This window comes from Gorilla gorilla, chromosome 6, assembly GCF_029281585.2.
Source record: "Gorilla gorilla gorilla isolate KB3781 chromosome 6, NHGRI_mGorGor1-v2.1_pri, whole genome shotgun sequence".
In the NCBI taxonomy this organism is placed as follows: Eukaryota; Metazoa; Chordata; class Mammalia; order Primates; family Hominidae; genus Gorilla; species Gorilla gorilla.
Genome location: NC_073230.2, coordinates 8445167 through 8677500, shown reverse-complemented (window position 1 = coordinate 8677500; position 232334 = coordinate 8445167). Strand labels below are relative to the sequence as shown.

Here is a 232334-nt window from a genome sequence, read left to right as displayed (position 1 = left end):
TGGCCTTCGTGCTAGCTCCTCTGAAGTCTGTGGCCATGGACACCGGCCTGGGTCTCAGCGGGAGCCCATGAAGGTGGTTCAGGGGGATGTTCTGAGCCTCAGCTAGCCCTTCCCAGGCCCTGCCTGACTTTGTTGGGGAGGTTGGCCTGTAAGCTCCTAGGCCCTGGGCCTCCAGTCCTCTTGCACTAGGGAAGCAACCTAGACCAGCAGACAGCTGAGGACCCCACTGACGGTCCCCACAGCTGCAGGGTCTCCTCCTCACACCTCTCGGAGGGTACCAGAGTCCAGGGAGCAGCTACACGGTGGTGCCAGCCCACAGTGTGAGAAGGTGTGAAGGTCCGTTGGGCCCAGGCCAGCCATTCGCCCCCAGGCTGGGCCCCAGCACCAGGGCTAGGGCTGGAGGCCGGAGGGCGCAGGAAAAGTCGCTCAGGCTGTGATGAGCAGAGGGCTGGCGGGACAGGCAGTGGCCAGGCACTGAGAGCCCCATCTGTGGAAGTCTGGGGCGGCCACCTCATTGTGCCAGCCCACTGGGCAGCAGTCAGCGTCCCTCCTCCCAACACCCCTCTTCGCCAGAGGACAGCCCGTGGACACTTTCCCCGACACCTCAGGCCCCTCTCCCGCTGCCTCAGAGGTCCAGGGGATCCGCAGTCCTGGTCACCGGTGCCCTATTGGTGCCCCCAGGCCAGGGGCAGCTCTGCCCTCGGAGTCTGGGGAGCCGGAAGACTGCGAAGGGTTAACACTCTTTGTTATGGCTCCTTTTAATCCTCAGATGGGCCGGCGGCTCACGTTGTTCGGATCTGGTAGAGAGAAAGCGTTAACTATTATCTGCTTCTAGCTGACCATCTGCTGTTGCAGAAAATTCAAAACCCTGGAGATCTACTTATATCCACATCGTAAACGAGAAAAGATGTTTTAATTAAGGGAAATCAGGTTAACTTAGCTCTAATTTACAAGCCGCCTGCCTAATGAATTGTCTGGGCTGCTCTCTCTTTGTAGAGAGTAAATCTAGGATCCTTTCCCTCCGCAGTTCAGACGCTAATTAACTAACCAAGAATTTTAGTAGCACACACGCCTGTCGCCTAATAGTTTTACCTAAAGCCAGCCCGGTCATTGCTCGTACAAATTGCCAATTAAATGTGATTGATATAATGAAATTGGATTGTATTTTTCACTCACCTTCTCCCTTCCCCTTCCTGCTGTATGTTCTGACCCTCTCTGCCCAGGCCTGGGGGCCCCGGCGCCAGACCACGCGCACCACCAACAAAGCCAAACAGAACCGGCCAGGCCCGGGCCACGCGGGCTGCAGCGGTGCCGGCGCCGCAGCCGTGCAAGTTCCTGTTAAACCAACATTTCTATTAGTTGAAGTTAACAGGCGTAATCTTGTTTCCAGATATTTATCCACGTTCGGAGGGCTGTAGTTACATGTTTGAAGTTAGGGGGGAAAAGTGAAGGATCTGAGCTGCCATTCTAAAAATACATTAACAGTTTCCAAAATCTATATCGCTGCTTAATTAAATACGTTATCCTGTTTATAGGATCTGTGGCTAATTATTTAGAGTCATTTAATCTACTCAATTTGCACGTTAATTAAACAGCATCGGTTTGCAGAGCGCGGCCGGGCGGGCTCGGAGGGGCGCAGCGCCGCCTGGTGGGGATCGAGCCTGGACAGCGCGCTCGGGGCCGGAGCCGCGCGGACCCGGCCTGGATCCCGGGGTCCCGGGGCCAGAGTCCCCAGAGGGTGAGCGGCCCCGATGGTGGAGGCCGGGAGAGGGGCTGTGCGGCGTCCAGGAAACGCTCTCAGGTCATCCTGCAGGGAGACACGGGGTGGCTACGGTCAGCCACCAGGACGCAGCTCTTGTTATTTACGGGCAGGGGGATTCATTCATTCATTCATCCATTCATTCACTCATTCACTCACTCACTCATCCACCCCTCCCTCCCTCCCTCTCTCCTGCCCCTCCTTCTGCCGCCACTCCAGGCACCGGGACGCAGCTCTTCTGTTATTTACTGTCAAGGGGATTCATTCATTCATCCATCCATTCATTCATTCATTCACTCATTCACTCATCCATCCCTCCCTCTCCCCTGCCCCTCCTTCTGCCCCCACCCCGGGCACCGGGACGCAGCTCTTCTGTTATTTACGGGCAGGGGGATTCATTCATTCATCCATTCATTCATTCACTCACTCACTCATCCATCCATCCATCCCTCCCTCTCCCCTGCCCCTCCTTCCGCTCTAACCCCGGGCACCGGGACGCAGCTCTTCTGTTATTTACAGGCAGGGGGATTCATCCATCCATTCATTCATTCATTCACTCATTCATTCATTCATTCACTCACTCACTCATCCATCCATCCATCCCTCCCTCCCTCTCCCCTGCCCCCCTTCTGCCCCCACCCCCTGCACGGAGTGGAGGGGTCAGGGCGGGGTGCAGGCCGGGGTGCAGGACTCGCGCACGCAGCAGAAGCCGGTCTGCTCTGCGCTTCGGCACCGCTCCAGCCTGGGGCGTGGGGCCCGCGCCGGCCAGGCCTGGTTAACTGGAAAACGATGGAGCCGCGCCCCGCCCCCGCACTTGCGGCCTAATTGTTTTCCCTCGCCCGTCCCCATCTGTCCCTCTCCGCCCGTGTGTGTTTTGGCCTTTGTCTCGCTGCCCCGCGCTGACACCCTCTTTCAAAGGCCGCTTCTGTCGCCCTTCACCGATCTCTTCTGCCCCATTAACCCATCGGCACGAGGCTCCGGCAACAAAGGCCTGAAATCAGATCGACGCGCGCGCGCTCTCCCCACCGTCCGCCGCGGTCTCCGCGCCCCGCTCAGCTCGGCCCGGCCCGGCCCGATGGGGCGGGAACGGAGCTGGCCAGGAAAGTGCCCGCGGTGGTGGCCCGAGCCCGAGTCCCGCCTGCAGAAGCCGGAGCCTTGGCAGGGGCCCCGAAGCAGCTGCACCCCGGGAACCCACCGCGCGCTGCGAAAGCTAATCCGGCCGCGTCCCCCTTTGTCCCTCCCTGGATGTGAAACTGTCGAGTGGAGGGCCCAGGGCTGCGGGAGGAGAGAGGCAGGTCCTCCTCGGAGCCTGGTAAACAAAGACCAGGAAGCCGGGGACCGAACCTGGGGTGGGACCTCTTCGGATTCCCCCCACCTCCCCGAGAAGGCCACGCAGCGGCCGAACCTCAGGGCGCGCAGATGCCAGCGCTCATGCCCAAGCCGCGAAACCCTTGGGGCAGGAAACCCACGATCCCGGGAGGGAGCAGGGTCCTGAAGCCCCAGGCGCCCTCCCCAACCCACCGCCCTCACGGAGGCCGGGACCTCCGTGCAGCCTCTTCGACTCCGGCTCATGGGAGAGGAAGGGGTCGAGGCTTTCCCTGGGACCTGTGCAGTAGCTTGACGCCTGGCAGCTCCTTGGAGAAGGCTGGGGGCAGAGGGGAGCCTCCAGGCCGCCTGTCTCTGCAGTGCGGCCTGCATCTTCCCTCTCCTGGGCGGGGGGTCCTCCCAGGGCTGCCTTCTTCTGACCGCTGTGGCAGGAGGAAGGTGGAGGTCACCTGAGTGTCATCCTACAGGCCACCCGAAGGTCACCTTTCTCTGAAGCGGGGCTTGGGACCTCGGCAGGAGGCCTCACATTGGTCCAGCTGGTGCTGAGATGACCATGGGTGCTTAGCCAGTGTAGTCTAGGAGTCCAGCTCAGACAAAACTTTTTTCACCCAGCACTGACCTGTTTTTATTTTCTGTCCTATGACTCTGCAATGCTCTCTGCAGAGCCATCCTAGAAGACGCCGAGCTGGTCCCCAGGAGGATGGGGACACCTTGTGTCCAGGCTGGGTGAAGGGGTTCCAGTGTCAAACTCAGCCTGGGTTATCTTCTTGTTTTTCAGATTCATTAAATGTTTGAAATTAGGAAGTTGCAAGAACAAGAAAGGGCATAGCAAGGCCGATGCAGACCTCCCAGTCCCCTCTGCCAGGACCTCCCATGCCTGATGGGCCTCTCCGTGCTCCACCCTTGCGCTCCTTGGACCAAAGGCCCAATTCTGGGAGTTCTGCCATTTCCTGCGGCTGATCTGGTGAAAGGAGGGTCTTTGTATTATTCCTTTTGGAGGGTCTGGTGGGCTCTAAGGATCCAGAAAGAGCAGGGTCTTCACTGTCTCCCTATCTCCCTTTGACTGGGGCTCAAGTCACATTTCAGTTTTTCTGCTACAGGAGTTTTTTTTTTTTTTTTTTTTTTTTTGAGACGGAGTCTCACCCCGTCACCCAGGCTGGAATGCAGTGGTGCGATCTCGATCTCGGCTCACTGTAAGCTCCACCTCCCGGGTTCACACCATTCTCCTGCCTCAGCCTCCTGAGTAGCTGGGACTACAGGCGCCCACCACACCTGGCTAATTTTTTGTATTTTTAGTAGAGACAGGGTTTCACCGTGTTAGCCAGGATGGTCTCAATCTCCTGACCTTGTGATCTGCCTGCCTCGGCCTCCCAAAGTGCTGGGATTACAGGTGTGAGCCACCGCACCTGGCCCTTCTACAGGATTTTTATAAACCCATTTTACAATTTAGAAATCCAAGCCCTGGCCAGGCGCAGTAGCTCATGCCTGTAATCCCAGCACTTTGGGAGGCCAAGGCGGGCAGATCACCTGAGGTCAGGAGTTCAAGACCAGCCTGGCCAACGTGGTGAAACCCTGTCTCTACTAAAACTACAAAAATTAGCCAGGCATAGTAGTGGGTACCTGTAATCCCAGCTATTCGGGAGGCTGAGGCAGGAGAATCGCTGGAACCCAGAAGTTGGAGGTTGCAGTAAGCTCACATCACGCCACTGCACTCCAGCCTGGGCAACAGAGTGAGACTGTCTAAAAAAAAGAAAAGAAATCCAAGTCCTGTGTCTGCTCCAGATGCAGCTTTTAGCACATGGACTCTGAATGGGACACCAGGGGACACCAGGGGGTCTTCCATACTGGCCAACTTGTACGAGTGTTCAGGCAAAAGCTAGGGGTGAATTCAAGCTTTGAGGGCAACTCACAGAACCACTGGAGTAACTTCACGTGAGTTCCCACCCAGAGGCTGAAGACACGCAGTCTCAGCAATTGTAATAGGACTGTAACAACAGGCAAGGCTGTTTTTTGTTTTGTTTTGTTTTGTTTTTTTTTTTTGTGAGACGGAGTCTCTCTCTGTCGTTAGACTGGAGTGCAGTGGCGCGATCTCAGCTCACTGCAAACTCCGCCTCCCAGGTTCAAGCGATTCTCCTGCCTCAGCCTCCTGAGTAGCTGGGATTACAGGCATGCGTCACCACACCTGGCTAATTTTTTGTATTTTTAGTAGAGATGGGGTTTCACCATGTTGGTCAGGCTGGTCTTGATCTCCTGACCTCGTGATCCACCCATCTTGGCCTCTCAAAGCACTGGGATTACAGGTGTGAGCCACTGCGCCCGGCCAAGGCCTACTTTTAAAATAACAGCTTTATTGAGATATCATTGACACCATCACATCCATCCTTTTAAAGCATACAATTCGGCATCTGTATATACATCCCCAGAGCTGCGTCACCACCACCCCTATCCAGTTCTGGAACATTTTCATCACCCCGAAAAGAGACCTGGCACCCATTAGCAGTCATTCTCCATCCCTAGCCCCCTCCCCCAGCCCCTGGCAACCACTAATCCACTTTCTGTCTCCATGGATTAGGCGAGGATAATTTTGCAAGAAGAGATCCTACCGTCTGGAAAGGAGTATAAAATGAGGAAAGTGGGGGCGGTGAGGACTGAAAATACTTTCTCCTGTGATCAACACGGGAGAAAGAAACAAGGGAAGAAATGCTACCTGGGAACTGGAGGCGGGGAAGGACCAGGAGCTGAGCTCTGCGTCCCTGTGTCCTCAGCCCCCGCCATATGGTTTAAACATCAGCACTCTTGTTTTTTTCAGAGTTTACAGACATGCTCTCATATCTCCCCAGCCCCTTCTGCTGGCAGTGTCTGCATTCTGTGGGCGCAGGGTGGCTGCCAGCATGCTGAAGGTCACAACTGTCCTCTCAGTCCGGCCCCTCCCGTGTGGCCAGCTCGGCCCCCGAGGGGTCCCTGGGGAGGATCCTCTTGGCCTACTCGTCCCTGCCACTCCCTGGTCTTGAGGACTCAATTCCGTATCTGCTGGGTTGGTGTCCTCCTACTACCTTACCAGGTTCGATTTGGAGTTTAACACACTTAGGAGAAGGGCGCGGTAGCTCACGCCTGTAATCCCAGCAGTTTGGAAGGCTGAGGCGGGCAGAACACAAGGTCAAGAGATTGATAACCAGCGTGGCCAACACAGTGAAACTCCGTCTCTACTAAAAATACAAAAATTAGCTGGACATGGTGGCGCGTGCCCATAATCCCAGCTACTCGGGAGGCTGAGGTAGGAGAATCACTTGAACCCGGGAGGCGGAGGTTGCAGTGAGCCGAGATCGCGCCGCTGCACTGCAGCCTGGGTGACAAGAGCAAAACTCCGTCTGAAAAAAAAAACAAAAAACTGAAGAGGTTGCTCAGTTCAGAAAATGCCATTTCGTTTTCCCTGAATAAAAATACTTTTGAACTTAGCCTATTTTCACACTAAATTTTGCCCTCCCCCGCCGTTCTTCACAAGCCCCGGCTCCTGACAGTCTCAACGTTGGGCTTCTAAGGAGTATTTTCTTGATTTACAGCAGAAATGAGCAGTTATCTGCTAATAACCCCTGAGTCTGAAATTAAAAGGGATAGAGAAAATAAACCAAATTGCAAAGATCAGCTCTCGTTAAATAAAGTCGTTGTGAAAAGACACGTAACAACACTTTCACTCACCAGATCAGCGACACGATGTCTTGTCATTTGAGGGTTGCAATTATTTAACACTACTCAGTAGCCAAGGGACACTTACCCCAGAAACATTAAATGGACATTTGTTAATTAATTCTCAGCAGAGCCCGTCCAGCTACTTACACACAGAGAAACTGAGGCAGGGGTGAGGGGCAGGGTGGAAGGGAGCTCTTCCCACCTCCCCCCTGCTCCATTATGACTTAGGCCCCTCCCATCTTATCAACTCATTCCTGCCCAGGGATGTGTGACAGTCAGAGGGTGGCTAAATTGCTCTGAAGATTTCATAAACAAAGGCATAGCTAAAGGAATAATGTTCCTGTTGCCTTTGACCTTCCTACAGAGTCAGAGGTCAGTCAAATTCCACCCACCAGGAGAAAAACAAGAAACTTGAGATGGTTCACGGTAACCTCAAGTTAAGGAGTCCATGCGTAATGAGTTCCGGGGGTGACGGGGGTAGGACATCTGTCTACAGAGATATGCAGCAAGTCTGCAAGAAGAAATTACATCCCAGTTAGGGTCATGTGTGAGAACTGGTCATGAGTGCGAACTGGAGCTCACCGGTGTCGTTGTGAGTGAGGGCCAAGTGGCAGAGAAGTTTAAACCTTCAGTCTCCCAAGTTCCCAGTTCTCCTGCCTGCCCCAGCCACCAGGGGTGTCTCCAGGCCCCACACAGGAACCTGAGAGCTGTTTGCTCTCTGTGGCTTGCTGCAAAGAGCTTTCATTCCTAGACACAATTTTTTTTTTTTTTGAGATGGAGTCTCACTCTGTTGCCAGGCTGGAGTGCAGTGGTGCAATCTCAGCTCGCTGCAATCTCTACTTCCCCGGTTCAAGCAATTCTCCTGCCTCAGCCTTCCGAGTAGCTGGGACTACGGGCGTGTGCCACCACACCCAGCTAATTTTTGTATTTTTAGGAGAGACGGGGTTTGACCATGTCAGCCAGGCTCCTCTCCAACTCCTGACCTCAGGTGATCTGCCCACCTCAGCCTCCCAAAGTGCTGGAATTAAAGGCATGGGCCACCATGCCTGGCCCCTAGACACAACTATTAATAGCAGTGGGTCAGGGGAGTGAGCCCAGGAGACCGGGGTAATGCAGCTTCTTGGTGCTCTGTCTGAGAGACTTGCTGCCCAGCTTGCAGGGGAACGTCTGCATGGCAGATGCAGGGGCTGCCACTCCAGGGCCCCTCTTGACCCCTACTCCCCCACACCCGGCTCATTTTCAGAACCCCTTCGTGACCTCCCGCTGGGCCATTGCAGCTCTGGGCCGGTCAGTCTGACACTGCAACGCACCCGGGGTGCACCCCACGTTCAGAATAGGCAGGAGGAGCGCTGGGGGTCACAATGGCCTGAGTAGAGGCTGTGTGGCCCATCGGATTCTTGGGACCACTGCAAAGCAGAGGCAGTGCAGCCTGTGGGAAGCGTGAGTGGGGGCCGCCTGCTGCTCCTCCTCTGCCCGGTTACACGGGCTAGGGCAGGCTGCTGGAAGAGGCCCACCGAGTTCCCCCATGGCAGCGTCTCTGGGGTCTTGGGGCCCAGACCACTCCCATGGAGCGGCCAAACCATGCCCTACTCACGGGGCTGCCAGCATTGCTGAAAAGGCCTCTTTTGCTTTCATCAGCATTGTTAAAGTGCGCTGGAGACAATGGGCACCTGGCTTGTTCACCTTCAGGTTTGGCTCAGGGTCACTGGCAAGGGCGGGCCAACCTCTCTCTGCCTTCTCTAGGAAACTTCTGCAACATTTGGTTATGGCTTCGTTTCCCCCTAAATAAAATACCCTCAAACTTACTAAGACGAGAGTGACTCATTTTTTCTCACTAAAAAAAATTTGTTATTATTATCAGGCCGGGCTACTAAATACTAAATATTTAATATTTTTGTATTTTGTATTTTGTATTTAGTAGAGGTTTTCACTATGTTGGCCAGGCGGGTCTCAAACTCCTGACCTCAAGCAATCCACCCACCATTTTTTGAAAGTCAAAAAATGACTTTCAAACAGAGTTCTATATAATGGTGGAGAACCACAGACTTCAAGATGGAGGAAACGGTCATGAGTCAATGCCTCAGCCCTCAGACAAAACACAGGAGAACAGAGACAGGGAAGAGGACCTGTGTCACCAGGAGGCTCCTGCGGCCACTGTCCTGAGAAGTCCTGAGAAACTGGGGGCGATGCTTTGCTGAGCTCAGGTGTGTGAACGAGAAGGTGACTGGTGTGGTGTGTGGGGGTGGCTGGGAGCTGTCCTAGAAAGGAGACTTTCGTTGTCTCCCCCGAAGGACAGGCTGTTCCAAAGTCCAGGAGAAGCTCCCACCTCCCTGAGTGCCCAGGGGTCAGAGGGGTGCAGCAAACTCGTTGCCCTGTACATGGCACACATAAAGGCCCCAGCTTGAGGCAGCATCTGGGGTCTTCCACCAAGACTACCTGGCCCCACCTGCACAGGTCGGGTCATTGCTATGGCCGTGAGGGAGGCCACCTATCTGGGGGTTTGGGGGGCATCTCAATAAAGAAGAGTGAAAATGGCTGGGTGCGGTGGCTCACGCCTGTAATCCCAGCACTCTGGGAGTCAGAGGTGGGCCGATCGCTTGAGGTCAGGAGTTCGAGACCAGCCTGACCAACATGATGAAGCCCCGTCTCTACTAAAAATACAAAATTAGCCGGGCGTGGTGGCGCATGCCTGTCGTCCCAGCTACTAGGAGGCTGAGGCGGGAGAATCACTTGAACCCGGGAGGCGGAGGTTGCAGTGAGTCAAGATTGCACCATTGCACTCCAGCCTGGGCAACAAGAGTGAGACTTCATCTCAAAAAAAAAAAAAAAAATGCTGAGCTTGTAGAAGTAGAGAGGAGAATTGTGTTAGGAGAACCTGGGAGGGGGAGGGGAGGGAGGGCAAAGAGAGGTTCGTTAATGGAGCAGAATCACAGTGGGTCAGGAGGAGTAAGTTCAACTGCTCCATGGCACTGTCGGGTGACTCAAGTTAACTGTAATTTATTGTATATTTTCAAAATGCTACAAAAGCAGATTTGGGTTTCTTTGGGGGGGGGGGTTATTTGTTTTTGTTTTTGTTTTTGTTTTTTTGAGACGGAGTTTCACTCTTTTTGCCCAGGCTGGAGTGCAGTGGCACAATCTCAGCTCACTGCAACCTCCATCTCCCAGGTTCAAGCGATTCTCCTGCCTCAGCCTCCCGAGTAGCTGGGATTACAGGTGTGTGCCACCACACGCAGCTAATTTTTTGTATTTTTAGTAGAGATGGGGTTTTCGCCATGTTGGCCAGGATGGTCTTGATCACTTGACCTTGTGATCCACACGCCTCAGCCTCCCAAAGTGCTGGGATTACAGGCATGAGGCACTCCACCTGGCCTTGTTTTTGTTTTTTGAGACAGAGTCTCGCTCTGTCACCCAGGCTGGAGTGCAACTTCCACCTCCAGAGCTCATGATCCTCCCACCTCAGCCTCCCGAGGAGCTGGGATTATAGGTGTGCACTACCATGCCCCCATAATTTTTTTATTTGTAGAGACAGGGCCTCACTATGTCGCCCAGGCTCGTCTCAAACTCCTGGGTTCAAGCAGTCCTCCTGCCTTGGCCTCCCAAAGTGCTAGGATTACTGGCATGAGCCATCACAGCCACCAAGAGTGGAACTGGAATGTTCCCTACACAGATGATGATAGATTAGTTAGAGTGGTGGTTCTGAGAATTACCCTGATTTGATCATTATGCACTGTATACATATATCCGAATATGGGGTACAGGGTGATATTTGGGTACATGTATACAATGCATAATGATCAAAATAAATATGCCTAATGATCAAAATAAAGTAAACATGATATAAATTATTACGTAGCAACTAAAAAAAAGAAGAAAATATTTCTCAAACCGGCCCCCAGCAGAAGTGGGGCTTCCCCCAGGAAAAGGGTCTTGGGTGCAGGTTGAGCTCGGCTGGGCAGGTCTGAACGCCACACCTGAACACAATTCGGGTTTCAGCAAAGCCATGAAGTCCATGGAGGCGGGGAAGTAGAACAGGTCCCAACAGAAATCTGAGGGCTCGATCTCATTCCTTCCATCCTGATGGGCTTCATCCCAAGCCAGCCTTTCTTGCTCTGGGTGGCTCTTGCCCCTCTTTCTAAGGAGTCCTCAACAAGACCCAGGACACCCACCGAACGCAGGCAGCCTCTCCCTGTGCCTCTCTCTGCGGCAACTCAAGACGCAGGGCTTCCTTGGTGCCCCCTGGCTCCTGGGGATGCGCCCCAAGGGGGAGGCGTCGGGAGGCTTCGGGCCGCTGCTGGCTCCCTCAGGGTCCCTCTGCAGACCTCAGTCCCACTGCATTCCCCGGCTTAGAGGCCTGGCGGTTCACACCTCACGCTCTGTCTCCCCCAGACACGCGGGTGTCTGCCCACAGGGCAGGGCACCGATGTCTGGCCAAGTTTAAATTATTTCCAATTCTAGTTCTGGCATTGAGGGAAGAAAGCTGGTTGCATGAGGACCACACTAACCAAGGTTTTCTCTTCCCTACTGCTTTCATTTTTAGACTCTCCTCACCTTTAAAAAAAACTCTGCCAGGCCGGGCGCGGTGGCTCACGCCTGTAATCCCAGCACTTTAGGAGGCCAAGGCAGGCAGATCACGAGGTCAGGAGTTCGAGACCAGCCTGGCCAATATGGCGAAACCCCGTCTCTACTAAAAATACAAAAATTAGTTCGGCGTGGTGGCAGGTGCCTGTAATCCCAGCTACTCGGGAGGCAGAGGCAGGAGAATCGCTTGAACTTGGAGGCACAGGTTGTAGTGAACCGAGATCAAGCCACTGCTCTCCAGCCTGGGTGACAGAGTGAGACTCCATCTCGAAAAGAAAAAAAAAAAACAAAAAAAAAACTCTATCTTACCAGAAACACTCCCATTTGATCGGGGAGAGAATCTCTCAACAGAGTAGACTCCGACTAGAAGCCCTGGGCTCCGACACGGGTGCTTTTCCAAACCATAGCAGTCATGCTTCCCGCAGACGCCGCGTCTGGTGGAAAACCCCCTTTTTCTGTGATCACACATCACACCTGGAATTTGTTTCCTTTCTTCCTTCCTTTCTTTCTTTTCCTCTTTCTTTTTCTTTTTTTTCCCTCCTTTCTTTCTCTTTCTGTTTTTCCTTTCTTTTTCTTCTTTTGAGACAGAATCTCGCTCTGTCGCCCAGGCTGGAGTGCAGTGGCGCTATCTCGGCTCACTGCAGCCTCTTCTTCCCGGGTTCAAGCGATTCTCCTGTCTCAGCCTCCCAAATAGCTGGGATTACAGGTATGTGCCACCACGCCCAGCTAATTTGTTTTGTAATTTTAATAGAGATTGGGTTTCGCCATGTTGCCTAGGCTGGTCCTGAACTCCTGACCTCAAATGATCCGCCCACCTCGGCCTCCCAAAGTGCTGGGATTACAGGTGTGAGCCACTGCACCTGACCTTCTCAGCACTTTGGGAGGCCGAGGCGGGTGGATAACCTGAGGCCAGGAGTTCGACACCAGCCTGGCCAACATGGTGAAACCCCGTCTCTACTAAAAATACAAAAATTAGCCGGGCGTGGTGATGCATGCCTGTAATCCCAGCTACTTGGGAGGCTGAGGCAGGAGAATTGCTTGAACCCAGGAAGAAGAGGCTGCAGTGAGCCAAGATTGCACCACCGCACTCCAGCCTGGGTGACAGAGAGAGACTCCATCTCAAAAAAAATTAAAAATAAATAAATAAATAAAAATAAGCCACCAAAAGAAGAGGGTTAGTTAAAGGCCCAGGGAGATGTTCAACGCACAGAGTGAGGGAAAGGCACTTGGAGGGCATCTGTCTGGCCCCTGTGCCACCGGGCAGTCGAAACACACACTGTGTCCCCGTATTTGAGCCTCACGGTCCCTAGCCTCAGCTGTTTTATTAATTTTTTTAATCTACAATTTTTAAACTACTGTTGCATTTATGAGAACAATGGGGGAGCTTATTGAGGTTGTGTTTTTATTAAAATTTATATTAACTTTTGCTATCAGTGCAGTTGTAGATTAATTAATTTCTACTACTCTTCTAAAGCAAAAAAGTATTAGAGCCAATCCCAAATTACCTCAAATGTGAAACAAGCCAGAGAAAGAGCAAGCGTGATCTCCAAACGCACATTTACACTTGGAAGAAGTTTGTGACTGAGGCACTGAGGTCAGACAGGCGGCGTCTTGGGAGAAGAAAGCTTCCCTTTGTCTAGGAGGGATTCAGGTGAAGTTCTGCTCGAAGAAAGATGCTCTTAATTCTGATCAATAAACACATACCGATTTACTCTTTTAGTTTAGTTTCGGGGAATGTCGTTCTAAGAGTTTAAATTGAGGTTAGATTCACATGATATAAAATTCACTATTTTAAAGTGAGCAGCAGCCGGGCGTGGTGGCTCATGCCTGTAATCCCAGCACTTTGGGAGGCCGAGGTGGGTGGATCATTTGAGATCAGGAGTTCGAGACCAGCCTGGTCAACACAGTGAAACCCTGTCTCTACTAAAAATACAAAAATTAGCCGGGTGTAGTGGTGCATGCCTGTAGGCCCAGCTATTTGGGTGGCTGAGGCAGGAGAATCGCTTGAACCTGGGAGGTGGAGGTTGCAGTGAGCTGAGATTGCACCACTGCACTCCAGCCTGAGAGACACAGTGAGACTCTATCTCAAAAAATAAAAAATAAAAATAAAATAACAAACAGGCCAGGCATGGGGGCTTCCACTGTCATCCCAGCAAGAGGAATGGGAGGCTGAGGCGGGTGGATCACTTGAGGCTAGGAGTTTGAGACAAGGCTGGGCAATACAGCAAGACCCTATCTCTAGAAAAAAATAAAACAGTTAGCCACGTACTGTGGTGTGTGCCTGTAATCTCACCTACTTGGGAGGCTGAGGCAGGAGAATCACTCGAGTCCGGGAGGCAGAGGTTGCAGTGAGCTGAGATTGCACCACTGCGACCCCGCCTGGGTGACATGGTGGTGCACACCTGTAGTCCCAGCTACTTAGGAGGCTGAGGCAGAAGATCCCTTGAGCCCGGGAGGTCAAGGTTGAAGCATGTTGTGCTTACCTCACTGCATTCTAGCCTGGGTGACAGAGTGACACCCTGTCTCAAAAAAAGAATAACAAACGGACCTGAGGCAACCCTGGCTGCCTTCATCCCCCGGGTCTGGACAGTCCTGGCTGAGAGGGCATCACCGCCATTCCAGAGCCTCCTGCATGGGGCTGCCGGGCTGGGCCGTGTTGGCTGCCCATGTGGCTGGCTTGGCTTTCGTGCCTGGCCCCCACCGGTCCTCATCTGTGCCCAGCAGCCGGCTCTTCTTCTAATGACGACACTGGTGGGTTTGCCAGTCGAAACTCCTGCTGTGGGCCCTGGGGGAGCTCTCCAGTGTCTGTGTCCAGGGACCCTGTGGATCGAGCATGACGTGGACGGCCAGTGACACGGCCCAACCCCACCTGCTCATGAGAACGGAGTTCTCTTCCCGCGGCTTCTCCCAGATGAATCCCAGCAGAGATACCGAGGCATGAAGAACCCACACGGGCACCAGGGTCTGCTGCTGCAATCACCAAGCGGAGGTCGGGCAGCCGCTCCTTTGCACTGCCAGGCAGGAAGGGGTGCCACGCACGGGTCTGGGCGGTGCAGACAGGAGAAAGGCGGGCAGCAGAAAGGAAGCCGGCCCGGCCTGTCTCAGCTCGGCCTCCAGCCCTGGTCCCTCTGAGCAAAGCAGCGACGGTGTGGGTGTGGAACGTGCGGCCGTCAGGTCAACAGCGGTCCCCGAGCAGAGGGCACATCTGGTGCCCAGGTGCTCCAGCTCCGCCTGGCAGCCGGCCAGCAGGCGGGACCCCACTCCCCTTCCTCTGACCTCGCGGTGCTCCGTGTTATCCGAGGCACAACTGGGAGTCGTTGCCTGAGTTGGATGAGGCCAAACGGCAAAGCAGCTTCTGTCTGAGAGCCTGGCTTGGCTTTTCACCCCATACCCTGGCTCGATCCTGCCTTCCTGTGCTCTTGCTGGAGAAGGAGGGGCAGGAGGTGCTGGGCTGACGTCTCCTGTCTAATTAGAGCAGCTGGGATGAGAGGCGCCCACGGATGGGGGAAGAGTTTCCTGGGAATGTTGTGAAGAGAGGCTTCCTCTGGGCTTTGGGAATACCCTCCCAGACTAGGAAACTCCCCTCTGGGGACCCTCAGCCGAGGACGTGGCTGGAGGGGTCCTGCGCCAGCAACGCAGCCCAAGACAGTCCCTCCACCGTGGCTAACGTGCCTCTTTAACCCTCACAGACAGTGAGCACCGCTTCCTACCATTTACACAGAAGATGAGAGTTTAGAAAGGGCTTTACATCCTGCGTTTGTCTTTTTTCTCTTTTCAGGGACAACTGTCCAGGAGGGGCTCAACTGCAAGATAACTAATTGCAGAGAACAGACCTGGGGCTGCTGGAGGGTCCGCGGCTCCTCAGAGCGGGAGGTGAGCCGGAGCTCGTGGCCGCCAGGAAGCCCAGGGCAATGATTTGTCTGTCAAAGCTTGAAAGCATAAATGCAGCTATCAAAATAAGCACCGGCTCCTATGCATGGGACCAAAAATAAATTAGGGTGGGCTTAAAAGAAACAGGCCGGCTGCCAACTGAAACACGGGCGTCTCAGAGAGGAGTCTATAAAGCTGATCCTGTTTATTTGGATGGCGTTCTCAAGGAAAACCTTTTTTGAGTGGAAATCTGGGTGTTTCTTCCTGAAATTTCTTTTTTTGTTGTTTGATTTTTTTTTTTTTTTTTTTTTTGTAGAGACAGAGTCTGCTGCCCCAGCTGGAGTGCAGTGGCACAATCTCGGCTCACTGCAACCTCCGTCTCCCAGGCTCAAGTGATCCTCCCACCTCAGTCTCCCAAGTAGCTGGGATTACAGGTGCCCACCACCACACCAGGTTAATTTGTTTGATATTTTTGTTTATTTTACTTTTATTTATTCATTTATTTAACTAATTTATTTTTTTGAGATGGAATCTCCCTCTATCACCCAGGCTGGAGTGCAGTGGTGCAATCTCAGCTTACTGCAACCTCCGCCTCCCAGGTCCAAGCGATTCTCCTGCCTCAGCCTCCCAAGTATCTGGGATTACAGGCGTGCACAACCACACCAGGCTAATTTTTTGTATTTTGAGTAGAGACGGGGTTTCACCATGCTGGTCAGGCTGGTCTCGAACTCCTGACCTCAAGTGGTCTGCCTGCCTCGGCCTCCCAAAATGCTGGGATGACAGGCGTGAGCCACCGCACTCAGCCTGAAATTTCTTAAGATGAAATTAAATCAACAAATGGTTATTGTGGTTGTATGATGACTAAGGTATTGTTTTGGATGCTGTAATTTGGGAGCAGGAAAGGAAGAGAGAGAACAAGGATGAAAAGGAGGGTCAGAGGATTCCTGTGTCTAAACCCAGGTGGGGACAGGCAGAAGAGAGAGGAGGGCGAGGTGAACTCAGGGCCAGCAACAGGGCAGCCCAGGAAAGCTAAGAGCCTGCAGGCCAGTGAGGCCACCTGCGTCCCTCTCACAGGTGCTCGGGGAGGACATGGAAATGGGGTAGAGGCCAGAGGCAGAGGGAAGGGCTGAGAATTTTATGGAACGGATGAAAGATAGATATTCCTGGACTCAGAAAACATAAGTCCCAAGCAGGATGCACGAGAAAAAATCCAAACCGAAACAGGCCTCAGTGAAAAAAACACAGGCCATCAAAGACGGGGAGACGGCTCACAGACCTCCAGGGAGAAGACACCGGTCACCCACAGGCGGGTGACGAGAGGGGCGGCAGACTCCCTAGCGGCAGCAACAAGCAGAAACGCGACAGAACGAGGCCTCTGAAAGCTGAGAGAAAGCAGAGGCCAGTGTAGGAGTCTGCACACCCAGCTGAGCCATTTCAAAAACATTTTGTAATAGAGTCTTGGCCTCTCTCTGTCTCCCAGGCTGGAGTGTGCTGGCGCCATCATGCCTCACTGCAGTCTCCAACTCCAGCCTGCCTCAGCCTCCTGAGGAGCTGGGACTACAGGCACGGACCACCGCACCGGGCTCCAGCTAAGCTGTCTTAAGGTGAAATAAGGACTTTTTTTTTTTTTTTTGAGACGGAGTTGCACTCTTGTCATCCAGGCTGGAGTACAGTGGTGCGATCTCAGCTCACTGCAACCTCCACCTCCTGAGTTCAAGCAATTCTCCCGCCTCAGCCTCCCCAATAGCTGGGATTACATGCACGCACCACCATGCCCGGCTAATTTTGTATTTTTAATAGAGTTGGGGTTTTGCCATATTGGCCAGGCTGGTCTTGAACTCCTGACATGGTGATCTGCCCGCCTCGGCCTCCCAAAGTGCTGGGATTACAGGCTTCAGCCATCCCACCCAGCCCAGGACATACATTTTCAAACAAGAACATTTACCTCAACAGGCCTTTGCTGAAAGAACTATCGGGCCAGGTGCAGCGGCTCATGCCTGTAATCCCAGCACTGTGGGAGGCTGAGCTGGGTGAATGGCTTGAGTCCAGGAGTTCAAGACCAGCCCGGGCAACATGACGAAACCCCATCTCTACAAAAAATACAAAAAAAAAAAAATAGCTGGGTATGGTCCACCTGTGGTCCCAGCTACTCAGAAGGCTGAGGTGGGAGGATCCCTTGAGCCCAGGAGGTAGACGTTGCAGTGAGCCAATATTGTACTTCTGCACTCAAGCCTCGGCGACAGGGTGACATTGTATCTCAAATAAAATAATTTAAAAACACAAAGAACTACTAAGGAAATAAGGAAATTCCAGAAGAGGGAAGTGAGATGCATGAAGCATTGGTGACATAAAAAAAAAAAAAAAAAAAAGTGGCCAGGTGCAGTGGCTCACACCTGTAATCCCAGAACTTTAGAGGGCCAAGATGGGAGGATCGCTTGAGCTCAGGAGTTTGAGACCAGCCTGGGCAACATGGCAAGCCCCATCGTGGAAAAAGAAAAATTGGCCAAGCACGGTGGCTCACGCCTGTAATCCCAGCACTTTGGGATGACTAGGCAGGCAGATCACGAGGTCAGGAGATCGAGACCATCCTGGTCAACATGGTGAAACCCTGTCTCTACTAAAAATACAAAAATTAGCCGGGCATGGTGGCGGGTGCCTGTAGTCCCAGCTACTCAGGAGGCTGAGGCAGGAGAATCACTTGAACCCGGGACGGGAGGCAGAGATTGCAGTGAGCTGAGATCGTGCCACTGCACTCCAGCCTGGCCACCGAGCGAGACTCCGTCTCAAAAATAAAATAATAAAATAAAATAAAATTAAATTAAATTAAATGAAAAGAGAAAAAATTACCTGGGCATGGTGGTGCACGCCTGTGGTCCCAGCTACTCAGGAGGCTGAGATGGGAGGATCGCTTGAGCCCAGTGCAGTGAGCTGCTTGCACCACTGTATTCCAGCCTGGGCAACAGAGCAAGTCCTGTCTAAAAAAAAAAAAAAAAAAAAAATTGAAAACAAGATGGAAACAAAATGCCAGTTAACAATAACATGTAACACAGAGGATGGTTGTTACAACTGAAGAAACCTAAGGTCCTTGTGTCTGGTTCAGGAGGAGGGTAAGATTCTAGTTCATCGTAGATTTTGTTAATTCAACTATGCCCGTTAAAAATTAAGAGTAGATGAAACCCCGTCTCTACTAAAAATACAAAAAAAAAAAATAGCTGAACGTGGTGGCATGTGCCTGTGATCCCAGCCACTTGGGAGGCTGAGGCAGGAGAATCACTCGAACGCGGAAGGCAGAGGTTGCACTGAGCCAAGATCGCGCCATTGCACTCCAGGCTGGGCGATAAGACTGAAACTCCGTCTCGGAAAAAAATATATATATATATTAAGAGTAGGCTGGGCGCAGTGGCTTGCACCTGTAATCCCAGCACTTTAGGAGGCCGAAGTGGGTGGATCATTTGAGGTCAGGAGTTCGCAACCAGCCTGCCCAACATGGTGAAACCCCATCTCTACTAAAAAATATAAAAATTAGCCAGGCGTGGTGGCGGGCACCTGTAATCCCAGCTACTCGGGAGGCTGAGGCAGGAGAATCACTTGAACCCAGGAGGCAGAGGTTGCAATGAGCCGAGATCGCATCACTGCACTCCAGCCTGGGCAACACAGCGAGACTCCATCTCAAAAAAAAAAAAAATCAGGAGTACAGGAGTTCCCCCTTATCCAGAGGGGATACGTTCTAAGACCCCAGTGGAGGCCTGAAACCACAGACAGTCCCAAACCTACTTATACTAGATATTTTCCTATGCACACATACACACCTATGATAAAGTTTAATTTATAAATTAGGCACAGGAAGAGATTAACAACAACTATTAATAAAATAGAGCAATTATAGCAATAGGGTGTAATACAAGTTATGTGAATGTAGTCTTTTTTTTTTTTTTTTTGCATTGCCATGAAAGTTTATTTTGGCTTCTTACAAAGTTATCTTTTTGGGATTTTATCAAACGGATTCCTTAAACCTGATTAGTATCAATCTTCAGAAACCAATTACATAGTTTCTTTTTTTTTTCTTGTTTATCAACATTCTTTTGGGTTTTTTGTTTGTTTGTTTTGTTTTTTTTAATTTGATTAATATTATACTTTAAGTTTTAGGGTACATGTGCACAACGTGCAGGTTTGTTTCGTATGTATACATGTGCCATGTTGGTGTGCTGCACCCATTAACTCGTCATTTAGCATTAGGTATATCTCCTAATGCTATCCCTCCCCCCTCCCCGCGAATGTAGTCTTTCTCTCTCTCCCAAGATACTGTAACATTTTCAGACTGAAACAATAGAAAGCAAAACCTCAAATCAGGGGGCACTGCCGTTCTCCCAAAAGTGTAATTCTACAGCAGTGAGGTAGAGCTTCATCTCAAGTGAATTTATTTAAGCTAAAAGAGCAAATTTGTTTAAAAAACACATATCATAGTTGATCATACAGGTGGTCTGGGGATGTGGCCATGGCTGAGCACGGGGCATGTGAATGACTGAAGCTTGGAAACATGGTTGCAACAGATGTCACAGAACTTGGTTTCAGTTGAAGGATATCAAATTTGTTTGAGTGTTTGGGATTTTTTTTTTTCCTATGCAATCCTCGAAAGCTATCTTGAGGCTGGGCGTGGTGGCTTACGCCTGTCATCCCAGCACTGTGGGAGGCCAATGTGGGCGGATCTCCTGAGGTCAGGAATTTGAGGCCAGCCTGGCCAACAGAGTGTAACCCCATAAGTACTAAAAATGCAAAAATTATCCAGGCCTAGGCCGGGCGTGGTGGCTCACGCCTGTAATGCCAGCACTTTGGGAGGCCGAGGTGGGTGGATCACCTGAGGTCAGGTGTTTGAGATCAGCCTGGCCAACATGGCAAAACCCCACCTCTGCTAAAAATGCAAAAATTAGCTGGGCATGGTGATGGGTGCCTGTAATCCCAGCTACTCCGGAGGCTGAGGCAGGAGAATTACTTGAACCTAGGAGACAGAGGTTGCAGTGAGCCGAGATGGCACCACTGCACTCCAGCCTGGGCAACAGAGCGAGATTCCGTCTCAAAAAAAAATTAGCCAGGTCTGGTGGCAGGCACCTGTCATCCCAGCTACTCGGGAAGCTGAGGCAGGAGAAATCACTTGAGCCTGGGAGGTGGAACTTGCAGTGAGCAGAGATTGCGCCACTGCACTCCAGCTTGGGTGACATAGTAAGACTCTCTCTAAAAAAGAAAATACAAAAAAAAAAAAATACAAAAATTAGCCAGGTGTGATGGTGGGCACCTGTAATCCCAGCTACTTGGGAGGCTGAGACAGGAAAATTGCTTGAACCCAGGAGGCAGAGGTTGCAGTGAGCTGAGACTATGCCATTGCACTCCAGCCTGGGAGACAAGAGCAAAACTGTCTCAAAAAAGAAAGAAAGAAAAAGAAAAAGAAAGAAAGCTATCTTCAGTATTTTCAGACCCTTGTCAACTAATGCTATGAACACTCATAATTATATCTTTTAGATTTTCAAGTAACACCAGAATCTGTGGGTGGTTCTATTTAAAATGAAGTCGCCGCTTGGTGTCCCTGGAGGTCATCTACTTTCTTAAACGAAAATGCGCAGCTAAGGACTTGTGCTCTGGTGCTGTTCTCTTCCTGGTGTCACCAATCATGGTTTTAAATGAACACCGGCAAGAAGGCCTGGAACCCAAGAAGGCCCCACCCAGCGCAGCTGAGCCCAGACGCTACCAGAAATTCGCGGCAACACCACTTGTGAGGCTTGCCAGAATAAATACAGAGCTCCTCACACAGCCCAGGAGGGGGAGAAAGAAACCCTGCTCCCTGACTGCAAGCAGCATATTTTTTATAGAATCAGAGTTAGAGGGGAACTGTCTTGCTCTCCGAAATCCTTAGCCGTGCACACACACACACATACACACACACACGCACGCACGCACACACACACACACGCGCGCACACGCACAGCTCCAGCAAAGCCCGGTTGGCTGCCAATGGGGGAGTGCACACGTGCTGTTTTGGGGGCATTTGTCCAGCCAGCCCTGGCCTCAAAGGCTCAGATCTAAAACAAAAACAGAGTGGGGTGCCTGGGCGGAGTGGCCGGCATGCGTCCCTCCCCTGGGTCTCTGGCCAGCCTTACTTAAATATTTTTTTTTTTTTTTTTGAGACAGAGCCTCACTCTGTCACCCAGGCTGGAGTACAATGGCATGATCTGGGCTCACTGCAACCTCCGCCTCCCTGGTTCCAGCGATTCTCCTGCCTCAGCCTCCTGAGTAGGTAAGATTACAGGCGCCCACCAACACGCCTGGCTAATTTTTTGTATTTTTAGTAGAGACAGGTTTTCACCATGTTGGCCAGGCTGGTCTCGAACTCCTGACCTTAAGCGATCTGTGTGCCTCAGCCTCCCAAAGTTCTGAGATTACAGGTGTGAACCACCTCGCCCAACCTGGCCAGTCTTATTTATTTCACATTTTCTTTATTATTTGGGAGTTCAGAGTAAATTACTTGACAAATTTGAATACTAAAGAGAAAATTTGCACATTCGGCCAGCCTAAATCACTATTGAAACTTACCCACGGCTCTCTTCCCTCTGTCACCTGTTGTCAGAGTTTATAAGTATTGCTAAAATCTGAATGTGTCATGTCTTCCCATGTATCTGTGCCTTGTGACGGTAACTTACATACATTTCCAGATCTCCCTCAGCGCCCGTGGTTCTGAGGAATACTCCTTCCAACCTTAGAGTGAATAAATTGCTGCCCCCTTTAGGTTAAATGTGATTTGGCTTCTTTCTGTTGCACAATCTCTTTTTTTTTTTTTTTTTTTTGAGACGGAGTCTTGCTCTTGTCCCCCAGGCTGGAGTGCAATGGCACAATCTTGGCTCACTGCAACCTCCGCCTCCCAGGTTCAAGCGATTCTCCTGCCTCAGCCTCCCGAGCAGCTGGGTTACAGGCAGGCACCACCACACCCGGCTAATTTTTGTATTTTCAGCAGAGACGGGGGTTTCACCATGTTGGCCGGGCTGGTCAGGCTGATCTCCTGACCTCAGGTGATCCACCCACCTCGGCCTCCTAAAGTGCTGGGATTACAGGCGTGAGCCACCGCGCCCGGCCTCTGCTGCACAACCTCTTTTGCACAAATATGTCAAATTTGAATTTTCACATATTAATTAGCCCCATTCAATGGCTTCTCAAGTCAGCTTTCAGTCAGTGCAGGCAATTGTACTTTGGTAATTGCATAGTGTAAACCTTCTTCTTCTACTGGTCCACAGATTCTCACTAGTGAAGTGCTATTCTCTTTTCATCGGGACTAAAAATAAGAAACTAGGGACCCTCTGTTTTAAGTATATTCTGCATGACACTATTGTGGCAGTTTGGGGAAGAAAGAAGGGAAAGAATTTGCAGGCTGGGCACAGTGGCTCAGGCCTGTAATCCCAGCACTTAGGGAGGCGGAGGCAGGAGGATCCCTTAAGCCCAGGAGTTTGAGACCAGCCTGGATAACATAGCAAGACCCCATCTCTACAAAGGAAAAATTTTAAAATTATCTGGGCAAGGTGACACACACCTGTGGTCACAGATACTTGGGAGGCTGAGGTGGGAGGACTGCTTGAGCCTGGGAGTTCAAGACCAGCCGGGGCAACACAGTGAGACTCCATCTCTAAAAAATTAAAAATAGGCTGGGCGTGCCCGGTGCGATGGCTCACGCCTGTAATTCCAGCACTTTGGGAGACCAAGGCGGGCGGATCACGAGGTCAGGAGATTGAGACCATTCTGGCTAACATGGTAAAACCTCATCTCTACTAAAAATACAAAAAATAGCCAGGCGTGGTGGTGGGCACCTGTAGTCCCATCTACTTGGGAGGCTGAGGCAGGAGAATGGTGTGAACGCAGGAGGCGGAGCTTGCAGTCAGCCAAGATCACACCACTGCACTCCAGCCTGGGTGACAGAGGAAGACTCCATCTCAAAAAAAAAAAAAGAAAAGAAAAGAAAAATATAGGCCGGGTGCAATGGCTCACACCTGTAATCCCAGCACTTTGAGAGGCTGAGGCAGGCGGAGCACTTGAGCTCAGGACTTTGAGACCAACCTGGCCAACATGGCAAAACCCCGTCTCTTGTAAAAATACAAAAATTAGCCTGGCATGGTGGCGGGCACCTGTAGTCCCAGCTACTCGGGAGGCTGAGGTGGGAGAATCACTCAAACCCAGGAGGAGGAGGTTGCAGTGAGGTCACTGCACTTCACTCCAGCCTAGGCGACAGAGCAAGACTGCATCTCAAAAAAAATAAAAAATAAAAAATAAAAAATAAAAAAAGTAGTGCCTGAGCGTGCTTCTGTGCTGTGGACGGCAGGTGCCTTTGGATGATGACAACGGAGGTGGCCATGGCGGCAGCACAGCACAGTTGCTGAAAAAGCCTCTGCATAGAGGCCCCTGTCCATGCCACATGGCCACCTCCAGGGGACCAAACTGCCAGGAATACCAAGACAGGAATACCGAGAAGCCAGCAGAGAGGCCTCACAACCTCTGCTCCCCGGGACCTCCAGCTCTCACTGTCACAGCCACAGAGACACACCCGGGCGATGTGGCAGGGCCGTTTCTGAAACTGGAAAGGTTCCCTTGTCCCCCTCGCAGGGCGTGTGATGAGATGTGTCTCGCTTCCTCAGTACCCCGCTCTCAACCTCCAGGGGAGCATACAGACGGGCAGGCTGTGGGGCTCCCACCCCACGGCAGTGTCTAAGGCTGGATGTTTCCAGCTCCTGAGGCCCCAGTGGGCATGTGTTCCAGGGTGCCCTATAGGCAGCTTGTGTTAACCAGCTCAATTTGACCCTCTACCTTGCCCCAAGGACAGAGGGCTTTCTGCATCCCAGGTTCTTGCCTTGGTGTACCAGAAGGATCACACTTGGGCTGGGAGAATGAGTGCAAAGTTTTATTGGTGGAGGTGGTTTTATTAAGCCAGAAGGGAGATGGTCTTTCCCTGGAGATGGGCCTCTCCGGGGGACCAGCTCTCCTCTGACTGCCCTGGTTGATGGATCGATGGTCGGCCAGCGTGCCAGAGTCTGTCGGTGAGCTCTCCTGGCTGGCGTGCTCCTCTCGACGACCAGCCACATGCATCTTCTTCCTCCGACGTGCTCCTCTCCACCTCTGGCCACCTGCGTGTCTGCCCGCTAGGGTCTCAGGTTTTCAGAGGCCCAGGATGGGGCATGGCAGGCCAGGGTGGTCTTGGGAAATGCAACATTGGGGCAGGAAATCCCTGTCCTCACCTAGGTCCATGGGGGTGGAGCCCTAGCCAGGAACCCACCTTTCTCTACCCAGCACTTCCCTCCTGTATCATTGAAAGGGGACACACTCTTCCCTTCCCAGTACTCCGGTATCATTTCCACTGCAGAAGTGGCAAATGTGGCCGTGGCCTGCATGGCCAAGCTGCAGTGTTCACAGCTGCACATCTTCTGCACAACTTTGCAAGGAAGAGGAAGCACTCCTGGTTTGGGGGGTTTTTTGTGTTGTTGCTTCTTTTTTTTTTTTTTTTTTTTTTTTTTTTTGAGACGGAGTCTCGCTCTGTCACCCAGGCTGGAGTGCAGTGGTGCCATCTTGGCTCACTGCAAGCTCCACCTCCTGGGTTCACGCCATTCTCCTGCCTCAGTCTCCCAAGTAGCTGGGACTACAGGCACCTGCCACCACGCCTGGCTAATTTTTTTTTTGTATTTTTAGTAGAGATGGGGCTTCACTGTGTTAGCCAGGATGGTCTCGATCTCCCGACCTCGTGATCCGTACCCGCCTCAGCCTCCCAAAGTGCTGGGATTACAGGCATGAGCCACTGTGCCTGGCCTGTTGTTGCTTTTTTGAGATGGAGTCTTGCTCTGTCACCCAGGCTGGAGTACAGTGGCATGATCTTAGCTCACTGCAACTTCTACCTCCTGGGTTCAAGCAATTCTCCTGCCTCAGCCTCCCAAGTAACTGGGATTACAGGCACCCACCACCATGCCTGGCTCATTTTTGTATTTTTAATAGAGATGGAGTTTCACCATGCTGCCCAAGCTGGTCTCAAACTCCTGACCTCAGGTGATCGTGTGCCTTGGCCTCCCAAAGTGCTGGGATTACAGACGTGAGCCACCACACCCCACCCACTCCTGGTTTTTTGTTGGCTGAGGTTAAAAATCAATCTTAAGAAGCAACAACACCAAACCACTCTGAAGAGCGCCGTTCTCACGCACGCACGTTCTCGGGGCTCTTGGGTTTGAGCGGAGCCTCCCTGGGATGGGAGATTGGCAGCCTGGAGCCCTGGGGGACGGACCCATTCAGCATCTTTACCTTAATTGCTTCCACGCGCCATATGTATCCGAGGACCGCGTAAACAACAGCCCAAAACAACAGGAGGCAGAACTGTACTTCTTACCGGGGCTTCTGCGGAACTTGGGAAAACTGCCAGCAAGATTCAAGAGCCAAGTGCGGCGCCTTCCCCAGGCTCGAGGCCAAGTGGAGGCCGGGGAGCGCGTAGGCAAGAGCCCCCGAAGAACTGCACGCCCCTTGGGGGGCCCCGAGTCGGGGAGCCACCACCCAGCACTGTTGGGACAGGCACAGACCCATCTCTAGCAGAGAGACAACGTGCGTTCATTAGAATTCCGTGGGGCCCGGGGCGGCTTCTGAGAATTTAGAGGCAAAGAGTTTTGCTAGGTGAGGAGGTTAGAAGAAAATAAGCCCCTTGACCCAAACTTCACTTAAAAAAAATTATGTATTTTATTTCTATGGATTGATTGATTGATTGAGACAGAGTTTCACTCTGTCGCCCAGGCTGGAGTGCAGTGGCATGATCTCAGCTCACTGCAACCTCCACCTCCGGGTGCAAGCAATAGTCCTGCCTCAGCCTCTCAAGTAACTGGGATCACAGGCGCCCGCCACCACGCCCGGCTAATTTTTGTATTTTCAGTAGAGATGGAGTTTCACCATGTTGGCCAGGCTGGTCTGGAACTCCTGACCTCAGATGATCCGCCCCCCTCGGCCTCTCTAAGTGTTGGGATTACAGGTGTCAGCCATCCTTCTGGCCCAATTTTTGTGTATTTTAAAAGTAAAGTTACAGACAGGATTTCACCGTGTTGCCCCAGCCGGTCTTGAACTCCTGACCCCAAGCAGTCCTCTGGCTTCTGCCTCCCAAAGTGCTAGAATTACAGACATGAGCCACCACGCCCAGCCCCTAATTTCACTTTAAAAATACGACTTTTCGCTGGGCGCGGTGGCTCACGCCTGTAGTCCCAGCACTTTGGGAGGCTGAGGAGGGCAGATCACGAGGTCGAGAGATCGAGACCATCCTGGCTAACACGGTGAAACACAGTCTCTACTAAAAATACGAAAAAATTAGCTGGGCGTGGTGGCGGGCACCTGTAGTCCCAGCTACTCAGGAGGCTGAGGCAGGAGAATGGCGTGAACCTGGGAGGCAGAGCTTGCAGTGAGCTGAGATCGCACCACTGCACTCTAGCCTGGGCGACAGAGCGAGACTCCATCTCAAAAAAAAAATACGACTTTTCTGGCCAGGCACAGTGGCTCATGCCTGTAATCCCAGCACTTTGGGAGGCTGAAGCAGGTGAATCATGAGGTCAGGAGTTCCAGACCAGCCTGGCCAACACAGTGAAACCCTGTCTCTACTAAAAATACAATAATTAGCCAGGCATGCTGATTCATGCCTGTAATCCCAGCTACTGGGGAGGCTGAGGCAGGAGAATCACTTGAACCCAGGAAGCGGAGGTTGCAGTGAGCCGAGATCGTGCCATGGTACTCCACTCTGGGTGACAGAGTGAGACTCTGTCTCCAAAAAGTGATAGACAGATAGATAGATAGATAGATAGATAGATAGATAGATAGATAGATAGATAAAAATACAAAAATTTAGCTGGGCATAGTGGCGGGCACCTGTAATCCCAGCTACTTGGAAAGCTGAGGCAGGAGAATCGCTTGAACCCAGGAGCCGGAGGTTGCAGTGAGCCGAGATCGCACTATTGCACTCCAGCCTGGGTGACAGAGTGAGACTCTGTCTCAAAAAAAAATACGGCTTTTCTTCATAAACAATAAACATGTTACGTGAGTCTGTGTTGAACTATCTAGTCTGGGCTTCAGCCTCGGTGGCAGATGTCTTGTGTGTGACATCTGAGAAGCTGCTGTTACCCCATAAATATTTATGGGCAACCATAATCCTCTCACATTACAAGGATTTCTGTACTCATTTTACAACCCTGGTCGATGTTCTGTGCTGGGTTAGAAGTCATTTCACCAAAGTGTGTTTCTAACACTCCAGAAAACCCTCTCCTCACTCTCGTCTCTGAATGAAGAACAGAGTTACAACCAATGCGGGTCAGTAACAATGTTTAAACCCCTCCAACACCGGGCAGCCGGGCCAGATGGTGCCAGAGACGCCGCTGACATGGCCACGTTGGTCTGGTGCCCAGTTCAAAGGTATCTGGTGGGCCTTCCTTTGTTGGTGAGATTTTCACAAGAATGCCTGCGATTTCTAGCTCCAGCCAACTTGGCCCCAAATCTACGACTGTAGGAAAAACTCCGCTGTTAATACGGTCTCACTCTATCTTAAAAGAGTTTATGTACGCACTTAAAATGTAGCCATTTATTATTTTATTATTATTTATTATTATTATTTTTGAGATAGAGTCTTGCTCTGTTTCCTAGGCTGGAGTGCAGTGACACGATCTCGGCTCACTGCAACCTCCACCTCCTGGGTTCAAGCGATTCTCCTGCCTCAGTCTCCCAAGTAGCTGGGATTACAGGCATGTGCCACCACGCCTGGCTATTTTTTGTATTTTTAGTAGAGATGGGATTTCACCATGTTGGCCAGGCTGGTCTCTAACTCCTGACCCCAAGAGATCCGCCTGCCTCAGCCTCCCAAAGTGCTGGGATGACAGGCGTGAGCCACCGCGCCCGTCTTAGCCATTTCTTTAAAACAATCACTAAGCATTTTCTTCTCTGCAAGCTGTGAGGTCTCTCCTTTATTTTTCATCTATTGATAGGGGAACAGGACAAAGTTTCTGATCCCATGGAACTTATATTTTAGGGGAGAGAGACAGAAAATAAAAATAGTCATTTAAATAGAAAGGAAAATACCAAACAGCAAAAAGTACAAAGAAAATTAAAATAGGGTGTCCTGGTTCAAAAAAGAGAGTGGCTCTGAGAAGTCGGGTGGCAAGTACAGCCCTCGCTGGGGAGGTGACCTTTAACCTGACGTCCGCCCCACCAGGGGACAGGGAGGCCCAAAGAAGAGCTCAGGTCCCCAATCACTGATGTGAGGCAGGTGTGGTGGCTCACGCCTGTGATCCCAGCACTTTGGGAGGCCGAGGCGGGAGGATCGCTTGAGCCCAGGAGTCCCAGACCAGCCTGGGCAACACAGCAAGACCCACTCTCTACCCCAAAAAAAAAAGAATTAGCCAGGCATGGTGGCGAGCGCCTGTAGTCCCAGCTAATGGGGAGGCTGAGGCGGGAGAATCTTCTGGGCCCAAGAAGTTGAGGCTGCAGTGAGCTGTGATTGCACCTTTTCACTGTACTCCAGCCTGGGCAACAAAGTGAGACCCTGTCTCAGAAAAAAAAAAGCTAAAGACCAAAGTCACTGATGTGAACGCTGATTGTGAACTGTAAAGGATTCGACAGCCTCCTGTGTTCCCCCCACCCCCCCCCTTCATCACAGCCTCCTGTGTTCCCCCCACCCCCCCTCATCACAGCCTCCTGTGTCCCCCCACCCCCCCTTCATCACAGCCTCCTGTGTCCTCCCACCCGCCCCCCCTCATCACAGCCTCCTGTGCTCCCCCCACCTCCCCCCTTCATCACAGCCTCCTGTGTTCCCCCACCCGCCCCCCTTCATCACAGCCTCCTGCATTCCCCCCACCCGCCCCCCTTCATCACAGCCTCCTGTGTTCCCCCACCCACCCTCCCTTCATCACAGCCTCCTGTGTTCCCCCACCCACCCCCTTCATCACAGCCTCCTGTGTTCCCCCCACCCCCCCTCATCACAGGCTCCTGTGTTCCCCCCACCCCCCCTTCATCACAGCCTCCTGTGTTCCCCCACCCACCCCCTTCATCACAGCCTCCTGTGTCCCCCCACCCACCCCCTTCATCACAGCCTCCTGTGTCCCCCCACCCGCCCCCTTCATCACAGCCTCCTGTGTCCCCCCACCCCCCCTTCATCACAGCCTCCTGTGTTCCCCCCACCCCCCCTTCATCACAGCCTCCTGTGTCCCCCCACCCCCCCTCATCACAGGCTCCTGTGTTCCCCCCACCCCCCCTCATCACAGCCTCCTGTGTTCCCCCCACCCCCCCTCATCACAGCCTCCTGTGTTCCCCCCACCCCCCCTTCATCACAGCCTCCTGTGTTCCCCCCACCCCCCCTTCATCACAGCCTCCTGTGTCTCCCCCACCCGCCCCCCTTCATCACAGCCTCCTGTGTTCCCCCTACCCGCCCCCTTCATCACAGCCTCCTGTGTCCCCCCACCCGCCCCCCTTCATCACAGCCTCCTGTGTTCCCCCCACCCGCCCCCCTTCATCACAGCCTCCTGCATTCCCCTCACCTGCCCCTCTTCATCCATTCTCCAGCCCTGGGAGGTGAATCCTGGAAATGCTGACCACAGTCCTATCCCCCCAATGTGTGTGTGTGTGTGTGTGTGTGTGTGTGGTGTGACAGAGAGAGAGAGAGAGAGGGACAGGGTCTTGCTCTGTTGCAAGGCTGGAGTGTAATGGCACAATCACAGATCACTACAGCCTCAACCTCCTGGGCTCAAGTGATCCTCTCGCCTCAGCCTCCTGAGGAGCTGGGACCACAGGGGTTCACCACCATGCCCAGCTAATTTTTTAATTTTTTGTGGGGATGAGGTCTCACTACGTTGCCCAGGCTGGCCTCGAACTCCTAGGCTCAAGCAATCCTCCTGACTCAGCTTCCCAAAGTGCTAGGATTACAGGCGTGAGCCACTGTGCCTGGCCCCAAATCACTTTACAGCAGGTGGAAAATAGTAACCAGACACCAGGCTGGACCATGGATCTGGTAATAAAATCAAGGAAGGTGCCGTGGGCTGCAGGGAAGGTGACATTCCTCCAGTTGAGAGGATGATCTGGAGAGTCTGTGCACTGGAAACTGCGGTGTTTGGGGACAGACGGCCCGAGGTGGAATTCCAGCTCCGCTCCTCCTGGGTTGGACACCTTGGGCAAGGTCCCTCGCGGCTTTGAGCTTCATGTCTGTGACCATCACCCACACTGACCTGCAGGGTCACTGTGAAGACTGGACAAAGCACGGCGCGAAGGGCACAGGGGCAGGCTGCGAGCGGCGTTTCCTAAACGGTAGGAACTGTTTTTTTGTTTGTTTGTTTTTGTTTTGAGACAGAGTCTTAGTCTGTCACCCAGGCTGGAGTGCAACGGCACCATCTCGGCTCACTGCAACCTCCACCTCCTGGGTTCAAGCAATTCTCCTGCCGCAGTAGCTGGGATTACAGGCTTCAGCCACCATGCCCAGCTAATTTTTGTACTTTTTGTAGAGACAGGGTTTCACCATGTTGGTCAGGCTGGTCTCAAACTCCTGACCTCAGGTGATCTGCCCACTTTGGCCTCCCAAAGTGCTGGGATTACAAGTGTGAGCCACTGCACCTGGCTGGCAGGAACTACTGGGTTTTTTTGTTTTGTTTTATTTTGTTTTTGAGACAGAGTCTCGCTCTGTCGCCCAGGCTGGAGTGCAGTGGCACGATCTCGGCTCACTGCAAGCTCTGCCTCCTCGGTTCACGCCATTCTCCTGCCTCAGCCTCCCAAGTAGCTGGGACTACCAGCGCCCACCACCACGCCTGGCTAATTTTTTTGTATTTTTAGTAGAGACGGGGTTTCACCGTGTCAGCCAGGATGATCTCTATCTCCTGACCTCGTGATCCACCCGCCTTGGCCTCCCAAAGTGCTGGGATTACAGGCGTGAGCCACCGTGCCTGGCCGGAACTACTGTTTTTATCAGCTAAGAGCCAATACTGAAATCAACAGCTCCCCAGGCAGAAAGATTTCTTCCCCAACATTTATCCACCATCAAGACCGCTGATCTCGGCTGAATAACTGCCTCCAGGAATGAGTAAACTCCACAACCCCCTGTACCCTAGCACGGCCCCTTGGGGCACATGGGAGAACTCGGGAGCCCAGGCTGTCCGGGGCATCGCTGTCCTCTGCAGAAAGCTGCACCTGTTTGTCCCGGGGACACCTGCCGTGTTCGAGGACATGCTCCCAAGATTCCGCTAGGTTCAATCACCTTCTCTGCATTTCCAAAATACAGATGAAGGAAACTGACTAGATAAAAGATTTCTAAATGGCCCCTCCACAGCCAATCCAGTTCCTGAAAGAAATGTCTAAGTTACGTGGTCCAAACCAGAACAACGTGATTTTTAAACGCAAAGCTCTGAGCAGCACAGGTTTCCTGAGCCTCGTGGGAGCAGGAGAACTTGGAGCCGGAGGGATGCCTGTGAGGCAGAAAGCGCCTGGGAGGCCGAGGGCTTTCACGCTGCGCCGGGCACCACGCTGCCAGCAGAGGCCAACGGTGAGCAAACAGTGCCACCCCCTGGCACCCAGCTCAGAGACACTCACGCACGGGCTCTGCAAAGCCAGGGTGTCCTGAGAGAGGCAGGGTGAATGAACATCCCGGAGCAGCTGAGATTCCCATGCAGTGTCCCAGAGCGGGGCTCCTCTGGGGAGACAGCTGCCCTGGGGTGAAGCCCACTCTGTCTCCAGCTCGATGGCTCCAGCACAGCCCTGTCCCGAGGCTGCACGCAGGAACCGCCTGGACCCTTCACAATCACCCTCCGAGGCTGCCACCTGTATCTCGATCTCTCTTCTTCAGAGCAGGAAACTGGGGCAGACCGGCCCACACAGCTGGGGAGCGGCAGAGTCAGGAGACAACACCAGCGCGTCTGAGAGCTGCGCCCGCTCCCTGACATCAGGGCGACAGACCCCTAGGACGGAGACACAGGTGGGAAGAGCCACTGCCGGAGAAAAGCCAGGTGTGGCTGCGTGGGGCCCCTCGGGTGTACGGGGACGGCTGGACTGAGGCACCCGGTGCGGAGTGAACTAACTATTCATTCATTCACCCACCCTCCAACATCCACCACGGCCTCAACGCAGGCCCTGCTCCAGGCACTGGAGCTACGGTGGCCTCGGTTTTTTTGTTTTTTGTTTTCTGCTTCATCGCCCAGGCTGGAGTGCAGTGGCGCGATCTCAGGTCACTGCAACCTCCGCCTCCCAGGTTCAAATGATTCTCCTGCCTCAGCCTCCTGAGTAGCTGGGATTACAGGCACCTGCCACTACGCCTGGCTACTTTTTCAATTTTTTTTTTTTTTTTTAATTATACAGTGGTGCGATCTTGGCTCACTGCAACCTCCGCCTCCCGGGTTCAAGCAATTCTCCTACCTCAGCCTCCCATGTAGCTGGGATTACAGGCGCCCACCATCATGCCTAGCTAATTTTGTATTTTTTTTAGTTGAGATGGGGTTTCACCATGTTGGCCAGGCTGGTCTCAAGCTCCTGAGCTCAAGTGATCCTCCTGCCTTGGCCTCCCAAAGTGCTGGAATTACAGGCTTAAGCCACCACACTCAGCTCATTTTTGTTTTTTGCTTTTTGATTTTTTGTTGGTAGGGGGGTGGGTGACAGGGTCTTGCTCTGTGTTGCCCAGGCTGGAGGGCAGTTGTGCAATTGTATTAATAACTCACTGCAGCCTCAACCTCTGGAGTTCAGGTAATCCTTCCACCTCAGCCTCCTGGGTAGCTGGGACTACAGGCATGAGCCACCACGCCCAGCTAATTTTTAAATATTTTATAGACATGGGGTCTCTCTCTGTTGGCCAGGCTGGTCTCGAACTCCTGGCCTCAAACAATCCTCTCGCCTTGGCCTCCCACAGTGCTGGGGTTTCGGGTGCGGGCCTGCACACCTGTGGTCTCGGTTCCATTTGTTCTGGTGCCTCCCCACTCTGCAGGTGACTGAGGGTCCCTGCTGGTGCTCCCCATGTCCCCAGGTTGCGTGTAGATTGCCCCACACTAGTAAACGACTCCCCACCTTCAAGTCCCTTTTGGTTACACAACCTGAAGGCGGCTCCGTTTTCCTGTTTAGACTCTGACTAACGTGAAGCCACAGGAAGTTTTAAACGGCCAAATGACATCATCGTATTGCTGTTTTTGAAGGAAATCATTCTGGCCGTTGTGTTAAAGAGGGATGTTATAGGGTAAAGGCAGAAGCAGGAAGTCCAGCCGGGAAGCATTACAGCTGTCCTAGGGAGGAGGATGCGGCCTGGACCAGGACGGCTGTGGTGAGACGGACGGGGTGCAGCAGCAGGCAGGTTGGCTGGGGAGATGCCTGGGGGTCATCAATAGCAGGGAGCCCCAACCTTTTTGGCACTAGGGACCAGTTTTGTGGAAGACAATTTTTCCACGGACAGTGGGGGCAGGGGATGGTTTCGGGAGGATTCAAGCACATTCGATTTATGGTGCACTTTACTTCTACTATTATTACACTGTGATATAGAATGAAATAATTCTACGACTCGCCATTGTGTAGAATCAGTGGGAGCCCTGAGCTTGTTTTCCTGCAACTAGACGGTCCCATCTGTGGGTGATGGGAGACAATGACAGATCATCAGGCATTAGATTCTCACAAGGAGTGTGAAACCTAACCCCTCGCATGCACAGTTCACAATGGGGTTCACGCTCCTGTGAGAACTGAATGCTGATGCTGATCTGACAAGGTGGAGCTCAGGCATAACGTTGGCGATGGGAGCGGCTGTTAATACAGATGAAAGGGCTGGCTGTGGCGGCTCACGCCTGTAATCCTAGTACTTTGGGAGGCTGAGGTGGGTTGATCACCTGAGGTCGGGAGTTTGAGACCAGCCTGGACATCATGGAGAAACCCCATCTCTACTAAAACTACAAAAATTAGCCGGACATGGTGGTGCTCACCTTTAATCCCAGCTACCCAGGAGGCCGAGGCAGGAGAATCGCTTGAACCCTGGAGGTGGAGGTTGCAGTGAGCCAAGATTGTTCCACTGCACTCCAGCCTGGGCAACAACAGTGAGACTCTGTCTCAAAAAAAAAAAAAATACAGGTGAAGCTTTGCCCACCGCTCACCCGCTGCTCACCTGGTGTGCTGCCCCATTCCTAACAGGCCGTGGATGGGTACCGGTCTATGGCGCGGGGGTTGGGGACCCCTGGTCAACAGGACGCAGTGATGGATGGAATTGGGGGTTAGGAAGGAAACAAGACATTTGTGTCTCCTGGGTGTTGGCCGGGGCTGCTGCAGGGGGCGGCTGCAGGAGGCGGCTCTGGAGCTCTGTTCCGAACGCGCTTTGTCCAAGTTCCAGGGAGCAGCTGGGTGCTCACAGCAGCTGCTGCTCAAGGGGGAAGGAAGGCAGGAGGCTGTGTCCCAATTTTGTCTGGGACTAAAGTTGACCCTTCCTTGAAATACACTTCTGATTTTTTTTTTTTTGAGACGGAGTCTCGCTCTGTCGCCCAGGCTGGAGTGCAGTGGCGTGATCTCGGCTCACTGCAAGCTCTGCCTCCCGGGTTCACGCCATTCTCCTGCCTCAGCCTCCTGCATAGCTGGGACTACAGGCACCCCCCACCATGCCTGGCTAATTGTTTTGTATTTTTAGTAGAGATGGGGTTTCACCATGTTAGCCAGGATGGTCTTGATCTCCTGACCTCGTGATCCGCCTGCCTCGGCCTCCCAAAGTGCTGGGGTTATAGGCATGAGCCACCGCACCTGGCCTCACTTCTGAATTTTACCCCTAAGTTGGCACGGGAACGTTCCAGAAGGCAGAGATGGTTACTCCCTGTATGCCACTGAATCTCAAGTTAGCTCAGGTAGCAGAGCCTCCAGAGGTCATGGGAGTTTTCTTAAACATTTAGAACTACGCCTACATTTGACTCCCACCTACATTTGACTCCTGCCTACATTTGACTCCCGACTACATTTGACTGACTCTGCCTACATTTGACTCCCGCCTACATTTGACTGACTCCCGCCTACATTTGACTGACTCCCGCCTACATTTGACTGACTCCTGCCTACGTTTGACTGACTCCCACCTACATTTGGCTGACTCCTGCCTCCATTTGACTCCCACCTATATTTGACTGACTCCCGCCTACATTTGACTCCCACCTACATTTGACTCCCACCTACGTTTGACTCCCACCTACATATGACTCCCACCTAGATTTGACTGACTCCTGCCTACATTTGACCCCACCTACATTTGTCTCCCACCTAAATTTGACTGACTCCCGCCTACATTTGACTGACTCCTGCCTACATTTGACCCCCACCTACATTTGACTCCCACCTACATTTGACTGACTCCTGCCTACATTGGACTGACTCCCGCCTACATTTGATTCCCGCCTACATTTGACTGACTCTGCCTACATTTGACTCCCGCCTACATTTGACTCCCGCCTACATTTGACTGACTCCCGCCTACATTTGACTCCCGCCTACATTTGACTGACTCCTGCCTACATTTGACCCCCACCTACATTTGACTCCCATCTACATTTGACTGACTCCTGCCTACACTGGACTGACTCCTGCCTACATTGGACTGACTCCCGCCTACATTTGACTCCTGCTTACATTTGACTGACTCCCGCCTACATTTGACTGACTCCTGCCTACATTGGACTGACTCCCGCCTACATTTGACTCCTGCTTACATTTGACTGACTCCCGCCTACATTTGACTCCCGCCTACATTTGACTGACTCCTGCCTACATTTGACCCCCACCTACATTTGACTCCCACCTACATTTGACTGACTCCCACCTACATTTGACTGACTCCTGCCTACGTTGGACTGACTCCCGCCTACACTGGACTGACTCCCGCCTACATTTGACTCCTGCCTACATTTGACTGACTCCCGCCTACATTTGACTCCCACCTACATTTGACTGACTCCTGCCTACATTTGACCCCCACCTACATTTGACTCCCACCTACATTTGACTGACTCCCACCTACATTTGACTGACTCCCGCCTACACTGGACTGACTCCCACCTACATTTGACTCCCACCTACATTTGACTGACTCCTGCTTACATTTGACTCCCACCTACATTTGACTGACTCCTGCCTACATTTGACCCCCACCTACATTTAAGTCCCACCTATATTTGACTGACTTCTGCCTACATTTGACCCCCACCTACATTTAAGTCCCACCTACATTTGACTGACTTCTGCCTACATTTGACTGACTCCCACCTACATTTGACTGACTCCTGCCTCCATTTGACTCCCGCCTACATTTGACTGACTCCCGCCTACATTTGACTCCCGCCTACATTTGACTGACTCCTGCCTACATTTGACTGACTCCCACCTACATTTGACTCCTGCCTACATTTGACTGACTCCCGCCTACATTTGACTCCTGCCTACATTTGACTGACTCCTGCCTACATTTGTCTGACTCCCACCTACATTTGACTCCTGCCTACATTTGACTGACTCCTGCCTACATTTGACTCCCGCCTACATTTGACTGACTCCTGCCTACATTTGACTCCCACCTACATTTGACTCCTGCCTACATTTGACTCCCGCCTACATTTTCCTCCCACCTACATTTGACTCCCATCTGCATTTGACTGACTCCCACCTACATTTGACTGACTCCTGCCTACATTTGACTGACTCCTGCCTACATTTGACTCCCGCCTACATATGACTCCCACCTACGTTTGACTCCCACCTACATCTGACTCCCACCTATATTTGACTGACTCCCACCTACATTTGACTGACTCCCACCTACATTTGACTGACTCCCACCTACATTTGACTGACTCCCACCTACATTTGACTGCCATCTACATTTGACTCTCGCCTACATTTGACTGACTGCTGCCTACATTTGACTCCTGCCTACATTTGACTCCTGCCTACATTTGACTGACTCCCACCTACATTTGATTCCTGCCTACATTTGACTGACTCCCACCTACATTTGACTCCTGCCTACATTTGACTCCCACCTACATTTGACTGACTCCTGCCTACATTTGGCTCCCACCTACATCTGACTCCCACCTACATTTGACTGACTCCCGCCTACATTTGACTGACTCCCGCCTACATTTGACTCCCGCCTACATTTGACTCCCACCTACATCTGACTCCCACCTACATCTGACTCCCACCTACATTTGACTGACTCCCACCTACATTTGACTGACTCCCACCTACATTTGACTGCCATCTACATTTGACTCTCGCCTACATTTGACTGACTCCTGCCTACATTTGACTCCTGCCTACATTTGACTCCTGCCTACATTTGACTGACTCCCGCCTACATTTGACTCCTGCCTACATTTGACTGACTCCTGCCTACATTTGACTCCCGCCTACATTTGACTCCCACCTACATTTGACTCCCACCTACATCTGACTCCCACCTACATTTGACTGACTCCCACCTACATTTGACTGACTCCCGCCTACATTTGACTCCTGCCTACATTTGACTCCCACCTACATTTGACTGACTCCTGCCTACATTTGACTCCCACCTACATCTGACTCCCACCTACATTTGACTGACTCCCGCCTACATTTGACTGACTCCTGCCTACATTTGACTGACTCCCGCCTACATTTGACTCCTGCCTACATTTGACTCCCATCTACATTTGACTGGCTCCCACCTACATTTGACTGACTCCTGCCTACATTTGACTGACTCCTGCCTACATTTGACTCCCACCTACATTTGACTCCCACCTACATCTGACTCCCACCTACATTTGACTGACTCCCGCCTACATTTGACTGACTCCTGCCTACATTTGACTGACTCCCGCCTACATTTGACTCCCGCCTACATTTGACTCCCACCTACATCTGACTCCCACCTACATTTGACTGACTCCCACCTACATTTGACTGACTCCCACCTACATTTGACTGACTCCCACCTACATTTGACTCCCACCTACATTTGACTCCCGCCTACATTTGACTCCTGCCTACATTTGACTCCCATCTACATTTGACTGGCTCCCACCTACATTTGACTGACTCCTGCCTACATTTGACTGACTCCTGCCTACATTTGACTCCCGCCTACATTTGACTCCCACCTACATTTGACTCCCACCTACATCTGACTCCCACGTACATTTAACTGACTCCCACCTACATTTGACTGACTCCCACCTACATTTGACTGACTCCCACCTACATTTGACTGCCATCTACATTTGACTCTCGCCTACATTTGACTGACTCCCACCTACATTTGACTCCTGCCTACATTTGACTGACTGCTGCCTACATTTGACTCCTGCCTACATTTGACTCCTGCCTACATTTGACTGACTCCCGCCTACATTTGACTGACTCCCGCCTACATTTGACTCCTGCCTACATTTGACTCCCATCTACATTTGACTGGCTCCCACCTACATTTGACTGACTCCTGCCTACATTTGACTGACTCCTGCCTACATTTGACTCCCACCTACATTTGACTCCCACCTACATCTGACTCCCACCTACATTTGACTGACTCCCACCTACATTTGACTGACTCCCACCTACATTTGACTCCCACCTACATTTGACTCTTGCCTACATTTGACTGACTCCCACCTACATTTGACTCCCACCTACATTTGACTGACTCCCGCCTACATTTAGCTCCCACCTCCATTTGGCTCCCACCTCCATTTGACTCCCACCTGCATGTGACTCCCGCCTCCATTGGACTCTGTCCTGCATTGGACTGACTCCCACCTACATTTGACTCCCACCTACATTTGGCTCCCAGCTACATTTGGCTCCTGCCTACATTTGAGTGACTCCCACCTACATTTGACTCCCGCCTACATTTGACTCCCGCCTACACTTGACTCCTGCCTACATTTGACTGCTGCCTACATTTGACTCCCTCATCAATAAACTTCCCCAGGGGCAATTTGCATATCGTTCTCTGCACCTAAAAATTCACTCTAAAAAATATAATATTTTAAGAAACCCCATTTTCGCTAGATAGAAATACATTTCATAAGTCTATTTAGTAAATCCAATGTGCAGGGTCATGGCAAAGCTCAGCTGGTGCTGGACAGCTGAGCGACCGGGCGCCCTCCCTGGCAGCAGGTAGCAGTCCTGGGTACCCAGGGTCTGAGAAAGCTGTAGAGAGAAAATCCTTACATCAAGCACATCCCATTGTTAATTTAGTCTCCTTCTCCTGAGACTACTTTATTCTTATCATTATTCTGTTTCTGGAGACAGCATCTCACTTGTCGCCCAGGCTGCAGTGCAGTGGTGTCAGCTCAGCTCACTGCAGTCTCAACCTCCCCATGCTCAAGCAATCCTCCAGCCTCAGCTTCCTGGAGAAATGGAAACACAGGGATGTGCCATCATGCCCAACTAATATTTTTGTATTTTTTGTGTATTTGGCAGAGTCTCTCCATGTTGCCCAGGCTGATCTTGAACTCCTGGCCTCAAGCGATCATCTCACCTTGGCCTCCCAAAGTGCCGAGATTACAGACATGAGCCACTGCGCCTGGCTGAGACCATTTTCTTACTTTGTTACAGGATCCCCTGGGTCCCCAAACCTCAGCGTTAAAGAGCTGCCCATAGTGGACAGCCCATCTAGCCAGGTGCGCCACGGCCAGTGGAGGAGGTGGGGTCGCAGACTAAGGAGGCCTTGCCCGGCTTCTTCTTCTTCTTCCTCTTGCTCCTCCTCCTCTTCCTCCTCCTCTTCCTCCTCCTCCCCCTCTTCCTCTTGCTCCTCCTCCTCTTCCTCTCCTTCCTCTTCCTCCTCTTCCTCTCTTCCTCTTCTTCCTCCTCCTCTTCTTCTTCCTCTTCCTCTCCTTCCTCTTCCTCCTCTTCCTCTTCTTCATCTTCCTCTCCTTCCTCTTCCTCCTCTTCCTCTTACTCCTCCCTCTTCCTCTTCCTCCTCTTCCTCTTCCTCCTCCTCGTCTTCCTCCTCTTCCTCTCTTCCTCTTCCTCCTCCTCGTCTTCCTCCTCTTCCTCTCTTCCTCTTCTTCCTCTTCTTCCTCTTCCTCCTCTTCCTCTTCTTCCTCTTCTTCCTCTTCCTCCTCTTCCTCTTCTTCCTCCTCCTCTTCTTCTTCCTCTTCTTCCTCTTCCTCTTCTTCCTCTTCCTCCTCTTCCTCTTCTTCCTCTTCCTCCTCTTCCTCTTCTTCCTCTTCCTCTTCTTCCTCTTCCTCTTCTTCCTCTTCCTCCTCTTCCTCTTCTTCCTCCTCCTCTTCTTCTTCCTCTTCTTCCTCTTCCTCTTCTTCCTCTTCCTCCTCTTCCTCTTCTTCCTCTTCCTCTTCCTCCTCTTCCTCTTCCTCCTCTTCCTCTTCTTCCTCTTCCTCTTCTTCCTCTTCCTCTTCCTCCTCTTCCTCCTCTTCCTCTTCCTCCTCTTCCTCTTCTTCCTCTTCCTCTTCTTCCTCTTCCTCCTCTTCCTCTTCTTCCTCTTCCTCTTCTTCCTCTTCCTCTTCCTCTTCCCCTTCTCCTTTCCCCTTCTCCTTCTTCTTCTTCTTCTTCTTCTTCCTATTATTTGTAGAGATGGAGTCTTCCTATGTTGCCCAGGCCAGTCTTAAACTCCTGGGCTCAGGCAAGTCTCCCGCCTTGGCAGGAGGAGGGTTAGGTTTAGGGTTAGGGTTAGGTTTAGGTTTATGGGAAGCAACACCATCATTTTAGACTAAAAAGTCATGGTGGATTAATCGTCTTGATTTACAGAATGTGGTGAGATGCCTGCTTCTTTCTTTTTGGTCAAAGAGAAGTAAGCTAGAGGTTTTGCCAGAGAAAAAAGGTGCCTCTGGCACTCCCAGAAGCCTGGGCAGGCCAGGAGCAGTGCTCATGCCTGTAACCCCCGCACTTTGTGAGGCCAATACAGAAGGATCCCTTGAGCCAGGAGTTCAAGACCAGCCTGGGAAACAGAGAGACCCCCCCCCCCACCACCACCCCCGCTCTACAAAAAATTCAAAAATTCTCTGGGCATGGTGGCTCACGCCTGTGGTTCCAGCTACTCAGGAGGCTGAGGTGGGAGGATTGCCTGAACTCTGGAGGTCGAGGCTGCAGTGAGCTATTAATACGATTGCACTGCACTCTAGCCTGGGCAACAGAGCAAGACCCTGTCTAGAAAAACAAAAACAAAAACAGACTCAAAGACTCAATAATTCAAATTCAAAACTTCTCAAAAGAGAAGATAGAGGCCGGGCGCGGTGGCTCACACCTGTAATCCCAGCACTTTGGGAGGCTGAGGCAGGTGGATCATGAGATCAGGAGTTCAAGACCAGCCTGGCCAAGATGGTGAAACCTCATCTCTACTAAAAATACAAAAATTAGCCACGTGTGGTGGCGCACGCCTGTAATCCCAGCTACTCAGGAGGCTGAAGCAGAGAATTGCTTGAACCAAGGGGGTGGAGTTTGCAGTGAGCCGAGATTGTGCCACTGCACTCCAGCCTGGGCGACAGAGTGAAACTCTGTCTCAAAACAAAAAACAAACAAACAAACAAACAAACAAACAAAAAAAAAGAGAAGATAGAGACAGACTTCTTTTTTTGGTGGGAGGGGGATGGAATCTCACTCTGTCACCCAGGCTGGAGTCCAGTAGTGACAAGATCTTGGCTCACTGCGACCTCCGCCTCCCAGGTTCAAGTGATTCTCCTGCTTCAGCTTCCCAAGTAGCTAGGATTACAGGTGCCCACCACCACGCCTGGCTAATTTCTTTGTGTTTTTAGTAGAGACAGGATTTTACCATGTTGGCCAGGCTGGCCTCGAACTCCTGACCTCGTGATCCACCCGCCTCGGCCTCCCAAAGTGCTGGGATTACAGGCGTGAGCCCCCGCGCTGGCCGTGACCTATATTTCTACACAGCTGTCATTTCAGGAATATCGTAGGCATGAAACCACATGGGTCACAGCCTCTGGGACTGACTTCTTCTCATCCAGCACAATTCTCTGTAGATTAACCCGCGTTGTGTGTGTCAACATCCCTTCCTCTTTCTTACTAAACAGATTCCACCTGATGAGATTTCAAAAGAAGAGAACAGTTTTAAAGACCACGTGCACTTTTCAGATGAAGGGGGATTCGCCCTGCTGGGGTCTGCACCACTCAAACAAAAACACATTCTCGCATAGCTCCAGAGTCTTAAAAATGCCTCAAAATTCTACTTGCTTGTCTCTTTTTTAAGGAACTAACTTAATCTCCCCCCCGACTTTTTTTTTTTTTTTGAGACAGAGTCTCGCTCTGTCGCCCAGGCTGGAGGGCAGTGGTGCGATCCCGGATCACTGCAAGCTCCGCCTCCCGGGTTCCTGCCATTCTCCTGCCTCAGCCTCCTGAGTAGCTGGAACTATAGGCACCCGCCACCACAGCCGGCTAATTTTTGTATTTTTAGTAGAGACGGGTTTCACCATGTTGGCCAGGCTGGTTTCGAACTCCTGATCTCAGGTGATCCTCCCGCCTCAGCCTCCCAAAGTGCTGGGATGACAGGCGTCAGCCACTGTGCCTGGCCAGGAACTAACTTAATCCCAATCATGTAAAATTTCAGCTCAATTTATCACCTCTTCACTGCAATTAATCTCCAACACATATATTAAAAGTTATAGAAGTCATTTATTGTTCCTCTTTAAAGTTATTTATGCACAGAATATAACCTACATCTTATTTCTATTTTATTTTCCCTGTGGTTAACACGCTGTCCGTTCGTCTCTTCCATTGGCTTGCTTTTTAATTGTGCCACTGCTCTAATATATGGTCTTTATTGTATTAGTTTATGCCTTATATTAAATTATGTTCATATAAGATTTGCAAGAAAAATAGCTTTTCGGCTTACTCAGGAATTTGGGAGACTTAATTTTGGTCGGCTGATTCTCAAGAAAGAAATTACAGTGTGAAAGGCAAATGCCAGGGGAGGGCTGGAGGCTTCGGAGGACGGGAAGGCACCCTCAGCCTCATGCCCTCTCTCAAGGTGACAGGCACCTGAAGATGTTTTCACTCAACACTTTCTTTTCTGTTTTGTTTTGTTTTTCCAGACAGGTCTCACTCTGTCACCCAGGCTGGAGCTCAGGGTTTAATCATAGCTCACTGCAGCTTTGACCTCCTGAGTTCATGTGATCCTCCCACCTCAGTCTCCCAAGTAGCTGGGACTACAGGCGTGCACCACAATGCCCAGCTAATTTTTGCGTTTTTAGTAGAGATGGGGTTTTGCCATGTTACCCAGGCTGGTCTCGAGCCCCTGACCTCAGGTCATCCGCCTGCCTCGGCCTCCCAAGCTGCTGGGTTTATAGGCGTGAGCCACCATGCCTGGCCTTGTTCATTCAACACTTTCCATGGCAAGGCAGGGGGCTCGGGTAGGGCAATTGGCTGCAGGGCCCCTGTGGGGAGCAGGTGCTGGGTCGAGACTGGCACTCCTGGGGGCCTCTGACCTCCCCAGCAGCTCTTCACTCGGTTTCCCCGTTGCAATGATGAGATCAGCTTGTGCCTGCCCCCGTCTGCCTGAAGCTTCTCCTCAGATCCTGCTGCCTGGCTCAGGCCACTATGGACCCTGGGACTGACAATCTAACTGCCTCTGCTGCACCTGGCGGGGGCCCTGTAGACCCTGTCCACATGCAGCCTGTGGACACCCAGTGCTCAGCCAGTCTTCCCTGCTGGGGGCTGAGGGTGAACAGAAAAGGCGGCAAGGAAAGTCCTCCACGGAGGGGGAGGGTGGACAGAAAAGGCGTCAGGGAAAGTCCACGGAGGGGCCGTGGGTGTCGGGGCCACAGCATGACCATGGAGACCCCTCGGTCCGCGTCACCACGCTGAGAGGCGCCATCCTTTCCGGGCATGGCAGGTAGGGAGATCAGGCAGGGGAGAGGTGCACAGTGAGGCGGTGACTCCTGAGGCCACAGTCCTCACCAGCCATTTCAGTGGCAGCTGGAAAAGAAGTTCCCAGCTCTGTCCCTGGGACAGGGCCGGCCGCGTGTGTGGCACATTCTCAGTGCATGTTGCTGAACCAGGAGCACGTGAATGTCAGACTCCAGTTCCACACCTGGGCGTGTGCCCAACAGAAGGGCGTGCCCGTGGCCACCCAAAGACAGCGCTGGTCAGAGCATGATATTCATAACAGTCAAAAAATGGAAGCATCCACCAGACTGGGCAATATACTGAGACTCCATTACTACCAAAAAAAAATTTTTTTTTTTTTTTTTTGAGACGGAGTCTCGCTCTATCACCCAGGCTGGAGAGCAAAGTGGCATGATCTTGGCTCACTACAACCTCCGCCTCCTGGGTTCAGGCAGTTCTCCTGCCTCAGCCTCCTGAGAGTAGCTACAGGCACCTGCCACCACACCTGGCTAATTTTTGTAATTTTAGTAGAGATGGGGTTTGCCATGTTGGCCAGGCTGGTCTCAAACTCCTGACCTCAGGTGATCCACTGCCTTGGCCTCCCGAAGTTGTTAGCCAGGCATGGTGGTCGGCACCTGTGGTCCCAGCTACTCAGCAGGCTGAGGTGGGAGGATCGCTTGAGCCCAGGAGGTCGAGGCTGCAGTGAGCTATGATTGCACCACTGCACTCCAGCCTGGGCGACAGAGTGAGACCTTGTCTCTAGGGGAAAAAATAAAAGACAAACCAAAAAACCAAGGAAGCAGCTCAGATGCCCATCACAGAATGGGTGGGTGTGAAATGCACTCATCATGGAATACTACACGATAAGGAAGCAAGGAAAACTGCTGCACATGGCCACACAGATGAACCTCACAGAACCCGAGGCCGGGTGCGGCGGCTCATGCCTGTCTTCCCAGCACTTTGGGAGGGCGAGGCAGGTGGGTCACCTGAGGTCGGGAGTTCGAGACCAGCCTGGCCAACATGGCAAAAGCCCATGTCTACTAAAAATACAAAAAATTAGTCTGGGCACGGTGGCTTACGCCTGTAATCCCAGCACTTTGGGAGGCCGAGACGGGTGGATCACCAGGTCAGGAGATCGAGACCATCCTGGCTAACACGGTGAAACCCCATATCTACTAAAAATACAAAAAAAAAAAATTAGCTGGGCATGGTGGTGGGCACCTGTAGTCCCAGCTACTTGGGAGGCTGAGGCAGGAGAATGGTGTGAACCTGGGAGGCAGAGCTTGCAGTGAGCCGAGGTCGTGCCACTGCACTCCAGCCTGGGTGACAGAGCGAGACTCCGTCTGAAAAAAAAGGAATGAGGCCAGGTGTGGTGGCTCACGCCTGCAATTCCAACACTTAGGGAGGCCGAGGCAGGAGGATCAATTGAGCCCAGGAGTTCGAGACCAGCCTGGCCAACATGGCAAAACCCCGTCTCTACTAAAAATACCAAATTAGCCGGGTGTGGTGGCGGGCACCTGTAATCCCAGCTACTCGGGAGGCTGAGGCAGAAGAGTCATTTGAACCTGGGAGGCGGAGGTTGCAGTGAGCTGAGATCGTGCTACTGCACTCCAGCCCAGGCGACAGAGTGAGACTCTGTCTCAAAAAAAAAAAAAAAAAAAAAGCCTGACTCTGGGCTTTGCAATATCGCCAGGAAAGGCAGGCACTCCACACCCTGAACGGAGGTAAAGTCCTTGTGCCTCCCATGGGCCCAGCTGAGCTGGACTCAGGTTCTCATCCCTCCAGGGCGGTGTCCACCGCTGGAACAGGTGTCTTGCCTGCCTCTTGCCACTTGGTGGCAGCGTGTTGACCAAAGGAGAATTGGATCTTTTTCCCCAGTTTCCCAGGAGCAAATCACAATGGAAAACCTTCAGCGGGGAGCAGTGGCTCAAGCCTCTAATCCCAGCACTTTGGGCGGCTGAGGTAGGAGGATCGCTTGAGCCCAGGAGTTTGAGATCACCCTGAGCAACATAGAGAGACCCTGTCTCTACAAAAAAAATACAAAAGAAAAACTTTGCCAGGTGTGGTGGTGTGTGTCTGTGGTCCCAGCTATGGGGGAGGCTGAGTCAGGAGGATCAGTTGAGCCCAGGAGGTGGAGGCTGCAGTGAGCTGACAGTGTACCACTGCACTCCAGCCTGGGTGACAGAGTGAGACCCTGTCTCAAAACAGAAAAGAAAAGAAAGTAAAGCTTTGTAAAGGAGGTTCTCATCCCTCCAGGACCGGGTCGGCTGCTGGAACAGGTGTCTTTCCTGCCTCTTACCACTTGGTGGCAGCGTGTTGACGGAAGGAGAATTGGATCTCGTTCCCCAGTTTCCCAGGAGCAAATCATGGCTCCTGGAGAGCAAGTCATCCAGTGCATAGGATTTATCCAGAAGGCTGCGCATCGGCAGTAGCCACGGGTCTGTGTCTGCAAGAGCAGCGCATCCGGGTGCTGAGTGCTGTGGTTCCAGGGCTCCCTGAGTCTGGGGGAGTTCGCAGCAGAGGTGATGTCTATGCTGAGCGGGGTAAGGGACGGTGTGCAGAGCTAAATGGACGCCACCCTCCCTCCAAGCCCGGTCTTACCACTGTGTTCCCCATGCAAGTAGGAAAGGGGTTCATTTCCTGCCCTAAGCAAACTTGCCCAGGCTCAATAGGAGACAGGTCTCAAACTCTGAACCCTCCAAATATTCCGAGCATGGCTTGTTTTTAGCCAAATGCATTCACTCATTCAGAAAATACTTACTCATTTATTTAATTTATTTTTTAGAGAGTTTGTTTGTTTGTTTGTTTGTTTTTGAGATAGAGTTTTGCTTTTGTCTCCCAGGCCGAAGTGCAATGGCATGATCTCAGCTCACTGCAACCTCCGCCTCCTGGGTTCAAGCAATTCTCCTGCCTCAGCCTCCCAAGTAGCTGGGATTACAGGCGCCCGCCACCATGCCTGGCTAATTTTTGTATTTTTAGTAGAGATGGGGCTTCACCATGTTGCCCAGGCTGGTCTCGAACTCCTGGCCTCAGGTGATCCACCCGCCTCAGCCTCCCAAAGTGCTGGGATTACAGGCATGAGCCACCACACCTGGCCTTGCGGTTTCATTTTGAGTTTCTCTGATGATTAGTGATGCTGAGCATCATTCATATACCTTTTGGCCATTTGTTTGCCTTCTTTTGAAAAATGTCTCTTCATATCCCTTGCCCACTTTGCCCCTCCCGGTTTCAAGTGATTCTCCTGCCTCAGCCTCCCGAGTAGCTGAGACTGCAGGTACGCACTACCACACCTGGCTAATTTTTGTATTTTTAGTAGAGACGGGGTTTCACCATGTTGCCCAGCCCAGTCTTGAACTCCTGACCTCAGGTGATCCACCTGCCTCGGCTTCCCAAAGTGCTGGGATTACAGGCATGAGCCACTGCACCCGGCCTGTCTTTAATTTCAAATGCTGTATGTCACCGATGTATAGGAAAGCAACTGACTTTTGTTTCATAACCTTGTACCCTACATTTGCTCATGAGTTCCAAAAGTTGTGTTTTTCTTTTCTTTTCTTTTCCTTTTTGGATTCTTTAGGATTTTCTGCAATCACGTCATTTGTGAACAAAGAAGTTTTATTTCTTCCTTCCCAATCTGTATACTGGTGATTTCCTTTTCAGGTCTTTTTGCTCTAGCGGGGACTCCCAGTTTGAGGCCTGATGGGGTGGTGGGAGGGGACGTTCCTGCCTCTTCCTGATCATGGCTCCCTTCAGTTCCGCCTGCTGGGCCCTGAGTTGCTCCGGGAACCGCTGAGCAGTGGCTCTGTAAGCCTCGGGCCCCCATACCGCTTTCCTGCGGGCCCTGCCCTGCCTGCCTGCCTCCAGGCCCCACAGCCCCGTGGAGCCGCCCAGTTGAGCAGTCCTGCCCCCTCCCTGCCACGCCCCCTCGGGGGTCCTCACTGCTTGCTCCCAGATGAAAGCCCCTGTTGTCCCCAGAGGCTCTGTCTCCTTGGGGGACGTTCACCAGCTGCCTCTCAAAGGACCGCCTGAGACCAGACACTTCCGTGGCCTACGGCTTCCTCAAGGACTCTACAAGACGCAGAAATCCCTGCTGTTTCCACTGAAAAGAAAGGGTAAGGAGGGTCATTTCGACATCATGTCGGAGCCGGTCCTCACTGCCCCGGCTTCCTGTGTGACCAGGTGTTGGTGAAACGAGATTAATCCACCATCACACGCATAGCAATCCGTGACCAGGCCCCCCGCCGTGCTGGGCTGAGTGGACGGCGCGGGAGACGACCCACGGACTGTTCTCGCTTTGCCTCCAGTGTCGTTCAAAGGGCACCCGCATGAAGGAGACGTGGGGCTTTGGAGGTGCGGGATTTCTTCTTACCTCTGTTCCCACTACTTACCTTCAGAATAAATCTCTAAGTCCGGTATTAGCAAATTCTTCACAGATGTAGGCCACACAAAGCACCCTCATTGTCTGTCATAAATATAATATCTTTTAAAATCTCCAACGCGACGCAGGGGCCTGTTTCTTCTCATAAATCTAGGCTGCCTGTCTCTGATCAAATTCTGCTTTTCCAGCAGTTTTACAGCTAAGTCCTCCCACATAATTTGTAATCGTTTCTTTACAAAGGACATTAAGCTAACCGTGATCCTGTGCTGAATTATGAAGCATTTACCGCGCTCCTGTTTTTAGATTCCTTATCCCTTTCTAGTGGATTCTAAAAATATCAGTTAAGCCACCAACTAATTTCTAATCCTTGCTTCTATTAATATTGACCGTTCGTCTCTTAGCCTTTGTCCTTGCTTGATTAAGGAATTCAAATCTTTTCCTGAAAATGCGATTGTTGACAATATGACCGGCTCTGGCTAGAGCACCAGGCAGGAAGGGATTCTGGCTCGCGGGGGTCCGGAGACCAGCTTAGCCACAGAAAGCTCTTCAGGTAACTCGGAGTGTTCTCTCCCCGTCTCACTCTCTCGTTAGGCAAGAAACCAACAGTATCTTAACATATAGATTAAATTTTAAATTCTCCATTATCAGCACCCTGCACGGTGAGACAGGCCTCCAGATTTTGAGGTTGGCTTAAAAGGCCTCCCAACCGTGAGGCGGCCCGGGCGGACCACTTAACCTCGAGCCGCATCTGTCAACGCAGACAGCTTCTCTGATGAGTGAGATTCGGCTGAGATCTGAAGCGGGTGGTGGGTGCTGGAGTCCACCATCCAGAGCCCTGCAAAATGGAGGTGCTCATTCCCCTAGCTGCCTGTCTCTGCAAGGGAACTTCCCTCCACCAAAGGGGCCTCCGCACCCAGGGTCTCACGGAATCATTACGAGATGCAGGGACAATGCCCAGCCCCTTGGCCTCAATTTGGGACTATGGTGAAGGGACATCCCAGCTCCAGAGCCCCTGCGTGCCCTCGGATGCCACTGGATTGTGTTCCTTTTTTGAGACAGAGTCTCACTCTGTCGCCCAGGCTGGAGTGCAGTGGTGCGATCTCAACTCACTGCAACCTCTGCCTCCTGGGTTCAAGTGATTCTCCTGCCTCAGCCTCCCAAGTAGCTGGGATTATAGGTGCACACCACCACGACCAGCTAATTATTTTTTTGTATTTTTAGTACAGACGGGGTTTTGCCATGTTGGCCAGGCTGATCTCAAACTCCTGACCTCAGGTGATCCGCCCACCTTGGCCTCCCAAAGTGCTGGGATTAGAGGTGTAAGCCACCATGCCCGGCCCACTGGATTGCATTTCAGCTTCACCCTCTGCCCCCGCAGCTTCCCACAGGGCCTTCCAGGTGCTGTCCTCAAATGCACCCCTCAGTAGGCCCCTGCATGCGATGATCCATCTGAGTCTGTTTCCAGGGAACCCAACCTACAGCAGTCAGTGCTAGGAGCGGTCCCAGCAAGTACACTCTGCAGGGGAGGCTTAGAGCCAGGCCCCTGCCAGCCAGTATCAAGGCTGGCCACCAGCACCCGTCACCAGTGGTTGTAGATTACATTCTGATAACCCCTAGCAGGTGCAGTGAAACCATTTTTAAGGCTTTTAATAACATCTGACTTCAAGACTTAACATGAAGCTACAATAATCGAGACAGTGATATCGGTGAAAGAACACAAATAGATCAATGGAACAGAAGGGAGAGCACAGAAATTGGCCACACGAATACCGTCCGCCGAGCCTTGACAAAGGAGCAAAGGAAACGTAATGAAGGAAGAATAGTCTTTTCAACACATGGTGCTGGGACAAGTGAACATGCATATACAAAAAGAAAAAAAAAAAGAATCTAGGCTGGCTTTGGTGGCTGACGCCTGTGATCCCAGCACTGTGGGAGGCTGAGGCAGGAGGATCACTTGAGGTCAGGAGTTCGAGACCAGCCTGGGCAACACAGTGATACCCAATCTCTACAAAAAAATTTTTTTTTAATTAGCCGGGCATGGTGGTGTGTACCTGTAGTCCCAGCTACTTGGGAGGCTGAGGCAGGAGAATCGCTTGAACCCAGGAGGCAGGGGTTACAGTGAGTCGAGATCGCGCCACTGCACTCCAGCCTGGGTGACAGTGTGAGACTTCATCTCAAAATTAAATTAAATTAAATTAAAAAGTATATATATGTGTATATATATACATATACATATATAGACACAGGCTTTACACCTTTCACAAAAATTAACTCAAAAATGGATCATTACTTAAAATCACTTGATTATAAAATGCAAAGCTATAAAACTTCCGGAAGATTACATAGGAGAAAATCAAGGTGACCCTGGGTTTGGCAATGAGTTTTTATCATCTTTATTATTATTATTTGAGATGGAGTCTTGCTACATTACCCAGGCTGTTCTCCAACTCCTGGACTCAAGCAATCCTCCCTCCTCAGCCTCCCCAGTGGCTGGGACTGCAGGCAATGAATTTTTAGATACCACACCAAAAACATAATCTATAAAAGATTGATAAGTTGGACCTATAAAGGGCATCAGATGCCAAAGAAGATATACAGATGGCAAATAAGTATATGGAAAGATGCTCAACGTCTTATGTCTTTAGGGAACTGCCAATGAAAACGACTATGTAGAAACCACCACACCTCTGTTAGAATGACCAAAATCCAGACACTGACATCACCAAATGCTGGTGAGGACGTGGAGCAACAGGAACTCTCATCATGGCTGTGAGAATCCACAATGGTCCGGCCACTTTGGAAGACACTTGGGTGTTTTCTTACAGAACTAAACATATTCTTGCCATCAGATCCAGCAACTGTGCCTCTTAGAATTTACCCAAATGAGTTGAAAACATATATTCACACAAAAACCTGCATGTGAATGTTTGTAGCAGTTTTATTCACCATTGTTCAAATTTGGAAGCAACCAAGGTGACCTTCAAGAGGGAAATGTTGAATGGATAAGCAAAGTGTGGCCCATCCGTCTGGGGAAATATTATCTGACAATAAAAAGAAATGAGGCCGGGTGCAGTGGCTCACACCTGTAACCCCAGCACTTTGTTAGACCAAGGCAGGCAGATCACATGAGGTTGGGAGTTCGAGACCAGTCTGGCCAATATGGTGAAACCCCATCTCTACTAAAAATACAAAAAATTAGCGGCGTGGTAGTGGGCACCTGTAATCTCAGCTACTTGGGAGACTGAGGTAGGAGAGTTGTTTGAACCTGGGAGGCAGAGGTTGCAGTGAGCCCAGATTGCACCCCGGTCACACCACTGCACCACTCCAGCCTGGCCTCGACACAGTGAAACTCCATCTCAAAAAAAAAAAAAAAAAAAAAAAAAAAAGAAAAAGAAAAGAAATGATCTGGCTGGGTGCAGTGGTTCACACCTGTAATCCCAGCACTTTGGGAGGCTGAGGCAGGAGGATCATTTGAGCCCAGGAGTTCAAGACCAGCCTGGGCAACATAGCAAGACCCCATCTCTACAAAAACTAAAAGACAAAATTGGCTGGGCATGGTGGGGTGCACCTGTAATCCCAGCTACTCAGGAAGCAGAAGCAGGAGGGTCGTTTAAGGCCAGGAGTTCGAGGCTGCAGTGAGCTGTGATGATACCACTGCATTCCAGCCTGGGCAACAGAGCAAGATCCTGTCTCTAAAATATAAAATTTTAAAAAAGAAGGCCCCAGGAAGTGGGCAGCTAACAGGGAGATACCACATAAAGCTGGAAAGGGATGCTGGACACTTCAGGGACGGCTGGACGGGCGTCTAGGCTGCGGTTGATGCTCAGGGAGGAAAGCTTCCTCGTGCCCGGTAGGTCTTCTGGTCCCGACCAGCCGTCATTCCCGCAAACACCGCTGGAGGGCGCGCGTGGTAACTGGAAAACGCCCACATGGGTTCCTCGGTGTGACGAGCTGTAATGATGCCACCGCACTCCAGCCTGGGCAACAGAGCAAGAGCCTGTCTCTACCATAAAAAAAAAATTTAAAAAAAGAAGGCTCCGAGAAGTGGGCAGTTAACAGGGAGATACCACATACAGCGGGAAAACACAATAAAACCAAAACGCCAGCCAACCACGTTGCACAGGAGGGCCCAGGGGAACGCAACCTGGTATCAACAAGGAATGGGCTGGCCGGGGGCACCGGTGCTGTCAAGGGGCTCAGGAGTGTCTGTCCTCTGTAAGCCAGAGCAGACGATACAAGACGTGGTTCTAGAAAGGCTTCCCTAGTAGCAATGAAAATCATGGGACCCCAGAATAATTGGGGTCAGGTGGCAGTGCTGACTCATCAGAAGCCAGGTGGGTGGAATCCTTGCGAGGGCAGCAGACTGAGTGGTGACGGGGAAGCGGGAGCTGCAGACGGCTATGAAGATGGTTCATAAAACGTGGTATTCCTAGGGGACAGACAGACAGACAGCCAACAAGAATATTACTTAAAGATGGAACCAAGAGAAGCCAACAATGGATACCAGAGGCCGGGGGGAAGCCACTCCAAGGCAACGTCTCGGTGCTTTGCTTGGCTTCCTGACCTGAGCCAGCCTTTGACCTGTGACTCCGTGCCTGCAGGAAGACCTCCCCCAAACCACAGCGCGTGCAAGCTGTCACGATGCGCCCGGGCCTTGCACGAGAGGACCCTACAGCCTCCCTCGAAGGAGATGCCGGACACTTCAGGGACGGCTGGACGGGGGTCTACGCTGCCGTTAATGCTTAGGAAGGAAACGCTCATGGTGCCCAGTGGGTCTTCTGGTCCCGACCAGCCGTCATTCCCGCAACCACCACTGGAGGGCGCACGTGGTAACTGGAAAACTCCCACATCGTTTCTCGGTGTCCCGGAAGCTGTCCTGGCGGACGCGGCCACGCAGAAGCCTCTGAAACTGCAGCCCCTGCTGCCCCTGCTCCCCTTGCAAGATAAGAAATCAAAGCAATGATGTGTTCCTGGGAGACGGGCAGGGCTTTGAGCCAGCTGTAAAGATCCAGAGGTCCCCATCCCATGCCCGTTTAAATAATTATTCTGACCCCTGCAAAAAAACAAGACCAGTCATGAAATACGACCGAGGATGGTGCAGACCTCACCAAGTCAAAGCCCGAAACGGCTACAGGCATGGCGTCTTTCCTGGAGCAGGCACACGGCCTCAGGGTTGCGACGTTGGCCGCTGAGCTGGAAAGGGCCTTTTCCCATCCCTGTCAGTACGGAGATCAGAAGCAGTTCCTGTTCACACGGAAGGACAAGAGCATGCGTTTAAAATTTTGTCCTGGCCGGGCGTGGTGGCTCACACCTGGAATCCCAGTGCTTTGGGAGGCCAAGGCGGGTGGATCGCTTGAACACAGGAGTTCAAGACCAGCCTGACCAACATGGTGAAACCCCATCTCTACAAAAACAATGACAGAAATTAGCTGGGCATGGTGGCTCACACCTGCTGACCCTCATGGCACTAGGGGTATCTGGGGTGGGAAGAGACGTGTGTGGAATTCACGACAGCCCGACCAGAGAACACACTGTATTCCCAAGGCTCCACAGCAAGGCCAGGTGTCCCCTGCCCCATGTCCCCTGCAGCAGGGAACCGTCTGGCCCTGGCGGAGACGGAACAGGGCACTATCTGGCCAGGGGGCATGAAGCAACTGTGTGGCAAGAGCTTCCCTTCTGAGCTGGACCCCGTCAGATCCAACAAGTCACAGGCCAGGCAGCCCAGCCGCAGGGCTCCGAGTGGAAGGGTCCATGGGACAGGCCCAAGCAGGTCCGAGTGCAGGGGGGGACACCACCCTCCACTGCCACGCCAGTACCTTCTGCCCGTTCCCACCTGCGGTCATAGGAGGGGAACTTGGTGACCAGCAGACGGAGGAAGAACAGAGCCGCCCTTGGTTCGCAAGTGGGTTGGCTCAGTACTGAGCACCCACTAAAAGTGGATTGTTGCCACGTTACAGGCCCACTCAGAGGTGGCCCTGAAAGACACTGTGGACAGAAATCTCCAGGCCAGAGCCTCAGGCCACGCATCTGGCCGTCCACTCCTTTGTGTAGGAAGAACAGTGGCCCACGGTAAGAACACACACAGCCCACGGGCGGTGGCGGGTGGCGTGGCTGTTTTGTCAGGGGCCTGGAAGTGAGGTGGGAGCGGGGACTTGACTCCAGAGGCGGGGCTTGGACATTAGACGTAATTGAGGACTAGCTGAAACAGGGACGAGGCCCAGACGCGGCCGCTCACGCCTGTAATGTCAGCACTTTGGGAGGCCAAGGCAGGTGGGTCACCTGAGGTCAGGAGTTCGAGACCAGCCTGGCCAACATGGTGAGACTCTGTCTCTACTAAAAATACAAAAATTAGCCAGGTGTGGTGGCATGTGCCTGTAATCCCAGCTACTCAGGAGGCTGAGGCAGGAGAATCACTTGAACCCGGGAGGCGGAGGTTACAGTGAGCCGAGATTGTGCCACTGCCCTTCAGCCTGGGTGACAGAGCAAGACTGTCTCAAAAAAAAAAAAAAAAAATTAAATTTAAATTAAAAAAAAAATCAGTGTGTGGAGTGGGGGTGCTCTCACCTCACTCTATTCACTGCATCTCCTGGCTGACACGCGTCCTATCCAGCTAAAATCAGTACTTCCTAATGATAGCAGCCTGGCCTCCCCGTGCGCCCCTTACTTACGACACCCCAGAGAGCTGAGTAACTGCCAATTATTATTGCGGGGAAGGAGGTAAGAAACCTTAACTGTGTTTTATACCTTTACCCTGAAGGAGACTGTCAGGGAAAATGGGAAGGGGTGGGGTCCTGTGCCTGTAGGACTCAATTTTAATGCTCGTGTGGATGTGGCACGTCGGGCCCATCTCCCCCCCGGGTTCCTGGCCCTGGATGGATGGGGCTGGGGAAGCTTAGCGCTGCTTATCCAGCTCTGCTGCGGCCACATAATTACTCATTTGCCTTGTTTGTGCCTGTCTTCACGGCGCACTCTTCCCCTGGTTCTAGGGTCTGTTCACGTTTGCGAGTCTGTGTCGCTGGGTTCTTTATGTGCCCACTTAGCCACCCTGGCACCTGCCATCCTATTTCCTGCTTAGACCTAACAGGAATGGATTTCCATCACGGGCGTTTCTAATGTGCTCTGAGCAAGCTTCTGGGCGTTTCTAATATGCTCTGAGCAAGCTTCTGGGAGGCGCCGAGACGTGCAGAGTGGATGGCTACTGATGTGGCAGGCGGAGGGGAAGCAGGAGGCACACTGGGGCCTATGTGTCCTTAGAGAAGAGACGGGGTTTACCGGGTGTGGTGGCTCACGCCTGCAATCCCAGCACTTTGGGAGGCCAAAGTGGGTGGATCACCCGAGGTCAGGAGTTCAAGACCAGCCTGGCCAACATGGCAAAACCCCGTCTCTACTAAAAATACAAAAATTAGCTGGGTGTGGTGGCAGATGCCTGTAGTCCCAGCTACTCGGGAAGCTGTGGCAGGATAATCACTTGAACCCGGGAGGCGGAGGTTGCAGTGAGCTGAGATGACGCCACTGCACTCCAGCCTGGGCGACAAGAGTGAGACTCCGTCTCAAAAAAAAGAGAAGAGACAGGGTTGAGCCCCATGTGTGAGAGCCAAGGATAGAGGAGATGGCGGCTTCAAGGCTGCCATGCAGTGGGCAACAGAGCGCTGTGACTGTGCGATCCAGGGGACGGAATCTTCCACCCCCAGCTACCTGGACCGTGCCATCCGAAGCCAGGGAGAATTCGGCCCCGGCAACCTGGCAGAGGGCAGCTGTCTCCTGCTGATGACGGACAGCCACAGAGTACACCCCACCCACCCTTGGGCGCCGCATGGCCAGCGGCAGCAGCTCTGTCAGATTTCATGTCCGCAGTCCTCCATCGCGTTGCGCTCCTGACTCAACGTTCAAAAAGCTTTCGGCCAGCTCCATTTTGCCGTCTCTGGGATAATATAACAATCAGAGAAAAGGAGCTTGGCCTGCACGGGAGGCCCCAAGAGGAGCCGGGTTCAGGCCACGTGGCTTCCAGCGCCTGCGTCCGCTTGCCCATCAAAGAAAAGGTACAAAAGTGGGAGAGTCTGTGGCTTCCTCATCAGCTTGGACCAAAACCGTGACAGGGGAGAACCCCAAACTGCTAATTAAATCCATTCAGTTTTGGGGGTGGGGGAAGAGTAAACTTCTTCTCTGTGAGCACCAGGCAGTGGGTTCTGATTCCCACGCAGGCCAGCCTGGTGCTGTGGGTGAGGGCAGCTGCTGCTGGCTCCTGCCCCAGTCTCCTGCCAGCTGCTCAGACCCGGAATGTCAGGGACCTGGCACCGGCCACCCCGGGCCAGCACTGTCCTACACCCTAACACACGATCCAGCCACCGAGCTGCCTGAACTCCAGCCAAGAGGGACCAGAGAGGATGGAAAGGCCGTCGGTACCTGGGCTTTGTCTACCTCGCCCCTAGATGACCACCTGAGTGAGTGGGAGGGGCTGGATGAGGAGCAGGGCCCCTCCCCGGGGGCAACAACCACCTGAGAGAGTGGGGATGGCCTGGACAGAGCGGGGGTCCTCCTGGGGGTGATGAGCACCTGAGTGAGTGGAGGGAAGCTGGGCAGGGAGGGGGGCCCTCCTGGGGGTGATGAGCACCTGAGTGAGTGGGAAGGGGCTGGACAGGAGCGGCGGGGCCTCCTGGTAAGGTCCGTTGTGCTTTGCTTTCTGCCTGGCCTCAGCAGAAGAGTTTGGTAATTGATTGCTATAATGGTGGCTGTTTTTAGAGTTTCTGTTGCTGGCAAAAAAGGACACAGGGACCCTTTTCAAAGAATATTCCAGGGAGTAGCGGGAGCTTCGGAGACGCAGAGACGTAGTGTGTCCGGAGGCGGTTCCTGCTGGTGGGTTTGTTGTCTCCCTGACTTCGATAATGGAGCCAGGGACCTTCGCGGTGAGTGTTACAGCTCTTAAAGATGGCACGGACCCAAAAAGTGAGCAGTAGCAAGGTTTATTGTGAAGAGAGAAAGGATAAAGCTTCCACAGCATATAGGAAGAGCTGAACACGTTGCCACTGCTGGCTGGGGGGGGGGGGGGGGGGTGTTGGTGGCAGCCAGCGTTTATTCCCTTATTGGCCCCGCCCATGTTCCATTTCTGTCCTATCAGAGTGCCCTTTTTTCAATCCTCTCTGCGATTGACTACTTTTAGAATCCTGCTGATTGGTGCATTTTACAGAGCACTGATTGGTGCATTTTACAGAGTGCTGATTGGTGCATTTTACAGAGCACTGATTGGTGCATTTTACAGAGCACTGATTGGTGCATTTTACAGAGTGCTGATTGGTGCATTTTTACAGAGTGCTGATTGGTGCATTTTACAGAGCACTGATTGGTGCATTTTATAGAGTGCTGATTGGTGCATTTTACAGAGCACTGATTGGTGCATTTTACAGAGTCCTGATTGGTGCATTTTACAGAGCACTGATTGGTGCATTTTACAATCCTCTTGCTAGATAGAAAAGTTTTCCCAGTCCCCACTTGCCCCAGGAAGTCCAGGTGGCTTCACTTTTCAATAGGGCTTCCTGGGAGGCCGGCGCCTGCCACCTGCTGTCTCCCTCCTGAGGACGCAGCCCACCCTTCCCTCCAGGTGGAATTCCCTAGGACACAGCCTACCCTTCCCTCCAGGTGGAATTCCCTAGACCCAATCACAGCGTCCTGGAAGGGCCAACCCCCCACGGCTCAGATGGGCGTGGGGCGTGACTGGTCCAGAAGGAACAAAGCGTGAATACATCAAATCCCAGGAGACTAATGGAGTTCCCCTGGGGAAACTCGAGGGTCTGACGCTTGGCTCGGATTTCAGACTCACAAAGACCATCAAGCACTTTCAGGTTCCTCAAAGATCCCAGGGGTCAGCTGCTCGTCGGTGCTGACTTCGGGCCTGGGCTGAGCTCTCCCTCTGCTGGTAAAACCCTTCCTCACCCTGCACAGAGGTCAGAGCCCTGTGTTTCCCAGAGACCCCCTGGTCCCCTTTCCAGCCACGGGCAGGGTCCCCGCAGGTCCAGCCGGCCGCATACTTGCCCCCACAGCCTCTGTGTGCCTCCAGCACTGTCTTCGTCACTCGGCCTGTCCACGCTGGTGCTACTTTGGGTTGAGCTGTCTTGAAAAAAATATATACATTGGTCGGGCACAGTGGCTCACGCTTGTAATCCCAGCACTTTGGGAGGCTGAGGCGGATGGATCACATCGTCAGGAGTTCGAGACCAGCCTGGCCAATGTGGTGAAAGTCTGTCTCTACTAAAAATACAAAAATTAGCCGGGCATGGTGGCATGCACCTCTAGTCCCAGCTACTTGGGAGGCTGAGGCAGGAGAATCGCTTGAACCTGGGAGGAGGAGGTTGCAGTGAGCCGAGATCGTGCCACTGCACTCCAGCCTGGCAACAGAGGGACACTCTGTCTCAAAAAAAAAAAAAAGAAAAGAAAAGAAAAAAAAGTATATATATATATATGTATATACACACACACATACATTTGCATTCTCCATGCAGCTTACAAGCTAAAATCATGCTTTCCCCAGCTGCACCCCGCAAAGGATCTCGTGTGAACCAGGTCTTCAACAGCTCCCTACAGCTTGGGTGGGAAGGCTTCGATGTCTCCCAGGGTTAAATCCAGCAAGGAACAGCCTAAAGGCCGCAGTCCACGCCACCAGCAGGTGTGGCAGCCAGACGGGAAATTAACTTCCTGTCTGTTTCAAACTAAAATTTGCGGAAGAAAGAAACCATGTTGCAGTCCTAGCCAACGCGCATCCATTAAAATAAGGGACAAACCCAGCGGCCAAGCAGCGGAGGGGCTGGCTCCCCGAAGACCCGCTGCTGCCGCCAGGGGGAGCTGCCAGGGTGCAGGGTGGAGATTGGAGGGGTTGCAAGGGGGCGTGGCCGGGAGGGAACATGGCGGCACAGAGGAGGAATGGGGTGGCCCTTATTCAGAACCCCTCAGGAAGCAGAACAAAGTCGAAACAACCCGCTGACTCCGCATTGTTGGTACTGCGTGCGGGACTAGGCTTTCTGCCCCGCGTTCTCGGGAACAGACGCGTGGGGATCCCGAGGCCACAGGGGCTCAGATCAGAGTAGCATTGTAAAATCAGGGATGACTTAAAAACTGTTTCTTTTTGTAGAGACGGGGTCTTGCTATGTTGCCCGGGCCGTTCTTGAACTCCTGGCCTCAAGGGATCCACCCGGCTCGGCCTCTCAAAGCGCTGGGATTACAGGCATGAGGCATGGCGCCCGGCCCAAGGATGGCATTTCTGATGTGAAAATACCATGAGTGACGTAGCCTGAGTGTGGTCATTGCTAATGTGGGAGGAAAATAAGGAGAGGAGGTGTCTCTGCAGCTGAGGAAGAGCGTGTTGTCAAGAGGTAGGAGGGCAACCCGCCATGGCTGGTAAGAGCCAGGCTGAAGTGTCTGTTGGACTTAGCAGGTGGGAGGCCGGTTCGCCTTCAGGACGTCCCGGAGGTGGTGGCAGAAGTCGGGGGAAATGGGCTGAAGGAAGGCTGGATAGAGGCAGGACAAGCTCGCATGCCTAAAGATGATGAATGTGTTCACCCGTCCAGCCTGGCAGACAGGTGACTCCCCACTGCCCGCTCCCCATGACACCCTCTCTTCTGCTTGGACACAGTGGATTGGACACAGTGGATTCTACCTTTGCATTTATAATTCACAGCCTCAGCAAATATTTGTAAGAAGTGCACAGCAAAGATAAGAAAGATGAAGATGGGTCCTGTTTCTTCCGCAGAGCTTACTGTCTTCCTGTTCTCAGACAGAAAAAAGGGCCGGGTGCGGTGGCTCACACCTGTAATCCCAGCACTTTGGGAGGCCAAGGCGGGCGGATCACCTGAGGCCAGGAGTTCCAAACCAGGCTGGCCAACATGGTGAAACCCCACCTCTACTAAAAATACAAAGATTAGCCAGGTGTGGTGGCAGCGCCTGTAGTCCCAGCTACTCAGGAGGCTGAGGCAGGAGAATCGCTTGAACCTGGGAGGTGGAGGTTGTGGTGAGCCAAGATCGCGCCACTGCACTCGAGCCTGGGGGACAAAAGTGAAACTCTTGTCTCAAAAAAAAAAAAAAAAAAAAAAACAAAGCAAAGCAAATCCACGTCCTGAAACAACTGGACAATAAATGTAAACGTTGCATTTATGAGGGTGAGGCAGAGGCTGCCATCATTTTTGGAATTCAGGGAGTGAAAATTTCCCAGCGCACACCTGAAGCAGCTGGGCTGGCGTGTCTGGGAGTTTCACAGTGGAGGAAGGCCCCAAGCGCCTTTTAACACAGGGAACGGGATGGGGTGGGGACACCCAGGGAGACTGCTGAAGCCAAAGTTGTGTCGGCCGGGACTTCTGATTGCATGTGGCAAGAACCCAACTCAAAATAGGTTCTGTGAAAACGGGAGTTTATGGGCTCCTAAATTTTAGATGTGCCCGGATCCAGGAACTCACGTGTGGTCCTTGATGCCTTTCCCGGAGAGCCGGCCCCTCTCCCCTGACTGCAGAGCAGCCCCTCGGGGTAGCCAGGAAGCAGCTACCGTCAACGCAGCTACTCATGGGCAGCACCTGAGGGTCTCCCTGCAAGCCTGCATCAGAATCCACGCATGAACTAGGAGGAGTATTTTTGTTTGTTTGTTTTTGAGACAGAGTCTCACTCTTGCCCAGGCTGGAGTGCTGTGGCACAATCTGGTCTCACTGCAACCTCCGCTTCCCAGGTTCAAGTGATTCTCGTGCCTCAGCCTCCCGAGTAGCTGGGATTACAGGTGCCACCACCACACCCGACTGATTTTTGTATTTTTAGTACAGACGGGGTTTCACCATGTTGGGCAGGCTGGCCTCGAACTCCTGACCTCAAGTGATCCACCTGCCTCAGCCTCCCACAGTGCTGGGATTACAGGCATGAGCCACCACGCCCAGCCTGGATGGTTTTCTTGACCTCGTTTAGGGTGACTTCACATGACACTAATGGAGACATTTCTGAGACTGAAAATGGGGTGCTCTGAATAATTTTGCTAGAACAGTTAACATAACCTGGGACTCTTCTGGGAAAAGCAGGACATAACGTCACTGTCATCGTTAAGTGGACACTGAGGAATGACCCACCAGAGCCACATAAAATTGGGGAGAGGTATCACTCCGAAGGGGTGGTCCTGGCCGGGCACGGTGGCTCATGCCTGTAATCTCAGCACCTTGGGAGGCCAAGGTGGGAAAATCGCTTGAGGCCAGGAGTTCTAGACCAGCCTGGTCAACATAGCAAGACCCAATCTGTATTAAAAAAAAAAAAAAGGCTGGGCGCAGTGGGTCACACCTGTAACCCCAGCACTTTGGGAGGCCGAGGTGGTCGGATCTCTTGAGGCCAGGAGTTCGAGCCCAGCCTGGCCAAAATGGCAAAACCCCTTCTCTATCAAAAACACAAACATTAGCTGAATGTGGTGGTGGGTGCTTGTAATTCCAGCTACTTGGGAGGCTGAGGCAGCAGAATTGCTTGAACCTGGGAGATGGAAGTTGCAGTGAGCCAAGATCGCACCATTGCACTCCTGGGCGATAGAGGAAGACCCTGTCTCAAAAAAAAAAAAACCTCACCACAAAGGACTAGTGCTATTGACAAATGCAGGAGAGACAGGAATGCTGGAGTTACAAAACTAACAGGCGTGGCCGGGCACAGTGGCTTACCCCTGTAATCCCAAAAAACTAACAGGCGTTGTCCAGGTTTGAATTCTGACTTCTCTGTTTCTTAACCCCTCCACGCCTCAGTTTCCCCTTATTTAAAATAGGGATCGTAGCAGGGACCCATTGGCGAGGAACACTTGTGGCCCCTTGTTGTGCAGTTGATGTGTTACTGGAGACGCTGCGACCTCCTCTTTTTTTTTTTTTGAGACGAAGTCTCGCTCTGTCACCCAGGCTGGAGTGCAGTGGCGCAATTCTCGGCTCACTGCAAGCTCTGCCTCCCGGGTTCACGCCATTCTCCTGCCTCAGCCTCCCGAGTGGCTGGGACTCAGGCGCCCGCCACCACGCCTGGCTAAGTTTTTGTATTTTTAGTAGAGATGGGCTTTCACCGCATTAGCCAGGATGGTCTCGATCTCCTGATCTCGTGATCCGCCTGCCTCGGCGTCCCAAAATCCTGGGATTACAGGCGTGAGCCAGCGCACCCAGCCACGATCTCCTCCTTTCTAGTGGACATCTCGAGGTCTGCAAACTAAGGCCATGAGAGCTGCCCGCCTCCCTGCAGAGTCGTGCTATTACAAGGCCCTTCTTCCCTGCTGACCACAAGGCAGCTATCAGAGGCTGTCTTAGGAGGACTTCACGTAAAAAGAAGCCCCTAAGCTTGATAGGCTGAGAAAGCTAGGTACGCCATGGCCACCTTACTTATGCGTGGTGGTACTTCTCTGTTTATTTGAATGCAGGTGTTCAATTAATTACAAAAAAGATGAAACTTAAAATTCTGACTTGGCCGAGTGTGGTGGCTCACGCCTGTAATCCCAGCATTTTGGGAGGCCAAGGCAGGCAGTTCACGAGGTCAGGAGTTCGAGACCAGCCTGACCAACATGGTGAAACCCCGTTTCTACTAAAAATACAAAAATTAGCCAGCCCTGGTGGCACATGCCTGTAATCCCAGCTACTTGGGATGCTGACGCAGGAGTATCGCTTGAACCCAGGAGGCAGAGGTTGCAGTGAGCTGAGATTATGCCACTGCACTCCAGCTTGGGTGACAGAGCAAGACTCTGTCTCAAAAACGAAACAAAACAAAAAACAAAAAAATTGAGCAAATAAGAAAATCCACTGAGGACAAAGGAGCCAGGTTTCTCACTGCTGGAGAAGGTATTCACAATCATGAAAGGTAGAAAGCTAGAAAGAGCCCGGAGGTGTTGGACTGAAACTGAAGGTATGGTTATGGATTTGGTTTTTGGAAACACACATGTATGCAACATAGACATAGCTACAGACGTGTGTATATACACAGGCACATACATCTTACGTTCCTAGCCTATGTCCACTGAGAGAGCCCAGAAGCAATGAGCGCACTGCTCACCCAAATTCTGCTGTTTTTTAAATTATTATCCTTTTTGAGACAGTGTCTCGCGCTGTCACCCAAGCTGTAGTGCAGTGGTGCAATCTTGGCTCACTGCAACCTCGGCCTCCCAGGTTCAAGAGATTCTGGTGCTTCAGCCTCCTGAGTAGCTGGGATTACAGGCACGTGCCAATGCACCCAGCTAATTTTTTATTTGTAGTAGAGACGGGGAAGGGTTTCACCATGTTAGCCAGGCTGGTCTCAGACTCTTGGCCTCCAGCGATCCCACCCACTTCGGCCTCCCAAAGTGCTGGGATTACAAGGGTGAGCCACAGTGCTCAGCCCAAATCCTGGCTTCTAAATGCCACCTTCCATAAAGGAACCAATGTCCTTAGGGAGATGGCTGACTGCAGGGTTGGAGCAGGGAGAGAAGAAATGACCCTGGAATATCTGAGGCCAGGAGGTAAGGAAAAGTGCAGAGAAGGACGGGGACACGTCAGCTCTCGGGAGCCAGTGTGAAGGGGCGCTCACTCACCAAATCTGGGATGTGAACATCAAAATAAATCATGACTGCAATAGAATACTCCCCAGTGAATGAGACAGAACTCTGCATCCATACGGTGGTGACTATAAACTAACAAATAAATGAGTAAGAAAATAAAATCTCTCCTTTACAGTAGAATGCCAACTAAAGGTGTAGAAGAAACTATGGAAATTATTTTAAAAAGCACCACTGGGCAACAATCAGAGGGCTTCAGGTAGAAGTCACTGATGGAGGTTAAGGTGGGTCTGCAGAGGTTTCATGAATAAGACAATGGTTGTGATGGTGAACTGAAGGGTGGCTAGATGGCTGGTATTGTTTCTGGTGTGAGGGTGCTCCCAGAGAGACTGAAATTTGAGTCAGTGGACTAGGAGAGGAAGATCCACCCTCAGTGGGGGTGGGCACCCTCCAACCGGCTGCCAGCGCGGCTAGAACAAGGCAGGCAGAAGAAGGTAGGTAAGCTAGCTTGCTGAGTCTTCTGGCTTTCGTCTTTACCCCATGCTGGATGTTTCTGTCCATTCCTCCTGCCCTTGGACATCACACTCCAGGTTCTTTGGCCTTTGGACTCTGGGACTTACACCAGTAGCTTTCCGGGGTCTCTGGGCATTTGGCCACAGACTGAAGCCTGAACTGTCGGATTCCGTTTGAGGCTGTTGGACTCCGGCTGAGCCACTGCTGGCTTCCTCGCTCCTCAGCTTGCAGATGGCCTGTCATGGGACTTTGCCTTGTGATGGTGTGAGCCAGTTCTTCATAAACTTTCTTTCATATGTGCATATATCCTATTAGTTCTGTCCCTCTGCAGCACCTTGACTAAGACAATGCTGTAATCTCAGAATGTCTTCCTGGAAAATATGAATCAACTGACAAATGAAAACACGGTGTCTTCACTCTGGCAAAACCCAGCAGACACCAATACCACCAGGGAATTGAGATAAACATAACCCAGGTAGAATTGGCTGGAAGCCTGTGCCCCGACATGAGGACCCAGGACACGGCACCTTCTCTGCAGTCCCGCCAAGAATATATGATCCATCCTAGGTGTATGGCAAGTCTTTGCCCTTTAATAAGGATGGGAGTCTGCAAAGACATATTCCAGTTTGGGGGAAGCTGAAACTGTGATAGTGGATGGGATCCTGGAGCGGAAAGGAAAAGAGACATTGTTGATACTGTTCGTAAAATCTGCAGGAGGCTGAGGCAGGAGCATCGCTTGAACCCAGGAGGCAGAAGTTGCAGTGAGCCAAGATCGCACCACTGTACTCCAGCCTGGGTGACTGAGCGAGACTCCGTCTCAACAACAACAACAAAAAACTGAATGGGGTCTCAGGATCAGAACTTAGTATTGCTTCTTTTCTTTTTTTGAGACAGAGCTTCACTCTGTCAACCAGGCTGGAGTGTAGTGGCACAATCTAGGCTCACTGCAACTTCCACCTCCCAGGTTCAAGCGATTCTTCTGCCTTAACATCCCGAGCAGCTGGAATTACAGGTGCGCCGCCCCCCCCACCACACCTGGCCAATTTTTTTGTTTTGTTTTGTTTTGAGACGGAGTCTCACTGTTGCCCAAGCTGGGGTGCAGTGGGGCGATCTCAGCTCACTGCAACCTCCACCCCCGAGATTCTCCTGCCGCAGCCTCCTGAGTAGCTGGGATTACATGTGTGCACCACCATGCCCGGCTAATGTCTGTATTTTTACTAGAGAAGGAGTTTCACCATATTGGTCAGGCTGGTCTCAAACTCCTGACCTCAGGTGATCCACCCGCCTTGGCCTCCCCAAGTGCTGGGATTACATGCGTGAGCCACTGCACCTGGCCACACGTAGTTTCTTGATTGCAAGAAGGCTGTCATGTGCCTAAGGGAGAAAAAGACGTGCTGATAAACTTCAGTCAGGCATGAGTGACAGAGGTACTGGCCGTGAATTCCATGTTAATGAATCAACTAGACATTATTAAATAAGGAACCTTGAGAGAGACACGTACAACAAGGTTAACGATGAACTGCTTAACAAAAATGCTGTGGCCAGCGGCTCGGAGGAACCTGACTCTGTATTTCCCCGGGAGCCAGTGCCTAGGGGTGTTACTCACCAACACTCACGATAATTAGATGATTCCAGGTTTCCTGCGACTTTGCAGAACTATCACTGAGCAACGCAAGGTGAAACATAAGCAGGGCCACTCACGTTTGCTTTTTTCACAAGGTCAGACTTTTATTGATACTTAATCAGAAAAGCCGTAACTACACAGGGTTCCCAAGGTGGCAATTCCCTTAGCACAGCCCGTTCACTCGGTGGCCACAGCCCCGGGCATTCAGGCTCAGACCACTCCACAGGTGAGTCAACACTGCAAACCAAAGATAGTAGTAAACTTAATACATAAATGTTACAGATTATGGATTAAAAGGTCCACTTACATCAAGAGAAAAGGGGGGCAGGCCGGGCACAGTGCCTCACGCCTGTAATCCCAGCACTTTGGGAGGCCAAGGCGGATGGATCACCTGACCAGCCTGGCTAACATGGTGAAACCCCATCTCTTCCTAAAATACAAAAAAATTAGCTGGGCGTGGTGGTGTGTACCTGTAATCCTACTTGGGAGGCTGAGGTGGGAGAATCACTTGAACCTGCAAGGCGGAGGTTGCAATGAGCTGAGACCGAGTCATTGCACTCCAGCCTGGGCAACAAGAATGAAACTCCGTTTCAAAAAAAAAAAAAAAAGAAAAAAAAAGAAAATGTGGGTAAAACAGGGTTAACGAACCAGTCCAAGGAGAGCAGTGTGGCCAAGAAGGAGGTCCTGCACTGATCCAGACATCTTGAAAGGTGGGAGTCCAGGCCTGGGCAGAGCCTTCAAGGGGAGATGTTGTGTGATTGGGAGGGACAGCAAGATGGAGCCAGTCACCACCGCCGTGCAGCTGGTGAGGTCCTGCTCTTTTCACAGCCCTTGAGTTCTCTGGTGAAAACCGAGAGTAAAGACTGTACAATAAGCCGGGCACAGTGGCTCATGTTCTGTAATCCCAGCGCTTTGGGAAGCCGAGACAGAGGCATCACCTGAGGTCAGGAGTTCAAGACCAGCCTGGGCTACATAGCAAAACCTCGTATCTACAAAAAACACAAAAATTAGCCAGGCATGATGGCGCATGCCTGTAGCTCCCGCTACTCAGGAGCCTGAGGAAGAAGGATGGCTTGAGCCTGGGAGGTGGAGGCTGCAGTGAGCTGTGATCATCCCAGTGCCCTTCAGCCTGAGCCACAGAGGAAGACACTGTCTAAAGAAAAACAACAAGCTGGGCGCAGTGGCTCACGCCTGTAATCCCAGTACTTTGGGAGGCGGAGGCAGGCGGATCACCTGAGGTTGGGAGTTCGAGACCAGCCTGACCAACATGGAGAAACCCCGTCTCTACTAAAAATACAAAATTAGCCGGGCGTGGTGGTGCATGCCTGTAATCCCAGCTACTCGGGAGGCTGAGGTAGGAGAATAGCTTGAACCCAGGAGGTGGTGGTTGCGGTGAGCCGAGATCACACCACTGCACTCCAGCGTCGGCAACAAGAGTGAAACTCCATCTCAAAACAACAAACAAAAAACAAAACAAGAAAGAGCATGCCTGGTTGTGTCTGTCCTTACCTGATTGGGCGTGGTCTCTGTTGATTAGGCGACCATCTGGTCCGGTTGGCACGACGCTTTTTGGGTTTGAGGAATGCTCTGCTCTGCTGCCCAGGCTCTAGTGCAGGGCGCATTCACAGCTGACTAATGCCTCCACCTCCCAAGAGGCTGGGACTGCAGGTGCATGCCACCATGCCGCGTTCATTTCTTATTTTTGTAGAGACAGGGTTTCATCATGTTCACCAGGCTGGTCTTGAACTCCTGTCAGGCCTCTGAGACCAAGCTAAGCCACCATATCCCCAGTGACCTGCATGTATACATCCAGATGGCCTGAAGCAACTGAAGATCCACAAAAGAAGTGAAAACAGCCTTAACTGATGACATTCCACCCTTGTAATTTGTTTCTGCCCCATCCTAACTGATCAATGTACTTTGTAATCTCCTCTACCCTTAAGAAGGTTCTTTGTAATTCTCCCCACCTTTGAGAATGTACTTTGTGAGATCCACCACCTGCCTGCCAAACATTGCTCCTAACTCCACCGTCTATCCCAAAACCTGTAAGAACTAATGATAATCCCATCACCCTTTGCTGACTCTCTTTTCCGACTCAGCTGGGCTGCACCCGGGTGAAATAAACAGCCTTGCTGCTCACACAAAGCCTGTTTGGTGGTCTCTTCACACGGACAAGTGAGACACTGACCTCAGGCCATCCTCCCACCTCGGCCTCCCAAAGTGCCGGGATTACAGGCCTGAGCCACCGTGCACGGTCCGGCTAATATTTTATTTCTGCAGAGATGGGGTCTCGCTGTGTTGCCCAGGCTGGTCTCCATGTCCTGGGCCCACGCCCTCCTCCTGCCCAGCCGGGACGGGGTCTTACCCAGGCGGAGCCCCTTACGTGCAGGGCGTTCTGTGCAGTGACCGCGGCCCTGGGCAGACTCAACCCCACGCGGCCACATAACCGTCCAGGGAGCGGGGGGCAGCGCGGTGAAATGGGAAAGGGTTTAACTGGGGGATCTAGGTGCTGGGGACACTGACATTTTCGGTATTATTCTTGAAGCTTTTCCCTAAGTTTGAAATTACCTAAAAACACGTTGTTTTGAGATGGAGGCCTCCTGGGGCCCGCAGGATGCGCGGCCGTGGGCGGGTGCCCGGGGCGGGAGGCGCCAGATGGGTCGCTAGGCCTCCTCCCTCAGGCCGGCCTCGCGCTCCTACCCGGCAGGACCCCGGCCGCAGCCCTGAGTCAGCTTCCCCGCTCCTCGCCCGCCCGGCTGCGCCTGCGCGGAGCCGCCTCACTGTGACTCAGCAAGCGCGCCGCCTGCGAGAAGCGACCGGACACTTCGAGAAGGGAAGTGGAGAGGCGAGGAGTGGGCGGGCCTGCGGGGCCCGGCGGGGCAGGATTGGCCGGATGGCTGGTGTCGTCTTCGGTGCGCGCCGGCGCCACTGGGCCGCGGCCTGGCGGGATTGGCCGGTCTAAGGGTGACGTTATCGGGGCGCGCCCGGAAACCCCAAGGCCCAGGCGGCTCTCAGATCCGGGGGCTGCGGATAAATGGCCGTAGGCCGCGGGCAGCGAGATGTTGCGTTCCGGTGTGGGTGTGCCTCCGACGGCGTCTCGGTGCCAGTGTCGAGGTTCTTTCTGCTTAGCTACCCGGAGCCGACTACGGAGGAGGACACCTGAGTTTACGTCTCTTCCATCTGCTACTCACCTCAGCTGCCTGCGTCCCCGACGAGAGCCAGGTACGGGGCCGGGATTGCGCTGTCCCCGGGGACAGGGTCTGCCGGGGGTCGGGCCTGCCTTGAGGTCAGGTTGCTCGGGGGTTCGGCCTGTCTGCTAGGAGTCCGGTTGCTTGCTGGGGGTCAGGCTGCTGGGGGTCCGGCTGTCTGCTGGGGACCGGGCCTGCCGGGGTCTGGCTGTGGGGGATCCGGCCTGTCTGCTGGGAGTCCGGTTGTCTGCTGGGGGCCGGGCCTGCCATCGGGGCCGTAGTACCGGGTCGGACGGGGTCGTTAACCCGCCAGCCGAGCGACAGCCACGTAGATGTGTGTTTTCTTGCTGCGGGCCCGGCCCGCCAGGGTAGGGTGTTGGCTTTCTAGGACGGGTGCTGTGCGTCCAGAACAAAATCATTTGGGGATTCACATCAAACTCTTGTGAATTCCTTGAACAAAACAATTTCGGAACGCCTGCTGTGTGTCGGGCACCGGGAGCTAATAGTAAAGCAGCGGATCCGTAGTTGGAAGCTGTGGGCGAAGAGGGCTGGGAAAGGACTAATGGGCACCTTAAGTAGCGGGCGTGTAACATAGAGGGAACTGGGGAGGGTGGGAATGGCTTTAAACTGAGGTGGGAGGGGATAACTAGACGTTTGCCACGGGCGAGAGTGTTCCAGTCTTAGGCGACAGTCTAGGAGGCCTCCAGGAGCGGGGAGAGAGCTGATGGGAAGGTCAGGAAAAGGCCCCGGGAGGGGCTAGTGAGTACTAGATGACGGGACCTCGTGAGCCCCAGGAAGAGGCCCCGGGAGGGCTGGTGGGTACTAGATCATGGAGGGGACCTCGTGAGCCCCTTGATTCTCTCTCGAGTGCGGTAGTTTCACCAGCTGTCTGCCTGTTTTCCATAGTGACTTAACAGCTTGCGCTTCTCCCTGATCAACTCCAGGTTGGTGTCATCGAGGAATAAGTTCACAGTAAGATTCAATGCCTAAGGGAGTTGAAGAGAGAGGCGAGGGACAGAGTTAAATCTTCTCTGGATAATGGAGTCAACTGATGTGATTTAGCACCTAGTAACAGAGTTTTGTTTATGTCAACAAGTATATTCCATGGATAAAATTGTGACTTAAAATTCACCAAAGTCGTAATCATCACTGGCAGCTGTGTGAATTAGCTCTCGCCCTCTCAGTGTGAGTTTAAATAGAAACCCGAGTTCAAGGAGTGCTTCATAGACTAGGAATTAAAAGGCCTATGAAGGAGTCCGTGTCTCTTAATGGGGTTGACTACGAATGGCGGACACCTGGTATTTGTACTAAAACTCCATGGAATGCTCCCCACACAGTGCGTTTGTTGACTTTCATTAGCTGTAATTACATTGTAAATCCTGGTGACTGAAGGGCAGTCCAGCTTTCCTCCTAACTATTCTGATTCTCTTGTAGGTGACACTTAACTCCGCCATCTGCGTTTTGAGCACTGATCTCATAATGGAGTTTCCTGATTTGGGGAAGCATTGTTCAGAAAAGACTTGCAAGCAGCTAGGTGAGTACTTTTAAGAGACTTAATAGAAAATGGTATTTTGTTGGGGGAAAGCTGGCTGTTCTGTTAATTAGCTGATAATTGTGTCTTGGCCTTCCTGGCTCTTCAGTATTGGAAACTGTGCTGGTGCAGGTTCTGTTTGACACTTAGCATCCACCAGAGGCGGGGTGCAGGCTGGCTGGCAGGGCCGGGTGGATCCAGGGTGCTGCTGGAATACTTGCGATGCCATAGGGTCTCTCTAGAAGACAGCCTGACCCTGGGATTGTTTTCACATGTGTGGCCCTCGAGGACCTGTCCATCTCATAGGCCTAAAGCACTTAGTTGTAGGTAAACACTTTGATAGTACTATCTGGAAGTATTTTGTTCCAGTCGTTAAAACACTTCCCTGGTTTTTCGTTTTTTAGATTTTCTTCCAGTAAAATGTGATGCGTGTAAACAAGATTTCTGTAAAGATCATTTTCCATACGCTGGACATAAGTGTCCGTTTGCATTCCAGAAGGTAATTGATCCTTTGTTCAAAAGATTCTTATCTTCACCGTCTGAAGCTGCACTGTCTTGGTGGTATGGTAGGGACTAGCCACGTGTGGCTAACTTAATGAAAATTAAATTTTAAAATCCAGTTTGTCAGTCCCACTAGCCTCGTTTCAGGTGCCTGCTGTTAGGCAGTACAGAGGAGCGTGTCTGCCCTCACAGGACATTCTGTTGGATGACTCTCAGACAACTGAGATCTTATTTTCAGGGACTCATGGAGTCACTTAGTTGTAACCTTACGTTCCAAGCTTACTTTAGATGTTCAAATACTTGGTTCCTTTGATCCATTACACCATAGCTGTTACACCATAGCTGTGTCTTCACCAGATGCAAGAAAGGTTTTAATATTTGACTTGGAAGCCAATCAGGAAGGCAGTAAATATGCTTATTGATTTGAATAACTGCAGCCCTGACATCGTATTTAGGTGACTCCCAGAGTACACAGCAGAAACTGAAAGAGGACCTAAGGAAATGAGCTTGCCCCGAGTCCAGAGGTTTGAGACTTCTGTTGTTGACTTTTCAGATGGTTTCCAGCCCGTGTTCACTTTGTCTCTGGATGGGTCACAGGTCATTTTAGTGAACTCTGCCACTTGACCCTGGTGGCGGTGGTAATGTGGGTGGCCCAGCATTCTGTGCTTTGACCAGTGTTGGCCAGGGTCTGACCCTCCAGCCATTTTTAGGTCATCACGGTGGGTGGGGAGGGTGACTCACATTCCCTGCGTTTACTAGGCACGGATGACTAAGCCAGACTGCCCAGCTTGTCTTCCCACTGCCCCTTCCTGCCCCAGCATGGGGCGGGGTCTGGCTGGAGACCGTTTACTGATACTTTATTTCATTTGACCAAATGAGGGAGCACCACCACCTGTGACTCTCCCAGCTCGGGCTGCAGACGGTGTGCTCATAATTCCATGAGCACCTGCCACCCGTTCGATGTCGGTTGCCACCTCAGTTTTCTCATTGATCTTTCCATCAACTCCTGCCCTGGCTCAGGTTTTTAGCCATGCTGGGCGTTAGCTGCTGGGCGGTCCACCCCTTCGGAGCCCCCAGCTCAGGTTTTTAGCCTTGCTGGGCCTTCAGCTGTTGGGCGGTCCTACCCTCCAGAGCCCCCACAACCTTGGCCTGCAGCCAGTGACGGTCGTTAGTACCTGGGAGCTCACCCTAGGTACACGTGGCCTCATCTGGGCGCAAGCAACTCTCTGTGTATGTAGAAGCCACTGGGGAAACCGCAAAGGGATCAGGCCGTTGGCGACTGAGGGGAGCTGGAGGGTCTTTGTGGTCTGTGTTTCCCTCCATCTCCTCCCTGTGGAGGTGTCTGGGCAGGCTCTGTTCTCACCTGGGCGGTGCCAGCCTGAGATGGCCCCAGCTGGTTTCTGCAGTCGGTCGAAGTCCATTTGTTGAAACTTCACTAGACTCCTCAGGGCAGCTGATGCCCACATTCTAGAGACAGCTGCCGCTAATCCATGACCCAATGATGCTTTGTTCTCGGAGGGTTCGGGAGACTGGTTTTTGTACTCTCTTTGTGTTTAAGTGTGCCACACAGGAGTACTCGTTTAAAACTTCTGTGAGTTTAGGTTGCATGAGTCTCAGATGCCATCTTACCTTTGTTATTTTTAGGATGTTCACGTCCCGGTATGCCCACTCTGTAATACCCCCATCCCAGTAAAAAAGGGCCAGATACCAGACGTGGTGGTTGGTGATCACATTGACAGAGACTGTGACTCTCACCCTGGGAAGAAGAAAGAGAAGGTAAGGACAGAGCCCGCCTCACTCAGTTCCTTCATCTGGGAAGCCTGGTTTTTCCTTGGGAAGAAGTCAGTTTGCTACCTGAAAATTACTCCCAATAGTTTATGTACAAAGTAGAAAAGAAGAGTCCTAACGCTGCGTTATCCCTGTCCTAAACTGCGAGGGGCCTGAGTTTTCAGTTTTATAAATGTTCTTTAATATGAGGGATCCCAGGTCAGGTTCGTCTTTCTTGACTGGAATTTACTAGTTTCCCTCCTGAGATGGAGAATTCACATGGCTTTCTAGATCCATTCTGTTCATGTGCGTTTCATTTGTTTGTTTGTTTGTTTGTTTTGAGACAGAGTCTTGCTCTGTCACCCAGGCTGGAGTGCAATGGTGAATGGTGCCGTCTCGGCTCATTGCAACCTCTGCCTCCCGGGTTAAAGCGATTCTCCTGTCTCAGCCTCCCGAGTAGCTGGGACTACAGGCGCATGCCACCACATCCAGCTAACTTTTGTATTTTTAGTAGAGACAGGGTTTCACTATGTTGGCCAGGCTGGTCTTGAACTCCTGACCTTATGATCTGCCCGCCTCAGCCTCCCAAAGTGCTGAGATTATAGGCGTGAGCCACCACGCCCAGCTCAAGGAGCTTCTCTAGTGAACTGGCTGCTGTCAGGCTTAATCCGTTCCTAGTCATGGGTCCTGGTTGGTGGTTACCAACTATCTTAGTATATGATGTTCAGTACTTTACAGTTATATTACCATAAACCAAGTAACTTTTGGTCTCAAACATAGAGAATAAAATCAGTGTTCCTTAGCCTGCCACACAAAATTCTCTGTGCGGAAGCTTGCTCTGGTCCCCACTTTCTGGCCCTGTCTAGTTCTCCCTGCTGTGGCTGTGCCCTGGGACCCTCAGCCTCTGGAGGTCTCTTAAGCCTCTGAGACATCGCAGCTCTCTGGCGCACCCGCTTCTTCCACACGACACAGCTTCCCTCGCTGGGGGCTCACCCAGCACTGCCCCAAGGCCCCCACACAGGTATGCCCTCCCGGCTGCTCCTGGCCCGCTGTGCTCCTGCCCTTGTGGTGGGCACGGCCTGTGTTCTGCCTGCATCCCTGCGCGGGTCCCTCCTGCATGGTCGCTCAGCATGGCCATGCCTGCCTGCCTTGGCCGGAGGGCCACCCCCGGCTGCTGGAACCCTCCCCACTCTCCTCACTGCCTTCCCCTCTTGGAGTTCTGACTCCTAGGAATTTATATCGCTGCCTACATCCTGGCACCAAAAAAAAAAAAAAAAAAAAAATGACCGGTGGGTACTGGTACATGATAGATATTCCCTTGATGGGGACAACCTCCACTGTCCCAGAGCTCCTGGAGCCAGTGCCTCTGTGGGGCTTGCCTGTCACCCGTGCTTGGCCTCCTTCCCTCCCGTTCCCTGCTTCCTGGCTGCCTCTCTCTCTCGTCCTCCCAGCAGCACCTCCGGGCCATCTTCACGGGAATCCCCAGCTTCAATGCTGACCGGCTTTTTTTTTTTTTTTTCTTTTTAAAGGGACGAACTCTTGCTCTGTCGCCCAGGCTGGAGTGCAGTGGCACAATCTCAGCTCACTGCCGCCTCTGCCTCCTCTAGCAGTTCTTCTGCGTCAGCCTCCCGAGTAGCTGGGATTACAGGCACCATGCCACCATGCCTGGCTAATCTTTTATATTTTAGTGGAGCTGGGGTTTCACCATGTTGCCCAAGCTCGTCTCGAACTCCTGAGCTCAGGCAATCCACTCGTCTTGGCTTCCTAAAGTGCTGGGATGACAGGCGTGAGCCACTGGGTCCAGCCCCATGTTCTTCTTCTTACCTGCACTGAGATGGTCAAATGAAACTTTGCATCTGTACTCTGTGCAGACAGGAACCGTGTCTGGTTTAAATGTGAATGTTCTTACTGGGGGCTGTTAAAGAATTTATTAAGGCCGGCACAGTGGCTCACACATGTAATCTTTTAGCACTTTGGGAGGCCAAGGCAGGAGGATCACTTGAGGCTGAGTTTGAGACCAGCCTGGGTAACGTGGCAAGACCTCATCTCTATGAAAATAGACAAAATTAGCTGGACGTGGCGGTGTGTGCCTGTAGTACCAGGTACTAGGCTGAAGCAGGAGAATCACTTGAGTCCAGGAGGCAGAGGTTGCAGTGAGCCAAGATCAAGCCACTGCACTTCAGCCTGGGCAACAGAGCAAGACCCTGTTTCCAAAAAAAAGAATTGCTTGTTGAAGTCACTTTGCTCTCTTAGATTTTTACATACCGTTGCTCAAAAGAGGGCTGCAAGAAGAAAGAGATGCTGCAGATGGTATGTGCCCAATGTCACGGCAACTTCTGTATCCAGCACAGACACCCTTTGGACCACAGCTGCAGACACGGGAGTCGCCCCACCATCAAAGCTGGGTGAGGAGACTCCGCTGCGATGGCTCGGAGCACGCAGTAGCATGTGTGGAAGCAGCTTACACTCTAGTGGGAAGTGGAGCCCCATTGAGCACCATCCCACACTGGCTGCTGATCTTGTTTGTTGAGGGAGATGGGACTATAATAAAATTGAATGCTGAAGTTGTTTCTAGTTGTTCTCATTTCCCACTGCTGCCGTCACCAAGTACTAAAAACTGGGTGGCTCAAACCATAGAAATCGGTTCTTTCACAGTTCTGGGGGCTGGAAGTCCAGGCGCAGGATGTCGGCAGGGCCAGCCCCTTCTGAGGCCTGCGGGGAGCATCGGCTGCGTCTCCCCAGCATCTCGGGGCTCGTCGGCGCACAACCCCCGTCTCCACCTTCATCTTCACACGGCATTCTGTGTGTGTCCCGACTTCCCCTTTTTGTAAGGATGCTGGTCATGTGATCCCACAGTTGTGACCTCTGGAAAGACCCTGTCTCCACAGAAGGTCACACTCTGAGGTACCGAGTCTAGGGCTCCAGCATGTCTTGTGGGGACATGATTCAACTCATGATGCTAATGTTTGTCAAATCGAGAAGCATCTGTATTTGCCTAAACTGTTGCACCTGGTGGTGTCTGGCGTCCATCCCTGGGCCAGGCCAGTGGTAGTTGCTTACCTGCAGGAAGCCGTGTGGGTTCTTGTGGTCAGCGCATGGAGGCTGAGCTGATCCATCCACCCTCTCTGTAGGTGCTCACCCATGACAGTCTCTGAATCCAGGCCGTGGGGAGATTTCCTCACCCTGGCTCCTGGCGGGTTGGCCCAGACTCGGGTACTGGTTCACCCGGCTCATGTGAACGCAGTTTCACCTGTGTGGGGTGCTGCAGCTCTTGGTTGGTGAATACGGAAAGGTTGCTGTGTGTAACTGCACAGTGTGACGCGATGCTCCAGTGGTGCATCTTCGTCAGGATGGATGAAGGACACAGGACTGGGACCCCAAGTTACAAAAGCAGCTCGCTCCAGCGCAACCTCTCGGCGGCAGCAGCAGCATACAGCTGGTTTCTGAAACACCTTTTCTGCCCTCCAAGATCCTCTGACATGATCAACACTTCTGCATCATCAAGACAAACCTGAAAAGAGCTGTTCTTTGTTCTTTTTGGTGGAAAGTGATGAGGTCCTTCCCGTTGGCACTGCCATGTGGGTTATTTCCACTCCAGGTAACTTCCGCCTTCGGGTACTCCCCATACTTCTAATGGCCCAGCAGCACCTCCGGGCCATCTTCACGGGAATTTCCCAGCTTCAATGCTGGCCGGCTTTGCTTTTTTTTTTTTTTTTTTAAAGGGACGAAGTCTTGCTCTATTGCCCAGGCTGGAGTGCAGTGGCACAATCTCAGCTCACTGCCACCTCTGCCTTCCAGGTTCTAGCAATTCTCTCTGCCTCAGCCTCCCGAGTAGCTGGGATTACAGGCACCAAACTGCCATGCCCGGCTAAATCTTTTATATTTTAGTGAAGATGGTTAGCCTGAAACCTTGAAACTTTCCCACTGAAATACACAAACTAGGCCGGGCGTGGTGGCTCACACCTGTAATCTCAGCACTTTGGGAGGGCAAGGTGGGTGGATCACCTAAGGTCAGGAGTTCAAAACCAGCAAACACCAGACAGCTCACTTGCGCTCTCTTCACCATGTCACCTCTGTAACGATGTGACTATCTGGCCAAGAAGGGGGGAGGACATCCACCTGCCTGGCTGAGGGTTCTTGTCCAGCGGCGGCCACAGGTGCTACTCGCATTCTCTGAGGGCACAGCTGCGTGCCCGTTCCTGACCTCCAAGGGGCTGGGACACTGTGAGAGAAGGTGTGTCTTCCTGGACCACTTGTCCCTGCCACGGCCAACTTCTTAAAACATGCACAGTTCAGCCAGGCGCAGTGGCTCACGCCTGTAATCTCAGCACTTTGGGAGGCGGAGGCAGGCGGATCACCTGAGGTCAGGAGTTTGAGACCAGCCTGGTCAACATGGTGAAACCCCATGTCTACTAAAACAAAAATTAGCCAGGTGTGGTGGTGGTACACGCTTGTAATCCTAGCTACTCAGGAGGCTGAGGCAGGAGAATCACTTGAACCTGGGAGGCGGAGGTTGCAGTGAGCCCAGATTGTGCCACTGCACTCCAGCCTGGGCAACAGAGCGAGACTGAATCTCAAAAAAAAAAAAAAAAAAAAAAAGGCACAGTTGTCAGCAGCCAGCAAGCCCGAGAGCTTCTTTGCACCTGGATCTATTTCATCACCAACAAGAAAGTTGCAAAATGCCACCTGTTGAAGATGGCTGTGTCCAGTGATGAAGCAGTGGAAACTTCCAGAAGTGACTTAAAACTACAATGGCAGGAAGTAGGGCTTCCACAAGTGCCAGAGCTTACAGGAGACTGGGTTTTATAGGTTTGAAGAACAGAAAGCCAAAACGGGGGGGAAGGAGGGTAGTGAGGTGCACAGTCCTTCGTGGCTCAGATGACAGATGCGGCCTTTGTGGCCTGACACTTTCCACCACCGTCTGATTTTGTGAAGTGATGAACATGGGTAACGTAAATACTGGTGTTAGATTTATACTGACAGCCGCTCTGCTCATCAAGAGTGCAGTGATTTCCTGGGAACTTAGGGGGTGTCAGGGAATAAGGTGAAACAAAATTCCCCCAAGTTCTGTCCTGTTCTGAACTGCCCTGGCCATCCAGCTGTGCCCACCAGACGTCCCGCTGAGACAGTTCACAAAAACACAAGCCACTGCATTTTTTTTTCTGGTTTCACCATCTAAAAATGTAACAGGAAGGGTTTGTATTCTGTTGGCGTTCTGCAAAAAGGTGGTCAGACCTGCAGTCAGGCGAACGATGTTTCTGTCGATGACGGACCGTGTATATGTTGGTGATCGCAGAACACACTGTATTTTCACTATATCTTTTTATTTTAATCTGACAAACTTTTTTGCTTTTATTTTAATTGACATAATTGTACATATTGATGGGGTACATTGTGGTATTTGGAGGAGTTTGAGACCAGGCTGGCCAACATGATGAAACCCTGTCCCTACTAAAAATACAAAAATTAGCCGGGCGTGGTGGTGAGTGCCTGTAATCCCAGCTACTTGGGAGGCTGAGGCAGGAGGATCGCTTGAACCCGGGAGGCAGAGGTTGCAGTGAGCGGAGATCGTGCCATTGCACTCCAGCCTGGGTGATAGAGCAAGACTCCATCTCAAAAAAAAAAACACTTAAGAACAAGCTAGTCACCCTGCAGTCCCATAGAACACTGGGATGTAATCCTCCCAGCAAGCTGGACCGCACCACGCCTAGGTTTAGGAGCACAAACACGCGGCGCCGTGCCGCAGTGGCCTACGGCATTCAGCGCAGTAGCACTCTGCACACATTTGTAGCCTGGGAGCCACAGGCTATGCCCTACAGCCTGGGTGTGGAGGAGGCCGCACCATCGAGCTCTGTAAGTCCCTGTAGGATGCTTGCACAACAATGCAATCATCTGGCCATGCACATCCCTGACGTTGGGTGACATGTGACTGTTGCTGTGCTTATTTCATGGTGTCTGTCCTAGGCCGGCGGTTCCCAAGCCCTAGCCTGTGTCAAAACACAGGGCTCCTTACGGGAGGGTGCTGGACCCCACCCCGAGGCCCTGGTTCTGTGGTGTGAGGTGGACTCAGGTTTACACCTGGAGCTGCCCGGGTGACACGTCTGGTCTGGGACTGCGCTTGGCCAAGCTGCTTCCCTGCGTCTGCAGCACCTCTGGCCGCCTGTGCTGTGGAGCAAGGAAAGCGCAGCCAGCACAGTGTTCAGTGTGGTTAAGTTTAAAAACCACTAACTTGGTTCAGTCAGTGGAAAACAGGTACGTTAGGAACCTGGGTGTGTGAACTGTGAATCTGCAGATCAGGTGTTCTAATGAAAAAATGTTTTTAATTTTTAAAGTCTTGAGAAACAAAGTTCTGATAATTTAATGTCCAAATTGAGATGTATCCAGCCGGGCCCAGTGGCTTCTGTCCGTAATCTCAGTACCTTGGGAGGCTGATGTGGGCGGATTGCTTGAGCCCAGACGTTTGAGATAGGACTGGGCAATGTAGTAAGACGTCGTCTCAAAAAAATAAATAGCCAGACATGATGGTGCATGCATGTGGTCCCAGTTACTCAGGAGACGTCAAGGCTGCAGTGAGCTGTGATCACACCACTGCACTCTAGCCTGGGTGACAGAGAGCAAGACTGTCTCATTAAAAAAATAAATAAATAAAAAAATAAAACAAGGCCAGGCGCAACGGTTCATGCCTGTAATCCCAGCACTTTGGGAGGCTGAGGCGGGTGGATCACAAGGTCAGGGTTCGAGACCAGCGTGGCCAACATGGTGAACCCTGTCTCTACTAAAAATACAAAAATTAGCCAGGCATGGTGGCAGGTGCCTGTAATCCCAGCTACTCAGGAGTCAGGAGAATCACTTGAACCCGGGAGCGAGAGGTTGCAGTGAGTCCAGATTGTGCGAGTCCAGATTGTGCTATTGCACTCCAGCCTGGCCCACGGAGTGAGACTCTGTCTCAAAAAAAAAAAAAAAGTATCCAAAACACACTGGGCTTTGAACATAATACCAAATTATCTGTCTATGTATATCTCACTGTTAAAGGTATTGTTTACATGTTGCCTTTATTGTAGAGTGGGGTCCAGGCACCCACTGGGAGGCTTGGAACAGATCCCCAGAGGATAAACGGGGACTGCTGTATAATTTTTGTAGCACAGAGTTAGAAGTGTGTGTATATTTCTAGAAATGCAAATAAAACCAAGGCCTGAAGAGTAAAAAAAATTTACATGTTGAAATGATATTTTGAATATGCTAGGTTAATAAAACATTAAAACGAATTTCACTTGGGTTTTACTGTGACTGCTCAAAAGTTTGAGACTGGGTGGTCAGCTCGGTGCCGTCCCTGTGAGATGGCGCTGTCTAGCTCTCCCACCAAAGGCCAAACAGCCCTGGCACATTTTCTCAGCGGGGAGAGGCGGCGCCTGGTTCACGCATTGCGTTTTCTGTCTTCGATTTCACAGAGTATTGAAGTATAAAACTTAAGAGTGAGGCCAGGCGTGGTGGCTCAGACCTGTAAGACCAAAACTTTGGGGGGGCCAAGGCGGGTGGATCACTTGAACCCAGAAGTTCAAGACCAGCGTGGGCCACATAGCAAAACCCTGTCTCTACAAAAAATAGAAAAATTAGCCAGGTGTGGTGGTGCGTGCCTGGAGTCCCACCAACTCGGGAGACAGAGGTGGGAGGATCGCTTGAGCCCAGGACCTCAAGGCTGCAGTGAACCATGACTGTGCCACTGCACTCCAGTCTGGATGACAGAGCGAGACCCTTCTCAAAAAAAAAAAAAAGTTGATGGAACCCAAAGCCTCCCTGATGGAAATGAAGGTGTCCCCAGAGTGCCACTGAGAGCAGGTGAGTCGGCCGTGGCCCTGCCGGCTGGAGTGCCACTGAGAGCGGGCGAGTCGGCCGTGGCCCTGCCGGCTGGAGTGTCACTGAGAGCGGGCGAGTCGGCCGTGGCCCTGCCGGCTGGAGTGTCACTGAGAGCGGGCGAGTCGGCCGTGGCCCTGCCGGCTGGAGTGTCACTGAGAGCGGGCGAGTCGGCCGTGGCCCTGCCGGCTGGAGTGTCACTGAGAGTGGGTGAGTCGGCCGTGGCCCTGCCGGCTGGAATGTCAGAGTCAACCGTGGAGGTCACTGGCCCTGCCTTTTTTTTTTTTTTTCTGAGATGGAGTCTCACTCTGTTGCCCAGGCTGGAGTGCAGTGGCACGATCTCAGCTCACTGCAACCTCCGCCTCCTGAGTTCAAGCTATTCTCATGTCTCAGCCTCCCAAGTAGCTGGGATCACAGGCGCCCGCAATCGCGCCTGGCTAATTTTTGTATTTTTTAGTAGAGACGGGGTTTTGCCATGTTGGTCAGGTTGGTCTCCAACTCCTGACCTCAAGTGGTCCACCCGCCTCAGCCTCCCAAAGTGTTGGGATTACAGGTGTGAGCGACCGCGCCCGGCCGAGGCCCTGCCTTTTCAAAAGCAGATTTGGACCTGGGCTGGTGCGGCCGCGGGAGCAGATGTTTGCAGATGCTGAACGTTTTCTCTCGCTGGGTTGGACAGGCTCACAGTCCCGCGCCTGGCATCTCGCGTCACCCCACCTGCCTACAGCAGGGGAAGCGTGTCTCGGGAAGTGTCCTCGCCCCCTGCCTCGGGGGCTCTCCTTTGCCTGAGTTAGGCTTTGGCTGGCATCACTGTTTTATCTGGGCAGGGCCCAGGGCCGTGCCGTCACCCCTGGTGCCTGGCATCTTGGACAGGAGCCTGGGAACCTGGCTGCTACTTCCCTTTCTGGTGTACGGGCTGCAGTATCAAAACATTTTCACAAGATGTCCCCAAAAGGCCTTTTAAGTCAGAGTGAGGGTTGACAGCGTCCGGTATTCCTGGTGAGAAATTAGGTCCAGTGTCACAGGAAGGACGGATATAACCAGCCCGTCAATCCTAACTCAGTTTCTCCAGGTTAACAAAGTTAAAAGGGATCGGGGATATTTTTAAATGTACTCTTCATTAACCTTCCAGATGTATTCTTTGCAGTAAGCCTAAGACTGCACTTGAATGATCAGCTCAGAGACGAGTTCCTAAAATAGGTCAGCGGCTGAAATTGCCGTAGTTTTCCAAATGCTAAGCTTAAGAATGAGGATCTTTGACGTCCGCTCAGTATTGTAAATGTCTGTATTTCTTTGGAGACAGGGTCTTGCTCTGTCACCCAGGCTGGAGTGCAGTGGTGCATTCATGGTTCACTGTAGCCTTGAACTCCCAGGCGTGAGTGAAGCTCCTACCTCAGCCTCCCGAGTAGCTAGGACTACAGGTGTGCACCACCATGCCCAGCTAATTTAAAAATATATATGTTTTTTATAGAGATAGGGTCTCACTACGTTGCCCAGGCTGGTCTCGAACTCCTGGCCTCAAGTGACCTTTCTACCTTGGCCTCCCGAAGTACTGGGCTTATAGGCGTGAGCCATGGTGCCTGGCCTTCAATATTGCAGATGTGTTGAGAGGATCATTGTGTTCTGGGGAACCCGGTGACAGAGAAACTAGTCCGACTTTTCTGCGTGGATGCATATGAAGTTTTTGCAGATAAATGTTGATTTACTTCATTTTGCTGAAATGATATTAAAAACTTATAATCACAGTTTATTATACAAGGTGAATAAAGCAAAGAGGAGAGTATTTAGGCCAAGATACTAGTTGAATGCTGTTAGAGAGATTTTTTGCTGTTTTTCAATTTGTTTGTCTTATTTAGAGACAGTCTTGCTCTGTTGCCCAGGCTGGAGTGCAGTGGCGTCATCACAGCTCACTGCAGCCCTGACCTCCTGGGCTCAAGGGATCCTCTCACCTCAGCCTCCCAAGTAGCTGGGACTACAGGTGCATGCCACGATGCCCTGCCAATTTTTAATTTTTTTTGTAGAGGTGGGATCTTGCTATGTTGCCCAGGCTGGTCTCTAACTCCTGGGTTCAAGTGATCCTCCCACCTCAGCCTCCCAAAGTGCTGGGATTACAGGTGTGAGTGCCCGGCCCTGTTTTTCATTTCTTTTGTTCTGGGCGCCAGGAGTGCTCAGTGCCACTGGGATGTCATTGCATCCAAGTCCTTTCAGCATTTCTGTATTAGTCAGTATTCACACTGCTATTCAGACATACCTGAGACTGGGTAATTTATAAATAAAAAGAAGTTGAATGGACTCACAGTTCCACGTGGCTGGGGAGGCCTCTCAGTCTTGGTGGAAGGCAAAAGGCACATCTTACATGGCAACAGATGAGAGAAAATGAGAACCAAGCAAAAGGGGTTTCCCCTTATCAAACCATCAGATCTCATGAGACTTACTCACTACCATGAGAACAGTATGGGGGAAACTGCCCCCATGATTCAATTATGTCCCACCAGGTCCCTCCCACAATGCCTGGGAATTATGGGAGCTACAATTCAAGATGAGATTTGGGTGGGGACACAGCCAAACCATATCAATTTCCAAAAATAAAAATGAAAAAAATTTCTTTTCCTTTTTTCCTTTTTTTTTTTTTTCACCCAGGCTGGAGTGCAGTGGTGTGATCATAGCTCACTGCAGCCTCCATCTTCCAGGCTCAAGCAATCCTTCCACCTCAGCCTCCTAAGTAGCTGGGACTATATGCGTGCACCACCACACCCAGCTAATTTTCTATTTTTATTTTTGTAGACATGAGGTCTTACTATTTGCCCAGGCTGGTCTTGAACTCCTGGTGTCCAACCATCCTCCTGACTCAGCCTCCCAAAGAGCTGGGATTACAGGCCTGAGCCACTGCACCTGGCCATGATTCACTTTTTTTTTTCTTTTTTTTTTGAGCTGGAGTCTTGCTCTGTCGCCCAGGCTGGAGTGCAGTGGCGCGGTCTCAGCTCATTGCAACCTCCGCCTCCCGGGTTCAGTAGGTTCTGATGCCTCAGCCTCCTGAGTAGCTGGGATTACAGGTGCATGCCACCATGCCTGGCTAATTTTTGTATTTTTAGTAGAGATGGAGTTTTGCCACGTTGGCCAGGCTGGTGTTGAACTCCTGACTTCAAGTGATCCATCCACCTCAGCCTCCCGAAGTGCTGGGATTACAGGTGTGAGTCACCACACCCGGCCGACTTCTAATGAACAGAATATGGCAAAAGCCTAGGGAAGTCACTTCTGAGATTAGGGTGCAAGGAGACTGTGATGTGCGTCTTGTGTGTGCCTCCTCTTGTGTGTGCTTGCACCGTCTAAGGCAAGCCAGCTGCAGTGTTGTGAGCTTCCTTGTGGTAAGGCCCATGTACCAAGGAACTGAGGGTGGCCTTTGGGCAGCAGCCAGCAAGGCTGAGGCAGTTCTCTAATGACCTTGGAGGACTGAGTCCTTACAATATCCGTGTGTGTGAGCTTGGGAGTGGATCATTCCAGACAAGCTTTCCGATGAAACCACAACCCTGGGGGACACCTTGACCACAACTTGGTGAACCCTTGAGGCAAAGGCACAGAGCTTAGCCACGCCCACTTTCCTGACGGCGTATACCATGAGAAAATAAATGTTCTTTTAGGCTGCTAAATGTTGGGTTAATTTGTTATGCAGAAAAAGGAACCAAATACAATCTTCTACCAGTAAGGAAGAGTGCACCTTCTTTGCTTGTCACCTTTGGATTCCTGAGGCAACGTACATCATACTTGATACGGCTGCCAAGCACTTAGCTTACTGGGTGACTTGAAAGCGTGCTTTTTTTCCTTTTTTTTTAGACGGGGTCTGGCTCTGTTGCCCAGGCTGGAGTGCAGTGGCTTGATCATAGCTCACTGCAGCCTCCATCTCCCAGGCTCCAGCGATCCTCCCACCTCAGCGTCCAGAGTATCAGGAACTACAGGCACGTGCCACCACACCCGGCTAATTATTATTTTTTTAATTTATTTTTTATTTTTTAAAACAGAGTCTCATTCTGTCGCCCAGGCTGGAGTGCAGTAGCACGATCTCGGCTCACTGCAACCTCCACCTCCCGGGCTTAAACGATTTTCCTGCCTCAGCCTCCCGAGTAGCTGGGATTACAGGCACCTGCCACCACGCTAATTTTTGTATTTTTAGTAGAGACGGGGTGTCGTCATGTTGGCCAGGCGGGTCTCGAACTCCTGAGCTCAAGCGATCCGCCCGCCTGAGCCTCCCAAAATGCTGGGATCACAGGCGTGAGCCACCGCTCCCGGACACAAGCATTATGATAACACTACCCACCCTGTGTATTTTTTAGCACCTATCCTGATTTTTAAAATTCAGCACGAAGTTTAAGTCCTAGCCCTGTTGATCCCAATAGCCGTAGCTCATCCATTTCGACTCCGAGCCGAGCTCCATGCCCTAGACCTTCGGCGGAGGCCCCACCCCGGGACGCCAGCCCGGCCGGGGCAGCTTGCACCCCAGACCCCCAAGCCCTGCGGGGCCGAAACCTAGTCATCTGCGCTTGTTCTGGGCAGGGCGGGTTGCCTTGGCAACCAGCTGCTCTCCAAGCAACTCTAGGCCTCTAGAGATGGCGTCACTAGCCCGCGCCCGGTCCTGGAACCGCCCCCCTTGCTGCCGCCGCTTGCCATTAGCCGGCGGAGAGACGGACGCAGACCTCGTCCAATGGGAGGCTCCGCGCTCCTGAAGGCGGGACTAACGCTTACCTGGGGCGCGGGTCCCTGCCGGAAGGCGGTGTCCGCGACGCAGCTGTTCACGCTTAGGTGGGCGACGTGGGCGCAGGTGGGCGCAGGTAGGCGCGTGGGGTGGCGGCGGGGTGGCCGGCGGGTCTGGGCGCCGGGAGACCCAGAGCCCCGGGGCGGGCTCCCGCGGGGCTCCGCCCCCTCCACGTGGGTGCGCGGAGGCCCGGCGCCGCGCGACCGGGCGGCGGCCCTGGGGTTCGCGGTGCTGGGGAGGCTGGTGCGGCCGGTGCGTCCCGGCGCGGGCTTCGACACCCGCAACCCCTCTGGGTTAACTCAGCGCGGGCGAGCGGAAGGGACTCAGCTGGCTCCTAGGTTTCAGGCCGTCAGGGCTTGCAGTGGCTCTGGTTTCATTGTCTTTCTCTGAAGACGCCCTGATATGCCCTCCGGGGCTTTCAGCTCCCACTTTCTCTTTTTTAATTTTTGAGGCAGTGTCTCGCTGTGCCACCCAGGCTGGAGTGCAGTGGCGTGATCATAGCTCACTGCAGCCTCCACCTCCTGGGCTCAAGCAGTCCTCCCGCCTCATCCTCCCAAGTAGCTGGGACCACATGCGCGCGCCACCACACCCGGATAATTTTTAAAAATGTTTTTTGTAGAAATGGGGTCTCACCATGTTACCCAGGATGGTCTCGAATTCTTGGGCTCAAGCGATGGATTCTCCTGCCTCGGCCTCCCAAAGTGCTGGGATTACAGGAGTGAGCCAACGCGCCCGGCCTCACTTTCCATCATAAGCATGCTTTCCATTTCCTTCCTTCCATCATTCATTCATTCATTCATTCATTTTTAAAAAACGTTCATTGGGTTCCTCCTGCACTGTTCGGGGCATTGGGCTACAGCTGTCAGCAAGTGGAGACAAGTCTGTGATCTAGTGAACTTCCATTCTGGAGGGGAGAGACAGATGAACAAGGTGCACAGAGCAGGTGATGGTAAGTGCCATGGAGAAGATGAGAACAGGGGTTATGAGAATGGAAAGGAAGCAGGAGGAGGAGTGAGGCACCAGAACATTCCAGGTCGAGGAAACAGCAGGTGCAGGGGAAACAGCAGGGAGCCCAGTGTGGCTGCAGCCAATTTGGGAACAGAGAGAGAAAGAGGAGGTGAGTTCCCAGAGATGCGAGGAGGGGCCAGGGCAGTCGTGTGGACCTTACCAAGTGGCAAGGACCTTGACTTTCCCTCCAAGTGGAAGGGGACAGCTTGGGAAGTTTTTTGAGTGGAGGTGACACACCATCTGATTTAGGAGTTTAAAAGCCATCGTGAGAGGTGGTGGCTTGGACTGGGTACCTATGGGATCTTAAGGGAGTCACATTCTGGGTGTATTTCAGTGGTAAACCAACAGGAGTTTGTGGTGGGTTGGACGAGTATGTGAGAAAGAGAGGATTTGTGGATGGACCAAGGTTTTAAGCTTGAGCTACTATGTGAACCTCATCAGATGGATGTTTATGGAGAGGATGAACACTGGGAAGCTCAGGTTTGTGGAGGGTGATCAGGGGTATTGATTACGAATTCTTAAGCTTGAGGTGATATATGTGTAGATGATATATATAAGTACATATATATGGTTATATATATAGTTGTATATATATACACAGTTTATACACACACACCCGCATATATATATTTATGTATATATTTACGTATTTATATATATTTATGTATATATTTATATATTTATGTATATATTTATATATTTATGTATATTTTATATATATTTATGTATATATTTATATATGTATATATTTATATATTTATCTATATATTTATATATATTTATGTATATATTTATATATTTATGTATATTTATATATGTATTTATATATATTTTTATATGTATTTATATTTATATATGTATTTATATATATTTTTATATATATATATTTATATATATTTATATATATTTGTATATATTTATCTTTATATATTTTTTAAAAATATTTAGGTTTATATATTTATATATATTTATATATTTATATATAATATATATTTATATATTTATATATAATATATATTATATATTTATATATAATATATATTTATATATATTTATATATTTATATATAATATATATTATATATTTATATATAATATATATTTATATATATTTATATATTTATATATAATATATATTTATATATATTATATATATTTTATATAATATATATTTATATATATTATATATATTTTATATAATATATATTTATATATATTATATATATTTTATATAATATATATTTATATATATTATATATATTTTATATAATATATATTTATATATATTATATATATTTTATATAATATATATTTATATATATTATATATATTTTATATAATATATATTTATATATATTATATATATTTTATATAATATATATTTATATATATTATATATATTTTATATAATATATATTTATATATATTATATATATTTTATATAATATATATTTATATATACATATTTATATATATTTATATATACATATTTATATATTTATATATACATATTTATATATATTTATATATTTATATATAATTTATATTTATATATATGTATATTTATATATACTTATATATTTATATATACTTATATATATTTATATATACTTATATATTTATATATACTTACATATATTTATATATAAATATACATATTTATATATTTATATATGCTTATATATATTTATATATAAATATACATATTTATATATTTATATATATTTAAATATATATTTATATAAATATATTTATATATATTTATATATATATTTATATAAATATATTTATATATATTTATATATATATTTATATAAATATATTTATATATATTTATATAAATACATTTATATATATTTATATAAATACATTTATATATATTTATATAAATACATTTTTATATATTTATATAAATACATTTATATATATTTATATAAATACATTTTTATATATTTATATAAATACATTTTTATATATTTATATAAATACATTTTTATATACTTATATATATTTATATAAATACATTTATATATATTTATATAAATACATTTATATATATTTATATAAATACATTTATATATATTTATATAAATACATTTATATATATTTATATAAATACATTTATATATATTTATATAAATACATTTATATATATTTATATAAATACATTTATATATATTTATATAAATACATTTATATATATTTATATAAATACATTTATATATATTTATATAAATACATTTATATATATTTATATAAATACATTTATATATATTTATATAAATACATTTATATATATTTATATAAATACATTTATATATATTTATATAAATACATTTATATATATTTATATAAATACATTTATATATATTTATATAAATACATTTATATATATTTATATAAATACATTTATATATATTTATATAAATACATTTATATATATTTATATAAATACATTTATATATATTTATATAAATACATTTATATATATTTATATAAATACATTTATATATATTTATATAAATACATTTATATATATTTATATAAATACATTTATATATATTTATATAAATACATTTATATATATTTATATAAATACATTTATATATATTTATATAAATACATTTATATATATTTATATAAATACATTTATATATATTTATATAAATACATTTATATATATTTATATAAATACATTTATATGTATTTATATAAATACATTTATATATTTATATAAATACATTTATATGTATTTATATAAATACATTTATATGTATTTATATAAATACATTTATATGTATTTATATAAATACATTTATATGTATTTATATAAATACATTTATATGTATTTATATAAATACATTTATATGTATTTATATAAATACATTTATATGTATTTATATAAATACATTTATATGTATTTATATAAATACATTTATATGTATTTATATAAATACATTTATGTATTTATATAAATACATTTAAATGTATTTATATAAATTTATATGTATTTATATAAATACGTTTATATGTATTTATATAAATACATTTATATAAATACATTTATATAAATATATAAATACATTTATATATATTTATATAAATACATTTATATATATTTCTTTTTGAGGTGGAGTCTCACTCTGTTGTCCAGGCTGGGGTGCAGTGGCGCGATCTCAGCTCACTGCAACGTCCACCTCTCGGATTCAAACGATTCTCCTGCCTCAGCCTCCCGAGTAGCTGGGTTTACAGGCAGGTGCCAGCACACCCAGCTAATTTTTGTGTTTTCAGTAAAGATGGGGTTTCACCATGTTAACCAGGCTGGTCTCAAACTCCTGACCTCAAGTGATCCCCCCGCCTCGGCCTCCCAAAGTGCTGGGATTACAGGCGTGAGCCACCGTGCCCGGCCATACACATACATATATATACACACATGTATATGTATGTGTATAAACAGTGTAAACAGAGGTCAGGAGTTCAAGTATATATATGTGTATATATGTCTAGGTAAGCATATATGACCATATATATATATATATATAACTATATGTATATACATATCACTATAGCTATATACATGTACACAGTTGAGTTGGCATGTAGTTGAAGGAGAGGGTTAATAAGACACTGTAAAGAGAGGAAACAAAGTCATCAGCGTCTAGTTGGTATTTGAAGCCACATGACTGAATGGGATCACGAGGGAGCGAGGAAGCTGAGCACTAAGCCTGGGTCCTTCAGTGTTCAAGGACAGGGCGATTGAGAGGTGGGAGCAAAAGCAGGAGTTGTGCTGTCTGTGCTGGATGCCAAGTGGAAAATGCCTGTCAAGAGAGAAGGAAGGATCAACAGTCCAACACTGTTAGGTCAAATAAGTTGCATACTGAGAGTTGGCAATGGGATTTAGCCACATGGGTGTCATTGTGGTAGGGTGTTTGGGGCAAAAGCCTGATGGGATGGGGGAGGGAAAGGAGTCAGAGACAGGGCAGGTAGATGACTCTTTATTTATTTATTTATTTATTTATTTTTGAGAAGGAGTCTCGCTCTGTAGCCCAGGCTGGAGTGCAGTGGTGCGATCTCGGCTCACTGCAAGCTCCGCCTCCTAGGATCACATCATTCTCCTGTCTCAGCCTCCCGAGTAGCTGAGTAGCTGGGACTACAGGCGCCCGCCAGTATGCCCAGCTAATTTTTTGTATTTTTTAGTAGAGATGGGGTTTCACCGTGTTAGCCAGGATGGTCTCGATCTCCTGACCTTGTGATCTGCCCGTCTCGGCCTCCCAAAGTGCTGGGATTATAGGCGTGAGCCACCGCACCCGGCCTATTTATTTATTTATTTAGAGACACAATGTCACTCTGTCACCCATGCTGGAATGCAGTGGCGCGATCTCGGCTCACTGTAATCTCCATAGTTTCAAGTGATTCTCCTGCCTCAGCCTCCTGAGTAGCTGGGACTACAGGCACACGCCACCACACCTGGCTAATTTTTGTATTTTTAGTAGAGGTGGGGTTTCACCATATTGGCCAGCCTGGTCTCAAACTCCTGACTTCAGGTGATCTGCCCACCTCGGCCTCCCAAAGTGCTGGGATTACAGGTGTGAGCCACCGCGCCCAGCCTTGCCCCCCCCTTTTTTTTTTTAAGATACAGTCTCTTGCTCTGTCGCCGAGGCTGGAGTATCGTGGCGTGATCGTGATTCGCTGCACCCTTGAACTCCTGGGCTCAAGGGATTCTCCTGCCTCAACCTCCCAAGTAGCTGGGACTACAGGCACGCACCACCATGCCCAGCTAATTAAAAAAATATATATATATATTTTGGGGCCAGGTGTGGTGGCTCACGCCTGCAATCCCAGCAGTTTGGGAGGCCAAGGTGGGAGGATCACTTGAGCTCAGGAGTTTGAGACCAGTCTGGGAAACATGGCGAAACCCCATTCCCACAAAAAATACAAAAGTTAGCTACGTGGTGGTGTACACCTGTAGTCCCAGCTACTCCGGAGGCTGAGTTGGGAGGATTGCTTGAGCCTGGGCGGTCGAGGCTGCAGTGAGCTGTGATTATGCCACTGTGTTCCAGCCTAAATTTTGTCTCACAACAAACATTATAGCAAATGATCTTTCTCCCATTTATTTATGTATCGTAAAGTAGCACTTGGGTGTTTTTTTTTTTTGTTTGTTTGTTTTTTTTTTGAGATGGAGTCTCACTCTCGCCCAGGCTGGAGTGCAGTGGCTCAATCTTGGCTCACTGCAATCTCCGCCTCCCGGGTTCGCGCCATTCTCCTGCCTCAGCCTCCCGAGTAGCTGGGACTACAGGCGCCTGCCACCACGCCCAGCTAATTTTTTTTTTTGTATTTTTAGTAGAGACAGGGTTTCACTGTGTTAGCCAGGGTGGTCTTGATCTCTTGACCTCGTGATCCGCCCACCTCAGCCTCCCAAAGTGCTGGGATTACAGGCTGAGGCTCCGTGCCCGGCCGCACTTGGGTGTTACATTTTTAAATTTATGGTAAATAATTTGAGAGGGATTATAATTTGTTTTTTTTGTTTTTTTTTTTTTTGCAGTATATCAAGGGATTGTGAAACCATCACCACAATCTAATTTTAAGACTTTTTCCTTCTGCCACAAGAAACCCTGTACCCCTTAGTGGTCACCCACTCTTCCCTCCACTTGCCCTATCCCTAAATAATCTCTCATCTCCTTTCTGTCAGTATAATTTACGTATCCTGAGCTTTTCACAGAAGTGGAATTTTGCAGTGTGGAGTCTCGGGCGTCTGGCTTCTCCTGCCCGGCACAGTGTCTTTCTGGGTTTATTGTCTTGTGGCAGATGTCAGTATCCCATTTCCTCTGGTGGCTGAATAGTATCCCCTGTGCGAATACGCCACGTCTTGTTTCCCCCTTCGTCCATGGATGCACAGACACGGAGGTTGTTTCCACTGCTTGAATATTAGGCACATACTGCCGTGAACATCATTGGACACATTTTTATGGAGATGTGTTCGTTTCTGTTTGATTGGCATTTCCTAAATGACCCGTGATGCTGAGCTGTGTTTCACGTGCCTGTTGGTCAGTCGTGTATCTTCTTTGGAGAGACGTCTCTTCAGATCCCTTCCCCATTTAAAAACCGGGTTATTTGTCTCCTATTGTTGAGTTGTTAGAGGTCTTTATATATTCTGGTTACTAGTGTCTTGTCAGATATGTGATTTGCAGGTATTTTCTCCAATACTATGGGTGGTCTTTTTTTTTTTTTTTTTTAAACAAGTTCTCACTCTGTTGTCCAGGCTGGGTTGCAGTGGCCTAATCATGGCTTATTACAACCTCAACTTCCAGAGCTCAGGTCATCCTCCCACTTCAGCCTCCCAAGTAGCTGGGACTACAGGTGTGCATCACCATGCCCAGCTAATTTTTTGTATTTTTTGTAGAGATGGAGCCTCACCATGTTGCCCAAGCTGGTCTTGAACTCCTGGGCTCGAGCAGTCCTCCCATCTCATCCTCCCAAAGTGCTGGGATTAGAGCCGTGAGCCACTGCGCCTAGCCTGGGTTTTCTTTTTGCTTTGTTTTTTGTAGAGATGTGGTCTTGCTGTGTGGCCGGGACTGGTCTGGAACTTCTGGCCTCAAGTGATCCTCCTGCCTTGGCCTCCCAAAGTGCTGGGATTACAGGCATTAGCCACTGCACTCAGCCTCTTTACTTTCTTGCTGGCATCCTTTGCAGCACAAAAGTTTTAAATTTTGTTGTAGTCCAATTTATTATCTCTTTTTCTTTTGCCACGTGTTTTTGGTGCCATATGTAAGACGCCATTGCCTAATCCAAGGTCATGAAGATTTAATCCTGTGTTTTCTTCTAATAATTTTATAGTTTTAGCTCTTCCATTTAGGACTTTGATCTATTTTGAGTTAGTTTTGTGTATGGTGTGAGGTAGGGTTCCAAATCCATTCTTTTATATGTTGGTAGCCAGTTGTCCTGGCACCATTTGTCTTTCCCACTGAATTGTCATGGCACTCTTGTTGAAAATCAGTTGACAGTAAATGAAAGTAAACGTCATTTTCCATAACAAACATTCATTATCTGAAAGCTTGAGTCACTTTCCTTTAGAACTATTAAAAGGAACCTTTCCATAATATGGAAAAGTCTTTTATCCCTTTTTAGCAAATAGACATAGTGATTAAGTTTTTAAATGATAACTTACAGAATGAATATAGATTTTACTTAACTTTTATAGTAATGGGTGTGTAAATATTTGCTGAACTTTTCTTATTTCTCTCACAAGGTAATTGGCTGGCATGGTCTTTTGTCTTTCCAGAGCCCCTGTGTCAACAGTATCTCATTCTTCCAAGATTTCTTATTACACAGCTAATTGAAATCTGTAGCCTCTGGCTTCTGATGCTTTTTAAAGATAAGGCTCAATTAAAGAATAAGGAGCTTGGGGTTTTCTGATTCCACAATAGGAATATTCTTCCAATGTGCTGTTACCAGTGACAGCCCCGAGTGGGATGGGGGGACCCCTTGTGCAGGCTCTGCCCTTTGAACAGACAAGGCCTTTGCTCTTTGACTGTCTCCTTGGCTTCTGGCCTCACTTGGCATCCCAGGCCTGTCTTGACCTCCCCTGACTCTTTTTCACAGCGAGTGGTATTTAGACCACACCTGGGCTCTAGGTGGGCTCAATGCTGCCAGGCCCTTTCCATGATGATCATCCTTTTTAAACTGCTGCTCTTCTGTAACCTTTCCTGCTTTACTCTTTTTTTTTTCTTTTTTTTAAAAAACACAAGGTCTCATTCTTTTGCCCAGGCTGGAGTGCAGTGGTACAGTCATGGCTCACTGCAGCCTCGACCTCCCGGGCTCAAGCAATCCTCCCACCTCTACCTCCTGAGTAGCTGGGACCACAGGTGTGCACCACCAAGCATAGCCAATTTTTAAAAAATGTTTTGTAGACGTGGAGCCTCGCTATGTTGCCCAGGCTGGTCTCAAACTCCTGGGCTCAAGCAGTCTGCCCACCTCAGCCTCCCAGAATGCTGGGATGACAGGCTTGAGCCACTGTGCCTGGACTGTTTTAATTTTGGGGTGGGATCTGGCTTTCTGGGTGTTCCCTGGGTTACTGACGTGGTCCTTTCTTGGGTGTGTGTCTGAGCCGTCCGGGCTGGAGGCCGTGGTGAAGCAGCGTGCATGCTGCGTGTGCTGGTTGTTGAGCTCCTGTCTCTTGGCTCCCCAGCACCTCTGTGGCAACCCCCCGCCCCCACCCACCCAGGGCCCACATAGCCTGGGGCTCTGCAGGACACTTTTCTGTTCTCAGCTCCTTTTAGGCTGCACCCAGTGGGGGCGGCAGAGGAGACTGGGAGCTGGAGGGTGGGGAGGAGTGTAGGGAGGAGTGAGTGTGGGTGAGGGGGTGGCCCTGGGGAGGGTGGGGATAGGAAGGGAGGGGTGGGGACAGGGGCATGGGATCAGGTGAGGGCTTCTGCTCCTGCTGTCCTGCATGAGTGAGCCCATGCAGGAGGCTTCGCTGCAGCAGCAGGCATGGGCCGGGCCCCTACTTCTCCCTCCTAGAAGCAGCCTTGTCCCTGCCCGCCGCCACCCCAGGTTGTTCCTTAGGTCCTGGCCACAGCCGCCAGCACCCCTCCATCAGGGGCCCAGGGCCTGCTACCCCAGCCCCTCCAGCAGGCTCCCAAGTCTGGTGGCCTCAGCTGCCTCTTTCGGCTCCCTCATCACACAGTCCACAAAGGACACGGGTTCTGCCGTCCCTGGACTTCTCCGTCCTGGCGTGGTGTTCTGGAGACAGCTGTGCTGGAGAAAGGAGGCCTAACCACGTGCCTCTTGAATGCCGCGTCCATACGTGGCCTGCTCCATGCTCCTTGCCTGCTCAGAGGAGACCCCAGACTCACGGTGGTCCTTGAGCCCCTCCACCTGAGGGGGCCAGGTGTCCTGTGATGGGCAGGACCGGTGCCCGCAGCCCGTGTGGTGCCACAGCTTCCCTAGTTGATGGGGAGCATGAGTGAGCCTGATAGGAGAAAGTGAAAACAATTCAAAATATTCAGTAATTAGAGAGCAGGCAGATTTTCACCTTTGGGAAATTATGATAATGTCACTAAAAATGGTATTTCTCTTAATCTTAAACGCTTTGTGTTCATGTTCAGTTAGAAATATAGTGTATGTAATCCATGTATGATTGCAGCTATGTTAAATAAAAACACTCAGAAAAAAGACCGAGTGGGGCTGGGCACGGTGGCTCATGGCAGTGGCCCCAGCACTTGGGGAGGCCGAGGCAGAGGATGGCTTGAACCAAGGGGTTTAAGACCATCCTGGGCAGCATAGCAAGACCCTGCCTCTACAAAAAATTTAAGTTAGCCAGGCATGGTGGCATACGCCTGTGGTTACAGCTGCTCAGGACACTGAGGTGGGAGGATGGCTTGAGCCTGGAATTTTGAGGATGCAGTGAGCCAAGATTGTGCCACTGCACTCCAGCCCGAGTGACAGGGTGGGATGAGCCAAGATGGCGCCACTGCACTCCAGTCTGGGTGACAGGGTGGAATGAGTCGAGATGGCGCCACTGCACTCCAGCCTGGGTGACACGGTGGGATGAGCCGAGATGGCGCCACTGCACTCCAGCCTGGGTGACAGGGTGGGATGAGCCGAGATTGTGCCACTGCACTCCAGCCTGGGTGACAGTGAGATGAGCCGAGATCGCGCCACTGCACTCCAGCCTGGGTGACAGTGAGATGAGCCGAGATGGCGCCACTGCACTCCAGTCTGGGTGACAGGGTGGGATGAGCCGAGATTGTGCCACTGCACTCCAGCCTGGGTGACAGGGTGGGATGAGCCGAGATGGCGCCACTGCACTCCAGCCTGGGTGACAGGGTGGGATGAGTCGAGATGGCGCCACTGCACTCCAGCCTGGGTGACAGGGTGGGATGAGCCGAGATCACGCCACTGCACTCCAGCCTGGGTGACAGTGAGCTGAGCCGAGATCGCGCCAGTGCACTCCAGCCTGGGTGACAGTGAGATGAGCTGAGATCGCGCCACTGCACTCCAGCCTGGGTGACAGAGTGAGGCCCTGACTCAAAAAAAAAAAAAAAAAAAGACAGAAAGGAAATATACCAAAATGTGTCAAGTTGGTTGTCCATAGGTTATGAAATGTGGGAGTTTGAGTTTATTTTAACTCTTATATGTTTTCCATAATACTCTTTTTTTTTTAATGGGAGAGTGCCCTACCTCTTTTTATTTAAAAATCTTATATGAGTTAAGTCTTTTATTTCCTTGTCTTCAGCAATTTACTTTCTCTGTTGCAGGATGGCAAAACAGAAGAGAAAAGTTCCTGAAGTGACAGAGAAAAAGAACAAAAAGCTGAAGAAGGCGTCAGCAGAGGGGCCACTGCTGGGCCCTGAGGCTGCACCAAGTGGCGAAGGAGCCGGCTCCAAGGTAAGGCCGCCTGTGCTTCACTAGCCCTGCCCTCTGGGATCCACCTGTTATCTGATCCGGAGGGAGAGGGGGCGGCTCAGCCTGCTGGTCTCTGTGGAGCAGAGGCTGGAACAGGTGCGGAGGCGTGGTTGGGCTTGGTGCCTTCCAGAAGCGATTGTAGGACAAAGAAGGATTTTAGTAAATTTTGAGTTGGAACCCTCTGACTGCCTTTCTTAGCTGCCAGGAAACTGCTGTTTTAGGTGCCATGTCGTGTAGGGGACTTGGTGGCGGCATGCAGGATGGTGAGGGGCCTGCAGCAGGCCTTCGGTTGGGCCCTGGGAAGGTGCGAGGGGCGGCTCCTCACCTGGGCATGTGCAGAGGCGTGTCCTGAAAGCCTGTGTTTAAAAATGCACATCTAGAAATGTTCGTGTCGAATAACACGATTATTGTCCATTTGAAAATCACCTACTGGTGTCACTTTCTAAACTGTGTGCAGCGGATTATGAATAACGTTGAGATTTGAGTATCCACCACCATTCACTTGAAAAGACACGTGAGCCATCTTCTCCTAAAGTTATGCATTTTTATTCTTCGTTTTCTTGAGACACGGTCTCTGTCGCCCAGGCTGGAGTGCAGTGGTGGGATCTCAGCTCAGTGCAACCTCCATCTCCTGGGTTCCAGCGATTTTCCTGCCTCAGCCCCACAGGTAGCGAAGACTGCAGGTGCACACCACCACGCCCGACTAGTTTTTTGTATATTTGATAGAGACCGGGTTTCACCATGTTGGCCAGGCTGGTCTTGAAACTCCCGACCTCAAGTGATCCACCCACCTCGGCCTCCCAGTATGCTGGAATTACAGGCGTGAGCCACCGCACCTGGCCTGCTTTTTTATTCTTTTTTTTTTTTTTTTGAGACAGAGTCTCGCTCTGTCACCCAGGCTGGAGTGCAGTGGCGCCATCTTGGCTCACTGCCAGCTCCGCCTCCCAGGTTCACGCACTCTCTTGTCTCAGCCTTCTGAGTAGCTGGGACTACAGGCGCCTACCACCACGCCCAGCTAATTTTTTGTATTTTTTAGTAGAGACGGGGTTTCACCATGTTAGCAGGGATGGTCTCGACCTCCTGACCTCGTGATCCACCCGCCTCGGCCTCCCAAAGTGCTGGGATTACAGGTGTGAGCCACTGCGCCAGGCCCTGCATTTTTATTCTTGAAAGTGTTTTATTATGTACTGTATCGTTTATCTTCCACAAAAAGATGCATGTACATTTCAATTTGAAAATATACAACATTTTTTGACCCACCAAGGTCTGAGTGTTAAAATTTTTCTTCTACATTGAGCTGTGTTTACCATTAGTAGCATGCAGTTGATCGAAACAGCATAATAGATTAGGAATTTTCACAAATGAGTCTACATAAAGTGAAATCTGACGACGCATGCGTCACATCGTGGTAAGAGCATTGTCACCCCATGTTACCACCCCGTGGAAGGGCAGGGCTTTCCGTGTCTGCGCTTGGCGCACTCACCTGTGGATCCGCGCTGTCACTGCTCGAGAGAAAGCGGGTTTCCACGGGCTTTGTTCCTGTTCTCATGTCAGATTTCAGTGCTGAGCGCCCTTGTTGACATAGATGAGTAAATGGGAGCAAGAGTAGTGTTGTAGCTTTGTTGCTTAAGTCCTTGAACTTTGAGACCATTCTGTGGTTTGGGCACATATTTTCAGGATTTATTTTAAAGCTCTATCAGTAAGTGACAGGTGGACTGGGTCCCTGAGTTGTGCAGGGGCCCGGTGCTGGCTTGTTACATTTGTTCACTTCCCCAGGGTGACACCAGGGTTCAAGCTTTGCCATTGATTAGTGCTGGAGGTCTCGTGCCCGGGGCAGTGTGCCACTGTGAGATGTGGGGTGGCAGGTGGCCCTGTTTTTCATGAAATGAGAAAATGGCCGCTGTGCAAAGGGAGGTGGAAAGGGGGAGCCCACGCGGGCCCTTCAAAGCGGCTTCCAGCAGGAGGTGGGCACAGCCAGTGCTTGGAGGGGTCCATGGGCTACCCAGCCGCGGATGCCCGGGACGGTGGAGCGTGCCTGGTTGCTGGGTGTGGCCCAGCTCACTCTGGGATCCTGTCCAGTGAGGCAGTGCTGAGCTCTCGGAAGGTGGTGTGAAATCACATCCACCACGTCTGTGGCTGCAGGCGGCTCAGCAGGCGTGGGTGGAGGGGAGAAGCTGGGGTGTGTGCCTAGAGGACGTCCTGGCTGTCTCGGAGGGTCGTCTCTCACTGCCACCCCCCAGGCGAGGGAAGCCAGACAGCACCCCAAGCACAGCCAGACAGCTTGTCCTGGGCTCTCTAGCAGAACACCCCAAGGTCACCCGGAGGCTGAGGCCTGGCAGGTGCAGAGGTCCTGCGGCTCCCGCGCAGCGGGTCAGCAGGCAGCCCCGCATTCCATCTGAGCCTCACCTTGAATTTCGGCTCCTCCTCCGCAGGCTGTTGAATTCCTGTGTCCCCCAGGCCGACTGCCTCTTACTCACTCCTTCTTCACAGCCTGAGGTCCAGTTGTGCTTTTTAGTTTGGGTTCCAGATGGACGCTGGTTTCCCGAGAGCTGTTGGAGCTCTTGTTCTGTGGTTCAGCCCAGTCTCAATTCCGCAGAGCCTCAGGCACACACGACTTTGATGGGCGCGGCGTCACCCTGGACTTTTTGAGTTGAGTCAAGAGGCTTCTGGCTCTCCCTTCTTGGTGAACCCTCCTCCAGCCAGATCCCCACACAGGCCGCTGGTCACTGGCAGGACCCCCAAGACAGCTCGGCCTACAGTGACTGTGGGCAGAGGTTAAAACTCCTGCCCAAGTGAGGGAGTGGTGTCTGTCCTTTTGTTCTGGTTCAAGTAATTATTTTAAAGTATGTGATTATTTTTCATTATTAAAATATGTGTTGATTAAAAGAAAGCTGGAAAGCAAGAGGGGAAAGAAAAAGCCTTTGTTTCCTCCAGCTCCGCTTTGAGGGCTGGACTCTGCTGGTCTGTAACACGCGGCTGCCGGCAGAGTCACCAACTCTCACTTGGCTTTCCGGCCACTGGCGTGGAGTTGGTCTCAGGCCCGCCCAGCTGAGCGTTGGGAAGCGACCTGGAGCTGGTTCCTTAGCCTTTGGAGGAGCTGGCAGCGGGAAGAGGGCCTGGGAAGCCAGGGAATGCGGTCTCGGTGGAGCCCGGTTCACCAGCAGGGGTCGGCAGCACGTTCCTTCCGAGGGAGCTGCCTTCGGCTGGATTCTCTGCAAACTGCATGCCCCCGTGGCCAGTTTCCAGGCTACTGGGAGGGTTTTCAGATGGAGTGTGGGGGCTCAGGGGCTCATGTTCTTGTGTGTCTGGGAGCTAGTCTCCCAGCGAAATGGGGTGTCTCTGCTAATATGGCTATTTCCTTGCTGACTCTCCCTGGTTCTCGTGGGAAATTGTTAAAAAAAAAAAGTGTCAAGCGTTTTTGTGAAGCTGAATCCAAGTGCTTAGGAGGGTGGGCGGCTGGGCCTGGGGAGCAGCATTCCTGGGCTCCGGGGCAGCGTGTGGAAAAGTACTGCGCTGCTTCCCTCCCCTCCCCCAGTGGGTCCTGGATGAACCTCCGGAATCCACCATCGAGGATGGAGAAGCCTGTGTCCCCCCGTGGACCACTGTGTTGTCCTCCCAGCAACGTCCGTCTGGGGAGCCTGTGGGTCAGCGGCCACTCCCGGGGCCCCGTGCAGCCTCTTCCCACAGCATGAGCAGTCTGAGCTTGCGCCAGGATCGCCGCCATGTCCCCAAGTGATGGGAACTTCATCGCCCCTTGGGGAGTGTTCCTTCAGCGTTCCGGTTCCCACTCAGGCCTGTGGGCTTGGCCCGGGAAGCCTCCTGGGCCGGGTGCACTCACTCTCCCAGGCTTCAGTCCCTGGTGCCTCTGTCTGGCACTGGTGAGGTTTGGCTGTTCCTCGGTCCTGGGCACCAGGGCCTCAGGGTCTCGGCTCTGGGTGTTGTTTGCTGAGCTCCCCATCCCGGAGGGTCCTGCTGGCCTGGAGTGCTGGGGAGGTGGGTGGCTTGTGGTGGCCCCGGCAGGAGGAACAGTTGCTCCCATGGGCCTGTCTCGTGTCTTGGTGACTGGGCTGTATGATTGCCCACTGGTCTTAGGAGGGACTGGCACCTGCCGCTTCTGTCCTCCTCAGCTCTGCGGGCAGGAGGTTCTGACGCTGGGGTTGGCGCCTCGGGCCTTTCCTCTCGTGGACCAGAGGGGTCCCAGGGTTTGCCCTGTCTGCTTCCTGTTTCATAGCTAAGCCCTCCCCGGGGAGCTGGGGTTTAGGAGTTCTGTTTTCACGTTCCTTTAACCCTTCCAGGCCTGGTTTCCCACTTGAGCGGCTTGGGAGGATGAGGTTTCAAATGACACATGTCCTTCGGGAGGACTGTGGGGCCCTGGCTGAGCCAGGCCTGCTGCCCAGCATCCCTTGGGGTCGGCGGACGTGGTGGGAGGTCATGTGACTCGGCAGGTCTTTCTGTCTTTCGCTCTCCCCCTGCCTCTCCAGTCTCACTAAAGGGGACCCTTAGCTTTTCTGTTTCTGTCTGAAGCCACGGAGCCGTATGCGGGGGAAGGCAGCATAAGCGTGACCACCCCATGCAGAGCCAGCCGAGTGGCTGCTGGTGTGGAGGCCCCTGTGATGACCTTGCCTCCTCCCTGCTGCTGTCAGTGCTGTTTGGCTGCCTGGAAATGGAAGGTGGGCTCCCTCAGTCCACTGCTGTCAGCATGTCAGCAGAACCCCCCTGGCTTCCTCTGCCTCGTAAGAATCCCTTATGTGTGCAACACTTTCCGTCCCCACGAGCATCTTGACAGCTGATTCTCAGCAGCCTGGAGGTGCCAGGGGCAGAGGCGTGGGTGCTGTGCTGGTTTCAGTCACCTCGCCAGCTGGGCCTGGGGAAGAGACTCACCCCTGGTTTCTGACTCTGGTTACCTCATGGAGCCCACTAGCAGAGACCAGGATCGCTTCCTGTGGCTGGCTGCGAGCCGGCGGAGCCTCAGTCGAGGGCAGGGTCCATGTGTCGAGGTGCCGTGTAAGGACCATGAGGGCTCAGACAAGGCCTCGGGCGTGTGCAGCACGCTGCCCTCTGTGAGTGCAGTGGCCACAGAAGGCTTCGGGGGCCACAGTAAGCCCAGGGTACCATGTTCCCAGGTGCAGTCTTTCTGGCCCTGGGTGTTTCGTGGTCTTGGCTGTAAACCCGCCTGGCGTGACCGTCTGGCTGTAGGGCTTGCGCCTCGCACAGCCAGAACGCGGGGCACAGGTGGTGGTCAGCGGAAGGGAGCAGGGCTACTTGGCTTGAACCGGCGTGTAGAGGCTCTCGATTTGCTGCTTTTGTAATCTTGAAAATCAGTGTGAATTACTTGAGCGTGAAGCCCGCAGCTTTATAAAACCATCAAATGAGGCCGTGAACTTCATGGCCTTGAGAATTTGCTCTGATCCAAAATACTTAAGACCAATGGTATTTTGCCCCAAGAAGCATTACTGCCCTGGCAGTGGGATTGTGTGTCATTGAACTCTTGGGGCTGAGTGGTGGCTGGTGTCTGTGGAGGCTCCCTGGGAGCCCAAATTGTTTTTCTTAGTAGAATTCCACCCACCCCCACCACATTGCTTTTATTTTCTCCTGTCTGAGTGCTGCATGCCGGGTTGTCTGCCGACTGAATTTTCAACTCATACATGTACAGGGCTGAAAGGCAGGTGGAACCTGAGGAACAGTCTTACTTGTGGGAGAACTGAGACCCCGAGAACTTGTGTGGTCTCCCTGAAGCCCGCGTAGGCAGCGGGAGGCCGGCTCCCTCCTCCATCCCTGCCGGCCGTGCTGCCCCGTGTCCATCCGTTTTTCATCCGTTTTTGTGGCTGAGTAAAATAGTCCATCTGCCCCATGTCCATTCGTTTTTGGGGCTAATAGTTCATGGGCTGTCTGCCAGCCGCGCTGCCCCATGTCCATCTGTTTTTGATCCGTTTTCATGGCTAATAGTTCATGGGCCGCCTGTCGGCCGTGCTGCCCTGTGTCCATCCGTTTTTGGGACTGAGTAATAGTCCATGGTGCGGAATGATCACAGATTCTCTCGCTCGTTTACCAGGGTTTGGAGACTGAGTTGTTCCTAGCTTGGGGCTGTTATGAATGTGCTGTGAACATTTGCATCTGCGACTTTCTATGCTTTCGTTCTGAGGACCGGAATTGCTGGATCCTATAGTAAGTGCGTGGTTAATTTTTTGAGAAGCTGCTGGCCGGGTACGGTGGCTCGTGCCTGTAATCTCAGCACTTTTGGGAGGCCGAGGCAGAAGGATCACTTGAGTTCAGGAGTTTGAGACCAGCCGGGGCAACATGGTGAAACCCTGTCTGTACAAAAAATACAAAAATTGGCCAGGCATGGTGGCGTGCACCTGTAGTCTCAGCTGCTAGGGAGGCGAAGATGGGAGAATCACCGGAGGCTGCAGTGAGCCAAGATTGCACCACTGTACTCCAGCCTGGGTGACAGAGCGAGACCCTGTCTAAAAATTAAAAAAAAACCAAAATGTTGAACAAAAAAGAAGCATGAGGGTCCTGGCGCCTCCACACCCTGGTTGACACGTGGTGCTGCTGGCTTCTTAATCTTGGCGGCTCTGGTAAGTGCTGTCTTGTCATACTGAGTATGTGGTTTTAAAAAACAGCTTTTTATTGAGGTATAATTTTTGGCTGCTCTTATAGGTGTAGTCTCATCATTCTGAGTATGTGGTTTTAAAAAACAGCTTTTTATTGAGATATAATTGACGTAAGGTCAGTTTTTTTCTTTATGACTTCTGTTTTTTTCTTCCAAAAGAAGTGCTTCTCTTTTATATTTTTTAGAACCAATTTAAATTTGTTTTATGTGTGATAGGGATCTAACTTCTTTTGTTCTAAAAGAAAGATACACTTGCCTTAGAATCTTTTGTTGAGCATTCTATCCCTTTTTTTTTTTTTTTTTTTAATGACGGAGTTTCGCTCTTGTTGCCCAGGCTGGAGTGCAGTGACACAATCTCGGCTCACCGCAACCTCTGCCTCCCGGGTTCAAGCGATTCTCCTCTCTCAGCCTCCCGAGTAGCTGGAATTACAGGCATGTGCCAACACGCCCAGCTAATTTTGTATTTTTTTGTAGAGACAGGGTTTCGCCTTGTTGGCTGGGCTGGTCTTGAACTCCTGACCTCAGGTGAGCAGCCTGCCTCGGCCTCCCAAAAGTGCTGAAATCACAGGCGTGATCCACCGCGCCCAGCCGAGGGTTGCACTTTCTCCTTGTCCGCGCCAGCACTGTGATATGTGACCTTCTGACTCTAGATATCCTAGTGTGTCTGGGAAGTACACTTCCAGGTATTTTCTCCCATTCTGTGGCTTCTCTTTCACTTTCTTGATGTCCTTTGAGGCGCTTAAGATTTCAATTTTGATGAAAACCAGCTGATCTATTTTTCTTTTGTTGCCTGTGCTTTTGATGCCACATCTACGAAGCAAGCCTCCTGCCTTGGCCTCTCAAAGTGCTGGGAATACAGGTGTGAGCCCCTGTGTCTGGCTTTACATTTACGTTTTTGATTTGTTTTTTGTTAATTGTTGAGTGTAGTGCAAGGTGGAGATACAGTTTCATTCTTCTACATGCGAATATCTACTTGCCCCAGCTCTGCTTGTTGAAAAGACAGTTCTTTCATCATTTGAATTGTCTTAGAATCCTGGTTAGAATATCCTATTAACAGGTGCGTGCCACCACGCCTGGCTAATTTTGTATTTTTAGTAGAGACGGGGTTTCACCATGTTGGCCTGGATGGTCTCGATCTCTAGATCTCGTGATCCTCCTGCCTCGGCCTCCCAAAGTGCTGGGATGACAGGCGTGAGCCACCGCGCCCAGCCCACAATAGCCTATTTTTTTTAAGAGTCTCATAGTATTCCATTATCTTGTTATACCGTAATTTATTTAGTGAGGTCCTTACCACACTGTTTAATACTTTAGTTTTTTAAAAAAATATATGCTTTAATATCTAGCAAAGTAAGTACCTCTTTTTTTTTTTTGGTAGAGATGGGGTCTCACTATCTTGCCCAGGCTGGTCTCAAACTCCTGGGCTCCAGTTATTCTCCCTCCTCAGGCCTCACAAAGTCCTGATATTACAGGCGTGAGCCACCTTGCCCGGCCATAAGAAACTCTTTCTTCATTATTTTTTTGACAGTGTTCTTGGCCTTTTATTTGTGTGAATTTTGGAATCAGCTTTTCTACTCCACGAACATTTTTTTGCGACTTATTGAGGGTGTCTTTTCTGTTATTCAGGAAAGTTTTATGGTTTTCTCTGGAAAGGTCTTGCTTGTTTCTTGTTAGGATTCTTGATACTTTTGAGTCTGTTTCCTCCTTTGGTGTGTCATAATGGTTATTGATGGTGTATTGGGAAGTTATAGATAATTTGGATGTTGATCTTAGAGCTAACAACGATGCTGAGCTTTCTAATTCTGTTGTCAATTGATTCTCTTGGATCGGGTTTTTGAAGTAAGCGAAAATGTCTGCAGAGAATGGCAGGTGTGTCTCCACTTCGTGTTTATGCCTTTGTTTTTCTTCTAGCAACGGCTAGGACTTTTGAGCCAGTGTTGTATGATAGAGGTGATCATCTTTAATATGACCATATAATTCACATTTTCCAAAGCAGAACTACTTTTTTGTTTCTGGCTTAACCCAGAAGCCTGGTATTTTAATATATTTGCTGGGTAAGCGTTGTGCTGTGGTTTTCTTGTTTTGGTCTCAGTTGATTCTGAAGGAAACATAGTGTGGCTCTCTGGATGAGAAGATGGGCAGCATGTGACACTGGCAGCATTCCCGTAGCAGAAACGATGGGCTTCCTTTTTGTCTGTTTTTGAATAAGCACAGGCCTGTGGTCCCAGCTTCTAGGGGGGCCGAGGTGGGAGGATCCCTTGAGCTCAGGAGTTCAGGGCCAGCCTGGGCAACGTAGCAAGACCTGGTCTCTAGAAAACAAAACAAAATGAAAAAGGCGTGTGGGTGATGGAAGCCGGTCCGTAGAGCTGTAGTGATGTCATGCTGCATGGGCGTTGGTGATGGAAGCCAGTCCGTAGAGCTGTAGTGATGTGATCATCGTGCGTGGGCGTTGGTGATGGAAGCCATCCGTAGAACTGTAGTGATGTCATCATCCTGCTTGGGCGTTGGTGATGGAAGCCATCCATAGAGCTGTAGTGATGTCATCATCCTGCGTGGGCTTCGGTGATGGTAGCCGGTCCGTAGAGCTGTAGTGATGTCATCATCCTGCGTGGGCGTCGGTGATGGAAGCCATCCATAGAGCTGTAGTGATGTGATCATCCTGTGTGGGCGTCTGTGATGGAAGCCATCCGTAGAGCTGTAGTGATGTCATCATCCTGCGTGGGCGTCGGTGATGGAAGCCATCCGTAGAGCTGTAGTGATGTCATCATCCTGCATGGGCGTTGGTGATGGAAGCCATCCGTAGAGCTGTAGTGATGTCATCATCCTGCGTGGTCGTCAGTGATGGAAGCCATCTGTGGAGCTGTAGTGATGTCATGCTGCGTGGGCGTTGGTGACGGAAGCCAGTCCGTAGAGCTGTAGTTATGTCATCATCCTGCATGGGCGTTGGTGATGGTAGCCATCCGTAGAACTGTAGTGATGTCATCATCCTGCGTGGGCGTTGGTGATGGAAGCCATCCATAGAGCTGTAGTGATGTCATTCTGCGTGGGCGTTGGTGATGGAAGCCGGTCCGTAGAACTGTAGTGATGTCATCATCCTGCGTGGGCGTTGGTGATGGAAGCCATCCGTAGAGCTGTAGTGATGTCATCCTGCGTGGGTGCCGGTGATGACGAGGGGTGGATGGCGTCTGACCTGGGGAGTGATGACGAGGGTGGATGGCGTCTGACCTGGGGAGCGATGACGAGGGTGGATGGCGTCTGACCTGGGAGGTGATGGGCAGTGCCTCCTGATTTCCTGTTCTCTGTGTTAAATAGCAAACATCTCCTGGACGCCCGGTGAGGCGAGCCTGGGGGCTGGGTCTCTGGTGGGGCGTTTCCCGAAGGGTGGGCAGTGGCAGGGCCGGGGCCGTTTCTCATCTCAGTGAATGCCCAAGAAGTGTTTGGAGAAATTTAACACCCAGACATGATGAAAATCAAAGTTTCTTCTCTCTCCCCAAGAAACACTCCTAAAAAACAGCAAAGATTTATCATAAAATGAGACATATCTTTTTGGATCTTATTTATCTCAAAAGATGAGAATTTTTAAGCAAGTAGAGACTTTGAATTGTTTCCGCCAAAGCATGAGCTTTCACTTTTGTGGACTGCAGCCTGGTAACAGACATGCCCATGGTATCCACAAAGGCGAAACAGGACTCCCACAGGCATCTCAAACAGGAAGGGGTTTAACACAGGGAGCTTGGTGCTTATGGGGTTGCTGGGAAGGCTGCAGAGTGACCATGGCTCCCACCCACGTCCAACCCTGCAACCCTGTGAGAGCAGCTGCTTCGTGTGGGGCAGGGGCAGCTCTCCTGTGAGCCCCTCCACCTCCCCTCCTGCCCTGTGGGGCCTCGGACACCTGCCCATCGCCCGGGCAGAATGGCTCCCGGGCCACCCTCGTTTCTGAACCCTGGCTCACCCCGCAGTTTGGGCCTGGCGATTCCTTGCTCTTGTCAGCCCTGGTTTGCTGGTGTTCCTGATCACCATCTCTTTCCCTCACCCATGGGAGAGCTGGCCTCAGTCCTTCCGTAAAGGCCAGCTGGGGAAGGGGCTAGCCCTTGGGCGCCGCGCCCATCACGGCCTGTGGAGCAGGAGCAGCGTTAGGCCATGAGCGGCCGAGCGGGGGCAGCCGTGTCCAACCAAAGCTGATTTACCCACAGAGGCTGCCGGGGGCTGAAGTTTCATTCTCCGAGTCTAAACATCGAGTCCAACCAAGGCAGAAACAGCATTTCTCCAGGCTCACCACAATTCACGCTGGTGACAGGGGCGCATTTACCTCTTTAACCTGCAGCTTAGGACCTGCGTCTGAGGTCACTCCCCAGCTGCGGGCGGCCTCTGCCCTGACAGATCGTGGCACTTAGGCAGCAGGTCTTTCTGCCTCCAGTTCTGCGTCTCCTACCACGTGGAAGAGGCCCAGTGGTTGCACTTTGAGTAAGGAACAGCCCGGCCCTTGTCTGGGCCAGTGGCTGCACGGTCTGGCTTGCACCCCTTGGGAGGTTGGCAGGACTCTGGGTTTATTGTGGGAAATGATCAGGGCCGTGTCCTTGCTACAGTGGGAAAGCTTGCTGTGGGCACCGCTGCACTGCGGGTTAATTAGGAGAAGAATAGGGCATCAGTGAGCAACAAGAGGACATATGACTTGAAATATAAAATTAGTATCTACGTCGACGGGAAGTTGAGCCACTGAGAGGTTTGTACTGCTTCCTGAGCTCGGGCCTCTCCATTTGCTCCCTGGAGACAAGTTTGAGAAGAGCCCCAGAGCAAAGCGTGGCTTCCCGCCATCCAGGCTGAGTCCTGGAGCCCCTTTGCCCTTCCCGCCGTCCAGGCCGGGTCCTGGAGCCCCTTTGCCCCTCGAAGCCTGCCATGGCTCAGAGTTTCTGCACCGCTCCTTGCCTGGCAGTCAGAGCTGGCACCCGCGGGTAGGAATTACAGGCAGAGACGGTGGCTTGGGATGAGGCGCGCTGTCGGAAAATCAGTGCTGTCTAAGAGGAGGTAATGAGTCTGTCCTGGGAAATGCTCAGGCTGGGACGAGGTGGGTGTTGTAAGGGCCGCCCGGGAAGGAGTCCTGTGGAGCGTGAGATGTGAAGTAGATGAGCTCCGAGTCCCTGCCCAGCGCTGCCATCTGATTCCAGCTGTTCTGCATCCTGTGGGGCGTGGTGACCCATCAGCACCTCGTGATGCTTACGGAATCTTCTGTGTGGACGGTCGAAGCGAGTCCGTGCCCCTGCCATGTGGGTCGCACACCTGCTCCCAACAGGAAGAGCACCAGCCTGCAGAGAACAGGAGCAGCTGCTGCTGCCCGGGCGGCGCCTTCCGGGAGTGGGCACTCCTGGCTTTCAGGGCATTGGTTGCTGGGGGACAGCGTGAAAACACAGTACTCAGCAAGCCAGTGCCATCGGGGCGCTCTTTCGCACTTTCTCTTAAAGCAAGTTTATGTTTAAAATAACGGTAGATTCATAGTAAATTAAAAAAAAAAAAAGCGTGATGGGCCTGTGTGGCCTGGCTTCCCCAGGACATCGATGTGGATGCCTTGCACAGAGCTCATCCAGAGTCCACGGTTATACGTGCGGATGTGTGCATGTGTGTGCGCCCTGCAGTTTTTCCACGTGCGTAGCTTTCTGTAACCACCACTGCGGCGGTCAAGATACAGGAGGATCCTGCACTGCATGGCTCCTGGTGCTGCTGCTTTATAGACCCTTATTCATCCACGGTGCAAAGAACATTTGGATCTCTGGGCTTTGGCTTTTGTGAATAAAGCTCTGTAAATATGCCTGAGCATACGTTTCCATCGCTCTGGGGTAAGTGCCCAGGACGTGGCTGCCAGGTTGCGTGGTGCATGCATGTTTAGATGTTTACGAAGCCGCTGCGCTTCTCCAGAGTGGCCGTGCCGTTTTGCGTTCGCACTGCAAGCTCAGCTGAGGCCGGACCCCGCACCCTCACTGGCACATGGTGTGATCGCTTTTTCTTTTTTTTTTTTTTTTTTTAGCCATTTGGATCATAGCGCTCCCGTTTCGAAGAGGACAGCTGATTAATGTCCTTGGAATTAGGAGAAGCAGAATTAAAGCTCGTTTGCTTTTCCAAGGCTCGTGATATGTGCAATTGGCCCAATCGTTGCTGGAAGCTGCCAGATTCCGTGGGACTTTCCTGGCTTCATGTGGGGCCATCCACGGTGTTCCTGTCCGAGGAGGCTCGTTCACCCTGTCTGTGTGGGGCACTCCTGTGGTCTCTTTCTCCAGGAGCCTTTTGGGGGTAGCCGTCCCAGCCACCTTGCCAGGCATCTCTCAGAGTGAGCAGGTGGAGGCCGGGCCGCAGGGCAGGTGAGCTGTTAGCTGGCACTGGGCTCCCGGCCGGCCTCTCTCGTCTCTAAGCTGGGCTTTCTCAGCCTGCTGGTCAGATCCAAAGAACTGCTGAGAAACTGGAGGCTCGCCGGCCTTCCTCACTGCCATGGAGATCTGACCATCCTCATTTTGGGCCAAAGAAAACAGGATCCACTTCCCCATATTCCAGAAAGCCCACTGTTTCCACGTCAGTGGAATTTCCATCTAATGCTGTCATTGCTGCTGTGATCAGCCCAGATGTTTGCCAGCGCTGCTTCTTTGTGGTCAACAGAAAAGAACTCAGCAAAATGTAATTTTAAAAAAGTAATGTGTATTATTTTTCCTGAGTTATACATGATTAATGTAGAAGAAATTAGAAAATACAGAGAAATTTAAGGAAGAAACCAGAAAGACTGATTCTGCCACTGTGAAATGATGCTGTTAACGTTTGTAGCAGCTGCATGTGCTGAGGATTTCTGCAGTGGGTATGTTTGCTTTTCCATCCACAGCAAGTCCTCACTCAGTGTCACCCGCCCCAAGGTCCTTGGAAACTGCAACTTTTTTTTTTTGAGAGGGTCTCCCTCTGTCACCCAGGCTGAAGTGCAATGGCGTGATCCTGGCTCACTGCAGCCTCAACCTCCCTGGCTCAAGTGATCCTCCCACCTCAGCCTCCCAAGTAGCTGGGACCACAGGTTTATGTATCACCATGCCCAGCTAAATTTTGTATTTTTTGTAGGGACAGAGTCTCCCTATGTTGCCTAGGCTGGTCTTGAAATCCCAGGCTCAAGCGATCCTCTCGCCTTGGCCTCCCAGAGTGCTGGGATTTCAGGGATGAGCCACCGCACCTGGCCAGAAACTGACTTTAAGCAAAACGACAAACAGCAGGCCCTTGAGTAAAGACTGTTTTGTTCAACACCTTTGTGTTATGCCATGGATGAGAACAGTAGTTGGTTTCATTTTATGTCTTTCCCTTAAAGTTGCACTTTGAGAAAACCTTTGCCATCAAGATGGTTATATGAGGCCTGGGCCACAGCAGAACACCTGCTACCCTGTGTCCTCCCTGGGTGTTGTGATCCAGTGTGACAGGAAGCAGTGATAGCTGGTGATTGCTTTATTTTATTTATTTTAAATAGCAAAACATTTTAATCAGTTAATTCTAAAAATAACAGAGACATGTTATATCTGGTGCCACCTCCTCAAAAGTTTACTGCAGATTAGACAGACTGCAAAGCACCAAGCCAGACAGTAAATGTTTTTTGTTGTTTTTTTTGCTTTTTTCTTTTGAGACGGAGTCTCGCTCTGTCGCCCAGGCTGGAGTGCACTGGTGCGATCCCGGCTCACTGCAACCTCCACCTCCCGGGTTCAAGCAGTTCTCTGCCTCGGCCTCTGGAGTAGCTGGGACTACAGGCGTGTGCCACCACACCCGGCATGATTGCTTTAATTTCAGCTTCTTAGATTACGGTTGATGGTCATTTTCCATGTACATATTGGTCATTTGGTTTTTTTTTGTGAATTGCCTGTGTGTGGTTTTTGTTTTTTTTTTTTTAACCACTTCTATTGTAATTTATCTTTTCTGTACTGATTTGCAAACACACTTCTTAAACTAAGAGCCTTTATCTTTCCTTCATGTTTCAAATATTTTTCCAGTTGGGCTGTTTGTGTTTATGGCTTTTGCCCTACACAGACAGCGGCCTCCCACGCCCCACAGCGCTGTGGCCGCACAGGCCCCGCGAGGCCCGTGTCCCGGTCTGCTCCCTCGGGATGCGTCCCCATGGTGGATCTCCCCAAACCCCCGACACCCGCTCCCGCTCTGCCCCACGGGAGCCATGGGAAGACGTGGCGGGAGGCGCGGGAAGAGCGCTCAGGCTGCCCAGGCGGCCGTGCCTTCACACTGAGGGGCCCTTCCCAGCCTCCGTTAGATTTGGAGACCTTGGCCCTGGAGGTGCCGGCGCGGGGAGAGGGGTGAAGGGTCTTTGGTGGCTGGCTTTTCCTCTTGCAGCCGCACCGTGAAGATGGAAGCCCTGCTCGGCATCCTTGTCGTCGGAGGACGTGCCTCCCTGATTTTCACAGCGGATTGTTTAGCTTAGCTTTTGTGGTGGTGTGTGCGCTTTTCTTTCTGGCATCTCGAGGTATTTTGGCGGGAAGCTAGGAGCGGCTGCGTGGGGATTTTGCTACCACATGCGCTCGTGCCACCAGAGCTGTTCCACAGACTGAGCCCTGCCTCGGCCGGTGCGAGCTCCTCCGTCTCCTGTGGGCACCCGCTCGCCTCTGCGCTGGGGGCAGATTTGCATAGCCTCCGTGTCTGGGCGTGGAGGGCCCGGGAGAAGGTGCCGGCATTGGTGTCCTCCCCACGCTGCCCTCCGGCTCATTACTGTAGCCCTGGACGCAGCCCACGGCCCGGCGAGGCGGCGCTCGCACTGGCATTTGTGGAGAGAGCGGAGGTAGTTAGAGTCTGCCCGTGAGGAGGTGAGAATGGAGGTGGTTGCCTGGTAGACAGAGAGATGTCTTTGCTGGCCTCTGGACCGAAAGTCACCCGTGGCGCCGAGACGCAGAGGCACATGGGAATCGGGAAGCTGTGCTGCCCCAGGGCCCGGCGGGCGGGAAGGGCTCCACCGCCCACGGAGGGGTGAGTGGGGAGGGCCTGGCGGGGGAGGGGAAGGGCCCTGCTGGCCATGGAGGTGTGAGTGGGGAGGGCCTGGCGGGCGGGAAAGGCTCCGTTGCCCACGGAGAGGTGAGTGGGGAGGGCATGTCCACCTGTTCCGTGTCCGCACCTGCAGACTAAACTCACCGCACCACAGGGTGTGGAGCGACTGCGTGCTGAGCTGCAAGTCAAATGGAGTGTTACACTGTAGCCTTTACAAAAATGAGCAGTGAACGTGTTTTTTATATGCTTTTAGGAACCACACAGGAATGGGGGGCCTCAGGGGCCATGCGTGTCGTGTCGGCTGGATTCCCAAGGTGATCTTCAGGCCTGTGGTTTTCAGCCTGTTGGGATTAGGACCACTTGAAGAGTCTTAACTCTTTTATTGGATTAAGGTATTTTAAAATTGTTTAAAACAAATACATGCTTGTCATAAAAGTTTAGGTAATGCAGATATGTGGAACTTCTGTCAATATGGTGGATTGGTCAACATGGGAAATCGTCCTTTCTGCCTCAAACATATAAAAATACTGGAAGAGGCTGGGCATGGTGGCTCCGAGCACTTTGGGAGGCTGTGGCGGGTGGATCACCTGAGGTCAGGAATTTGATACCAGTCTGGCCAACATGTTGAAACCCTGTCTCTACAAAAAACAGAAAAATGAGCTGGGTGTGATGGTGGGGCGCCTGTGATCCCAGCTACTTGGGAGGCTGAGGCAGGAGAATCGCTTGAACCTGGGAGGCAGAGTTGCAGTGAGCTGAGTTTACACCACTGCACTCCAGCCTGGGTGACAGAGCGAGACTCCGTCTCAAAAAAAAAAAAAGCCTGGGAGAAATATCACAGCCGAATTTTCTAGCATAGTTAATTCAAAAGCAGGTGGTAAAGAAGAGACCCAGCAGCCGCTCCAGTGAGGGGGGTGCACACTGGATGGCCCCCATCGGCATCAAAGCGGGTGTACACGGTAGGGGCGTGTGTGTCAACAGTGACACGGCAACCCGGGTGATCTCACTCAGGCAGCAGAGAGTGGAACTCAACTACCCTCCTAGCCGAGAGCCACTTGTCCTTAAAATGGGAGGTACAAAATCCTCTTAGCTGGCTGAGACACATGGCAGGGAAGCTGGGGTGGATAGAAAGCCATCCGCACAGAATCAGAACCCCAGGCAGATTTGCACTGCCCCCGCCTCATGGGAACCCCCAGTTGACAAGTCAGCACACCCGTGCGTTTGGGCCGTGAGATTCGTGGAGTCCACAGAAGATAGGTGCAAAGCTGCCCACAGGGCCCGCCAAGGAGAGCAGCCCCCCTCTGCTTCCCCCCCGGGGCGCGGGACACAGCCCCCCTCTGCTTCCCCCCGGGGCGCGGGACACAGCCCCCCTCTGCTTCCCCCCGGGGCGCGGGACACAGCCCCCCTCTGCTTCCCCCCGGGGCGCGGGACACAGCCCCCCTCTGCTTCCTCCCGGGGGGCGCGGGACACAACCCCCTTCTGCTTCCTCCCGGGGGGCGCGGGACACAGCCCCCCTCTGTCTGCTTCCTCCCGGGGCGCAGGACACAGCCCCCCTCTGCTTCCTCCCGGGGTGCGGGACACAGCCCCCCTCTGCTTCCTCCCGGGGTGCGCGGGACACAGCCCCCCTCTGCTTCCTCCCGGGGGGCGCGGGACACAGCCCCCCTCTGCTTCCTCCCGGGGGGCGCGGGACACAGCCCCCCTCTGCTTCCTCCCGGGGCGCGGGACACAGCCCCCTTCTGCTTCCTCCCGGGGTGCGGGACTCCAGTGTGGGACACAGCCCTCCTCTGCTTCCTCCCGGGGTGCGGGACACAGCCCTCCTCTGCTTCCTCCCGGGGCGTGGGGCTCCAATGCGGGAAGGTCTTCCCTGCAGGCCACTGGTGGGATTCAGGGAAGAACTTGCAGACTGTACATCACGGTGGTACAGTTGTGGGGAGAGAACCCCTAGTGTTCATAAGATTGTCAAAAAGAGTTCAGAGCCCTGTCCAGTAGTTCTGTCTTGTTGACTGAGCTTTTGGCATGTGCTTTGCAGCTTGTGGGCAGCATGGTGTTGGAAGCCACAGCCAATTCTGTGATTGGGAGACAGAACCCTCATCTCATGGTCTTATTCTCTGTAGAGTGGGAAGAAGCCACCAGCTTCCCTGGGTTAAGAAGCAGAAGGCAGAGTCATGTCTGTTGGTGGTTCCGCAGTCACTGGCTTCTGTGTAGTGGGTTCTTGGTAAATGGCAGTTTTCTCTTTTTTTTGCAGATGGGACCGTATTTGTTGACCCGTGCGTAGCTGGGTGTCTGTGAGTGCATCATGAGCTCTCTCTCCCATTCCTAGGTGGGCTGTGGAGTGCCCACTGAGCTTGGGGATAGTGGGTTGCAGACGGGGGTAAGCGGCAGTTTTTCCGGGTGGGTGTCGGCCTTGCTCACAGTGCACATGGACACATGGCTTCCTCTGTGGCTCTTTCCTTTCCCCGCTTCTCTTCATGGTCCTGCAGTACAGAGCATTTGAGCTTCCTTCCTTCTCGGAGTCGAGTCTGTGTTCCTTCCAGGTAGAGCTGACGCTGCGCGGGCAGGCAAGGAAGCTGGTGCCGGCAGTGCTGTGCTTCCCCGTGGCCTGGTGCAGTCCCAGCAGGACCTGCTGTTGGGGGCTCCTGGCCGTGGTCACGGTGGGCAGGGAGCCGCATCCCTCTGTCCGGCCTGGCTGTGCACCACGGTTTGGCTTCCTCTTTGTGTGTTCACCTGGCCCAGCTGCCCTTCGCCACTGGAGAAACAGCACGGAGGGAAGGGGGTGGCAGATTCAGACTTGAGGTCAGTTGGTCTTTTGGTAGCTGGGAGCACAGCCAGGGATTCTCCTCTGGCATCTTCTCTGGTTTCTTTTCTGGCCGCACCCCACACCCAGTAAGCCCTGTCTTGTCTACCTTTGAAATACACCCTGAGTGGGGCCCTTCTGCCCGCCCCAGGCCGGTCACCCTCACCAGGCTGCACCTGTTCTCCCGCCTGCCTTCCTGTTTGCTCATGTGGGCTGGGCTCCTCCTGTTGTGTCAATCCATCTGTGCTGCCAGCAGACTCTGTGGAAGCTCTCGGCCACTCCAGCCTGAGTCTGGCCCCTGCCTGCCCCTCTCCACGTTGATCCCCTCCTGCATCGTCTCCCTGCCACGCTGTCCTGGCCTCTCTTGGCTCTGTCCTCTCCCCCACACGGCACCCAGAACACGGGCCCTCAGAAGCGCTGGACGGACGCGTCTCTGGGGTTTCGCTCTGGCTGGGTCTGGATGGCCCTCTGATGCCCAGACACACACACCCTTGAGTCTGTGCAGGGACCAGGTGGCTGTCTCTGTTGGGCAAGTTGGTGGTGGCATCCGCATGTGGAGAGTCCACGTGGCTGGCAGAGCCTGACAGCTGAGTGCTCGGCCGGGCAGTGTGTGGGACTCGAGGATGGGAGCGGTGAGCAGCGGGTAGAAGCTACTTTTGCAGCATCTGCATGGTGCATGCCTTGGAAACGCTCTGCATTTCCTGTTCGTTTCCTAAATAAACAGCGTCGAAATCATACAAGGAAAAGTTGAGCAAGGAAAGCAACTTCCTCTGCCCCTTCGCCTCTCTCCTCTCCCCTCCGTGTGCTCCTCTCTGTTCCTGTGATATGGACGCGTCTTTCTGACACGGCCGAACTCTCAGCATAGATTCGATTTATAAATGGTCTTTTAATATCATTCTTAATTTAATTTTTAAAACAAAGCCTTTTCCTCCTCTTTTTAAAAGTAAAACACACCCATTATGAAAAATACAGAACACATGAAAACATTTAGAAAGAGAAATGTTAGCCAAGCGTGGCGTGCGCCTGTAATCTCAGCTACTCAGGAGGCTGAGGCAGGAGAATCGCCTGAACCCGGGAGGCGGAGGTTGCAATGAGCCGAGATCACACCGCTGCCTTCCAGCCTGGGCGACAGAGTGAGGCTTCGTCTTAAAATATGAATAAAATAAACAGAAATATTTGGTACATTTTCACATGCTTGTAATTTTTTTTTCTAAGTATTTTTAAAAGCATGGCTGGCCTCCTGGTTTTGCACATAGTGTCACCACAGTCATTTGTGGAGTGAGTAACCATCAGCATCTCACAGTTCATTGATTCCTTTGCTGCTTTTGAGACTGAACCACAGGCCACCCCATGAGGCAGCCCCTGTTGTTCTCAAGCACCTGCTCTTAGAGGCTGGGGCGTCATCCTCGGGCTCCAGAAGCCTGTTCCACAGCCGGCCGGAGGCAGAACCAGGCCAGCACCCTGGGTCTCCTGACTGAAGCTGTTTCTGGGGCTGTTGTCTTCTTGGCATTCGAAGGGCATGTCACTTGGTCACCATATTGAAATTGCTGGTCACGGTATACGTTTGGTATTTTAAGCTGAAGTGAGATTTTATTCCAGAGGTGCCCAGAGCCTGTGGCTTGTCCATGCTCCTGCCCTGGCCCTTTTACCCAGGATTGTAACCCCTCTTCCTCCATGACAACTATTTTTCTTTTATAAAATAGCGATACATATTAAGAAAATAGAGAGTGCAGAAGAGTAGGCTTCCTGTCTGTCCCTCTCTTCTACTGCGATTATCTCCACTTCCTGACTGTTCAAAGGAAGCCTCTGAACTTATTGTTCTCAGTTAAGTGAACTAACATCACATTTATTCAAGGAAGCTTATTTCATTATAACATTCACTCGTGTTTATAAAGAATATTAGTCACTGGCTAAGCGGATAGTGTGCTCCAGAAAGTTCTTCAGTTTTGGGTCTAAAGTACCAGAATGGACAGATGAGGCTGCATATTTGTACGGTCTTTTCAAAATTATTTTTGTAGTGGTATGAGCAGATTTCCCAGGACGGAGCATTCACAGCTGGGAAAACAGTTGTTGCTTTGAAGATGGTTTTCCCAGGCACCCGGCTCACGTCTCCTGCTGTCAGGCGCATAAACAGTGTCTAGTTTAAACTTGCTGCGCTCCTGGTAATTCTGAGTGGCACGGGGTGGCCTTTCCACGTAAGCTGCATGGGCCCCTCGGGAACACAGTTGCGCTGACCTGGAGGAAAGCTCTGCTGTGATTTGCCCGGAGCTGCAGTACTGACGTGTGGGCGTCAGGGTGTGCAGCACCTTGGAGCCAACGGCCTCTCAGGTGTCTGAGCTTTCATTTGCTGCTCATAGATGACATGAATGCATTAGAGATGGGTCTCACTGTTTCCCATGCTGGAGTGCAGTCACTATTCACAGGCATGATCATAGCTCACCGCAGCCTCGAACTCCTGGGCCCAGCAACCCTCCCGCCTCAGCCTCCCGGGCCACTGCATGCATGGCGGATGATGCTTTTAAAGGCTGGTAAATAAATCCAGTGTTGAGGCCCTTGCTTCGGTGCTGACAGTGGGGGTTGGCCTTCTCCAGGGCCTTTGTGGCCTGACAGAGCGCTGCCCACGGTTCAGGACTCAGCATAGCTGCCACCTCAACCCAGGTACTTTGGTCCCGCCTGGCAGTGTGAGATGGTAACCAGATGGGGCGAAACCTGTGGGTGCCACGGCAGAGCCTGGTGGGTGCCAGCACGGGGCTGGTGCTTAGGTGGCACCGAGATCCCAAAGCACAGAGCTTGGAGTTTGGTGGGAACTTACTCCCTGGGCAGGGGCCAGCGCTGCTGTGGGCCGTTCAGGCCAGGGTTCCTTCCATCCTTCCAGCTCTCCCCTGCCCCACCGGGTGCTCTCCACGCTGCCTGGTCCTTGGGAGCCCACCCCCAAGCTAGTTCCGGGTTGGGCACCCTCTGCACACCTGTGTCTCACCGTGAAGTGGGGACAACCGCAGACCCATCTCAGGGGCTGGGGAGATGCCATGAGAGTACACGGGAGATGGAGCACAGCCCTCTCCTGTGCAGGGTGGGGACGTCGCTGTTGGTTTTGTTTAAACTCGATCATAATGAAAGCGTGGTCTGAATTTCTGAAGTTGGGTTTAAATTTGATCATAATGAAAGCGTGGTCTGAATTTCTGAAGTCAGGCTTTGTAGCAGGAAGTCTGGCTTTGTCAACAGTTTCATCAGCCAGTGTCTCCTGATACAGTTGAACTTGGGAAATGGAAATACAAATAAGGGCTAATTCGTGTGGTGACAGCCTCCTCAGCTGCAGATATACCGCCAAGAGGACTGCGTGTTTTGTGGGGTGTAAGGTCATTCTAATGACTGTTGTGTGCATAGCGCCTGATAGCTGGGGCTTTCCTTAAAGAAGCCGAATGACTGTGCCTCCCTGCGTGAGGGTTTTTCTCCAGTAGCCACTTCCACTTTGACGCTTTCACCCGACAATCTCAGCCCAGGGGATGAAGCTTTCGTCCTTGCCCAGCATGCACACTTGTCTTTTACCACAGGGTCGGGCGTGGGAGGAGGTTTAGTTTGGATAGCCATGTAAATGCCTTTCCCTGTGGCCTGTGATGTTCCACACCGTTTATGTGTGAACTGGCCACACCCACACCTCCCAGACGGGGCTGCCAGGGAGGAGGGCCCGGGAGACCCCGTCCAGACCCCGGCCTGCACTCTGCAGAGGTCTGCTCTCAGACATGTGGTGGGCTCCGTGTCACGGGTAAGGGGTCGGGGTCTAGATGGCAACAGAGTGTCTCTCTCTTCCCGCTCCCTGGTGTGCCCACCTCCCCGTACAGTGTTTCTGTTCAAGCTGCTGCAGGGGACGGGGTATTTTTCCTCCAGACTCTATTTTCCTGCAAGGAAGAGCTGCTGTCCTTTTTCTTACTGAAGCCCCTGATTCTGTGTCTGATGTTGCTGACGCCGTGCTTGCTTTCTTGCCCATGTGCAACTTCCCAGTCCCAGCACATGTGCTCACTTCCCAAGGGTGAGGCGGGCACCGTGCCTGCGGGCGGCCCACCCTCACGGAAAGGGGCGCAGGATCACAGTTCAGTGGGTCACCCATTCTCCAGGTCGCCCGCTGGGTTCTCTTCCGAGTGCACCTTCCTTTCTCTCTTAAAGCTTTTTAATAAATGTCCGCTCCTGCTCTGAAAAAAAAAAAAAAGTTTTAAAAACAGGTGAATGGAAGGTGGGCATGGTTTGAAACACTCCTTTGGTTTTACCAAAGAAGCAAGACCGTCCCCTGTGGAAGTGACAGTGACCTGGTGTTGAACGCCAGCGTGGCCGGAGCTGTGAGCTTCACAGTCGTGGATGAGCAGAAGAACTTGAGTGTGGCTGCAGACGCCGACTTTTCCCTTCTTCTCCCCCTCCTCTTCTTCTTGTAAGATACACAAATCAAGAGCTGCCCGCAGCTTTAGTGGGACTGCGCTGTGGAGAAGGGAACTGCCACTGCCGCTGGGCCCAGCTCCTCGCTTCTCTCTAGAGCCGTTTGCTGGGCGCGCAGCTCTGAATGATGCAGTTGGCTTTGCTCGTGGGTGGACTTTGGACGGAGTTTGTGTTTTGCCGTTTTTTTGTGTGTTTTTCTTTTCTGGCTGGCTGCACTTGGCACTAGGCTGTTGCCTGTAGCTCTGGATGGTTAACGTGGGTGGTGCACGTGCCCCAAAGCCAGGTCTGTGGTCAGGGGACATGCTGCCCAGCCCCTGTGGGGAGAGCGCTCTGCTGTGATGACTTCTATGGGCAAGACCTTCTGCATTTCACATGCTGCCAAGGCACTGCAGCTTGTTCCTGGCTCGGCCGGCCTGGCCGCTGCCTCTTGAACCAGAGAGCAGGGTGAGGGTGGCCCAGCGAGCCGAGACTCAGGAGCGAGCCTCGTTTTCTGGAGGCCGAGCAGGGCTTCGTGCTGTGTCCGCGACGCGCTCCTCCTTGCTTGTGATTGCCTGGGGGCAGCTGATATCTCCCTGGGCCTGTGGCCGGCCCCTCATTGCAGAGAGCAGAGAGCTGCGGGCTGCGTGGATACCAAGGCTGGGAGTTCAGGCTGCCGTGGCCGTGCTGAGTGGGCCCTCTCAGGAGGCACGCCGTGGGCAGGGCCCGGTGCTGGGACACGGGACGGTCCACCCTGCAAGGAACCTGGGCGGCTGCGCGAAGGCCGATCCCGGCGAGAATCAGACAGGAGGCTGAAGGTGCAGAGCTCTAGAAGTTGTTCAGGAATAGCTGGGGAAGGGGCGGGAGCAGGAAGGAAGGGGCTCTGTGTAAGGAGCCGCTCACTGTGTCGTGTTCAGAGGCTCAGTTGGCAGATGCTCGCATTCTACACAGCCAGCCCCTGGTCCGACGCTGCACGCGCCTGCTCTGAGAGTAGCTGGGCCCCTTTGGGGACTCCCAGCAGCTGACTTCTGGCGGTAAGTTTCAGGTGGAGTCCACCCCAGTACGTGGGCTCAGCAGCACACCAGCTTCCAGGGCCTTTGTTCTGTGCTCCTTTGGCTTTTTAACCCTTGTTCCCAGGCTCCATCCTCCACCCACCAGACAATGGCAGAAATCAGACAGACCAACCGCAGCAGCTGACGTTTCCCAGCAACGCAGCCTGGGCGTGTGCGAGAGCAGAGTCTGCAGGAGTGTGCGCACGTACACGACTGCCCTCGTGGCGCACGTGTCACCTCAGGGGCCACCATGACACTGGGAGCCTGTGGCAGGGCCGCCTGGGCCTGTGTTCCCTGAAACGGGCTGTGTCCTTCTGAGTGGACCGTGAGCCTCCCTGACGGGCTGTGCCTGCGGTGGAAGGGCCTTTGCAGACCCCGCCTAGGCCAGGAGCAGGGGTGCACGGGGCTCTGTGCCTGCGTCTGTGGGCCTCTCCCATCTCTGCCCCTCAGCCGTTCCCGGGAGACTTGCTGATGGATGTAGACGCAGCTGTCCTTTCGGGGTGTCGTCTCTGCCTGTGGGCGAGATGGGTAAAGTGCTCGGAAAGGGTTTTTTTTTTTTAACCACAAGAAGCCCCTGTGGAGGCCGGGAGGCAGGGAGGCAGAGGGGACAGTGAGGGGCTCTGGCTGGGGACATTTCACAGACGGCCCCTCCCCCAGCCCCCACTTTGTTTCGGCTAGAGCTGGGTCAGCCGACTCACCACCTGCCAGAGAGCCAGGAAGGCAGGGGCTGGTCATGTCTGGAGCAAAGGCTTCCAGCCATGGCTTCTTGAGGGCGCACGGCCCAGGCTCCCCAGCTGACGCCGCTTGGCAAGGTGGAGGCTTTTCCTCCCCAGGCTCAGACAGAAGCTCCTGCTGCGGAGATGGGCCACACGCCTCAGAGCTCAGACCTGTCCCGGGTCTGTGCAGCCCGTGTGTGGCCTGCACCCACAGGTGTGGCTTTGCCTGCCTCTGGTGTCCACTCTCTCCCAGAGAATTGCTCACCAGCCGGACGTGAAGAGCGAGAGCGGCCTGAACGCGGCACCCAGCCTCCGTCGGCTCCTGTGGGCTGGCAGCAGCTTCAGGAGGCCTGAGAAGAGGCCTAGTGCCAGCAAACGAGACATGGGGCTCCACTGAGGGCTCATACGGGGCAGGGTGCAGTGGTGGCCGGCTGGACAGGAGAACGCACCTGCTTGAAAAAGGCAAGTGGCATGTATAGCATTTCCACTCAGCACCCTCCACCTGGCAACCTTCATGTAACCCAGAACACAGGCTCTCCTTCCCATCTGGCTTGCGATGCACAGAACGGGGACAGGGGCTCAGATGTTCCTCTTAAATGAGAAGTGGATTATCCAGTTGTCCATACCCAGGTTCCATAGCTCAGATTGGAACTCCGAACCCACCCTCAGGTGCGTCTGCCGCGCGGCGTCACTCAGGGTTTGCCGTGGTTGAGTCGCCGCCGTCAGGTGCGTCTGCCGCACCGTGGCCTGAATGATGTACCCTTGTCTTCTGGAGTTCTGAGCAAACCGCCCAGTGAGACGTGTCTGCGAACAGCACACAGCAAACGAGACAACAGCTTGTGTCCTCACCTGGCCGCATCTGTGCACAGGTCAGACGGCAATGCCCAGGCAGCCTGACCCAGCCCTGGCAACGAAGCTCTGCAGGAGGCGGAGCTGGCATCTCCACTTTCTGAGGGAGTCCAGAACTGACTCAGTCAGTTCAGCTCTAATTTTGACTAACGCTCTTTTCCTCCGTTTTTAATTTAAAAGTACATCCAAAGACACCCCAGGTAATGAGTTTCCCACCGTGGAGAAGAAAAGTAAAGCTCGACTTACCAGGCAGTGAGCGAGAAGAGAAAGCTTTAATTAGAAGCTTTACAATAAATGCTGGAGGATGGCATCTAGGATTCCAGATGGCGGAAACCCTTCCGCTCTTAGGAAATGTTTTGTGGCTGCTAGCGAAGTGTGTGTGGAGTGTTGGGCTGGCGTCCCCGTGGCCCACCAGCACAGGGCGGCTGTTAGCCAGCACTGTCCGATGGTGGCCTGTGCTTCAGAGGGACAGAATTGGTCTGCAGAGACCAGCGAGGCTCTGGAAGGGAAGGCCGGCTGCAGGAACGCGACAGCGAGGCTCTGGAAGGGGAGGCCGCTGCAGGAACGTGACAGTGAGGCTCTGAAAAGGAAGGCCAGCTGCAGGAACACAGCCCGGGACTTGAATGGCTACTGTGGTCTCAACGGCAGCTTTACTGAGATGTAATTTACATAGCAGAAATCCACTCTTCTGAACTGTGTACCTCGGTGATTTTTAGTCACAGACTTTTGCAGCCATCGCCACAATCTAATTCTAGAACGTTTTCTTCACCCCCAGGGAAACTCCATTGCCTGTCAGCAGTGGCTCCCCGTCCCCCGCTCACCCCAGCCCTGGCAGCCGCTTCCCAGCCTTCTGTCCTGTGGACCTGTCTGCCCTGCACGTTTCACATTGGCGGACGCACGCAGTGGACATTGTGCTCATGTCTGCTTTATCTCACCGAGCGTGGCAGCTCCACTCGTGTCTGCTTTATCTCACCAAGCGTGGCGTCTCCACTCGTGTCTGCTTTATCTCCCTGACTGTGACTTTATCTTCCTGACTGTGGCGTTTCCAGGTCCACCGTGCTGTGGTGTGGTCCGTGCTTTGTTCCTTTTCATGGCAGAGTAATATTCCACTGTTGGATAGACTGATTTTGTTTCTCCATCTATTGGCTTATGGACATCTGGGTTGTTTCCACGTGTTGATTCTTGTGGACAGTGCTGCTGTGGACATTCACGAACAAATGCTTGCTTGGATGCATGTTTCCGGTTCTTTGAGGTTGATCCATGGGCGTGGAGTTGATAACATTTGTCCTGTGCATTTGCTGTGCACCCACCCCACTTGCTGTGTGCATCCTGCCCTCACGGAGCCTCTTGGGAGTGACTCGCACAGTCCTATCTTTTTCCTCTGCACACTCCAATGTGGGCTTCCTAAGAAGCATTGTTGCCCATCTCGGGAAATTGGACTTAGAGGCAGCACTTTTATCTCCCAGGGTATTCCATTCTTGTCGACTGACCCTATAAAATCCTTCACGACACTTTTTTCCTTCTGGTAGAGCACCCATCTAGGATCCCTGTTGTGTCGAATTGTTACATCTCTTTGCTCTTTCTGAGTTTGGGATGATTGCTCTGCCTTTGTCTTTTGTCACATGGACATTTTTGATGCATCCTGGTTCCCCATCCTCCCTTCCTGTTTATCTCACATTCCCTCCCGATGAGACTCAGGCTGTGCGTTCCTAGATGACAGCACGAGACACACCCTTCTCAGGGTGTAGCATCTGGACCGGCCTCCTTGTTGGTGCTGCCCATGTGATCACCCAGCGAGGGGCTGTCCCGTCTCCACTGTGTGGTGACCTTTCCCCGAGCACTAATGAGCCATCCATGGGGGACAGGTAGGCTCTGCAGTCCCCTGCACCTCACTGCCCGCTGAGATTTGCCCTCCATTTGTGACTCTTACCTGCCCCCGTCTCCCTCTGAAAGGTGCAGAGTGATGCTTTTCCAACTACTTTACCAGCCAGCACTTTATTAGAAATGAGACTCTTCCCATTCATGCATTCTTTCATTTTATTTAAATTATATTAGGTCTGTTTGTTGTTGGAGTAGACTTGCGGACTCCTGCTTTTCATGGTCTATCACGATTGTCTCTTCTTACTTATCTTACTGCTCACGTTGTCCCAGCTTTGGCGAGGACACCGTGTCCTTTGGGTGTCACCGACGTGCTCTTGGAGCCTTTCTTGTCTCAACCAGAACCACCTGTCCCAGGCTCATCTTGTCTCTCCCTGCCCCGGCCCAAATCAGCCATTTCTCCCGGAGTCCTGGGCCCTTCTGGAGGGTGGCAGTGTTCGGGGCCAGGCCCTGTGCAGGTGGGCTGCAGAGATAGAGCTTGGAACATGTGAGCGTGTGTCTGTGAGTGTTCAAAGGTACTCGCATAGTCTGTGTGCTGCTTCTTAGTTTCAATGTCTGGGTTAAGCCTTGTCCTCAGCCCTGACCCGTTTCCATGGGCTCCCCTCGCCTGCTCTGTCTCCCGCCTCTGCCGGGAGAGCCCCGGCTTCAGGAGCCTCCTCACATTGCCTCATGTGCCCAGTTCATGGGGCGTCTAGGGTGGCTTTGGAATGGCTTCCCACCCCGCCACAGAAACACCCTCCTAAGAAGGTTTCTTTGTAGTTCTCTTCCCCACCCTGCCCCCCAAGACTGCAGGTGAGTGGGCGCGTGAGCATCAGTGAGCCCACCGCTGCCGCTTCTCACTGAGTGGGAGGTGCGGGGCCTGGGAAGGGCGGGTAAGCCGTGTCACTCTCGTGAGGTCAAGAGTTAATTGTTAAGCACAAAGAACGATGAGGTCACGTTCAGTGCTAACACGGGGGTTTTTCCCATGCTTGCAGTTATGTACTTTTGAGCTCTTTATGGGGTTTAAAAAGCTCTTATGTATAGGAGAGTTGGGTTACCAGGAAACAACAGAGCAGTTAAGACGCCTTGATTTTATCTCACCGTGGGCCTGCCAAAAATAATTACATTTGCCCTGGCTCCCAGGCAAGCGCTTGAGAAGGGCCTGTGTGGCTGGGCCGGCAGCACCCGCAAAGTCCCTGCCCGGTCTGCTGGTCTCTGTCCTACAGCTCCCAGCTCTGGGACCTCAGGGTCAGGGACTCCAGGGCCCAGGGTCCAAGGCTGGCTCTACTGCGTGGGGACCTCAGTGTTGCACCTGCCCTTACCGCAGCCCAGCGGCTTGGCTGCTGGGTGCCTGTCGCTCGCGTGACTGGCCTCAGAGCAGTGCCGCCGCCAGCTTCACAGGTCAAGAGTCTGCTTCCAGCAGCTAGATGGTGGCGTGTCAGCTCTGTCTGCCCAGAGCCTTGGGCAAGTCCCCAGAAGAGACCTGGCGGAGAGGAGCGGCGTAGTGGGTCGGCGTGACGCTTCCACCCACTTACAGCGGTGTCTGGTGCGGGCAGGATGGAAGCCGCGTCTGTGGCAGGGAGGGAAGGACACCACAGTCAGCACTGTTCCCTGTGGTGGGTTGACGTGGAGGAATGAGTTGAGTCCCGTCCCTGATTGATGCCTGGGGCTCTGTTCAGATGTAGTTCCCACCCAGATCACCTTAGGGGAGCCCTCCCCGCTGCTGCTGCTGCCGTCCCTGCACTTCCCGCACAGCAGGCTTTAGAGGAGGGTGGGCTGGTTACCTTGGGTGACCCCTCGATGCCCATGGCCCCCAGCTCTGTATGATTTCTGCATGGCGTGCTTTTGCCAGTTAGACGCCAGGGGTTGCCGAGTGCTACAGAGCTCGTGGGCTTTGAGCCAGGAGAGCGTGGCTGAATTCCTGGCTGTGTCACCCACCATTTAAGGCTTCGAGCAGTGACTGACCCTTCTAGTGCCGCCTCGGTGTGGTGGGGACAGCGCTTACCCTACGGGGCTGCTGTGAGGGGTGGGGACCAGACCACGTTCCGTGTGGGTCTCCCCACGTCAGCTCGTCAGAACTGGAAGTCAGAAATGCTGGGTCTCTAGTCTGCATATTTTAAAGCGTCTGCCCTTGCCCCTGTTGAAGCTATGTGAACGGGACTGTGTGTGGGGAATGCCTGACAGGTAGTTGGGTGCCTGGTGGTAGAGCACCCACCCCGCCTGCTTTCTGGGACTTGGATGGTTTTTCCCCATCGGCAACACTGAGGTCAAAAGGGGAGCTTCATTGAAACATGCATCTTGTAAAGAGAGTGCCCGGGTGTCGGGGAGCGGGGTTTGGGGGCTGCTGCGTGACTGTCCTGGGTATTGTTGTAAAGACAGCGCCCAGGTGTGGGGCGGGGGGGCGGTTTGGGGGGCTGCTGCCTGGCTGTCCTGGGCATTGAGCGAGTACATCCCTGGGGAGGAGGGCAAGTCTCGTCCCTGGGGCCTGGAAGGAGCTCCAGAGCACGGCTGTCAGTGTGATGGCCATGTCCTTTTAGCTGGGGTGACTTGCAGGGCAGGCTCTGGAAGGGCAGAGGGAGGGGTGCGCCGGGCCTGAGTCGTGGCTCAAGCCACGCACGGTGTTCTGAAGGACTGTGCCACACGTGAGCCTGGCTTCTGGCTTGGCCACCCCACAGCAATCTCCACTTCCACGAGACCTGTTAGTGTGTGGGAGCCGCCCTGTTCCCAGGCTTCCCGGCGGGTCATTTTTGAGGAAAGCAATCCTGATAGAAGTGGGCACAGAGGCCGCTCCTGCAGGCCACGGTCTGGGCAGCGCTCTCTTCCTGAGGAGCCCGGCACCACGGTGCTGGGGTCATGGAGAATACAGGCCCCACCTGCCTGAGAGACCCAGGCTTCCCACACCCACTGACACACAGCTTCATGTCCCACAGACGGGAGGAGAGAGGTTTTACTGGGCTCACTGTGGTTGTGTTATGTCCCACAGACAGGAGGAGAGAGAGTTTCCTGGGCTCATGTGTGGTTATGTTATGTCCCATGGACGGGAGGAGAGAGTTTCCTGGACTCACTGTGGTTGTGTTATGTCCCACAGACAGGAGGAGAGAGTTTCCTGGACTCAACATGGCTGCGTTCAGTCTTCATTGTACCGCACCCATTCACCCCCTGCTCTTTTGCAGATGTTTTCTTTAATTGGCCTTTTCCTTTCAATATGTTTGCATATCAAACTTTATGTTATCACAAATAAAAACAGTATCATAGCTTTTAAACAGAACAGAACTGCAAACACAGGAAAAGTGAGGGGGTAGTACAGGTGGCTAGTTCCCTTCACCCACACATCCCGACGCCCTGTGTGGGTTTCTGTGAAGACGGAGAAGCAGGCGCTGGTTCAGGTGCACCTTGGTAACATCAGGGACAGCTGCTGCCAGGTGGGTGAGGCGGGAAAGGAGGGGAGCAGCGCCAGGATCCAGCCCCGGAGATGGGAGAAGGAGCAGGAACCTTGCCGGCCGGCTGCTCCAGGAGCGCCTGGGTGCCGCAGAGCTCTTGGGCCTCGCACGCGGCCGAGAGCCTTCTAGAAAGGCAGCTTAGGTCGCACAGGCTGCTGGACAAGGCTGAGCCCTGCCTCCTACATTCATGGGAAGCTCGTCATGGCACCCAAGCATGACACAGAAGTGCCCCCATGGCATTTTGGACAGACTGGAAATGCCAGGTTAGGTCCGGCTGGCCGGACTCAGAGGCTGGCCTTGTGAGAGTTTTCAAGGTGGCAGGGGAGGGCTGTGTTTTCTGTGAGGGGGGAGGGATTCTCCCGAGAGCCCCATGCCCACCCCATGTCCCACCCCACTTGGCAGACCCCCAAGACTGAGCCTCCGGAAGGATCCACACATGACAGTTTTATTGACAAAGGCTGAACATCACCAGCCTCATCAGCTTTTCTTACATTTTATGGGAAGGTTTTTACATCATCACCGCAGTTGTCCCCAGCTGTTATTTCTGTAGAACCAAATTTGTCAGCCACACGTGCTGGAGTATTTCATTGTCCTGGCACCCGACTAACCCACACGGCAGCTCACACGGTCCCAGTCCACATGAGTGCAATTGCCATGATGATGTCAACAAGCAGTGACTGAGCCACCCCGGAGCAGACGGTGGGCGCTCCACAGAGGGGCCTTCCTGCTGCCACAGGCCGGGTGCTCCACAGAGGGGCCCTCCTGCTGCCACGGGCCGGGCGCTCCGCAGAGGGGCCTTCCTGCTGCTCCGGGCCGAGCGCTGCTGCTCCTCGTGGGCCTGGTGAGGCCGCACAGCGCCATTGCTGCCGTCCTGGAAGATGGAGGACGCTCAGGCGTGCACCAGAGCAGCATGTTTTCCTTTTCCTCTTTAACTTGGCGGTGCGCTAGCTAGCTCAGACCGTGGGCACAGAGGACACACCACGACGTCCAGCTCAGACCCACCAGCACCTTGCATCTCCAGTGTCAGTTCCCCCACGGTGGCAGATTTGCTTTAGGGTTCCCGTGTAACTGAGGCGCTTCACCCACAGTGGCCTCTCTGTGTGGCTTTCCTGGTCGACGGTGTCAGAAATGTTTCCTGCGGCGGCAGGCAGGTGCGGCGGCAGGCAGGGTTGGCGGGGAGGAGCTGGGCGACAGGCTGGTCACCGCTGGCCTTTGGACCCTGCGGGGCGAGTGCTTTGGGATTGTAGCAATTCTGTGTGAGGAGTGCAAGGTGACCAGTCGTGAGGTTTCCTAAGCAGCCCCAGGGTGACCAGGCAAGCGTGACCCTCGCGAGGCCCCAAGGAGCCAGAAGCCACATCTGACCGCAGTTTAGAGACATGACGTGGCCGTGCCTTGTGTCCACCCAGGTGTGTGCAGCTCCCGAGTCACACCCTGGCTGGGCCTCTGCGGCCAAGGCTGTCTACACGGCACTGCTGAACCTCACATCTGACTGCTCAGTGCTGTCTGGAATGACGGCCTTCAGGGCAGCGTGACAGAAGCGGTTCAGGGCCGGCAAATTTGTTTTCTGCTCAATGTAGAGCCTCAGCTTGTCCCTGAAGGTCTCCCCGAGAAAGCTGTAGATGAGGGGGTTTAGGCAGCTGTTGGAGAAGGCGGCGAGGTTGACAATGTGGCCTGTGAGGGGGTGGGCATGGCGGAAAGACTGCTTGCAGGGAGCGGCCCCAGGCTGCGTCCGCTGCAGGAGGTGCACGCTGATGAAGACGTTCTCCGGCAGCCAGCAGACGAAGAAGACCAGCACCACCGCGAGGATCATGCGGAGCGCCTTCTGCCGCCGGGGCCGCAGCCCGCGGTGCCGGTGCGCCCTGACCAGCACCCGGACGATGAGGGAGTAGCACAGGCCGATGATGGCGAAGGGCACGATGAAGCCCAGCGTGACCTCGAGCCACTGCACCTCCCGGACATCCGCGAAACAGAAGCAGGCCTCGTCGGTGTGCTGCAGGTGCACGGCGGTGAAGGGCACCAGCGTGGCTGACACGGATGCCATCCAGATGAGGCCGCAGCTCAGCCGGGCGTGGTGCTTGGTGCGGAACAGGCTGCAGCGCATGGCCCTGGCCAGGGCGATGTAGCGGTCGAAGCTCATCCAGGTGAGGAAGAAGACGCTGCTGTACATGTTGACCTGCAGGAAGAGCGACATGAAGGTGCACAGGACGGCGATGTCGTAGTACCGCTCGTGCAGGTTGAACACCTCGATGAGGGAGTCGGCCACCAGGATGAGGTCCGCCACCGCCAGGTTGATGAAGTACAGGTCGGGGATGGTCATCTTCTCGCGGAAGCTGATGTTCACCACCAGGATCAGGATGTTGCCCACAAAGCCGATGGGGAAGAGGAAGATGGTGTAGAGGCACGAGAGGAACAGGCCGATCACGTACTGCTGGTGCTCCGAGAGCTCACCTGTCCCATTGGCCAGGGCGGTGCCCAGGAGCGGGTGGGACAGGTTGAGCTCGGGGGAGGTGGTGTTGGGGGCCGCAGGCTGCGCGGTGCCCGGGTACATCTCCAGGCCCACGCCCCGGGCTTGGGAAGTCACATCCATGTCTCTGCGCCGTGCAGCTTTCAAGATTTGCCGAAAGGCTCCCAGAGCTCTGTTTTAAATGGTGAATCCATCTTTAGAAAGAAGCGTGATTCTCCTTGAAGTGAGCCCGGCATTTGTCAGACAGGAAACTCCCCAGGAGGAGCACCTGTGGTGGTTTGGGTTGGGTTTGTTAACTGCAGAGAGTGGGAAGAACAGATGCTCCGCACGCCGGCATGGTGCATCCGTGGAGGCGAGGGACCTCCGCGTGCTCGTCCGGCGGGCGTCCCTGTGGGTGTCGGCCACCGTGCACAGTCCTGCGTGGAGCCGCTCACTCTCTGGGTACCTGGAGAAGCAACAGGAGAGGATGAAGTCTCATCGAGTGGCCCCAGCTTTGGGACAAGGCCCGGCGCCCCTGGCCGGGTGTCTGTAGAGTCTGGGTGTGTCAGGAGCACTGGGGAGGGCCAGAACCTCAGCTTTATGAGCTTGGGAGGTGGCTGTGGTTGAGCTGAGGTGGAAGAGTCGCCTGTGGGAAGTACACGGCCTTCTTTCCTGCAGGTCCCACGGCCGCTCAGCTGCAGCTGGAGGCTGGACGTGAGTCACTCCCACAGGCAGGGGTGTTTTTCCCTTTATAGCCACAGAGCAGGCCCAGGAAGCAACGGGGTTGTGGGCACGGCCGCCCCAGGACAGCGGCGTTTGTGAGGAGAGGGGAAAATGCATTTCAGCAGCTGATGGAGAAGTAAGATAGGAAGGGAAAGCCAGTGTTTCTGAGAGAGAGAGTGGGTCCAGAAAGCTGGACATCAGAGCAGAATCTTCTCTTACGATAAAACAGAAATACAGCGGTTTCCTCATGCTAGTTCTGTGTTCTAGGTACCAAAAATGAAACTTATTTTCGTAATATAGAGTGAAAGGGGTCATTGTTTTGGGAAATAATATGTATGTTTTTATTTCATGTTTTAACAAATTATTGTAAAACCTAATATGTTTTTGCAATGCTGTTTGTAACCTAGGAAGAAACTCCAGGAAGAGAGTCCCTCCCGAGCTTATCCTTTGCAGAGAGGGAGAAGTGGGCTGTCCGCCCACGGCGATGCCCGGGCTCTGCCGCCAGTGGGGAGGGTCCTGTCACCCGCCCCGTGTCACCCTGGCACTGCCCCCAGTGGAGAGGTCCCGTCACCCACCCCGTGTCACCCCGGCTCTGCCGCCAGTGGGTAGGGTCCCATCACCTGCCCTGTGTCACCCCAGCTCTGCCGCCAGTGGGGAGGGTCCCGTCACCTGCCCCGTGTCACCCTGGCCCTGCTGCGAGTGGGGAGGTCCTGTCACCTGCCCCGTGTCACCCTGGCCCTGCCGCCAGTGGGGAGGGTCCCGTCACCTGCCCCGTGTCGCTGTGCTCCTGGAAGTTCTCTATGCAGCGGGCCATGGGGGTCTCAGCCTGCAGACACTGGCAGTCTCTGGGGTTGCGGGGGCTGTCACAAGGTGGTGCTGGTGGGGCCAGGGCTGCCGCTCAGCTCCCTACAGTGCCTAGGACAGGTGCCCAAGCCCAGCAGAGAATTACCTGGCCCAGATGGCGCTGGTGCCCTGGAGTAAACTAACACTTCAAAATGGGTTTGAGTTGTTTTTCCTTTGGGAATTTTCATTTTACCCTTTGAAATCTTTAGGAGTTATTGTTTTGAATGTTTTTTTTTTTTGGTCACACAGGTTGGAGTGCAGTGGCACAATCTCGGCTCACTGCAACTGCCGCCTCCCGGGTTAGAGTGGTTCTCATGCCTCAGCCTCCTGAGTATCTGGGATTATAGGTGTGCACCACCACGCCTGGCTAATGTTTTATATTTTTAGTAGAGATGGGGTTTCACCATGTTGCCCTGGCTTGTATCGAACTTCTGACCTGTAGTGATCTGCCCGCCTTGGCCTCCCACAGTGCTGGGATTACAGGTGTGAGCCACCGCGCCAGGCCAGGGGTTATTGTTTTGAAGTGCTACAAAACCAGACTAGAGATTTATTGACCTATTGCTTGAAAATACTTACTTAAAAAAAAAAAAAAAAAAGGCTGGCCTATAATCCCAGCACTTCAGGAAGATGAGGTGGGAGGATTGCTCAAGTTCAGGAGTTCGAGACCAGCCTGGGTAACATGGCGAAACCCTGTCTCTACTAAAAAAAGACAAAAAAAGTAGGTGGGCATAGTGGTGTGCGCCTGTAGTCCCAGCTACTCGGGAGGCTGAGGCAGGAGGATCGCCTGAGCCTGGCAGGTAGAGGTTGCAGTGAGCCGAGATCACACCACTGCACTCGAGCCTCAGCCGAGATCACACCACTGCACTCGAGCCTGAGCTACTGCAGTGAGGCCCCATCTCAAAAAAAGGCAGGTGGGGAAAACAGGATGAATCACTGCCTCTGTGTCAGTTATTCTAAAAGTACTCAATAACCTTCACTTAGCTGGGGCTGGTGAATTTGATTTTGGTTATTTTGCACTCTTGATTCATCTTTAGTAGATAATACCATTGAACAGCATAAATGCCTCTGCTCTCAGGCTCTGTCGGGAAGGTTGAAAGACTCCGCATTTCGCCTCTGTATTTAATTTCTTAAAAACGGCACAGAGGACTTGTTTTGCTCTTTAAATGTAGAAATTTTGGAACGTATTAGACCGTGGCGTGGCAGGAAGTTTAAAGGTGGGCAGAACCCTTAACTTACGTTTATTTTATTTCCTAATTTTGTTAAATGAACTCCAAGGGAAAAGTAGTTTAAAAACGAGTCATTCATTTATTTCCCATATAAATTGAGTCTTTTGATCGTTGGCAGACACCGAGAAGATACGGGACCTAGTGTCTGATGTGTCCTAGTGTCTGATGTGGTCCTGGGTGAGAGGAACCTAGTGTGCCATTCACCACTGGCCCCACGTCCTCACTGGAGGTGGCCATGGAGTTATAAACAGTGCAATACCTCATTTCAGATTTCCTCTGCTTGTCTTAGAGAAATAAAGCCACACTTTAGTCAGCTGTATTAAGTCTGCATCTGTCAAAAGGCGTGTGGCCCTCCCAGGACTTCAGGGTTGGTGAGAGTGACTGGGGCGCCGCAGGGCAGGGCAGGGCAGAGCGGGCACCCTCATTTTCTTGAAGTGAGACACGTTCTTGCTGGGACAGAACGTGATGGAATACTGGGTCCGACTTTCAGCACAAGTTAGAAAGGCCGTCCAGGCAAAGCCCCTGCTGCGGTCACGCTGAGACCACCGGAGCTCCGTGGGAGAGGGGTCTGTGCCTTGAGTTTGGGAAGCTGGGTGCTGCTCTCACCAGGGGGTGAGGTGTCTGTGCGTGTCTGTGTCCAGCTGTTCCCATAACAGGACAGCGGCCTGGGTGGCACCACCCACCCGCTCCCCTAGTCAGTGGTATGGCACCGCCAGGCCGAGGCTGAGTCCTACCTGGGTTGCAGCCCCTTCTGTGCTCCTGGAAGCCTCCTCGGTCAGGCCCATCAGGCTGGAGGTGCACTTGGAACCCGCTGCAGGAGGTGTACCTCTGCTGGACCTGCCGAATGCCTGAGCAGGGCTAGAGAGAGGAAGAGACCCGCCCTGGGAGCCCGCGAGGGAAGGTTCCCGGCTGGCTGGCGGGTGCGTCCTCCCTCTGAGCCAGTGAGTCTGCCCCTTGGCACAGGGCTTTATAGGCCCCCTCCGCCCGCTCCTCTCTGGCTCCTCTCTGGCCGGGCTCTGGGCGGCCTCCTCAGAAGGCTAGTGTTAACCATTTTTTTGCTGGCCCTTTTTCTCCCACACTTTGGCCATCAGCTCAGTTCCACTAGACTTGTTTTTATGGAAGTTTCTGGTTTAACTGCTTTTCTTCACCCACAGATACAAACCCTTCTTTAAGTTTGAAGGCATCATACTAGCTGTTGTGTATCTTTTAGGCAATAGCCTGTCCTCCTGGGTTGAAGCAAGCAATATTCTTGTTTTTGCAAGTGACCTGCGTTAAACACTAAATTTCATAATTAACTTAGTAGCATGTGCATGATCCATAAAGAATTTAACAGGAATTTCACAGACATTTGCAGAGAGAAGTGTAATCCCAAGAAATAGGCATTTCTGACAAGTAACTTAGGAATCTGAGTACTGGTTAAGCATCTGGAAATCTGAAATCCAGAGTGCCCCACAGTCCGACACTGTTGGAGCGTCGTGACACAAGTGGAAAATTCCACACCTGACCTCGTGTGGCGGGCTGCAGTCCAGGCACAGTTCGAAGTTTGTTTTATGCATGAAATTATTAAAAGTGTTTTTATAAAGTTGCCTTCAGGCAGTGTGTATAAGGTGTGTATGAAACACAAATGAATTTTGTATTTAGCTTTCTCATTCTGTACCTGCAGATATTCCAAAATCTGCAAAAATCTCAACTCCGAAACTCTTCTGGTCCCAAGCATTCAGACCAGGGACCCTCAGCCGGTAGTTTTCTCTGAGTGTTAGCCGTGCCTCAGGTCCCTCCTCCCGCGCTCGCTGCAGAAGCGTCGGAACTTACCTGCTGTCCAGATGTTGGTGGCCTCTTCCCCACCAGGGCCGCCTCCCCTGCTCATGGTTGCGAATTTCACAGCCTCGTGCAGGCGGAGAATAAACCTCCCTCCCCGGACTCTCGGGGCCGCTGAACTGCCTCATGCCGGGTGGCCACTTCCGAGTGCGCCCCCTACTGGCCATTCGAATTTTCACTCGCCGCTTCGGGAACCGATGGCCGCCCCATGAGGGCAGAGCGAGGCCCCCCAAGCCCGCGTGGGCTGTCCAGGCCAAAGGGGTCCTCAGGCACCGCCAGCCCCGGCTCTCCAGGCGGAGGGGTGGGTCTTCCTCAGAAGGGAACTTCAGCGAATCTCACTCCTACTTCTAGGTGTCGTTTTCCCTCTGTAATGTTTTGAAGTGGTGAGATTGAATGCTGAGTGATCTTTTGTCCACTGAGTATGAGTAATGCGGCTGCTGCAGCCTGAGGCGTGGTTCAGAGGCCTACTGGGCTCCCCCCTTCCCCCTCCCCCCCAGGAGAGCTGGTGCAGGCAGAGGAGTGGGGTCCTGGGCCTCCAGGTGCACTCGGCCCCTCGGGACCTGCTCCTCGCCAGGAGAGCTGGTGCAGGTGCAAGAGTGGGGTGCTGGGCCCCCAGGTGCACTCGGCCCCTCGGGACCTGCTGGGGCTCAAGGCATCTGTGCAATAGCAATTTAAAGTCTTTCAGATGTGTATTTTAGGAAATATACACACATTTCCTAAACAGAATGCTGTGTTAATTTTTTAATGGAAAAATACTAACGTGGAGTTTTCTTCCAGCAGTAGAAAGTTGACAACTCTAATATGTACCTTTTTGTATTTGGATGATAAAGAGCTGATTTGCTCTTACACATTTTTTGACCAGCTGTGAAGTTGAGATGATTTCAGCATTAAAAATGCCCGAGACACAATTTTGAAAGATGTGAGTCATGAGAAAGTACAGAAAAAAATAAGTAAAATAAAAATCCAAACCTCGAAATAGCCAAGACATGTCACTTAAAAATAGCTGCGCCCTGCTAATGCAAACCCATGGCTTCTGGTCTCTCTGCCCATCCCAGCGGCTGAGGAAGAGCTCAGCTCCCAAGCTCTCCACTCACGTGCCCTGGGTTTCCTGGGGAGCCTGCCCTGGACGGGCGAGTGGCTGATACTCCTAGATTTCCTGCTTGCAGCATAGAGTCAGCGGATCGGGGCATCTGGGTCTTGGAGCCCAGCCTTCTCCTGTGGGCACTGGGCGGGTAAGTAACTTCTACTGTACAACTACTGATGTAAGAGACAGGGCTCAGACTGCAGGAACTTCAGTCCCCAAGACCTACTTAATACTTGCATGTGTGACGGGATGGGAGGAATCTCGTGGACTATTTGTAAGGCATAGAGACCTTTTGCCGATTTTTAAATCTTTTTTTTTTTTTTGAGACAGGATTTTGCTCTGTTGCCCAGGCCAGTGTGCAGTGGCCTGATCTCAGCTCACTGCAGCCTCCACCTCCCAGGCTCAAGCCATCCTCCCACCCCGGCCCCTGAGTAGCTGGGACTACAGATGCGAGCCGCTAATTTTTTTTTTTTTTTTTTTAATTTTTTTGTAGAGATAAGGTCTCACTGTATTGCCAAGGCTGGTCTTGAACTCCTGGGCTCAAGAGATCCTCCTGTCTCAGCCTCCTTCAGTGTAGAATGTGACATTGTACACATGCATGCTGGGCGCTGTGCCTGGTCCTCTGCGTGCTTGATCTTAGGTCACCCTCCTTCAGAGCCTGTGAGGCAGGGCTGTCCTTCTCCCTGCCTCATGGTTGCAGAAACTGACTGCAGGGAGGAGGTGTCACCGCAGCCTCACAGCTGGCCAGGAGCAGATCTGGGAGGGGTTGGCTGACTCTGAGCACATGGTCTTGGCCTGTACACCAGAGGCATCCTGGGTCAATAGTCATCTTTTCAGGCACTGATTTCCTTGTTGGATCTGATGTCGTTATGAATTTTTAAGAAGTGAAAATATTTTTCTGTTCATCCCCAGGATAGAATAAAAGGAAAGAACTTCAAGGGGAATTTCATCTGATCATTGCTTATTGAGTTAAACGCACACATAGCCAAATAGTGGATAATGCATAGAGAAAAACACGCACAAAGTAAGGCAGTGCGTCTCCAGCTTCAGGAGCCCTCCCGAGTGAATGCCATGTAGGAAACCTTGGCCCTCGCCTTTGACCCTTCAGTCCTCGCGTGCAAAGCCCAGTCCTTGTGCTGAGAGGCCCCAGACACAGGGCCTGCAGTGCCTTCCCAGCACCCCTCCCTCTGCCAGCACTGACTGACTGAGCGACCCCTTCCTGCTCCCTGTCCCATCCCCAGTCCTCTCCCGTGCCCTCCATGGTAGGCAGCAGCATGGGTCCCCCTGATTCTGCAGGAGCAGAGCCCTCGGGGAGTTGCATGTCGCCGTCCAAACAACCCTGGTTTTCAGCGTTGCCGGCTCCAGCCCCGGTTCCACTTCCTCACCCCACATGCTGTGTTATACCGGGCAACGTCTCTAACCTTCCTGAGCCTCAGTGCCCATCTGTACAGTGGGGGTGCGTGGGTCTACACGGTTCTGTGAGATCCCACACACCCCTTGTCTCTTCTGGGCAGAGTGAGGCTTCCCTTCCCACCACTTGCTGCTCCTTTTCAAGGGGAGCAGTCCACCAGGGGCAAGGGTGGGGTGGCACTGCCTGAGATTAGCCCAGTCCTGGCTCATTCGCTTCTCCCCCATAGGCACAAGGGAGGGAGCAGTTGGTTGGAGGTGCTCACAGTACCACGCGCCGGATCCACCTTACAGGGGAGACATGAAGCTGTGTGCAGAAGGAATTTTAGAGCTAACACATGCTGGAAGACAGCCCGAGGTTCGGAGAAGTGCGCCGTGTCTCACATGCCAGGCGGACACATTCTCTGATGATCCAGAGTCAAGGGAGGCCGAGAGCCCCTTCCCACGCCCCCGGGAGGGCATCGCTGGCGTCCCCTGCCTCCGCGTGACATGCAGGAGCACCCTCTGGCATCCGATCCTCACAGGCCTGGAGCATTAAGTAGACATGCACCAGCAGCCCATTCATAGAAAGAGCCCAGGTCCCAAGGAGGCTGCGTGTGGGGTGTGCGGGTCTTGCTGCACCAGTGGCAGGCGGGGTTGGAACTCTGCTCCGATTTCTGCGTTCTGTGCCATATCCTGACTTTAGGGACATCCTGTGACCTCCCCTCAGACAGACCTGCCATATCTTCCATCTGTTCCATTCCGGCCTGGGGAGGTTAGCTGCTGTCAGGACGTGGTGCGGCCCACAGTGACTTCATCTCTCTTGTTCCTTCAGAAGCACGCAGGCCGTGGCTCCGCGCCAGGTTGGAGCCTTTCATTCAGGGTGTGTGCCTGCCGAGCCCGGAAACAGTGCGGTGAGGGGCAGGGCATCCTGGTTTTCTGCTGTGTCGCCTGGCACTGGTGGACGTGGGCGCGTCGATGCCGCCGTCCTGTCCCTGTTTGGTGTCCGCAGCGGGAGGGCCCAGTTAACGGTGGGTGGGTGCAGACCACAGTTGACCACAGCATGCTGAGCACGGAAGCTCAGGTGCTCCCGTCGTCTGCGCCTCCACACTCTCGTCTTTTTTTTGTTTTTTGAGATGGAGTCTTGCTCCGTCGCCCAGGCTGGAGTGCAGTGGTGCGATCTCCACTCACTGCAAGCTCCACCTCCCGGGTTCACACCGTTTTCCTGCCTCAGCCTCCCGAGTAGCTGGGACTACAGGCGTCTGCCACCATGCCCGGCTAATTTTTTGTATTTTTTTTAGTAGAGATGGGGTTTCACCGTGTTAGCCAGGATGGTCTCGATCTCCTGACCTCATGATCCACCCGCCTCAGCCTCCCAAAGTGCTGGGATTACAGGTGTGAGCCACCGCGCCTGGCCCACTCTCATTTTCTATCACTTTCCCTCACAAGACGGAATTTGCTGCGCTCAGAGACCATCTGGCCCGTCAGCCCCTCGGCGTGACTCCAGCACTGAAGGCGCGTGCGGCTGCTGGCCTACAAGGCATTGGCAGTTTTGCGAGTCTCCCAGTAGGGCCCCCTCAGTGGTTGCTGGGAGCATTCTGGGCGCATCCTTGGGTTCTCTGGGAGCGTCGTGCCAGGGGCACTTTACAGAAGAGTGGGCAGGGTGGTGCTGGCTGAGCTCTGCCCTTGGGGGACCCTCCGCCCCCAGGAGCACATGGTGGAATATCCGAGGAGAGGCCAGCACCTGGGCGTTGTCCCAGCCACACCTTGGTCACTGCCAGGCAGTTCCTCAAGGAGCCTCGGGGAGGCTCCTCCCACCCCACCTCAGTCTGATTTTATCTGTTTGAACGTAAGACATCGTGAACCCTTTCTTTGGATAAATGCAAATGACGCATCCTCTCTTCAGTAGCACCACACTCCCCGGTGCTTCCTTAGTTCTCTGCGGGCGCTGGATCTTCCCCTTGGTGGGAACATGGAACACTGCCTGTTGTCTGCGTTCTGTGTGTCCAGATGGTTACAAGATGGGGCAGTGGCAGGAGCTGGACACAGGACCAGGATCATGCAGCACCTGCCCTGCCCCCCAGGGCCACCCCAGGGGCTGTGATATGCTTTGGGATGCCCACCCCATGAAGCCCACTATTCTGGAAGCTGCAGGCATCTCTGCCTATCGGTGGCCTGGCCGGCTTTGGGTCTTGGGTGAGAGTGTGGTGCGTGGCCCATGCTGGCCCCTCCTTCTGTGAGCCCGTCCCGGCCACTCACGGCACCTGTTTAACCCCATTCACTTTGTCTTTAAGTGGGGATGGATCATCCCCTGCTCTGAGTAACTCAGACCAACGGCCCATGAAGACTGTGCTGTAGAGTCCCGTGCACGCAGCGCCCTTGGGCCCCATTGTGATGTGCCTCACAAGCACGTCGCCCCCGCCACCCTCTCTCACCCCCCAGGCACACAGGGCGCCGCGGAGCCACGCGCTGGGCTGGAGCGCTCTGACCTTACCGTGAGGGGACGTCCACCTGCACCCGATGGTGATGAGTGGTTCCCTGGACTCCGAGTGCCACGGAATGAAGAACAATGGTCAGACTGAGAGGAAGTGGTTTGGAATGTTTGTTTAATTAAGGCAAATTGGAAACAAGATCCTTTTAACATGGACCACAGGTCTGAAAGCTGCGTGAGGCTGTCCAGATGTCCCCTCCCGGCGGCTGTCAGCTGCAGGCGCTTCGTGTGGGAGTGCGTGCTTCTGCGGGGCGGCGTTTGTGGATGTCGCCGTCAGATGCTGTCCCCGTTCGCAGGGTCCACCCTGCTCTCCCGTGCGGTCATAGCCAGGCCCGGCCACCTGGTGGGTGGGGGGACAGGCACACACCTGAACTTGGCCCCGAGAACGCAGTCTGGAGCTGAGGTGAAGGCTGCTGCCTGCTTTCTCCTCATTACTGGGCTTTTATCGTGGACAGGAGGGGCCCCTGTGCAGGCAGAAGAAAGCCATGGGTTCGAGAGGCCTCCTTGTCCCTCCCCCAGGCTGTGCCTTGTCTGGGTCGGGGCTTCCAGGTTCCTCGACTGGCTGCGGCTCCACAGCCTGTGTGCTGTGTATGGCATGAGGTCCCGGTACCTGGCTACCAAACGACGTAAGCGTGACCTGAGCCCTGGGTCTCAGCCTCCCTGTCCGCATGGCGGATGCCAGCACAGGCTTTCTGGCTCCAGTCCAGGCTGCCCTCTTGCCGCCACCCCTGCGCCGTGCCAAGCCCCACTTGAGCCCGCCGTGTTTGTACTTAGGTTTTGTTCTGGTTCTTCTGCCCGGGCTCGGGCTCTACAAGGAAAGGGAAGAATTCTGAGTGGTCCCAGACAGGCTCCCCTTCCCCCACCTTTCATGGCCCCCTTACTTGGGGGTCTTAGGAGAGGGGGGTCCTCATAGTTATCCCCGAAGCCCTCTCAAATCCCGGCCTGGCAAGGTCAGTCTGGTGGAGCGGGGCTGGGTGTGCTTAGCTCACCCCCGCCTGGCCTGGGCACCAAGCCCGTCTCCCGGCGGCACTGCCCGGCACAGTCCCCGGCCCTGGTGGCCCTGGATGACGGCACGCTGGGAGGGACCAAGCCCTTTGGGAGCCGCAGGTTGCAGCCTTGCTGGGCTGCCGGGTGGGGGGAGTGCTCCCCCTCCTCCACTGCTACCACTGCATAGTCTCAGAGGCAGAGTAACAAATGCAGGGCCGTGCTGGCTGCAGCTCGGCCGGCCTTCCTGCTCTTCCCACCTGGCCCCCTGCACCCTGGGCCTTGACAGCCTGGCACCTTCTCCCCGACCTTACCCGCAAAGGCAGTTCATGCAGAGTGGGACGAGGTGCAGGGCCCAGGCCAAGCGGCTCTCAGCCCACCGTCTCTCACTGAGAGCTTCCCATGTGCGTGGCACTGTGTATATAATTCGCCGTGACCCTCTGCAGCCGAGGTCACGGAGTCAGAGGGATGAGGTCATTGCTGCTGGTACGCAGCTGCTTAACGATGTGTCGGCAGTTTGAGCCTGGGTGCCTTAGCCGAGAACCTGTAGTTTTCAAATGATCATTTCTGAGAATTTGTGTGCAGTAAAATACTCCTTTTGGCTTTCACCACAGAGACGTCTAGTCGTGGAAGCACAGTGCTTGCAGGCAGCGCACAGACCGTCCTGTTCCAGAATCCTCTGCCCGTCCCTGGGTGGTCAGCCCCTCCCTCCACCCAACCTGGCGGCCGTGCGGCTGCACTCTGCTCCCGTGATCAGACTCCCCGGACCGTCACGCGGGTGGCACCTGTGCATGTGCAGCCTCCCAGCCTGGCTGTCCCCGTGCCTCCTGCACTTGAGATGGTGTGTCACGTCGTGCACACCAGGTGGCCGTGGCTGCTCGCCACTGAGCACGGGGGGCTGTGCCGCGGTCTGTGTCCCGCCATCGTGGGAGCGACATTTGAGTTCTTTCCAGATTGTGTCTATTATAAAGCTGCTTTAAATGTTCACATACAGGGTTTCATGTGAGCGTAATTTGATTTTGGGTGGATCGCTAGGATTGGGCATCGCTGGTTCTTACAGTGAGTGCACATTTAGCTTCATACAAAGCTGCCAAAGTGGCCACTCTGTTTTGCGTTTCCGCCAGCACCTGTCCTTCTAACCCCAGGGAAAGCAAAGGGTCCTCCTGAGCCCCGGAATTCCCTGGGAGGAGGGGTTGGCCCTTCACAGTCTGTTTTGGTGGCCGGTTTCTGGCCAAGAGCCAGGGGCTTGTGGGACTCGTTCCTGAGCCACGCAGAGGGGCTGCCAAGGTCAGGTTCGGGGCCTGGGGGAACTCCCCAAAGCCGGGACCTTGAGAATTGTGTGTTCTTGACGGCAGCATCGGCCCTTGCTGCTTAAACAACGCTTCAGAGAGGTTCCAGAAAGCATGGGCGCCACTTCTCCAGGGCTGCTTCCCCAGAGCTGGGGGGCCGGGGACTCCAGTGGTGAGGGCTGGTGGCTCCTGCAGGGCCCTGGACCCTCTGGAGGGCATCTGGGAGTCACCCCTGCCCTTGAGCCCTCCCAGCCCCCGCCAGGGCCTGCCTGCCACAGGGCCCCTCAGAGGAGCTGCTGCCCCTGCCGCTTCCCGTCACATGTCTACATTGGGCAGGGAGGGGGGTTGTGCAGATTCTCTCAGCGTGCTGGTTTATTGAATGTTTTCCCGGCCTCTTCCTGGGTTTTATTACCATTTTTAATGGATAAGTAGTTATAGGCTGTGGTGGTAGCTCACGAAACCGCCTCCCCAGGGTGGACAGTTGAGTGGCTTCTGAACTGCTTTTCCAGACCTGCACTTGTTTTTCATACCATCCCAGGATGGTTCACACGTCACTGTTTCTGTGCAAGAGCAGCGTAAGCTTTTGAGGTCACAATTCTCGTGTGATTTGAGGTGTCCCCATAGGAAGGTGGACAGCAGACGAGCAGCCGGGCGTTGCCTGCCTGGGGACCCAGGATGGCTGTGAAGGTCTGTGGCCGCCCCTCCCCAGCCTCAGGTGTGTCTCTGTGGCCTGTGGATGTCAGCTTCGAGTGGCTTCGGAGGTTTGTTTGCGGCTGTTGGCTTCCTGCTCCTCCCGTAGCCACCTTTGTGCCCTGCTGGTCTTGTGGCCCTGGTCCTCCCTCTCCAAAGGCCTCCCTGCCTCCTCAGCCGGTCATTCACCAGCAGTCTTGACAGAGCCCTGACCCGCTGGGGTGGGGGATGGAGCTGAGTGTTTGGGGGAAGGCTGAGCTGGGGCTTGAGGGGGCACCTGGCTAGCCAGAGCCAAACAGGTGAGCCCCAGGCTCTGCTTCACTCCATGTGTCCCTCACAGAGCTCCCAGCCTCTGTCTGGAGCAGGCACTGTCCCGGGGTCCCAGTGGGCAGGTGGGCACATGGCCTGGCCGTGAGTTCTGCATGGTTGTAAGGCGGCGAAGCCCAGGTTTTCACTGGGCCAGCCTGTGATCCTGCAGACTAGCCAGCCCCCCGGGAGCGCATTTGGGCCCCGTCGTGAGCATCTTGGTGGGAGTTTGAGGAGACGAGATGAACCGGCTTGGGGGGCGTTAGGCCTCGCCTGTGGTCACGGGAGTGTGGGGTGCAGGAGCATCTCACAGGACTCCCACCTGAGCGCAGCGCCTGCCTTGTGCAGAGCCTGGCTGGGGTCCCTGCTTGCTGTGGAAGGTTTAACCCCAGGTCTCACGGGGCCCCCTTCCCAGGCCTTCGTCTTCTGGGTGGGAAAACTGATGTGCCTGAGGGCCCCCCCCCCACCCCCCGCAGCTGGTGGAAAGAATCCTCCATTCGGGTTTCGGGCCCTGTGAAAATATACGCTCTCCACGCGTGCCCACTATGGGGCACCCGCTGTGCTCTGCCACACGAACCGTCTCCACCTCCTTGCCTTGCGGCAGAAATCCCACCATAGCTGCATATCTGGCAGCTCAGCCAAAACCCTGACGTGTTTTCTGACTGTCCGCAGACCTCATCCAGCTCCGTCTTCAGGAGACAGGACTAGAGCCACCGTGAATCTCAGTCATTTCCAATCCCAAACGCTGTAAAAATACACCGTATTTTCTTTTATTTAATGGGGCCAATCTGTAGTATAGAGAAGCTTTCGTTTTAGGAGAGAAACTTCCCACCACTGTGAAGTTGCTCTCATCTCCCCGCACACACACCCAGCGGTCACGGAGCAGGTGGCGGCAGAGGACGCCGAGGCCGCGCTGGGGCTGCTGCTTCCCAGAGAAAGTGCACAAAGCATTTCCCTCTGCCCAAGGCCAGCCGTGGCACCGAGGCCCGCCCTTGTGTCTGTCCCGCGCCTCCTTCAGTTGTTCTGTGCTCACCGAAAACAGGCACAGAAAACCTAGAGTTGTGTAAAGAAGACAGGAATCTGGTCTGAAGCCGCTCACACCACACTCAATGCACGTAAGCAGCGTCTGGCTTGCCCATGTGACCTAGGAAAATTCAAACTAGCCCTGGTAGGAGGCAGCCAGCTTAGTACTGCAGAGGGAAAAGGTGGTGTGTGCATGTGCACAGGGCACCTGAGGGCTTGCACGTTCAGAAAGCAGCCCTGCCAGAGCAACTTCAAATAGGACCTGAGGCCGGGCGCGGTGGCTCACGCCTGCAATCCCAGCACTCTGGGAGGCTGAGGCGGGCGGATCACAAGGTCAGGAGATTGAGACCATCCTGGCTAACACGGTGAAACCCCATCTCTGCTAAAAATACAAAAAATTAGCCGGGATTGGTGGTGGGCGCCTGTAGTCCCAGCTACTTGGGAGGCTGAGGCAGGAGAATGGCGTGAACCCGGGAGGCGGAGCTTGCAGTGAGCCTAGATGGCACCACTGCACTCCAGCCTGGGCGACAGAGAGAGACTCCATCTCAAAAAAATAAAAATAAATAAAAATAGGACCTGAAAGTTCCCAAGAATACCAGGGAAAAGTGCTCAGGCCTGTGTAAGCCCAAGAGCGCTTTCCTTGGACCCTGTCATACAGTCTCGAGCTAAGAGCCAGCATTGGCATCTGGCCCAGGCCGGGGGTGTCAGCCCTCTGCCCGCAACAGCAGGGTACCCAGAACAGCAGGAGCTCTGGACTGGACACTGGGTAACCTGAGTCTTTGCTGCAGAGCAGGGGTCGGACCCTCGCTGACCACCCCGTAAGCCTGTGCCGGGAGCGTCACCCAGGAGTTGGGCGTGGGCTGTGCAGGAAGTGTGGCTAGAAGGCAGGTCCTCTCCCCGGCCAGGCAAGGCATGCACGTCCCCATGCTCTCCTCCCCCGGCTTTCCCGAGAAGGCTGTGGCGCTGGGCTGGGAAGAGTCCTGGCCAAGGCCACCGGTCCCTGAAGGGAGAGAGCCCTGCCAAGTGGAGGAAAAGATCTTGGACATTAATTCAGAGTCAGCTTCCCTCTGCGGCTTTTCCCAGGGCCAGCCCAGTTGGAAACTGAAAGCGTAGACCTTTCTTACATCCCTCCCCGGTGCTTGTGCCCTGTGCATGACGCTTGCCTGTGTTAGGGGAACCCTCTCGGGCCTCTTTACACGGTGCCCAGTCCGCCTGCAGGCTCCGAAAACCAGCACGGCACATCCGTGGGAAACCACCGGTGCCACAGGGGAACTCCTCCCTAGAGCCCATGCCTGGGAGGGAGGTGCTCCCCAGCCTCCTGCGGAGCAGCATGCAGGCTCAGGAAAGGGTGCTCCTTGCAGCCTATCTGGTGGTGCTCCTCCCTGGCCTGCTCCTCCTTGGCGGTGCTCCTCCCTGGCCTGCCTCTCCCTGGTGGTGCTCCTCCCTCGTGGTGCTCCTCCCTGGCAATGCTTCTCCCTGGCCTGCTCCTCCCTGGCGTGTACCACACTGCACTGCTCCTCTTACCCTTCTAGCAGGTCTGACGCTTATTCCAGCCGATTTTGCAGCCCTGGCTCTGCCATGTTGGCCTCCCTCAATTGCTTGTCACCAAGACCTCTGTGGTTTTTGACAAGGCACTGGGCATGGATGGGTCTTTCCGAGCTCCACTGTGAATCACCTCATCCTCTGGTCCTTGGGCCTGTCCTGGGCTTGGTGGACTCAGCCGCTGGAGCTGGGAGTGGGGCGCCCTGGAGAGTGGCAGCCCCAGGCTTTGGTGACTCAGACTCCGCTGTTCCTACCTGAGGTCAGGAGGGTTTTTTTTTTAATAAATGTGACCCGGGCTGGGCGCGCTGGCTTATGCCTGTAATCCCAGAACTTTGGGAGGCTGAGGTGGGCGGATCACGAGGTCAGGAGATTGAGACCACGGTGAAACCCCATCTTTCCTAAAAATACAAAAAATTAGCTGGGAGTGGTGGCGGGCACCTGTAGTCCCAGCTACTCGGGAGGCTGAGGCCGGACAATGGCGTGAACCCGGGAGGCAGAGCTTGCAGTGAGCTGAGATTGCGCCACTGCACTCCAGCCTGGGTGACAGAGCAAGACTCCCACTCTGTCTCAAAAAAAAAAAAAAAAAAAAAAAAAGTGACCCGATTTGTTGTGCGGCCTCGGTCAGCTTCAAGAGCCCTAAAACGGTTGTTTCTTTTCCTTTTTTTTTTTTTTTTGAGACAGAATCTAGCCGTGTCACCCAGGTTGGAGTGCAGTGGTGCGATCTCGGCTCACTGCAACCTCTGCCTCCCCAGTTCAAGCGATTCTCCTGCCTCAGCCTCCCCAGTAGCTGGGATTACAGGCGCCTGCCTGTAATTTTTGTATTTTCCCCCGGCTAATTTTTGTATTTTTAGTAGAGACAGGATTTTACCATGTTGAAGAGGCTGGTCTCAATCTCCTACCTTGTGATCTGCCCACCTTGGCCTTCTAAGTGCTGGGATTACAGGCATGAGCCACCGCCCCCTGCCTAAGATGGCTGTTTCTAACCACCCGTCTAGCTTGTCATTGCTCAGATGGCCTAGGAACCACACCCCTCCCGTGTTTGGTCCTCAGGAGAATTCAGTGAGGCCAGAGGACGGGTTGTGTTGGCCGGAGGTGGTGGCAAGGCTGCTCCTGGGATGCTGCAGGGCCCCTGCACAGACCTTTCGGTTCTTGGTCCATTCTGCGCCCTCCTATGGCCCACACATCTGCAGTCGCAAGGAGGAGCCCCCCAGCTCACATGTCCTCCTGCTCACCACACGGGGCAGCCACCAGGCTGGAGGGACGTCTGCCCTGCGCTCAGCCCTGCACCCACCCTGGGCTCTGCCCACCTTGCCCTCTGCTCTCTGATCTGCGAGAGGAGGAAGTCCAGAGCTGATGACACATGGGCGGGTCCCTCGAGCGGCTGCTCGGCAGGCTGCGTGACATCCCAGGCGCGGGCCTCACCTCCCCAGCTGCTGTGCTGTTTCTTCTTCATCTCCTCGGCGCCCCTCCTGGCCTTGGACACCTGCGAGACCTCAGAGCATGGGGCAGGGGCCATCGGACACAGACGCCTTAGGGATTTGCAGGTTCTTGCACAGCAGCGTTTCTGAGGAAGGCGTTTTTTGGGGTGTCTCCAAGTCTCCCAGAGCTGCTTCCTTGCCCCCCGCCCCACCCTGCTGTCATGGTGGCTGTGGTCACTGAGCACCTCTGATTTGGATTTGCCGAGGGCCGTGTGCTGCCGTCCATGCCGCCTGGTTGTAGTTGATGCAGTCCTGTCTCCTGGGTTCCGTTGTTGTGATTGTCCTTTTGTAGATGAGGAAATTGCAGTTTAGAAAGCACCTGTTGGAGGGGCCTGGCCGGTCCCTGCAGGGGAGGGAGGAAGGTGCCAGACGCTCGCTGCCAGGTCCTATGCTGTGGGACACAGAGAAGGGTGCGGGGGTCGGGAGGCGTGATGGCAGCGGGATGGGGGTCGGGGGGTGTCACGGCAGCGGGGTGCAGGGTTGGGGGGCGTCATGGCAGTGGGGTGGGGGGTCGGGGCGGGCGTCACGGCAGTGGGGTGCGGGGTTGGGCACCACGGCAGCGGGGTGTTGGGGTCGGGTGTCACGGAGTGTGACAGCAGCGGGGTCGGGGGGGTGGGCGTCACGGCAGCAGGGTGCGGGGTCGGGGGGAGTGACGGCGGCGGGGTGCAGGGTCAGGAGGTGTCACAGTAGCAGGGTGAGGGGTCGGGGACGTGACGGCAGCAGGGTGCGGGGTCGGGGGCGTGACGGCAGCGGGGTCGGGGTGTGTGACGGCAGCGGGGTCGGGGGCGTGACGGCAGCGGGGTCGGGGTGTGTGACGGCAGCGGGGTGCGGGGTCGGGGGGCGCGATGGTAGCGGGGTGAGAGGTCGGGGGCGTCACGGCAGCGGGGTGAGGGGTCGGGGGCGTCACGGCAGCGGGGTGCGGGGTCGGGGGGCATCACGGCAGTGGCGCCTTTGAACAGGCAACTTTCAAGGACTTTCTTCGCTTTCTCCACGGAGCTTCTGTTTTCATGAGAACCAAATATGGGCTGGGGAAGGAAACCACAGTAAAAAAAGTGTCTCAAGGAGTTGTGAGAAAGTAAGAAAGCTCTACGATGTTGAGGAGCAGCAGGTCGATGCTGTGGCAGATTCCAGCGGGATTAGGGGGTGGGAAGCAGAGCCTGAGGGGAGGCGGGAGCTCAGTTGGGGCGCCGGAGGAGCTGCCTGCGCGGGGAGTAGCTGCCGGCCACGTGTCTCCGAAACAGGAGTGGAATGCGGTGAGGAGGTGAGGAGGGAGGGCAGTGTTGCTTGAAAGCTCTCTGCCCTTCCCTTCCTCTGGCCTCTGGTCATTGTATGTATTTTGAAATTCACACCAAAGGAGGGTGTAAGGTGTTCCTGTGTGTGAAGCCGCAGAGTGGGTGAGAAACAGGCCAGAGGAGCGCCTTCCTCTCATGCTGCCAGTCCTGGTTTTCAGGACCTGGTTTTGGTCGTTGGGCCTAGGACATTTTCAGATCCTTCTAGAGACAACAGAATGACAGTAAGGGAACGTTGTAACAACTTTATGCCAATACTGGGCATGTTGTTTTAAGATACAGATTACCATACTGACCCAAGAAGAACTTGAAGGCTCCGTCAGTCCTGTAACGGTTAAAGAAATTGACTCCAGGCCAGGCGCGGTGGCTCACTTGAGGCCAGGAGTTCAAGACCAGCCTGGCCAACATGGTGAAATCCCATCTCTACTAAAAATACAAAAATTGGCCAGGCGTGGTGGCACACGCCTGTAATCCTAGCTACTTGGGAGGCTGAGGCAGGAGAATCACCTTCACCCAGGGGGCGGAGGTTGCAGTGAGCCAAGATTGCGCCACTGCACTCTAGCCTGGGCATGATGGAGCGAGACTCCATCTCAAAAAAAAAAAAAAAAAAAAAAAAAGGAAAGAAAAGAAATTGATTCCATAATTAAAGCCTTTCTACAAGGAGGGCTGCAGGCCTGGCTGGCAGCACTGGTGTCGCCCCTCAGACGTTTAGGGAAGCAGTAACCTCAGCCCACAGACCGTTCTGGAAAGCTCTGTGTCTCAGATGCAATGATCATATCTGATTATGAAATGCGTTTAATCATATGCGTAAATGCAGAAGCAGAACGCACAGCCCTTCCTTGACGGGACCCCGTTTGACCCTGGAAATCCGAGGAGCAGTCGTGGTCCCGTGAGTGTGCAGGGCCTGGCAGGGCCGACCGGTGTCTGCTCCACTGCGTGTGTGCAAGGGCATTCATGAGCTTCGCTGCAGTCGTGCGTGCTTTGTATCTTTTCCGTGCCCTCCTCAGCACACGGGCTGCAGATGGGCGGTGGCGAGAGAAGAAGGGCAGCAGAGGCACCGTGGGCGGGTCAGTGTGTGCTGACCGTGGGCAGTCAGGATGCTTACGGCTCCGGGACCATGGGGAGGTGGGGGCACTCTGCGTGCATGGGAGGGTCCGGGAATCGGAAGGCCATCTTGGATCCCCGCTTAGGCCAGAGTCTAAAGTGTCTATGGATGCCTTGCCCAGGGCTCTTCCATCCTGAGCGCTGGGCCCCTCCCGGCTCTTCCCGTGTGTGGCTGGGTGACTGTTGGGTGCCGCTTGCCTGGAGCTGCTTGGCTCTGTCCTGCAGCCTCCCCACGTGCGCTGACCAGGCGCAGAGCCTGTGCTGCGGCCGTGCGGCCTGGGCCTGGGGGTCCAGTCTTGGGTGCCGAAGCCCTCCTTCTAAGGTGTCCTAGGCTGGCTCCGCTCAGGTGGGCGTGTCCCACAGGGGCAAGGCTGCCTATTGTATGTGGTGTCGCCCGCAGGCATACCATTCCAGCTTGTCCCATGCTGGTGACACCGAATGTGGTCACTTGACTGAGGTGGGCGTGCATCATAGGACTTCCCTGGCAATGCGTCCTGTGGCGACGGTACCCTCCTGACCCCTCCCACCCGGTGCCTTTGCGTCTCCTGAACCTGTTCTTGCCCAGGGGCTGTGGAAACAGTGGCTTCTATGAAGACTCACAGTGGTACTTCTCCTCCCTCTCCCCTTTCCTCCCTCTCCCGCCTGCTTTTTGGAGTGTCGCTGTGGACTCATCAGTTTTTGTGGGTTTTAATGTATTGTGTGGCCAGTGGGAGCCCCCCAGCTGCCCCCACCGGTGCCCAGGCCCACCTCACATCAGCTTTTCTCCAAGGAGCTCTGGTCCTCCCAGCGCACCTGAGACTACCAATGCTAGTGCCACAGAGCCCGGGGCCACAGCAGCTTCCGGTTTCACCACTCACCAGTGCATCATTTATTAAAGTTTCTTTCAAAAAGAATTTTTAAGCCTATGTTGTTGTACAGCTGTTTCTTGCTTGCTTTTCTTGCCATTGCACCTGATCTGCTGCTGACGTGCGGGAGGGTCATTAAAAGATTGACTTAAATTTGATACCAGAAATGTCAGTGTGGCTTTGCTCGAACAGTCGCGTGCGGGGCCTCTATGAGTGAAATCCAGTCTCATGGCCCCCCCATGGCTCCTGTTACCCTGGAGGGGGCGACTCCATGAGGCTGGCTCCGGTGGCACTGCCTCGGGGCTGCATGTACATGTGTGTGCATGTGCGTGTGCGTGCATGTGCGTGTGTGTGCACGTGTGCGTGTGCCCTGTGCATGCGTGTGTGCATGTGTGCGTGTCTGTGCGTGCTGTGTGCCTATGTGCGTGCATGTGCACGTGTGCGCCCGTGTGCACGTGTGTGTGCGTGCGTCCGTGTGCACGAGTTGTGTATATGTGTGCACGTGTGCACGTGTGGATGCGTGTGCATGTGTGCACGTGCGTGTCCGTGTGCGTGCGTGTGTGCGTGTGCATGTGTCTGCGTGCGTTGTGTGCATATGTGCGTGCATGTGTGTGCATGTGTGTGTCCGTGTGCATGCGTTGTGTGCGTATGTGGGTGCGTGTGTGCATGTGTGTGCGTGTGCATGTGTCCGTGTGTGCGCGTTTGCGTGTGTGCGCGTGTCCCTGTGCACGCGTTGTATGTGCATGCATGTGTGTGCACGTGTGCATGTGTGCCCGTGTGTGCGTATGTACGTGCATGTGTGCACGTCTGTGTGCACGCGTGTGTATGTGCGTGCGTGTGTGCGTGCGTGTGCATGTGTGCCTGTGTCCATGTGCATGCATTGTGTCCGTATGTGCATGCATGCGTGTGCACGTGTGTGCGCGTGTGCGGGTGTCCGTGTGCGTGCTGTGTGCGTATGTGCGTGCATGTGTGTGCACGTGCGTGCGTGTGCCCATGTGCACACGTGCCTTGTGCACACGTGTGTGCATGTGCATGCGTGTGCAGGGAACTTCACCTGGGGACTGGGCTCTCCCCTTTGCTGATGTGAGAAACAAACTCACCCGTCCAAACCCAAACAATGGACTCAGAGACCTGAAGAAGAGCGAACGTGAGACTTTTATTTATTTATTTATTGTTTTTTGAGACGGAGTTTCGCTCTGTCGCCCAGGCTGGAGTGCAGTGGCGCAATCTTGGCTCACCGCAACCTCTGCCTCCCAGGTTCAAGCGATTCTCCTGCCTCAGCCTTCTTCGTAGCTGGGATTACAGGCATGCGCCACCACGCCCAGCTAATTTTGTATTTTTAGTAGAGACGGGGTTTCTCCATGTGGTAAAGCTGGTCTCGAACTCCCGACCTCAGGTGATCCGCCCGCCTCGGCCTCCCAAAGTGCTGGGATTACAGGCATAAGCAACCGCGCCCGGCCTAAACGTGAGACTTTTAGTGACGGTCTTGCAAGATCGGGTGTCTGGTGGGCAGGCACACCCAGCACGGTCACAACAAGCCATTTATCTCCTAGTACGCAGGCCCCTCCCCCGGTTCCTCACAGGCTGAGTACTCTGGGGTCACAGTCTTCCCGGATGTCACCTATTGGTTGTCGGGCAGGGGCTGTAGGTGTTTTTTTAGGGTTGTCCTGCTGCATTTTGTTGCAGCCCATAATGCGTTGCAATCCTAGTCAGCTCAGGGGCTTTTCAGGTATTTGACTTATGACCTAAGTAGCTGGGCAGACTGATAAGAACAGACAAAACGAGCTATGTTGCAGACGAGTAAAACTTTCGTCATAGGCTAGAAGTTTTTGGGTCAGGTGAAGCCAACTAAGCGTTGGGGGGAAGACTGGGGAGGGGGAGGCCGACAAGCAGGCATTGGCAACCCAGGCAGGGGCCTGGTCTTCTGTAGCTTGCTGACCTAAGCAAGCAAGACACTGTGTCTTGGAAGTGGACCACTGTGTACATTATTTCCTTCACTGAGAACTGATTTTGCAAAGCCGAGTTTGCGTGACTGTGGAGGGCGAGTGTCCACACCAGGCAGTGTCCAACTCAGCGCTGTTTCTCAGACTGATGTCCCGGGGACAGTCACAGACCCCCGGGGCTGTCCTGCTCCCTGCCGGGTGGCAGTGACCATGGGGATGTGCATGAAGACTCTAGGTCTGAAGGGTGGTTTGTCCAAGGTCATGGTCAGAGCCAGGACTGACACCTGGGTTCCGGCCTCCATGCCAGGGGTGCGGCGTGAGCACCACGAGGGGAAACTGGGGACATGTGACACACTGCAGCGCTGAGGGGCTCTGTTCTGAGGAGCCAGTGGAGACCTGAGGACAAAGCATCCGTGTCTCAAGGCTTTGCCCTCTGCTAAGGCGGGCACTCCAGGGACCCCTGAGTTCCACAGAGAAGCAGACCTTACTGGGAGAGAAGCCTGGTGCACAGGACCGTTGTTCGGGCCCCAGCACGTGCTGCAGCGCCCAAACGCAGCTCTGGGTTTGTGACTGAGCATGGTGGTGATTCTGCCAGAGGCAGGAAGCCTCCCTGGTGTGCACTCCAGCCTGTGTGAAGACTGTGCCCCAAACCCTCACCTCTGGGGTGCACTCCAGCCTGTGTGAAGACTGTGCCCCAAACCCTCACCTCTGGGTGCACTCCAGCCTCCACCAACAGACTGTGCCCCAAACCCACACCTCTGGGGTGTACTCCTGCCTCCGCCAACAGACTGTGCCCCAGACCCTCACCTCTGGGGTGCACTCCAGCCTGTGTGAAGACTGTGCCCCAAACCCTCACCTCTGGGTGCACTCCAGCCTCCACCAACAGACTGTGCCCCAAACCCACACCTCTGGGGTGTACTCCTGCCTCCGCCAACAGACTGTGCCCCAAACCCTCACCTCTGGGATGTACTCCAGCTTCTGCCAATAGACTGCCCCAAATCCTCACCTCTGGGTTGTACTCCAGCCTCCGCCAACAGACTGTGCCCCAAACCCTCACCTCTGGGTGCACTCCAGCCTCTGCCAACAGACTGTGCCCCAAACCCTCACCTCTGGGGTGCACTCCAGCCTCTGCCAACAGACTGTGCCCCAAACCCTCACCTCTGGGGTGTACTCCTGCCTCCGCCAACAGACTGTGCCCCAGACCCTCACCTCTGGGGTGCACTCCAGCCTTTGTGAAGAGTGTGCCCCAGACCCTCACCTCTGGGGTGCACTCCAGCCTTTGTGAAGATTGTGCCCCAGACCCTCACCTCTGGGGTGCACTCCAGCCTTTGTGAAGAGTGTGCCCCGAACCCTCTCCTCCAGGGCATGTGGGGCCTTCCCTTGTGCCGGGCTGGAGGCTCAGGCTTAGGGACGGGCATCGGCCTCCCCAGCAGGCCCCTGGCCGACAGCCGGGGACGCAGTACCAAGGGTCTGGGGCTGGTGGTCTGGGAGCCTCTGGGCATCCCGTGGACAGACAGGTAGGAGGGCAGGTAGGTAGAGGGCAGGTAGAACCCCTCGTCCCCCTTCTCTCCTCCAGCTTTTTCCACGTTGAGGTCTGGTCCTGGACTTCCCAACTTACTGGAAGGAATGGCCCGGGATGCTGGGACAGTTTGTAGGGGAGGGAAAGGCTGTTGAGCAGGGCCCCCCGCCGGGAAACAGGCAGTATCCTCCGCTCCCCTGTCCCTCAGCATGGCCCGGAGCTGGCGTCTGTGGGCCAAGATGGGCCCCAATTAGCCTGGCCCCAAATCTGCTAGGCGGCGTCCAGGCGGCGTGGGGGTCCCGTAGGAGCCCCACAGGATGCGCAGACACCTACGGCCGCACCGTTGCTGCGTTTGTGATCACCGGTATTTTTCCCATGCCGGTCCCCTTCTGTGGGCCTGGGGAAATTCTGGGGCAGGGTGGGCTTTCTGGGCCGGGACCCCGCAGCGCCGTGGGGCTTGTTCAGGAACAGAACCGGCGCATTCTCCTTGTCCTTCAGCCGCTGGCTGCCGGCGAAAGCCGTGGCGGGAACTCACTGAGTCGTGTCGGCCTCGTCCCACCTATTGAGAGACATCCGTGCCGGCCGCGCAGGGCTCCCTCTGGTCCAGGCGCTCTGGTCCTCGGCGGGGCCCCTGCTCTCCTGGTGGGGCCCTGAAAGTGCCGACACCCCGACGGCCACTGGAGGGAGCTCCAGAACCGAGCCTGCCCTTAAGGTCGGAAACCGCGGCTGGCCCTGGAGCTGCCTTTGGATCGCGGAGTGTTAAAAGTGCCCGCACTTGAAATCTTACTGCGTGTCCTGAAGAGAGCCCTGTCCCTTTCCCCATGAGATGCCGAGCCGTGATCTGCACTCGGGAAGCACACAGATCTCCTGTCTCCACCCTGGCGCGTTCTGACAGGTGCAGCCGCTGTGTCACCAGCACCCCGGCAAGGGAGACCGCTCCGGCAAGGGAGACCGCCTCCGTCGCCCCTCCCTGGTCCACGCCCTCCCAGACCCGGCCCTCGTCGCCGCTGTGTCGCTGGTGAGGTGGGTTCCCTGCTCTGGAGCCGCTGAAGAGGGTCCAGTAGTTTGCACGTGCTCACATCTAGCTGTGTCCCCACAGCTGCATGTTTTCTGAGGTTCACCCTGTTGCCGCGCCTGTCCCCTGTGGGTCCATTTCGCTGACGAGTAGCATTCCTTCGATGCACAGGCCACATCTGTTTATCTGTCCACCTGTTGATGTGCAGTTGGGTTGTTTCCGGTGTTGGGCTCTTACGAGCAAAGCTGCCGTGAACTTTTGTATACAGGTGCTTGTGTGGACTTCCGTTCCCATTTTTCTTGGGTAAATGTCTGGAATTGGGACAGCGGGGACAGATGTTAACCGTGTTTAATTTTGGAAGTGGCTGCCAAGTGGGGTACGTTTTACCTTCCACCACCTCAGCTGCACACTTAGTGTATGCCAGTTGGCTGGAGCTGGGCAGGAAGCCAGCCTGTCCAGCCTTGGGTCTGGAGAGGGGCCCCAAGGGGTGCTGTGGCCCCTAGAACAGGATGGGGCCATGTTTCCTCCTGCCCAGGGCCTCATCGTTTCTCAGACTGGTGCTGGGAAGAATCTTCGTGCCCCAAGGGGCTCTGCAGAAAGCGTCCTGTGATGATTAGCGTTGGACAGTGGGGGACGCTGTCTTTTCTCTTTAGAAGCCTTAAGTGTGTGTGGCGCAGCTCAGATGTCCTGCAGAAAAGAATCAGATGCTGCTCACTTGACCCGGCGTTTCCCACCCTCCCTCCTGGGGCCTTCTGTGCGCCCTGAGTGTGGGGTGGGCTGGGGCTTCTGGAGCCCTGGAGCCTGGCAGCAGGGGCTGCTCACTGCTGTGGGACCTTCTGGGGTTCAGTCTCCCTCGTGTCCATGGGGCGTCCCCCAGGGTCCCTGCTGGCCCCACATCCGACAGTCTGGGGCCAGGCGACTCGGCCAAGGGAGGAGTCCCTGCACCACGCTAGTTTGGGTGGATGCAGGGCTGGCTGTGGAGACGCAGCCTTTGTCTGCCGGTGCCTTTCAGGGTGACACTTGAGCTTTGAGCTTTGGTTCTCCTGTGTGAGGTCAGCTCGGGATTCCCTCCCTTCCTCTCGGGAGTCAGGGTGTTGCGTTTAGGCGCTGTGGGAAGCTCAGGGTCAGGGTCTGGAACCTGTCAGTGCCCCTGCTCCCCACCACTGTTCCTTCTGCCCTCGCCCTCCATGTCTCCTGCTGGGGGCAGCCTCCCTGCGCAGCGTCTCCTCAGAGTCCCTGGAGCAAGGTAAGCCTTGTCTCCCTACAGAGCCACCATCTGCTTCCGAGAGTGGAGCCGTTGTGCGTCTTTCCGGGGCCTGTTCTGTGGCTGCTAAGGGCCTGGTCTCCCCATCTTCACGTCACAGCCCATCAGGACCCGGCGCTGTGTCGGGTCTCCTACCCTGCAGCCGACGTGTGTAAAGCCTCTTCCGGTCACGGTGTTCCCGGGGAGGAGACAGATGTGTGTGTCTGTGTGTGTGTGCATGCGTGCTTGCATATGTGTGTGTGTGTATGCTGCCTGAGGCACACACATCTGTCTAAGGTTCGAGATGTTGAAGTGACTCCCTCCCCTCAGAGGCTGCCAGTTTTGAGTGTGGCTAGTCCTCCCCTGCCCCCCACCTCTGCAGAGAGAAGAGCAGGCTGTTTCTGAGGGGTCTTCCATCTTCCAGGTGGGGACTTGCGGAGCTCTGACTTCTCTGTGGTGTGGTAGAGCTCGCCCTTCTGTGGAAAGGGAACAGCACAGGTACAGGGGTACAGTTAGATTAAGGAGCCGTGGCAAGGGCCCACATTCAGATCAAACCAGGAAGGACCTTACATCACTTAGAAACGTGGGCAGAATCCCTAAAGAGGCGCTTCTTTGAGAGAGGCCAAGACGTCATTAAGATGGGAAATGCCTTAATCCTCCCCTGGCTTGGCACAAAATACCAGAGACACATGGCACCAAGGGCAGGTGAGGACGTGAGACCACACTTGGTGAGCGTGCGCGGCTGAGGCTGTGTCTGCCCGAGGAGTGCCCCACGCAGGGGCCCATGGTGGGCGCTGGGAGACACGGCAGAACAGCGCCGCTTCGTGCACGAACGCCTGAAGTTGGAAACAGTCCCCATGTTTGTCAGCAGCAGAGTGGACCAATGAATTGTAGTGCCTGGAACCCGTAGGACACGGGACACGGGAAAATGACGCACACCCCAGGAGCAGCACAGGGAGCCCGTTTCTCAGGAGCATGTGATCAGTCACAGAGTGAGGAAGAGAGCCAAGGCAGTGAGCAGAGGGAAAGCCAGGGGCTTGCTTACGTTGCCAGACCGGCTGCCAGCCCCTGCCCAGTCCTTGTCCCAGCCTCAGGACACCTCCCATCTGTACCCAAAGCTTTGCTGTTTGGGGACAGCGTCGCGTGGAAGCCCCAGATGTGGCCGGGCTCAGCTGGCAGTGTCAGAGCTGTGTTCATCTTGTGGTCCCCCAGCGAGTCAAGGTGGCTGAGCAGGATGGGGCGTGGGTCTGTGAGCGATGCCAGAAGACACAGAATGGAGGAGCCCAGAGAGAACGGAGGGGGCAGGTCAGGTGCACTCACACGCTCAGGCTTGGCAAAGCCAGGCAGGCCCAGAGCGATTCTGTAAGGGTTAGGGTTCAGATGAGGGTGTTGAGGGTTAGGGTTAGGGTGGTTAGGGGGTTAGGAATAGGGTGTTTAGGTGAGGTTTAAGTTGGTTAGAGTTAGGGGTTAGGGGTAGGAGTAGGGGTACATGTGAAATGGGCATGCTCACATTATGCTTCCTGCCTAGATTCTCTGTTCTTCTTCACTTCCCAACCTGACGGAGTGTGGACCGTGCGCACCGCCATACAGCTCTTGCCAGGCTGCCCTGTGCAGCAGGGCGGAGGCAGGAACGTGTGCTCTCACTTCTGCCGGAATCCTTGGGAGGGCTGCAGGATACCCCAACACCTCAGTTCCATCCTCAGGGCCACAGAAGCCCTCAGGGGTGTAGTCAATGGTGACTTTATTCTTATTTTTCTGGGAGGAGTAACACCTGTGTGGGGCAGGCCTGCTCCTTCAGCCCGCGTGGCTTACTCCTTCGCCAGCAGCCAAGGCACTCCCTCCGCTACCATTTGAGACATGCGGAGACATGGTTCGCGTGCCGGGCGTGTGTGAAGTGGAACCACTCCTGGGTGATTGGGTGGACAGAATTTCTGCAAAGAGGAACTACAGAGGGGTAACCGAAAGCACTGAGACGTACAGTTCGAGGGGAAATAACCAATTTTATGATACTTTCTGTTATGGTTACTATTCCTGCTTTCCCTCTGTCGTGTGCTGTGTATGAAAGAAGACGTGTGTAGATTTCCTGATCTCTCTTTCACAATTCACACTAGATCGAGCTTCCTACAATAACTCTTAGAACTTTAATGAAGTGAATCTACAACTAAACTCCCTTTCTGGAATCTTAAGTTAGCAGGGCAAGGTTTTTTTGTGGATAAACAAAAATAAGATGAATGATTTTTGAACTATAGTAGTCAAGAAGTGTTGGTAGCAATATCATTGACCCTGGGACATCACGCGCTGAAAAACTCGCATCCTGGTGTCTCACAAACTGGGGAAGAATTGGGGAGTTGGGCAGACGGCTGCCTGGAAGAATTAAGCAGTTGGAGAGATGGCTGCCTGGAAGAACTAGGGAGTCGGGGAGATGGCTGCTTGGAAGAATTGGGGAGTTGGGGAGATGGCTGCCTGGAAGAACTGGGGAGTCGGGGAGACGGCTGCTTGGAAGAATTGGGGATTTGGGGAGATGGCTGCCTGGAAGAATTGGGGAGTCGGGGAGATGGCTGCTTGGAAGAATTGGGGAGTTGGGGAGATGGCTGCCTGGAAGAATTGGGGAGTTGGGGAGACGGCTGCCTGGAAGAACTGGGGAGTTGGGCAGATGACTACCTTGACTTTTTACAAGTAGCTCCTTTTTCTTCCCCGAGTGGCTCAAGTTCTTGTGTTCTGTGTGTGATGAGGTGAAGGCTTTGGGAATCTCTCAGGGGTGGCAGGAGGCTCAGGAGGTGCCGAATCTTCCCAGGTGAAGGCAACATAGAATATAGATGAGCAGGTGTCTCAGGAAAAATCAGCGACACAGCTCCTGGGAAGCAGCCACAGAGACTGGCGGGGGCCTGGGGATGAGGACGGAGGCCTTGGCGCACAGTGGAGGGTCTCAGACAGCAGAGGCTGGCGGGAACCTGGGGATGAGGAGGGGACTCGCTGGGTAGGGGGTTGGGGGAGGCCATGGTGCACACTGAAGTGTCTCAGCATGCGAGGGTCTGCGCTGGAGGCACGTGCCTGCCCTGCGTGGGGCCCACCAGGAACAAACAGCTGACCAGGCAGCAGGGTGTCCCTGGGGCCCTCCACAGGGCCATCCAGCAGGGTGGGGTGAGGGGTATTGAATGCAGGCCAGTCCCTGCAACAGACCCACAGAAATGAGCCAGTTTGCACCCAAAGCCACTGAGAAATTGAAGTAGTGATTTTAGGCCCCTCCTGCCTTTGGGGAGGATAGTTGGATGGTGTAATTCCCGGGCAGAGGCAGCCCAGTGCCACCCTCACCTGTGTGTAGGGTCTGCCCCTTTCCTGGGAGCTCAGCATGGAGCCAAGGGGGCTGGAAAGTATTGGCCGGGAAGAGGGTCTCCTGGTTCAAGCACGGACAGCCCACCCTGCAGAGCTCGGCTGCAGGTCGGGGAGGGTTGGGGTGACAGCGCCAGCCACTGGGCAGGGTTCTGTGGGATTGTGTGATCATTTCCTCATCGGATGCCAAGGTTTCCGTGCAGGCATGGAGATGGGAAGCCCAGGACCATCAGAGACGCAGCCCTTACACCAGCTCCGGCTCCAGAGGGAGTGGGAGGGAGGTCAGGCCTGCGGCTTTAAAGGTTCACACCTGAAAACAAAACACTGACAGAAACAGCTCAGAAAACTGTTCTCTAATCCCACGGCTTAGGAGCCTGTCCCGCGGATCTGAGCTCCCCGCAGGAGCCACCCAGAGCCGCGTCCTCACGAGGCCGACTCTGACCTGCTTGCAGCACGTGATGAATAATGCCAGTGACCTCGTGGCTGAATTCCCAGGAGACTGGGACCAGAGCGTGACGTCCCCACGTCGATGGCTGCAAGGTGCTGCTCCCCCCACCCTACCCCCACTGTCCCTGGGGCCGGGCATACTCAGAATTCCAGCCCGTTCAGGCTGTGGGGAGGAAGTGTGCCACAGAACCCCGGGGCGCTCAGGGCAGCTCCCACAGCCACATCGCCCATTTTCAGAAAGGGTGGGGTCCTCATGGACATGAAGCTCTCACACCCCTTCAGGTCAGGGATCGCTGCCCAGTGAATTTGCTGCAAACTTGGAGGGAACATCTTCCTGTTTTCAGAGCTTTCTGGGCTTTAGAATTGGAGGTAGGGGATTGCCGGCCTATACTTTAATCCTAGAAAATCGGGGAGAGGCGAACAGATGGTGGGGAGGAATGGGGGCTTTTCTCACGGCCACATTTTAAAGTAGATGTTTTACAAAATCCCAATGGGTGGAAGGTCTCCAGCCAGGCTGACGAGGAACAATTGCCCCTGACTATAGACCCGCCCCACTACAGACCCGCCTCACTAAGACCCGCCCCACTACCGACCCACCTAAGACCTGCCTCACCAAGACCCGCCTCACTGCGGACCCGCCTTACTACGGACCCGCCCCACTAAGACCTGCCTCACTAAGACCCGCCTCACCACGGACCCGCTTCACTAAGAACCACCTACTGACCCGCCCCACTAGGGACCCGCCTCACTAGGAACGGCCTCACTACCGACCCGCCCCACTAAGACCCGCCCCACTATGGACCCTCCTCACTGCAGACCTGTTCGCCCAAGTGGAACAGGCCGGTCCGGGCCCCATCTGAGGCTGCGAGGGCCGCGGAGATACGGATGCTGGTCCCAGGTGCCTTCGGAGCTGGCCTAAGGTTCCACCCTGGCCCTCCCACCAGACCCCGTGTGACACAACCTCCAGCCCTCTGTCCCCTGGGGGCCCTTCAGCTCTGGTATTCAGTCAGAAATCCTAACACACCTTACTTTCTTTTATTTATATTCTTTAGTTTTGTGCACACTTTGAGGAGTTGATTTAGGACAGGTTCATACTGAAAGAAACCTCAGCTGATGTTATCTGTGGGGGCTGGGGAGGGTGTCAGGGACATTTGGTGGCTGAGGAGAGCGCGTCACTGCTATTGAATAGCTCCATTTAACACCAGCCATGTCTCCGCGTCTCAGGTACTTCTGTGAAATGTTCTCAGAACCGTGTGGTGACCGCGGCACACCCGGCAGGCCCGGCTAGCACCCACCGCCCACTGGCAGGGCCCGGCCACCCTGGCTGTTGCCATTCTTTCGTAGGGTTTTGTTGATTTTAATACTTGTCATTTTTCTAGAAAACATCTGTTTTTGTAAAACAAACAAAGGGGAATCAAGTATTTTAACCACAAAGTATAAATACTGGCTCTGAGCGTTCATCACTTCATTGACAAACTGCTGAGGAGGCTGAAGGCGAGGAGGCATTTGCGGATGTGGACCTTGAGCTGCGTGTTTGGGAGACGCACAGGCCTCGGGGAGACTCAAGCCAGATGCCAGCCACGGGGACCAGAGCCTTGGCCCAAGAGTGGCATTTGTGGGAAAAAGGAAACTTCAAGAAAAACACCCCTCCTGCTTCTCTTCCAGCAGCTCGTCTCCTTCTGGAAGGATGTGGAGAGCGTCCAGGGTAACTAAGTGCTCTGCGTCCACCAGAGTCACGTCTCCCCAGGAGGGCTGGGCCGCCTACGCCAGCACCTGCTGCACCCCCATGTGGTCCGGGGAGCAGTGCCGGTCCCCGCAGGGCAGCTTTTTCATCAGCCGTCGGAGCTTGCTGGGGAAGCTCTGGTTCATGTAGCGGTAGAGAAGTGGTGTCACAAAGCTGCTGGAGAAGGCCAGGAGTTTGGAGAAATCCTTCACAAAGTGCAGTAGCCCCAGGTAGTGTGCGTCCACGGGCTTCCCTCGCGAGATGATGACCGTGTGCCCCAGCAGGATCAGATAGTGCGGCGTCCAGAGCCCAAACTGCGTGCACACGGTGGCCACCAGCAGCCTGTGTGCCGAGGGCTCCAGCCGGCCCGTGTCCCGGTCCAGGGGCGTGTCCTCCCTACGGACGCGGGAGAGTAGCACCAGCGCGTAGAGGGCGGCCAGTGCTGGCACCACGTAGCCGATGAACACCAGCGTGGCGTCGGCAGCTTCTGCGTTCTGCATCTTGGCGCACTCCAGCGCGCGGGTGGACACATGGCTGCAGATGTAGAAGAGCAGTGAGGAGAAGCTGGTCAGCAGCGCGCCGCCCCACACAAAGCCGCACACGTGCCGCGTGTTGTACACGCTGGCCATGTAGGTCCGCGGCAGTGCACGCTCGATGTAGTGGTCGAGGCTCAGCAGGGCGGTGGAGTACATGGCCACCAGTGAGGACACATTGAAGGGGATCTGCAGTGCCACGTGGACCTCGCCGCCCGCGCTCCACAGCGCCCACCGGGAGCTCGGGGGGCCGAGCAGGTGCACGGGGGCCAGGGCGCTGAGCACCAGGCCTGCCACTGCCATGTTGACAAAGTACACGTCCGGCATGGTCATGCTGGCCTTGCTGTGTAGGTTGGCCAGCACCAGCAGGGCGTTGTAGCACAGGCCCACTGGCACGCCCACCACCAGGCCCAGCAGCGACAACAGTGACAGCCCCAGCTGCAGGTCCTGGCAGGCAGGCAGCTCCTCCACCAGCCCTGTGCCGTTGAACCAGCTGCAGCTCCACATGGCGGCCGGCGAGGCTCCGTGACCCTGCGGAAAGAAGGAACAGGTGGTCAGCTCGCGTCCCGTCCCAAAGCCTTGGCCCAGAAGTGCTGCAGGTACAGGGGTGCCTTCTCCTGGTGCAGGAATCGGTGGAGACCACAGAGCGAGGCTGCCTTGGGTGCATTTCTGTGAAAGTGAAGTTGAGCATTGAAAAATGGCCGTCTCGGATCCTGACCGGGGGCTGCTGTGGCTGCACTCATTTCAGCGGCTGGGGTTGGGGACCAGAGAGGGAGCCTGGTGTGCCCCACATTCTCAGAGCCCACTATTCATGGGCTGCTGCGAGGCCTGGGTGGTCGTCCTGAGTTGGTTGGACGGGCCCCGCGCAGTGATTCCCGAAGTTTACTAGATGTCTGTGGTGTTCGGATCTTGCCAGCGCCGGGAGGGACAGGCAATGTGGACGGTCAGCCCTGAGCCTCCCTCCCTCCCTCCTGGCAGCTCAGGACCCAGCGCCTTGGAGTCCTTGCAGAGCCTGGGCTCCAGGGAGGGTGACCTGTGGGTCGCAGCCCACAGGAGGCTCTGGGGACATAGGGACATAGCCAGTCTTGACGTCACTGAACGAGAACCTGGCGGCTGGAGCCATCCTAGAGTAAGAATTTCGCCACCCCCACCCCCCCACCCCGCCAAAGCACAGGCATTCCTCAGTGACCTGCAGCTGTCTCGGGAAGCCTGATGTCCACCATGTCATTTGGCCCCGGCTGACCTCCTGCTCTCGGAGTGGAGTAGAAAGCGTCTCAGGCAGACGAGCTGACGGCATCGTTCCCGTGCCCGGAGGCAAGAGCAGTGAGGAGGCCGGCTGCGGTAGTGGGTCCTCAGCCGCCACTGGAGTCCTGCCACTGCAAGACCCACACCACACACAGGGCCACAGCAGGGTGGGAAGAGGAGGCTCGGGAGGTGGAGAGCACGGAGGGGCCAGGGCCCGAGGTCCCCAGTGCCAATAGCAGTGTGCGCCCCACAGCAGGAGACACGGCCCTGCGGCCAGGCATTCAGGCAGCTGGCAGATGGGCGGGTGGGTGGATGTGGGAATTCCCATCCAGAGGCTGGTGGGCAGGACGGGAGGTGTGGGTCATTGTGCAATCCTGGTGAATGCCGCCCAGCAGCCGCAGTGAGGGTCAGGTGGTGACAGGCATGCAGAGCTAGGCCGCTGCTGGGTGTGCCCAGCCACAGTGCCGCCACAGCGCCGCCACAGCACCCCCAGGTCCTGGGTCCAGGCTCCCTGGCCCCTGCTTCTCACGTGCTCACCTTGTCTAGCCCCTCACTAACACATCTTGACCAGCACCTCCTGGGCCAGGCAGGCAGCAATCTGGGGGATGTTGGTAGTGGGGGATGGGCTCTGGGCTCCACTCGCTGGGCCAGCACAAGCTCCAGACAGGATGCACCTGCTCCAAGCACAGTGGCGGGGGCCGGTGAGGGGGGCGTCTGGGCCTCTGCGGGCTTCTCCCCTCCTGCTGCGCCAGGGTCCAGAGGACCGGGTTCTTCAGGATCGTGGTCCTCCACACCCCAGCTTCTGCCTGCGAGGCTGCATGGCTTTGGCTGTCACAGAGTGGCAACCCAGTTTGGGGACATCACTCCCCAGACTCCACTTGAGTCCCCAGGAAACACAGGCCAATGCGACTGGGTGTCAGTCAGCAGCCTGGCCTGGCCTCATGGGGCGCCCAGGGCCCCCGGATCTGTCCAGGGTCTGTGGTTAGAAGATCGCAGCGGGAGGGCTGTCTCACTGTGTGCCCTGTGTGCTGCCTCCAGTCACTGACAGGAGGACACACCCGGCCGGCCGCCTTCACCCCACAGAGCTTGCCAAGGGCCGGGACCCCTCAGTGTGCTCTGTCTCGGCACCCCTTCATTCCCTACTTAGAGATGTCCACCGGTGGCACTGTACAGAACCCCCTGTGTCCTCTCTCCCACCTGTGCTGCACAGAGTCCCCCACGTCCCCTCTCCTGCCTGCACTGCGCAGAGCCCCCCACGTCCCCTCTCCCACCTGTGGGCACCACAGGCTCTCACCTTTACTTTGTGGCCCAAGCCTCTTGGTGCTGTGGGCCCTGGCCACTGTCGGTGAGCAGCATGGCGGGACAGAGGTGGCCTCTGGTGAGGACCTGCGCGCTGCTGCGCTTCTCTGCAAACCCGCAGGCTCTTATCAGCAGCGCGCCTGGCCTCCTGCGCGTGCGTGTGAGGGCCCCAGGATGCAAGCACTTGTTTTCCTCTGGTAAGTTCCCCGCAGGGCCTCTGCCTCCCTTGGCAGGCGCCACCGCCCCTCCCTCCTGCTGTTTACAGCCGGGTTCCAGAAACGAGGGGCCGTGCTTGGACAGGACCGCACTGCAAACTGAGCACAGCTGGCCTCTTGTCCCACCTTTCTGATAGCCTGGCTCCTGGAGGCCGTGGCCTCTGCCCGCAGGCCCCTGTCTGCATCGCTGCGGGGCATCCCACCGAGAGCCCGGGGGCAGGTCAGGCAGACACGTGTCCAGGTCCATGCAGCCGCCCCTGGTGTTCAGTGTGCTTGAGATGTTGGTTACGAGCCCTTTTTTCCATGAGGAAATCAACAGAAGGGTCTACTGTCGAGCGAAGGCCTGGCCATGCTCACTCAGCTCACAGGACACAGGAGCCCTCGGAGGCACAGCGGAGGCCGAGGGCAGGCTCAGGTCGGAAGCAGAGAGGGGAGCACGTGCATCTGGCGTCTCTGTGCACAGAAGGGACATGGGCATGGCCAGAGAAAAGCTGAGCCGGCCCCACACACGGAGCCTCCTGCGAGGGCTCTCCTGCAGGTGGAACCGCGCGGGGCCAGCCTGTTGCCCGCCGCACCCCTCCTTGCAGGGAGTCAGAGAGAAGCTGCCTGGACTGCTAATGCCTGCCCTGCCGTGAGGCCAAGTCAGAGGGAGGCAGCCAGCGTCTGCAGGGCTAAGAATGGCTCGATTCTTGGGAGGCGGTCACGTGGAGTGGGATCTGCTGGCATTTCCTCCCTGCGCTCACGTGCGTCCCGCTCGCCCTGAGCCGGCTCTCGAGTGCGTGCTGTCACCCCAGCCGGGACCTGGGAACGCCGGCCTCCAGGTTGGGTTCAGGTGGAAAGTTCTCCTGTGTGCATTTTTGTTTACTGGCAGCTGACAAATACTGAAGGATTTATAAACTTGCAAAGCTGCAGGTTGCTCTCTGTGCAGTTCACCAGGTATCAATGATGAGGATGGTTTCTGTTTCCAGTGAAGGTTACAAGCCGAGCCGTACCTGTTTTCCTTCACTCTCCGCTGGTTGGAAGGTGACGCGCTTTGCGTGTTGGCCCCAACATTCTCCCTGGAGTCCTCCTTTTACCAGGCATTAGCTGGAGATCTTGGGAGGGAAGGCAGCTGGGGCGGTCTGCTCCATGGGCTCTGGGGGACGTTCCTAAAGCCGAGGAGCTCAGGTTCCCGCCTTTGTCAGGAGCTGGGCTGAGAGGCATGGAAGGAAGGCAGGTCAGCAGAGCGTGAGGAAACCCCTTCCTCGGCCACGCCTGGGTGGACAAGTCTCCTTGGCCTGCCTCTCTGGCAGGGCTCGTGGTAGGAACAGGGTCCCTGGGAGTGCCCTCCAGGAGCTGGTTTGAGAGTCTCCTGCCTGCAGGCTGTTAGCCATGGCTCCCAGAGAAGTGAGCATGAAGTGTATGGTTTTTTGTTTTTGTTTTTGTTTTTTTGAGATGGAGTCTCGCTCTGTTGCCCAGGCTGAAGTGCAATGGCACGATCTCAGCTCACTGCAACCTCCGCCTCCCGGGTTCAAGCGATTCTCCTGCCTCAGCCTCCCGAATAGCTGGGATTACAGGCGACTGCCACCACACCCAGCTAATTTTGTGTTTTCAGTAGAAACAAGGTTTCTCCATGTTGGCCAGGCTGATCTCGAACTCCCGACCTCAGGTGATCCGCCCACCTCGGCCTCCCAAAGTGCTGGGATTACAGACGTGAGCCACCATGCCCAGCGAGGTGTACATTTTGAAGGCTGGGAGCTGCAGGGGGCACCCGCAGAACCACAACGTACCAGGGCCCGGCAAGTCATGTGAGCCAGTGTTCCCACCTCTCCTGGTCACAGGAGACTCGTGACGCGTGCCCGACCCTCACAGCCAACCCAGCTCCCTGTCACTGAGCTGTTCCAGGCACATTAGCCAGGGTCCTGTCCTGAGCAAGGTTCTGGGCTCTGCCATGGACACCCCTCCCCCGCTGTCGCCACACCTGCGTCCGAGTGAGGGGGATGGCCTGGGCCCCATGTGCCTGCCTGGCCGCAGAGGGGTTTTCTGGGAGCCTGGCCTGGCCCAGGTGGGTGGAGCCTTCGACTCTTTGCCTGTCCGTGGTCTCCCGCTTGCCTCTGTGCCCCCCGCTTGCCTCTGTGCCCAGAGACTTCCTTTTCCTGGCTGCCGGGCTGTCTGGGGAAGCAGGGCATCCTGGAACTGGAGAACAATGGCCTGGCTTCTCCCCCCGCTGGGCAGGCCCGCTGTGCCTTCTTTCCCGTCAGCCATGCACTCTGCTGACTTCCTTCAAGGGAAAGAGGAACGGGGAGCCAGGTGATGGGAGACTTAGAGGCTGGGAGAGAAAGCCTAGATGAGCCTCTTCAGAAGTGGGCTCTTTTCCTACACGAAAGCCTGAGTTTGTTGCGGCGGCGATGAAAGATTCTGGAGGCTCCCTCAGAAGGCAGGAGAGACCACAGAGAAGGGCCGCCTGTCCCCCAACCCCATGCTGCAGGTCCCTCTTGGGCCAGGCTTGAGGAACAGAGCTGGCACATGCCCTCCAGTCACCCGTTTCGCTCTGAGCACTGCCTGCCCGGTGGCAGGGGTGATATTCAGCTTCCGGGGCCCGCCACTGCACCCTCAGCCAGCAGGGACCCTGTGGGCCTCTCCTCCAGGCCAGCCCCACCGTTGCACTGAGAGACCACCAGCTTCTCCCCCAGTTCCTGGCCACCCTCCCAGGCCAGGCCGTCCCTGGCAGCTGCTCCTTCCTGGCTCCCCCACCTCGTCCACCAGGCCCTGCTCCTCCAGCACCTCCAAAGTCACACTGCTGGTTTCACTGCCTACCTCCCACTGTTACCACCAGCATCTCCCCCCGAAACCTCCCCCACGACTCCTCAAGACCTGCCACCCACACACAGGTCCCTCCCCAGGCCCACGTGGGTGCCAGCACAAGCAGCCCCAAGGCCCTCCCCTAGGGAGGCACCCAGGACTGGGCTCTTCTCAGGCGAGTGTCCCCAGCCGAGCTGGACGCTGCAGGTCAGCCTCGCCTCTCAGGAGGGCACGCCTCGACGCAGGCGCCTGCTCAGAGGCTCCTCACCCACTCAGCCTGGAGCAGGCCTCAGGGTCTCTTGGGGACAATGACAGCATCTCGGGCCAGGAGGGGAGGGGCTGCAGGCAGCATCTTGGCTGGGAAGGTGGAAGGAGCTGGCCCTGCCTGGGCCTCAGCTGTCCAAGATGGCCCAGTTTCAATCGTTTTATTTTCCCTATAAGAGAATTCATTAATGTCACAAATGGGATTCATCTATTCCTCCTTCTGTTTTTATTTTTTTGTTTGGAGCCAGGATCTCTCTCAGTCACCCAGGCTGGAGGGCAATGGTACTGTCATAGCTAACTGCACCCTCTGCCTCCTGGGCTCAAGCGATCCTCCCATCTCAGCCTCCCAAGAAGCTGGGACTACAGGCATGTGCCACTACAGCTGGCTAATGTTTTCATTTAATGTTTTTTGAGACAGGGTCTCACTATGTTGCCCAGGCTAGTCTCAAACTCCTGGGTTCAAGTGACCCTCCTGCCTCAGTCTCCCAAAGTGCTGGGATTACAGGTGTGAGCCACTGTGCCTGACCTGTTTTTGTTTTTTAAATAACTCTCATAAAAAGGGCCAGCCTTGCACCTACTACCCGTCCTTCCCAATCCAGTGGTGGCTGACATGCGGGAGATATCTGACCAGTCTCATTTGGATGGGGTGAGAGGTCTTTACAGCTTCAAGGCTGGGCCTGGGCCATGGGCCAGCAGTGGACAGGAGAGGAGGGCTTAGAAAGCCCAGCGGAAGCGGGAGGGTGTCAGAGCCCAGGGCTGGCCTCAGAGTGTACAGCCAGCCTGGGAGACATGAGCAAATGTGCTCCCCACGCTGTGCGGGAAACTGCTGCACCCCTTACAAGCTCAGAACCTCGGCGGCCTGGCTCAGGGTCTCCCAGCAGCTGCTTAAGCGGAAAGGGGGCAGAGCTGGACACCAGGTGCACCCCAGAGAGCTGAGACAGAAGTGACATTTCCACACAGGAATCCTGAGAGGACCGGGGTTGGGACACAGTGTTGATGGGAGGCTGGCGCCCTGTTTTCTGGGAGCAGCAGCTTCTCTGAGTGACAGGAAGGGGCCTGGGCCTCTGCCCACACGCTGCTTGTAGGGCCTGGGAGCTGTATGAAGCCTCCGAGAAGTCCGCGTGTGCTGGTGCCCTCTGCGGCGCAGGGGTGGCCTCTGGGCCCCATAAGCAGCCATCTGCGGGGCTGTGCACTCCCACCCAGGCCTCTGCTGGCCTGTGGGGTGACCTCAGCCAATCTGCCCATCCCCCTCTCTGATGGCATGGCCGCCATCTCCAGCAGGCTAGGGTGAGGCCCAACTAAGCAAGAGGCTGGGAAGGACGGGCAGAGTTTCTCCGAGACCCCCTGCACGTCAAGCCTTCTGGGTTCCTGGTCCCTGCCTAGCACCTGTGGATGTAGCTGTTTCCGGAGTGCCCCTCCCTGGGTCCTCAGCTGTGCCTCTGTGTCATCTGCTGAGCGGTGCTCACTCCTAATGCATACTCGTGAGGATAGAAGGTGGAGTCTTTTCTTCCAAGTCCCCGTGCTGGGCTCCGACTGCGATTTCCTGGGAAGATGCTTCCTAGGCTGCGGCGTTCCAAGCCCGGGAAGGCTACTGGGCCTTACTTCCTTGCAGGCTCTCCCGCATCCATCCGCCTACACCAGGGTGCAGGGACGCCACTTGCAGAGCATCCGCTCGGAGCTGGGAGCCCCAGGCTCAGGACTTGGAGAAGCTGGGGCCGCTTGAGAAAGGAAAGCCAGAAAGTGTCAGACTCCCAAGCCACAGGGACCGATGGTACAGGATCCTTGGTTGGCTTGGGCAGCCCGTCTGGGCAGCTGTCCCTGTTGGCTTGGAAGTCCATGGATGTGCCCGCTGCAGGTGGACAGCTCCCTGCTCCACTCTGAGCCTGAGCAAATGCCCTGGGGATCTGTTCTGTTCCTGATCTAAACCTGAGTGTGTGCAGCTCCCTGGAGAGCCCCTGACAGACCACCTGTGACTTTGGGCCACTGTGCCTGAGGAGTCACTGCCCACAGGGTGCACAGGCAGGCTGGGAAAGGACAGGGTGCCCAGCGGTGCCGGCCCCTGTGTCCCTGCACAGCCCTGAGCCTGCAGGCCTGTGCTGACAGCAGGTCTCACACTGCAGAAGACCCTGTGCTTGCGGTTCAGAGTGGGGCCCGCTGGGGGGGCCCTGCCAAGGCCTAGCCCACCAGAGAGACCTGGGAGGGCCCGTGTGTCCTGAGCTTTGGGGGCCGACAGTGTGGGGCAGCTCTCCTTGTTGGGGTGGGGTGGGGTGGCTGCTGGCTGCTGCCAGGCCTGGCTGGTGGGAGGCAATCAGGAGGGCCCAGGTGCACAGCTTCAGCTGTCCCTGCCCAGGGCTCCTCGCACGGGACCTTGGTGGCTTCTCTGTCATAGAACCCAGTACAGTGGAGCCCAAAATTTGACCAAAAACAGTCCTAAAACTGTTTTCCTACTTTGAGAAAGCACCACTGATTCCAGCCGCTGCCTTGACCTCTGGTCTAATTCCTTCTACCTGACATGAGGGAATGTTAGACAGGGCTTCGGAGTAAGCCTGCTAATAGGAAGGACCGTGCCCTGCTGTCTGCAGGGGCCTGGATTAGTGGTGGGCAGCAGCAGGAGTTGACATAAAGCACTGTAAGAAACTCCCTTGCCCTCCGTCTTCCTAGGAAGGAAGTGGTTAAGGGCCTGGGCTCTGGAGCGGGCAGCAAGCATGTGCACTGCAGGCTGAGCTTTTCCAGTCCTGGCTTGCACAACAGATGCCTTTGCAGGCAGTTGACATCCTTGCTGTGTGCCTCGGTTTCCGCAGGCTTAGTAAAAATCTTCATGAGACAGGAGGGTTAAGTAAACCAACCCACGTGAAGCACGAGGGTGCCGGCACTTGCTCCCTGTCACCAGCCCTGGCCTGGAATGATGACGCCTGCAGATCTTTGGCCTCCTCCCCACATATAAAGGGCAGAGGAAGCTGTTCTGTGACCTTTTGCTCAGAATCTTTGTGAACGGACACGTGTGCAGGGGAAACGTGGGGCAGGGTGGGGGTGACAACAACATGGGCCCCGTCACACCCCACACTGCTGGTGAACGTGGAGGAGGCAGCCCCCAGGATGCACCTGTGGGTGGCGCTTGCATGGGGAGCGCAGGGTCAGACCGCGGAGGCCCGGGGAGCGCACGGTCAGACGGCGGAGGCCTGGGGAGCGCACGCTCAGACTGCAGAGGCTTTGCAGTTTTATGGTTTTTATGTTCTGAGTTTGGGCTTTGATACCAACACAATGAATTTCCCGATGTTTCACTAGTACTAAACTGGAGTATAAACACTTGCTTCCCTGGCCTCTATTCATTGCTTTCAAAGGAACATGGGACTGGGAAGGAGAACCTGCTCCAGGGGTCTTGGTTCTCTTTGGTTCATAACTCGTGAAAATGTCTGGAGCCCATGTGCAGCTTTGGAGACCATGGCCATGGCAGGGTGTGGACAGGGGCGACAGGACCCCGTCAGGCTAGCTGTCAGGAGCATTTCAAGTGAGACGTTGGCATTTTTCTTCCTATGTCTTATTTAAAAAGAGCCCAAAGTGCTATCAAGCAGTCTGTTAATAATGAATGTCTGTGAGCAGTGAGGTGAACTTGGCTGAAACCCGGGGCTAACTTTGATAGGGTTTCCCAATAGAAATGGACTGCCCCAGGCCTGTTCAGAAGCAGCAGGCCTGGAGACAGAGAGGGCCTGAGTGTGGGGATGGTGACCACCCCTCTCAACCTGAGAGGCACCCGGGTCCCTGTATGTGTGTGTGAGGGAGAGAGAGCATCATAGCACCTGCACTGCACAGAGCTGGCAGAAACAGAAACCAGCAGAGGAATCCTCTGCTCCAAGGTGGCTGAATTAGTTTCACAAAAGCCATCGCTTTTGATGTTGCTGTCCCTGTTAGTCGGGAAGTTCTTTCCTCTGTTGCTCAGGGCCCTGTCAGAGCTGGGGCCAGCAAGTCCCACGCCCGGTGATCCCCGCGAAGTTTCCGGGTGCTCTCTTTCACACTGTCTTTTGCGGATGTTGATCCCTTGCCTAGAACACCCTTTCTCACTTCCCCTCGTTCTCTCAGCAAACACTGGCTCGTCCTTGACATTTTATTTTGGGCATCAGTACCCCCGGGAACCCACCCCCGACCACCGTCTCCACACCCCTCCGCCAGTCGTGCTGGGTTAAGCCTGTCCGCACATCCATCTCTTTCCCACCTACTCGGAGCTCTTTGCAGGCAGGGGAAGCTTTTATGTGTGCTGCAGCAGCCTGGCTGACTGTTGGATGAAAACCGTGGAAGGGGATGTATTCAGTGACGTAAAAGGCTTTTCCCCAAGGCGAGTGATCCACCAAGGCGAGTGATCCACCAAGGCGAGTGATCCAGTTTCCCCACTGAGTAGAAAGGAGAGCAGGCAGGGTGGGGACTCAGCGCTTCTTATTGTCCCAGGGCAGTTGTTGAAGCTTTAGAGCCTTAGATTTGAGTGGAAAGAGAACTGCGAGGCCCCGGGCACTGCATCCTCAGAAGGATGGCAGGAAAGGAGTGGAAAGGCCATGGCCAGCTCCTGGCCGAACCTGCCATGCACCATGAAACGCTCAACCTTGGGTGAATGTTCTAGAACAATCAAAATGCTTTCAAAATGACTCTGGAATGTTTATTTCCTTTTGTAGTAATGAACCCAGGCTTTAGCAACAATTAACATCCAGCTCCTAGGAGCCAGACGCTTAGGAAAGGCTGCTGTTTTCACAGGGTTTCCACGTGGAGAGCTTACGCACACTGATTCCTATCTGTGCCTTCCTGGGCTGTGATAAGAAACGGTTCATTACATAGGTGGATGTTTTTGATTTTTGTAGCCTTTTGCTTTTTACAATTCCAAACTGCAGAGTAGTGAGAGTGAATCAGGTGACTTGGCTTAGGCTATAAACAAAGAGAATGCCTCTCTTTTTCCATGGATAATAGCGAGCATGTTTGCGGCTCCAGGACGGGCTCTGGGGGCCTGAGACCAAGCACCTTGCTGGGCCAGTGAGCGGGCTGGGCACCTGTGCCTGCAGCTATGGGCGCCAGTTCCCTGGAGGAAGGTGGAACAGCATTCTTTTGTTTACTTGGCTTTTTGTTCCCTAACTGGGTGTGAGGCTAATTCCCTCTCCAGGTACATCAGACCAGGGAAAAACAAAAACAAACAAAAAAGACTTCCTCAGAAATTCAGAGACATGGCCAAGAACAGAGAGTCTCTACTGCAGACTCTGGGCAGGCTTGGCACCTGCCGGGGCTCCTCAGTCGAGCCCCGGTTTACTAGGCGTGGCCTTAACCTGCAGGGAAGTGCTCTGAGCCACAGATCTTATCACCACCTTGGTTCTTTCCCAGGGAGGAGCCAGCAGGTTATTTCTCCTCATCACACTAGCTGTGGTGGCAACAGTGGTCTGCAAGGCTTGCTTTGGTTCCAATTAAAATGGGGAAGGTCCTTGGCCTTTGCAGGAAGGGACCTGGGTGTGGCTCTGTGGGGATGAACAGACACCTGCCCCACTCCACCCTGTCCCTCTGCTGCTCAAGGGGGTGTTTTGTTTGCACACGGAGGCTCCTGGGTAGACAGCACGCTCCTAAGAAACTGACTTCTGGTCCCGGGCAGCATCTCATTTTGGGATCTCAAATTGGAGCGAAACGTTATTCTACTCTCCAGACTGGGTTCCCTCTCCTCTTTGCTACCTGGATGGTGTCTTGGGGTCCTGAGCCTTTGAGACCCCTGGACAGATGTGGGCTAACTGGACAGCCTAATGCTGGTCAGTTGGGCAGGTGGGTTAGTGAAAGCCCTGGAGAGCAGAGGAGCCGGCAGGCAGGAGGGAATGGCTGGGAAACACTGTTGACAGAAAACAGCACCGTGGGATCGTCGTGTGCATGACACGGTCGGCCGGGTTCTCCGGGTGATAATTTCCTTCTGCAAAGGCAAGACCTCGCTGTGGTTGGGTCATTAAAGGCCAGGTGGCAGTTATTTTTTCAGGATTCCAGGTGACATCCTAGGGGCTGTGAGAGCTGCAGCTCCCTGAGGAGCTCCTTCTTCTCCCTGCCCCAGTGAGCAGCATGTCCCTCTTCCGACTGTAAATTACACGAGCATATTTCCCCACGCAGCGATCTGTGCAGTATGCCATTGATTCATTGTATGATAGACATAATCAGCCTTTACATCCTAACCTAAGACCCACATGAGGTGTGCACCCTTTGCCCTTCTCTCTTCATCAGCCTACTGGGGCTTATGAGTTGCAGGGACTCCAAGTCAACTTTCACATTTACATTCTGCCCTAAATCTGCGTTCCTCTGTCCTCCATCCTCGGGATATGTCCATGCTGGCTAGAGAGGCAGGATGACACATGGACGCCAGCACGGATGTGTGTGGCGTCGGGCAGTGAGCTGCTCTGGCCCCGACCTCTTCTCTGTGAAAAGGCACAACAGTATTCAATACATATAAACTATGTTCTTAAGTCACTTGTCTTCAGAGGCCTTCTTCATTGAGGAAGACAACAGGGGTTCTGGTTGGGGAGCCGGGCCTTACAGTAGTTCTTGAAGGAGCTGCACAGCAGGTCATGGGTACTGTGAGTGTGCACTTCGTCTAATTATTAACAGTGCCTCCGTTCACTCTCAACGGTGCCCCAGTTAGGACGGTAGACTATCTCATCACCACTATGCATGAGGAGCCTGGGAGCATGGTCAGAACCATTTTACTCATACAAGTTTGCAGAGGCCTTTAAAGCAAGCCTCTGGCCCTCTGTTATTGAATGCTGGCCTCTGCTAGGTGCTGCAGGTAGCAAAAGATAAAAGATGTGCCGTTCCATGTGGACAGGAGCTGGCTATTTAAAGTGGAATGGAGGACTCAAGTACATCTTCATGGGCAGGGAAGAGATCAAAGGCTGTGGACGACGAATACAGAATTATCCTCTGGTCCACCATGTAGCATGCATGCAGAGATAAGCCACTGTGACCAGTCACATCAAGATTCATAGACTTATGCCTAATTTAGAGAACTGACTTGCCAGGTTTGTAATACTAACTTAATAGTGGGTTTTCTGCTGCTGGTAGTGGTGGTTTGGCGGCTGGAGAGCACTGCCTTCCAGTGAAGCTTTGAAAGAGCCGTCCCATGCCCTGCCAACTGTCCAAGACAACTGACAGCAGATCCGACACCTCCATGTAGACACAGATCCAAAACTCACTTTAAAACACTAATCACAGAAGGGGCCGAAAGCAGTCACCATAGTGGCCCAGGAGAGCAGGATCAGTGGTGCCCTGCCGGACATGGGAAAGCCGGTGGCGGCGCTGTGCCGCCTACGCCAGCAGCAGATTCAGCTGCCATCACCAGGTTAATGACCGAAAGCCCGCCCCCGGGGCTCAGCTCGGAGCGCGGCCGGAGGACAGCGGTCCCCTCCTGGCAAGGGCACGGAGCCCTGCAGTGGGCAGCGGCCAGAGGACCCGAGTCCCAGTAAGCGCAGCGCCCGCCGTGGGAGCCACAGCAGCTTGGGGCTGGCTCCCTCCCCAGGCGGAGACCGGGGTGTGCCCCACTGACCCGACCCAGGCTCCCGGGCCCCACTCACCGGCTTGCTGGGCGGCGGCCGGCGCAGTCGCCGCCGGGCGGGCAGCTCGGGCTGGAGGAGGCGGCGGGGCTCACGGCGCGCACGCCGCCCGGGCCCTGTGTACACACGTGACCGCCGGCCCCGCCCCCGGCCGCCGAGCGGCAGCGATGACTGGCCCCGCCCCCAGCCTTGGTCCCGCCCTGGCCTCCGCCCCCCGGCCCCGCCCTCGCGGCCAGACGGCGGGGAATCGTTCGGACCAGTGAGGTTGGGGGGCGGTGGCGGTGGAGGCAGTGCTGGTTGTGTAACCTGAGACCAGCCATTTGACGAACTCGTGCGAGATTCCCTGTGGGAGGACACACACCCAGGGCTCTGGGAGTTTTTGAGAATTCTCTTAGTGCCCAGTGCGGTTTCTTTTTACAGGCGCTGGTGCCTATTTTGCTGAGTCAGAATATACCCTAATCTGCAGGATGCAGGCCCCACCGCCCTCCAAAGGAAATGAGTGGCTGCAAGTTAGTCCTTCCAGGTACACCTGCCCCTCTTTCTTCCCCGAAGTTTGCTTGCTGTTTCCAAAGTCACCAATTACTTCCTGGTTTTAGGAGTTTCTTTGTAAACGGAACACTCACAGGAAAGCCGTCTAAAGAAACACATTGTTTGCTGCCTGATTACTTTTGTAGCTATTGTTACAAGTTAAACATTGGAAAAGCTGAAACAAGGACATTTACTTTGCTGTAATTTTTGAGGTGAAACAGTCCCCCCTGCAGCACATTCTGGTTCAGGATCTAAGAACATTTCTGAAAATCAAAGCATATGGGTTGCACAGTTCCGCGTAGACTTGCTGTGAGCTGCGGGCCGAGTGGAACACCAGCAGGAAGAATAGCGGCCACTGGCCCTCCGCTGCATGATGCTGTGGCCTACTGTGTTCAGGGATGTACCTCAGCCACCTTCCTGGACAGGACGGCTTCCTGACCGTGGGTCGGAGTGGGACGTCGGGATCAGCTTTCTATTCCAGCGGGAGGGCAGGGAGAGGCTCACCACGGCCCACACCTGCTGATGTGATACTGACTTGCTGCCCAGCCCGGCACCAGGTCCCTGGCACAGTGGATGCAGCCCGGGCCCTGTGTGCCCAGAGGTGCCGGGTGCTGATCTTACTTGCCAAAGTCAGTCACAAGCAGCCAACACCGATACCTGAGGGCGTATTCTGTGTCAGGTTCTGTTCTAAGCTTCAACCATTGTTTTGAGGTAGATACGTCCGTATTTCATCAAACCTAAGACATGATTGATTAGTGTTAGCTATGCCATTACTTTACGGATTACTAAAAAGAAGGCCCTCTGCCCATTGCATTCCGACATACTGCTGATTTTAAGGCGCAGCCTCATGTTAGAGATGAGAAAGTGAGAGTACACCTTAGCATCAATGAGATAGGTCACCACGTGCATTTTAATTTTTTTTTTTTTAAGACAGAGTTTCTGTCATGTTGCCCAGGCTGGAGTGCAATGACACGATCTTGGCTTACTGCAGCCTCAGCCTCCTGAGTAGCTGGGATTACAGGTGCGTGCCACCATGCCCAGCTAATTTTTTTTTTTTTTTTTTTTTTTTTTAGTAGAGATGGGGTTTCACCATGTTGGTCCGGCTGGTCTCGAACTCCTGACCTCAAGTGATCTGCCTGCCTGGGCTTCCCAAAGTGCTGGGATTACAGGTGTGAGCCACTGTGCCCAGCCATGCATTTTAAGTTTAATTGTGGAAACTTAAGCAACTTACTCCAGGTCACACTGCAGGCCGTGGAGCCAGGATTTGAACCCAGGGGTATTCTGGCTTTTTAGATCAGGGTTTGGGACTTTGGGCCCTCCTAGCAGCCCGCCTAAGAGCAAGCTTCATTATCTCCATGGTATAAGTGGCCCAAGACCTCAGAATCCCTGGTCAGAGTATGCACCGTGCTGTCTGGTCCCTCTAATGCCAGGCTCTGTGGGTCCTACCCACAGGGGTGCTCTGTGGCTGGGGAATGCTGGAGGTTAGCTTCCTCTAAGCCACTGAGCTTTCAGGTCACTGCAGACCACCTTATCTGCAGAGACTTCCTGTGCCAAGCAGGCCAGTCCTGCCAGGGAGAATGGCAGAAAGCTCGTGTGTGTCCTGGGGAGATCGTCAGAGGGAGCCACCCTCCACCTGAACCACAATAAGTACTCGTAGCTGGGGGTGTAAACACTCTCCAGAGGCTGCAGCTGCGTATCCAGGGGTCCTGGCCAGCCCCTGTACAAGACTCAGTTGGATGGGGGGAAGGGTGGGCACAGATTGGGGCGTAGGGGGGCGTGTGGCCCTGACTCAGCTTCGCGGTTGCACCCTAGTCTAGTGTTGATGTTTGAAGTCACGTGGACGTGGCCTCCCCTGCGTGGCTGCTGATGATGTTTGAGGGCAGTTGTGTGCTCCTGGCCTGGGGTCGTGTGTTTGTGGCTGTGTGCCGTGGCTGCTGAGGGCATTTGAGGGCAGTTGTGCGCTCCTGGCCTGGGGCCGTGCCTCTGTGGTTGTGTGCCGTGTGTGTTGCGGGTGGGGGGTGCCCTAGTTGTGCACCTCATTCTGCAGCCCCGCGCACTGCTGAGGCTCCTGTGATGCGGCCGCGTGTCTCACGGAGATGTTGGGGCCGCCCTTCCCCTTCCCCTGCCGCATTCAGGTGGGTCGGCAGGCTTTCTTGGTTATTCTGAGTGGCGGTCGGGAAGGTCAGCTGCCCGCCACCCAGGGATCTGGGGCTGCTGGTCAGGAGCTGGAGAGGGGCCCAGCTGGCCTGGGTCTGTTTGCAGGTGGGCTTTCTTGGGGGGGGGGACGGGGAGTGGTGGGAAAAGCTGGCTGGCATTCCCCTCGGAGATGAACCTGCTCTAGTGATTGTGTTGGCAGAGTGAGTCTGATAGTGTGTGCCATGCTGATCACGGACAAGGAATATTTTGCAACGAACTTCCTAGTTCTTGTGAGTATGGCTTGTGACTTTCTTTGTGGCCTGTTGATTATAAGGCGCACCCTGACGTTACAGATGATAAAATGAGAGTGAGCCTTAGCATAAGTGAGATAGCATGTCATCATCTGACACTCTGTGCATGTATTAATAAAACTTGGTGTTGTTCAGAGCCCCCATAAACGGCAGTAACATTAGTAAGGAATTGTGGAGTCCCTGGGCAGAGCCCAGGTCCCGTTCCCTGCAGCACGGAGCCCAGGTCCCCTTCCCTGCACCGCGCAGCCCAGGTCCCCTTCCCTGCAGTGTGGAGCCCAGATCCCCTTCCCCGCAGCGCGGAGCCCAGGTCCTGTTCCCTGCAGTGCGGAGCCCAAGTCCTCTTCTGGAGCATGTGGCCACCACCTTGCCGTGCAGGGGCCTCCCTCCCTCTGCTGCACTCTCTCCATTCCCTCTTCCTAAATTCTATCTGCACAGCTTCCAGCCTGGACCTTTTCCATGTTCTGCAGAAGCAGCTGTTCCCACAGGGAACGTGGGAGGTGACCAGGATGGGTCTCCAGCATACTGCCGAGCCTCTGGCCTCGGGTTGACCCCGGGAGGCACTGTCAGCTGGAGGCCCGGCATGCAGCAGCCACTCACTCATGGAGTGTGGCTGCAGCCGGCACGTCTGCCTTTGCTCATCCTCCCAGCCCTGCTCCGAGCTGCGCCTTCTCGTTGTTTATGTGTTCTAGACGCTAGACTTTTGTGTATGTGTGGTTTGTAAATATTTTGTCCCAGTCCATAGCTTATCTCTTATATCCTCTTAATGAGGGTTTTGCAGAGAAAAGGCTGTTTTCTTTTTTTGGTGAAGTCTAATTTATCCTTTTTTTTTTGTTCTTTTTAATTCTAAGGATCTGCTTTTGGTGTCATGGTTAAGAATTCCTCAATGACTCCCAGGTCCCAAAGATTTTCTCCTACGTTTTCTTATCAAAGTTTTATAGTTTTACATTTGACATTTAAATAGATGATCCATTTGAGTTCATTTTTTGTGAGGTTTAGGTTGTTGTTTTGGTTTTGTTGTTTTTGAGACAGGGTCTCACTCTGTCATGCAGGCTGGAATGCAGTGGTGCAATCATAGCTCACTGTAGCCTTGAACTCCCAGGCTCAAGCAATCCTCACTCCTCAGCCTCCTGAGTACCTGGGAGTACAGGTGCGTGCCACCATGCTTGTCTAATTTTTAAAGTTTTTTTGCAGATATGGGGGGTCTCACTGTGTTGCCCAGGCTGGTCTCAAACTCATGGCCTCAAGCAATCCTCCCACCTCAGCCTCCCAAGCAGCTGGGAATACAGGTATGTGCCAGCATGCCCAGCCTGGATTTTTTTTAATAGACTTTTTTTTAAGAGTAATACTAGGTTCACAGCAAAATTGAGCAGATGATGGAGTTTGCATGTACACCCTCCTGACACACATGCACGGCCTCCCCCATTATCAACACCCCGCACCCTGAATAGTGCATTTACAACAGTGATGACCCTACACGGCCACACCACGAGCACCCGAACCCCACACGGCCACACCACGAGCACCCGAACCCTACACGGCCACACCATGAGCACCCGAACCCTACACGGCCACACACGAGCACCCGAGCCCTGCACGGCCACACCACGACCGCCCGAACCCTACATGGCCACAGCACGACCGCCCGAAGTCCGCAGCTTATGGGGGGCCCCTCTTGGTATGGCATGCTCTGTGGGTTTTGATAAATGAATATCCACTGTGCATCCACTGTTACAGCACCACACACAGCAGCTTCACTGCCCCAAAAGGGCCCTGTGCACCACCCATTCATCCCTCCCTCCCCACCACCACTGACCACCACGGAACCCTTTCCTGGCTCCATGGTGCTACCTGTTCCAGAATGTCATGCGGTGGGACCCCACAGCGTGCAGCCTTTTCAGCCAGCACCTGTCACTTCGCAGAATGCTGTTAAACTTCATCACGTCTTTTCACGGCATGACAGAGCCTTTCTTGTGCTGTCTGGATGGACTACAGTTATCCAGTCCCCTACTGAAGGGCATCTTGGTTGCTTCCAATCTGTGGCAGTTATGAATAAAAGTGCTCGAAATATCTGTGTGCAGGTTTGCATGTGAACCGAAATTTTCAGTTCATGTGAGTGAATACCAAGGGGCACATTTGCTGAATCCTGTGGCAGGATTTTGCCTACTTTTGTAAGAAACCACCAACTGACTTCCAAGTGACTGTGCCATTTTGCAGTCACTTCCCACAGCGATGAGTGCGTTCCTGTTGCTCCACATCCTCACCCGCATTTGGTGATGTCGGTCTCTGGATTTGGGCTATCGTGACAGGTGTGCGGTGCCTCACTGCTATTTTCATGGGCACTCCCTCACGTCAAAGGATGTCGCGCGTCTGGCCCCATGCTTATTTGCCATCTGTAAATCTTCTTTGGTTCGAGGTTTATTGTTTTCCTGTGGACATCCCGTTGTTCCAGCAGCATTTGTTGAAAAGATTTCTGTCCCCATGGAATTGCCTTTACAAACTTTGTCAGAAATCAGATTGCTCCATTACTGGGTTTACGCTCAGAGGAATATAAATCTTTCCACCATAAAGATGCGTGCATGCAAATGTGCACTGCAGCCCTGTTCACAGTCGCAAAGACATGACACCAGCCTAGCACTGTTCACAGTTGCAAAGACATGACACCAGCCCAGCACTGTTCACAGTCACAAAGACATGACACCAGCCCAGCACTGTTCACAGTCGCAAAGATGTGACACCAGCCCAGCACTGTTCACAATAGCAAAGACATGACACCAGCCCAGCACTGTTCACAATAGCAAAGACATGACACCAGCCCAGCACTGTTCACAATAGCAAAGACATGACACCAGCCTAGCACTGTTCACAATAGCAAAGACATGACACCAGCCCAGCACTGTTCACAGTCGCAAAGACGTGACACCAGCCTAGCACTGATCACAATAGCAAAGACATGACACCAGCCAAGCACTGTTCACAATAGCAAAGACATGACACCAGCCCAGCACTGTTCACAATAGCAAAGACATGACACCAGCCCAGCACTGTTCACAGTCGCAAAGACATGACACCAGCTGAAATGCCACCAATGGCAGATTGGATGAAGAAAATGTGGTACATATACACCATGGAATCCTATGCAGCCATTAAAAAGAGTGAGATCGTGTCTTCTGGGAACATGGATGGAGCTGGAGGCCATTATCCTTAGCAAACTAAGGCAGGAACAGAAAACCAAATACCACATGTTCTCACTATAAGTGGGAGCTGAATGATGAGAACTCATGAGCACAAAGAAGGGAACAACAGACACAGGAGTGAATTTGAGGGTGGAGGTGGGAGGAGGGAGGAGGAAAAGGAGGGTGGAGGGTGGCAGAAGGGAGAGAAGGTGAAAAATAACTACTGGGTACTAGGCTCAGTACCTGGGTGATTAATCTATACAACAAACCCCCATGACACAAGTTTACCTGTATAACAAACCTGCACAGGCACCCCTAAACCTAAAATAAAATTTTGAAAAAATCACATTGCTAACATGGGGCACCTCCTGGGTTCACTGTTCTCTGTTCCTCTGTGTGTCTCCCACTGCCCGTGCTGCACCGCAGCTGTCCGATGTCCCAAAATCAGGCATGCAGTTCCTTCTAGTCATCCTTTTTCAGCGCTGTTTTAGCTATCCTTGTTACTTTGCTTTTCCATATACGTTTTAGAATAATCTTGTCTTTACCTACGAAAAAAAACCCCTGAAATTTACGGTAGGAGTTGCATTAAACATGTACCTCAGTTTTGGGAGAATTTATGTCTTGAATCTGCTGTCTGTTCTGTCCATTAACACAATGTGTCTCTCCATTTATTTGGATTCTTCAAAGTTTGTTTCTTCAGTGTTTTGTGGTTTTTAGCATTTAATTCCCATACAGGTTTTGTTAAATTTACAGCTAAGCACTTCCTTGTTGCTGAGCAGTCGTAGGTGGTGGTAGCACGGGAATGCCAGTTTCTGCGAGCCCATTGCCAGCTCCCTGACTGTCTGCGGTCCCATGCCTTCTGAACCCACTCACAGTCCCAGGATTTATTTTGTAGATTCTCTGAGATTTCCTGCATCAACGGTCATACCGCTTGCAAATACAGAGAGTTATATTTCTTCCTTTCTGGTCCTTTTCCTGCCTGTGGCCCCGGCCAGCCTGATGCTGGATAGCAGTGGGGACAGTGGGAGGGTGGACACCCTTGCCCTGCTCCTGGCCTTGGAGGAGCACCTGCAGATGTGCCTCACCTCACTCAGGAGGCACCTCCGTTACCGATTTCCTGGGTGTCTCCTCACCTCACTCAGGAGGCACCCCCGTTACCGATTTCCTGGGTGTCTCCTCACCTCAGTCAGGAGGCACCCCCGTTACCGATTTCCTGGGTGTCTCCTCACCTCACTCAGGAGGCACCCCCGTTACCGATTTCCTGGGTGTCTCCTCACCTCACTCAGGAGGCACCTCCGTTACTGATTTCCTGGGTGTCTCCTCACCTCACTCAGGAGGCACCTCCGTTACCGATTTCCTGGGTGTTTACCACGCGTGGGTCTTGAACTTCGTCACATGCCCCCTGCATCAGTTGGTGTGACCACGTCGTATTTCTTCTGTAGCCTGTTGATAGGGTGCATTATATCGATGGTTTGTTTTTTTTTTTGAGACGGAGTTTCGCACTTATTGCCCAGGCTGGAGTGCAAATGGCGTGATGTCGGCTCACTGCAACCTCCACTTCCCAAGTTCAAATGATTCTCCTACCTCAGCTTCCCGAGCAGCTGGGATTACAGGCATAACCCACCACACCCGGCTAATTTTTGTGTTTTTAGTTGAGACGGGGTTTCTCCGTGTTGGTCAGGCTGGTCTTGAACTCCCGACCTCAGGTGATCCGCCCGCCTCAGCCTCCGAAAGTGCTGGGATCACAGGCGTGAGCCACTGTGCCCGGCCCAATGGATTTTTAAATAGCGAGCCAGCCTTCCACCTCTGGAGTGAACTCCACTTGTCATGCATGGTGTGTGACTCTTTTTCCATGTTGCCGAGTAGGATGTTTGCGTCTGTATTTATGAGGGATATTAGTCTGTAGTTTTGTTTTCATCTGGTTTTGGTATCAGGGTTCTACTAGCTTCACAGACCAAGCTGGGCTGTGTTCCCTCGTATCGAGGTAGTGGTAGGTCTTCTTTCAGTGTGTAACGGATTTGCCGAGACTGTCCGTGGCCTGGGTCCGCACCACGAGTGCACAGAGGAGAGGCCCTCCAGCAACCTGGGGCTCACAGGTTTCCCAGAGAGGGGGTATCCCGGCAGGGTAGTGAGGAGCATGCAGGATTGGTCAGGCAGACAGTGTGACTGGGCTGGAGGAAGGATGCTTGGGGCAGAGGCGCTGCCCACATACGTGCAGTACCCTAGCGTCGCGCTTTCTGGCAACTCCGACCAGTGTTTTCTCTCGGGGACCTGCTGATTGGGTGGTTTTCCTGCCCCTGCCTGTCATGGACAGACTGGAGCAGCCCAAGGGCACCACTGTCACCTGAGGGTGCCTGGCGGTGTGGGTGGGTGGCTGCGGCCTCTGAGGGCCACTGTCACCTGGGGGTGCCTGGCGGTGTGGGCGGGTGGCTGCGGCCTCTGAGGGCCACTGTCACCTGGGGGTGCCTGGCGGTGTGGGTGGGTGGCTGTGGCCTCTTAGGGCCAGGGCCTCCATTTCTCAGGGCCTCCTGGCCCTCACACCTCCGCAGTGGATTCTCGTGATGCCACAAAAGTGATTTGGCAGACAGGAGCCTCGCCGAGGCCTCCACGGCACCTTCTCTGCTCTGGCCAACAGCAGATCCACCTGCGGGGGGCTTCATCCTCGGCCCCAGGTTCCATTTCAGAGACTTTATTTTCAGGCGGGCCGAGTGCGAGGGACGTCTTGGGGCAGCCCCGTGGGCCGGGAGCAGTTCTCTGGATCTGGGGCCCATCGACCCTGCGTTCTCTGGGGCGTGGTGTGTCTGGGAAGTGGGGCCCACTGACCACCTGAGCAGGGCGGTTAATTAAAAGAACGCGTCGGACATAGTTATGTCTTTCTTGAATGACTCAGAATGCTCCACATGGTCTTGGGGTGCCTGGGCCCGGGTTTCGAAGGCGAATTCTCATTACCTGGGGAAGGTTTGGTGACCAGGTTGCTCTCACCCCCTCGGCACGTCCTCGCAGCCACCCTGCACTCTCGGCCCGTTCCCCGGGTGGTGCTTGCTGGCCGTCCCTCCACCTGGACCACCCTGTACTCTCGGCCCCCTCCCCGGGTGGTGCTTGCTGGCCGCCCCCTGCACCTGGACCACTGTGCCCTCCCTGCAGGTCTCTGCCCCCCTGGACCACTCTGCCCTCCCTGCAGGTCTCTGGTCTCTGCCCAGGAGCCGCCTGTGGTGCTGTTTCGCTGACTTCCTTCCTCCCCCAACCATTTTAAATCTCAGAAAAACAGCCTCCCCTTAATTTTTCTCCTCAGTATTATTACAGCCTCAGCATAGCCTCTCAATGGGCACGAATCTTTGTCTTGTTCTGTCCAGATATGTAGCGTGTGGAACAGAATCCTGTGTACGGAAGCAGCTCACCAGCTATCTGGGGGTCCTTCCTTTCCTCTTGGCCCCTCCTCCTGACCAGGACCTGCCGACCTGCTAGGGGAGGGGGCTCTAGGGTCTCAGTGTGGACCACTGGCCACTGATGCTTCAAGCCAAGGCAGTGGGAGGGCTCCCTCCTGGCCACTCCACCCTTGAGACTGTACTAGGTACAAGGGGCCCTTAGCTCAGCCTGGGTGGATGCATGCACTGGTGCGTTTGTGGAGGTGGTTGGATGTGCCGGTGCAGTAAGCAGCCTTGCACCTGCTGCTCTGTGTTGGGGCCCGGGGTGTGGGCTGTGGGAAAGCAGGCACGGCGGCACCTGCCCAGAGAGAGCCCCACCTGCCCAGAGAGTCCCACCTGCCCGGGGAGAGAGAGTCCCACCTGCATGGAGGGAGTCCCACCTGCCCAAAGCCACAAGCCTATGTGTGCCTTCATGGGTCAGGGGACAGCACAGCCCTACAGGTGGGTCACTGGGCAGAACCTAGGAAGGCGTAGTAGCTGGTATGTGTCCACCTTTGCTGGGCTCGGTTCCCCCTCTGTGAAGTGCAAAGAGCAGGGTAGCTGGAAGCGTGAGATGGAGTGGAGTGAAGCCCCTGGGGGCCACGGGTCCTCAGCCGGCACCACGTCCCCATCCCTGTGGGGCTGGTGGCCCAGCCCGGGGGACTGCACCCCACTGCCAGGCCAGCTTCTCTCGCTCCTGCTCTTGTCCTTGTCTCCCAAAGCAGCCCAGAGCCACCAGCACAGAACTACGGGGAGAAGAAACCTGGTCCCCGGGCTCAGGTGTGGAGGCGGGTGGCTGTGCGAGTTGGTGCGTTGGTGAAGACGGCATATGAGCAGGATTGGCGCGTTCATGGAGGTGGGTGGATGCGTGGGTCGGCGCGTTCGGGAAGACAGGTGGATGCGCGGGGTTGGCGCGTTCATGGAGGCAGGTGACTGTGTGGGCTGGCGCATTCATGCTGGGGACACACTGGGGAGTCAGCACACAAGGCCACTGGGGCTCAGAAGGCCCAGAATTGAGTCCCTCCCATGAAACCGGTGACTGAGCACACACTTCCTTCTCTGATAGCGGGGTGCGGACACCAGTGGCAGAGACACTAAATCGGAAGCACTGCTGCATAGCGGCCACAGGCAGTGGGCAGGACATCCCTTCCTGGCCTCCTCGTGTCCACCAGCTCCAGGAGGCCTCCAGTCCACCCTTGCTTGCCTGCCCCGCTGCCACCACGGAGCAGGCCTCTGCATGGGAACAGGCCTGGAGATGGTGAAACAGCTAGGAGGAAAACAGCCAGCCCCAGGCCTGACTCCTGCCTTGCAGATCCTTATTCAGTGGGGGACTGGGGTGCCCACACCATCTCCCCAGGTGGGGGTGGCCTCCAGAGCAGGCCCCGCAACCAGAGCACAATGTGTCCCAGACCCTGACGCCTTGGGAGGGAGTCTAAGCCTCTCCTTGCCCTGGAACCGGCCCAGCCTCCGGGCTCACTGTGCTCTGGGTGGCCAGTGCGGCTCCCTCGCACCAAAAAATTGATCTGCAAGGCAGGCACCGTGGTGCGTGCTTGTAATCCCAGTCAGTGCTTTAGGAGGCCAAGGCAGGAGAATCACATGAGTCCAGGAGTTCCAGCCTCCTATGCCAGGCAACATAGTAAGACCCCATCTCTCCAAAAATTAAAAATTAGGCTTGGCATGGTGGTGCACTTGTAATCCCCGTACTTTGGGAGGCCGAGGCAGGAAGATCACTTGGGCCCAGGAGTTTGTGAACAGCCTGGGCAACGTAGTGAGACCCTGTCTCTACAAAAAATTTAAAAATTAGCTGGACACAGTGGTGCACTCCTGTGGTCCCAGCTACTCGGAAGGCCAAGGTGGGAAAATCACTTGAGCCCAGGAGGTTAAGGCTGCAGTGAGCTATAATGGTGCCACTGCACTCTGGCCTGGGCGACAGAGCAAGACCCTATCTCCCAAAACAAACAAGCAAAAAAATTGATCTGCAGTCTTAGTCCCAGGGCAGGGAACACACAAGCCAGAAGAGATCTAGACGCCCTCTGTGTGGTGAGGAAAAGGCTGCGTGACTCATCCATGTATTCAGCCAGCCGGTATTGAGCACCTCCCCTTTGCTGGACACGTGGATGCCATGGGAGGGCTAGGCCTCTGCCTGCAGGGCCTGGGCAGGGGAGATGGGGGGAGACTAGGGGAGATGGGGGACATGGAGTCAGATTGGGGAGATGGCAGGCTGGGGAGATGGGGGCAGACTGGAGGAGATGGGGGGCATGGAGTCAGATTGGGGGAGCGATAGGGGCAGATGGTGGCAGACTAGGGGAGATGGTGGCAGACTAGGGTAGATGGGGACAGACTAGGGGAGATGGGGACAGACTGGGGGAGATGGGTCTATGGGGGCAGATTGGGGGAGATGAGAGGATAATGGAGGCAGATGGGGGAGATGAGGGAAGTAGGGGGATGATAGGGGCTGGGTGGGGGCGGTCAGAGGCAAGTACGTGCAGCTGGCAGGGGCCCTGCGCAGGGGGGTGCGCCCTCCACGCCGTTCGCGCAGCTGGACCGGAGGCCCGGGCGGCCAGAGAGCCTAGTCGGAGGAGCAGTGGGGCTGCAGCAGGGTCCACCCCCGCCCTCTCAGCGCCGAGGCCCCGCCCCGGCTCTCCCACCCCCGCGCGGAGGTCCAGTCCCCGCAGGCGCGCTGGCGTCACGGTCCAGCCGGCTGGATCTGGTTCCAGCCGCGCCGGGCCGGCCGGGCATGCGCAGTGTGGAGGTGCTGCGGCTGCTGGAGGCGCGGGCCGGGCGGTGCGCACTGTGGGCGCATCCCTGCCCCGGCGCCGTCCGTGCCCGCGGGACCTGACAGCCGGGTCAGAGGTCAGTGCGCGGGGCCAGGGCCCGCATCCGGGCTGCAGGGAGGGGATGGGAGGGGCCCTGCCCCAGCCCCGCCCCGCGGCGACAGGTGGGCGCCCCCGTGGGAGGCCGTGGCGTCCAGGCGCTGCTGCGGGCCCCGCTCCGCCCTCCAGACCCCCGGGCCGGCCGAGCCGCGCTTCTCGGGGCTCCGCTGCGCGCCGGTCCCCGAGCAGGCCCTGGACGGTCGCGCGCCTCCTCCCACTTACTCTCCTGGGGGCGCAGGGCCGGGCCGCGGGTGGCAGGGTGGGGGTCCAGGCACTGCGAGCCCTCGAGCGGCCCCGCAACCGGCCAGGTTCCCCTGCGCTGTGGGGGCGGACCGGGCCCCCAGCCGCGATGCAGCAGCCCCCGGGGGAGACACGAGCTCTGAGGACCCTGGGGGGGGCTGGAGTCGTCGGCCGCCGCGTGACCCTTGAGAGGGGCTGTGTCGCCCGCAGCGCCGCCTCGCCCCTCCCTGTGCCGGAGTAGAGGACACCGTCGGGCGCTCGGAAGCCAGGGGCTTCCTTGCCTGAGGCAAGGCGGCCCCCACTGGCGCGGTGGGTGCTAGTGCGAAGCTATGTCAACTAAAGCAAAGACTCATAATGAAAACAATTGGGATAGCTTCAGTCGGGAGCCTTCCTGAGGACGGCGGAGCAGGCCGGCAGCTCCTTCAAGAGGCTCTGCCGCTGCTGCGTCGGGGCTCAGCCGGGTTTGGGTTGGAGAGCGCAGAGGTGCTTGGAGTGGGTCTTTTATCTTCTGAGGAGGCGGTGGCCCGGGCAGGTGGCCCGGCTGGTCCTGCGCTGTATCCTCGGAGCGTCCTCAGCTGCTGCGCGCACAGCCGGGGGCCGTGGACCGTGGACCAGGCGTCCGCACAGACACGCGAACCGGGCTGCCTAGCCCGCTGCTGGGCCTCACGGCTGCAGAGACGGCAGGAATGGTGACCGTTACTTCAGAGTCTTTTGGTTATGAGTAACTCACCGAATTGACAGTGATTTTTATGAATTCGTTGTGTTCACTGAGGAGTTGTGGCAAAGTGAGAAAACCTAACGCGTACTTAGTTCCCAGATGTGAGTGTTTTAAACTATGTGTAACAACTAACAAAATTGACATGATGATACACTTCACGGACATTTAATTTTGATTCTGCCATTTCCTCATTTTAGAGGCGGTAACATGTTCTGGTTTTTTCTCGTCGCTCAAACATCTTCCAGGCTCCTGCACGGCGGGTGCTGTGTCTCCGGGCCCAGGTGACCTCCGGGTGAGAAGGAAGGGGCCTCTGAGATGAGAACATAGTTTTGCTGTTTTCAGTTTATACTCAAAGCCCTGCAGTTCCCTGACAGCACAGAGCACACCTGTCACGCGGGCAGGATGAAGCGCAGAGGCTGCTGGTGAAGTGGGCGGCGGGCTGGAAAATCCACGTGCGGAGTAGTTTTGTTCCCTCCACGGGGAGCGTGCAAGGCCCTCTCGGGCGCTACGGGAGCCTCGCCCTCTGCACAGACTTCGGAGCCAGGTGCTGGAGCGGCAGCAACTGAGGGGCGTGGATGTCTTTGCATGGTTCCCATACGTTTTTTAAACGTTAATAATCTGATTTTCAGTAAAGTGGCAGGATCAGCATTGAAGAATGGGGAGCAACTGTGAGCCGATTTCCTGCGAGTGGTTGAGAAGCAGGCTTTGTGTGGTTGGCCGCCCTTGTGCTTAGTGGCTGCTCCTGCGGGAGCTGCCTGCCTGTCTTAGAAACAACGCCGCCTCCGACTGCTAGTTAGCGGTGGCTTCCACAGGTGAAGCCCAGGCAGGTTAGTGTTCTCACAGCTAGGAAGGACATGGGTCTGGCAGGGAGCTGCAGCACAGCCTCTGTCGACACAGAAGCACTGCCGCGCGAACCCTTGCCTCCCGGGACAGCTGTTGCGCGCCCAGTAGCGGAGCGCTGGCTCCGCGAGGGCTCTTCAGCAGTGCCAGGTGCAGCTGGGCTCCACCCTCAACTGGTCCAATAGTAGCGAAAGAAACGAGGAGTGTCGTGAATCGTTAGACAGCGTCCATATGCCTAAGTTCAAATTGGAGCCGCCCAGCCCTACCTGTGGATACAAAGCTGCCGTTCAGTGGGGAGCTGGAGCCGAGGGGCCTATGTGACACCCCTGCATGTGGATGAAAGTCACCCAGAGGCCCTGCCAACATTCTGGGAGGTGACAAGGGGGCAGGGCCTCTGGGATCTGGGGTCAGGAGTTCCAGGAGGCCTGCTTCTGCTTCTGCCCAGCAGTTCACTCTTCCCTCCACTGCAGCTGAAGCTTGAGCTGCTGCGGGGCCCACCTGGCCAGAGGCAGAAGGGAGCCCTCCGTCCCAGGCAGCGTCCTGGTGGGTGTCTGTCCTGCGCCAGACACTGGCCGCAGAGGCTGAGAAAGGAGAGGACCCCAGCCTGCCTCTGGAGGCCCAGGGGAGGCAGTGAAGGGCCCAAGGCTGGTGATGCAGGAGTTTCCAGAGCGCAGGGAAATACAGAGCAAGAAACGCCAGCCCTCAGCTCCACTGGGGAGCCACGCAACCTCTACCGGTGCTGAGGGGTTACAGGGCCCTGTTACCAGCCCCATTCCTCCTGGATGGGCAAGGTCGGTCCGTATCACACCCCCTAACCTCTTGTGCTCTGCGACCTCAGAATACAGGGAGCTGTGTCCACAGGCCTCAGCGGCTGTGAGCCCCTCGCCTACACTGGGGGGTCCTCAACTGACACCTGAGCCAGTGTCCTGTGCCCCAGTGGTGCCAGGGCAGAGTCCCCCTCCCCGACCTGACTTGTGCACCTCGTCACCCACCGCCAGCAGTGTCCCCCCACAACAGGCTTGCTCAGTACAGCACCCAACCCAAGTCCCCAGCACCCACACCCCAGCGAGTTTCCTGTGCCCTATAGGCTCAGCTGCTTCTCGTCCTCCCCGCACTTGGGATCCTTGGAACAGGGAGTGGTTCTTATTTAGATCCCTGAGGTACCAAGCACAGGCTTTGCTCTTAGCAGCCACCACTCCAGTGATGAAGCCGTTAGCAGACTGGCCTCTGCAGAGCTCTGGGGGGAGGTGCCTGGCTTCTCCGGCCTCCACCCTGGCCCAGAGCTGCCTCCTGAGCAGCGGATCCCAACCTGCCTGCCCCTGGGGCTGGGTCTCCAGCAGTCAGGACTGAGCTGCTGCTAGCTGCTGACAGGTGTAGGGCGAAGGGGGTGCATTTGCCCCATGTCCCCATTGGCAGCATCTCCACGCCTTCCCTTGTGACACCTCCAACCAGAATAGACCAGGTGTGTGGGAGCCCCCACCTGCTCCCCCAGCGCCCCGGGGTCGTCTTCTGCCTGCTCCTTCTGTCCTCCACACTGAAGAGTGTGCTCCAGCTGGGGATGGGCATGCGTGACGCTGGGGAATGGACACCTGTGAAATGGTGGAGTGTGCATCAAGTCTAAATAGCCGCTCGCAGGATCTGGGGGCTTTTTGTTTTCAGAAACCTGATCTGATCTTTATAAAAAGTGCTCCCCCACTCAGTCAGCCTGGGTGTCCCTCCCGTCCAGGCCAGCAGCGCTGTCTGGCTCGGCGAGGAGAGGCTGAAACTGGAGAGCCCCTGGGAAGGCTCTTGTGGGCCAGGTGGCAGCGGGGAGGGTGGCTCTTGTTCCCCGCCCTCATCCTAGCGTTTAGCAGACTGCCCCACACCGCAGGTTTCCATTTTCACCCTTGGGTTAAGAGAAAAGCAGGAATAAAAAGTTTCTAATGTTGCTTGCGAAATTCAGCACTGGCCACCAAAGGCACCTGGGGCTTCTGCGTCTCTCTTGTCCCATGGGTCTGTTTCTTGCTGTTCGTTGCAACCCGCCTGCATCGTTGGTGTGTGCAGCTGAACTCAGGCTGTTTAGGAAGCCCACGGGCAGGGCTCTGTGGGGCCCATTCCTGGTCCCACGTCTCTGGCAAGGGCTCCTCTTGAGCTGAGGCTTCTGAGCTCCTGCAGGCGGGCGTAGGGAGGCAGGTCCCACTGTCAGCCAAGCTGCAGGGTTTTTAGGAAGAAAGTGGGGGCTGCGCACCGTGGGCTTACATCTATAATCCCAGCACTTTGAGGCTGGCCGGAAGGATCGCTGTGGCCCAGGAGTTTGAAAACTCATGCCTATAATCCCAGCACTTTGGGAGGCCGGCCAGGAGGATCACTTTAGTTCAGGAGTGTGAGAGCAGCCTTGGTCCTATCTCTATAAAAAATTTAAAAACTGGCCAGGCATGGTGGCACATGCCTATAGTCCTGGTTGCTTGGGAGGCTGAGGTGGGAGGATTGCCTGAGCCCAGGAGGTCGAGGCTGCGGTAAACTGTGATGGTGCCGCTGCAGTCCAGCCTGGGCCACAGAGCAAGACCATGTATCAAAAGGAAAGGGCTGCTGTGGAAGGGCCTCCAGTCCCCTGGCCTGGGCTGCAGGGGCCGCTGCTCCAGCCCTGCCTTCTACATGTGCCGAGATGTGAGCAGTCACCCCTGGAGATCCTCACCCCTTCTCTGTAGAACGAGGAGTCGGGCTGCCATGAATTGGGGTCTGGGTGCGTTGCTGTCATGTGTGTGTGTGTGTGTGTGTTTCCTGGGAGGAGGCCCCCACGGTCTTCGTCATGTTCTCCAGGGCCCAGTGGGAAGGAGTTGGAATTTGGATGGAGAGAAATGTGGAGCAGGGCAGGAACCTCCTTCCTAGGAAGGAGCCTGCGGGGGGCCCTGCATGGGGTCCCAGGTTCCCAGGGGGCCTCGGGTGTGGTGTTAGAGGGCGCTGGGGCTGGGAGTCTGTCCATGTCTTCAGCCTGGGTCTCGTGAGTTCAGGGAGTTTGAACCTGGGTGGAGAATGAGCCCGTGTGTCTTCACTAACCTCCAGCTGACACCAGCTTCCGCAGACCCCGCGGTGGCAGGTGTGGGTGCTCCCCGTGCCATCTGTTGGGGACACCTCACGCATCACTTGCGCTCAGCCCGTGTCGCGGCTGCAGGAGCCACCAGACCCTGTAAATTCTCGGATGCCCACATCTGCTCGTGTGTGTCTCCCTGTGCCTGTGCATGAGACCTCACGCGTTTAAAACGTCCTTCTGAGAAGGGGCCACAGGCAGGTGCCACCTATTGCCACGGCACCATGGCAGGAAGCGTCCCATGCTCTGCAGGGGTGGCAGGAAGCGTCCTGTGCTCCGCAGGGGCGGGGCGGCCGCTCTCCCTGTCCTCCAGGAGCTCACGTGTGCCTGCCTGTGAGCGCCTCGACGACAGAGCCGGCGCCTGCCCCAGTGTCTGCGCCGGGACCACGGAGTGTCATCTCGCCGCAGAGACGTCGCCGCGCTTTGTAGCAGCCCCTGGACTCGTATGCGTGGGTCTTCTGATGCAATGTGTTTTATTCGGTATCAACATGGAAGGGGGAGAGCATGGGATGTTCCACTGGTGTCCTAGGGAGGACGTAACCGGGGAAGGAGGACGGTTGGAGGGGATTCACCTTTAAAGAATTTGAGAGCTTGTTTATTTTGCAGAATAAGAGTAAATTAATCCCCTGTGTGTTTCTGATCATTAAGAAGACCACATCGATGCTGTTGGTTTTGGGACTGTCATTTCAGAGTCCGGATCCGACTGTCATTTCAGAGTCCTGGCTACTCTGCGAGGGTTGCCGTGGGAGGAGGTGGTGGAGGGCACGTGGGCGTCCCGTGTTCCCTCACGACGGCCGTCGCCTGCGATCGCCTCAAAATAAAAGGCTTAATTTAAAAAACTCTTGTTTCTCAGAAAAAGCATTTTACTACTGTGAGTTAATGCCGTGGAACTGTAATAATTGAGGTGACAAATCTGATTAAGGTTTTCTTTAAATTGGAACAGAATCCGTACGGGTGCCCCATGAGAGGGCTGTGGGACGTGGGGCCAGGCTCCTGACCTTGGAACCCCTAGGTGGGGTCTGAGGCGATGCAGGAGAAAGAGGAGCTCGTGGTCCAGGAGGCGCCCGTGGGTGGGGACATGCCTCCCCGCAGGCCTGCGTCTGTCGTCGTGGGACGGGGCCAGGTTTCTGGTCCTTCCCTCCTGAGCTGCCGTCACCACTGTGGCTCACGAACAGTGCAGCAGGGCTCCTGGTGGTCTGTGAGCAGACCCCGGTGGACTGAGGGTTGGTTGCCCTGTCCAGGGGGCCTCGAGTGCTCCAGGACACGGCCTGTCCAATGTGGCCCAGGCGCCACGCCTGTGGGCCGTCATCGCCGTCACCTGGGTGTGCCGAGGGACTTGGGCTTTCCTGCCACCCCCGCGGAGGATCGAACCTTGTGACCCAGGCCGAGGGAGCTGCCCTGGGTGCCCCTCAGGCTCCTGCTCCCCAGGACTCAGTTTATACCCCAAAACCCAGCCTCGCCCTGCGGAAGGGCGCGCATCCCAGTGTGTTTCCCTGTGCCAGGCACAGTTCTCGCTGGGCGGGTATTTTTGCCGCGTGCTTTCTTTTAGTGTGCTGTTGGTGTATGGTTGTTGGTGAGCTGTGGTTTCTGTCTGGTGACAAGTAGGGAGGGGTTAGGTGGGTGGTGTCCTGCCTCCAGCCGACCTGCCGGGGTTCCCAGAGGGCACTGCGGTGGCAGCAAAGCCAGTCACACTGGGGCTGGCAGATTGCCCCTCTCCCATCCAACAGCATGGGGAAATGATTGATGAATGACAGCTGCTGAAGCCCCACTCCTGTGCGGTGGACGGACAGTTCTCCCTGGGGTCCCAGCTCCAACCACCGGCCTCTTGTCAAAGCAGCAGCCCAGGTGGCCACCACTGCCGATCAGACTTAATGGATGAAGACAGGGAGGCTGGGCAGAGCCCTTCAGCTTCCGACTCTGGTTCAGTCACTGAAATCTGCAATATCATCTCTGTCAAGGTCAGGTCCTACTGCCACAATGAAAAGGCTTCTGGGGAAGAAGAAAGAAACCTGCCCTATGGGTGCCAGCCTGGAGGTCCGCACTAGAGGTCCCTGCTGGGAGATCCTCAGCCTGGAGGTTCTCAACCTGGGGGTCCGTGCTGGGAGGTCCCCAGTCTGGAGGTCTCTAACCTGGAGGTTCTTAACCTGGTGGTCCCCAACCAGAAGGTCCCTACTGGGATGTCTCCAGCCTGGAGGTTCCCAACCTGGAGTTCCCTGCTGGGAGGTCCCCAACCTGGAGGTACCTGCCCGAAGGTCCCCAGCCTGGAGGTACCTGCCTGAAGGTCCCCAGCCTGGAGGCCCTGCTGGGAGGTCCCATCTGAAGGCTCCACCTGGTGGTGTCTTTCATAACCCCAGTCCCCAGCTCTGCTGTATCAGGACGTTACAAACGGCCTGATTTCCCCCGAGAAAGTCGAGGGGTCCTGACCCCTGCACTCCTCTGTTTCACACAGCCTGGGGAACCCAGAGGAGCAGGACATCCAAGGCCCAGGCCGTCCGCAGGGGTGGTCAGCAGACGGCAGTGATGGGCTGGTGTCTGCCCCTGAGATCAGAGGTGAACAGGAACGGGAGCCTCTGTTTCCTGCAGGTCCTCCCTGCTCGGGAGGTGGGTTCGGTAAGGGCTGGGTTTACTGTCATTCATTTCCTTACGTCATCTTGGTCTTAGCTGTGTGAGACTAGCCGTCCCTGCAGTCTGGGAGGGGTTGGCCTGTTCCCCAACCCACTACAGCCCCCTTGTGTGTGGTATCGGCCAGACATATCTCGATAGTGGGGGCTCCAGGTGGGGGCACCGAGGGGCCCTTGGGTGGAGACGCGAGAGGGGGCCTCCTCTCTGGGGCCCAGGAAGAGTTCTTGGAGAGGCTGTCCTGGCTCTGACAGGAGAGCGGGCCTCCCCTTTGGTGGCCGGGCTGGGCCGGGCCCCAGGCTGCAGGAGGACTGTGATGGGAGCAAGGGGTGCCCCCTCTCTCAGGGAGCCCCGGGAGGGCAGAGGCTGCAGCGCGTGTTCACAGGACGGGAGCATGAGGGAATGCACTCCACGGCGTGGGGAGAAACAGTCGTGGGGACCAGGGCATCGCACGCGGGGCCTGCCGCATCCATGCACTGCTGGGCCTGGCGCCCGTGTTCCCGCAGAGCAGCAGACACCACCACTCCGCCAGCCCTTAGATCTCTCCTCGGTGGGAAGACAGGCTGGGGACGGGCCGGCCACCTGCTGCCTCGCTGGACTTCTGCCCTGGGATTCCTGAGACGAGAGTCGAGCGTCCTAAGCTGCCCTCGTCCAGGTGCCCCCTGGCCTCCCTCAGGAAACGCACTGTAGCTTGGCCTCCGGGCCGCGGTCAGTGCCTCGGGGCCACTGGATCCAGGCTGTACTGTCTACTTCCTGGGAGGGCAGGAGTGAGAGACCTGAGTGGGTGACCCCAGGCAGCCCCAGCCCCCTACACTCCATCAGGAGAAGAGGGGTCAGGGCCACAGCCAACCAGTCTCCGCTTCCTGCTTGCTTCCCACCGCCTCTGCCCATCTGGAAGCCCTGGCTGCAGTGGGGGCCCTCCTCGTGGTGATGGGCCTGGAGCTTCTTGGCGGCCCCTGGAGCTTCCTGCAGCCACTAGGCCTGCACAGCCTCCCCTCTGCCCACAGGGCAGCCCCACGGCCGCCTCCGCTCTGTGGTTTGCCTTCTTGGACTCAGGGCTTCACTGTTTTGAAAAGCCCGGGTGCTGCAGTGAGGACCCCACTCCACATTTCTGCCGGGAGCTGTGAGCAGCCACGCCAGCCTCCTCACGGTGCCAGGAAGCCTCTCCTTCTGGCCCAGAGCAGCAGCTGCCCCTTCCAGCATTGACCGTGGGTGATCAACAACCTGGCATGTGGGCAGGATTTTCCCTATAGAACCATTGAACAACACGGACCTGTCAGCTCACGGTACCTTCTGGCTTTGCAGGTTTAGGTAAGAGACCCACGCAACCACAGGTGGGCCTGGTTGGGCCCCTCCAAGCCCTCACCCTCTTCCTCCCTCCCTTTCACTCCCCATTTTTTTTTTTTTTTTTTGAGACAGTCTCACTCTATTGCCCAGGCTGGAGTGCAATGGCGTGATCTTGGCTAACTGCAACCTCTGCCCCCCGCGGGTTCAAGCAGTTCTGCCGCAGCCTCTCGAGTAGCTGGGATTACAGACGTGCACCACCATGCCCGGCTAATTTTTGTATTTTTAGTAGAGACGGGGTTTCACCATATTGGCCAGGCTGGTCTCGAACTCCTGACTCAGATGATCCACCCACCTCGGCCACCGCGCCCGGACCACTCCCCAGTTCTTGACAAGTCTAGGGTTCCTGCACTGTCCCCAGACTATGGAACACCTGGGAGGGACAGAGAGCTTGTCCTGGGACCACCAGCTGGACGAGCCTGTCACCCACCCCCGAGGCAGAAGACCTGGGACGCAGCCCTGATCTATTGATTTTTTTTTTGAGGGTCTCACTCTCATCCAGGCTGGGATACAGTGGTGTGATCACAGCTCACTGCAGTCTCGAATTCCTGGGCTCAAGCCAGCCTCCCACCTTGGCCTCCCAAAGCACTGAGATTAACAGGTGTGAGCCAGTGCACCTGACCTCCACCCTGATTTACATAAAGACCACACTCTGGGCTGGACCCCACCCGCCCGCGTGCACACCTCAGCTGGCGCCCACGCTAGGTGCCTGCTCCCACTGGGCAGGAAGTGTGGACCTCTGGGAGGCACAGGCTGGGCCTGCTGGCCGTGGGTGTGCCCTTCACGACTCCCCCATCACGACTCCCTCATCATGTCTCCTCATCACGTCTCCTCTCTGCTCGGGGCCAGGCTCTGAGACGCCACAGGCTGATAGCCGGAGCCAGGCGGACTTTGAGTCTGAGTCTGAGATGGCTCCACGTGTGCAAGGCACACTGGTTTCAAAGCTGCGGAGTGAGAAGAAAGACGTGCTTTCATTAGTCACTTTTTATATGGGTTACCTGTTGAAGGGGCAACCCCTTGTTCCTGTAGGGCCTCGGCTCTCACTTCCTAACTTGGACCCCACCCGCTAAGCCCTAGTTTGCGTGTCCTGGGCCTGTGTTTCCTGCCGGGTGGGAGCTGGTGCTTAGCCAGGGCTCAATGGAGAGAGCAGAGATGATGGCAGGGGTATGTGTGTGCACGTGTGTGTATGCGTGCTCGTGTGAGTGGGGATTTCTGCCTAGGGTGTGGGAACGTCTGAGCCCCGTGGGGACTTTGGGTCATTATTTAAATTTGGGCTAAGTTCTACTAGGTCTTCTGTCACCTGCTGGAGTTATTTTCTTTCTGCCACATTTTAGAAAATAAAACGCACCGAACAAACATGGGGTGTTCCTACCGCAGCATGGGAAAGGCGAGGCGCCATCCCACCAAGGCGGGTGCGGTTTTGAGTCCTGGATGCTGGGCCCCAGAGCGCCTGGCCTTGTGTGCAGTGGGGAGCAGGGGCAGAGAAGCCCCTTCCCCTGCCGTCCACAGCTGCCCCTTCCCCGCCGTCCGCGGCTGCCCCTTACCCCGCCGTCCGCGGCTGCCCCTTACCCCGCCGTCCGCGGCTGCCCCTTATCCCGCCGTCCGCGCCTGCCCGCGGCAGTCAGTTCACGTGTTGGGGTGATCCCTCTGGAGAAGTCTCCCCTGCAGGAAAGTGCCTAAGCGTTGAGTCTGTGTCTTGTTTCCCAAGAAGAAGGTGCAGGAGGGTGTGTAGCTGTCTCGCTGTCCTCCCCACCTCCCCTGCCATTCAGGGATGCTCCCCAAGGGCCCGATGCAGCGACACTGGAGCCCTGGCCCCGTCACCCGGCTGACATCGTAGGACAGCAGCGCCTGCCTCATGCACACCATCCCCTGCATGTCTGCTGGACGGGGTCCAGGCCAGGTGACCCCTTCACCTGCACAGCAGGGCACGGCAGGCCAGGCTGGTGGTGTCCTTCCCTGCAGCCCCTTCACCCGCACAGCAGGGCACGGCAGGCTGGGCTGGTGGCGTCCCTCCCCGCAGCTCCAATTTGAGCAGGGAGCTCCTTATCTTCCCTCTGAGAGACAATGGGTCCTTTCTCTGCCATTCTTTCATCCAGCATGGCCACCACTTCCCCAGGGAGCCTGAGCCTGGGGCCAGAGGCAGGGGCCCAATGTCCACAGCCTGAGGTGCTCTGGGCCCGCGTGGCCCTCAGACCCAAGGCTTGCGAGTGGTCCGTGCTCTCCGCAGACCCCACACCCTCAATGAGATGCGCAGCAGAGGACCAGGGTGCGTGGGTGGGCGCTGCTGTGCGCTGGCGTGTGCTGTTGTGCTGGTGTGTGCTGCTGTGCGCTGGCGTGTGCTGCTGTGCTGGCGTGTGCTGCTGTGTGCTGGCATGCACTGGCGTGTGCTGCTGTGCGCTGGTGTGTGCTGCTGTGCGCTGGCGTGACACCGGAGGGGGAGCGTGTTTTGTCTGGGATCCTCATGTGACACCTCAGACACTAGACGGTCCTGCCCAGACAGATGCCGGTCCGGGGTCACTGTGGGGCGCCGGGAGTATTTCCGTCTGGTCAGGTGACATCAGTGTCACATGGGCATTGCTCACAGAGGGGCCCCTGGAGGAAGGAGAGTGGCGGTCAGCACTCGATGACCTTTGGCTTTGCTTCACCGTGGGTGAGGAGCTGCCCACCGAGGAAGCCCGGGCTGGGCATTAGGGGCCCACAGGCCGCAGCTTCAGTCCCTCTGGCCCTCTGGGTTAGTCCTGGCCACCCCCCTCACCAACCCTCTGGGTTAGTCCTGGGTCCTCCCTGCTCTCCTGGGTCAGCCCTGGGTCCTCCCTGCCCTCTGGGTCAGCCCTGGATCTCCCCACTCTGCCCTCCTTTCTTAGGTGAAGGCTCTGCTCCCTTAGACTTGGGGGGAAACAGGAAGGTCTGGCTGGAACAGACGACTTTTTCTAAACCCTGAGTCCAGAGCAGCGTGGATGCCTATGGGCACTGGCAGCTGACAGCTTGCATGAACCCAGCCTCTGCAGGGGCTCCGATGGCGCAAACCCTGTTCATGAGACAGGGACTTGCACATTCCTCCCTGAGCCTCAGGTTGACAAAGACCTGCTCATGCCTGGGGGACGGGGAGCCCACACCTGCTCTGATGCCCGGGGGACGGGGAGCCCACACCTGCTGTCATGCCCGGGGGACGGGGAGCCCACACCTGCTCTCATGCCTCAGGGACAGGGAGGCCACGCCTCTTCCTGACCCCACCTCTCTTTCCTCACCCCTCAGCCCCCCCAAACAATTTAGCAGGGACCCAGGAGCCACCCAGGTCACTTCCCATCACACCTCCCTGGTGTGAGGCCGCGGCTGGGGAAGCTCATTCCCAGGCTGGAGAGACTGGGCAGGGGTCACTGTCCTTTTGGGCTGTTCTCAGAGCCCACAGCAGCCCTGTCAGGCCCTGCCCGGCAACGCGGCCCCCACACAGGACCTGCTGGACCAAGGCTGCCTGCTCCTCCCAGCCCTGGGGCTCTTACCGCACAGCCTGCACACCTGTGCTCAGTGCACCATCCCTGCAGGGCAGGGAGGGCCCCCAGGCAGGAAGGGGCTGTAGACAGAATTGGTGCTCGGATCTGAGAGCTGGGCTCAGGCCGGGACAGGGTGACACCAACCGGAACGCTGCCGTGGCCGGATCGCTGCCGTGGCCGGCGGCCAACGTGGCCCCCTTCTCAGGGCTCATTTCTGTGCATGTGATGTTCACAGTCATCACTTAGGAAAATTCGGAACCGTGGAGATTGGTGTCCAGTCCAGGGACCTGGTGCCAGAGCCGGTGCCAGGCTGGCTTTATGGAGCCCCGCGTGTTTGTCCCACATTTCCTGTTGGCTTAAATTCACAAACCTGGGAAATGATGATGGTTTTTATTTTTGCCAGTTCTTTTTGTTGCGGTGTGACTAGCACGTTACCCACCTTGGACATCTCCAGGAAGAGCCAGTGTGTTGTGGCGAAGCCTCATGCTGGGGAGCACGGCTCACACAGGGCCCGTGTCACACAGATGGACGGGTGGGGTGGACAGAAAGGAGCTGTTGGGTCTTTGCTGCCTCAGTCGAGTCTACGGGAACCTTTTTAAATCAAATTAGTGTCATTTCTTCTCTGTGTCTCTTGCCAGGAGTTAAAGGCATAAAGGAAAAACATAGTTTTCATGCAGTTGTATTTTCTCAAACAGTGTCAGCTTCTCTGTAAGAATCTCACGGCTCTCTTCTCTGGAAGCTGCCGTGGCCGCTGATCCACTTTGCTCCTCCCAGCCTGTAGGGTTTGGCTTTGTGGTTTGTTTTCAGTGTATTTGTTGAGTACAGTGAACATTTTCATTGCCTGATGGTAAGGATTTCATGTTTGACTGCACGAGTGCCGCGTTGCTTGAGGTAGCCTGTGGAAGTGTCCGTGTTGGGAAATACACAGTGTAGGTGCCCTGACAGGCCCGCGGGCCGCTCCCCATCCCAGTCCTCGGGGTCGCAGTTTATCTGTGTGGGTGCAGGTCCTGCGTAAAGCTTTTCATGTACATTGAATTGTTTCATGCATTTTCAAATGTAATCCTCAAGACATCTAACCGCAGGAGACAGAATGTGTGGCTGGAAGTTTTATTTTTCTGTACTTCATATGAGTGTCTGTATTTCATCAAGTCTGAAATGCTGAAGACTGTCCTAGCATTGAGATAGGGTGACTGTACTTTTGTACATCTTTCTGCTTGCCCTGGGATGGTCCAGAGACGCCGGCTTTAGACATCACACGTCTGTGACAGGCCGGTGCTTCCTTCCATGAGGCCCGTCCCGTCTGTGTCGGAAGGCCGTCATGTTAGGAGAGAGACTCTTGCCCTGACAGCGTCGGCTCAAAGCCGCCCACACACCTCTCCCAGAAGAGTGGCCCCAGACTGCAGGGTCTGTGGGGTGGACGCTGGGCCTAGAGGGGCTCCAGGGGGCCCAAAGTCTGCCCCTTCCCAGAATCCTGGAGCTGGCAGGAGCCTGGAGTCACTCCTGGCCGCTGCGCCAGGCTTTGCATCCTAGGCCTGAAACTCAAGTCCCTAGAAGTGGCCCTCACAGGCTTTTATTTGACACTGGGATTCTTTTAAAATTTTTTTGGTGTGTACTTAGGTAATTTACAAGCCCTTGGGGCAACTTTGCGAGCTCTATGTGATAGTATCAAGTTTGTTAAAAGTATTTGCTAATTAAACCCACATTCTTATTTGCTAGTGAAACCCGCATTCTTTGGAGGGTCGGCACGTGGGTGGCAGTTAGAGAAAGTTGTCCACTGCTCGTCCGTGGGTGACAGCCGTCCTGCCTTGCTCACCTGTGCTCTCCGGGCCAGACACTGTGCAGGCCAAGCAGAGCAAGCAGCGGGTCCCGGTATCACCACGCCCGATCCTGGCGGCCCCACCACCCTCCCGCGCTGCTCCCACTCCCCACGACCTGCCGCGGCCTGTGCCCTCCAGCCTGCCTGGACCTGCTGCCTCCCGCCCCCTCCAGCTGCACACCCTCCCGGGGCCCGCCTGTGTCATCCCAAGATAGCTGAGGTCGCTCACGTCGTGGTCACAGCCTTGGGGAATCGCCTGGTCCAGGACAGTGAGCGCGAGCATGGGGCAGCCCATGGCGCGGAGTGGAGCCGGCACCCCCAGGGCAGCGAGCGCGAGCACGGGGCGGCCGATGGTGCGGAGTGGAGCCGGCACCCCCAAGGCCCCTGGCTGTCCGGGCGCAGCGCCCTCACTCCAGCTGCCTCTGCGTGTTCTGTTGAGGCCCAGCACAGAAAGCAGGAGTTTGGAAAAGTTAAAGGTGCGCCGGCCAGCGTCAGGCACAGCCCAGGGCAGTGGGTGGCACTCCTGAGCTTCCTACCTCGTGGCCACAGTGGCTCCCTTGGGGACACGGGAATTGGGCTGTGACTCCTGCCAGGTCAGGGGCGCTGGTGGCCAGAAGCAAGAGTGGGTGTGAAGGAAGCTGTTTCCGCAGCATCCAGGCTGGTGCCTGACACAAGAAGCAGCCCTGCACCGGGCGCTCGGGAAGCCGGCGGGAAACAGCTGGGCCTGCGGGTCCCCGGCTTGGCCCCGATACGGGACGGCCTGGGTTCCCCTCGCCATCCACCCTAGGCCAGCGCCCACATTGCTGTTGCCCACAGCCTTGGCCCTGTCCTCACCACTCTGGCCACCAACCTGGGACCCTACCACAGGGCCCTGCTCACCTGCTCAGGGCCTGTCCGGGTGCCCCACGCATGTGGGCTGACAGACCCTCGGCCACCACGGCGGCCCCTGTGCAGTGTTATGGACTTTGGCCCGTGTGATCAGCCGTGGCCTGCGTGGCCCACGGGGTGGGGGCCGAGGCTGGGCCTGTGCCAGGAGGGTTTTTGCCTTTCAGGGTCAGGTGTTGTACCTGTCCCGTTGGCGGCTGTGGGCCTAGGAGGTGGACGTGGAGCTGGTTGGAGCCAGTCACCAGGCTCCCCTGGGGGTGTCCACATCCCCACCATGAAAATCTTGCTCCCCAGAGCCCTGCGTGCCTGGCCTGGTGGGTCTCGGAGCTTCCCGCCTGTGTGTGTGGGCAGCCCAGGCCTTCCCACCGGGACTCTTCAGCCTCTCTGTGCTGGGCATCTGCCAAGGAGGGTGCCCCTCGCCCCCCAGGCCCTGTCTCTTGCTGTGGACCCCTGGCAGGCTCTAGGGGTGTGGCTGTGGGTGTGTTGGCGTGTGTGTGTGGTGTGTGTGGGTGTCTGTGGGCATGTGTGGGTATCTGGGTGTCTGGGTGTGTGGGCGTCTGTGGGTGTCTGTGGGTGTGTTTGGGTATCTGGGTGTTTGTAGGTGTCTGGTTGTGTATCTGGGTGTGGGCGTGTGTGGCTGTGGGTATGTTGGGATGGTGTGTGGATGTGTTTGGGTATCTGGGTGTTTGGATGTCTACAGGTGTTTGGGTGTCTGGGTGTGTGGGTGTGTCAGGGTGTCTGGGTGTGTCAGGGTGTGTCTGGGTGTGTGGGGGTGTGTCGGTGTGGGTGTTTGGGTGTGTGGGGGTGTGTCTGGGTGTCTGGGTGTGTGGGGGTGTGTCTGGGTGTCTGGGTGTGTGGGGTGTGTCTGGGTGTGGGTGTGTGTGGGTGTTTGGGTGTGTGTGGGTGTGTCTGGGTGTCTGTGGGTGTTTGGGTGTCTGGGTGTCTGTGGATTTGTTGGATGTGTGTGGGTGTCGGTGTGTGTGGTTGTATGTGGGTGTGTGGCATGTGGGCGTGTGGGTGTCGGTCTATGTGTGGGTATCTGGGTGTGGGTGTGTTGGGTGTGGGTGGGTGGGTGTGTGGGTGTCTGTGGGTGTGGGTATGTGTCCGTGTCTGTGGGTGTGGGTGGGTGAGTGTGGGTGTATGGTGTGTGTGGGTGGGTGTGGGTCAGTGTGGGTGCGTGGGTGAGGGTTGGGGGCTGTGTTTGGCTGTGGTTGTGGGTCTGTGAATGTGTGTGTCTGTGTTGGGGGGTGGGTTGCATATATGTTTGTGTGTAGGGGGGCCCTTGCTTCACTTTTCTTGCTCTCCCTGGGGTGGGATGCGCAGGCGTGGGCTGTGCCCGGCCTCCCTTCCTGGAAGCTCCCAGTGGGCGCTGCCTGGTTCTGATTCCCACACCCCGAGCCGTTTCCCTGGGCTCCTGGACTTGGTCAGAGTCTACACTGATGTTCTGACTTTTCCAAAAAAGACAAGGCATGTGGACAGCGGCTGGGATCACCTCATGGTCACCCCGTGGCCCGGCTGCCCCGGTTTTGACGCTTTGCACCGTCCTCTTCTTTTCTTAATTAGGGGAGGGTGGGCAAGACGGAGGGCCTGGGCTTTCCTGGCAAGATGTGGCTGGGGACACATTGTCACAGTGGGCCCTCTCCCTCCCTCGGGGGTCTTGGCCACCCTCCCTGTCCCCAGCCTGCAGCCCAGGGGGAGCCATGCAGCCAGCGACCTGCCAGAAAGCAGCAGGCCCCAGGCACCGTCTTCGGGATTTGGGTCGGGTCTGGGGCCAGCACCTGGCCTGTGTGATAACAGACACCGGCACACCTTCAGCCCTCCCTGGGGGCCGGCCCGGATCTTCCCACACTGTGCGGGGTGGGGCAGGACCTCACAGAGCCTCGGGAGGCGGGAGTCTGTGGGAGGTGGACCACGGGGGTGGGGAAGGGGCCTCTGGGCAGTTAATCCTGGCACCTGGCGCCTGCCCGCAGGACTGGCCATCCTCACGTGACCTGTCTGTCTCTTCGTCGTAGCACAGGCTCAGCAGGATGGTGTCGGCCGGGGCCAGACCCAGTGCTTGGGGACAGAGCTTTTGGCCACTACCAAGGCGAGGGTGGGCTCGGGAAGCCCCAGGCGGCGCACCCGTCTCTGGATATCCTCCATCCCCGAAGCCTAATGTGTTCCTTGACTTTCAGGGAGAAGCTGTGCTCAGGCCTGGCCTGGACGCAGAGCCGGAGCTGTCCCCAGAGGAGCAGAGGGTCCTGGAAAGGAAGCTGAAAAAGGAACGGAAGAAAGAGGAGAGGCAGCGTCTGCGGGAGGCAGGCCTTGTGGCCCAGCACCCGCCTGCCAGGCGCTCGGGGGCCGAACTGGCCCTGGACTACCTCTGCGGGTGAGCGGCCCTGCCCCACGTGGTTCTGTCCCGGGCGTGCGTCTCAACCCCTGCCTGAGGGGGTCGCAACCTTCACCCGCACACACTGTGTGGAAGGTTCTAGAGCAGTGAGGCATGAGCATTCATGCCAGGCCTGTGCTGCTGCCGCTGCTCTTTCTGTCTGAATGGCCTAGAGCCTTCAGGAACTTTCAGGGGCGGTAGCAGAGCCGCTGCCCGTGCAGGGGTTGCCCAGAACTGTGCTTTTAGAAATGGGTCTGATGGTGAACCTCGCCCCAGGTGTACGTCACCACAAGAAGAATCCATGGTCCTGGGTGCTGCTTGGACGTGGGGGTGAGGAGGAGGGAACTCGTGGTGGCCTTCAGCCCTCACTCACAGTGACAGGAGGCGCCACTGCCACCCGAGAGCGGGAAGACGGGGATTGTGGGGTGCTGGGCACAGGGTGCCATCTCCCTGGCTGCCTGCGGCGTGGCTGGGTGGACGGTGCCTGCGGCGTGGCTGGGTGGACGGTGCAGGATTGCAGGGGTCAGAGGCTTTGGCGTGGGCTCCACAGCCTTGCGGGCCGTGGCCACCTCCCCGGCGCTCACCAGGACAGGCTGCTGCCCGTTCCTGTCCGTCTCCCTGAGTGCTGACTGCACCTAGAATAAGGGGTGTCACGGCGTCCACGTGGCTGGCTTCCTCGGAGACAAGAACTGGGTCCCTGTGATGAAGTCACCCTGAGGGGCAGGGTGTCCTGTGGGGGGCACTGGCCCTGCCTGGGAGGACAGGCTCCAGCCGCACCTCTGTGGGAGGCCCTCGGAGAGATGACCTCCTCGGAGAGATGACCTCCTCGGAGAGATGACCTCCTCGGAGAGATGACCCCCAGTGTGGCTGTGCAGCTGGCGGAATGAGCAGCGGGGCCTGCGTGGATGTGCACGCTGTGTGTGTGCATGTATGTACGTGTGTGCATGTGTGTGTGTGCGTGTATGTGTGTTCGCATGGGTGTGTGCGCACATGTGTGTTCGCATGGGGGTGTGCATGCGCATGTGTGTACATGTGTATACGTGTGTACATGTGCATACGTGTGCATATGTGTATACATGTGTGCGTGTGTGCATGTGTATACGAGTGTTGTGTACTCATGTGTGCATGTGTGCATGTGTTTACGTGTGTGCATGTGTGTGCGTGTGTATACGTTTGTGTATACGCGTTGTGTATATGTGTGCATGTGTATACATGTATACATGTGTATACTTGTGTGCGTGTGTGTTTATGCACATGTGTGTGTTTATGTGTGGACATGTGTGTTGTGTGTGCATCCCCAGGACGGCCCTCCACCTACAGGAGAGGGGCTCTTGGCCGCCCTGCACCAGGCTCAGCGCTGGTCTCAGGAAATGGGGATGGGGGCGAGCCTCCTGCTTCTCGGAGCTGAGGCTGCCTTGGGGATCATAGAATGAGCTAAGCCATAGCGTTGGGTGGATCCGGCTGGAACCAGTTGAGTCATCATGGGTCTCTGCACTGGTCAGTTCTCTGGGAGCCTTAGCTTCCCTCTCCCTGAGGAACGTGGGGCTGAGGCCAGGTGCCCAGTGCTACCCCAAGAGCTCTTTCTTGCTCCGAGAACGCGCTTGGACCAGGGGACGGTGCTGGCTGTGGTGTGAGGCCGCTGCCTCCTGCACTTGCTCCTGCTTCTCGGCAGGCAGGGCCACAAGCCACAGCAGGGTCAGTCACTGTAGACAGGGGGATTCAGAGGCCGTTGGTGCAGCATCTCTAGCCCAGGTGTGGGCAGGGTGTGGGCTGGGCAGAGGAGCAGGTGGACACAGGCCTGGAAGGTGCCAGCCACAGGAATGGACTGTAGGCTCCCTGTGGGAGGCAGAGGGCGACTGGGGCCTGCAGCTGTGCCACCTGCACCTTGCCTGTCTCCACTGGCAGGTGCCTCGGGGCGTGGCTGTTCTGGACCTGCCCTGATGCCTGGGGTGGACGGGGTTTGTCCACCTTCCTCCCCAGGCTTGCCAGCACCTTCGGCTGCTCTCAGCGTGGACTGTTAGACAAGGGGGACGTTGGGGACGTGGGCAGGAGAGGGGGGACCACCCGCTCCACCACGTGGCTGCCACTCCCTGGTCTTCACCCTGGAGGCACCCTGACTCCCCTCCCATGATCACACACCCTCTGAGCACCCCACGGGAAGGTCCTGAGTGCCTGGGAGCATGCCCTGCTCCTGTCCTCAGCCTCACCCTCCTCTCCCCCTCTGGGACCTTCCCGTGGCCCCCTCATGCTACTCGCAACCCCCCAGTGGCAAGTCCTATGCGGAGGCACTGTGTCCTGCGTGTGGGAGGAGGGGGGACTCTTACTCCTCAGAGACAAAGCAGCCCCTTCCCACAGGAGCTTCTTCCAGGGCCTGGGATCCACACACCAGGAGGCCAGCCAGACACGGGCACCCCAGCAGGAGCTTCTCTTCTTTCCTGGGGGTCTCCAAGGGTGCCCGCAAGCCCAGCCGCATCTGGCTGCCAGATCAGAGCCCACGTGGTTGTGTGGAGCCCACGGTATCCCTGGCAACTCAGGGTTTTCCAAAGAGAGGGAGCCAGGGAATTCCCACAGGGGAGTGTCCTTAGCCTGGGGGCTGCTGGGGGCCACTGGCCACGCCACGGCTGGCCCACCACAGAGCCCCCAGCACAGGGGCAGCGGTGAAGGTAGGTGCCCGAGTTGTCCTCCCCCTGCAGAGGCCCTGGACTGGGACTCAGGAAGGACGTGCTGGCCACCGAGGCCCGTGGCCATCTTATGGGCTTTCCACGAGGGGTTCCTCCTGGAGGCAAAGCCATCTGCAGCCAGGTGGGCTGTGTGTGGAGGAGACCCCGAATTGTTCTGGTGAGCCCTCATGGTGGAGAGTTTCCTCTCATCTCTCCGGGAGGCACCCCACCCATTCCAGGATGCCCTGGGGTCTCCCCTCCAGATCCCCCGAAGGCTCTGCCCCCAAGACACGTCAAGCCAGCGCCCGTGGGGTCTTCATGCCCCGTCCCTAGAACCCGGGTCGCAGGCTGGGCAGCGTCCCCACACGGTGACCTTGGCCTGTGACCTGTGACCATACCCTGGGCTGTTCTTGCATCTCAAGGGTTCATCTCCTCTGCAGCCTTCCTGGGGTGCTTCTGGCTTTGTGTGAAGCTGGGGTTGGTGGGAGCTGTGCAGCAGGGCTGGGGAGAGGAGGGTCCAGAGGCTGGGATGGGGGATTGTGGCCGTCGTGCGCTCTTTCCCTGCGCCGTGGCCGTCGTGCGCTCTTTCCCTGCGCCGTGGCCGTCGTGCGCTCTTTCCCTGCGCCGTGGCCGTCGTGCGCTCTTTCCCTGCGCCGTGGCCGTCGTGCGCTCTTTCCCTGCGCTGTGGCCGTCGTGCGCTCTTTCTCTGCGCTGTGGCCGTCGTGCGCTCTTTCCCTGCCCTGTGGCCGTTGTGCGTTCTTTCCCTGCAGTATGGCCGTCGTGCACTCTTTCCCTGTGCTGTGACTGTCCCCTCGTTTTCCCAGCAGGGGCCCCAGGCTTGGTCACCCAGCTCTGTTTTTCCAGCTCAGAGCCGTGTTGCTCTGGCCTTGCATAGGCGGAAATTTGGGAGTGCTGGGAGGAGTCCCTCCACTTTCTGTGGGTCTCTGGGCTGCTGGGTCCACTGTGGTAGTTACATGAGCGAGGCACACGGCTGTCAGTGGGCAAGCCTGTTCCTCATTAAAGAGAAAAAAGAGTTTATTTATATGCTTAACGCAGGAAATTGAAGATTTACTTTCCATATAACTGAAGGAAGAAAACCAGCATCCCTCAGGGCCTCAGCCACGCCTGCTGGGTGTTCACGCTGGGGGCGGGTGGCGAGGTGACCGCTGCCTCCCTGGTCCCTGCAGGCTTTAGCTCGCCATTCTCGGGGGCCGGCCCCCTGCCTGGGTCTGCTCGAGGCGGGAGGTGGTGGCCCCACAGGAGAGAGAGGAACTGGGACCCAGGCCACACGGATCCAGCCCGGACGGGGTCCCCCACTCACCTGCAGGGGGACGAGAGCAAGTCACTCCGGCTGTGGGGCAGCCCAAGCCCACCCTCCTCAGGCCCCCCATGTTGCCCAGCACAGCATGGCGTCTTAGCTTCCTTGCACCCTGTGGCCTCCGGGCCTGGAACCCTGGAATGACAGGCCAGAGCAGAGGCCAAACTATCCCATCAGCGGAGCTTAGGAGACATTTCTTGGGGGTCCTTCCCTACCCAGGCCCACTGCCCCGCTGCCGAGGGACAGCCCAGCTCCAAGTATGGGAGGAGCGGCCAACCCATGAGACCCAGCCCCTGTCTGCGCCAGCGCCACTCGGGCCTTCGTGGGCATTGGGTCGTCAGCTCACTGCGGCTGGCAGTTCCTGCTGCAGTTACGAGCACGTGGACGCTGTGGCTGTGGGCCGGCTTCAGATGCTGTCTCAGTAGAGACCCTCGCTCGGTTTTCTTTTGGAAAGGGGTTCAGCAAGAAGTCCCCGCTTTTTGTGGGTTGGTTTGTTTGTTTTGAGATGGAGTCTCACTCTGTCGCCAGGCTGAAGTGCAGTGGTGCAATCTTGGCTCACTGCAACCTCTGCTTCCCAGGTTCAAGCGATTCTCCTGCCTCAACCTCCTGAGTAGCTGAGATTATAGGCATCCGACCCCACGCCCAGCTAATTTTTTGTATTTTTAGTAGAGACAGGGTTTCACCATATTAACCAAGATGGTCTTAGTCTCCTGACCTTGTGATCTGCCCTCGGCCTCCCAAAGTGCTCAGCTTACAGGCGTGAGCCACTGTGCCCAGCCGCCCCTGCTTTTTTTTGAAGCCCAGTAGGCTAGCAGGGACTCTGGTTCTCCACCCAGCTGGTGAGTACCACAGGGGAGGAGGTTCTTCTCTCTGGGACGCTCTAGGCAGCTCTGGACAGATGACCCTGCAGTGGCTGTGGCCCCCGCTATGCTGGGGACAAGGGACTTCCCTCTGACTGCTCTCTTTCCTTTTCCAAGATGGGATCTCCTGTCTCCTGCCCCACCTAGGCAGAGAGAAGGAGGATTGTGTCAGGCATCCTCTGAACTGTCTGCAGCTGCGCAGGGACCAGTCCCCAGGGTGGGTGGCAGAGGCGGCCATCACCCAGGAGGCCTCGCCCAGTGCCGTGGGAGCCACAGGCGACACTGAGCACCCCACCCGCCCCTCGCTGTGTCTGCTCCCCCAGTGACGAGGCCAAGAGCGGGACGGCTCATCTTCGGTGGTGAGGGAGATGGGCTCGGCTTGAAGCCTGCCTGGTGGGGGCTCGGTGAGAGAGAGGCGCCCTTGGTTCAGGGCCGTGGGCAGCAGTGCCGTGGGCCAGCAGTGCTGTGGCCTCGGGCCCCATGGGAGGGCAGTGTGCAGAGCAGCTGTGACTGACTCACCGTGCGTGGGCTCTGGGAACACCCGTGAAGTGGGGTCACCACTCCACGTTCCCAAGGAGGAAACAGGCTGGTGGAAAGCAGCAGCTCAAGGTGGGAGAGTTAGAAGGTGGCAGAGCTGAGATGCCAACTTCTGCCCTGCAGCAGTAAAACAGCCCCCAGCAGGCAGATGCCATGGCCTGGCTGGCCCGGGTGCACCTCACAGGGGCCCACGCTGGCCAGGTCGGCCATCCGGGGAGCAGACCACAAGTGGCTGTCTAAAAAGAAACCAACTAAAATTAAACCTCCCTGGAGGCTCCTCTCATCACGCAGGAGCCCTGCGTCAGTTCACATGGGGCTGGCGTGTCACCTAGCAGCTGCACAGCCGGGCTCCACACCCGCAGGACTCCCCACCCGCAGGACTCCCCACCCACAGGACTCCACTCACCCGCAGGACTCCACTCACCCGCAGGACTCCCCACCCGCAGGACTCCACTCACCCGCAGGACTCCACTCACCCACAGGACTCCACTCACCCGCAGGACTCCACTCACCCGCAGGACTCCACTCACCCGCAGGACTCCACTCACCCGCAGGACTCCCCACCCGCAGGACTCCCCACCCGCAGGACTCCCCACCCGCAGGACTCCACTCACCCACAGGACTCCCCTCACCCGCAGGACTCCCCTCACCCGCAGGACTCCCCTCACCCGCAGGACTCCACTCACCCGCAGGACTCCACTCACCCGCAGGACTCCCCACCCGCAGGACTCCACTCACCCGCAGGACTCCCCACCCGCAGGACTCCCCACCCGCAGGACTCCCCACCCGCAGGACTCCCCTCACCCGCAGGACTCCCCTCACCCGCAGGACTCCCCTCACCCGCAGGACTCCCCTCACCCGCAGGACTCCACTCACCCGCAGGACTCCCCTCACCCACAGGACTCCCCTCACCCGCAGGACTCCACTCACCCGCAGGACTCCCCTCACCCGCAGGACTCCCCACCCGCAGGACTCCCCACCCGCAGGACTCCCCACCCGCAGGACTCCCCACCCGCAGGACTCCACACCCGCAGGACTCCACACCCGCAGGACTCCACTCACCCGCAGGACTCCACTTACCCGCAGGACTCCCCACCCGCAGGACTCCCCACCCGCAGGACTCCACTCACCCGCAGGACTCCACTCACCCGCAGGACTCCACTCACCCGCAGGACTCCTCACCCGCAGGGCTCCCCTCACCCGCAGGACTCCCCACCCACAGGACTCCACTCACCCGCAGGACTCCACTTACCCGCAGGACTCCCCACCCGCAGGACTCCCCACCCGCAGGACTCCACTCACCCGCACGACTCCACTCACCCGCAGGACTCCACTCACCCGCACGACTCCCCACCCACAGGACTCCCCACCCACAGGACTCCACTCACCCGCAGGACTCCACTCACCCGCAGGACTCCACTCACCCGCAGGACTCCCCACCCACAGGACTCCCCACCCACAGGACTCCACTCACCCGCAGGACTCCCCTCACCCACAGGACTCCACTCACCCGCAGGACTCCCCACCCACAGGACTCCACTCACCCGCAGGACTCCACTCACCCGCAGGACTCCACTCACCCGCAGGACTCCACTCACCCGCACGACTCCCCACCCACAGGACTCCCCACCCACAGGACTCCACTCACCCGCAGGACTCCCCTCACCCGCAGGACTCCCCACCCACAGGACTCCACTCACCCGCAGGACTCCCCACCCACAGGACTCCACTCACCCGCAGGACTCCACTCACCCGCAGGACTCCACTCACCCACAGGACTCCACTCACCCGCGGGACTCCCCTCACCCACAGGACTCCACTCACCCACAGGACTCCACTCACCCGCAGGACTCCCCACCCACAGGACTCCACTCACCCGCAGGACTCCACTCACCCGCAGGACTCCACTCACCCGCAGGACTCCACTCACCCGCAGGACTCCACTCACCCGCACGACTCCCCACCCACAGGACTCCCCACCCACAGGACTCCACTCACCCGCAGGACTCCCCTCACCCGCAGGACTCCCCACCCACAGGACTCCACTCACCCGCAGGACTCCCCACCCACAGGACTCCACTCACCCGCAGGACTCCACTCACCCGCAGGACTCCACTCACCCACAGGACTCCACTCACCCGCGGGACTCCCCTCACCCACAGGACTCCACTCACCCGCAGGACTCCACTCACCCACACGGCAGTGGGGACAGGCGGGCTGGGCAACGCTCACAACAGGCGCAGGGCCCTCCCCCATGCTGAGCCTGCAGTCGTCAGACCTGGGCCTGCCCACTGATGGAGGCTTCTGGGCTCGGTTGCCCTGCCTGGCCCTGGAAACACGTGTCTGGGAGGAGGTCTCTGGAGTAAACCCTGCCTGGCCCTGCCCTACCCACAGCGCCAGCTTCGCTCCATCCGCAGCTGCCTGATGTCCACAGGCCCTAGTGCAGGAGCGGGGCGGGGGCGGGGAGGTTGTGGCCCTGGGGAGCGGCCCCTCTAGCAGCCGGGAGCTGCTCGTCCCCAGGCCCACTGCCCCCTTGTTGTGAGGGCCTGGGACTCAGGGTATTGTTCCTTACAGTCTTCCCATTTTCATGTAGAAAATACATCATCAATTAAATCGCTCCCTTTCCTCCCAGAGAAACTCACTTCATCCTTCCCCCCCTGTAAAATCCGTGTGACCCATGGGGTGGGGGAGCCCACGGGGACTTGGGGTCAGTCATGAGCCCCGGGGTGGCCAAGGTAAGAATGGCGTCCACGTGCTTCCTGGGCAGGCGGCAGCAGGGCGTGGGGTTGCGGCCCCTCGCCTCGGGCAGGGGAGGGGCTCCAAAAACCCCCTTCACATGAGGCCTTGGTGTATAGTACCTGGTGGGGCTCCCTCTCCTAAGATGAGGTGTCCCCGATCTCTCAGGGCAGACAGGTGCCCGGGAGTCTTTTGCCCAGCACCCTGAGATGCTTGTCTTTCTTTCCCTAGATGGGCCCAAAAGCACAAGAACTGGAGGTTTCAGAAGACAAGGCAGACATGGCTCCTGCTCCACATGTATGACAGTGACAAGGTGTGTGCACGGCGGGGCAGGCACGTCTCCTGGGGGCTGAGGTCTGTGCACGGCGGGGCAGGCACGTCTCCTGGGGGCTGAGGTCTGTGCACGGCGGGGCCCTGACAGCAGAAGCCACAGTCTGAAAGGGCCGCTCAGGTTTTCTCCTGCCGTGCCTGTGTTTGCAGACTCTCAGAGCGGGGCAGGCCCACCAGCCCCACTCACAGCCCTGGGACATTCCAGGCATAGCCTGCAGCCACTTGCTTTCATTATTTTGTTGTTGTTGGTTTTTCGTGGGCGTTTTTTGAGACAGGGTCCCGTCCAGGCTGGAGTGCAGTGACACGACCACAGTTCACTGCAGCCTCGACCTCCTGGGCTCAAGCCACTCTCCCTCCTCAGAGTTAGAGGACATACACATTGCAAGCCCTATTGTAAGCCCTATTGCAAGCCGATTGTAAGCCCTACTGCAAGCTCCGGTAATCACGACACTGGGGCAGGCACAAGGGTGGAAGTAGAAGTGACTGGAACAGCCTGGGAAGCCTGGAAACCCTCACGCCCGGCGCAGCTGATTCCAGCATGCGGGCCAAGCCTGTTCCATGTGGAGGAAACCTCTTCTTAACAGAGCCAGGGACAACTGGGTTTCCACGTTTTGTTTTGTTTTAACCAAAGTTTACGTGGTTTTATTTATATGTTACTATTACCAAAAGTAAACTTTATACAAAACTTTTTATACAGAAAAATAATCTTTGGGTAGGCAAATCCTTGGTTAGCCATTTATATGTGTGTATACACACACACGCGCAAAGTTATCTTACACTATCATAATTAAACATATTTACAAAGACACAAATGTGCATTTTACTTATACATTTTTATTTCATATGTAACCATACATATTTACGAACATGCCGATACTTAATGCACGCAGCCCCCAGCTTCACACCATATGCAAAAATTAACTCAAAATGGATCAAAGACTTAAATTTAAAAGCTAAAACCAAAACTCTTAGATGAAAGGCTGAGAGTCCATTTCGTGCCCTTGGGTGAGGCAACAGTTTCTTAAATGTGACTCTAGAAGCACAAGCGACAAAGGAAAAAGTCGAGAAAGTGCCTTCATCAGGATCTAAGACTGTGTAGCCGGGTGTGGTGGCTCACGCCTGTAATCCCAGCACTTTGGGAGTCTGAGGCGGGTGGATCACTTGAGGTCAAGAGTTCGAGATCAGCCTGGCCAACATGGCAAAACCCCGTCTCTACTAAAAATACAAAAATTAGCTAGGTGTGGTAGTGCTTGCCTATAATCCCAGCTACTTGGGAGGCTGAGGCAGGAGAATTGCTCGAACCTGGGAGGTGGAGATCGTGCCACTGCACTGCAGCCTGGACAACAGAGCAAGACCGGCTCAAAAAAAAAAAAAAAAGAATCTAAGACTTTGCACTGCAGACAGAACTAGCTGGAAAGTGAAATGGTTGCTACAGAATGGGAGACTTCTGCAAGTCCCACATGGAATTAGAACTCTGCTAACTCAATAATAAAAAGAGCCCAGTGTTGAAAGCCGCTGCCACGAGGACTTGAGGAAACGTGCCTGCAGAGCAGATTGGCAGGTGGCCGGTGAGCCTGTGCAGAGGTGCCCCCACCACCAGCAGACAAGGGTCAGGCCACCAAGAGATGCCACCTGGCCACTGCCGCCCTGAGCAGAAAGGCGAGCGTGCCAAGTGCCGGCGCGTACTTGGCTTTTTGTTCCGAATGCACCTTTTATCACGGCCTACCCGTTTAATTTGTGTCGTATTTTCTCATTTTTCTGAGGATTTTTACGATGTTTGTGAAATGTTCTCCCCACGTGGCTTCTGTTTTACCCAGGTTAATTGAGTGTTTTGTCTGCCTCTAAACAGGCATTTCTTCTTCCAGTGTCTGGGGCAGGGTCTGTGGCCAGGCCGCCCGCACCCTCGGGCCGCAGTGGGAGGACGGAAGCCTGAGGCCCGGGTGTCCTTGGCTGCAGCGTCTTGTCTCCTGCTGTTCAGCGGCCCCTCCCTGCCCCGCCCCTGACCGACTCGGTCTCTTCCCCGTCCAGGTTCCCGATGAGCACTTCTCCACCCTGCTGGCCTACCTGGAGGGGCTGCAGGGCCAGGCCCGAGAGCTGACGGTGCAGAAGGCGGAAGCCCTGATGCGGGAACTGGATGAGGAGGGCTCTGATCACCCCCTGCTGGGGAGGGCCCAGCGCATCCGACAGGTGCTGCAGCTGCTCTCCTAGTGGGTTCAGTGCAGGGCTGCCTCAGACCACACAGGGTGCAGCTCCTCCGGCGGTGGGGGCCGGGATCACCAGCAGGGCAGCGGCTGAGCAAGGGCTTTCAGCTCCTCCAGTGGTGGGGGCCGGGATCACCAGCACCAGAGCCTCGCAAGGGCCCCTTCCCTCCTCCAGACCCTCCTTGGCCGGTGATGGCTGTGACAGTGATGGCAGGTTCAGTGCCTTCAGCGCAGAGCGGGGATGCTCTGGAATCACCCGGACCCCTGGCCTTGGAGGGACCCTCCAGCCCCAGGAATCTGCTTTGGAGGGAAATGTCTGTTTTTCTACCGGGAATATTTGAGAGATTGGGGCACGCTGGCTCCTCCCGCCAGCTGCAAACCTGCACCTTCCGCCCGATTCCCCATCCCCCTGCGTGGGCCGCATTCCTGGTCCCCTGCCTGTGTCCATCGAGGGGCCTGGCTGTGGCCTGTTTTCCTTTGACCCCACACAGCGTCATTGCGGGTCATGGGGAGCCCCTGGTGGGAGCTTGTGGAGTCGGATCACGTACCTGTGCAGAAACCGTCTCTGTGGCTGCATTTGAAATAAAACCCGATCCAGCAGCGGCCGTGGGCCCTGCTCTGTGCGGTGCGTCCCCTGCCTGTGGACTGCGGAATTCGTGTCCCCCATGCCGGCGCACGCCAGGCTGAGACCCCGTCCTTGGTGGCCACCCCAGGATGGCATTGGGGGCGCTCCGTGTGTGGCGTTCCTGGCAGTGGGTGCTGACTGATCGCTTGCGTTCAGGCCGGCCGTTTCCCAGCGCTGGCAGTGACTGACCCTGCCAGGAAACACACTTAGGCCGCACAGAATCAAGCCACACACTTCCTGTTTCCAGCAGCACGTGGTCCCTGCCCCCAAGTGATGTGAGGTGCCGCGGGGCACCGGGAAGGACGTGGTGACCGCAGAGCTCTGGGCAGCTGCCGGGGAGGGCCGGGTGGCCATGGCGAGGAGGTCCGTGCACCACTGCGAGGCCAAGTCTGTTCCAGGATGGGCCCCAGGGAGGGCTGAGGCCAGCGGCTCCGGCCTGGGCCTCCACAGAGCAGACACCCAGGTGCTGCTGCCCCGGAGCTGCCTCCTGCCCAGCCCAGGTTGGGGGTTTGTGCTGTTGTCTCAGTGCTCCCCGAACTGACGGTGGAGCAGAAAAGTAGCTGCAGCCGCCACCTGGCAGCCTTGGGACGCTGGCTCAGGCCCTGAGTGCCCCCTTGGGTGCCCCGCCCCCCCAACAGAACTGCTGAGGCTGAGGTCAGGCTGCCTGCCTTGGCTGCCACCAACGCACAGAGCTGCATGCAAGCCGGGAGGCAGGAGCACGGCCGGCCTCACCCCATGAGAGCAGAGTCACAGGCTCCAGGCTGTCATCGTGGGGAGGGCCTGGGGCTTCCCGTGGCCACTGCTGGCCTGGCTGGGCCTCCTCAGCCGTGGCCCTCGGGGCCTGCACCTCAGAGCGGTGACTGGCCTCACTGTGACCCACGGACGTCTACTGTGACTTCCTCCTTAGCTCCCTGAAGACACCCAGGGCTGGGCTAAGATGTGGTCTGGGCAGGTCTGGCTGACCACTCAGGCCATCTCTATGTGGACATCGAGACTCGGGGCCGGAGGAGACCCTAAGGACTGTGTCCCCAGGTCCTCTCTGCACCCACCAAGCTGTGGGAAGGCGATGAGGCTGTTTGCTCTTCCTTGGCCAGCATCCAGCCCCGTCCCCCCACTGTTGTGGCCAAAATTCTGACCACCCACGACACAGGGCCTGCTGTGTGCACCCCACTGGCCCAGGACGGGCCTTGCCGGCGGCAGGCGAGGAGTCCAGCCCCTCCTGGTGTCGGTCAGGTGAACTCACAAACAGGAAGGCACGTTGCACAGCACGAACCTTCAGATCTGCCAGGCGGTGCCTACGATCCGGCTGCTGGCAGCACAGCTTTGCAGAGAAGCTGCTGGGAAGGGTCCGTGGTCAGCCCAGCAGTCAGGGTGCTTGGTGGCCCCTATGCTGTGAGGCGCCTTAAACAAACAGCAGAGGGAGACCCGCAAAGTGCAAAGAGGGGGCAGCAGCCTCCAGAAGGCAGGGCTGATGGATCCGGAACAGAGCTCTGAGCTTCCCAGCAGCCGAGTCAGAAAGGGAAATGGGGTGGGTACTGCTGAGTCCTCACCGACTATTAGTGGGAAAAGTTCTTGAAGACCTGGACCTCCCTTCGACAGCACAGATGCTCCCCTGACACCGGCTGGGGAGTGCTCTCCTGTCAGGGGTTCCCACCTCTGTGGATCGTAAGGTGCCAAGCTCCTCAGGGCTCCCTGGCGAAAGATGCCGAAGGGTGGTGCAGAGATGTCACCTGGAATGTGGCTCAGAGGACCACGCAATGCCCTGGGGTCTCCCTACCCCGTGCAGGTCAGTGAGGGCACCCGCCCATGCAACCCCAGGGGCCAACCATGTGGGGCCACCTGTGCTGGGGCTGTGTGTGCCGGAGAACGGGCTGTGAGTCCCTGTCTCAGCTGGCGCTTGTGCGGGACTCCTGAGCCAGGAAGCCTCCGGCTAAGGAAGCCCCGCCTTAGCCTGGAGACGACCCTCACGTCTGTCCCTCACGTCTGTCCCTCGGCAAGTGCTCCTCACTGTGGAGAGGGCAGCTGCTGACCTGCAGCAAGCCAGGCGGTGGATCGAGATTTGTGCCAAGTGAGGGGCCAAACTTAGCGTGGGCATGCGTGCTGTTCTCTTTACATGTGTCCAAGGCCATAAGCGATGGGCTGTGACAAAGCACATCTGGGCTGAGCTCAGGGAGAAATGTCCCCTGCAGTAGATATGCAAGTGTGTGCAGGTGCCAGAAACACCAAACCACACACTGATAACTCATGCCGGGTGCGGCAGCTCACACCTGTAACTCAGCGCTTTGGGAGGCGGAGGTGGGAGGATCGCTTGAGCTCAGGAGTTTGAGACCAGCCTGGGCAACATGGCTAAACTGCCCCCCAACAAAAAATAAAAAATCCGGGGATGGTGGCATGTGTCTGTAGTCACAGCTGCTCGGGAGGCTGAGGTGGGAGGATGGCTTGAGCTCGGGAGGTCGAGGCTGCAGTGAGCAGTGATTACACCACAGAGCAAGAGCCGGCATCTAAAAAAAATTTAGTGCGGTGAGCACTAAATTTAGTGGCTCACACCTGTAATCCCAACACTTTGGGGGGCCAAGGTGGGCGGATCACGAGGTCAGGAGTTCGAGACCAGCCTGACCAACCTGGTGAAAGCCCATCTCTACTAAAAATACAAAAATTAGCTGGGTGTGGTGGTGGGCGCCTATAGTGATCCCAGCTACTCAGGAGGCTGAGTCAGGAGAATCGCTTGAACACAGGAGGCAGAGGTTGCAGTGAGCCGAGATCGTGCCATTGCACTCCAGCCTGGGTGACAGAGCGAGACTCCGTCTGAAAAAATAAATAAATAAAAATAAAAGTAATGTTTTTAAATAATCAAAAGGAGCATTGTTTGGAAGTCAGAATCACATTGCCTGTGGGGGTGAGCAGACCTGTGGAGACCGGGCTTTCCAGGCCAAAGGGCCCTCCCCAACATTGGGGGTGCGAACACTCAGAGCAGGCTGGAGACCTCTCGCAGCACTGTGAGGCTTCCGGAAACCATCCCCTGCCCCAGCCCACCCAGCCCTCTGAGGAAGCGGCCTCTGAGCAGTTTCTTGCAGGATTGATGTCTGAGAAACAGCTCACACCAAGTGCCGTCTGCTCACTCCAGCAAGAGTGACACAGGTTCGGCCGCTGAATCACCCTCAGAGCACTGTCCTCCCTCCGAGCCCCCAAGACAGTAGCATCTTTTTAGAGACAGGGTCCCGCTCTGTCATCCAGGCTGGAGTGCGGTGGCATGAGCTCTGCTCGCTGCCACCTCCACCCCCCTGGGCTCAGGCGATTCTCCTCCCTCAGCCTCCTGAGTAGCTGGGAACACAGTTGCTACCACTACACCCGGCTAATTGTTGTATTTTTTATAGAAGCGGGGGGCCTCACTGTGTTGCCCAGACTGGTCCCAAACTCCTGGGCTCAAGCGATCCTCCCACCCCAGCCTCCCACCGTGCCTGGGATTTATTTCTGGATGACTCGGTGCCCAGTGTTCACATCCCAGAGCCTCAAGCTGACCTTCCAGCCCGGGCCGGCGCTGTCCGCTCCCCACTCCTCTCCCTGGAGCGCCGGCCACCTCCAGCTGGGCTCTTTCTCTGCCTGCCTGTCCCTGCCTGTCCCTGCACAGATCAGGTGGCGCCACCTGCCGTCCATCCAGCCCCTTGGCTCTTGCTCCGGTCACAGGCCCTGGCCGGGTGCCGTATGCCACGCGCCCTCCGGTGGCTCCCAGGGAACGGGCGCTCTCTCCACGCGCTCCAGCTGCCGTCCCCCTGCCCTGCCTGGGTCAGGCCACCCCCCGCCCACTGGGACCTCAGAAGCACTCGGACCCCTGCTGGCTGCGTGGGTTTCACAGGCGATAAAGCTGAGTGCAGCCTCAAACCCTGAATAGTCATCAAAGTTAGGATCCTACAGACTCCTCCAAGCCTCACCTCATCACCCCTGTGGCCCAGCAGTCCAGAGCCATGGGCCACCCCCTCCCCCACTTGTTATGCAGCAGCAGCTACCCGATGCACTCTGACCTCAGACACCCTAGGACTTTGCTTAGATTTCACAAGGGACTGGGTCCAGGCAGGAGGGGTGGGGAATTTGGCCAGCGATGGGCCTGCCTCGGGGCATTCGTGAGACCTGCCCGGAGAGACAGCTGGGCGCTGGGCTGAGCTGTCCAAGTCCCACTGCCCTCTGAAGCCCGGTGAGCCCACCCAGGCCTCCCAGTGTCTTACCTCCTTCCCCCTCAGCATCCAAGGTGAGAAGAAGACCCCCGCTCTGAGGGAGCCCCAGCAATCACGGGGAGAGCCCAGGTCCCAGAGTGAGGCCGGCTTCCAGCTTCTGGGTTCCAGAAGTTTCCTGATGGGGGCTGCCCACTCCGAGGGAGGAGCTTCAGGACATCTGAACCAGGACCCCCGCACTGGACGCGGCCCCCAGGCCCCTACATGTGTGTGCCCTGCGGGTGTGGTTGAGCGGTGGCTTGGCAGCTCCCTTGGGTCACTTGGGTTCCATTAAACGGCGTCTCCGTGGGTAAAGCTTGGTCTCCTAAGCCCGGCCAGCCCGGCACTCAGATGGCCTCACCCTCCGAGCTTACTGTCGGGGGGCCTCACCCTCCGAGCTTGCTGCGGGAGGTTTGCAGATGGCTCGGGGACTGTGTGGTTTTGTTTTGCCTTGACTTAGGACGGTAATGGGAGGCACGTGCGGCACGGCTGAGGGCCAGCCTCAGACCCAGAAGCAGATCTGGGGCCAAGAGCAGCCTGCCCACCCCAGGAGGGTCCTTCCCTGGAGACCTAGAGGTGGGGGGTACAGGGGCCGGGGTCGGCGTCCCCCCTGCTGCTGAGGACAGACGTCCGGGGAGCAGCTCAGCCACGTCATGAGCCATGGGGTTCGGGGTGTCTGCCTCTCCCATGACATTTGGGCACCGTGGGGTGGATGTCCACAGAGGCATCTCCCGAAATCCACGCCTGAGGAAGCTGGGCTCGCGGGCTGCCTGCTGCCTGAGTTCTCTGGGACCCTTGAAAAGGACCCATTGGCAGGTGCGTGGATAAAGCAGGACAAATCCACCACTCCCCACTCACTCGAGGTCCCCAGAGCCCTCACACCCACAGACCAGGAAGGAGAAGGACTGGGGAGGGACTCGGAGTGGGTGTTTAACGCAAGCGGGGCTTCAGCCCGGGAAGATGAGGAGGCTCTGGAGGTGACGGTGATGGCCGTGAATGCGCCTGTGCCCCTGAACTATGCACTTCAACATGGCTGACGGTGAGTTTTCTCTACGTGTATTTTATCACCATTTTTAAAAATAGCAACAAAGAAACACTTGGAAATGAGGCGTAGACAGTGGCCTGTCCCATCCGTGCCAAGCCCCGGCATTTCCCAGCAAGCCCCCGGGACGTGCCTGTGCACCTGGCCGGCAGCCTGAGTGCAGCTGTGAGAAACGGGCACCTAGGTCTGCCCGGTCGAGAAGGTGGCACCTCTGGGGTTTGGGTCTCACTCGGCCCCCCCTTCCCTCCCGCCCGCCCCACACCCCTGCCCATGCCCATGGGCATGAGTTAAAGGAGATTTGATACCTGCTTACTCTGTTTTCACTAAGCTAGGCTTGTTTACACTTGAGGATGAGGCATTTGGACTGCCTAACTTGGGGGGCCCTGGCTGTACCCCATGGAGGAGCCCTGTCATCTCGCTGGGTGAAATGGGGTGAGAGGTCGCGTGAGTCGGGCGAGCGGGGTCGGGGTTGGGGTTACGTTTATTGTCTTAGTGCTTTGAGGGGAAGCTCAGCCGTCACTCATCACCCTGTACTTGGTGTCCCTCACGTCGGCTGGGCCTCCATGAAGCGGGGTGGCACAGGGTCAGCGTTTCCTCCCCATATGGGCCTCGGGCTTCCCTGGGCCCAAGGAGATGAATACCCCAGGCCAATGTAAGGCGGGGGCCCGAGGGTCCCCTGCAGGGCCGGGAGGGCGGGGCCTGAGTCCTTCACCCCACCCAGGAGGCTGACTAAGTTGGGGGCACGAGGGTCCCCTGTAGGGCTGGGAGGGCTGGGCCTGAGTCCTCCACCCCACCCGGGAGCCCCGACAACAGCTGGGAGGGATTTTCCACAGCCCCTGCCCTGGAATGTTCCGCACCCTCCAGAGCTCCAGAGGGGCTCACCAGTCACACTGGGCGGGGCGTCGCGTGGCCCCACCTGGCGCCGGGACCCCGTTCTCTGCCCTTCAAGTTTTCAGTGTCATATTTCAAATGTCTGAGGGGAGAATAGTGAAGCCAGCACTCGGTCCCTGCCCTTCCCCAGAAATACGTGAGCGGACGCAGCCGAGCCTCCATTCCTCCGTCCCCGCAGCAGGTTCAGCAGGTCCAGCAGCCTCCGTAGCAGCAGCCCCACCCATGACTTAGGGACCCTGCGGCCCCACCTGGGAGTGTGAGGCCTGCCGTGCACCTGTGTGTCTCAGCCACCGCGTCCTGGCCTTGGGGCGCAGCTTCACGTGGCACAGGTGGGAATGTGCCACAGCTTATCCTCTCTTCTCGGTGAGGGGCCGCCTGCGCTCACATGCATGGTCAGCGCTGGGATGGGGGCCAGGGCCGTCTCAGACAGCAGGTGTCCCATCACACCGCCCCCAGCACACACACCACTGTCACACTGCCACCAGCACACGCGCCACTCACACTGCTGACCACGCCACCACCAGTACATGTGCCACTGTGTGGCTCGATGTTTCCTTTTGTTTGTTTGAGATGGAATCTCGCTCTGTCACCCAGGCTGGAGTGCAGTGGCGCGAACTCGGCTCACTGCAACCTCTGCCTCCCAGTTCAAGCGATTCTCCTGTCTCAGCCTCCTGAGTAGCTGGGATTAGAGGCACGTGCTACCATGCTCGGTTAATTTTTTTGTATTTTTAGTAGAGACGGTTTCACCATGTTGGGCAGGCTGGTCTCGAACTCCTGACCTCGTGATTCGCCTGCCTCGGCCTCCCAAAGTGCTGGGATTACAGGCGTGAGCCTCCACACCGGGTCAGTGTTTCCATTTTTGCCACTGCAGTGCTGCTTGTCTTCAGGGGCTGAGGTGCCCACCCCCCCCCCCCCCAAAGGAAGCCTCTGGCACCAGTGGCTGTCTCTGAAGGAGAATGTGGGCGTTGCCTCCCTGCACCAGTCATACGCATGGCCCCGGTGGCTTGGCTCAGAGTTTGGCACTGCAGGCCGACTGCCTCCAGGCACAGCTGCAGGAAGTGTTCCAGGAGCGGGAATGGAGTGGGGTCTGCAGGAGTCCCAGGACCTGGGGGGTGCAGGGCTCGCACGCTGAGGACACCCACCTGCGCCTGTCTCTGGCTGGATGCAGCCACCCGTTGTCTCCCTGCAGCCCCAGCTGCAGGTGCTGGGGGGCCCTGGGGGGAGCTAGGTGGGTGGGAGTGCAGCTTCAGGGGTGGGAGAGTGGGCGGGGCCCTGGAGGCGCTCCTGGGGGCTGGCAGGGACTGAGCTGCAGACAGCATCAGAGGGGTGGGGGTCCCACAGGGTCGGGCAGGGGTAGGCCTGGGTGTAACCGGAAGCAGTTGCTGACCCTGTGGGGGTGGGGGTGGGGGTGGGAGTCCTCAGGGCCCTCCCAGAGCAGTCCGAGCTGTGGGGTGGGAGGAGAGAGGGTGGGAGGACCCAGGGCTGGGAGGGGAGTGGTCAGGAGGACCTGGGGGCTGGGGGATCTCCTAGGGCCTAGGCACCGCACACAGGGCCTGGGCCCGCGGCCTCATGGTGAAAGCCCGGGCAGGCGTGGTGTCCAGGGAGGCTGGACTGACGCCAGGCGGGGGCAGCAGGCGGTACCTCTGCAGGAGGCCGGCAAACAGTAGGAAGAGCTCGGTCCTGGCCAGGCGCTCCCCAACACAGACGCGGCGGCCTGCAGGGGATGTCCAGGCACAGAGTGGGCTGCACCAGGCCTGCGCCTGGAGGGGAGGGGTGGGGACCTCCCCAGGGGAGCACAGGAGCAGCCACCACAGCCGCCTTCAGAACCTGAGATCAGGAGGTGGGTGCAGAGGCGGCCGGCGGAGCTGGGGCCGTCCCACCCCTGGAGCCCTGGAGGTGCCGCCCCACCCCGGCCCCGAGGGCTGCTGACCTGCAGAGAAAGGCAGGAAGGCCTCCCGCTTCACAAAGTGCCCATTCGCGTCCAGGAAATGGCCTGGGTTGAACTGGCCTGGGGTCTGCCACTGTGTCTCATCCAGGAGTACTGAGGTCAGCAGGGGAATCACGGGCGTGCCCTGCGGGGGCAGCCGGGGCACAGAGAGAGGGGCCCCGGGGAAGATGGGATGGGGCCTGGGTCGGGAAGTTTCATTCCAGGATGTAGCTCCTGCCACACCCACCACACCTGGTGTTAGCCCACCTTGCAGGTAAGGCACCCAAACCCAGGGAGGCCACGTGACCCCAGGGCACACAGCCAGGGGCCCCAAGGATAGAGAGGACACCCAGGATGCATGGAGAGGGATGCCCCAGGACACACAGAGGGGACCCCCAGGACACACGAGGGACGCCCCAGGACACACAGAGGGGACCCTCCCAGGACACACAGGGGATCCCCAGGACACACAGACAGGACCCCCAGGACACACAGAGGGGACCCCTCAGGACACACAGGGGATCCCCAGGACACAGGGGACCCCCAGGACACACAAGGGGACCCCCCCAGGATACAGAGGGGACCCCCCCAGGATACAGAGGGGACCCCCAGGACACACTGAGGGGACCCCCTAGGACACATGGACAGGGATGCCCACAGGACACACGGAGGGGACCCCAGGACATGCAGGGAGGCGCCAGGTCTGCTGGCCAGGCCAAGTGCTGGGCTGTGGGGTGAGGGCTGCCTCCATCCTGCTCCTGGCTGGACGCCCTTTATTGCCTCCGGTCGGGGAGCGCTGGGCCATCAGGCACCCACCAGACGCTCAGCTGTCCCAGTGCCTCTGGACCCCCGCCGAGGCCTACCCCAGAGGAGATGGAAGGGGCAAGGGAGGCCCAGCCCCACCTTGGGGAGCAGGAAGCCGCCCAGCTGTGTGTCAGCGGCGGTGCAGCGGGGCACGTGCGGCAGGAGCGTGATGAACCGCTGCACCTCGTGGAGCACAGCGCTTGTGTAGGGCAGAGCCTCCTGGTCCTCCAGCCGGGGTGGCCGCCCAGGGCCCAGCACGCGGTCTAGCTCCTCCTGCACCCGGCCTGGGGCAAAGGGTGGGCCGCTTGGGTGGCAGCACCATCTCTCGGCCCTGGGGGTCCCCCGGGGGCAGAAGGAGCCGTCTCGCCAGGCACCAGGGTCTCACCCTGCACGTCCGGGTGCCGGCCCATCAGAAGTGCGGCCCACTGCAGCGTGGCCGAGGTCGTCTCCGTCCCGGCCATGACCATGTCCAGGGTGCAGGCCACCGCGTTGGCCTCAGCAAACAGGCCCTCGGGGTCATCCCCCTGCAGAGGCGTGGGGCAGGGCTCGTGGGATGATCTGGGGTCTGTCCCCCACCCCACAGACCCAGCCCAGCCCTGGGCTCCACTATGGATGCCCCGGTGATCTGGGCTCAGCCATCCCCCGGCGTCTCCGAGGCAGGCACTATGGATGCCCCGTTTCACAGACAAGGAGACTGAGGCTCTGGGAGGCCCCCAGCCAGGAGGTAGGGAGCTTGGTGCAGGACCGGTATGGACCCCTCCCCAGCCGTGCTCCCCTGGGGTGTCCCTCAGGACCCCTACAGGCCTTCAAGGAGGTCTTGGGTCCCGACACACCTGTCCCTGCTGGATCAGGGCGTCCACATAGCTGCGCACGGGGTCCCCCGGGCACATGTGGGGCCTCCGCGCCTCCAGGAGGGTCCTCAGAATGGCACGGACCTCCTCAATCTTGCGCAGGACGGGCCGGTGCAGCTGGAGCAGGGCCCCGAGCCACGGGTAGACGTTGAACAGCTGGGCAGGAGGCAGGAGGAGCGGAGATAAGGACACAGCCCCAGGGCTGCACACTGGGCAGGCGGTGATCGTCCCCAGCGGCTGTGTTCACGCCCAGGGACTCTGGGTGGATGTGCTGGAGGCGGCCACAGAACGGGGACCCTTAGCCCTCAAGGGAGGACCAGGAACTGCCAGGAAACCCCCCGTCCGTGTCCCGGAAGGGGACAGCCAGGCAGGTTTGCACAGCAGGACCTCCTTCCATCCTGGAGAGGGAGGAGGGAGGCAGCTGCCACAGTGGAAGTAACCTTGAACCTCCTGTGAGTCATGGAATGGAAGACAGAGCAGACCTCAGACCTTGGAGAGTCAGGGCCGCCACTGAGCCAGCCCACGAGGCTGTATCTGAGGGGTGAGCCTGGTACCAGCGGGTGCTCTGTGACTGCCTGTGGCAGCCCTGACACACCTCGTGCCACTCGCCTTCCTGAGGCGTCCGCGATCACCACTAGTGAGTTCCACGCGGCGCCTCTGTGGTAAGGAGCTGGCACCAGCAGGGAAGGCCAGGGAATGCTCTGCTGCCCTGGGGCTGCCCCGGACCACGCAGTGCCATGCAGCCTCCATCTTCCAGGTGGGCTCTGGGCCCGCCTGGCTCCACCAGCAGGCAGGGTGGTCTCACCCTGGCTAGGACGGGTGGAAGCTGTGCCCCCTGCTCTCGCTTGTGAACCCACCGCTGCTCACTCACTCCCGTCACGGCCCTGCCTCTGGGAAGCCAGGAGGACTAGGACCCGTGGTCTCTGGGTCCAGCCGTGATGCAGGTATCACACCTGAGATGCAGGCTTCGGTAAACACACATCAAATACCATGAGGACCAAAAAGAGGGAATCTTTACATTTTGAAGCTAAATGAAATACACATGAGTTCCAAACATCAGAGGGGTGAACTTTTGTGGTTTTGGGGCACTGTAAAGGGTGTCAGCAGGAAGGTGCCTGGACTGTCAGGGCTTGGGGGGCAGACATGGAGCCCCCCGCAATTCTGGGGAAGCCATGCCTGCCTCCCACCTCCACTCTTGAGCAGATGCATCTGTTACTGATGAGGGCGTGGGGGAGATGGGGATCCCCCATTTCCTGGAGAACACAGGGGCTGGTTTGAGGCCACATGACCAGCTAACGTCGGATGGGTCCTGATTCAGGCCCTTGCATCTGATTCGTTTTGCAAGGTGGGAGGGCCGAGAAGCTGAGAGGGGACAGCACTGGGGCCCCCGTCCTCCTGCTGCATGCCCAGCGCCCCAGGCTCCACCCCACCCCGAGGATGGGAGGCAGCTCCTCACCTGCAGGCCAGGGGACCCCAAGAGGACCATGGCCTCATCGATGAGACCCAGCAGGGACACAAACACGGGGTCCCGGTAGTCAAATCGGCGGCCGAAGAGGAGCACGAAGGTGATGTTGGAGGGAGCCCAGCCCAGTAGGGCCAGCGGGAAGGGCCGGCCTGCGAGGGAGACGGGCCTCAGGCACGTCCAGGCCCGGGGAGGGGGCGTCCCCGGCTCCCTGCTCACCTCTGTAGCTGTCCAGCTGCCCCGAGAGGCATTTCAGCTCCTGCAGAATCTTGTCAGCCACCGGCTCCCGGCCCACGCCCAGGCTGTGCAGAGCACGCACCGTGAACTGGCGGGCAGCCCTCCAGCGCGCCCCAGACGAGAAGAAGATGCCTGTGGGCAGATACAGTGCCTGGTGAGCCCAGGTTCCCACCCCAGCCAGCCCCGCCAGGCGAGTGGGCAGGAAGTGAGCAGGCTGACCTCAGGGCAGCGAGACTGGCTGGGCCCTCACCCCCATCCCCACTCCCGTCCCCCTGGGCTGGCCCTGGCCCCTCTTGACTCGGGATGAAAAGAACCCCGCTTGCTGATTCTGAGCACCTGACCTGCTGTGTGGACACCTGGCCCTCCTCAGCACCAGCCCGGAGGCCCAGCTCCTGCCTGCTCTTCCCCAGGCCACCCTGGGAGCCTCTCCCGCTGCTGGAGCCCCCACCCCTCCTGGGGTCCAGGTGCCCCCACCCCTCCTGGGGTCCAGGTGCCCCCACACCCAGCAGGCCCCATAGCGCCGGCCACACACCGACCTCCACCTCGCTGGATGAGCTGGAAGATGGCGATGGGAGGCCGGTCGGCCAGCTCCTGCCCGGGGCCCGACAGCGCCTCTTTGACTGCCTCGAACCCCGTCAGCACCACCGTCTTCTGGCGCCCCAGGTGCACGGTGAACACCGGCCCGTAACGTTCTGAGAGCTGGCAGGGATGGCGGGGGTCACCCGGGCAGCTCTCACCCACAAGGCCCCCCCCCTTAGGTCCCCTCAGGCCGGGCCTGTGCTGGGTAGGGGTGGGGACAGAGGGAAAATGGGGGCAGGTGGAGGGGGGACGCCTAGATGCCATAAAGCCGGTGGTGCAGGGTGGAGGGGGCAGCGTCCAGCCTGGAGCCCACAGAGCCCTCTCACCATCTGGTGCTTGGCATGGCTGTTGTGGGATTTTCTTTTTAGCCAAAATTCCTGGGGGGCTCAAGCCCTGAGTCCAGGCGCCAAGGTCGGGGGCTGGCTGTCTGCTGGGGTGGCACATTCTGAAAGGCCAGAGTCTGCACAGAGTGAGGGCCTGACAGGCTCGGCCCCCAGAGACCCTGATCCGTCTTTGGCTACATCCCGGCCAGCAGCACCCCAGCCCGCAGTTGGGGGTAGCCAGAGGCAGAGCCCAGGCCCGACTGGTCAGCCCTGTCCCACTGACCCTGCCTGCCTGAGCGAGGACAGAGCGACAGTGCCAGTCAGGCTGCCCCGTGCCTTGTCCCCGTACCCTCTGTCCTCAGCATCCCTGCCCAGAAGGCACAGGTCCTCTTCCCATTTCACAGATGAGGAAACAGAGGCTCAAAAGTGGGAAGTGTTTGCTGTTGAACACCTGAGGGCCGAGGGGGGCTGAGCAGGCAGCCGACAGGCCCAGGCCCTCCTCCCCTCTGCTGTCCCTAAGCCTGGCCTCCTGCGGGCTCTCAGCAGACGCCACCGCCTCCAGGGAGCCCTCCAGACTCCTGCTCCCGTGCCGGGCCCTGGGTGGCACCTCCAGGGCTTCTTCGTACTCAGTGTGTCTGCTTCCCTGTGGGACAGGGCGGCTTTCCCCTCCCAAAAGCAGGGTGGGCCCTCCGGCCTCCTGTGTGCCCCGCTGGGCCCGGCACCGTGTGGGAACAGGCAGTGGAGACCGGGCTGGGCATTCCCAGGAGGGGGGCCAGGACACGGCAGCTGTCCAGGCGGCAAGAGCTGCCCGGGCTCCCTGACTTACCTCCATCAGGGACCGGTCCTGTTGCGCCAGACGCAGCAAGTGCAGGTTCCCGACGAGCGGCAGCGGGCGAGGCCCCGGGGGCCACCGGGCGGCTGGGGAGGGGTCTCGGGCGCAGGCGCGGAGCAGCCCCCAGAGCCCCAGGAGGCCCAGGAGGCCCAGGAACAGCAAGAGCAGCAGGGCCATGAGGACGTGGCTGGTGAGGCCCCGCTCCCCTCCTGGGCCCCGTCCCCCCCGCACCCTTATAGGCCTCCCCGGGAGGGCGTGCCCGCACCCCACCCACCCCACCACCCCGAGAATGTGGAACAAGCAGTTTGCAGGGCAGCCCCTAGCGGACGGCTTAAAGCTGCAGGCCTGCGTGGAATGTGGGGCTGAGGCCCTGGTGGGGCCGGGGAGGGGAGGGCAGGATGGGGGCCCTCTGGGGTCAGGCATCCATGTCTCCTGGCCGGAGAGAAGGATGTGGCACGTGGACTGTTCTGCCCCTGGTTCTGCTGAACCCGCCAGTCCAGGCCCCTCGGCCTTGGCCACCCCTCAGAACTGGGATTCACAGGACTTTGGGGCCGAGGCCCTGGCTTGGAGGGGAGCCCCCTGCCTTTCACAGGCTCCGAGTGGGACCCTGTGGAGCTCAGGGTTTGCAGGCCTCTCCCAAACCCCATCCGTGTGCACCCAGCTCTTCTCTGATCAGCTCCCCACGAGGCAAGGGACAGGAGTGAGACCTCAGGGCGGCCCATGAGGGGACTCAAATCCCACAGCCCTCACAGGCCACCACCTGCATCTCCCTGAGGGTGTTCTCGCCCCAGGTAGCAGCCTGCTCCTTTTCGAGGGCTGACGCCCGGGCAGGGGATGCAACCCTCTGAGCTAGGACAGGAACATGGAAGGGCTGCTGGGTGGCAGGTGGCGGGGTTTACGAGCCCTGTCCGTCTGTCTCCTAAACCGCTGTGAGGGGTGGGAGGGCTGCTGGCAGCAGAAGCGGCTGGGCCTGCTTTGCACAGCCTGCCCTGACATGAGGCAGCTGGAGCTGGTGCCAGCAGGCAGGACCCTCCCCACAGCCTGTCTCTGGGGCGTTGCCCATGCCCTGTACGAACCGCAGAGCCGAGGCAGCCTGAGGCCCTCACCCCTCCCGGGGTTGGTCCCCCTTGATTAGCTGGCAGGGAAAGCCCCAGACACAGTTGCACGCCTCCTGTGGTGGGGAGCTCACTACCTCTATCCTGCTGTACAGCCTCAGGGCCAGGGCTGGGCGGCTGCGGCGGGGAGGGAGTGCCTCATACCAGGGCCACTACTGGGTAGGCTGGGGGTCCTACCTGCCTAGCAGAGCTTACTTAATTCAGGGAACACTTTTGATTTTTGTGTGTTTTGTTTTTGAGACAGGGTCTTGGTCTGTTGCCCCGGCTGGATTACCGTGCTGTGAGTACAGGCTCACTGCAGCCTCCACCTCCGGGGCTCAAGCCATCCTCCCACCTCAGCCTCCCAAATAGCTGGGACTACAGGCATGCACCACCAAGCCTAGCTAACTTTATTTATTTATTTATGTAGAAATGGGGGTCCTACTATGTTGCTCAGGCTGGTCTCACACTCCTGGGTTCAAGCAATCCTCCTGCCTTGACCTCCCAAAGTGTTGGGATTGCAGGTGTAAGCCACTGCACCTGGCCTAATTTTTTAAGTTTTGGGTTTTTGTTGTTGTTTTTGAGACGGAATCTCACTCTGTTGCCAGGCTGGACTACAATGGCGTGATGTCCGCTCACTGCAACCTCAGCCTCCCGGGTTGGAGCGATTCTCCTGCCTCAGCCTCCCGAGTAGCTGGGATTACAGGCACATGCCACCACACCCGGCTACTTTTTGTATCCTTAGTAGAGACGGGGTTTCACCATGTTGGCCAGGACAGTCTCGATCTCTTGACCTCATCATGATCCGCCCGCCTCGGCCTCCCAAAGTGCTGGGAATTTTGTAAGTTTCTTTTAGAGAGGGAGTCTAGAGGCTGGTCTTGAACTCCTCCTGGGCTCAAGCGATCCTACTGTGGCAGCCTCCAAAAGCGCTGGGATTACTAGCATGAGCCAATGCCGGGCCGGCCTCTTTTTCTTTTCTTTTCTTTTCTTTTTTTTTTTTTTTGAGATGGAGTCTCACTCTCGTCATCCAGGCTACAGTGCAGTGTCATGATCTTGGCTCACTGCAACCTCCATCTCCCGTGTTCAAGTGATCCTCCTGCCTTAGCCTCCCGGGTAGCTGGGATTACAGGCATATGCAACCACACTCAGCTAATTTTTGTATTTTTAGTACAGATGGGGTTTTGCCATGTTGGCCAGGCTGATCTCGAGCTCCTGACCTCAAGCGATCCACCTGCCTTGGCCTCCCAAAGCACTGGGATTACAGGCGTGAGCCACAGTGCCCAGCCCTCTTTTAAAAGTAACTCGTTGGCCAGGCGCAGTGGCTCACGCCTGTAATCCCAGCACTTTGGGAGGCTGAGGTGGGCGGATCATGAGGTCAGGAGATCGAGACCATCCTGGCTAACACGGCAAAACCCCATCTCTACTAAAAATACAAAAAATTAGCCGGGCGTGATAGCGGGCGCCTGTAGTCCCAGCTACTCGGGAGGCTGAGGCAGGAGAATGGCGTGAACCCGGGAGGCAGAGCTTGCAGTGAGCCGAGATTGCACCACTGCACTCCAGCCTGGGTGACAG

At 55.1% G+C, this 232334-nt stretch overlaps 5 protein-coding genes, 1 long non-coding RNA gene and 1 other non-coding gene across 20 annotated transcripts; 3 read left to right on the top strand and 4 right to left on the bottom strand.

Moving 5' to 3' along the window:
• Positions 1–66142: 66142 nt before the first annotated feature.
• On the bottom strand, positions 66143–68883 carry LOC101136644 (uncharacterized). The gene is made up of 3 exons (XR_002006764.4): positions 68633–68883; positions 67574–67891; positions 66143–66904 (listed from the first exon to the last, which is right to left on the bottom strand). It is a non-coding gene; the product is annotated as an uncharacterized lncRNA (long non-coding RNA).
• Position 68884: 1 nt separating this feature from the next.
• Positions 68885–75615, top strand: ZFAND2A (zinc finger AN1-type containing 2A). Of its 2 annotated transcripts, XM_055346751.2 has the most exons (6): positions 69033–69286; positions 70687–70786; positions 71188–71282; positions 72929–73060; positions 73918–74072; positions 75305–75615. In XM_055346751.2, the coding sequence occupies exons 2-6, from the start codon at positions 70732–70734 to the stop codon at positions 75579–75581; spliced, it is 714 nt and encodes a 237-aa protein (XP_055202726.1). In that variant the 5' UTR covers positions 69033–69286; positions 70687–70731; the 3' UTR covers positions 75582–75615. The 2 variants fall into 2 exon arrangements, with proteins under 2 accessions (XP_004045057.1, XP_055202726.1); XM_004045009.5 differs by lacking the exon at positions 73918–74072 and having other exon boundaries at positions 68885–69286.
• Positions 75616–85587: 9972 nt separating this feature from the next.
• On the top strand, positions 85588–219371 carry CHLSN (cholesin). Of its 6 annotated transcripts, none has more exons than XM_019030783.4 (5): positions 85588–85712; positions 96910–97039; positions 205055–205248; positions 213591–213672; positions 215718–219371. In XM_019030783.4, the coding sequence occupies exons 2-5, from the start codon at positions 96911–96913 to the stop codon at positions 215895–215897; spliced, it is 585 nt and encodes a 194-aa protein (XP_018886328.1). In that variant the 5' UTR covers positions 85588–85712; position 96910; the 3' UTR covers positions 215898–219371. The 6 variants fall into 6 exon arrangements, with proteins under 6 accessions (XP_018886328.1, XP_018886327.1, XP_055202721.1 ...); XM_019030782.4 differs by having other exon boundaries at positions 85588–85722; XM_055346746.2 differs by having other exon boundaries at positions 85641–85693.
• Positions 128192–135243, bottom strand: GPER1 (G protein-coupled estrogen receptor 1). Of its 3 annotated transcripts, XM_055346745.2 has the most exons (3): positions 134815–135230; positions 133737–133860; positions 128192–130676 (listed from the first exon to the last, which is right to left on the bottom strand). In XM_055346745.2, the coding sequence occupies exon 3, from the start codon at positions 130352–130354 to the stop codon at positions 129227–129229; it is 1128 nt and encodes a 375-aa protein (XP_055202720.1). In that variant the 5' UTR covers positions 130355–130676; positions 133737–133860; positions 134815–135230; the 3' UTR covers positions 128192–129226. The 3 variants fall into 3 exon arrangements, with proteins under 3 accessions (XP_055202720.1, XP_018886326.1, XP_063564403.1); XM_019030781.4 differs by lacking the exon at positions 133737–133860 and having other exon boundaries at positions 134815–135243; XM_063708333.1 differs by having other exon boundaries at positions 133737–135222.
• On the bottom strand, positions 160845–175569 carry GPR146 (G protein-coupled receptor 146). 6 transcript variants are annotated; one of them, XM_063708332.1, is made up of 4 exons: positions 175457–175569; positions 164624–174778; positions 163274–164003; positions 160845–162615 (listed from the first exon to the last, which is right to left on the bottom strand). In XM_063708332.1, the coding sequence occupies exons 3-4, from the start codon at positions 163655–163657 to the stop codon at positions 161590–161592; spliced, it is 1410 nt and encodes a 469-aa protein (XP_063564402.1). In that variant the 5' UTR covers positions 163658–164003; positions 164624–174778; positions 175457–175569; the 3' UTR covers positions 160845–161589. The 6 variants fall into 6 exon arrangements, with proteins under 6 accessions (XP_063564402.1, XP_018886321.1, XP_018886322.1 ...); XM_019030776.3 differs by having other exon boundaries at positions 164624–166035; XM_019030777.3 differs by lacking the exon at positions 175457–175569 and having other exon boundaries at positions 163328–164003; positions 164624–175429.
• MIR339 (microRNA mir-339) lies at positions 192992–193102 on the top strand. The gene has a single exon (NR_106374.1). It is a non-coding gene; the product is annotated as a microRNA mir-339 (primary transcript).
• Positions 219372–223617: 4246 nt separating the features above from the next.
• On the bottom strand, positions 223618–229876 carry CYP2W1 (cytochrome P450 family 2 subfamily W member 1). Its single transcript, XM_031013002.3, has 9 exons — positions 229663–229876; positions 228471–228633; positions 227917–228066; positions 227692–227849; positions 226218–226391; positions 225770–225908; positions 225484–225668; positions 224584–224725; positions 223618–224367 (listed from the first exon to the last, which is right to left on the bottom strand). The coding sequence occupies exons 1-9, from the start codon at positions 229843–229845 to the stop codon at positions 224180–224182; spliced, it is 1482 nt and encodes a 493-aa protein (XP_030868862.1). The 5' UTR covers positions 229846–229876; the 3' UTR covers positions 223618–224179.
• Positions 229877–232334: the final 2458 nt, after the last annotated feature.

What these genes read in the sequence shown, in the direction of transcription:
- GPER1 (XM_019030781.4), bottom strand. Translation starts at nt 130,354, where the DNA reads ATGGATGTGACTTCCCAAGCCCGGGGCGTGGGCCTGGAGATGTACCCG.
- CHLSN (XM_063708334.1), top strand. Translation starts at nt 187,433, where the DNA reads ATGATAGGGGCTGGGTGGGGGCGGTCAGAGGCAAGTACGTGCAGCTGG. An exon ending in GCCCTGGACTACCTCTGCGG is followed by an intron (nt 205,249 to 213,590) that starts GTGAGCGGCCCT and finishes TTCTTTCCCTAG; the next exon opens with ATGGGCCCAAAAGCACAAGA. An exon ending in ACATGTATGACAGTGACAAG is followed by an intron (nt 213,673 to 215,717) that starts GTGTGTGCACGG and finishes TTCCCCGTCCAG; the next exon opens with GTTCCCGATGAGCACTTCTC.
- ZFAND2A (XM_055346751.2), top strand. Translation starts at nt 70,732, where the DNA reads ATGGAGTTTCCTGATTTGGGGAAGCATTGTTCAGAAAAGACTTGCAAG. An exon ending in AAAGACTTGCAAGCAGCTAG is followed by an intron (nt 70,787 to 71,187) that starts GTGAGTACTTTT and finishes TTCGTTTTTTAG; the next exon opens with ATTTTCTTCCAGTAAAATGT. An exon ending in GTCCGTTTGCATTCCAGAAG is followed by an intron (nt 71,283 to 72,928) that starts GTAATTGATCCT and finishes TGTTATTTTTAG; the next exon opens with GATGTTCACGTCCCGGTATG.
- CYP2W1 (XM_031013002.3), bottom strand. Translation starts at nt 229,845, where the DNA reads ATGGCCCTGCTGCTCTTGCTGTTCCTGGGCCTCCTGGGCCTCCTGGGG. An exon ending in AGGACCGGTCCCTGATGGAG is followed by an intron (nt 228,634 to 229,662) that starts GTAAGTCAGGGA and finishes CATCCCTGCCAG; the next exon opens with CTCTCAGAACGTTACGGGCC. An exon ending in CCCTGATCCAGCAGGGACAG is followed by an intron (nt 225,909 to 226,217) that starts GTGTGTCGGGAC and finishes ACGCCTCTGCAG; the next exon opens with GGGGATGACCCCGAGGGCCT.
- GPR146 (XM_063708332.1), bottom strand. Translation starts at nt 163,657, where the DNA reads ATGGGAATTCCCACATCCACCCACCCGCCCATCTGCCAGCTGCCTGAA. An exon ending in GCTTCCCGAGACAGCTGCAG is followed by an intron (nt 162,616 to 163,273) that starts GTCACTGAGGAA and finishes TTCTTTCCGCAG; the next exon opens with GGTCACGGAGCCTCGCCGGC.